Here is a 288358-nt window from a genome sequence, read left to right as displayed (position 1 = left end):
ACCTAGATCACCTTTGTGTTCCTTCAAGTGAACGTTCAAAGATGATTGCGAGGCACACTATAGTCGGGCTACTAGGCATTTCAAGGTCGAGAAAACAGTGGCAGTACTATAGAAGCATTTCTATTGGCTGAATCTTTGACAGGCTGTTGGGAAGTACATCAGATCATGCACAACCTACGTCATTGCCAAACCGACCATGAAAAAGCAAGGCCTCTATACTCCGGTGCCTACCCCTAGTCGACATTGGGAATCCATCTCCATGTATTACATGCCAAGCCTTCCGTCCACTAAGCATGGAAATGACTGTGTTTTTGTGGTCGTCGACAGGTTCTCGAAGATGGCCGTTATGGCGGCCTGCAAGAAGAATATCATAGGAGAAGCCACTGCTAAACTCTTCACTGAATGAGTGCGGGTACACTTTGGGATCCCATAGTCTATCATCTGAGATTGGGATAGCAAGTCCTTGAGTACATTTTGGTCCAGTCTCTTGTCAATGCTGGACACCAAGCTCACTATGTCCACAGCCTTCCATCCTCAAACTGATGGCCAGACAGAGGTTGTCAATAGGATGATCGTACACATTCTGCACATGTACAACTAAAAGCATCCATGCACATGGGACGAGAGCCTCCCCTATGTTCAACACAGCTACAATCGGGCTCTCCACAGCTAGACTAGCCACAACCCTTTTTAGGTGGGCTTGGGATTCTAGCCACTATGTCCCATTGATGTGGCCATGCCATTTGCAGCTACTCACACAAATTCAGCTCATGTTCAGTCTTAAACATATAAGACAAACAACTTCATTGAGAACATCCAACATATTCGCCAGTAGGTCCATGACATTCTTGTGAAATCAAATGTGAAGTACAAGCAGTGACGTGATCAACATTAGGTGCCACACAAGTTTCAGGTGGGTGAGCAAGTCTGGTTTCATTTGCAAAAGGAACACCTTACCGGAGCCTATCAGAAACTCAAACCACTTCGATATGGTCCTTACACCATTACCAAGGCTATGGAAGACAATGCATTTGAGCTCAGCATTCCCCCATTCCATGGCCTACACCTAGTGTTCAATGTGGACTGCCTTCAGCCATACTTCCCACCATTACTAGACACATCTAACATTACAGAACAGCTCACACCCATAGAGTTAAATCCAGATTACATGGAACAAGCTACAACTAATTAGATCATGGACACACAGATCAAGCACACTTGCCAGTAGAATATCCAACTGTATCGAGTTGTCAAAGTAGGCCAACTCCTTCACCAAGGAAAATGGCTCACCAGGGACCAAGTTTCGCAGAAGTTTCCTCATATCATGGAGGAACTCAATGCATTAGGAACCATTGCTTCCTAAGGGGGGAGGAATGATCCAGGTGGATATTGGTGGTCACTTGTGAATTCCACTTGGGCCCCCACATTGTTTCTTTTAGCTTTTCAGTTTCCTTAATTATAGCACAGTTTACTATTTTTAGCAGTTTTTCAGCTCATGAACTTCAGGAGCTGTTTTGAGGATCTAGACGATGTTTTTTGGGAAAATTCAGAGCATCATGGATCCTTGGATTGATATTGATCTTCCCAAAGTTGTAGTTATCGAATAGATCTTTCTAACGAGATATTTTGCATGTCAAACGCAGATCGTATGCCAAAGTTACGACCCCGGGAAGTTGATGTACAAATTAACCGAAACAGGGCCCACAGTTTGGCGTTTCATCTTCTAGGGTTAGCGTTTTGGATGTTTATGGTTTTCCATTGTTTCTCAACAATAGATAGGCCTTCTAGCCTCATTGTAACACAGTTCAGAGGCATGTAGCCGCCACATCTCTTCTCAGAGATAAGCTACCATCGCCCTAGCTGGTTTATTTCCATTGTTGTTTGTAAGCATATTTTATTATTTTACATTAATGTAACCAAGCATTATTTCTGGTGCATCTGTTAGTTTAGGGTTATCTCTGTAATTTTTCGTGTTCCTATTTAAATATGGATCAATGAGAGAAATGGAACAAATTATGAGGTCCCAACTTGAGCCAGAAAACACATGTCTAAGGAGTTAGTTACATGAAAAGGAGACCTAATTGGCCACCATGGCAAGCCTCTCCATGGAGGCACTCTAGTGCAGGATTCCACCAAAATCACATGCCTTATACCTCAAAGATCAATCGCTGCCATTTCATATCAAGACACTAACACAACAAGGGCTACGCATTTCCAAGACTATAGACAGTTCATTGAACTATGTGACAGGAGAACCCTAGAGGACAAGGCCAATATATTTGAATTCTACTTGCACAACTTGGCCTTAATAGACTTGAATCTATGGGATCCCAATGCAAAGTTGTGGGAGTTACAACTAATGGCCCTTGCATCATGGATGAGTCATGTAGATGCCATAGCTAAACAGGTGAAGAGGGTGTTGGAAAAAGAAGAAACGGAGCGCCTTTACATCACAGCAGAACATATGAATTCAATGGATGTCATTAGCACCCACAACATCATCTACAATGATCCCCAACTTGCAGCAAGATACCCACCTACACAAGAACAAGAAATCACACATTTTGAGAACACTTTGAGATTTCTAGGGAATGAAAGCCAACAAGAATGCCAGATGAGATGGAGCACCCAACCATAGAACCTAAGGATCAAAGAGTATCATTCCTTGGAGAGGATAATAGACGCACTAGAAAGAACCCCACTGTATAAGAGTGTAATGCAGAGACTCAAAATCAATTGGATTTGTTTAAAACTCAGTCCACCCTTATTGTTGGGTATACTAGAAGGTAGAAAGGAGAAAGAGAAAAGAACGAAGTAGGAGGAAATAGAGAAACATGTTCGGTTTTATCCACAATAATAAACTCCATCAACAGAGGCCTAGGATGTCAAAGAGGCCACAAATTTATGAAATATATGGACATAGACTAAGTTTCTTAGAAGATGAGCAACACGTTTAGTCGGGGATGATGATGAGGCTTGTAAATAGGTAAATCATATGGGCCTTAATGTCACTCTCCATCTTATTAAAATTAACCTTTCTCACAGTTCTTTACATATTTTACTATATTTTTTTTAGTGAGAAGGGTAAAAGGTGAGACATTTTGTCATGTCGCCTAAGGTGAATTAATTGCAGGATTTGGAGTAGTTTTCGGCTAATTTAGGTGCAGGAACTTGAAGTAGACAAGCAATAGTGATTTTAGGAGATTTGGTATCCCTTCTTAACTCTTTAATCACTTGAATATCCCTCCACTAGATCACATCATCGCGAAGTTACAAGTAGCCAAGACCATCATGTTCATTAGCAGCCAAACCAGTGATAGTTGAAGAGAAGACAATATTGAGTTTGGGAGCCTAGCCTCCCAATTTTTTAGGAATCTGTTGGTAGCTTCATTTGTATGAATAAGAAGACCTAGGGCTTCATTAGGATTCGACTTTTTATTATAGCCAAGAGGCAGTTTCAAGCTAAGATATTGTGGATATTATTCTCATGTTATTTTTGACATTTTGATGATAATGAAAAGCGTTTCTTTAATCTAGCACTGAGTTGATTAAGAGGGATAAAGCTCTTGGGTTAGGGCCCAATCCTAGCACCAAAGGTTCCTCTTTTTGTACATTTATTATTAGATTATATTCATAGATTAGTTGCTGAAGTTATCTCCACTTTCTTTAATTTACAAGTCTTTGAATGATTGGTTAGTTTTTCTTCCATTAGTTAGAAAAGTGGATCAATGTTATGGTAGTGAAAGAAAATACTTCAAAAAATATTCTCACAACGGCCTCTTCCTCATCTCCCTCATGGGATCATGGTTTGATGGCCCTACTCTCACAAGCCCAAAAATAGATTTATCGTTTGGTTATTACATAACTTAATATTTCTTGTTGAGTAGATCATTGTTTATGATCCCTTAAAATCACTTGCAATTTTCACTATGGTTTCTTGAGTTTGATGTGAATTAGGCAACATTCCACTCCATAGATTTAAGCCATTAGCCACCAATAAATCAATCTCTCAAATTCAACTCATATTTCCCACACTTACATAAAGTTGTGAATAAATGAAGAAATGAATATGTGTTGTTGCAGGAGATGTTGATTTGCAAGGAGGAACTCATTCAACCAGCCTCATCTATGTCTTCTCGATCTCTCGCCCAATCCTACCAACCACTAATTAAGATTTCTGTTTTGTAGCCACCATGGAAAGCCACCTTGGGAAAAACCAACCATCCCGAAGAGTTGGGCTGATCATACATATTCCCAGCACTTCCCTTAACCTTCCCTATCTTCCCACAACTTTCAGATAAGTTTCCTACAGTAAATGAGGACATGATGATCAGAGGCTAGGCTAGGCCTTTAACTTGGCTTCCATAGCACTCAATTCCATTTTGGACCATATTTACCATACCTTCCTCGTCCGCAAAGGATCAGATTCTCATCTTAGCATTTACATTTGTAAATTGAAAACCTAAAGAATCTTTTCTACAATATTTAGCTAGTGCATGCATACATCAGTCATAGGAATGTTAGGATAACTTCCATGCTTACTTAGTCAAGATAGCTAGATGATAGAATGAAAGGTTAAATCAGGTCTTTTTTGCAAGTAATGCATGTTAATTGTTAGCTAGGTAATTTCATGTCATTTCATAACACTTTTTATTCAACACTTTCATTTCCTTAAAATAGGAAAGCATTTACTTTCTTCATTAAAGGTAGCTTTGCATTCATTGTCAGTAGTTAATGTCGTTCTAGTCAATAGAATATTGGTTTGAGAAACCCTAGTGGTCTATCACCCTACTTGAGAAGTAACAAGAGTGGATTGTTGCATCTGTTGTGCATATAGCACTGTCACCTCCAAGTTTGTACGAACCCAGGGTTGATAAAGTATAGTTGGTCACCCTAGGAGTTGCAACATCCTTGTTGCAATACTAGGGCTTATCACTATGTCTAGCAATGTTCAAAAGATATTAACTTGGTGGCACAATGATTTGATAGAAAATATAAGCTATGTCTATGGTTAGATATATCTAGTGTTACAAATATATTTTTGTAATACCTCAATCAAGTGAAAATGTGAAAACATGAGAGAAAGTGACACCATAAAGGATAAATTATTAGTTAACGATGAGGTTGACAAAATATTCTGAGGTGTTTAGTGAAAAAAGTACACATGGAACTAATCATCCAACCATGGGAGAGAAAGAAGCATAGTAGTCTTTCTCAATATTGGGAGCTATAGGGAGACCTACATATTTGTACCTTGGGTTACTTCTCCAAGGGGTATCATTCTAGGAATGAATTTATGTAATTAGACAACATCCAAAGGATATATAGTGAGTTATAGAAGAGTGATGTCTCTTTTTATGTAATTCTAAAATTAAGAAATTAAAGATGCCATCAAATTACAAATGAAATAGAGTGTTAAGGTTATATTTTCAATAGAACTATTATAGTGAGGAAATTCTTAATCCCCATTGAGATTTACCATGTGCCATGAGGATTGTTACATTACCATATGATGATAGGTAATAATAAAACTCCAAAAAAAAGCCACATAAGTTGATGTAGAATGCATTTGGAATGTGTAGTAGAATCCAATTGAGAATAAACATTAATTTAGACAAGTTTTAATTGAATGGAAGGAATAAGAGAACACTCATTTCTAGTACTATGGATTGTTATTTTTTATGGAAATACAAATATCAATACATGTATTTTTAGCTTAAATTTATGTTTAGTTGGATTGTTGGAAGTAGTAGAGAATGGTGTGTTACATACTATCACCGATGAAGAGTAGGTTTGGAGTGAAGGGTCTATTCATAAAAGTGAAATATTATTCTATAACACTATCATGATCTCAACGACTAGTAGAATTTGATTGTGCACAATATGATTTTAATGAATTTTCATATGACTCTTAGGTCACCTAATATACTTCTTTGGAGGAAAATACGTGTAGTATTGATCTAGAGTTTGAGACTATGGCTACCTTAGAATGAGACATTAATTATAGAGGACTCAAGGAAAATTTTTAGGATGGAAAATTTTCTTGAAGTTTAAAAACATTGGTGAATCTCACTAATCCTTAATATGCAAACTAGAAAATGTTTATTGATATATTTGTAAAATAATTCAAATTTAAAATGATTTTATATATAGTATCTATATAATGTTGGTGATTATAGTAAAATAGTTTTATATTCTAAAAGTTGGGTGAATCATATTTTATAAAAATTGAAAATTAGCAAATCTTTTTTGTCGCAAAATCATGGAAAATTAGTCCACTGGGAAAATATTAGCCCCTAAAATTTTCCAAGATAGAAGTATGCTTGTCCTAGTAGGAATGATGGAGATATATATATTATGTAGTATTGGAGAACACTATGGGCATTAGGGCATGTTAAAATTCACATGTTTATTAACTAGAATATTAAAGCCTTCTTATAGTATCGAACTCGGGTGATAAAGGGAGGTTAATGGTGTGTTGGGGAGTTAAAAATGAACTAAAAAGACTTGGGATATATATTCTATTGGCTACCATTATGGATGATGATTGTGGTAATTATTTAGTTTTTTAGTTGAAAATTATTAGTAAAATGGAGATTTGTAGACCGTGAATAATTTCCAATATCTTAAGAATAAGGAATATTCTACTGCACTAGTGTTGGGAAAATGGATAATTTTTAGTTGAGAAGAAGGGTTCAAAGAGAGACACAAATCTAAAAAAATTAAGGGAATTATTCTCCAAGTATATGGTCGCAGAAGTGGCATTGTAAACACAAACAAATCAGGATATTGTGATTTGTAATCTTTTGACAATTGCACCAATAGGGAGGGTATGATGTGGGAGGGAAAATAGCATTAGGGTTATAAGGGTGTTCAAGAGGAGGGTAAGGAGGATCAATGTTTTGGGAAAAGATAGGGATATATTTGGGATTAGGATTGTGAAAGGAATAAAGCAAGGCTTATTGTCTAACTTATATTTTATATCAAGAACACGAACAAAGTTTTTATTTATGGAAATTCTTTAAAAATGCTACTTCGTGATGTAAAATACTCATCAAACAAGATTTAAACTAAAGAATGAGTACCTCAATACACAATACAATAGAGATTTATTCCTTTGGACTCATAAGTTTATCCCTTTTTTCCATGATGAATCTACTCATAAATTATTATAATCGTGTAGTCATAAATTATTGTAGTGATGTAGTGAGGGATCTATAAAGAGTTAAATTAAAAAACTCTAATAATTTTTTAGCATCTTATTACTACTCTTAAAAATTTGATTATATTTCATGTATCCTTGACCAACCTAAGTGTACACAACTAAACTACCTATATCTTAATTACCACAATCTTCTACTGTTTATCATTAATTTGTACCATTATAAATTCATTAACAATTTTCACATCAAATTGAAATATGTTTTCCTCCTAATAACATCATAACTTTATAATGTCATAACTATTTACTTTTTCTAGTTTACAATAAACTTATTATCATTAAACACACCTTATATTAATTTTTTATTTTAATAAATAATTCACCAAAATCAAACTCTATATAATATTCAAAATCAATCTTATTACTAATATGGCGCGGAGACACACACATATATATATATGTATGTATATTTAAATTTATATTTCTTTAATCAATCTACTTATATATATATATAATGTATATATTTAAATTTATATTTCTTTAATCAGTCTACTTTATTATTGGTATGTTTTACCACGCAGTTGTTTATAATGAGACTTTTTGGAAGCTTTTTCGTTGGGTTTTTCCGGTCAAAATCCGGCAGCGATTTATTGGAATCGCAAGTTTGATAGCTAATTTTTGCACAATCAAGGCATCCCAGGGGTTTTTGAGGGTGCTGAATCCAAATATACAGTTAAAAAACCATTTTAACTGCAACAAATCAAGATTTAACCTTAATTTCTTCCGCCAGATTCCGTCACCAGAATCTCCAAAAAGTCCCATTATAGACAACTCCTTTTACCACCGGTTAACTAATGTACTTTATTATTATTTATATGTCTATGTTTAAACACCCTTTAACTAATGTAAGGGGCAACCTTCATTAAAGACACTTCGAATGGGTTGAATTTACGATCGGACTAAGGATTGATTCCATGTTCAATCATTGCTTACTATTTTAAGCGTCATTGAAATCGTTATGTTAATAGTATCTTTTATTAATGTGCGAGAGCAATGATCTTATGAGTTAGTATCTTTCTCATGATCGTAATAATATTATTTTATCTTTTTAATAAATACATTTACTTTATATTTTATTATTAGTCTTTTATATTTTTTAATATTATCAATTTTTTATTATAATATTATTTTAATTTAAATTAATATTAATGATATTTTAATGCATCATTTCTTCATTTATTTTATTTTAGATTATATAGAAATTTACAATCATTTTTTATTTGGAATTGTTATATGTAGTTTACACGGGCATCCTTAAGTTGATTGTAGATTCCCCGAATATTCGAGAATCCGATAGACATGGACGTGGTCAATGGACTTAAACTTAAGGGTTTCACACCAATGCTAACCTAGCTTATGACATCGTCAAAACAATTCAAGAATATAGATTTCAATACTGATGTCAACGCACAATGAGAAAAATGTGACATTCAAGAGTGTTTTGATAATAAATTCTTAAAAAAATTTTGAGAATACATGAACTCTATGCAACTTATTTTATTAAATAACTTATTAAAACATTTCAATCTTTAATATGAATGAAAGGAATTGTTTAATGTTCCCCATATTTTAGACTTGCATAGTGTTGGCTCCCTGTTAATGGTGGTGTAGAAGGTCAACGCTCCACGTGTGTTTGGTGGCATGTGCTTAAATCTAGCGATGTTTCTCTTTACTGGGTTTTGGTGTAACGACAATTGTGACTCCAAGAAGTGGGCAATTGTGACTCCAAGAAGTGGTATCAGAGCTAGAGGTCTTGAGTTCAAAACACATTGGGCTCTCGTTTGTGGGGAGATTGTTGGCTCCCCGTTAATGACGTGTAGAAGGTCAGTGCTCCCTGTGTGTTTGTGAGTTTTGGTGTAACATCAATTGTGACTCCAAGACATAGACTAAAATAGTATGTATTGAAGTTTAAGGTTCTGCGATAATGCCTGGTCTACTATGAAAAACACATACAAGTCCAATTATAATCGTATTATATCGGATTTAAGGAGCATTGGCCACGCTGCATCGTGGGCCTGTTGCTTCTTACGGTGAAGGATAGTAGAGTTATATGTACTTAATTAATTGTTAAGAGGAGAACTTGCTTATGATATCATTGAGGCTCCAAACAAATTTTCCCCATTTTCAACGAAGTCACGCTTTTCACGGTACTGTGAGGAAACTCCAATACAGAATTATTTGAGGCGTTCGTAAGACGTGAAAGGACAATCACTTCACATGGTAGAGGCACATGGCGTGTGAATCTGATGACAATAAATCCTATACGGCACTGAAAGCATTTGGATTTTGCTGGCAAACTTTCGACCTAAGTTCATGCATCATCTCCCGGCAAACACTAAATGTAGGACCGGGTGCGGCCCTTGCAATGTATGTAGATATTCGTCATATTATATATGTTCGTGTGGGGATGAACTCGGATGAATTTTTGCATTCTCAGTTTTCGTTGCATGTTGTGCTCAATCTTGGGAATTCTGATTACTAAGCAGAGTGCGGAGATGGTTTCCAGGAGATCAAAATGCGGGAAGGAGGAGCCCAAATCGAAGAAGCAGGTGGAAAACATAATCAAGTGCAACAATATGGCCACATTCAAGAGTAGGGTGTGGGGAGAAGAGAGACTGCTACGGGCATCTTCCTGCTCGCTTGCATTGCGTTCTTTGTAAACGAGGCATTTCATTAATGATGATCAGAAGATCACCATCATAATCTGTTAGAGAACTAATAAACTTAAACAACGATTCTGCATGCGGAAAGAACTGAAAAGAATCACTGAAACTTAATGCCTAGGGATACGGATTACCTCCAGCCATTGGTGATGTTTTGATGAAGGCCACAGTCCACTTGCCTGCTACTTCTTCTGCACTCCAGCTTCAATCCAAGCAAAAGAAAAAAAACACAAGAACACAAGAATTCTGAAGGCACTTCCAAGCTTTGCTATCTCAGCTAGATGGTGTAGAACTGAAGGAGATTGAGATATGAGCTTGGGGACCAAACAGATGAACATATAGCTAAGCTTCCATCAAGCTTCTAAAAGCTATGTGTTAGAAAAACCACAAATCAAGGTAGAGATCAGATCAAGGTAGCTTTTGTGTAAAATCAATGGAGCTTAACATAATCAACACCACTTCAAATATTTTTCGGCTTCTAGTCGACCAACATTTCTGTTAATATAATCTTTAAAAGAACTATTTAGCCAAATATGTTTTGGATACTTCAGTAGAATTTGTGAGGTACATTATTGCATACATGTAGAAAGACTTAGAAACGCTGAAGACTCATGAAAATGAGCTTGTCATTGTATTAACAAATATGCAAATTTATACACACGGATAGCCGTAAATTCTACAATAATCTGCCGATTATCGCAGCTTGCTGCCGGCTTCTCCAGAGGACACCGACTTCTCTAGAAGACGCTAGGTTCAGCTTTTAATGCTGGTGGTTGGATTTATCAATGTTTTCCAACACTCCCCCTTAAATCCAAATATATAACAAACACACTATAAGACACTATACTCTTAATTGACATGCCTGCTAGTCTAAGTCTCAGCTTCGCTTACAACAAAACATTTCATTTTTGACTTCTTGCTAAATGGTCTATGCTTGTTCCTTTTCTTTTGCTGATGCAGTTTCATCTTCACCTTTATTGTCATAAGATGGTGATTGAGTTTCTCCTTTCGTGATTGCAGGGTCACATTCTTTGTATTCAACATTGTTTCACGTTCTTGGGACTTATACTTGTCTTTAATGCTTGCAATTTCTTCAAGTTTTGTTGCTTCATCCTGATTGTCAATATCTGCACACTCAAAAACAATGTTAGATTCAGAAACATATTGATTTTTGTCATCGTGCTCTTTGGAAAGAGCTTTGCTTCCTTCATTTTTCTTTGCCGACATAGTTGGTTGATTCATGTCTTCAACCTCTTTCGTCAATTCTGTTGCTGCAAACATGTTGTCATGCATTTGATTTGTGTATGGAGGTAGGCAACTCTTCTCACAAAACAACAATTCATCAATAAGATGCTTTTCATGCATCATATTTAACCACTCATCATGGGATACATAATTGTCATCAAATTTGACTTCATATGTTTCTGCATCACAGGTAATTTCCTCACTATCACATGCTACGCTATTGTCAGTTAAAGGCATACTTTTAGACTTAATCCCAACTATGATACTTTCAACACAATCACTTTTAGCTACAACACTTTCATCAACTTTAGCTTTCTCACTACCCTCCATACTATATTTCATTTCAAGAATATCCCAAAATATTTTTGCATCACGTATTTCACCAAATTCATACAAAATATTAAACAAAATATTTTGATCTAAAGCTGATATGATGAGAAACAATGCTGTTGCATTTCTACACTTATCATTTAAATTCATAGAAGTTTCTTGGACAAATTTCCATAAATCTACCGAACCAAGCAATCCTTCCATTTTAATTGCCCAAAGCTTAAAATGTTTACCTGAGAAAATTGGCAGAACTAGGATTAATCGTTTCATTATTGCATAAGTGTCTTCTAATTCTTCTATCTGATTTAGATCTTCACTAAGCATAAATTCTATAACTGGAAACATTTCTTCTGCAACTTCTGCCATTTCATTCTTTCTCTTCAAGTATTTCAATTTTCTCCATGATTGTTTGAGTCTCTTTTGCTGACCCATCACTCTAATCATAGAACCAAATAAGACTTTTACTCCATACTTCGCCTGGCTTGAGCAGGAACAAGCTTCACAACTTAGCAAACACAGGCCTCCTCGCTATGATCTGCACCTCGCTGGCCACATACAAGCTTGGTGTTCCAACAACAATTTGGCTGCAAACAGAGTTTTCTACAACATTCGAAGAACAGGAAGAACAAAGAGCAACAATAGCGCTCCAATCTTCATGGCCCCACAAGGTTGCACAAAAAGCAACAACAACACTCCAATCTTCACTATTCCTCAAAAAATAACTGTCTAGCAGTATTAACGCATGCAGCTCCTCAGGCTTCAGCGCTTAACACACAGTCTTCACCAAATGGCAATCGTCTTCAACGGCTTCACCTTCCACTGGAAATTCTTTTTAGCAGCGTCAATCTTCATCTCAGGTCAACACTTCTCCGACGCCTCCACAACAACGATCAGATCGGCAACACCCACAACATCACACTCATGCACAGCGTCTCCAGATAGTCACTGCTCTACTTCAATGGCTCCAATGGCCTTCAAACAGCAACACACGCCTGCAGCTTCTAAACTCAAACACGTCGCACAACAGGATAGCAACACTCCCTCACTCTGTTCAACTCAACTCAACTCAGAACACACAGCACAAAACTTACACACAGGCGCCTTTCACGTAGGTTTTTCTGCCGTCAACCTTGCTCATGGCTCACACCCTTGGCTCCGATACCATGATAGAGAGAGAGCAGAGGCGCAAACACACAAACACAGCACAGAAGTTGAACTTCACAACATATTGGTTTCATTCGCTGTTTAATCATGTATTTATACACATCAAGAGAAAGCTTTGGAGATTCGGGCGGTGGCTTCCTGAAGAAGCTTCCCCCATTGTCAACGTATTCGCCGACTTCTAGAACCTGTACTTTGAACATCAGTTGTATTCTCTAGATTAATCTAGCTACTGCATTAATAGAGAGTAGTTGGAATTAATACCTTCCAACACTCCCCGACAAAATATTTTCATCTAAAGTTGATATGATGAGAAACAATGCTATTGCATTTCTACACTTATCATTTAAGTTGATAGAAGTTTCTTGGACAAATTTCCATAAATCTACTGAACCAAGCAATCCTTCCATTTTAATTGCCCAAAGCTTAAAATTTTTACCTGAGAAAATTGGCAGAACTGACATTAATCGTTTCAGTATTGCATCAGTGTCTTCAAATTCTTCTATCTGATTCAGATCTTCATTAAGCATAAATTCTATAACTGGAAACATTTCTTCTACAAATTCTGCAATTTCATTCTTTCTCTTCAAGTATTTCAATTTTCTGAAGGTGCGGCGGCTGCAACAACTAGTTTCTGATATTTCAGATATATCATTAAAAATCCAGTTAATATAAGTTTTAGTTCTGCGCAACTGGTGGCTATTTTATGATGGTTTCCCTTGCATTTATCTTGAGTTTGAAGTTGGTAATTTTCGAGACGACTTTCTTAGGGAACTTTGGTCTTAATATAGGTTTTAGTTCTGGTTTCCCTTTCATTTATCTTGAGTTTGAAGTTGGATCTCTTTTCGTATTTTTTGAGATGACTTTCTTAGGAACTTTAGTCATTCAACATTGTTCTCCTCCACAAACAGAGTCTTATACTGAGTACTAGGGTATCGACTTGAAGAGCTCTTTTATTACTCTGGTACGTGAACTAAGGTTTTAACTCTATAGAAAATGGATATCAGTTTCGTAACAGGTATTTGGTTGTTTAACATTTTCTTTCAATTGTATTTATTAGGGTTTCATAGATTGCTCGTTAGTTTCTATATTGTTTCTAGGGGTGTGACAATTAGACTGGTTAACCACTCATGCGATTTCTTTTCTTCATAGGTCCTTTTCATGGTAATATAGATTTATCCTACTTATACAACACTTTATTCATAAAATTTAGAATTTGAGTGATTATTAGAGAGCGGTTTTCTAAATTACACCCAACAATAAGTTTTTGATCCTTTTAACTCAATGATAGCTATCATTTAAGGATTAAGGATTAGGTGTATGACAAAAGTATGATGGCAAAAACATCCCCCTTCATATGGATTCGAACCCTGGACTCCTAAGACATCAGACCCTCTGACCCTCCCTCCCTCTTGGGTTATTCAAGTATACTTCATTTAATTATTTACGGATGGTTTTACTCTTATTAAGGATTCTTCTTAAGGTCCCCTCTCAAGTTCACTTAGGGTTTTTATTAGCCTTAACTCACATTTGGGGATTAAGGTTTTGGACTAACAAAATTTATTTGGTTTACCATGTATTTTTTTCATCGCTTTTATGATTTATACATGGACTACAGGTCATCTAGAGAACCTTTCAGGATTACCCTAGTAGTTGCCTCTATCTAAAGTTGTATGTGTACATTTCGGTTGTTACACTTGTTATTTCTTCCTTATGAAGAGGGTTTTTTCATGATTTTCCCTCTCAGTACTTCTAAGGGTCTTTCTGGAGTAATTTCTCTTCATCATTCATCATTCATAGGGGATTCTACAAGTCATTGAAGAATACTTTGTTGCCTCGGCATAATCTACCAATGATTCCCTATATAGAAGACCACCAATTAGGGTTACATCAATTTTATTTATTAGGAGGGAAACTTGTATTCAAAAATCGATCACAACACTACTGGTATGAATGGTTTTTCTATTACAGTTAATTTATATTTATTGTGAAGAAGGTTTCTTATGTACAATCTTTTTATGGGTTACAATCTCATGAGTAACCCTATGGTTTTTTAATGTATAGGTATTTTCAGAACTTATTCCATTCACTTAGTCGCATGTTAATTTTTTTATTGGGGCTTCACTTACAAATATGATTCTCCTTTATTGGATATCAAATCTAACCCCGATAACAAACATTGATTTATTAGGTATATAATTAATTCCTTTTATTTCATGGCTCTCTTCTCTTATAATCTTAGTTGTTTTTATATTATATATTTTAGTGGAAAGTGTTCATATAGTTATAGGATAACTGTAAATTAACTTATCTATCCTCACGTCACAACTTATGGAGAACCCCTCAAGGTATCTCCTAGTATGAATTCTTGCGCTATTGTTCTGCTATTAAAATGAAAATGCTAACAAAACTTTCTTTTGATTGCTACGTGTTCATTATTTTAACTCCATTTCTAATTTTTTTCAACATTATTTCATCGTTATACATTTACCCTTCCAAGTAAGAATTTTATTTTTAACTTCTCCCTTCCATCATAGGGTTTGTTGTTATGGGAGTTGATACCGACCAACGACGACCGTAGTTGTTCTATTACAATTATTTTATTCCAAATTAACCTACTCGGCCTCCATTTAAGAAAGTGGTTTAAGAATTTATTCTTATTTTGTAACTCAAATATTTTTTATGTAGGTACTCTAGAGATTTGCTACAACAAACTCGTTTCTGGAGTTATTCTCATTTAGCCAATATTGCAGTTTATTGTAATTATCTCAAGTTTGTAAACTTATTTATAATATTTTTTTAACAATTTATTGCAACCAGTACTCTGAATGTGTTGGTTCTAATGTGTATATTGTAATTGTAAATCTTTTACAATTTATTGCAACTAGTAATCTGAATGTGTTGGTTCTAATGTCTATATTTTAATTGTAAATCTTTTACTATTTTGCATGATTACTCAGATAGGATTATGTAAAATTTAACATCTTTACAATTTTCATATTTCTCGATTTGGTACTGCTACTATTTCTTGGTCTTTTTTGTATTAGTTTTTCATCAATAATCCTTACTTTATAAACTCCCAGTTAAGTGAAAGCTTGAATTTCTTCTACCTAGTCTTTAAAAAAAGCATAGGTATAAGGTAACTGTACATTATAGGTCACCTAGCTTCTTTCAGAGGGAATTTTATAGATTAGTAACAAAAATATTTTGACCAAGACACTATTATACTATGAAATTGCTGACTTTAAAAGCTCAATAGAAGTTTAAAGAAATATTACCAAGACACTATTATACTATGAAATCGCTTACTTTAAAAGCTTAATAGAAATTTAAGGAAATATTTCACATATAATTACATTGTTTACATATAAATAAATTTTCATTATGGATGCAAGCATATATCGATGTTTCACTTACATGTTAATGACATGTAGTTAATACAAAATTTTAAACAACCTTTAATGCATGCTAGTTACACCATTCCACATTTATTCTAGGAGAAAACAACAATATGGTAGTATTTAATAACAAATACAATATTAAACTTATTTTATAAACAATAATAAACAAATTCGTTTATTTATCTTAACACTTGAAAATAAAATAGGAACTAATATGTTCCTCCCAACCAATGAGTTTTAGTCATGACAACACCCGTAAGTCTCATGCTTTTTTCATGTCCCAACTATTTTCACTCAATGGTATTTATTTATTTCTTGTACCTCATTTTTTTTATAGGAAAAATCTTTCCTTTTTCCTTCCTTAGGATGCATTTCTTTCGAGATATGCTTCCCCTTATCTTCCCACCCAATATAATATCTTTCTCCAACTATGTTGCCTCTTTGTGGTCATTATTCTCCGTGGGATCTAGGGGAATTATTGAAGGGTAGGACTATGACAACTATCACTTTCTTCTTTTTTATCCACTATTGGGCACTCAACCACTATAACAATTTTTACACCAAAGAATCCCAAAATACTCGTGCTATTTCCCATTATGATTCCAAGAGAAAATTTTTTTTTTTATTTATTATTATAATTATTTACACATATCCATCAAATTTAGGGTTGACCTAAGGACCAATCTCTCCAAGTTAAATATTTAGAAGTAGACATAAAACAATAAGGTTTTTAAAAGAAATTGCAATAGGGTTATTACATCTCCCCCCTCCTTAATTTGAACATTGTACTTCATGTTTCCTATGCATTCATTACTTCTAAAAAATTCAAGGAAATTCTTCTCGCATTCTCTCTTCCATATCTCAGGTGTCCTCCTTAGAGATGAAGTGATTCCATTGCACTTCAACATGGGCAATGGATCAATTTTGTAGTGAAGTTTCACTCCTGTCTAAAATTCATAGAGCCCCAAGTTAGAACTCACCTTTTGGTTTGAGCTACACCACGTTCCAATCGATAATATAAGTTGAATCATCTATATATTTCTTTAGAAGTGATACATGGAATACATTATGCACTTTAATGTCGGTTGGTAGTGCTAGCTAGTAGGCCACGACTCCTACTCTCGCTAGCATTTTGAATGGACTACAGAACTTGGGTGCTAATTTAGCATAGATTCCCAATCTCAATGTGCTCTTACTTGTTATAACTTTGATATAAACATCTTCTCCCATATTCTAATCTTTTTAAATCTTTTATAGATCTTCAAAACATTTACATTTGTCTTGAACAATTTATAATTTATACCTTACCTTTTTAACCATCTTCTCCATATCTTTTAAGAAACCAGGTCCGAACACGAGTCTGTTCTCTGGCTGACTCCAACTCAATGGAGTATGATATTTTCATCTATGAAAGACTTCAAATGGACTTATTTGAAGAGATGATTGATAGTTATTTTTGTATGCAAATTCATACACATTTGAGTAGTCTTCTCATTCAGTGGGTTGATTAATTACATAGATGCAAAGAATGTCTTCAAGAATCTGGTTGGTTCTTTCAATTTTTCCATTCGCTTAAGGATGGTAAGCATTACTGAAATTCAGCTGTGTGTGCAATCGTGTGAAAAGTTCCTTACAAAAATTTGATGTGAACTTCACATCTCTATTAAAAATGATTGTTTTTGGTACCAATATAGTCTAAAAATATCTTTCATAAAATATTAAGCTATATGAATAGATTTAAATTTTGATTGTATTGCTATGAAATGGGCATCCATACTCATTTTGACAACTACTGCCACGACAGAATCATGTCATATTCTTTTTCCGGGAAGCAAAATGTTGGTGCTCTTCTTTAACGTTTTGACACTTCAAACATTTTTCCAAATACTCAAACACTTCTCCTTTCATTCCTAAACAATAAAACTACTTTTGTAACATTCTGATGAGTTTTTGACAGTGTGTATGAGCTGAAAATGGTGTGTTGTGATGTTCATCTAGGAATAGTTATTTGATTATATGCACATTTAGAATATAAACTTTATTTTTGAAAGTCAAAAAACCACTTCTATTAAAATCATAATCTCATCGTCTTTTTGATCAAGTTTCATGTTTCAATATTTTCTCATATTTTTTGTTATTCTCAATCATCTAAGGCTACATTCATGACTTTTTCATTAAAGTATGTCTTAGAACTGCTAACGGAGAGCCCACAAAAATGATTTAGACTTTTACTTAATGCACCTACAATATTTTATTCTTTTCCTTTAATAAGTTCAATGTCAAGATCGAATTCACTAAGGAAAGTAATTTACCTTATTTTCCTTGCATTTAAATACGATTTACTAATGAAATATTTTCAACCCATATGATTAGTAACTAATGTAAATTTGTTACCCAAAAGATAATGCTGCCACATTTTCAAAGCATGAATTTGTTGGGTGTGTGTTATATTCTTTCCATGACTAGTCACATGCGCCCACCCTTTTCATTGCACCAGGCGCAACAGGGGAGTTTCAGGGGGGCGGTATCCCCCCTACACAGGGTTCGAGGCAGCGCTGTGGGAATTTTTTTTTGGACCCTATATTAGGTGGTCGGACCTACCTATGGTTTTGCGAATGTATAGTAGATGCACTAGAAAGAACCCCACTGTATAAGAGTGTAAATCAGAGACTCAAAATTAATTGGATTTGTTTAAAAATCAGTCCATCCTTGTTGTTGGGTATGCTAGTAGGTAGAAAGGAGAAATAGAAAAGAACAGATTAGGAGGAAATAGAGAAACATGTTGGGTTTTATCCACAATAATAAACTCCATCAACAGAGGCCTGGGATGTCAAAGAGGCCACCGAGTTATAAAATATATGGACATAGACTAAGTTTCTTAGAGGATGAGCAACACTTTTAGAAGGGGATGATGATGAGGCTCATAAATAGGTAAATCATATGGGCCTTAATGTCACTCTCCATCTTACTAAAATTAAACTTTCTCACATTTATTTACATATTTCACTATATTTTTCTTAGTGAGAAGGGTAAAATGTGATACATTTTGTCATGTGGCCTAATGTGAATTAATTGCAGGATTTGGAGCAGTTTTGGGCTAACTTAGATGCATGAACTTGAAGTAGACAAGCAATAGTGATTTTAGGAGATTTGGTATCCCTTCTTAACTCCTTAATCACTCGAATATCCCTCCACTAGATCTCATCATTTCAGAGTTACAAGTAGCCAAGACCATCATGTTCATTAGCAGCCAAGCTAGTGATAGTTGAAGACAAGTCAATATCGAGTTAGGGAGCCCAACCTCCATAATTTTTAGGAATCTGTTGGTAGCTTCATTTGCATAAATAATAAGACCTAGGGCTTCATTAGAATTTGACTTTTTATTATAGCCAAGAGGTAGTTTCAAGCTAAGATATTGTGGTTGTTATTCTCATGTTACTTTTGACATTTTGGTGATAATGAAAAGGGTTTCTTTGATCTAGCACTCAGTTTATTAAGAGGGATAAAGGTCTTGGGTTAGGTCCCAATCCTAGCACTAGAGGTTCCTCTTTTTGTACATGTATTATTAGATTATATTCAAAGATTAGCTGCTGAATTTCTTTAATTTACAAGTCGTTGAATGATTGGTTAGTTTTTCTTCCATTAGTTAGAAAAGTAGATCAATGTTACGGTAGTGAAAGAAAATAATTCAGAAAATCTTCTAAGAATGGTCTCTTCCTCATCTCCCTCATGGGATCATGGTTTGATGGCCCCACTCTCACAAGCCCAAAAATAGATTTATCATTTGGTTATCACATAACTTAATATTTCTTGTTGAGTAGATCATTGTTTATGATTTCTTAAAATCACCTGCAATTTTCACTATGGTTTCTTGAGTTTGATGTCAACTAGGGAGCATTCCACTCCATAGATTTAAGCCATTAGCCATCAATAAATAAATTTCTCAAATTCAACACATATTTTCCACACTTACATAAAGTTGTGTATAAATGGAGAAATGAATACGTGTTGTTGCAGAAGATGTTGATCTACAAGCTGGAACTCATTCCACCAACCTCATCTAAGTCTTCTCGACCTCTCACCCAATCCTACCAACCACTAATTTAGATTTCTATCTTTTAGCCACCGCGGAAAGCCACCTTGAGAAAATCCAACCATCTCGAAGGTTTGGGCTGATCATACATATTCCTGGCACTTCCTTTAACCTTCTCTACCTTCCCACAACTTTCAACTAAGTTTCCTGCAATAAATGAGGACATGTTGTAGTAACTATAAGAAACCCTATAGCACTTGTAGGAAACCTTGTAACAACATGTTTTATAATGTTTTGGGAATAAATGATGATGAGAGGCTAGGATAGGCCTTTAACTTGGATTCCATAACCCTCAATTCCATTTTGGACCATATTTACCATACCTTCCTCCTCCGCAAAAGATCGATTATCATCTTAGAATTTACATTTGTAAATTGAAAACCAAAAGAATCTTTTATACAATATTTAGCTAGTGCATGCATACATCAGTGATAGGAATGTTAGGATAATTTCCATGCCTACTTAGTCGGGATAGCTAGATGATAGAATGAAAGGTTAAATTAGGTCTTTTTTCAAGTAACGCATGTTAATTCTTAGCTAGGTAATTTCATGTCATTTCATAACACTTTTTATTCAACACTTTCATTTCCTTAAAGTAGGAAAGCATTTACTTTCTTCATTAAAGGTAGCTTTACATTCATTGTCAGTAGTCAACACTGTTCTAGTCAATAGAAGATTGGTTTGAGAAACCCTAGTGATCTATCACCCTAGTTGGGAAGTGACAAGAGTGGATTTCTGCATCTGTTGTGCATATAACATTGTCACCTCCAAGTTTTTATGAACCCCGGGTTGATAAAGTATAGTTGGTTTCCCTAGGATTTGCAACATACTTGTTGCAATACTAGGGCTTATCACTATGGCTAGCAATGTTTGAAAGATATTAACTTGGTGGCACAATGATTTGATAGAAAAGATAAGCTATGCCTATGGGTAGAGATATCTAGTGTTACAAATATATTTGTGTAATACCTCAATCGAGTGAAAATGTGAAAACATGAGAGAAAGTGACACCATAAAGGATAAATTATTAGATTTCACTAGTTATATTTGTAGATATAATAATTGATTAATGTTGATGAGGTTGACATAATATTTTGAGGTGTTTAATGAAAAAGATACACATGGAACTAATGATCCAACCGTGGGAGAGAAAGAAACATAGTAGTCTTGCTTGATATTGGGAGCTATAGGTAAACATACATATTTGTACCGTGGGTTACTTCTCCGAGGGTTATCATTCTAGGAATGAATTTACATAATTAGACAACATCCAAAGGATATATAGTGAGATATAGAAAAGTGATGTCTCTTTCTATGTAATTCTAAAATTAAGAAATTAAAGATGCCATCAAATTCCAAAATGAAATAGTGTTAAGGTTATATTTTCAATAGAACTATTATAGTAAGGAAATTCTTTATCCCCAGTGAGATTTATCATGTGCCATGAGGATTGTTACATTACCATATGATGATAGGTAACAATACAACTCCATAAAAAGGCCACATAAGTTGATGTAGAATGCATTTGGAATGAGTTGTAAAATCCAATTGAGAATAAACATTAATTTAGACAAGTTTTAATTGAATTGAAGGAATAAGAGAACACTCATTTCTAGTACTATGGATTGTTAATGTTTATGGAAACACAAATATCAATACATGTATTTTTAGCTTAAATTTATGTTTAATTGGATTGTTGGAAGTAGTAAAGAATGGTGTCTTACATATTATCACCGATGAAGAGTAGGTTTGGAGTGAAGCGTCTATTCATAAAAGTGAAATATTATTCTATAACACCATCACGATCTCACCAACTAGTAGAATTTGATTGTGCACAATATGATTTTAATGAATTTCCATATGACTCTTAGATCACCTAATATACTTCTTTGGAGGAAAAGACATGTAGTATTGATCTAGAGTTTGAGACTATGGCTACCTTAGAATGAGACATTAATTATAGAGGACTCAAGGAAAATTTTCAGGATGGAAAATTTTCTTGAAGTTTAAAAACATTGGTGACTCTCACTAATCCCTAGTATGAAAACTATAAAAAGTTTAATGATTTATTTGTAAAATTAGTCAAATTTAAAATGATTTTATATATAGTATCTATATAATGTAGGTGATTATAGTAAAATAGTTTTATATTCTAAAATTTTGGCAAATCATCTTTTATAAAATTTGGAAATTGGCGAATCATTTTTGTGGAAAAATCATGGAAAATTAGCCCACTCGGCAAATATTAGCCCCTAAAATTTTCCAAGATAGAAGTATCCTTGTCCTAGTAGGAATGGTGGAGATATACATATATGTTGTAGTATTGGAGAACACTATGGGCATTAGGGCATGTTAAAATCCACATGTTTATTAACTTTAATATTAAAGCCTTCTTATAGTACCGAACTCAGGTGATGAAGGGAGGTGAATGGTGTGTTGGGGAGTTAAAAATGAACTAAAAAGACTTGGGATATATATTCTATTGGCTACCATTGTGGATGATGATTGTCGTAATTATTTAGTTTTTTAGCTGAAAATTATTAGTAAAACGGAGATTTGTAGACTGTGAATAATTTCCATTATCTTAAGAATAAGGAATATTCTACTACACTAGTGTTGGGAAAATGGATATTTTTTAGTTGAGAAGAAGGGTTCAAAGAGAGACACAAATCTAAAAAAATTAAGGGAATTATTCTCCAAGTATATGGTCATAGAAGTGGCATTGTAAACTCAAACAATTCAGGATATTGTGATTTGTAATCTTTCGATAATTACACCAATAGGGAGGGTATGATGTGGGAGGGAAAATAGTGTTAGGGTTATATGGGTGTAGAAGAGGAGGGTAAGGAGGATCAATGTTTTGGGAAAGGATAGGGATATATTTGGGGTTAGGATTGGGAAAGGAATAAAGAAAGACTCATTGTCTAACTTATATTTTATATCAAGAACATGAACAAAATTTTTATTTATGGAAACTCTTTAAAAATGCTACTTCGTGATGTAAAATAATCATCAAACAAGATTTAAACTAAAGAATGAGTACCTAAATACACAATATTAATAGATATTTATTCCTTTGGACTGATAAGTTTATCCCTTCTTTCCATGATGAATCTACTCATAAATTATTATTGTGGTGTAGTCATAAATTATTGTAGTGATGTAGTGAGGGATCGATAAAGAATTAAATTAAACAACTCTAATAATTTTTTAGCATCTTATTACTACTTTTAAAAATTTGATTATATTTCATGTATCCTTAAACAACCTAATTGTACACAACTAAACTACCTATATCTTAATTACCACAATCTTCTAATGTTTATCATTAATTTCTACCATTATAAATTCATTAACAATTTTCACATCAAATTGAAATGTGTTTTCCTCCCAATAACATCATAACTTTATAATGTCATAACTATTTACTTTTTCTAGTTTATAATAAACTTATTATCATTAAACACACCTTATATTAATTTTTTTGTTTTAATAAATAATTCACCAAAATCAAACTCTATATAATATTCAAAATCAATCTTATTACTAATATGGCGGGGAGACACATATATCTAGATATGTATATTTAAATTTATATTTCTTTAATCAATCTACTTATATATATAATGTATATATTTATATTAATATTTCTTTAATTAGTCTACTCTATTATTGGTAAGTTTTACCACCGGTTAACTAATGTACTTTATTATTCTTGATATGTTTATGTTTAAACACCCTTTAACTAATGTGAGGGTCAACCTTCATTAAGGACACCTCGAATAGGTTGAAATTACGATAGGATTAAGGATTGATTCCATGTTCAATCATTGCTTAATATTTTAAGCGTCATTGAAATAGTTATGTTAATAGTATTTTTTACTAATGTGCGAGAGAAATGATCTTATGAGTTAGTATCTTTCTCATGATCGTAATAATATTATTTTATGTTTTTAATAAATAAATTTACTTTATATTCTATAATTAGTTTTTTATATTTTTTAATATTATCAAATTTTTATTATAATATTATTTTTAATTTAAATGAATACTAATGATATTTTAATGCATCATTTTCTCATTTATTTTATTTTAGATTACATAAAAATTTACAATCAACCCTTACCTGGAATTGTTATATGTAATTTCACACGGGCATTTTTAAATCTATTGGACACACCCATGTCGGTGGGATTCCCAAATATTCAGTAAATTTGCAATCGACTTAATTTCAGAAGTTTCACACCAATACTAACTTAGCTTATGACATCAAAACAATTCAAGAATATAGATTTCAATACTGATCTGAACGCACAATGCGAAAAATGTGACATTAAAGAGTGTTTTGATAATAAATTCTTAAAAAATGTTGAGAATACATGAAGTCTATGCAACTTATATTATTAAATAACTGTATTAAAACATTTCAATCTTTAATATGAATGAAAGGAATTGTTTAATATTCCCCATATTCTAGACTTGCATAGACTAAAATAGTATGTATTGACGTTTAGGGTTCTGCGTAATGGCTTGTCTACTATGAAAAACACATACAAGTCCAATTATAATCGTATTATATCGGATTTAAGGAGCATTGGCCACGCTGCATCGTGGGCCTGTTGCTTCTTACGGTGAAGGATAGTAGAGTTATATGTACTTAATTAATTGTTAAGAGGAGAACTTGCTCTATGATATCATTGAGGCTCCAAACAAATTTTCCCCATTTTCAACGAAGTCACGCTTTTCACGGTACTGTGAGGAAACTCCAATACAGAATTATTTGAGGCGTTCGTAAGACGTGAAAGGACAATCACTTCACATGGTAGAGGCACATGGCGTGTGAATCTGATGACAATAAATCCTATACGGCAACGAAAGCATTTGGATTTTGCTGGCAAATTTTCGACATAAGTTCATGCATCATCTCCTGGCAAACACTAAATGTAGGACCGTGTGTGGCCCTTGCAATGTATGTAGATATTCGTCATATTATATATGTTCGTGTGCGGATGAACTCGGATGAATTTTTGCATTCTCAGTTTTCGTTACATGTTGTGCTCAATCTTGGGAATTCCAATTACTAAGCAGAGTGCGGAGATGGTTTCCAGGAGATCAAAATGCGGGAAGGAGGAGCCCAAATCGAAGAAGCAGGTGGAAAACATAATCAAGTGCAACAATATGGCCACATTCAAGAGTAGGGTGTGGGGAGAAGAGAGGACTGCTACGGGCATCTTACTGCTCGCTTGCATTGCGTTCTCTGTATAAGCAATCCAGGCATTTCATTAATGATGATCAGAAGATCACCATCATAATCAACACCACTTCAAATATTTTTCGGCTTCTATTCGACCAACATTTCTGTTAATATAATCTTTAAAAGAACTATTTAGCCAAATATGTTTCGGATACTTCAGTAGAATTTGTGATGTACATTATTGCATGCATGCAGAAGGTGCGGCCGCTGCAGCAACTAGTTTCTGAGATTTCAGATGTATCATTAAAAATCCAGTTAAAATAAGTTTTAGTTCTGCCCAACTAATGGCTATTTTATGATGGTTTGCCTTGCATTTATCTTGAGTTTCAAGCTGGATCTCTTTTCGTAATTTTCGAGATGACTTTCTTATGGAACTCTGCTCTTTATGAACGTCATAATATATTTTACTTGCTTGTAACAATTGTTGATGCGGTGCCTTGCGGGGATTTCTAATTTCGGAATTATCATTGCAGTTTGTACACTCGCAATAATTGTTTTCGACTCTCTCAACGCGTTTCATGCTCTGTCCCATTCAAACAGTGTCTTATGGTCGTCATGCCTCACGAAAAAGATAACAGCAGTGGATTAACCTCTACAACTGTAAAGATGTTATATCAAGATCAACTCCTGTTATTATTGTCCCTACAATTTCACTTTATTATTGTACCTGCGATAGTGTTATGGTAAATTGTGAAAGAAATAACAGCCGTTCTGCCTTACAGATGGCAAAGGGTTTTAAGCTCAAGGTAGGCCTGAAATTTGAGGGCTTTTCATGAAAATGCATATTACAGTATAATTTTGTTCCCATGACAGTGATCCTGTGATCTTCAAGGTTAGCTATGAGTGAGACTCTTAGCTCATGATTTGGCTGCCATCTATTTCATTGTAGTTCCTTTAAAGGTGGAAACTCAAACAGGGATCTAAAGACAATAGCATTCTAACTCCAAGATCGTGGAGGATATGTCACAGTGGGTTCTCAGCCCAAAGCACACCAGGGGCAAAAAGAACCAATATTTAAACTGAGTGGCTTTCCCACGGCAGATAAAGACTTTCTTGGGGCTAGTTCTAAAAAAACAAGCAGATGGAGTAGTATAATGCCCTTGTATCTTTTGAAGACATGAAAATGATACTTGGAAACCAGCCATTCCACTGGACAGGATTAACTCTAGCCTAATGCATGTTCAAGCCCATGGAAGCCCATATGGCTTGTGAATCCAATAGCAGTGACTTGGTGGACCTTTCAAGCTCTAGTGCTACTGTCCTTGCAACAATCTCCTCCCCGGAAAATGATCTATGACCAGGTAAAATGGTTTATCAGTTTAAAAATTTATCACATTCAATTTTTTTGAATTGGTATGTTTTTATCAATTTTACAACTCTCATACAGGAATTCAGAAACATGCAATATGCAATATGAAAATGTTAAAAAAAAAATGTACATTTATAAATAATAATAAAAAGAAGCATATTAGTGGAAAAATTATATAGCAACAAATAATAACAAGAATAAAGTAAAGATGACATGAATCAATATTTACATAGAACATTTATTTTGAATATTTTAGGATACGTAGAACTCAACTATAGAACAAATTTAGATGCAACTAACATTTATTTTGGACATCTTTTAGATAAATACAACTTAGTTATATAAAAAAATAAACTTTACTACTTACTCCACTATTCACACAACCATCTCAACCATCTCAAGTTACCATCCTGCTTTCTATTCCATTTTGTATTCATTTATTTACAATATCTTTTAAATAATTACTCAATTATTCGCACAACCCTCCCAAATTACCATCCTCCTTTTTACTCCATTTTGCAAAACACAAACTCCATTTTGCAAAACACAATGAATATAATTCTTTGTAATTACATTTCCTATTAAAATTCCCTTCTCTATATTGCAGTCCTGTAATGTACCTCCAATTTGCAATTCTTTTTTTTGCTTGCTCTTAATTCAATATCAATAAAATTCATAATATAGTCGAATTACTCTTATCAAAATTCCCTATCTTATACACGGGTCCTCTATCTATTTTGGCTTTTTGACTCTTCATTATCACTTGAAAATAAACCTCGACGCTTAACGTAATACTTATAATTTCTTACATATGTCTTTTGATAGACGGTCTCGCACTTAAATCATTCTAGTTGTCATACCTTTAAACTTAACATATAAAGGGGTAACCTTTTAGTAAAATATACATATATATACTTGTAAAAGGAGTAGAATCAAACCCTCAACCTTGGGTTCCACTATGCCTAAACAACTCTTGTCTAACCACAATCACGTACATATGCCTTCTCATTTGTTAAGCTCTCATGTAATATCATATACGACGACTCTGCCATAGCTTCTATACTTGAAATGCGTTCCTTTATACATGGTTTTGGGCCATCACCTCAGCCCACCTTGATATCGAACGTTAGGAGTACATAGTGCATCGGACCCTTTCTTATGTGTCGCACATGCAGCGCAGTTCCATCCCAACCACGTGACGAGATCATAGATGGAAGACATGGATTAAAAGAGGTATGTGTACAATGAAGACGGGTTGTCCAATTTACTAGATGGAATGACTACCTGCTCAAACCAGTCATTCAACATTGTTTTCCTCCACAAACAGAGTCTTGTACTCAGTACTAGGGTTTCGACTTGAAGAACTCTTCAATTACTCTACTACGTGAACTCAGGTTTTAACTCTCTAGACAATGGATATCAGTTCCGTAGCAGGTATTTGGTTGTTTAACTTTTTCTGTAAATTCTATTAATTAGAGTTTTATAGATGGCTTGTTAGTTTCTATATTGTTTCGAGGGGTGTGACAATTAGATTGGCTAACCATTCATATGATTTCTTTTCTTCATAGGTTCTTTTCATGGTAACATAGATTTATCCTACTTATACAACACTTTATTCATAAAATTTAGAATTTGAGTGATTATTAAAGAGTGATTTTCTAAATTACACCCCTAACAATAAGTTTTTGATCCTTTTAACTCAATGATAGTTATCATTTAAGGATTAAGGATTAGTTGTATGACAAAAGTATGATGGAAAAAACACCCCCCTTTCTATGGATTCGAACCCTGGACTCCTAGGACATCATACCCTCTGTCCCCCCTCCCTCTTGGGTTATTCAAGTATACTTCATTTAATTATTTATTGATGGTTTTCCTCTTCTTAAGGATTCTTCTTAAGGTCCCCTCTCAGGTTCCCTTAGGGTTTTTATTAGCATTAACTTACATTTGGGGATTAAGGTTTTGGACTAACAAAATTTATTTGGTTTACCATGTATTTTTTTCATCCCTTTTATGATTTATACAGGGACTATAGGTCATCTAGAGAACCTTTTTGGATTACCCTAGTAGTTGCCTCTATTTGAAGTTGTATGTGTACATTTCAGTTGTTACACTTGTTATTTCTTCCTTATGAAGAGGGTTTTTTTGTGATTTTCCCTCTCATTACTTCTAAGGGTCTTTTTGGAGTAATTTCTCTTCATCATTCATCATTCATAGGGAATTCTACATGTCGTTGGAGAATACTTTGTTGCCTTGGCATAATCTACCAATGATTCCCTATGGAGAAGACCACCAATTAGGGTTTCATCAATTTTATTTTTTAGGAGAGAAACCATATTCAAAAAATAGATCACGACACTACTAGTATGAATGGTTTTTCTATTATAGTTAATTTATATTTATTGTGAAGAAGGTTTTTTGCGTACAATCTTTTTATGGGTTACAATCTCAGGAGTAACCCTATGGCTTCTTAGTGTATAGGTATTTTTTGAACTTATTCCCTTGAATTAGTCACATGTTAATTTTTTTTATTGGGGCTTCACTTACAGATATGATTCTCCTTTATTGGGTATCAAATCTAGCCCCGATAACAAACATTGATTTATTAGGTATATAATTAATTTCTTTTATTTCATGCTCTCTTCTCCTATAATCTTAGTTGTTTTTATATTATATATTTCAGTGGAAAGTGTTCATATAGTTATAGGATAACTGTAAATTAACTTATCTGTCCTCAGGTCATAACTTATGGAGAACCCCTCAAGGTATCTCCTAGTATGAATTCTTGTGCTATTATTCTGCTATCAAAATTAAAATGCTGACAAAACTTTCTTTTGGTTGCTACATGTTCATTTTTTAAACCCCATTTCTAATTTTTTCAACATTATTTCATCATTATAGATTTACCCTTCCAAGTAAGAATTTTATTTTTAACTTCTCCCTTCCTTCATAGGGTTTGTTGTTATGGGAGTTGATACCAACCAACGACGACCGTAGTTGTTCTATTACACTTATTTTATTCCAAATTAGCCTACTTGGCTCCATTTAAGAAAGTGGTTTAAGAATTTAGTCTTATTTTGTAACTCAAATAATTTTTATGTAGGTACTCTAGAGATTTGCTACAATAAACTCGTTTCCGGAGTTATTCTCATTTAGCCAATATTGTAGTCTGCTGTAATTATCTCAAGTTCGTAAACCTATTTATAATATTTTCTTAACAATTTATTGCAACTAGTAATCTGAATGTGTTGGTTCTTATGTGTATATTGTAATTGTAAATCCTTTACAATTTATTGCAACTAGTAATCTGAATGTGTTGGTTCTGATGTCTATATTCTAATTGTAAATATTTTACTATTTTGCAGGATTACTCATATTGGATTATGTAAAATTTAACATCTTTACAATTTTAATATTTCTCTATTTGGTACTACTACTATTTCCTGGTCTTTTTTGTATTAGTTTTTCATCAATAATCCTTACTTTATAAACTCCCAGTTAGGTTAAAGCTTGAATTTCTTCTACCTAGTCTTTAAAAAAAGCATAGCTATAAGGTACCTGTACATTATAGGTCACGAAGCTTCTTTCAAAGGGAATTTTATAGATTAGTAACAAAAATATTTTGACCAAGGCACTATTATACTATGAAATCTCTGACTTTAAAAGCTCAATAGAATTTTAAGGAAATATTACCAAGACTCTATGATACTATGAAATTGCTGACTTTAAAATCTCAATAAAAGTTTAAGGAAATATTTCACCTATAATTACATCGTTCACATATAAATAAATTTTCATTATGGATGCAAGCATATATCAATGTTTCACTTACCTGTTAATGACATGTAGTTCATACAAATTTCTATACAGCCTTTAATGCATGCTAGTTACACCATTCCACATTTATTCTAGGAGCAAACAACAATATGGTAGTATTTAATAACTAATACAATATTAAACTTATTTTATAAACAATAATACAACAAATTTGTTATTTATCTTAACACTTGAAAATAAAATAGGAACTAATATGTTCCTCCCAACCAATGAGTTTTAGTCATGACAACTCCCGTGAGTCTCATGCTTTTTTCATGTCCCAACTATTTTCACTCAATGGTATTTATTTATTTTTTGTACCTCATTTTTTTATAGCAAAAATATTTCCTTTTTCCTTCCTTAGCATGCATTTCTTTCGAGATATGCTTCCCCTTATCTTCCCACCCAACATAATATCTTTCTCCAACTATGTTGTCTCATTGTGGTTGTTATTCTCCGTGGGAGCTAGGGGAATTCTTGAAGGGTAGGACTATGACAACTATCACTTTATTCTTTTTTATCCACTATTGGGCACTCAACCACTTTAACAATTTTTACACCAAAGAATCCAAAAATACTCATGTGTTGTTTCCCCATTATGATTCCAAGAAAAAAAAACATTTATTTATTATTATAATTATTTACACATATCCATCAAATTTAGGGTTGACGTGAGGACCAATCTCTCCAAGTTAAATATTTAGAAGTAGACATAAAACAATAAGGTTTGCAAAAGAAATTGCAATAGGCTTATTACATCTCCCCCCTCCTTAATTTGAACATTGTACTTCGTGCTTCCTATGCATTCATTACTTCTAAAAAATTCAAGGAAATTCTTCTTGCATTTTCTCTTCCATATCTGAGGTGTCCTCCTTAGGGATGAAGTGATTCCATTGCACTTCAACATGGGCAATGGATCAATTTTGTAGTGAAGTTTCACTCCTGTCTAAAATTCATAGAGCATCGAGCTAGAACTCACCTTTTGGTTTGACCTACACCACATTCCAATCAATAGTATGAGTTGAATCATGAATATATTTATTTAGAAGTGATACATGGAATACATTATGCACTTTAATGTCAGTTGCTAGTGCTAGCTGGTAGGCCACGAGTCCTACTCTCGCTAGCTATTTGAATGGACTACAGAACTTGGGTGCTAATTTAGCATAGATTCCCAATCTCAGTGTGCTCTTACTTGTTATTACTTTGATATAAACATGTTCTCCCACATTCTAATTTTTGTAAATCTTTTATAGATCTTCAAAACATTTATGTTTGTCTTCAACAATTTATAATTTATACCTTACTTTTTTAACCATCTTCTTCATATCTTTTAAGAAACCAGGTCTAAACATGAGTCTATTCTTTGGTTGATTCCAACCCAATGGAGTATGATATTTTCATCCATGAAAGACTTCAAATGGACTTATTTGAAGAGATGATTGATAGTTATTTTTATATTCAAAATTCATGCACATTTGAGTAGTCTTGTCATTTAGTGGGTTGATCAATTGCATAGATGAAAAGCATGTCTTCAAGAATTTGGTTTTTTCTTTCAAATTTTCCATCCATTTAAGGATGGTAAGCAGTACTGAGATTCAATTGTGTTTGCAATCATGTGAAAAGTTCCTTACAAAAATTTGATGTGAACTTCACATCTCTATTAAAAATGATTGTTTTTGGTACCAAGGTAGTCTGAAAATATCCTTCATAAAAAATTAAGCTATATGAATAGATTTAAATGTTGATTGTATTGGTATGAAATGGGCTTCCATACTCATTTTGACAACTATTGCCACGACAGAATCATGTCATATTCTTGTTCCGGGAAGCAAAATGTTGGTGCTCCACTTTAACTTTTTGACACTCCAAACATTTTTCCAAATACTCAAATACTTCTCCTTTCATTCCTAACCAATAAAACTACTTTTGTAACATTCTGATGAGTTTTTGATAGCATGTATGAGTTGAAAATGGTGTGTTGTGAAGTTCATCTAGGACTAGTTCTTTAATTATGTGCACATTCAGAATATAAATTCTATTTTTGAAAGTCAAAAAACCACTTCTATTAAAATCATAATCTCATCCTCTTTTTGATCAAGTTTCATGTTTCAATCTTTTCTCATATTTTTTGTTATTCTTGATCATCTAAGGCTACATTCATGACTTTAGCATTAAAGTATGTTTTAGCATTGCTAACGGAAAGCCCACAAAAATGATTTAGACTTTTACTTAATGCACCTACATTATTTTATTATTTTCCTTTAATATGTTTAATGTCAAGATCGGATTCACTAAGGAAAGTAATTTACCTTATTTTCCTTGCATTTAAATATGATTTACTAATGAAATATTTTCAACGCATATGATTAGTAACTAATGTAAATTTGTTACCCAAAAGATAATGCTGCCACATTTTCAAAGCATGAATTTGTTTGGTGTGTGTTATATTCTTTCCACGACTAGTCACATGCACCCTCCCTATTCATAGCGCCAGGCGCAATAGGCGGTTTTCAAGGAGGCGGAATCCCCCATACATAGGGTTCGAGGCAGTGCCATGGAATTTTTTTTTGGAACCTATATTAGGTGGTCGGACCTACCTATGGTTTTGCGAATGGATTTTCCACATGGTTTTGGACATGATGCTTTTTTGTCCATGGTATTTTGTAGATCCGGTCAAGAGAACTATGATTATGTTCTAATCCAGGGTTAATGGATTGGGTTTTATGAATGCTTCAGAATGTATATATATGTATTCCAATATTTAAAGGAGTATAATGAAAAAGAAATATGGTAGTCCTGGTTTCGAGATATAGGGGAAAATCTTTGTGTATTTTTTCGTGTTTCTCACTATTTTATATATTTTTTTTTATCAGAATTTATTTGCAAGTAATTTCTGTACAGGATTAAAACATACATTTCATATCAAAGTCGTTTCAGCTTCAAGGGGATACCTTTGCTACTGAGGGGTTTTTCTTGGGCCTGTGTTAGACCCTGTTCAATGGGAGATTTGTGGGATTGATTCTTGCGGTGAAGGAGGATGGTGAGCAGTGGAAAGATAGAGGTTGAGAAATTTAATGGTCATAGTTTTTGGTTGGCGAAATTCAATATGGAGGATATGCTAGTGGATAAAGACCAATGGATTACGATAGATCTGGGTACTAAACCAATGACAATGTCAGCTAAAAACTAGGTGAAGTTGGATCAGAAAGAAAAGAGTGTACTACGATTGTGTATCTCATATTCAATATTATTGAATGTATTAGGGGAAGCTACGGTGAATGCTTTGTGGGACAAGTTAGGCGCTTTGTACCAATCTATGTCTCTGGTGAACAAATTGTTCCTATGGAAAAAGTTGTATAATCTGGGGAGGAAGGATGGAGACTCGGGGACAGAGCATATGAATCCCTCTAATATTGTGGTAATCCAGTTGTTATCTGTTGACATTAAAATTTTAGATGAAGATAAGTGCATCAGTTTGTTGTGTTCCCTACCAGATTCATGGGATAGTATGGTTATTGAAATAGGTAGCAATATAACTAACTTGAATTTTGATGAAATAATATCATCCTTGCTATCAGAGAAGATGAGACGGAAAATATGGAGGGGCCAGAATGGAGATTCCTTTTCTTTACAAGGATGGTCTGAGAACATAAGCAAAAATAAGTCCTCGAGTGGGAGATATAAATCTCCAAGAAAAGGTTTGCTAGGAATGTGGAAAGGAAGGACACTTAAAAAAGGATTGTAGATCTAAAGCTCTTGAGAAAGAAATGGGATCTAATGATGCTCCTTCTATAGAGGTTAAAAAAACCTCAGATGAAGTTGGTGATATATACTTGGCTTCTTCTTCAAGTGCACATGTAGATCATGAGACATAGTTTATTGAGTTAGTTGCATATTTTTACTTCACTCCCCATACAAAGTGTCTATACGAGTATGAGAAATATGGTGGTGGTGATTTCTTGTCAGGATATGAAAGGAAGGCTAGAATCATCGAACACAGAAAATTCAAGATGAAGTTGCAAGGTGGAAGGATTAGAAAAATTCTTAGTTTTCTGCATATTCCCACATTGGCCATAAATCTAATTTTTGTAAGAAATATGTATGATGCAGGGGTAAAAATAGTGTTCGAGAAATATACCTACAAGATGGTTTGGGGAGCACTGGTATTGATGTGGGGAGCTTGAATTGAAACTTCGTACAAGCTTCTTGATAATACTTTTCTTGATGGGTGCAATCGTTCTATGGTTACTGAAAATGGAGCAGAAAATCTAGTGGTATCTGGAGGAAAGAGAATGCTATGGCATTAAAGGATTGGACATATTAGAGAGAAGGGCCTTCGAACACTTCACTCTAATGATATGGTAGAATGTATGTATAATTTCTCTATCAATTTTGATTTCTGTGAACATTGTGTAAATGGGAAGACGAATCTGAGTTTCCCCTTTAAGAGGGTGAAAAGGATATTAGAGCTTGTGCACAATGATGTGTTTAGACCTGTGTTAGTTCCATAACTAGGTAAGTATGTGTACTATGTATCACTTATAGATGACTTCTCAATGAATACATGGATATATTTCCTCAAGGAGAAACATGAAGCCTTTGACAAGTTTAAAGAATTTATGGCTCTGGTGGAAAATGAGACATGGAAAAAGATAAAGGTGTTGAGGACAAATAATGGTGGAGAGTTCTGCAATAAGGAATTTGAATAGTCTTGTAAGGAGTGTGCTATATCATGGCATAAGACTACTCCATACACACCTCAAGGAAATGGAGTTGCAGAAAGAATGAACATGACGTTAATGGAAAAGGAAAGAAGCATGGTCAGTGGTGTCATGTTAGGACAAGAATTTTGAGGAGAGGCTGCAGAAACTGCATTTTACTTGGTTAATATATCACCATCATCAACGTTGGATGATAAGACTCCACATGAAGTATGGACTGGAAAGAAACCCTTTCTTTCACATATGAGGGTATTTGGCTGTGATGCATATGTACATGTTCCAAAGGAGAAAATAACCAAGTTGGATAGTAAATCTGAAAGGTGCATCTATATTGGGTATAAGGATGGTTTAAAAGGTTATAAGATCTGGAACCCAAAAGAAAGGAAGGTTTTTTACAACCAAGATGTGGTGTTTAGAGAGGTGAAATATGACATTAAACATGAATTCATACAAAAGGAACATGAGAAAATAGATTTTGAGCTAGAGGAGGAAGAATCCGACTCTACAGTAGAACAAGAATCAGAGGATGAAGAACTACAAACTCGAGTTCTGAGAAGATCAGTTCGAGAGAGAAGGTAGTAAAAAAGGTATAGTTCATCTACTTTTTGTTCAAATTTCTCTTTATCTATTATTGATGATGATCCCAGAACTATCAAGGAGGCAATAGATTCAGAGGATGACAAACTCTTGAAAGAGCCCTTTATTGATGACATGACATCTTTGGACAAAAATGAGGCTTGGGATCTAGTGGTGTTATTGGCTAGAAGGAAACCCATTGGAAGAAAATGGGTGTTTAAGAAGAAGATGAATGCAAAAGGAAATGTGGATAGATACGAATCTCGATTGGTAGTAAAAGGTTATTTCGAGGTGTCAGGTATTGATTTTGGAGATATTTTTTCTCCTGTTGCCAAGGTAACTTCTATTAGATTACTTTTATTTGTTGCTGCTACTTTTGATTTTGAGGTAGAACATATGGATGTGAAGATACCATTTCTTCATGAAAATCTAGAAGAAGAGATCTACATGAAAAAACTTGAAGACTTTACAGTGAAGGAAAAGTAAGAACTGGTATGCAGGTTAAAAAATCTTTGTATGGGTTAAAACGATCGCCAAGGATGTGGTATCAGAAATTTGATATATATATATGGGGACTTGGATTCAACAGAAGAAAAGCAGATCACTGTGTATTTTAAATTAATTTTTGATCATGTTATTTATCAGGTGTTGTATGTAGATGATATGTTATTGATTGGAAATCATAAACAAATTATCTAGGATTTGAAGACCCAATTTTTCTCCAAAATCGACATGAAGGATCGTGGTGCTCCAAACTATATTTTGTGCATGGAAATTAAATGAGATTAGGCAAAGAGGAAGCTCTAATTAAACTAGAGGATGTATGTAGATATAGTACTACAGAGGTTTAATATGCAGGATAATAAACTAGTGAAGGTTCCTATTCTTGTAGGTGTAAAATTATTTGTTGAACAATGTCCCAAGAGACAAGAAGAAGAAGAGGAGATGTCCTGTGTTCCATACAAAAGTGAAGTCAGTAGCTTGATGTATGCAATGGTCTATACTAGACCAAACATTGCACATGCAGTGAGAGTATTAAGCAGGTTTATGTCAAAACCATGGAAGGAGCATTGGATAGTAGTGAAGCGCGTTTTCAGGTATTTGTGTGGCACTAGTGATTATGGTCTCTACTACCAATAAAGACCATGATTAGATAGAGTTTTTGACATCCGTGGCTTTGTTGATGTAGACTGGGGTTGAGATTTAGATCAAAGAATATCTAAAAGTAGAGGAAAATGGGTGTTGCATGGCTGGACCAATGACTAAGCTCTCTTGTGACCCCCTTTGTGGAAAAAAATAACAAGTGGGAGAATGTTGGGTATTTGTTATATTGTTTCAACGACTAATCACACACGTGGGGGGGTTTTAGCCCCCCCTGTTTTTTGTGTTGGGTGTAGCAAGGGGGTCACATATGGAGCACATCCCCCATGTTGGGGCATTTCTTGGGGGGCGGTAGCCCCGTAGCACAGGGTCTAAGGAAGTGCCCCGAGAAATGTTTTTTTGGACCTTATATTAGGTGGGGGGAACTACCTATCATTTTGTCCATGTGTTTTGCACATGGTTTTGGGCATGATGGTTTTCAGCCCATGGTATTTTGTAGATCCAATTAAGGAAACTAATGTTATGTTCTAATATAGGGTTAATGGATTGGGGTTTATGAATGCTTCATAATGTATATATATGTATTGTAACATTGAAAGGAATATAATGAAAAATAACTTTGTTAGTCACAATTTTTGGATCCCGGGGAAAATCTTTGTGTATTTGTTTTGTGTTTCTTATCATTGTATATTACCTGTTTTTAAGAATCCATTTGCTGGTAATTTTTGTACAACGTTAAAAACTACAGAATTATTTTGTTGGCTCTAGATCATACACAACATAATTATTTCATGTTCCCTTATCTTCCTAGATTCATAGGATTTAACATGGTTATGCTGCCTTAACAACCCACTTAATCCTTCCAAGGATGCATTTGTGCACATTGTATAATATTTATTAGGATCAACAATTTTATGTATAGGAGCTACAAATAGCTAGTATTTCAATTGATCAAAACTTTCTTGACACTTTCGGGTTGAGACAAATTCAAATCCTTTGTTTTGTAAAGATGTTATAATAAAACCCATTTTTGAGAAACCTTCAATGAACCTAAGATAATATTATGTAATTCCCATGAAAGATATTATCTCAGATATGTCTTTAGGAATATGCCAATTAAGAATTTCCTTGATGTTTTGAGGCTTTAAAACGATTCCTTATTTGGACAATGAATGCCCCAAATACTTAATCCGGTCTTGATAAAACTCACACTTACTAAATTTGATGTAAAGTTGATCTTCTTTGAGTGTTTTATGCATTATCGTTAAGTTTTATTCTTTCTATTTTGGTGACTTGGAATAAACGAAAATATCGTCAATGAAAATAAATACATATTTATCCAAGTACTTGCTGGAAACAATATTCATTAAACACATAAATATCATTGCCATAGTGGTGAGTCCAAAATGAATAAAAATGAACTCATAATGACCAGATCTAGTTCTAAAATAAGTCTTATTCATATCCTCATTTTTAATTCTAGGAATATTTCTATCCATGTCATTTACCGTTGAAGCTTCTTATACATTGTGAAAATCTTGATTAGATTTAATGTTATATGGGAAATTTCGAAGTATATGAGGCTGACCATATCCCCAACGCGTCAATGGATTTATTTCATTTTCATTGGCTCTTTATCATTTAGACCAATTGGTTTAGATCCTATTTGTGAATAATTCCTTTGTTGTTTAGTTTTTTTAGTAAAATTTATTTTCTGATAATTCTTAATAGAATTCTTAAAGGAGGAATATTTGAGCCCTTTACTCTCCTGCATAAATAAGTCTTTTTTTATTTTTTTCCAAGATTTGGAATTATCATTTCATTTCTTTGATTATTAGTAATATATTCTAGCCTTTTGGATAGTTTCATCCATTGTCTTTGTATTATCATACTCAATCTTCTTTTTGAAGGAAAGGGGTAAATAGTTGATGAATCATTGAATTTTGGTTTTCTCCTCATGAATGTATGGTACATATCACAAGGGATGGGTGAATGTAATGACTAATTCATACACTGTCAATTGATCAAACTTCAACTCATGAATTTTTTTAGCTCTATCATCATAATACATTTCTGTTAGTTATTTTCCTTTGAATTGTTTTTGAAAAATCTTCTTCACTTACAATCTTATTCTCTTCCCACCGTAGGGATATCGTTTCTTGCACCTAGTGAGTAACAAATTTGGATTGCAAATTACTAGGATATTCATGAACTTGAAAATATTTATTCATGTATAGCATCAATGGTTCAACTATTTCCTCTAATTCACCATCATATACCAGAGGTATATTCTTCTTAAATTTTCCTTGCAATTCTACCTTCTATTTCTTCACTTCATTAGGTAGTACCAGTGGCATTTTGGTTGAACTATCTTCCTTTCCTTCTTCATCATCCAGTTTAAGAGGATCACTCTCATCCATGCCATCTTGTAGTTTCTTTTCATAGGATTACTCTCTATCCAAAACATTCAATGTTGGTCTTATTTCTTTCAGATTGTGAGTTTGAGTTAGACTTTTTATGAGTTTCTCTTGTTCAGCACTCGCTTTCAACAAATTTTCTTTATCTACTCTAATAATTGATATTTCAACTTACAAACCCTTCACAATATTTAACAATTCTACTATATGTGATGATACCTCACCACCTAGTTGCACCCACAACTCCTCCCTTCAATAATTCTTCGAGATGGTTCTATCATGATTCTTCTTACTTTGCTCCTCATTGAGTAAGACAAAACATTCACTCGATTAGGTTATGCTTGTGATATGGATAATAAGCCTCAAATTTATAACCTCACTCTGATACCACATTTAAAGTATATCCAATTGACAACCTAAAAATAAATAAAATCTTTTACTTAATCCAATCTCAACAGTATTTTGTTCTCATAATATAGTTGAATTATTTTTCAAAGTTTCCTTTCTTATACACACTTTTAATTACTATCTTTGTGAATTCTCTATCTATTCTGACTCATTGTTATCACTTGAAAATAAACCTCTAGACTTGTTGGAAAAACAAAATTTCTCAAGGTTACATAAGATTTACTTATATGTGCCTTTTGATCAATAGTGTCATGCCTAAAATCATTCTGATTATCATACCTTTAAACGTAAATTATAAATGGTTAAATTTGTGTAATATATAACAAATGAGTAAGGAACATGTATGAGATTGTGGTTAGACAAGGGTCGGCTAAGTATAGTAAAATCCAAGGTTGAGGGTTTAATTCCACTCTTTTTACAAAGTATATATATATATATATATATATATATATATATATATATATATATATATATATATATATATATATATATATATATATACTTTGTAAAAAGAGTGGAATTAAACCCTCAACCTTGGATTTTACTATACTTAGCCGACCCTTGTCTAACCACAATCTCATACATGTTCCTTACTCATTTGTTAAACTCGCATGTAATATCATACACGACAACTCCAACATAACTCATATACTTGAAATTTATTTATTTTTACATGGTTTTGGGCCATTACCTATCCCCCCCATGTTGTGGAACGTTAAGAGTACATAGTGCATGTGATGCTTACTTATGTTTCACAAATGTAGCCTTGATTTTTCTCCATCCATGTTATAAGCTCACAGGTGGATGACTTAGCTTAAACAAGGTAAACATATGATAATGATGGGATGTTTAATGTATCATATAAAATGACTACCTGCTCTGACCATATATTCGGTAGTGCCTCCACAAACTAAGTATGTCATTGATTACTAGGGTTTTGAATTAGTAAATTATTTTATTACTCTGCTACGTGAAATACGTTTTACCTTTGTAAAAAATGGGTCTCATTTCCATAATAGGTATTTTACTATATACCTTTTTCATTTGATTCTAATACTTACAGTTTTAGAAACTTTCTCTCAAGTTTCTATGTTGTTTCCAAAGGTATGAGAAAGAGACTCATTAACCATTCCTATGATTTCTTGTCTTCATAGGTCCTTTTCATGGTAACTTAGATTTATCTCTCTTATACAATATTTTGTTCATTCCATTTACAATATGATTGATTATTAGAGAGGGGTTTTCTAAATTGCACCCCTAAAATAATTTTTCAATTCTTTTAACTGAAATTATTTACAGGGATAATAACCATTTATCGATTTGCCGTATGAGAACAATATGGTTGAAAAAACACCCCCTATTCTATGGATTCAAACCTTTTTATCCTCATACATCATTCCCTCCCTCACAGCCCACTTTGGTATAGTTATTTTAATTATTTACTAAAGGTTTTCTTCTTATTGAGAGTTTTTATCAAGGCCCCCTCTAGGGTTTCCCAAGGGTTCTTTCTTAATAGTGTGGCTAATGATTTGTATCAGGACTATAGGTTATAAAAAGAACATTTATCAACTACCTAAGAGATGCCTCTATTTTAGGTTGTATGCGTTCCTTTCAACTATTACACTTCTTCTTTTATTCGTGAACAAGGGTGTTTTTTCATGACTTCCCCTCTCAATACTTATGAGGTTATTTCTATAGTAATTTATCTTCATGGTCACAAGGATTTCTAGGAGTCATTGAATAATACCATGTTCCCTTAGAACAATTTTCCAATGATTCCATATGAAGAATATTTTTAATTTAGGGTTTCATCAATTTGATTTTTAGGAGAGAAAGTATATTAAAAAATTCAATCACGACAGTAATGGTATGTAGGATTTTTTTGTTATGGTTAATTTATATTTATTATGGAGAGGTTTTTTTAGAGACAAACTTTTTATGGGTTACAATATGAGGAGTAACCCTAAGGTTTCATAATGAATATGTATTTTAAAGACTTATGTCCCTAAATTCCTCACATGGAAATTTTGTTTTGGCTTCACTTATGGAGATGATTATCCTCTATTGGGTATCCAATCTAGCGCTAATTATAGATATCAATTTACTAGTTATATAATTAATTGATTCTACTTCACATCTCTCCCCTCTTATAGTCTTAGTCTTGTTTACATTATATATTTCAGTGGAAATCGTTCATATGGTTATAATGTAACTATAAATTAACTTATATGTCCTCACATAGTTCTTGGAGTCATGAATTCTGTAGAAACCCTCAAGGAATCTCCTAGCTCGTTACCCAACATGAATTCTGTAGAAACCCTCAAGCAATCTCCGGGCTCGTTACCCAACATGAATTCTTGTGTTATTTTTCCATTATCAAAATTAAGATGCTAATAAAAATTTCTTTTCTTTGATATAGGTTTATTATTTCAACACCATTTCTAGGTTATTTCAACATTGTTTCATTATTATACATTAATCATTCTAGGTAAGATTTTTCTCTGTAACTTTCCCCTCCTTTCACAGGGTTTCCTATTATGAGAACTGGGACTGACCAATGGTGGTCATAGGTTTTCTATTTCATTTATTTCATTCTAACATAGCATATTTGACCTCAAGTTATGCAAATGGTTTAAGAATTCAATCTTAGTTTATGTTTCATGCAATTTGTATTGACGTACTCTAGAGTTTTTCTCCAACAAACTCATTTCTAGAGTTATTTTCATTTAGAATATATTGTACTATGTTTTAATTATCTCTAGTTTCTAAAGCTATTTATAATGCTTGGTTAACAATTTGTTGTGACTAGTTACGTGAATTCATTAGTTTTGATGTGTATCTTGTAATTGTAAATCCTTTACTATTTGGCTTTTTTTGCATGATTACTCAGATATGAGTATGTAGAATTTAACATGTTAATGGTTTTCATATTTTTCTATTTGGTACTTTTACTACTTCCATGTCCCTTTTTTTAGTTTTTCGTTAATAATCCTTATTTTGTAAACTCTTAGTTAAGACAATGGTTGAATTTCAAAGCCTTTAAAAAAAATCATAGATATAAGGTACTTGTACATTAAAGGTCCTGTAACCTCTTTGAAATGGAATTTTATAGAATTGTAACAAAAACACTAATATACTTAGAAATTGCTAACTTTAGCAATTCAGTAGAAGTTTCTAGCCTGTATTTAGTTAATATTTCACCTATCTTTATGTTGTTCACATATGAATAAGTTTGTGTTACTAAGTATGATACAAGCATATACTTATGTTTCAATTACTTATTCAGAATGGTGTGTAGTTCATACAAATTTCTATATAACCTCTACTGCATGCTAGTAATAGCATTCCACATTTCTTCTAGGTGTGAATGCTTTTCTTTTAATATTTACTAGTTAATACATTGTTAAGCCTATCTAATAAACAATAATACAACATACTTAGTTACGTATATTAACACTTGAAAAGAAAATATGAACTAGGACATTCCTCCCAACCAATGAGTTCCAATCACAACAACTTCCCCCAAGCCTTAGGATTTTTTCATGTCCAATTGTTTGCACACAATGGTACTTATTTTTTTCCTTCCCCAAAATATTTTTAACTGTGCCCTACTTCTAAGGTTTGCCTCATTTTTTTCTATAGCTAGGATTTATTTTTTCTGATAGGAAACTTATTTCCTTTTTCCTTCATTAGCATGCATTTATCTCCAACCATGCTTATTCTTAACTTCCTACACAACATAACATATTTCTATAGTTATGTTATTTCTTGGAGGCCATTATTATACCTAGCATCTTGGGGAATTTTGGAAGGTTATAATTATTACAACTACCACTTTTTTTTTTTTGTCCACCGATTGGAACTTAATCACCTTGACAATATTTTGACAGCAAAGAAGCAAAAAATACTCACATTTTTTTTACCATCATATTTCCAAGAGAAAAAAAATGTTAATTTATTATTATAATTATTTACGCATATCCATCAGATTTAGTCTTGGCCCCACAACCATTGTCTCAAACTTGAATATTTGCAAGTAGACATAAAACAATGAAGTTTGAAAAAACAATTGCAACATGGGTATTACAAATTCCTCATGCAATTCCATTTCTTGTTGGAAATTATAAGAGGGTGGTGAAGTAATATTTTGTTACTTTTAACAATTAATCATAAAATGAAATATCGTCACATAATCAATTACTAACACTATGCAAGAATATAAAGATAAAAGCACAAATCAAAACTTGAAGAAGAAATATTTGAATACTTTTCAAAAAATATTAAATTCATTAGAACCGCATGTGAGGACACTGATCCTTGCAAGCACAAACTTACAAAAATTATAGGTTCCAAGTTGCCAAGAAGATGATGACACCAATCCTTAGTAAGCACCAACTTAGATTTGTTCAAGATACAACATCTAGCCTTTGAATATGTTCAAAGAATGTTTGCCCTCGTGGAAGCTTTTTCATAGCTTAGTATACAACTTGTATTACAACTAGAAATTGGCTTCCAATGGGTCTATAAACTAGCCTCTAACAAGGATAAAAAGTAGCTCCTAATAGCATTGAGAATCGAACTCCAGTAGGGCCAAATATCATCCTCCAACAAAGTTAATGCTTGGCCTAAAGTAGGGGTGAAACTCAATCTCCAACAGGGTTAAAACATGGTCTCCAACAAATATGACACTCAACCTCTAGATTATACCATAATTTGACCTCCTACACACCATAATTTTTCCTCCGTCAAACAATAACCGAAAACATTCCTAAAGATTTTCTAACTAGGGAAGCGAATATATCCCACAAAAATTCCCCCAACTTAGCTAGAACTTAGCCTCATGTCCTTTCACTTTGGTTCATGAAGTATTAACCTCAAGCTTTCTCCTATGTTTCCTTAGAACACAACCAATTTTCTTGAGAGGGTGGCTATAAATTCTCCTTATCACACCTATTTATAGTGCATTTGGGGTTTAGACTAGGTATAGTTTTCCACTAGCTACGCTAACTTGTTCAATTGGCATAACGTAGAATGAATATCAATAAATAATTTCTCCTCAAATTTGAGGATTTAGAGGGAGTGACACATACCATGGGAAATCTCTCTGAATAAGCTTTCCAACCATATATATTATCCTCCCATTTTAGCTAGGAAATTGGAGTAAAAAGGCGTTCAAAGATAGGGTATCTAATTGGGCATGAAAAATATACAAACAATATTTCTAGAAGGCATGTCATACATCTCAAAATATGATATTTGACTATGTGACCTTCACTTTCATTTGGATAGTCATTAAAATCAACAACAATTAGTTTCAATATTTCCCTACATGGATTCAATGCAATTCTCAATTCCCTCAATGTCGAAAGCTCAAGGATCGATAATTTTATTTAAACCACAACATGAATCCTCCTATGTTATAACCATAATCCAATCTTAACAATCTAGAGATGGATCTCCCCCTTACAAAATTCATCTCTTAAAATCTAGATTAAGAATAAACTAAATATGCCTTCCTAACCATGTAAAAACATAGTTAATAAATGTATTCTCACAACATGCCATGTGGCATCAGCAAACAAGAAGCTCATATGACTTATTTTCTGAACTAATTTAGACATGAGACTAACAAAGTATACAAACATTCTTATATCCTTTCTAGATGTCCCCCTGGTGGAATCAAAGACCACTATAATTGTTTTATGTGTCCATTTATAGGGGTGGATGATGCATTCTATTAATAATATTTATAAACTATAAGATTGATAGGCTCTCTTAGATTTCATCATGCAAACAAATACATTATTCATCCAAGGATAAAAATTGGGTTATTACTCCCCGCACCTTTGTTAAAAACCCTATTTTTTAAAACGTAAATTATACTATAGACTTGATTTAATAATGATAAAAATTAGCATAATCTCACAAACATAAAAATGTATAAGGAAATCAACTATACATTCTTATAAAACAACATTACAATCAAGAGATATACCTTGTAGTGTTGAGTACTCATTCAATCCCTTTCTCCTTAGCCTCACTTATATCAGACACAAACTGGGCTCATTCATGCTACAAGTGGGGGCCTAGCCCTATATATATGTAACAAAAAGATCTCTCACTATATTCTCCTCCACCTTCACCCTAAAGAGAGTTTCATTATAAAGACCATTTCTATCTAGAGTATGTACCTCGACATTTAGAGCCATGAGAACTTGGGCTTGATAACATGTGAATTATGTGGATACAAGTCATGGATATACTGGATGGCCTGTCCACCAATAAATTACAGGTCATGCACATGTTTCCTACTCAAATATAAGATGTTCACAACTCACTAAGAACCTACTTCTCAATTATGCGTTTTTTGGCTCAAATATGAAATAATTATTATATCCAAATTGTGAAATCATAAAAACTATTATGACAAATTATTTAATTATGTAATTCATCCTTATAGCATCTAGTAACTTCATTGTATAACCCATATTGGAGAAAACAAGGGTAAAGGGGAATGCATTCTACCCATCAACTCAGGTAAGTTTAAATAGGATCTCTATCATTGGAAAGAAGAAAATAGGGTTACAATAAACACCCCCTCCCTCCATGGGAAACAATTTGGCACTATTATTAGTGCATATCACCATGCATTGTACTTATATACATTATCAAAATTTCAAAAGGGGTCACACATTATATCTTTCAATTCTCATGTTTCTTCTTTATGGTTCTATCTATTCTACTAAATATTTAGCCATGGTATCACTTTATTCTGGAACACCATGAACTTCATTGTTGGCATCCTCATTGGTTGCACTCGCATGCTTTATTCTTTGTCCACTTGTATCAAAGTTCAGACAATTATATGGCTATGATTGAACATACTTTTCTAACAAAGAAATATGAAACACATTATGCACATCCATTGAAAGTAACAAAGGAAACATGTGTACAATTGGTCCTATCATATCTGATATTTCAAATGGACCAAAAAATCTAGCTAACAACATAGTACAATCCCCAACTTCAAGAAAATTTTCTTTATAGTCAGTTACATAAATACATCCACATTAGAGTCCATTTATGTCGTACTCTTATATGCATAGATATTATTCCTATCTTGTGCATCCTTTATATTTTTCTTAATTTAAGTCATACATTCTTCCACCTCCTTAAACAATTCTAGTTCAAACTATACTAGTATGTCTACTAGATAATCCTAATTCACTGGTGTCTTTCACTTTTTAATATATAAATATTTAAATTGGATCTTTTTTAATCATGCATTATACCAACTATTATAATAAAACCGAGTTACATTTAACCTTTTACAATTAATTGTTGCAAATATATTCTTAATAAAAATAGAAAAGATATAATGGTTCACACACACACACACACACAAACTTAATATAGATATTTTAATTGCAAAACCCAAACCAAGAGAATGAGAAATATTTTTTAGCATATCATGTCTTTACAATATTACAATACAATTTTTATATCCATGGAATTCATAAACCCCCAATGCATTAACCCTAAATTAGAGGACAATTGTTGTTCATTAACTAGATTTACAAAACCACAGGTTCAAAAAACATGCACCACAAAATTGCTAAAAATGAAAACCATGTAAAGAAAACCATTGAAAATAGACACAAAAAAACTACCTAAAAAATTATCTCGGGGCCTCCAGCCTTAATGACAACATTGTTTCTCCTAACACCAAATATTTTGTGTGGCTCTGTTTGTGCAAAGAATAGAATATATAGTCAATATGCTCTTAGTTATTATTTTGTTTTGATAAATTGGGTTACAAGAGTACATGATTAAAATCAAAGGAAATAATGTCTATTATTTGTCTATACCAAGAGAACTTATCATTGCTTATGGATTTTTTAAATAGATCTAGAACATTCTTCAATATGTCCACCTTCACTAGCAACACCTTCTTGTATTCAACAAAGTCTATTGTAAAGTGATATTGAACATCAATATGCTTTGTCTTATAACGATAAGTCTTCTTCTTCACTAGAAATAATGTACTCTTAGTGTCAGAATCTATCCTTAGAGCTTATTATACCAACCCATACCTAAACATAATTTTTGTAATTATACTTTTTCCATGCTTTCTTGATTGGCCGAGCTATGTATTCAACATTTATAGTTGAGAGTGCCACTACAGACTATCTCTTCCTCAACTAGCTAATTTCTCCTCCAAACACGAGGCTTCACTCAATGAACCACTGACATAGCACGCGCCTTGTTGCCGTACTAAACAATACCCTTAATTTGACTACATATTGGAAAATACTTCTAAAATTCACTTTATTTAACCACCTACCAATACAAACCCAATACACCTTGCAAATTTAAAAAAACCCTACTTTCACTAGATATTTTAGGTATACATTTTTTCCTTAACATTTTTTATACCCCTTTATATTTTTTCATTAACTTTGAGCTCCATTTTTTATGCACAATTTATAAAAACCCTTTACCCATTATTATATGATCAATATATTATGTCATTTTTTCCTCAATATGTATGCCCCAATATGAACAAACGTTGTATGGTATTTATCCTCTAGTGAATCCCCCATGCCTCCAAATAGGTTAAACACATACCAAATAATAGATATTCTATGATCCATATCTCTAATAAAGTCTTTGTTAACAAAGTCATGCATAACCAACATTCTATCTAATTCTTATCTTCCTTGGTAGAACAATCCATAGCTTGTAGTGCCACATAAATACCTGTAAACCATATTTTATTTTTCCTAATGCTCTCTACTTGACCTAGGCGGATATTGGTGGCCACATGACTATTCCACTTGGACCCCCAACACTAATTCCTTTCAGTTTCCTATTTTCCAGAATAGTTTCCTATTTTGACAGTTTTCTATTTTTGACATTTTTTCAGGTCTTTAACTTCTGGAGTTGTTTTGAGGTGTTGAATGGTGTTTTTTGGAAAAACAGGGAAACATATACCTTTAAATGAAGCTTATTGTCAATTGGTTTCCTCGGATAGACCTTTTTAACAAGTTATTGTGTGCACCAAATGGAGATCATATGCTAAAGTTATGATCCTTGGAAGTTGACATTCCAACTAACATGATCAGGGCCCATACCTTTTGGTGTTTATCTCCTAGGGTTAGGTTTTTGGGTTGTTAGGGTTTATAATTATTTATTCATGATAAAAATACCTCTGAGCCTCATTTTATCATAGTTCAAGAGGCATGTAGCCATCATATCTCTTCTCAGAGATAAGCTACCATCATTGATTTAGTTTATTTCCTTTCTGCATGTAAATACTTTTTCAACAATTGCTATTTATTAATTGAATTTTTGTTTCATTGTATCTCTATGTTTTTGTTTAAATCTATATTTCATTTATTTCCTTCATAAATCCAAATCGCTCCATGGGTTTGACATATACACTATGAGTACTCCCACTACATGTGTAATGTTAAGTCTAGTGTAGACCCAAGATAGACGTTATGCTATCCACCCATCCATACACCAATGTGACTTTTATTACCTTATTTACCTACTAAGCTTCCTATTAGGATTATTTTTCATCCGATATCCACTAGTCATTGCTTGAAGGTCATTGATGAGAAAATAAGTTACCCATTAGCAACCTCCCATCTACCACTCTAGCCCTGCTAGTATCATACGTCTGGGTTGATCCACAAAAAGGAAAGGGCGACTGATAAGAATGTGAGGCATAAGTGCAATAGTTTGACCTTATACTAGGCCCGTTACATACATAAAACTACAAACTACACTAGCATATAGAACATGGGGCATGCCATCTTCTTCTTTTTGTGCTTCGGGGCATTTATCAGTAAAAAACCGTATTCCTGTATGAACAGGGACTTTTATCAATTTACATTCTTACTAATTTTACTATTTTCTTAATCTCTTTCAATTTCCATGAAAAAAATGAATTTTGTGGCACCAATATCCTTCATCTCAAAATTAGAGGACAATTGAGCTTTTAAATCTGAGATGATTCCTTCTTTCCAATCAACAACATACCATCCACATACAAGGAAAATAAGTAAGACAATCATCAACTAATATTATATACATATAGTGGTATTCCTTCCCCTTTATGAAGGCAAGCCCTAATATATAATTACCAACTTTTTGAAACCACATCCTTGGTGATTTCTTTAATCTATATAGGCAATTTCTTCAGCTTGCCTACACTATCGTTATTTCCCTTCACTGCAAAACCTTCTAGTTATTTCATTTATATTACTTCTTCTATATCCCAATAGAGGATTGATGTCTTCACATCCATTTTTTCAACTTAAAAATAAAAAGAAACAACCAAAGCTTAAAAAATAATAATATAAACATGGAAATAGGAGAATCTTTTTTACAAAATTCAATATCCTCTACCTGGTAATAATGTTTTCTAGTAACTAAGATTTATATTTCCTGGATTTACCTTCTTCAACTTATTCTTAAACATGCATTTGTTTCCAACGGGATTTCCTCTAGTAATCAACCAAACTAGATCCTAGGCCTCATTCTTCTCCAACGATACCATTCCTTCAACCATGACCTTTTCCTAAAGACTTCCATCCTCTAAAATGATTTCCTCCCTAACTATTCTAGGATTATCATTAGTAAAAAACAATGAAAAATTAGAATGGAAGTCATGTCGAATATACCATTCTATTTTTCTTCTTTCTGGAACAAATCTCTTGAATATCAGCGTATACAGTTCATTATCCTCACTCTTGTGCTTTTATAGATTATTATTTTTCATGATTCAATTCAAACTATATCTTCTCTTGTTCTATCTCCCTTTGTAGAATTTTGTGTTCGATAATGTCTTTGATTTTTGTCAAAATCATATTTACTATAAACAAAGATTTTAGTTTATGGTATCCAAAACTTATAACCTTTGAAAACATCTTTATATCCAATATAGATATACTTTTTAGCTTGAATATCCTACTTAGTACTATTTTCCTTTAGAATGTATATATAAGCATCACAACCTAGTATCCCAAGATATTTAAGAGATATTTCCTTACCATTCCATACCTCCTATGGAGTCTTGGCATCTAACACTAGTTATGATGATAAATTTATCAAGTAACATGTATTGTCCACTACCTTTTGCTAGAATTCTAGTCCTAAACCAATAATTCTAAGCATTCTCCTCTGTTTTTCCATTGGTGTCCCATTCATCCTTTCTAATACTACATTTTTTTGAGGTGTGCATCAAGCCATATTTTTCCTTTCTATACCACACTAATTACATAATTATTCATATTCATTCATAAAGAATTATCTACAATTATCTCTCCTTAGCATCATAATTTTCCTTGTTGTATAATTTTCCATTAGAGGCTTAAACTTTTTAAAATTCATCAAAGAATTAAAACATATTTCTTAGAAAATAAATCCATGTATCCCTTGGAAATTCATTTCTAAATGGGACATATCATAGATGTTTTCCTAGCTACGAAACCAACATAGGTCGAAACACATCACTGTACACACAATGTTAGCTATTCTCTCACAATAGTAGAGAAATGTTTGATCTAGTTCTACCTCCTATATGAGAAATGTTTATAAAAATTAAAATCCAATGATCAGTTAGACTTACCTTAAACTATAACTCATTTATGTAGTTCTGGGAATCCCTTCGCTTCTACATGTCCAAGTTTTTTATTACACAACATAGTATTTTCTCTAGAAACTATAGGATTTTTTCTTTCTTTAGCTTCCCTCTTAGAGATTCCTACACCCATTTCTAATAGTGCTTCATATAATCATGGAAAAAATTTTGATCCAAAATCCCATTAGTAATATCATTTCTTCTCAAACCATCAGGTTAGTTTCCTTTTTAAACACTATTTTTATGTAACAACTCGGATTAAAGTTTCATGTAATAAAGAACATCATAATGGAAAAAAATAAGATAGAGGTCATGTGAAATGTATTACAAGATGAATGGAAGGGGGAAACATTAAAGTGGATATCATCCATAGTTAATTAATGGCTATGGAAACTGACAATCGCATTGACAAAGGCAAAAGGAAATAAATGAAAATTATTTCAAGGAATAAAGGAAAACAGGAGAAAAGGAAGATGAAGAGACATAAATGTGCATGCAAGGGAGATTAGAGAGAAAATGAAGTAAAATGAAAGAAAACGAAAAAAGAAAGGAAGGGAAATTAGACATCAATGGTAAAAAATTCATCTGAGAAACAATTGACAACTTTTGCCAGTTTAGCTTTTGATCACTTTCATAAACAAAGCTCTAAGAAAAGAGAGAACAAGCACTTGGACACAAGAAATTAAAGGACAATCAAAGGAAATCAAGGGAGTGCAACAAAAATATTGGAGGATCATATACAATAGGAAGATTTTGTAGCCAACAAGTTGCATGTGTGATTTCCTTGTCGGGATTGGAATGCTTGGTGCATGCATTTGATTTACATATTATTTTGCTATCATTGGCATGAGATATGCATGGATTGATAGTGGTTTCATCCTTGCCTTTCCATTTCTTAGATAGCCATGGTGTGATGGGATTCATTCTTTTTTGAGCTTTGCATTACCAAAATATTTCAAATCTGGGAGAGGTGGTCTTAGAAAAATACCAAGGGTTGGGGGTGGGGATGGTTTTCTACGGGAAGCCTTTGACAGGTCGGTGGAGATAGGAAAATTGTTCTACGTATGGTGAGGAATTTTTGGGGCACCCAAGCTGGCATTAGTTTGGTGATTCATGGACCAGTTTAGGTGAGTGGTTAAGGGTTGAGGTGGTTTAGCCTCTAGATGCCTTATTTGGTTTTGTTTTGGTTTATCGCAGCAGATCCCTCATTAATGCTTGGAATATGTCATCGAGGTGACTTCCTGAAAGAAATATTTGGTTCATCGCATTGTATGGTTGTGCGGTACGTGGAACTCTTTGAATTGACTGGAATTTGCATATGTTATTATGTGTTGATTATTATTGAGAATAATGAGCACATTTTCTAATTTTATGTATGATTTCATGATTGTCTTGTCATGGTTCTCCTTTGATTAAGCATTGGTTATATGCATGGTATTTTTCCTATTTTATGAATTTCTCTTATTATGTATCCATTCCATGGTTTAGTGAGTTATTGGATACTTGATATGAATGCATAGGCTAATGTATGTTATTGGAGCTAGTAAGAGAGGGAAGCAAGCCTTCTTGGTGAACCTAAGATGAAATTATGCATTTATGACCTATAGGTAACATGACCACAAAGTGTTTGTCTAAATTATTTTCATTTATATGATAAGTTTGAGCAAGAATTGAGTCATAAACAGTGAGTAATGACACCTATAGGTGATTAACTTGATTATGGATAATTTTGGGCAGTTTTGTGCATATATCCTTGAACTAGTCCTAAAAATATCGATTGGGGTTTCTAGCCGCACCCCTTGAACTCGGAAATTTTGGATGCAATCACACAGAGGAAGGCATGTGCGTGTGGCTGGAGCTTTCAATCTGCATGCATATCTTAGCATGCGTGCGACTGGGTGGTAGATTCAGGTAAAAGGAAATTTTCATATTAGGGTTTGATCACTAATGGTTGTTGTCTAGCACCTAGGTGATCTGGTGTCCCTCAAAGGTTTTAGTAAGTTTATTATTAGTAGACCCCACTTCCATAACTCAAAAGTGGATGTTAGTTCATGTCATATTAACGCTCAGCTCATTTTTACCCTAGAGAGGTTGTAAAAGCGGGTAAATGTAGGGTGTGGTGTTACATGGTGGTATCAGAGTAGCTTCATTCCATGTAAACCTTTCTCTAGTACTGGTGTCATCAAGTGAGATGAAAGTGAGGTTTACAGTATTAGACCTCAGGGTACATGTAGATGGTTATGGTTATTGTGCATGTATTTGTTATTACAAGTTTCTATTATTGATTCATGCATGATATTGAATCATGATGTTGATATATTTTTGTTATTACTATATGTTTTTCTAATCTAGACTAACTTGTGAAGATGTAAAATCCTACACCGAGATACATTGAGATATGAATTTGATTATGTCTTCTATTTGGTTTATCTAACATGGTATGTTTGTAGGAAGTAGAAGGCGAAAAGATGAAGATAAAAATGGACTACAGTTAACCTGAATCCTCATATAATCATGAAGTAAAATCAACGGAATGGGAAAAGTTAGTTGAGTAGCAAGGAGAGAAATACTCTCTCAATATAGAAGATACATTGAGGATTCTGAGAGTATATATTATGATTTACAAGGAATATAATAAGAGGTTGATTGAGGCATAGGAAATACTTGCAAAGGCTCAAGAAAATCAAGCTAAACTCAATGCAGTGATTCTTCAAATATTTTTAGACTTATAGAAGCAAGGACAGTTAGGGATCAGTTATGGAGATAGGCAAGAGGAAAGGACTAATGGAGCACATGGTAGAAAATATTGGAAAGGGCACAAGTTGGACATAAGAAAAATGGACGCGGGCGATAAGGAAAATGTGGCTTCTTATAAGAATCTCAATGAAGCTGAGAAGGGACATGGGTCTCAACCTGGAGAGCAGTAGAATAAAGGCAGTGGCAGGGAACTATGTTGGAGCTTTGCTAAATATAATCATAATAAGTATTGTTCATTGTACTTACAAAGTATTGTTCATTACTATGATGGCAAACCATAACTATACAATGCTTAGGAGGCACAAATAGTTGGGTATGTTGGTCAGATCATTCCGTGGATCTATGCAACACTTGACCATCAATCATCTATTATTGAGATGGAAGGTAAGATTTGTGATCAATTTTTTTCCATTTATATTGATCATGGATCTAATTATATCTATGTTAGCTATGACCTAGCAGATTAGTGTTGTCTGAATAAAGAAGAGCATGCATAATATTGATTGGTGTAGTTGGCTATAGGGACCAAGAGAAGAGTTCACCATTGTGTAAGATCTTGTGCATTTGAGCTTAATGGAATGCCTACATAATCACATCTAAATGTGCTTCCTTTAGGTGCATATAACATGCTTTTGGGCATGGATTGGTTTTTTACTGACAGGACCAAGGTATATTGTTATGACAAGGCCATTGAGTTCTTGGATGATGATGAAGAAAATAGAATCTTATATGGAAAGAAGAAGCCTACATCCATAAGAATGGTTACATATATGCAAGCCAAGTGAAACTACAGGGAAGGGTGTGTATTTCTTGCAGATAATGTTTCTAGTGACAAAGGGAATGATGTTGAGGATGGTGAAGCCTTGAGGAAGTGTCATGTCTTACAATAGTTTTAGGATGTGTTTCTTGTAGGGATTCTAGAGCTTCCTCATAGAGAGGTGGGCTTCTCTATTGATTTGATACCAAGACAAACACCAACATGTAAGGTACCATACAAGATGAGGACTTTGGAGTTGGTGGAATAGAAGTTACATCTTAAAGAGATACTTGACAAGGGATACATAAGGCCAAGTGTGTCATCTTGGGGTGCACTAGTATTGATTGTAAAGGAGAAAGATGGTACTCCCAGATTATGTATTGATTACAAGAAGTTGAATAAGGTGACTATCAAGAACAAGTATACATTTTCTTAGATTGATGATTTTTTCAATCAACTAAAGGGAGTAGGGGTATTTTCAAAGATTGATTTGAGATCACGATATCATCAATTGCACATCAAAGAAGAAGACATCTACAATACTAGATTGTGTGCAAGGTATGGGAACTATGAGTTTGTGGTGGTTCCTTTAGTCTTACCAATGATCTAACCACCTTCATGTGTTTCATGAATAATGTGTTTCACCCTTATCTGGATAATTTTATGATATTATTTGATATATTGGTATATTCAAAGAATGGGAGGAGAATGCAGAGCACCTGAAAACAATATTGAGATTGTTGAGAGAGAATCAATTGTATGCCTAGCTCAACGAGTGCAGTTTCTTTCAGTCTTAGATTCATTACTTAGGATGTGTTGTTTCCAAGGAGGGGATAGCAGTGGATTTGGAAATGATTAAGGCTATCATGGAGTAGCTAGCTCTAAATAATGTGGATGAGGTTAGATCATTGATGGGCCTAGAAATTTATTATAGGTGGTTCATCAAGAAATTCTTTATGATTGGTTATGTTATCACATCTTTGCAGAGGAAAGGGAAGAAGTTTAAATGGGTTGTTGAGTGTGCAACTAGTTTTGAGCAATTGTAGGAGTTTCTTACCAATGCTATGGTCTTGAAGATTACAGATCTTGGTAAGGATTTTGTGGTTTGTATAGATGCATGTAAGGAAGGGTCTTGGTGGAGTCTTGATGCAGGAAGGACATGTACTTTTCTATGAATCAAGGAAGTTGAATGAGCATGAGAAGAGCTATTTGACTCATGATCTTGGGTTGGAAATGATAATTCATGCATTAAATATGTGGAGACATTATCTCCTTGGTAGGAGGTTCATCTTGATGAGTGATCACAGTGGACTGAGGCATTTTTTTATTATCCCAATCTGAATGTAAGGAAATCTAGATGGTTGGCTACTCTCAGTGAGTTTTATTTTCAGATCAGGTACATCAAGGGAAAAGAGAACAAATGTGTGGATGCTCTCAGAAGGAGAGTGCAGGTAAATCATATTTCAATTGTGAGCTCTTATGGGACAAATTTGTAGGAGTGAATCTTATAGGCAAGGAAGCATGATGAGAAGTACCAAAAGTTGAAGCAGAGATTGCAGTAGCAAGGTGAAGGTGATATCGATGAGGAGTATCACCTCACAACATTTGGCTTAGTTAGATTCAAGAGAAATATTTGTGTTCCAAACAACAGTGAGTTGAAGAAGATATCTTGAGAGAATTTCATGTCAAGCCATATTTAGGCCACGCAGGATGCCAGAAGACTTTGACAACTGTCTAGAAGTTATAGTATTGGCCAAATCTAAAGAAAGAGGTGGATGATTATTTTTCAAGGTGCTTCGACATCTATTAGCAAGTGAAATCTGAATGCAAGTTTCTAGGTGATTTGTTGCAACCAATTACGGTTCCATAATGGAAATGGGAGGTCATTTCTAAGGTCTTCATTATAGGATTGACTATGACATCGAGGCCGTTATATGGAAAACTAGTGTCCATTCGGAGCTACTAGTCCCACTAAGACGAGTAACTATCTTAGAAACAAACAAACTAAAGTTACTTGTGCTTTCCTTTATGAGAGATAGATGAGAGAGAAACAGAGCGTACCAACCTCAGTCTTTTGCTAGTCTCCTTGCTTGTTTCCTCCCTCCTTTGATGGAGCTTTCACCACTCCTTTCTCACTTGTCCCACTTCAAAGAACACCTCTAGAGTCAAGGCAGCAAAATACCATCAATGTATAGAGATCTATAACCATAAACAATATAGGATCAGATGTATATTAACCATACAAATGCATATAGAAATACATGATTCAGAGATATACAAGAATATGGAGGAAAAATCAAATAGCTTTATTGATAGAAGTAGTAGAAGAGAGGATTACAACCAAGTTATCTAATCCAGCATCATCCTCTCAACATGAAAGCCCTCTTCACCTCATACAAAGTAAGATCACCCAACAATACAAAGTCTCAAAGAGAAACAAACAGCACTTCCTTACAAATTACAAAATTCCATCCTCTGGATCTCTAGGATGAGGGATCCATATATAGATGTTTGCAGCAGAGTGAGTCAGCTTCTAGGATTTTGATTAGTTTCATTTCATTTATAGTCTTTGGTTCCACTTAGAGATTTCATGATCTCTTACTCATCCCTGGACGAATTCAGAGAGGCAAGTGTCATATGAGCAGTTTCTAGAAGATTATTTGAGTTTCCACCTAGCAAACTACTGCTGCCATTTGTTTGCTCTCGCTCATCGCACCGTACAGAAGGGATTTTCAGTATTCATCGTACCCCCCATGTGTAACAGGTGAGATGCATCACACCCTCAACATGGAGCAGTCTGTATGGTCTAGCTTTGACCAGTTCTGAGCAGTTTTTCAGGGAGAACTTCTAGGAAATGATGTAATCAAATGACCTTGTTCCTTTAGGGTATGAAACAACACTTTTAGGGGTTTAGAAGCCCTTGGTTTATGGACACATGTGATTGGGGTTGTAGTGCCCAGATATGTGCATAACAATTGCCCCCTAGAGCATGAGGTCGTAAATCTTTTGATGTCGGGTGAAATGCTTTATAATGAGGATCTAACGTTTTTTAAACTGGAAGGTGAGCTGTAATAAGATACAATACAATAGATTATCTTCATAATATTTTCATGATGTAGTTGAGGCAGGAAATCCCATGCTCAGCTTTATAAATTCATTTTCATGTACATAGGACAAACAACCGTATGTGTGGTAGACTGATGATTTTGGTGGAGCCATCATCCTTTAGTTTAGATGATTATCTCTGAAGAAATGATGTACATTTGATGTCTTTATTTTCATGAATATATCACAACCTAGATGGATGAAACTAGATCCAGGGTCTTCAAACTCGTTCAATCTTTGCACGAAGTACATGTCAATCCATGTGAAAGGATGTCCTAATGTCGAACATGGAAAGACATTGCCTGATTGCCAACCAATGATGTAAGTTGTTAACATGTGCGTGATGAATCACCGATAATGATGATGACCCTCAAGGTAGTATAGTACAATTCACGTGGTGTGAATACATGAGTCCATGTCGAACACCACGCAAAATATTTCGGTCAAAGGCCATTGATGTAAACCTGTCACTGGAAGTGAGAAACTTGCCATTGAGGCATGCAAGCTTCAAAGTACTGAAAGGGTTGTTCCTAAGTCAACTTCTTGGATAATGAGTTGATGTTGACAAGAAGTGAGCCGTCATAGCAGGGCCTTAATGAATCCCACATCTACGACATAGAACGAAGCAAATGATTTTGTGGAGGTGAAAATAGTCTGATGATACAAGGTTCAGGGTGATGGTCATGAAAAATGGAGAGTGAAGGTATTGTAGTGGATGAGGTGTTAGATGGGTTGGTGAATTCTCTCAGTGACTTCTCTGGAACATATCGGCGACACTGAAATTGATTGGTAGCATTAACCCCAAAATGGATGGTACGGAGGACCAATGGTGATATGACCAGTGAACGGAATAGCCCAACCTGACTCAATCATGGTGATGGAGTGAAAGTGTCATGTTCAAGAGCGACCTGCTACTGATAATGTTATTCAAGCTTTCTTCCCTTTTTCCCCAATCATTGCTGACCAGTACCTCTTTATTTTTGTCAAGCTTGAGGAGGATAACATATGCTTTTTCTATAATCTACCCTTCGAGAAAACATGTCGCTATGTTTTAATGAGCTTAGCAACAGTGAAACTCGCTCTTGTCTGCATAGACAAGTTTGTCGCTATTGTTTTAACGAGTTTAACAACAAAGATAACTTGGTCCTTTTCATTTTTAGAGAGTCTAAAATGAGACAGAAAGGAAAATACAGCAGTAATTTTTCATAATATAATCCCTTAAGTCCAAAAAATTATAAAATAATACAAAAGGGATGACTTTTTGATAGTTTTAACAAGCTGAATAAGACAAACGATCGATCTTTTTGTGTAATGATCCCTCAGGTCCAAAAATATTAAAATCTAGAGGAGGGATGGCACTTCCAATGACTTTAACGAGCTAGAGAGGCCAATTGCTCGACAATCTTTTCATATTTTACGAGTCAGATGAAAAGAGCTTAAAGGAGACTCGTTTTTTGACGAACGAGTGATGTTTCTGGATAGAAACTGGTTCCAGGTAAGGTTTGGAACTTTTCAATCACGGAAGTGTAAAGAAGGTGGCTAATAGAATCACTTGTCGTAGCTATTCCTCAAAAGGGGTAAATAATCAAATGGAGGTGTATGATCGGCTAAAAAAAAGTGGAGGTGATGGTAAGAACACGACCAAGGTTCAAAAGCTAATAATTATGCGATTACAATGGTTATTTATCAAAGGTGGGTTCATTTTTAATGAGCTTGAACTCTGGGGGAACATTTTCTCATCGCTAGGTTTATTTTTTAACAAGCTTGAACTTCGCGTAAACCCGCTCGTGCCAGTCGTATAATAAGGATGTCTCTCATTAGACGATTCATGTTTTAGGGAGATTGCCCCATCGAAACTTTTCTCTGGAGCCTTTTGTATGCAAGTTAGGAATGACCTACCTATGAGGTTAAAGGGTTGAGAGCCTACAAAATAAGAAAATAAAAGGTAATTTTTCACTTGCATGCAAAAAGGTTTGCATGCCCCCAGGTATAACGAAGTAGAGTTTCCAGGTTACCATATGGAAGTTCTTGCATTAGCAAGATTGTTCCATCCATGTAGCAGACAAAACACTTCCTTGGTGTTGTCCACTGAAATGGTCAAAGGTGACTGTTGTTAGTGCCAATCACATAACCTTTGATGAATAAAATATATTTCCAGACTGATCCATTTTCCTAAACTGACAGGATTATCAGACTAGTCATATATCCTATGTGGAAACCTACCTTATAACTAGGGTTTTTCTGTCGAAGCAAACTAGGGCGCATGCCTCCTGGGTTTCAGTCACAATCACCGAATCACTCGCGCTCATCAGGTGGATAGACTAGAGATTGATGAGACATTCCTTGTGCAAAAAGACCAATTAGGGATGGAATTTGACTAATAGTTGTGTTTGAACTAGGGAATGAAAGTTGTTCAACTAGGTGGACCACTTTACCTTCATGTGGAAAACAAATCACTCGAAAGTGTGAGGAAACGATAGCTCCCATGCTATATCTGTAGTCATGCCCAAGGATTAGATTGTAATTTAGATGCCCTTGGAATACCATCACATTTAGATGAACGGTTTTCCTTCTCAAAATTATAGGAAAATTTGGAAGGATCCCTAACGGTCGACTGGTTCCTTTGTTGAAGCCTGACAGATTTCGAATCCCAGGAAAAAGCGATGGCGAACCAATTGCTTTCCAAGTAGTTAAAGAAAGGATACTTGCAGAATCCCCTTCATCTATGATAGTACCAACAATGATCAGTTTGTAAGCTTGTACTATGATTCAGAATGGTACATTAGATGGTAGGCAGGGTATCCCTAGTATATTGCAATCAAAGGAAATGACTAGATTGCTTGGAGGAGCGACCGAATAAATGACTGGATAAATCTCAGACAAACTTCCTTCCTGCGGTAAAGGAATGGGTAGATTGCCCCCGTGTTCATCGGATCCTGTGTTGATGAAAAGAATTTTAATAGTGTCATTCTCATTCTCTTTGGTTATTGTATCATCTGAAGGTGGACGTTCTAAAGACAAGACTGGGTCGAATGCCATCTCGACCTATTGGCTTTGGTCCGTTGCGGACTCAGAAGGTTTATCTTCAATGATAGGTGCTTTGATCGACAACAAAGGTGTGTCAGTTAGATTTTCAACCAGTGATGGACTTGGCAAGAGTTTCTTGTATCTAGGAGGAAGTCGTTGTGGTGAAGCAAGACAGTTATTCGAGACTATTTTTGCTTCATCTAGGAAAGGACAACGGCAGAGGGCATGATTGCCTTCACACAATCTACAAGGAAATTTAGATCTTCCTTTCTTTCCATTGGTTTCATTTTCACTAGTTGATGGTGTACTCTCAACATGATCGTCAGAGGTTGAAGACACCAGATTGTGCAAGCGAGGAGGCCAATCCCTCAAGATCCATGGGATGTAGGGAAAATCTCGATGATAGTGGTCTCCCTTGTAAATGACACATGGAGATTTAGGTTTGGATTGTGCATTGTGTGGATTTTTTCCAGACGATGCATGGTTGCCCCCTTTCGCCATTGGCTTCTTCTTCTTCTTCTCCTTCCCTTTATTCTTCTTCTCAATTACTTGGTTTTTAGTGTTACTAGTTTCACCAAGCGAAGAGGAAGAAGGAGAGGGAGAAGTCGTTGTGGTGAAGCAAGACAGTTATTCGAGACTATTTTTGCTTCATCTAGGAAAGGACAACGGCAGAGGGCATGATTGCCTTCACACAATCTACAAGGAAATTTAGATCTTCCTTTCTTTCCATTGGTTTCATTTTCACTAGTTGATGGTGTACTCTCAACATGATCGTCAGAGGTTGAAGACACCAGATTGTGCAAGCGAGGAGGCCAATCCCTCAAGATCCATGGGATGTAGGGACAATCTCGATGATAGTGGTCTCCCTTGTAAATGACACATGGAGATTTAGGTTTGGATTGTGCATTGTGTGGATTTTTTCCAGACGATGCATGGTTGCCCCCTTTCGCCATTGGCTTCTTCTTCTTCTTCTCCTTCCCTTTATTCTTCTTCTCAATTACTTGGTTTTTAGTGTTACTAGTTTCACCAAGCGAAGAGGAAGAAGGAGAGGGAGAAACAAACGAAGTAGAAGGTGAGGGAGCAAATTCAGGATCATCTAGTTGTTGATATGATTACCGAGGAATTATGATGTTTTGAATGACAGAGGTTGAGAAAAGCCATACTGGCATGCCAATTGTGAGTCCTAGAAGGGACATTGTGGCCATGTGTGGATCACCAACATCCCCCCAAGAGGAGAAGGGACTAGGATTTCCCCCAAGGGGAAACCCTTGACTGGTAGACTCCATTTTCTCAACCTTAGACAAATGAGGGAACAATGATGTTATTCCGATTAAAATAAATTTTATGATGCTTTGGCACAACTTACTTTTTCAATTTTAAAGAGTCAAGAAAAAGCTAAAGGTGACTCTAGTCGCCTTCAATTTTTAATGAGCCTGAAGTAACAAGTGCTCAAATGGACCTTTTCCTTTAAGGAGTCTAAAAAGGAATGAAAGTGACTACTTTGGAAATCTAGACAGAGGAATTACCAAACCAATCAAAAAACTGCAGAATACTTTTTACAGTACGACAGTCAATCTTCCTGAATGTTGTGTTCAGTGCATTGCAATCAATACGACGGCAGACATAGCTTCCTAAGGATAAAGGATGTATCCTATTGTGGTCTCCCAATATATACTCGACGGTACATGGGAGCACAAGTTCGTACTGGCACTTGTTGTATCAAAGAGGATGAATCACCCAACTTGCAATGAAAATGATAGTTACTAGGCTTTACGACGCTGGAATACATCTCTAGCCTAGACTTCTAAATGTTGTGTGTTAGGTTCCAAAGCATTTTTATGGTCATTGAGGTTTATTTTATCGTTGATATTTCTTAAGAAGTTTGCCTTTAAGGTTCACCACGTGATGTAGATATACAATTCCTAAATGTGCAATCTAATATGATAAACAATCATTTACTTTCTTTTAGCAATGAAAATCCTAGCTACTAAGGAAAGAGAAATGAAATTCTTTCAACATAGAACAGAGAGCACACACTAGATGCACTTTTCCTAAATCAGTTACCACATGCAGTCTAAATGCAAATGCACATGCATGTATTTGTTTTTCAGTTTCCTTATTGTGAGAATGACGAAAAGAAAACTAAATTATAGATTTGAGCTATCTTCTTTCAAAGCGTTAGTACTAATAATTTTTCTTCAAAAAATGAAAGGAAGATTGAGACGACACTTTGCGATTTTGAATTTAAAATTTCTTTCGACACTTGAAATACTAATAATTCAAATCAAAATACAATGGAAAAAGTGTAATCGACTATCTAAAAGAGGAATACTATATGACACTCCTTTTTTTGACTGAAAACGACACTTGCGACACTTTCAAATCAAAAGACGACAATTCGATTAAGCTACTATTTGCAAAGGAGAACTGTAAATGATGAAAAATACATAAAAAAAACATTCACAATTCTTTACTGATGGAGGCTAAATAATGCAAAGGAAGCAAGTTACAACAGTGATATACTAATCATAGACAGCAAAACTACTGAATAAAGCTAAAGGCACTGAAGAAAAAACCAAAATCTGGAGGTAGAAACAGTCTTACTCAATCATCACACCTGTTACATAGGGAAATAGGGATGCATCTCACCTACAACACACAGGAGGTGAGATGCATCCAGAGTTCCAATGCGAGACAGTGCGATGGTCCAGGGACGAGAATGAGCTTGGTTTTCACTCACAGTTTGCAGCTAAGTTCAAGGATTTAGGCTGAGCTAATGATAGACAGTAAACACAAAGTATAGGGGCTAATCTAATGAGGTTATCTGAGCTACCACCAAGGCACTTAGGATGTTTGCAAGTCAGATGTTCAGTTCATAAACCAACTTGGAGATTGACTGAAGAAGCATTGGTCTACTTTGCAGTTGCATAACAAAAGCAGTTCGAAGGCTAGTTGGCTTGACTTCAGGCTCCGTTTGTGGTTTATAAAGCAAACAACAGTAACAAAACAAACAAACTATTGGTTTCCCAGTGGAGTCACTATTTTGTTATCTAGAAAACTAGTGTTCATTCAGAGTTGCTAGTCCCACTAAGATGGGTAGCTATCTTAGAAACAAACAAACTAAATTTACTTGTGTTTTCCTTTATGAGAGATAGATGAAAGAGAAACAGAGAGTACCAACCTTAGTCTTTCGCTAGTCTCCTTGCTTGTTTCCTCCCTCCTTTGATAGAGCTTTCACCACTCCTTTCTCACTTGTCTCGCTTCAAAGAACACATGTAGAGTCAAGGAAGCAAAATACCATCAAAGCATAGAGATCTATAACCATAAATAATATACGATCAGATGTATATTAACCATACAAATGCATATACAAATACAAGATTCAGAGATATACAAGCATATGGAGGAAAACTCAAATAGCTTTATTGATAGAAGTAATAGAAGAGAGGATTACAACCAAGTTGTCTGATCCAGCATCATCCTCCCAGTATGTAAGCCCTCTTCACCTCATACAAAGCAAGATCACCCAACAATATAAAGTCTCAAAGAGAAACCAAAAACACTTCCTTACAAATTACAAAATTCCAGCCTCTGGATCTCTAGGATGAGGGATCCATATATAGATGTTTGCAGGAGAGTGAGTTAGCTCTTGGGATTTTGATTAGTGTCATTTCATTGATAGTCCTTGGTTCCGAGATTTCATGATCTCTTACTCATCCCTTGGCTAATTCAGAGAGTCAAGTGTCATATGAGAAGTTTCTAGAAGATTCTTTGAGTTTCCACCTAGAAAACTTCTCCTGCCATTTGTCTTCTCTCGCTCATTGCACCCTACAGAAGGGCTTTTCAGTATGCATCGCACCCCTCATGTGTAACAGGTGAGATGCATCGCACCCTTAGCATGGAGCAATCTGTACAGTCCAGCTTTGACCAATTCTGAGCAGCTTTTTAAGGAGAACTTTTGGGAAATGATGTAATCAATTGACCTTGTTCTTTTCGGGTATGAAACAACACTTTTAGGGGTTTAGAAGCCCTTGGTTTATGGACACATGTGATTGGGGTTGTAGTGCCCAGATATGTCCATAACAGAGGCATCATGACTCCATGATGGTTGTGGTTGACATGCTAAGAAAAGTAGCTTAGTTGATTGCGGTAAAGTCTACTACTTCAACTATTGAGGTAGCTCAGGTCTTCATCGGGGAGATAGTGAGGTTGCATGGAGTTCCCAACAAGAGTATATCAGATAAAGATACCAAGTTAACTTCCAAGTTTTTGAAGGAATTTTTTGTAGGCTTGGGGATAAAGTTGGATTTCAGTACAACTTATCATCCATAGATAGATGGATAGAAAAAAAGGGTTAAGAATATTGTTGAGGATATGTTGAGGATGTATGTCATGCATTAGCAAAGGAAGTGGGAGGAGTATCTCCCGCTAGTGGAGTTTTCTTATGATAATTTGTATCAGGAATCATTGAAGATGAGTCCATTTGAGGCTCTCTATTGGCAGAGCTGCAATATTCCTATCAACTAGAGTGATTGAATGAATAGGGTGTTAATTGTATCAAATATGTTGGAAGAGATGGAGCAGAAGATGAAAATATTAGAAGGAATTTAAAGGTATCACAAGACAGGTAGAAGAGTTATGTGGATCAACACATAGCATTCAAGGAGTTCTAGGTTGGGGAGTATGTGTACTTGCACTTCAATCCCAATAGGATCTCCTTGAGGATTGGGTCATGTGCCAAGTTGGCACCTTGGTATCCCTGATATCCCTGAGAGGATTGGACTAGTGGCCTACAAGCTTGCTTTGCCTCCATCGGTCAAAGTCCATGATGTTTTCCATGTTTCATTTCTTAAAGGATATGAAAAAGATGTTGGTCATGTGATTAATTGGTTTGTATTGTAGGTAGAAATAGAGGGAAAGTGCCAACCAGAGCCACCATGCTTATTGTAATGGAAACAACTCATGCTCTGGAATCAAGAGTTAGAGCAAGTTAAAGTAAAATGAAGCACTTTGGGTCTAGTGAAGCTACATGGAATATTGTTGATTAGGTATGGGTATTATATCCTTCTCTATTTGTTGGTTGAAGCAAATATGTTTATGGTATATATATATATATATATATATATATATATATATATATATATATATATATATATATATATATATATATATATATATATATATATACGTATATATATATAAGGGGTATGTTTGTCATGTTTTAACCAGTTTGTGATTATAAATACTACAAGGAGTTGTGTTACAAAGCTCCAATTAGAAATATGTTTTGTTTTTAGTGGTTTGATGGTCATAACTGTCATAGCACACCGAGGACAGTGTTCCCCAAGGGGGAGGGGTTTGTAATAGCCTCGGGATAAATTTTCATGTAATAAAGGATATTATAATGACAAAAATAACACCAAGGTCATGGGACACATATCCCAAGCTGAATGGATGTGAAAAAAATTAAACTGTGTATCACTTGTGGTTAATTAATGGCTATGAAATTAGGATTGGAATTGGTAAAGGCAAAAAGAAATAAATTGAAATTAATCCAAGGAATAAAGCAAAATAGGAGAAAACAGAAGATGAAGAAATGAGGATATGCATGGAAGGAAAGTTAGAGAGAAAATGAAAGAAAAATAAAAATAAAGGAAGACAAATTATACATCAATGATAAAAAGGCATATGAAAAAGAGTTGATAGTTGTTGCTATTTTAGCTTTTCATAACTTTTAGAAATAAATATCTAAGAGAAGAGAGAACAAGCACTTGGAAACAATAATGTAAAGGAAAAGCAAAGGAAAGTAAGGGAGCAAAAGGAAAAGATTGGAGTATCATATACAACAAGAATATTTTGTAGGTAACATGTTGCATGTGTGATTTCCTTGTTGGGATTGTAATGCATGGCACATACATTTGGTTCACATATTATTTTTTTATCATTGGCATGGGATTTTCCTAGATTGACAGTTTCATTTTTGCCTTGTTATTTCTTGGATATCCATGGTGTGATGTGATTCATTCTTATTTGAGCTTTGGGTTACCAAAAGGTTTGACATATGGGAGAGGTGGTCTCAGGAAAATCCCAATGGTTGGGGGTGGACATGGTTTTCTTTAGGAATCCCTTGATAGTTCGGTGGAGGCAGGAAAATTCCTCAGGGTATGGTGAGGAAATTCTGAGGCACCCAATTATGTGTTTTATTTATTTATTTTTGGACTAGTTTAGGTGAAATCATTGTGGTTGAGAGATGAGGTGGTTTAGCCTCTAGATGCCCTATCTGGTTTTATTTTTTTTTATCCAATGATATCCTAGATTCATGCCTGGAATTTTGCATGATGGTGATTGGATAAAAGAAATATTTGGTTCAACCCAACCTATGGTCCGGTCATATGTGGAAGTCATAAATTGGTTGAAATTTTCATATGTTATTATGTATGGATTCCTATTGAGAATAATCAGCACAAGTTAATATTTTATGTATGATTTCATGACTAGTTTGTCATGGTTTTATTTTGGTTAAGTGTTGGTTATATATACGACATTTTTCATATTTTATGATGTTCTCTTGTTATGAATCCATTCCATGGATTAATGTGTTATTGGATACTTGATATCAATGCATAGGCTTATGTATGTTATTGTAGCTAATAAGAGAGGGAAACAAGCCTTCTTAGTGAATTTCTTAAGAAACTTGTAACACCCCCTCCTCCTAGGTCCACCTAAGAAAATGAACAGCCAAGGTAAACATGTGACGAGAGAGGCTACTATAAAGGATTCAAATTCCTTCCTGACCTTAAGGAAATGGAACCAATGGAACATATGAAACAAAAACATCCACATTAGCAAAAACACCCTCAGGAGACATGTCAGCCACTCAGACATCTTGTCCCTGAGTCCCACTAATGATTTAAGTATTTTAACCCCTAGTCAAACTCATTGTATAGGTAAGATAGAGACCAGACGCAAAATGTACTCTCACAGGCTTGTGTGCCAACATCCCTAGACATCTTCCAGCGGACCTGTGTGAGCGTCCCTAGGATTTGAGCCAGTTTTCTAGCCCAGAATCTCGGCCTCTGCCTAGAACTTGTTATAACCTTCAGAATCCATCAAAGACATGATGAGAATATAAACAATTAAAAAAATCAACCTCAGGACTAGGCCTGATCATCCCTAATCGGGACTGACATTTTGTGAAACACTTGGCATCAAATAAACCTACAGGCCTAGGATACAAGGTAGAACATAAATGACTGAAAGAACTTATGAAACATAACCAGAAGGATCATCGCCTTCTCCATTGAACTAGTATACCATTAATTAGGTCTTGCATCCATCCATTTAACAATTAAAAGTAAATACATGAAATAAACATGACATGAACCAATCATTTAACCATGCTTATAACTAGCATAAAACCATATAAATATCAGAGATATGAAAAACATTAAATCCACATATAAACAAGTGCAAAAGTAAGAGAAATTACCTTTTATTAATCATAGGAAAATCCGACCAGGTTCGGGACTACCATGTACCACCCAACTGTAGACATGGTTGAACCAAATATTTCTTTCAACCAGTCACACCCATGCCATATTCTAAGCATGAATGTGGGATCTCATCGAACAACTAATCCATGAAAAACCAATGGAATCCATAGGTTAAACCACCTCCACCTTCATCAAACCACAATCACACCAAAACTGGTGCTCCAATCACAACCAAACTAAACTTGGAATGCCATCCAGAATCCATCACTATCCTTGAGGAATTTTCCGTCTCATTGTCTCTTAGGCTTTACCGCATTCCAATCTCGGAGAACTAGGCCCTAAATTGAGACCAGTCTCTCATGCTCTACTACAATCCAAACACGGATCACTAGGCCCTAAACCAAGCCTCTCCCTCAGGTTTTACCATGTATCCTGCCAAAACTAGTCAAGTGATTCCCAGGCCTTTGGGAATGAAACTTGAGACCACCTTCGCCTTGGATTCTGAAATCCATCCAAAAAACCAAAGCTCAAAACCATGATAAACATCCCAACATACCATGGCATCTAGAAAAAGGCAAGGCTAGGCCTAAAACCACTATCTTAACCCGACAAAACCTTGCCACCGATAGCAATAGAACCATACACCAACATGAAAATCCATTCATGTCCAAACCAGTTAGGAAATCACCTACAAAAGGTTACCTGAAAGTATTCCTTCTAAACCTTCCTGATCCCTCTCTTCTTCCTTGTTCCTTTCTTTCCTTCCTTTCCCTTTTCTTGCTTTTCCTTCCTCGATCCAAATCTAGAGTGCTCCAAGAAAGCTCTAAGTGACCAAGAGTGAGAGGGAGATAAAGAGAATAATGAGAGAGATCCATTGAACTTGAACTGACAAAAGGTTACCAACTGATCCTCAGAAGCCTTTTTATGAATGAGGCCTCTGATTTCTTCATTTTCCATTATTTTCCTTCATTTTCCTCCTCACATGCAACCTATGAGCTTTCACCTTACGTTTCTCCTAATTTCCTTTATTTTCATTCATAAATGTGCCAAAAATGTCATTTTTCCTTTTAGTTCCTTTGACTTTTCCTTTTCCAATTTCCTTAGCCAAAAACACACATCCAGTGATGCCCACTAGGATATTTTTGCCCAACATTCAGCTTGAATAAGTGTCCCTTAACTGTGGTCTTATTTTTCCTTTAGCAACTTTTATTACATGAAATTTTCACCAGGGCTATTGTAGAACACTCCACCTTGGGGACCATTGCCCTTGATGTTAAACCACACCAAGGCCTCAGAAAAACCACTTAAAAGAAAACATACTACCCATGGAGCTTTATAACTTAGCTCGTTGCAGTATTTATAATGAAAGACCAACTCAAATGAAAAACATCATGACAACATGAAAATATAACAACCATAATAACATGACACTCCTACCACTTATTGGAGCTTTATAACTTAGCTCATGGTGGTATTACATCCATATACATATACATACATATACCAAAACACCATCAAACCATATGCCAAACATATACCAACATCAAACCAAAACTGCTTTACCTCAACCGAGGAACAATGAAGGATACATGGCCCACATCTGATCTGCGATATCCCATGTAGCTTCTTCAAGCTCAAAGTGATTACATTGTACTTTAACTTGCCTTGTGGCTCTATTCCTGAGAATGAAATGTTTCTGCTACAATATGCCTTGAGGCTCCAACTGGAACTATCCTTCTTTCTCCACTTACAATACAGACTAGTCAATAACATCATCAACATCCTTTATATACTTCTCAAGCAATGAAATATGGAAACCATCATGTACTTTCACTATTGGAGGTAATGGAAGTTGAAATTCCACTAGTACTACCCTCACAATGATCTTGAAAGGCCGCAATACCCAGGTGCAAACTTGGCACATGAACCAATCCTCTAAGATATTTTCTTCAGCTTCATGTGCAAATACACATGTTCCCCATCTTGAAACTCCTTGAACACCTAGTGATTATAAACATAGATCTTTTGTCTATCCTGTGCTACCTTTACATTCTTCTTTATAACTTTCATTTATTTCTCCATGTATGCCAACATATTCGGTCCAATAAGTACCTTGTTCACTGGATCACTATAGCTGATGGGGGTGCTACAACACCATCCATACAATCCTTCAAAAGGACACATCCCCAATGACTCTTGATAACCATTGTTGTATGCAAACTCAACCAATGAAAGATACTCCTCTCATTTCCTCTATTGGTGCATCACTTACATCCTCAACATATCCTCCAAGATCATGTTGACCATGTCTATCTGTCCATCTGTATGTAGATGATAAGTTGTGTTGAAGGCCAACTCTGTGCCCAAGCCTACAAATAAATCCTTCCAGAACTTTGAAGTGAAATTTACATCCCATTCCGACACAATATTCTTTGGAACACCATGCAGTCTCACTATCTCTCTAATGAATACGTGTGCTACCTTATTGGCTGAATATGTAGCCTTTACTAGAATGAAGTGAGCTACCTTGCTCAACCTGTCGACCATGACCATAATAAAATCGTGTTGCCAAACTGTCCTTTGAAGACTTGTAATGAATTCCATGGAAATTACCTCTGATTTCAATTATGGATTTGTTGTAAGCTGTAGTAAACCACCTGAATGCTTACACTTCGCCTTCACCTGCTGAAAATATAAACATCTAGCCACAAACATTGCCACTTCCTTCTTCAGATTCGAAAACTTATTTACTACCATCAACATCTTTTAATATCCTAGATGACCCGAGTATGGCTTGGTGTGAAAACTCCTCAGGATAAGCTTCTTGAGCTCACTGCAGTTTGGTACATCAATCCTATCTCTATATCTCACCAAACCATCTGTCATGAGAAGATAGTCTACATTCCAATCCCCTGTACCTATACCTACACTTGTACCTACACCTATACCTGTACATCTACTCTGTTGTAGCTTGTGCATGATCTCCATGTATTTTTCATCCCATTGTCCTACTTGTAGGATCCTATCCTGTAAATGTGTCTCATAGGAGCTCATAGTTGTTATATGATTTACCTGTACCTTCATGCTAATATCATCTACAACCCAATTCTCCTTTCCTTTGATGTATCTAATCTCGAAGTCGAACTCACTAAGGGTAGCCAACCATCTAGCTTGCTTGGCATTTAGATTCTGTTGATCAAAACAATATCTCAACCCACTACGATTGCTCATCAATGTGAACCTCCTACCTAGAAGATAGTGCATCCACGTCTTTAATGCATGTATAATTGTTTCTACCTCAATATTATTTGTCGGGTAGTTATTCTTGTGCTCATTTGGTTTCTACGACTCATAGCACACTTCCTTTCCTTCTTGCATAAGAACTCTACCAAGTCCTCTCTTGCAAGCATCTATACACACTACAAACTCCTTGTCTAGATCCACAATATTTAGCACTGGTGCATGTGTCAACAACTTCTTAGGCTTCTCAAAACTAGTCTCACACTCCTCTTTCCATTCAAACTTCGTACCTTTCCACTGCAATGATGTGATAGGATATGCAATGAATGATAAGTTCCTGGTGAACCTCTTGTAGTAACCTATGAACCCCATAAATGATCTCACCTCATGCACATTCTTAGGAGCTACCCACTTCATGATGGCCCTTATCTTTTTTGGATCCACTGTTATGCCATTCTTGGAGACAACATGCCCCAAATAATGTACCTTGGTCTAAAATAAGCTGCACTTTCTAATTCTTGCATATAACTAATGCTCTCTTATCAATTTCAATGCTGCTGCTAAATGCTTGACATGTTCTTCGTCATTTTTAGAATATACTAGTATGTCATTAATAAATACAATAAAAAACTTGTCAAGATAAGCATGAAACACACTATTCATCAAACACATAAATGTAGTTGGAGCATTAGTCAAACCGAATGGAACAAAAAAAAATTCATAATGCCCATACTTGGTCCTGAATACAATCTTGAAGATATCCCCTTCCTTGATGTGTACGTCACGGTATCCCGATCTCGAGTCGATCTTAGAGAACATTTTTGCTCTCTTCAACTCATCAAAAAAATCATCAATCCTTGGCAAAGGGTACTTTTTCTTGATTGTTATCATGTTTAGCTTCCTGTAGTTAATGCACAATCTTAGAATACCATATTTATTCTTCACAAACAACATTGGTGCACCCCAAGATGATACACTTGACCTAATGTATCCCTTGTCCAACATTTCCTTCAACTTCAACTTTAACTCAACCAACTCAGTTGTGCTCATACGGTAAGGTACTCTTGATGTTGGAGCTTCCACTCGCACCAACTCAACATAGAATTGTACCTCCCTATGAGGTGGAAAATCTATAATGTCCTCAGGAAATACATCCTAAAACTGATGCAAAATGGGGTACCTTCTTAACACATATTCTTCCTCAACTTCCTTACCCTTGTCACTAGAAATGTTTACTACAAACATCACACAACCTTTTCTACAACTATGTTTAGCCTGCATAATAGTAACCATCCTCACTAATGTAGGCTTCTTCTTTCCTTGAAAAGTCCTCTTTTCCCCACTATCATCCACACACTAAATGGCATTTTCGAAGAAATCCATTTTGGTTCTGTGAAGGTATAGCCAATCCATACCCAAAATCATACTATATGATCCCAATAGCAATACATTCAAACGTGGTGCTATAGGCATACCATTTAAATCAACTTCATAAGCTCTTACACAATGGTGAACTCACTTATTTGTACCTATAGCCAACTGTACCTACCTATATTTTGCATGCACTTCTTTTCTCAAACCACACTTATCCACCAGGTTAGGATTAATATAACTATAGTTCGATCTAGGATCAATCAAAATACAAACAACTTGATCATAGAGCTTACTGTCCATCTTAATGATAAATGCATGATGATACGCCTGCTTGTTGTCCACAACTTCATAGATCCGAGGAATTTTATGTCCAATATCACAAACTGTATGTGCCTCCTGAGCACTGTAGATCAAGGGTCTACCACCACTCTAATACTAGGGACAATCACTCTTGCAATGATCCTTACCGCATATCCAACACTGCAATGGTTGCCTACCATTGCCTCTAGCATGCTCCTCTATATGTCTTTTCTTAGTTGTATTGAATCTCTTGTATGGAACTATATTTTCTTTCTCACTTGTATCTTGAGGTATTCCTCTCTTTGGTGGCCATTTTCCTTTAGCTTTATTATTTCTTTTCAAGTCATGAGTAGGCTCAAGTTTTCACTTCAACTGACCATAACAATGTTTCAACATTCAAATGGCCTCCTCTATCGATCTAGGCTCATCGAACTCAATTCAGTCTCTATATGATACTAGAATTCCACTAATTAATCTTTGAGCTTTAGCCTTCTCCTCCTTGAGGTAAGGAACATATATCAATAGCTCCAAAAACCCGCTAGTATACTCATCATCTATCATAGAACCCATCAGCAACTCATAAAACTCCTTAACTCTATTATCACAGTACCTGTCAGATAAGTAATTCTTCTTGAAGAGCCTTTCAAGTGCATTCCAAGTCAAATCTTCCTCATGTATACCATTGAGAATGAAAATGGCTATCTTTTCTTCATGTTTCTGAATAATCATGCAATCTGAAGAATTTCTTCATACCAAGCAACCATTCTTCTACCTCTTGTGATTTCTTCATCTCTCCATCAAAGGTAGGTGAATTCGCCTTCTTAAACGCATCTAGAGAGTATCCCTTATCACTCCTTGATGAGACTCATCAATGGGTAAATTATATGTACCTTAATACACCTCCATCTTACTAAAATCAACTTTTCTCATCATTCTTTACATGTTTTAATTATTTTTTTCTTAATGAGGAGAGTAAATATGTGATGTCATCTCTAGTGGTCTAATCTGCGTTGATTACAGGTTTTGGAGAAACTTTTGGTTAATTAAAGTGTAGGAACTTGAATGGAGACCAGCAAGAGGGATTCTAGGAGACATGATCTCCCTCCTTAACTCCTCACTCACTCAAATATTCCTCAATCAAATCTCCTGAGCTTGGACTTGCAAGAAAATGAGTCATGATGTTCATTGGCAGCCAATCCAGTGACAGCTGAAGAGAAATTGATGTCGAGATTGGAGCCAAGCCTTCCTAAATTTAAGGAAGTTGTTAGTAACTTCATTTATATAAATTAAGAGGCCTAGGGCCTCATTAGCATTTAGATTTTTTGTTCAAGATAGCTAAGCAGTTTTCGAGTTGAAGCATTGTAACCAAGCACCCTTATGTATTTCTGATTTTTTTAATGAAAATGAGTAGCATTCCCTTTATCTAGCACTGAGTGTTAGAAAATTATATATTACAAATAAATGGAACACATAAAATATATTGTAGAAATACAAACGCGGAAAATGCATAAAACAAGAGAGACACAGATATACATGGTTCACCCAATTTGGGTTATGTCTACAAAGAAATAGTCGATCCTTCCTATTATATTATCCAGCAAATTGAAGAGATACAACCTACAATAGATCCGTTGTAACTCCCTCTTCACTCTCGAAAAATCTCCTCTGTCTTTCTCACTCATAATATAGATCTACATAGCCGCAATATAATTCTCTCATATATAGTGAGGGGTTTCCTTCTAGGGGAAAAAACCCTAAATTAAACATAACTTCTACCGTCAGATCTTCACTTAATGAATGGCCCAGATTGACTACGAAATTACAGCATTTTACAAGGCCATATTACCTCTTTTTTTAGCTTTGGGGGCGCTACCGCTGATCCCCCACCAGGGAGTCTCCAAATAATTGTCGCCCCCCCCCCCCACTAGACCCCCCTGTCGACGTATATTTTATGGGCGATGTTGCCACCACATTACGAACTCGGGTCCAATGTGGCGATACCTTTGAATAAAGAAGATAATAAGACTCCACACCCAACACTAAGTTGAGTCAGAGGGCTGAAGCTCTTGGGTTAGGGCACAACCCTAGCAAAAGAGGTTCCTCTTACTGTATATGTATGCTTAGGTTATCTCATAGTTAGTTGTTAAACGGATTTTGGTGTTGTTAATTTGCAAGTATTAATAGATTTGATTAGTTTGCCTCCATTTGTGAATATCTTTGATAGTAGCATTGTAGTGATAAGAATATTCCAAAAAGGCTAACAGGAAGTTTTTTTCACCTCATTTCTCCCTTTCATGGATCATGGTTTGGGAAATACTTCTCATGCAACCCAAAAAGACAGAGTTCTATCTCTTTGTGTAATTTACGATTTTCTTGCTAATTAGGTCATCATCTTTCAGTTTTAGAAGATAGGTTAAAATTAACATTTCTGATATCTTAGGTATTGCATTTATTTCATATTTCTTTCATAATGGTTTCAAGCATTCCCATGCATGAACTTGGCAAATAAATGATGAAATTTATGTTTTCTTCTATTTAAGTAAACCCTTCTTGTTTTGAGATGAATTTATGGATAAATGAAAACAATGATGTCTATGTTGTAGGAGTTTCTACATCGCAGGAAGACCTAATATCATCAACCTCATCCAAACCATATTCACCCATGATCACCAAATTCCACTAAGGTCTCAATTCGAAGTATCATTTTACAAGGAAAACATGCCTTACTTACGGAGAAAATCCAACCATTGTAAGGCTTTGGTTTGAGTTCTGAGTGAGTTTCTACCACTTCCTTGCCTTATTCCCTCCTTACTCACCTTTTCCAAGCTCCATCCCACCTTTTAGCCCACTCCCTATGCTTCCGGCCTATTCCTATAGGAAAACCGCGGATCCTATAGGTGAACTAGGACATCTTGTAGGAAAACCTGTAGTGGCATGCTTTGAGTGTGAATTGTGAAAAAACATCACTAAAGTTAGGAGTAGAGCCTTTCTTGCCTACCAAGCCATATGAACCATTGCACTCATCTCCCTCCACACCTATCTCACCTACCATGCAACCAAGAAGGATTAGCATTTACATTTTTCAAACAAAAATATAAGCACAAAAAATCTTTATATTTATTCATGCACACAACAGTTAAGTGCTTGTTTAGGTCAGACTTCATCATTAGACTAGTTAAGGCCTCACATGTGTTAAATTAGAGTTATTTTGCAAGCAACGTATGTTAACAAATAGATAGATGAGTTATGTTGCTTTGTAGGGATTTCTTTCAGTCTTTCATTACTGCAGTAAGTAGCATTTCAATTCCCTCAATTAGGGTAAAATTTTCCTCTCTAAATTGGTGATTAGACTTCTAATCAATAGAAGGATGGTTTGAGAAACCCTATTGGTTTATCGCCTTAGCTTAGTAGTGACAAAGAGTGGACCCATTACATCTATTTGTGTATACAACACTCTCACCTCCAAGTTTGTACAAACCCCAGGTTGATGAAGTAAAGTTGGTATCCCTAGGAGTTGCAACATCCTTGCTACAATGCTCATGCTCATCACTTTTTGGCACTGTTTCCGGGGAGGTGTCTAAGTAGATGTGATTTATGCTTTCTTTCTTCCCTTTATTATCTCTTTCATTCTACAATTAATTGCATTTAGTAATTAGCTGCAATTCAGTTTTGTTTTCTTTCAATTCTGCAAGTAGTTTAAAACTCAAGAAGAAAAAAAAAACTCCTTTCATGCCTCATAGGAATAGGGATAACTTAAGAAAATTTCTACCAAATACCCCCATCACTTCAAACATCCAACCTTCCCTCTTCTTTGATGGTTGTGAATTAGAGTACCGCTTAGGCAAACAACCAAAGATTTTTGAAGAGATAGGGGAAGAAGAAGAAACAATTCCAACTGATGTAATGGCTCAAAATAGAAATGAAAGGGGAGAAAATGAAAGAATTAAGGGTTCTTTTCCCTTAAGAGAAAGTAATGGGGATGCTAAGATAAAAAACATAATCCCCTCTACTCATCCTCACTTCCATGGCGTAACCTCAGAATATCCAGATACTTTTTTGTTTGAATTTGTTGTCATATGTAGAACTTATGATTACACCTCTGATTATGAAAAGTTGAAATTATTCCCATCCTCTCTCAAGAATGCAGCCCTACGCTAGTTCATGGGTTTACCTAGGGATAGTATCACCACTTGGGCTCAGATGCAAAAACCTTTCAACAACAAGTATAGGGACTACTGCAGGTCCAAAGATACTAAAGAGGAAACTTTTAGAATGACCTTGGGACATGATGAGTCCTTATAGGATTATGAGGAAAGATTCCATCTGAGCTATAAAATGGTCAGAAGTACACTTGATCCTTAGTCACTTGAGTTAGTCCTTCTCAGGGGGATCAAGGAAGACCTTATAGAAACCCTAAACCTGTTGTGAGGAGGCGACATGTACCAGTTACCCTATGATGATATCAAGACATTTTTCAAGAATCATTCTAGGGTGCCAAGAAAGAAGGGTAGGGCTAGCCAAGTAGTTTCCAGTTCATCCTCTTCCAACACATCCATAAAAAGTGAAATTGGGAACATGTTGGAAGACTTTAAGAGTGAAATTCTACAAACCCTTTCTCTGAAAATAGACATTATGCAAGTCAAATGGAAGCAGGAGGAAGCAGAGAGATAATTAGCCATATTCTTCCCTAGATGCACAAGGAGGCATCCTAGAAATGAATGTCCATTGAACCTTATAGAAATATGCTCGGTCTGTGAGGAAAATCACTCCACAAACAAGTGCCCTTCTCTACCTGGACTAAAAGTTGCGTATCAGACAATCAAAGTGGTGATTGAACAGTTCTGCTACATTAATCAAAGGAGGCCTCATGGGCCTTGACCATACTAGAAGGGCATGCAAGGGTCATCCTATTCATATTACAACCCTAATCAAAACACATGCATTCCCCCTTGGTGCCCCCCAACTCATCCTTCCTCGTCTACACCTTGATAGCCCTAACTACATAAGAGACTGTACAGCTCTGTTGACGGACTAGAGAGTATATAATAAAGACAAAATCATTATTATATAAATTTTGTGTATAATATGTTTAGAGAATATTACACCAACAATGTCCATATGAAAATATTGTACAAGTATTATAGAGAATATTTCATGTTTGGGTTGAAAGGTTATTAAAGGCCTAGGTAACATAAAACAAAGAAGTCGACATAACCATACATCTTCCAACCCATAGTAATTAATTAAATGAAAAGGAAATAACAATGATAGGGACTCGTAAATAAATTTTTCATGCATCCACCATGATATGTCATTCAAGACGAAAGGAAGGACGAGCAATAATGTTCACCTATAAGGCCATTAGTGGAATCAAAGTGTTAAAAATCCCTAAGCTTGGAAGCCTGGAAGTCACTAAAATTCAATAGATGTTTTACGAAGGTTCACAAGGTACCTGGATGGGAAATATCATAGATGAACTTAGTACCCAATAAAGGATGAGTGCAATTAGGAAAGAATGAAAATGACTCAAAATGGGTGAAACCCCTTTTACCTATAGCAAGGTCGCACAAATGTCTAATCGTCATTACTTCTCCAAAAAATTAGAATAAGGATGACCCTTATAATCTTATAGCAGATTGAAACAAAACCACTATATAATAACTACATCGAAAAGAAGGACGATGAGGGTTCTATTCACCTATCATCATCGGTGTTGTGGCCCTTAGCTCCATGACAACCTATAAATACATACAGAGAATTCATTGAGTCATAAAACAAAGCTTACAGAGATAGAGAACAAAAGTTTAACACAAAGTCAATTATACTAGATGAAGAAAATCCCCAAATGAATATTTCAGTGATTAATCCCAACTTGATTTCGATACCAATAATGTGACTTAAATTATATGTTAGGATTGTAAAATGAAAAAACCACACAACCATAGAGAAATGCCATAATCAATGAAATGGTAAATTAGAAATCAAAATATCCTCACACAGAAATGGTAAGGTGTTGACTTGCCCTAGAGGTACCATGAATACAAATGTGAACTCATAGAAGTTACATAATACCTATCTTAGGTAGGAATGCCAAATTGGAAACAAAACCCCAACTCACTTGTGCCATTCTGGAAGGGATGGTGTTAGGGTCAACGGTTCGAGTAGAAAATTCAGTCAATTGTAGAATTCCAACTGGAACAAAATTGTTAACTTGTTGCTACCTAAAAGGGAGAAAAATCCTCTCCAACCTATGAGGGAAGATTCGAGAAAAAATCCATATGCCTGAGTAGAGGTGAATCCTCATGTGACATACCTAGGAGAAATAGTAACACAAATGGAAAAACTATAACCATAAGGACAAATTGTAAGTGTAAAACCAACAATGCAACTGTGATTACTAACACAACAAATTTCCTTGGTTTCATTGGCATAAGAATTCATCTCCATGGATATTCCATCAAGCAAATAAAAAATTTACAAACTAAAAAAAACCATGACAAAGGCAAGAAAATTCCAAAACCCTTGTTGCCAACTTTACCTCATGCAGAGCATTGCTTAGCCGAATGAACAAATGAAAAACTAGGTGACTCAAATTAGGAGGCTAGGTTTTGGATAAAATCTAACCTCAATACACCATCTAATCCAAAAATCTCATCAAAATCATTCAAAACAAACCCTACTTGTACTCCATGTGAAGTTCATGTGATCAATGCAATGTGGACATGGACCCATTTCCAAGTTGGGTTGGAATTGGAATGCAATTCTCCCACATTGGATTTCCAAAACCAATGGCATAAAGTATATGACTTTACAAAAAGTCCCACTATATTAACATGGAAATAATAAATGCGCTGGGATTTGTGAATTGTAACTATAGGGGGTTAACCAAAATATGTTTATAGTCACTCCCCAGCTTAGTAAAAAGGTAAAGTATACTGATTCGAATAATTTTACCATGGGATAAAAGAACCCAATTTTAAATTGAAATGGAGATCCTTGAAATAGACAAGGTACCGATCCTTTTTTCAACCCATGGTTAAGAGAAATAGACAAGAGTGAAGGTTTTTTCATACAAATAATAAAAATAATATTTATACCTTAGTTAACAAGTGTAAATGGAAGAAATGATGGGATTTAACATGAATGTTATTACCAACTCCAGAAAAGGTTTAATTTTGTTAATAAAGACTTTAATGGAACTATCCTTGGAATGTTTAGATTCAAGAGGGAGACCATTAGCCTTAAGAAGTAAATTATATGAACAATGAAACCATAATTTATTGGACTCTCTAATCACACGATAAATCCAAGATCCAAATGAAAGTTGTATAAAGAACGAATAGAGTACTAAAATGCTTACATATCTACAAAAATGAAGATAAGTACAAAGCAATTGTATTAAAGAATAAATTTGATGGTAATTGAGGTGTGTTACACCATTAAATCCTTTGAGAAGGAGGGTGTATTTAGCACACACATGGAAACTATTAGGTACAATAAATTGTTCCCACAAGTTAGAGAGAAAACAAAGGAAATTCAAAATGCACAAACAAAAAATCAAGGGCTAGTCATAATTGACGAAGAAATTGGTTAAGAATCAAGCATAGGTACTTCTGCAATGAAATATTTACCTTCCACAAATTATACTCATGTGATTTCATCCTGAAGTCAAAAAATGAGAAAACATATTGCTAGTACAAAACTGGTTTGTGGTGAGCTATCAGGTAGTGGAAATACAAAGAGCATGATTGAATATTCACTCCAGAAATATATTATATGTCTAAATCAACCAAATCCATAAGTGCTATGAAAAAACAAAAATTCGATGATTTATAGATGTAGAAGTTGACAAAGGTGTGCCACCTGATTCAGTTATCGTCTATTTAGTAGAAAATCAGAAAATAATGCAGGAAATTGCTGAAGAATTTACTACTTTTGATGATCATTTTTTCACATTGAAAAATTCAAAGCATGAAAACAGTGGTAAAAAAATTAAGATTGAAAAATTAAATATGCATAACAAAAAGGTTATGATTAAACATAAATGCATGTTGACCTATCTAGAGTTGGAACCATGTGGCTCATGAAATTGCATCAAGCTACCAGTGGCATACTTGTAGAGTATGTTAGCCAATAACACACAAAATAGCTGAGACTAAAACGAGAATAAAAGACCTAAAAGATGCTCTAAATCTGGGTCCTTTGGTGATGACTCCATTGGGAATATGAACAACAATGTTGGAAATTTCTAACCCCAACACATCACATAGATTTGATAAACCTATAATTCTCCTTAATGTTGCAAAAACATATATTATTGGTAATATATGAATAATATTGAAAATTATTGAACAAGCATTGAAAGAAGCTTTTGAATTGGAGGATTTAGTACAAAAAATTGAGTCATTTTTCTAGTGCATTAAATGTGATTGTAGAGCTATAAAAAGGGTCTCTTTCACCTCTAATTATCTCACATTAATATGTCAATCCGGGAGCGTTTGGTTATTACAAAGAGTGACTCAATCCGAGGCTATTTGTCAGAGTAATGCTAGTAGTGCAGCGTTCTACTAAAATACAAGAGTAAACGGATGCTTGCCTATAACTAAGTTACTTCAAATGACTAAAGCACACACTCTTAAAACTAGGCAACTGATCAGTCAAGGGTTCGGTAGCAATAGCCCATCCCTTTGGAAACTGATGGAAAGGAAATAAAAGCAAGGAAAATCACACATTCAAAAAACCAGGTAACTTACCAGTCAAGGGTTCGGCAGCAATAGCCCATCCCTTTGGAAACTGATGGAAAGGAAGTTAGAGCATGGATCACGGGTCTGGGAGCAAGGCAGTGAATGCTGAGGCTCACTACAGCCTTGGATCGTCTCTCACACCAAAATAAAAAATGAAAGTAAATGGAACGGCGAATAGCAAAATGGAACAACAAATAAAGAATTGAACGACAAATCTGGAATGGAACAACAATAATAAAATGGAACAGCAATCGAACAACTAAGTCTCGCGAGTCATAACCAAACTTAATCTATTAACCCAAATGCTCTCTTCACAATCAAATATCAATCTCTCACTCTTATGGCAAATCAATCAGAACTCACTAATGGAACAACACTAACTATTGATAAATTATGGAACAACACCAATAGATCATACACACGTAACACGTTGGAATAGTAATCTGATCAATCTTAATTTAACACGAATACGACTGTGTTTCCAAATAGAACAGCATTATTTCTGAATACAACTTCGAATGAATCTATGACGTAAATGTTCAGTACAAGAGCTCTGTAACGAGACAGTAATAATATTCGGCCAAGACTAATAATCATTCAATCAACTCTTAAAGGATCAATAATATAATGCAGAGTCAATACACAATTCTATCTGTAAAAACCTTAATGGATTAATCTTAACATAGCATGTAATGGCGATTCATAAAGCATATCAGATTACGAGATAACAACGATAAGCAAACCACGTAGAAAGCAAATTGTAGTGGTACAGAAGCAAGTGTCCTCTGGGGCCGGGCCCTTAGCATCAAGGGTACACCGCTTTGAGTTAATCCAGATGCAGAGATACGGTAATCACCAAGTTTATATTAACACATAAGGCAAAAGTACAATGAACCAGTTCTCAATGAGACTCGATGATCAAAGTTGATCTTTTACAGAGAATTACATAAAAGTATATATATTTCCCCTAGGTTAACAATGTTGTCCCTTTATATAAAGGTGACAGCGGAGATGTCTAAGTAACAAGATAAATAAAGCAACGATCCCTCAGGATCAAAGATCCTCAGGGATTCGCCAAACTATCAATCCTTAATCTTTTCTTTTCTTCTCCGCCGAGCTGGTGTCTTCTCCTCTTTTTTCCGGGCCGATTTGCTTTGATCTACTTAACCTTGTTTTCATTTGGTTTCCCTTCAAAGGGACAGCAGTTATCTCGTCTTTATCTTTTCCTTCGGAATGACAACTCTTCGTTTTCACCCTTTCCTACACAGAAGAATAACAATTATCAGTGATTAAGTCTTGCATATTAATTCACATGTTTTGTTATAATTCTTTTATTGTTTTCCAGATTCATGATGCAAAAAGGTTTACAAATTCTACTGAAAAGCTATTGAAATGATCATCAAAAGCATACCTTTTTGGTACTCCACACACCCCCCTGCTTACCCTGTTTCATGCCCTCATGAAAACATTGTAGCTGACATGCAAGGCAGTGAGAGAATAGGCTGGAGAAGGAATCTCATGCGGAGGCCTACAACCATGATGAGTGACTAGACAGTCAAAGAACTGACCTGTTTGACCCTCAGGCATCTCATACAGGGCTTGATATCCGGGTGCAGGGTGCCAAACAATTGGACTGCGAAATCTATATCCTAACCAGGATGGCCCTGCTTTCAAAATGCTCTCGCCATAGAGGTTCAAACGGTTGGCAGCAAATTCAAAATTCTCATACTTAAACGGTTCCCTGAGCTGGATGTTTGGATTAGAGATTTGGTACCGAAATTTGGCTACATCAATGGCGAGGTCTTTGATGGAAAGAAAATACTCTAAACTTTGTCGAATGAGTGCCTCATGCATAGGTCCTAACGTTTCAATGACACCCGGAGTTCTCATAAGGTTTCTATGTGCTTTCCATAACCGCAATGGGTCCCTAGGTTCAGCCCTTACCCACAAGTCTAGGCCATTTTCCTGCCTCTAGAAAGTGTTATAGGCTTTGAGCCATTTAATCTGGTTAACCCTGAATGAGATGAATGCTTGCAACTGAATGTCCCCAACAAAAGGACCAGGGTTCAATTCAGTCTCCTGATCTAGCACGAGGTTATGCAAATAAAATTCACACAGCAATCTCTGGACCTTCACCCCATAATGTTTACAACAGTCTATAAAGTCATTGACAGTGTTGATTTGTATAGGGGCGCCTGCTTTAACAACTTTTATTTTTAATTGTAAATATTGTTCTAGTAAAAACAAAGCATAGTTTTTGGCAGGGGCCCTACATGCTAAAACGTCATTGTATAAAGAACACAAGGTATCCATCTGCTTGATAACAATATCTAGCCTACAGGTTACCTTTGCAACTTTCTCTTGTTCCTTTTGCCACTCTTCAAAGGCCTGGCTTTCGGATTGATTGACGTTCCTTAGTTACTGCTGTAACTCTTCATATTTCTCACGGGGGACCGTTTGCTCTCTAAGTTGTTCAGCTTCTTGCTGGGCTTGCTTCATCATGTTATGCAAGGTTCTTGTCTTCGAATCTCTTTTCCATAGGTCAGTGGAGGCAGGGAGTTTTACCTGAACTTTCTTATTACACTGTTTGGAGTTCAGAACCCTTATTACCCCTGAGGGTGGTGCCTTTGTCTGGATTTCCTTGTTCTCCTTTTCTTTTTTAACACGAATATCAGCTTGTTGTTGTTCCTTTTCAAATGGAACAGCGGTCTGTTCGTCAACATCATTTGGAACAGTCGTCTGTTCTTCAACATCATTTGGAGCAGCAGTCTGTTCTCCAGCAGAGTTTGGAACAGGAGGGCAATCGTTGGTCCTTCGCCTTTTTGCCTCGCGGGAGTTTACTGTAGTGGCCCTCTTTTTCTTCCCTGCAGTCTTCCTTACCTTCTGGTTTGCTTTCAGAATTCTAATCTGTTGTCCGAGCTGGGCTATTGTATTCAATAATTTCTGCCGTTCCTTTCGCAATTTCTTAATTTCCAGCATTTCGTTAGAAGGGGCAGTAGGCTGTCTACTGTGGTCTAGACTAGTCTCTGAATCTTCCTCCTAGGGTGCTTCTTCGTTGTTCTGTTCTGGCTGTTCTGGGGTAGGAACCTTAGCTTTTTCCGTCCCTTCCTGGACAACTACTTGTTCTACTCCTACCCCCTCCGAAATTTCCTCTGGTGACTTGGGGACAGAGTGTTCCCATTCAGTATCTCTTATCTCCGCTTCATCATGAACAGGCAGTTTTCCTTCTTCTGCCTCTACTGCATGTGATTTTTCAGATGTATTTTCTTCTTTGGGTTTGCCGTGGAGGTCTGCTGGACAGGAAGGTTGGCCATACTCACCCATATTGGCCAAAACTGCGGCCAATTCGTCTTCTCCCACTGGATCTTGTGGTGGGCTACCTTCCTGCTGTCCTATTTCCTCCTCCTGCTTAGATTGCTCAGCTTCTATCTTGGAATGCTCAGCTTCTGTTTTTGTTTCGGAATGCTTAGCTGCTTCCTCATTTTCCTCTTTAGATTGCTCATCCCTCTCTTCAGATTGCTCGGCCTCCTTTTCAGATTGTTCTATCTCTACTTCTAATCATGAGGGTTGCTCGTCCTCAATTACCACTGGCTGGCTAGTGCTCTCCTGGAGCTTTTCCAACCTTCCTCTTATTCGAGCTAACCGGGCTGATTTTTTGGGCCTCTCTGGCTGTTCTGGTGTATCGGTGGCATGCTTACGCTTTTCCAATTCCTGGTGTATTTCTGGTTGTTTAGATGCACTAGCAACATGCTTTTGTTTTATCAATTCTCTGCATTTTTCCGGACGTTTTGGTGTGCTTGTAGAATGTTTACGTTTTGGGGATGGTGCTGTCACTCCCCCCTCAATCATTGCAATTAGTTCATCCCAGCTGCTCTGCTGTTAAGTAAGACTATGATTAACTACTAATCGAATTAGTCCATGGTGACTGACGACTGACTCTACATGCTGTGCCTTTTTTAGGCTTCGTGCAGCATCATGCAGTAATGAATTCAGAAGTGCAAGTAGATTTATAGAGCATTTTTACTTTAAAATAGCTAAGAGTTTAAGATTTCGTGGCCTTACCACGTCTTTCCTCCCTTCGCAGGTAATGTAACTCTGAACTGTTCTTGCTAATTCAATCTAGGGTTCTCCAAGGGTTGCTGGTAGAACTCCCTTCCCCTTAATTGTCAAGCTCTGGCCTTCGTCCTGGAAAATTTCCATGATCTTCTGTAATCTTTCCTTCTTTAGTGTCCATACTGGTCCGGTGGCTGGTAGTCCCGAGACTTCTGCAATTATATCGTTGGTGACCGCTATCCGCTTCCACCTTACTGTGGAGTGGTTCTCCTGCAGGTTCTGCAAAAATTCCATCGCTATTGTTTCATTAGACTCCTGCAGGCGACTGAGATAATTCAACCACCCTGCTCTTTCCAGGATCTCCCGGGCAGCAGCGGAGACTGTCAACTTCTGAGGTTTGTTTCTAATTGCCCTTCCTCCCATGGTTTCACTATAGATCCTCAATGGAACAGCAACTGCTTGTGCTGTTTGAAACACAGAGAGGGTGCTAATCGCAAGCTTTGGAAAAAAAACACAGAGTATGCAACAAAAATGGATTATGAACATCAACTTGCGTAAAAATAGAAATGTCATGCCGTTAAGCCATGCCATACCATCGTACGCTATCTTTCTCGAATAGTGAGCTGACACGTAGTTCAGGGAATAATGAGGTTAACCTCCCCCCCGCAATGTGATAGGCTATCCCAGCTGTCAAATAAAGGAGCAGCACCCGATCTGCAACCAAGTCATAAAGGAACAGCGTATGAAATTATGCCATGTTTAGAAAGACAAGGAATTACCGAAATCGAGGCGGAGAGTTGATCGCATATTATGTAAGAGGCTGCTGTGATATGATATGAGGCTGGGGGATAGGACGTCTGTTGTACTTGCCAAATCTCAAGTGGTCATTGTCACTTCCTTTGCCATGATTGGTGGTAATAAATGTTCATGCGATGTATAAATCGAGAAATAATATATGATTAGTTCCTTAGGATATAAGAAACAAAAGAGTATTAGTATCTTACCCATTGGAATAACTAATGTGACTTCAATACCATTAACAGTGCTCTGCTACCGACAGGTGTCCATAACCTTGGCAGAGTTGTTTTTTCACCCCTGGAACCATGATCCTTTGTGTATACTTAGGAATGTTGTTATGTCAAAGTGTAGACCGTTATGCTGGCTTGATGACCAGTTAACCATAATGACATTCACGAGGAAGGAGTGAAACGTGGGCAAGCCGGCTCGTGATGAGACCTCCTATTCCAAGGTTCGATTTTTTGATATACCTTTTGGACCATATCCCTGGTGTGGTGGCCATAGTGGGAATGCGACTTCAATTTCATCCTCATGATCATGGTAGGCTGGCTCTTGATGACACACCCTATCCTGCATTTGACATCTCATAAATCATGTTCACTCACATTTTTCTTTTTCATAGAGTCTTTTCCTTATTTATACACAAAGGGTGGTTCAACACTCCTTAAGAGTAGCAATGGTGGAAGAAGTCTTATCATCTCAATAGGAAGATATAAGCCCTTTGCTCTTATTCCTAAATAATAATCAAAGAGAGTTAAAGGGATCAGCATGCTAAAGATAACCAATCAGAGCAAAATTAGTAAAACAATGACAACAAAAGATAAGAAATAAGTATATCCTTCCTTTTGTCCTCTTACTAATGCAGAGCCTTATAAATATAGCGATTTATGATTTGCGGATTTCAGTACGTTGTGATTTTATATTCATTTCATAAGTGCATAGTTGTATTTTAAAGACTTGAAAGAATATGGGCAAGAAGCATCCTCTTATTGAGATCAACAAAAGGAGTAAGTTGTTTCACAAGGAGAGCAAAAGAATGCTAGCGGTGTTCCTCTTGGAAAAAGGCGAAGAATGCAAATACAAATGCCGTTCCTTTTGAAAAAGCAACAACAAAAATTAAAAAAATGCTATGAAAAACACTCAAAATGCCGTTCCTTTGAAAAAGGAACAACAGTAATCAAAAGTGTTGTTCCTTCGGAAAAGGAACAACAAAAGAGGCAAAAATGTCATTCCTTTGGAAAAGGAATAGCAAAAATCAAAATATGCTGTGCCTTTAGAAAAGGGAAAGCAAACACACCGCAGCGCCGTTCCTTTTGAAAAAGGAACAACAAAAATCCAAAATGATGTTCCTTTAGAAAAAGAACAGCAGAACAAGCAAAGCCGTTCCTTTTGGAAAAGGAACAGCAGAAAATCAAAGATGTTGTTCCTTTGGAAAAGGAATAGCAGAAAATCAAAGATGTTGTTCCTTTGAAAAAGGAACAGCAGAAAATCAAAGATGTTGTTCCTTTGAAAAAGGAACAGCAGAAAATCAAAGATGTTGTTCCTTTGAACAAGGAACAACAAAAATCGAAAGTGTTGTTCCTTTTGAAAAGGAACATCAGAAATTAGAAAATCAAGAATGTTGTTCCTTTTGAAAAGGAACAACAGAAAATCCAGAATGCTGTTCCTTTTGAAAAGGAACAGCAAAACACGCAAATTTCGTTCGTTTAGAAACGAAATGGCAAAAATCAAAATTTTGAGAAAGCAAAAAAAACATTGAGTTCAAACATATATACAAGAACGTCTTGAAAAAAAAATTATGTACAGACTGTAAAGAAAATAATGAATTCCTTAGTGAATTACAGGTGAGGAAGATTTCTCTTCCTCTCCTAAAATCTCCATATCAGTGTCTCGACGTAGCTGCTGGCAGAAGGACTGCCAAGTAAGTGGTTTGTGATAAAGACGAACTCGGTGGCCGTTCACTTTGAAGGTGTGTCCAGAACCGTCAATGGTGATTAACGTGATGGTCCCATTGTCATGCACCTTCTGGATTTCATATGGTCCCAAACAACGAGTCTGGAGTTTCCCAGGGAAGTCCTGAAATCGAGAGTCGTATAACAGAGCCCAGTCTCCGTTGTGGAAGACTTTGTTTTTGATGACCGCATCATGCCATTTAGCCCGCTGCTGTTGAATCAGTTCTGTATTTTGTAGTGCAGAGAGCCTAACTTCGTCCAATTCGTTGATCTGTTGTAGTCGATTGATTTGTGCCTCAGTTAGATCTAGGCCAACTTCCTGTGCGGTTCGTAAGGTTTGGATTTCAAATTCTATGGGAAAAATAGGTTATTTTCCAAACACTAATTGATAAGGTGAGTAACCAGTGGTGCTTCTCCATGTTGTTATGTAAGCCCACAGTGCCTCAGGTAGTCTAGCAGCACAATCATGCCTATGTGACGTAATGGTTTTCGTTATGATTGATTCTATTATCTTATTGCTACTTTCTACCTGCCCATTCGCTTGTGGGTGATATGGAGTAGTAATTTTATGCTGGACTTGATAATTGTTGAGTGTTGCAGCTAATTTATTTCCAACAAATTGTGGTCCTCCCTCTGTAATTATTTCCCTTGAAAGGCCATAACGTACAAATAGGTGGAACAGGAACTGTATTACAGAGTCCTCTGTGGCTCTTGGCAATGCTTCTGCCTCAACCCATTTGGTGACATATTCTGTTGCCACCAAGATATATGTTTTCTGATTTGATGATGGGTTGATGGGGCCAACGAAATCAAGAGCCCATCGCTCGAATGGTTTAATGACTAATTCTGGCTTCAGAGGCATCTCGTCGGCTTGACCAGGTCGTCCTGCTCGCTGGCAGTTGTCACAGTCTTGGACAAATTTCTTTGCATCTTTGAAAATCGTGTGCTAGTAGTATCCTATTTGCAATACTTTATGTCCAGTTCTACACTCAGCGAAGTGTCCACCACACGGTCCATCATGACAGGCTTTTAGGATGTCAAAGATTTCATCTTCTCGAACACATCTCCTGATATGCATGTCTGCCCCTGTGTGAAACAAATAGCCCCCAATCCACGAAAATCGAGCACTCTTCTGAACAATCTGCTTACGCTCATTAGGGGTTAAGTGTTTTGGTAGCTTACCTACTGCAAGGTAATTGTCAACATCAGCATGCCAGGGTGTTTGAACAGCAACAACAAATAGGTGCTCATCTGGAAATTGATCTTCAACTGCTGCTGCATCGATTGGATTTGGTATTCTTGAGAGGAAATCGGCTACATGGTTTTCTTTGCCAGGCCGATATTTGATTGTGATGTCGAATTCCTACAATAAAATCAACCATCTAGTTACTATGGCATTTGTGACAGGCTTATTTGCTAAATATTTAATGGCAGAATGATTTGTATATAAAATAACAGGATAGCCTGTAATATAATGTCTAAACTTATTGACATCATGTATCACAGCTAGGAATTCTTTTTCAGTAACAGTGTAATTTAATTCAGCAGGGGATAAATTTTTGCTGATGTAATAGATGGCATATGGTTTTTTATCCTCTTCCTGCCCAAGGACTGCGCCAATGGCTGTATCTGAGGCATCAGATGATATCTGGAATGGTAAATCCTAGTTTGGTCCTCGAAGGACTGGGGCTGTAGATACGAGCTTCTTTAGATCCTCGAAAGCACGGTCACATTTTTCTGTCCAAAGAAAATCAACGTTACCAGTTAGTGCATATAAAGGTGCAGCAATGTGCGAATAATGTTCTATAAATCGTCTATAATAACCAGAAAATCCAAGAAAGCTGCGTACCTCTGTTTGAGTAGTAGGAGTGGGAATAAGCAAAAGTATTTGAATTTTGGCCGGGTCTACCTGAATGCCGGCTGCTGAAACATAGTGTCCTAGGATAAGTCCTTCGGTCATCATCATGTAGCATTTTTCGTGGCTTAAGCAAAGTCTGGTAGCAATGCAGTGCTGTAGGACGTTTTCTAGGGTGTCTAGTGCTGGATCAAAATCATCTCCATATGGTGTAAAATCATCCATATATACTTCAAGTCCATCATTTATTAAATCTGCAAAAATGCTAAGGATAGCCCTTTGGAATGTGGCAGGAGCATTACATAGGCCAAAGGGTAGAACTCGATAGGCAAATGTTCCCCAAGGAAAAGTAAAAGTAGTTTTGTCCTGGTCGTCAGGGGCAATCTAAATCTGATTGTATCCACTGAAGCCATCCAGGAAAGAAAATACTTTCTTTCCTGCTAAAGTATCTAATACTTGGTCTATGAATGGGAGAGGAAAATGATCTTTTTGTGTTGCTTTATTTAGTTCCCTGTAATCCACACAAATTCTCCATTTTCCATTCTTTTTTGGTACCACCACAAGCGGAGAGACCCATTTACTATCAGAAATAGGATAGATAAAATTGACATCTAAAAGTTTCTGAAGTTCAGCTCTTACCACATCCTTTAGATGAGGATTAAGTCTTCTTTGCGGCTGACGAACAGGTTTGGCATCTTTTTCTATATAAATGTGGTGTGTACATAATTGGGGATCAATTCCTTTCATATCAAGGTAATCCCATGCAAATGCTTCTTGATATTTTGTTAACAGATGGATGAGCTTCGTTTCTTGTTCAGGTGTGAGATTGGCATTGATGTTTAAAGTTTTTCCCAGTTCAATTTCCACAATTTTACTATTTGTAACAGAAGTAACGGGTATCGTTTGGTCATGTGTATCTTTCAAAGGATATTCTTCTAATTCATTATCAAATGTTGCTTCTATCATGTGACACTGTGGTCGGAATCTAGATTCAGTTTGACTGATAAAATTATTAATGGCATCATCTTCTATTTGATATTTAAAATCAAGTGCCTCTTGTATAGTCAATGGAGATCTAATGTTATCAGTAAGGTATGATATAGGATGTTTATTAGTTTTGATTACTATGACATTTGGCTGCGCTGGAGGATATAAAACTAAATTTTTGATATTCGGTCCTCTGGTTATAGTCATATTTCCTTGCCCGCAGCGAATGTAAGCATCGGCAGTGGCGAGCCAAGGTCTACCTAGAATTAGCGGGTGTCCATCAAGTCAGGTTTTTGGATTGATTATCAGGAAATCGGTTTGATATTCCCAGGAGTCTACAGAGACCATGACATCATGTAGAGTACCCTCTGGTCTCACCACAGATCGGTCAGCTAATTCTAACAGAGTAGAAGTGGGTTCTACAGATGTAATTCCAAGCTTTTGGCAAGTAGCAGTTGTTAAAATATTAATTGCAGCTCCTAGATCAACTAAGGCATTAGACAGAGTCTGACCATAAATTTGAACAGTTACAATTGGATTTCCCGGGTCTTCATATCTAATAGGTGTTTCTTTCCCGGACAGTAAATCAGATAAAGTACCGACTACTTGGACCCTTGGATTAGTTTTTATATTCCTCCTCGGTTTCTTGATGCACAATTCTTTGATAGTTTTTGCATATATAGGAATGTCTTGAATGGCTTGGAGGAATGGGATTTTTATGTGCAGATTTTGTAATTCTCCCAGAATGTCAAAGTCGGGATATTGTATGGGTCAAGGTATGACTAATCGTTCTGGGAATGGAGGAGAGGATGTGGTTGCTTGATTATAAGTTTGCTGCTTGTTTACATCCTCTTGTTGTGACTGTTGTTCTCTAGGTAACTGATCTTCAATATGAACTATTTTATCTCCCTCAGTTCCAATTATACGTCCAGATCTTAACTGAAGATCATTGCATTCCCTCAGATCGGGTCCTATTTCTGGTGATTCGATGATTTGGAGAAATTGGACCGGTCTGTTATTTGGATTGGGATTAGTTTGAGCTGGTAGTTGTGGTCTCAGATTAGACTGGGGATTTTGTTGTAAGGCTGGCATAGTAGGTTGAGGGAGCGGAATAGTTCCTTCTGGCTGGTGCATCGGTCTTTGCCAGTTTGTCTGCCAGGGTGAATTTTGTGAAGTAGGGGGAGTCCATTTGTTATAGACATTTTTGTGCCTTACAGCATTGAGCATGAAATGTCCATAATCTAAGGGGTCCAAAGTCCCTAAACATGTTGTTCCTACCCCTAGAGGAACAAGGCTAACTAACCACAGCAATTCACAGAAGTTCTCCACCTGAAACCACTCAAAAAAAATTCAATTCAGGATCATGTCAACTGCTCCACTGAGCATCTGCGTTGAATGTCAACTGCTACACTGGCTACCTGCGTTGAATGTCAACTCCAACACTAGCTACCTGCGCTGAGCGAGTTTGGACAAGTGGCAGGCTCATTCCTCAATGTGTCAATGCTCAGGAAGCTTCCAAAATGACACTTGCCTCAGGGAATTCGACTGGTGATGAGTAAGAGGTTCCAAATCTTCAAGTGGAAGCAAGAACCTCCAAGTGGACTCAAGAACTGAGAGAGGGAGAGGACACTAGTCAGATCTCAAGCTGACTCATCCTCTCTCCAAAATAACTATATATAGATCTCTCCTCCATGAGATCTGGAGGCTGGAATTTTGTTATTGCAAAGAATTGCTGTTGGTTTGAGACTGGAAACATTGGGTGCTTCATGCTTTGAAGGGAGCTGAAGAAGGAATTCCATTCTGGTGGGAAGGAGATGCTGGATTGGAGCCCTCTGGGTTGTATCTCTTCCTGAACCTTGTTATCAATCAATAAAGCTATCTTGGTTTTCTCCTATATACTGGTGTATTTGTATGATTACATTAGTGTATTTGATTTACTTCTAATCCTGAATCATTTATGAATATGAATATATGCCTTTGTGTTGTGTTCTTCTCTTGTCGCAAGTAGCTGTTCTCTTGTCACAGGTAGTTGTTCTCTTGTGATCTCGTGGGAATCGAGTAGCTGTTCTCTTGATCGAGCGAGGAGGCAAGTAGCTGTGAACACCCAAAGAGAAGAGGATCTAGATCGAGGGAAAAACGGAAGACAACGGTAAGTCTATCGATCTCCCCTCTTTCACATTTCATAAAGGAAGAAACCAGAATAGCTATATCTGTTTGTTGCTAAGGCATTGTCACACCTTAGGTGGATAGGATCGTCCTGCATAGGCATTTTTCCCCACAACAAATTGGCGACTCCGCTGGGGAAATTTTTTTTTATTCATTTCATTTGTGTTTCTGTCATTTTTTTACTTCATAGACTTGACAGCAACAATCGAACTGCATCTTTCCCGGATGCAAAGTAGAAAGTTGTTGCTTTGATCTAGTTGTTGGACTTGTCTATGATCTAAACAATGGATCCCCAAATGATTTGATGATCCTTGTGATAGTCTTTAGTACCCTCTCAAAGCATCCCTCTGTTTATACCTTGCTTGTGTTTCTGATTTGGCCTGAAACAGTTGATTTTTGAGCATTTTATGACCCAGAACCCAAGGGAAACGAGAGTTTCTCCTTCAGCGCAACTGCTGTGAAGGCAGTCTGCATTTCAACGCAGGTCCCGTGAGGGCTACCTGCGCTGAATGTCAAATCCTCAGTGTTGAGGTTGCGCTGAACCAGTTTGGCCTTGTGCAGCTGGGGTTCTTTGATCTCTGTTGCCCTGTTTTGATCTCTGTTTTTTGCAGCCTTTAACCAGCATAGGTACCAGTCAGATAACTTCTTTTCTTTGCTTAGATTCCACCTCCTTTTGTACAAAAAGACTGTGAATGTTTTTATGTGTTTGTGGCGTCATTTACAGTTTTCCTTTGCATGAGTAAAGTAGTCATCCTGTAGCCTTTGATTCAGATCTGATTGATTGTGATCTTAGAAGAGAGTTCATTGGCTGTTTGCAGATTGATTATAGATTTACTTTTGCTTATTGGTTTGAATTTGTCTCTTTTGAAGTGTCAAAACAAGTCTTTATTTCGAAAATCGTTAAGTGTTGTAATCTCTTCTACCTTCTCTGATTTCGAAAAAAGTGAACTTGTTTGTATTGATCATTTTAAAAGCAAATTCAAAGTTGTGCAAAAAGCTTTCTTTGTAGGCATTAATACTAAGAAAGCAGAAAACAAACACCTGCATTGTGCATTTTGCATTTGATAGTTTTCATGTTGGATTTAGGAAAAGTGCATTAGAGTGTGTTGATTGCTCTTTGAGAAAAGATAGTGTCTTTCTTTTCCCTTAGTAGCTAGGATTTTCAAAGTTGAAAAGATAATAAACCTTGCTTATCATCTTAGACTGCATTTAGGAATTTGTATCATACATCTCGTGGTGAACCTTGAAAGGCAAACTTTAAAAAGATCAACCTAAAATAAACTGAATGAACCTAACAACGCTTTGTAACATAACGCACAACATAGATGTCTAGGCTAGAGACGTGTTCCGGCGTCGTTAAGCCTAGTGACTGTCGATCTCCTGGAAGGTGGGTGATTCCTCCTGAGGGACGATAGCGCTAGTACGGATTGTGCTCCCATGTACCGTCGCGTATATATTGGGAGACCCGTATAGGCATATATCCTTTATCCTTAGGAAACCGTGTCGGCCGCCCTACTGATCGCAATGCAGTGAACACAGCATTCACGAAGATCGACCGCCCGTACCCTAAAAAGTATTCTGCGGTTTTGCGAAAAGTTTGGCACACCCTCTGCCTAGAACTCCAGAGTAGTTTCTTTTGGCCTTTTTTAGACTCTATAACAGAAAAAGTCCATCCGAGCATTTGTCACTTCGGGCTCGTTAAAACATCGAAGGAGACTAGAGTCATCTTTAGCTTTTTCTCGACTCTTTAAAAGTGAAAAAGCAAGTTGTGTCTAAAGCGTCTAATAAAATTCATTCAGTTCGGAAACACCATTTTCCCCTTTTGTATTTTGGTTGATCGAGTAATCCGAAATCGTGGAAGAAAGTCAATTGAAACCCCGTCGTTCGCAGAGGCTTACGAGTCAACCGTCTTTGTCTCCGGAATCGAAAACAGTACAGACAAAGCAAACTCGTTTAACCGGTTCAAAATCTCCTATCAAAGTTAGAACAAGTGTTCCGACAACATCTGAGATTCCGGTTACTCCAAGCATTTCTGGAACCCCTGCCTCTATAGAAGAAGTTCAACAGCCACAAAGGGACAGTAATACTGATCCTTGTCTGGGGCAAATACTTGCGTTACTGAACCAGTTCCATCTTTAACCGGTTTAGAGAGTCTTGCTCCCCAAACAACTGTCGCTGTCGATTCAACCCCTTCTTCGGCACCAGAAATATTTTACGGACCTGACAGTCTTCCTCTTCCACCGGGTTTGATTGCGATAGAGGAAATTGTAGAGGATCTGCAAGCAAGTACTCCAACTCATTTTGGAGTCGAGGTCACGCTATTTCCTTCATCAGAAGTTAATCCACCACAAGTGGAAGTTCCTGTAGAATCGCTAGGCAATCTATTGGATAGACTCAAAATGTCTGAACAACCGTCAACATCTAGGACTGTGTCGAACGACACAGCGACAGCAGAAGCCCCTGCCGTCACTCTGACAATGTTTGCCGGCATACCATCTGTCCCGACTAGCTCGCAACAGCTAGAAGGAGTCCACCAAGGAACTATTTCGACAGTGTGGTCTGTTCCAGTTTGTTCATCCGGAATAATATCCGGCAACTCTTATGTTGAGACTTGCCAGATTGATCCATTTGGAGGTCAATTTGGGCAATCCAGTCCACAAGGACAAACAATCCCCTTGAGTTCCGGATTGCTACCGTATGGGGGGTAGTATGCCCTTTCATTACCCCCTTCGGGAGGGTATCCATACGGGAGTTCACAACAGTATTCAGGTTATACTGGAATTACATCAAGTGGTTGGGTACCTATGCTACCTCAACAACCAAGGGTTGTATATTCTATGCAGCAGTGTGTACCTATGTCGAACATCTCGACCACACCGGCTATTGTAACTGTGTCGCAGGTCCAAACGTTGCCTGTTGTATGTCAACCTCAGTTTTCTCAGGTTGTAATGCAATAGCCCCTTGACACTGGGACACAACCACAATCACCAACTGGTGGGGCGACGCAGGTCCAAACAGGTACAATTACCCCACACCTTGGTCCAACAGTTAGTATAGCACAACAGAACATGGCTTCACAACCGTGGCTGGTGCAATACCAACAACCACAATTCCAGCAGGTGTACGAAGGTTCTGAGCAGCAGATCTTTGCAAACAATGGACAACCGTATATTCAAAATGGTCAAAACCAACCGCTTTACAGTGGTCAAGTCCACCAACCGTATCAGTCATACCAACATCAATTACATTATGCTGGTATGCAAAGACCCACTGCTCAAGCGATTCCGTCGTACCCTGGGTATGCTTCACCTAACCTGAATCAATAGTTACCATTCGTGGCAACTTTAGAGTTACCCGATTTACACCGGTTAACCAACGATCTGATTGCTTACGCCCCTTGGTGGCCAATGATTCCTCACAAGCTTCCATCTGACATTCCTAAATTCAATGGAAATCCAGGTGAAGACCGATCGAATCACGTGATGACTTTTCATCTGTGGTTTTCATCAAACACCCTGAATGATGATTCGATAAGGCTTCGCCTTTTCCAGAGGACGTTAACAAGTCCAGTGGCTAAATGGTATATTGAATTACCTAGAGCCTCTTTCGACAATTTTAGCTCCCTAGCCACGACTTTCTTAACCCATTTTCAATTATCGATAAGGTATGAAACGGGAACAGAAATATTAACCAACTTCAAACAGACAACTGCTACTCATATATCCGATCATATACATGAATGGCCTCGTCGTCGTAGGATGGTTAAAATGTACGTTCCCGATCAGCTGTTAGCTGAATGGTTTATAAAGTCGTTACTTCCTGCTATAACAGAAGATGTGGCAAAGGGGGGAGTCGTAACAGAGGAGCAAGTTATTGCCCGTGCACAATATCTAGACTTAGTTTATACTCAGTCTGGCACGCTCTACGACAAAATACCTGACGCCCCTAGACCGGAATTTTCAATTCCTCCTCCTAAATCCAATAGTGACTCTCATGCCGGCGATGGCGTTATTGGCACGACAAACGCGAAATCGATAAAGGCTTCGTCTAAGAAAGCCCGTAAGAATTCGGATCAAAATGCAAAAGATGAAATTCTTGCTTCGGAAGTAAATGCCGTATCAGCAGATAAAGGCAAAGAAACCAATCAACCAGGAAGCAAGAAGAAACAAAACAAAGGGAAGAAGAATAAACAGGGTAAGTCATCTCCTGGAAAAACTTCTTCAAACCCTCCTGGGAAAAGGAAACAAAATTATCCATGTCAAATATGTGATGAGGAGGATCATTATACAAGGAATTGTCCATTCAAAGCTGAGTTGAAAAGGTTCTTTAAAAGTTCGCAAACCTCAGCTGTGTTAACTGATCCATTTCCCAACCCAGGTCAAAATCTGGTTGATAGTGGAAATGCTTCCCCGTCGCAAGTGCTTATGTTGTCGGTTTCAAAACAACAGAATGATGCTTTGATTTCGACAAGGAACAAAGATTATGGGAATCCGTAGCTGTCGAACAACAAAGGTAAATATCAACCAAGTAGTTCGACAACAACTGCGACAGAAGTTGTACCACCCATCATTCCTGAATTAACAATAAAACTGCCGAAGGGAGTAGTACACAAGTCGACATTTAATCCTCGCGCCAGAGCGGCGCAGCATTATAACATAGTGGAAGATTTGGCCCAATCGCCATCCGCTATGTCAACTCTTGAAGTATTACAAAATTGCCCATCCCAAAGGCAGGCTTTGTTATCGGCTATTGGTGGGGTTGATCCTAAGGATTCCAATCTTGTATCTTTTGATCACAAAGGATACGATCCTCAGTTACCAGCTCAACTAGCTTTCCTTATTCAAGTGAAAGCCCTCAACAAGATTGTTCACTGAGCAATTATTGATGAGGGGGCATCTACATGTATTATGTCTATGAGTTGCTGGAAAACTCTCGGATCTCCAACCTTGTCGCGATCTTCGACGGCACTGAAAGAATTCGACGGAAGGAAATATACCCCGTTGGGTATCCTTAATAACTTGAAGGTTGAACTAGGAAGAAAAATAGTATAAATAGATGTCGAAGTCATCGATGGGAATCTTGACTACAACATCCTACTGGGAAGACCATGGATATATGCCATGGCAGCTGTTGTGTCGACTTATTTTAGGAAGATCACATTCCCGTTTGAAGGAGGGATTACGATTGTCGACCAACAAGACTTCCTCCCTAATGGTTCACAAGTTACAGGGAGCATTCCCATGATCCATGGAAGCAACCATTCGCTTCAAGACATCGGAGTAGGCCTACTGAAAGGCCCCACATTGATGGGAACTTTCGCACTTCCACCTCCATTCTATATAGGAGAAGTAGCATTCGTAAGAGCCTGCAACATGATATCTTCCACGAAGATCTCAGAAAACAATGTCGAAATGGATCATGCAATGCTTTTGCCCCCAAGCCCTATAGAAATATTGTAGCAATCAATGTTTCGAGCATGGGAGGTGAACCCAAATCAACGCTCGTCAAGCGTTTGGGTAGATAGGTCTAGAGAATATGGTACCCCATTAGATCCTTGGTCAAAAGTACATGGGACTGACGAAGGAATTCTACAATCAATGTTGATTGAGGGGGCACCATGGAATGATTGCCACCATCGTTCCCTTCTTCAAGAATATGAAGAAGATACTCAACAAGACCTTTATCACCCTTCAGTTTTTGAATTCCTATCAAATACTGTAAATACGGTGGATTCCGAGCGAAACTTATCCAATATTGAAGAGACTATAGCCATAAATATCTCGACTAAAACAAATGTCGTAGAGAATATTTATGTCGGCAAAGGTTGTTCCCCTTCAGAACTGGAAATATATAACGCTCTTTTTCGCGAATTCAGAGATGTCTTTGCTTGGTCATATGATGAAATGCCAGGCATTGACTCGAGTATCGTTGAACATGAAATTAAAATGTATCCTGATGTCAAACCAGTAAGACAACGGCTTCGACAGGTGCACCCCAAGAAAGCCGCTGCCATTAAGGCGGAAGTTGAAAAACTTCTCCATGCTGGATTCATCTACCCGGTTCCTCTAACTGATTGGGTATCGAATATTGTCCCTGTTATGAAGAAACAAGGGACAATTAGAGTGTGTGTCGATTATAGGGATGTAAATCAAGCTTGTCCGAAGGACAACTACCCTACACCCTTCATCGACCAGATAATTGATGAATGCGCCGGATGTGAAATCTTTTCATTTATGGATGGATTTTCTGGGTATAATCAAATAAATATCCGCCCACAGGACCAGTCAAAGACTGCATTTATTTTTCCATGGGGCACATTCGCTTATCGAAAATTACCCTTTGGATTAAAGAACGTAGGGGTGATGTTTCAGAGCGCAATGAATTATGCCTTCCATGACATTAAGAACATCGTTCAACCATATCTCGACGACCTTCCGGCTCATTCGTGAATGCGGACTGATCATCCGCAGCATTTAAGAGCGATATTTCTATGTTGCCGACACTAGAAGATAAGACTCAATCCGCACAAATGTGTGTTTTGCATCAGTTCTAGTCATTTACTTGGCTTTGTAGTCTCTAAGGATGGGATTCGTCTCGATCCTTGCAAGGTTCAGGCAATCATTAATTTGCCTCCACCTTCAAATTTGCATCTGTGAGTATCCTTTCCTCTATTGCTTGGAAAGCACTTGGTTCGCCAGCGCTTTTGCCTGAGATGAGAAGTCTATCGGGCTTTGATAAAGGAACCAGTCGACCTTTAGGGATCCTCCCCAATGTGCCTATAACATTGAAAGGGAAGACCGTTCAAATGAACGTGATGGTCGTTCAAGGACCCTTGGATTATAACCTACTCCTTGGACGAGACTATATATATTGCATGGGAGTTGTAGTCTCCTCACTCTTTAGAGTAATGTGTTTTCCGCATGGAGGAAGAGTGGTCAAGCTCGTGGACCAACTTTCATTTCCCGGATCGCGCATCGCAAATAGTCATGAACCATCCCTAAATGGTCTATTCACGCAAGAAGTGTCTCAACCCACGGTCTGTCCTACTGATGAGCGCGAGTAATCCGGGAGGATATGACCGGAACCCAGTGGGCATGCGTCCTGGCCTGCTTCGGCAGGAAAACTTTGGGTATAGAGTAGGTTTCCGCGGGAGAGTATGACTAGTCCGTACCCCGTCTGTGATTGGAAGAGGGGTTGTTCTAGAATAGGATTCTTTTGTCAAAGTTACGTGTTTGGCGCCAGAGTCATTCACCCTTGTCTATTTTGGTATACATTGCCGAGGAAGTGTTTTGTTTGAAAGAGTAACGAGACAATCTTTGGGTAACCTGAAAGAGGTAGGCCTCTCCCGGTAAAACAAATTTTTTATCTGCAAATTGAGGGGTAACCTTGAAATCGTACTTTATACCTGGGGGCATGCAAACCTTTCGGAGTGCAAGCAAGGGGCAACTATTCATTTTTTAAATTTTTAGGAACTCTAACCCTTTAAACTCGTAGGATTAGTCGTTTCCAAACTTGCATAAAGAAAGGATCAGGAGCAAAGCTTAGTGAGATGAAGCTCCATAAAAAATAGAATTTTGATGAGACACTCTTATCATATGACTGGTATTATCGAGCAGTTTTAATGCGGAATTTATGCTCATTAAAAAATAGAAAAGCGATATCGAGCAGTTTTAACGCGGAATTTATGCTCGTTAAAAAATAGAAAAGCGATTGTGAGCAAGCTTTCCCCTAGAGTTCAAGCTGATTAAAAAATGAACCTATCCCGGTAAATAACCACTGTGAATGTAATATCATCAGCCATTAAAGCCTTGGTCGTGTTTGCACCTACCACCTCCACTTTTCATTTGGCTGATCGTTCACCTCCATATGATTGTTTACCCATTTTGAGGAACAGCTGCGAAGAGTGATTTCACCTAGCCATCCTTGTGACACTGCCGTGATTGGAAAATTCCAACCTGTACCTGGAATCAGCTGCTAACCCTGTTCATCACTCGTTCCTCAATAGACGAGTCTTCTTTAAGCTCTTTTCAACTGACTCGTAAAATATGAAAAGATTGCCGAGTTTTGGCCTTCCAGCTCGTTAAAGGACAGGAAGAGCTATCCCTCCTCTAGATTTTAATCTTTTTGGACCTGAGGGATTACTGCACAAAAAGATCGAGCGCTTGTTTTATTCGGCTCGTTAAAACTATCGAAAACTCATCCCTTCTGTATTGTTTTATACTTTTTCGGACTTAAGGGATTAGATGACGAAAAAGGAATTTTGGAGTCGACTTTATGTACCTTTTCAGACTCTCTAAAAATGAAAAGGACCGAGTTATCCTTGTCGTTAGACTCGTTAAAATCATTAAATAGCGACAAACTTGTCTTTAGACGAGAACGAGTTTCACCATCGCTAGGCTCGTTAAAACATAGCGATGGGCTTACCCGAAGGGCAGGTTATAGAACAATCATATGTTATCCTCCTCAAGCTTGAAAAAAATAAAGAGGTACTGGTCAGCAATGACTGGGGAAAAATTGGGAGAAAATCGAGAAAACTTTAATGGTCGCAGGTCGCTCTTGAACATGACACTTTTCCTCTGTACCACAATCGGGTTGGGTTGTCTCATTCACCGTTCACATCACCATGGTCTCACCATACCATCCATATTTGGGGTAATGCTACCGATCCATCATATCAGTGTCGCCATATGTTCAAGAGAAGTCGTTCAGAAAGAGTCAACCGGGTCCCATCCACTGCCATACATTATCCTTCATCCATTCATGACTGCCACCCTGAATCATATGTCACAGATCGTTTTCACCTCCATTAAAATCATTAGCTCCGTTCCGTGTCACTGATGTGGGATTCATCAAGGCCCTCCTTTGACGGATCACTTCTTGTCGACATCAGCACATTATCCAAGAAATTGATCTAGGAACAACCCCTTCAGTACTTTGAAGCTTGCATGCCTCAATGGCAAGTTTCTCACATCTGACGACAGGTATACATCAATGACCTTCGACCAGAGGATTTTGCGTGGTGTTCGACGCCAAGTCCTTTATTCACACCACGTGAATTGTACTGCAGTACCTTGAGGGTCATTATCATTATCGGTGATTCCTCTCGCGCTTGTTAACGGTTTACATCATTGACCGGTAATCAAGCGATGTCTTTCCATGTTCGACTTCAGCGCAATTCTCACATGGATCGACTTGTACTTAGAGTGAAGACCGAACGAGTTTGAAGACCCCGGATCTAGTTTCATCCATCCGGGCTGGGATATATATCCAGGAAAGATAAAGACATTTGACATGTACATCATTGCAGCAGATGATCATCCTACTCAAAGGATGATAATTTCGCCAAAATTATCAGTCTACCATCAGACTATCGTCTGTTCTATGTACAAAAATGAATTTATAAAGCTGAGCATGGGAATTCCCGCCTCAGCTAGATCATGAAAGCAGTATGAATCATAATTTATTGTATTGTATCTTATTACAGGTCTCCTCCCAGCAAATGGATGAACTTCGGACGCTCCTGGATAAATCATTTCACCCGATAAACGGCCTCATACTTTAGGGGGCAACTGTTATAGACATTTTTGTGCCTTACAGCATTGAGCATGAAATGTCCATAATCTAAGGGGTCCAAAGTCCCTAAACATGTTGTTCCTACCCCTAGAGGAACAAGGCTAACTAACCACAGTAATTCACAGAAGTTCTCCACCTGAAACAACTCAAAAACAAGTCAATTCAGGATCATGTCAACTGCTCCACTGAGCATCTGCGCTGAATGTCAACTGCTACACTGGCTACCTGTGTTGAATGTCAACTCCAATGCTAGCTACCTGCGCTGAGCGAGTTTGGACAAGTGGCAGGCTCATTCCTCAATGTGTCAATGCTCAGGAAGCTTCCAAAATGACACTTGCCTCAGGGAATTCGACTGGTGATGAGTAAGAGGTTCCAAATCTCCAAGTGGAAGCAAGAACCTCCAAGTGGACTCAAGAACTGAGAGAGGGAGAGGACACTAGTCAGATCTCAAGCTGACTCATCCTCTCTCCAAAATAACTATATATAGATCTCTCCTCCATGAGATTTGGAGGCTGGAATTTTGTTATTGCAAAGAATTGTTGTTGGTTTGAGACTGGAAACATTGGGTGCTTAATGCCTTGAAGGGAGCTGAAGAAGGAATTCCATTCTGCTGGGAAGGAGATGCTGGATTGGAGCCCTCTGGGTTGTATCTCTTCCTGAACCTTTTTATCAATCAATAAAGCTATCTTGGTTTTCTCCTATATACTGGTGTATTTGTATGATTGCATTAGTGTATTTGATTTACTTCTAATCCTGAATCATTTATGAATATGAATATATGCCTTTGTGTTGTGTTCTTCTCTTGTCGCAAGTAGCTGTTCTCTTGTCACAGGTAGCTGTTCTCTTGTGATCTCGTGGGAATCAAGTAGTTGTTCTCTTGAGCAAGCGAGGAGGCAAGTAGCTGTGAACACCCAAAGAGAAGAGGATCTAGATCGAGGGACAAACAGAAGACAACGGTAAGTCTATCGATCTCCCCTCTTTCACATTTCATAAAGGAAGAAACCAGAATAGCTGTATCTGTTTATTGCTAAGGCACTGTCACACCTTAGGTGGATAGGATCGTCCTGCATAGGCATTTTTCCCCACAACACCATTGTGGAGGATATGGGCCATTTTGCCAATATCGCGGAGTGTAAGGAAAGTTCGGCCAACCAGATTGGCTTGTCTGATTCAGCCATGGGTTTGAAGAAGGAAACGATTGTGGTGACCAGTTTAAAAATGGGGGTTGAGATTGATTTTGCCACATACCATATTGTTGAGCATTATACTGTGGAGGCTGAAAAGAAGAGGTTGGGTCTGGAAACATACCAGATTGTCTCGGCTGCCACTGGCGATGGTGGTTGATCAAGTACACCGATTCTGGTTCTTCTTCTGCTTCCTTATATACCGCTTTCAATCCAGGAAGTGAGGGGCAACTCTCTGTAAGGTGATCTTTTGTACAGATGGCACATGTTTGAACTGTATCCAACGAACATTCTTTGTGGCTATGTTTTTCCTGCATTGGGGATAGAAGATCGCCAAATTCTGTTCTGCCTCCATCTGCTTCTGTCTAGCCTGCACAATATCAAGTTGTGTAGTTAGTGTCCCCAAAATATCAGTTTTAAAATTTTCTAATAAATTTCCAATTTCTACACGTGTTACTCCTTCTGTTGATACTTTGTTATCTCTTGCAAACTGATCATATTCTGCCGGTTTTATTCTTTTGCTGCCTCTCGAACTCCTGATACATAAGTCAATGATGTCAACAAAATTCTCTTGATAAATATCCCCTTTTCACATGATGTTTAATGTTTCTATCCATTGTTCCTTCATACCCCTTATCAATGGAGTTTTTAATACATTATCAGGTAAAGGTAGTGATGCATAAGGTGATCTTTGTAGATTGTACTGAAAGCATTCCACATATTCCTCTAATGTCTCATTCGGTTTGGCTGTCATTTGAAATATTTCGTCTTTTAATTCTCTGGACCTACAATAATCCTGATATTTCTTTAGGAAGGATTCTTTCATTTGATCCCATTTGTTGATAACCCCACCACCTAGTCCCATGAACCATCTTAAAGCAGCCCCTTTTAATGTAGAGGGAAATAGTTTCAATTTCTGGGGATTGGTGGTGTAATCATATCCCCTGCATAACACATCGAATTCGAATAAAAATGCATCCGGATCTTCTGATGTGAGACCGTGAAAGGTAGGGGTATGCTGAAGAGGGATAGCTTTCATGGGCGCATTTGCTGCAGAATCCACTATAGGATATTGTAATGTAGAGGTTTGAGCATTTGGCTGATTCTGAGCCATAGGATCGAATATATGCCAATAACCTTCTGGGATATCTAGGAGGGTATTCCTAGGTTGAGAGGGAAGGGTTTTGACAGGGGTCGTTTTAATAGCACTTTCTTTATTTGGGATAATGAGAATACCTGATGTCTGAGGAGATTGGATTCCTTCAACAATGGTTTTTGCAGCACTCCCCTTATCCGGGCTATTTAATGGCTGATTTGTTTCAATATGAGATTTTAGTTCCTTGGTTTCCCCTGGTTCTCCTTATCCTTCACAAAAGTTGCTGAAATTCCCTTCCTGCAATAGTTCTGGGGTAGAATTTTCAATTTCTTGAAAGTCCCGCTCTTCAGTTCGACTATGCACCTCAGTAAAGGCTACAGATGGTGATCTTGTGACTTGAAGGGAGCTAGTAGGCTGTTTAGAAATGATTTTCCTAGGGCCTACTGATGGTTGAGATTTTGTTTTCTTATAGATTTCGTCTATGAAGGTCATTCGGCCGAGTGTCACCGGCCCCTTAGCTTTTTCGGGTTTGGATGGAGGTTTCATATTCTTTTCTTTTTTTTTCTGCTTAGTCATGCACTCGAATGAACTACTATTCAAACAAAGCAAAAATAAATATGTTAGGAAAGCGGACAGTGAAGCAGGGCCTTTACATGCTCCGTACACAGGCTCTTACCTTCCGTTTTTAAGATCCAACTCTTCCCTAGCAAGTTTGTACACTACTCCGAAAAAAACAAATGGCTACACTCTTTCCCCAGCAACGACGCCAAAATGTAGAGCTATAAAAAGGGTCTCTTTCACCTCTAATTATCTCACATTAATATGTCAATCCGGGAGCATTTGGTTATTACAAAGAGTGACTCAATCCGAGGCTATTTGTCAAAGTAATGGTAGTAGTACAGCGTTCTACAAAAATACAAGAGGAAATGGATGCTTGCTTATAACTAAGTTACTTCAAATGACTAAAGCACACACTCTTAAAACTAGGCAACTGATCAGTCAAGGGTTCGGTAGCAATAGCCCATCCCTTTGGAAACTGATGGAAAGGAAATAAAAGAAAGGAAAATCACACATTCAGAAAGCCAGGTAACTTACCAGTCAAGGGTTCGGCAGCAATAGCCCATCCCTTTGGAAACTGATGGAAAGGAAGTTAGAGCATGGATCACGGGTCTGGGAGCGAGGCAGTGAATGTCGAGGCTCACTACAGCCTTGGATCGTCTCTCACACAAAAATAACAAATGCATGTAAATGGAACGGCAAATAGCAAAATGGAACAACAAATAAAGAATTGAACGGCAAATCTAGAATGGAACAACAATAATAAAATGGAACAGCAATCGAACAACTAAGTCTTGCGAGTCATAACCAAACTTAATCTATTAACCCAAATGCACTCTTCACAATCAAATATCAATCTCTCACTCTTAAGGAAAATCAAGCAGAACTCACTAATGGAACAACACTAACTATTGATAAATTATGGAACAACACCAATAGATCATACACACGTAACACACTGGAATGGTAATTTGATCAATCTTAATTTAACACGAATACGACTGTGTTTCCAAATAGAACAACATTATTTTTTAATACAACCTCGAATGAATCTATGACGTAAATGTTCAGTACAAGAGCTCTGTAATGAGACAGTAATAATATTCGGCCAAGACTAATAATCATTCAATCAACTCTGAAAGGATCAGTAATATAATGCAGAGTCAATACACAATTCTATCTGTAAAAACCTTAATGGATTAATCTTAACAGAGCATGTAATGGCGATTCATAAAGCATATCAGATTACCAGATAACAACGATAAGCAAACCACGCAGAAACCAAATTGTAGTGGCATAGAAGCAAGTGTCCTCCGGGGCCGGGCCCTTAGCCTCAAGGGTACACCGCTTTGAGTTAATCCAGATGCAGAGATATGGTAATCACCAAGTTTATATTAACACATAAGACAAAAGTACAATGAACCAGTTCTCAACGAGACTCGATGATCAAAGTTGATATTTTACAAAGAATTACATAAAAGTATATATATTTCCCCTAGGTTAACAGTGTTTTCCCTTTATATAAAGGTGACGATAGAGATGTCTAAGTAACAAGATAAATAAAGAAGCGATCCCTCAGGATCAAAGATCCTGAGGGATTCGCCAAACTATCAATCCTTAATCTTTTCTTTTCTTCTCCGCCGAGCTGGTGTCTTCTCCTCTGTTTCGGAGCCGATTTGCTTTGATCCGCTTAGCCTTGTTTGCATTCGGTTTCCCTTCAAAGGGACAACAGTTATCTCATCTTTATCTTTTCCTTTGGAACGGCAACTCTTCGTTTTCACCCTTTCCTGCACAGAAGAATAACAAATATAAGTGATTAAGTCTTGCATATTAATTCACATGTTTTTTTATAATTCTTTTATTGTTTTCCAGATTCATGATGCAAAAAGGTTCACAAATTCTACTGAAAAGCTGTTGAAATGATCATCAAAAGCATACCTTTTTGGTACTCCACAGTGATATCGAAGGAGACAAGTATTTAGTGAACAATGACTTACATGATTTTTTCTAGAGACTTGATTTATTTTCTAATATAGATCCAAAAAAGGAAAGAACTTTCAAATGCTAATCGAATTAAGAAAATCAAAGTTGCATGGTCTCATAGAATCAAAATACTGGAGAATATTATTTTTGAATGTGAAAATGTAGGGAATCAAAGAGCGATGTCTATGCCAAGGCTATACAAATTGTGTAAGATCTAAATATTCCATGTATTACATGTGACTCTAGATTAAGTTTGAGAGAAAAATTGATAGTTGTATTGCATTAGCTAAAATAGCCAAAGGTAACAAAATTCGATAGTATAACTTATTTTAGTATAGAGGAAATTAGTGAATGGCTAATTACTTACGTTAATGTTAATGAACAAAACCCTCCTTTGGCTGCACAGTTGCAATAAGAAGCTAGGGATAAGAAGTAGGAGATATTCAATCAATGTGTCAAATAGGGAATTAGAGTTTCTCCTATCAAAGATTATATTCTGGCCAAGCTAAAGAAATTCCTTGAACAAATACAAAATTTAAAAAAATGTTGACACTTGAACAATCAATATCTATGATTTCACATATTGTGAGTGTTCTCAAATCTTGGAACATTCATTTTCCTATTTATTAGTGATTAAATTTTTAGGTTTGTCAAGTATGTTATCAGGAACTAAGCCAATTTTTGGATGCAGTTCCTTTCTTTTCTTTGAGGGTACATTTTTCATAATGTGGTTCACAAGATCCTAATTTGAGTCTTCATTGAGACAAATTAATTTAATTTTGTGATAATACAAATATTTGGATAAGTGTTTTAGGAATCAAACATTATTCTTTACGCCAAAAACATTCAAAATGGTTTAATATTGAAAATGTAAATTCAATTACATAGCGGATTCCATTTGCACATGCCTTCCTTTTTCCATATATTTTTGTTTCAGAGTTAAATTGTCATTTATTATGTGTATTTAATTCATCATAGAACAACTGATGTCATTTTTCAAAAATGAAGGTGTGGAAAGTTAAGGAGACAAAAAAGTAAAATGGTTCTAGTGAATAAGATAGTGAGTTGGGAAATCAAAAAGGTCTTATTAGATATATAACTAACCTTCAAAATAAAAACCAATGATCATATTTGAATAGGATTTGCAAATACTTTATTCAATTCTGGTTGGACTTATGATTACTCTCTTCCCATTGTGAATCTATTTACCAATTTTGTAAAGGTTCTCAAGAAATGTTTTGCATAAAATATTGCATAGTTCTTAATTATGTGGCGTTGACCAAATACATTAATTGAAACCAGTTTTGGAGAATCTTCTTTGGGATTTTATAGTATATTCAATGTTATGTAATCGAATTATCTATCATTGTCCAAAAGCATTGATTTAAGACAATTTTTGGAACATATGCTTTGTTCTTTTATATTATATATAATGTTTTGTAATTGATGACAACAAAAAAGAACTTTCAACGGTAGTTTTGAATCTGATATATATGTTCCATTTGTAGTATTTATTTTAATCATAGATATGCTAAATAGTTATGTATTATTCTTGTTACTGCAATTGTATTCATTGTTGTTAAGGAATGATTACTACTTTTGCAAATTACAAGACTATTCATGAGCTTGGTGGACAATTCCAAGATGATGTTTCTCATAAGTTATTGACAATATACTTTGGGCTTTTTTATTGTATATAATGTTCTTTTCTTGATCAAAATGAAAATGAATATTCAATAATGGTTTTGGTTGTGAAAAATATGTCACATCTTATATGATTATTTTAATCATAGCTTTGATAATTGTCATTTGAATCTAGGTACATTTATTTCTTCTATAACTATTTCAATTATTGTTAAAGACTTTTCAGGCACAAACAATGAGAACTTTGTTCTAATTCTAAATTTGTTTACCAATTTTGTGAAGTCCTCTAAAATTATGTTTTTGGAAATTAGTTTGAGGATATGCTTTATGATTTTATTTACTACTAAATGATTTTCAAGCACAAACACTGATCACTCTATTCTAATTCTGAATCTGTTTACAAAAAATTTGAAGGGTTTGAAATTATGTTTTTGCAATGGTTTTCGAGGATATGCTTTGTGATTTTACCTACATACATTGCTTACTTTCTCTTAGAATTTAGCTAATAAGATTAATCATATATAATTATTCCACGTCAGTTGCACACATAAAACAAATTTATGATGGCACAAACTACTTTGTAATTGATTCATCCTTAGTATGGTTTCCACATTTGTTTTCTCACACAACACTTCTTCCTCACTTTTATTGAAAACATGTTTCATTAAATATTGGAGAATATGAGTTCAGTTGTAAAATGTGAAATCACTAACGCACTTAGTGTTTGAAAAACATCAATACCAAGGTTCATTCAATCTATTTTGATAGAAAAATATTAGTTGATAGCATAACAAGCTAACAAAGTAAATGTCCTAAATACGCATTTATTCATTGAATACATTCCAAAAAGAGTTGTATTTATTGAAAGGAGAGATTTAGTTAATCAAAGTAGAATGAGATTTATGATATCAATAAAATAGTATGTTGATATCAATTTCTAAAGCATGTCAAGCGGAGCAATCCTTAATGGTAAGAAATTGATAGAGTTACTACTGTTAACTTTTTCACTGTCCAGAGTGTCGAGGTGCAGTCAAAGGTTTTATTGAGTAGTAGCACTAGATACAATAGTGACAATGTAAATGTTACTATTTTGAAATCCTTTTCCACACCTTTGCACTCATCATTACCCCTTCTATGTACCTTTGCACATGTATCGACCCAACAATTTGTCTTAGTATTTCATTATGCAGATTCAAGAAACTGATATTCAACAAATACTAACCAATATTATATATTAGTTAATTTGTTCGGATTATCCCTCTATATAGGTGCAAAAGAAGCATTCATTATGAAGAATACATAGATAGGGGACAAGAGGAAGGAGAAACAGTGTAATAAAAGTGTGGAGTGTAGAGGGGCAGTGGAAATTTTCATTGTGTGGTACTTAGTGACCCAATATCTTTTATGCAAAGATTTGCTGGTTGTGTGAATTTTGACTTCTTTGCACTTACTTTGTATCAACACTCAAGTTTTAATATTGGCACCTAATTATATAGTCAAATTATACTAGGTAGCAGCACAAATTTACTTTGTATTTACGTAACTGAAATAAAATGCTAATTAATTGATGAATCTGTAACATGCAGAAATGTTTACAAAGATATCGTACATTTTGGTGTAAAGTATCTATTCATTTCTTTGCATACTCATTTTTCATGTTCGTGTACACTTCTATCCCCGTAGACCTTTTTGATACATCTATTTTCCGCAAAGTAATTGTTGTAGATATGCACAAACTTTTTCATTTACATAGACATTATGCCCTTGACAGATGTGTTTTTCATATTCTAACCATGTACAATAATTTTATGCAAGTCGATAATGTTTAACCAAACTTACATCTTTTCCGTTTTCATATGCAATATGCATAGTTCATATATTTGCTCCAGATATGCACATATCTTTGTTTGAAAGTCTTTAGTTCATATATGCCTTGGTTTTACATGTGTTATTTAGCATATTGCTGAGTTCACAAAAAGTTGTAATAATATTTCCATATTCTAACCGACAACAGACTCTAGGTAGTCAAGTCGATAATCAAAGACATTTGTGTATGATGTACTTGAATTTCCAAATGAAACAACGTGCATATGTTTTTCTGCACAGATACATTACTTTTACCAATGTTAGTTCTAATAAGATTTTTTCAACCACAGGCACTTGCAATATAGGGCAGTAGAAATTAGAAAATGAGAAAAGCTATCAACGCTCATTTTTTTATATGTAATAGGCAATGAAAATCTAAATATTGTTATTAATAGACATTTTTTATTCCATGCACTTGTTGAAATGGTCTATATACCATATTGCTTTTCCATGTTTCCATATGACTAGTTAGAATATTTTATAGAGAAGCTAACTTCTAATTACCTTTTGAACAAGTGGATTCAAAATTATTCAAATCTATGAAACTATACCAGGAAATCCATAATTAATTTTTTAATACTCGATGTTGAACCGTCTATAGCACACTTAGTACCCTTCCATGTAGGTTCTTGTATTGGTAAATAAATATCGAAAGAAAACATATAATGTAGTGCAATTCTTATTATTTTTATCATTGAAGTCATGTAGTTATATGTTTTAATCTTTTAAATTTAGGAAAATGTTAGATATGTAAATACTTTATTTTCAATTGAGTTAATTTTTTTGTACACAATGCAAAAATGTGGAGGAAGAATTCATCATGCTTGTTCTGTACTACAAACAACAAAAGCTTCTTCCTTGCCTCCACATTTTCCACAATGAAAATGTAACATTAATACATCGCACTGCAATATAAGCTAAATTACCATGTTATACCATAAATATGCAAAATAGTGATTGAATGGAAATTCATTCACACCAAAGAAATTTTTTTTTTTTAATGTGAGAGGTCAAATTTTTTTTAGTGTGGAAAATAATATAGTCCCTTCTCCCACACTTACCACATATGCTTTCTCCAACACTTACCACAAATGCTTTCTACCACAATTCTCACACATGTTTTCTCCCACACTTCCTACACACCCTTTCTCTGCACAAAAAAATAAGAATAGCTACCCCCCCCCCACCTTGCCACACTTACGTAAGTGACGTACAACCCCTTAGTTCTCGTTATTCATTTTTTATGTAAACAACATTGGAAGTCTAAATACAGTTATTGGTAGCCATTTTTTATTCCATACACTTGTTGCATTAGTCTATATGCGGGCTTTCTTTTTCAAAATTTCGATATGAGTAGTTAAAATGGTATATAGCTAAGATAACATCTAGTTACATTCCGAACAAATGGATTTGAAAATTATTATAATCTATGCGGCTATGCAATACAAGCCATAATTAATATTTTAATACAGGTTGATGAACTATCTACAAGATTTTAGTATCCATAAGTGCATATTTTCATATTAGTCATTAAAAAGATACAATCAAAACATATAATGTAAGGCAGGTTTTATTGTTTTGATTATCGAAATCTTGTACTTATATGTTTTAATCTCTTAAAAACTGGGTAATGTTAAATATTTAAATCCTTTATCGTTTGTTAAATTCATTTCACTGTATGGAGTGTGAAAATGCAGAGGAAGTGTTCATCATGCTTGTTCCATACTCTACACAATGAAAGCTTCTTCCTCATCTCGACATTCCACACAATGAAAGTGTAACAATAATTATTGTTATATACATCAAACTGAAATATAGGTTTATTACCATATACATCAAACTCCAATGTAGGTTGAAGTGCTATGTTATAAAGTAACACTGTAAAACAATGATTAAGTGGGCTTTCGTTCACACCAAATGAATTACCATTTTAATGCAAAAGGAAAACTGTTTTTAGCATCCAAAATAATGATTGTGAAGAAAAGAATTATGTGGAAGAACCTTTATGTCATTATTTTCCCATTTCTGCACACATTTGTCGATAACACAAAGCAACGTCATGGTGATTTATTTTTTCTTTCTCTCTATCTACATCTCTGCAAGGCATCAACTTAATGATTTTTGACACATGAAAAATGTCACCTAAAGTTAATCAAGTTTTGGCAATATGCATTAACATCTAATAGAAAATTAATTTAGGCTTTCTACTACTACTAGCAAAAGCTACATTGTCCCTAAATATAAATATAATTATTAATTTTGTATAGACATAATACATGGGAGGTGATAGTGCAAGTAGTACCTAATTGACATGTAATTAGGGAATTGTTCAATTGCTTAATAACATTTAATAATATGAATTGTGCAATCATTAGTAGTTGTAAACAAAGAAACAATGTGCAAGCACTATGTACATATCATTAAAAAAATAAATGTAAACCATTTTGGAATTTTTCTGACAAATCAAAGCGTATTCAGCCGATTGTGCACCTTGCGTTGAGTATCTATCAAAGAAAATTGAAACAACAAGAGTTAATTCCATATATAAAACACTAGCACAACCATGAAATCATTTTGTGCTAGAGCTAGCTAATCACATCTGCACACAATATTTATGTTTCATTGTAGTGATAGCCTATACAAAAATTGCCATGATAATATTGAATTCATATTTATTTTAATTCGTACATTTCTACCACTTAGTACACATATGTTAATGTTGGGTCCCTATAATACTAGTGATTACCCCATTACTATTGTAATTGTACCCCTTATTAATATTTTTGTGCCCCTATTATCCCCATATTGTTATTACTGTGCCCCATAGAATCCCTCTATTGTTATTTTTGTGGCTTTATATTATTATTGTTAGGTCAGTTGGGTTATATTGTGACTCCTTAGACTCCTATATATAGAAAGGAGGATTTGTCATTTGAATCATCCAAGAATTGTTCATTTATGTAATGTAAAGGATGTTTCCCCCTCGAAGAGGCTAAATTCTAAGGCGTTGGTCTATCTTTTATATCTTTTCTTGAGCTTGTTTCATAACATTTGGAATCAGAGCTTTGGATTCTAGGATTTCGCTACTCCAAACAGGTCATCATCGCATTTTTGCTATAACTTTTTTTCTGCAATGTTTTAGAAGTTTCCAAAAAAACCATTTGAGAAGAAATCACACTGAACCTCGGGTCCGAATTTCAGAGCTGTTCGCGCTATATTTGCAGAGATATGATCTGAGGAAGTTGGTCTTTTTGCAGACTCCTGAATTACGTTCCAAACAGGTGACCTGGGGAAAAGCGTCATAACTTTCTTTCTAGGGATGAGATTGAAATTGAATAAGAAGGTACAAAAAGAGGACGGACTTTAGTTTCTTGTATGAATTTTTCAGATCTAAAGGTCGGAACAGTGACTCGTGGCACGCCGTACAAGTTTGCTCTACTGAACTAGTTTATAATCAAGTCACTGTGGGAGATTTCTCATAACTCTTCCTTGGAGAATCCAATTTGGGCCAGACTTGTCGCATTGGAAAGAGGACACAGAGGGCTACTACAGGTCACAAATTTAGATCTAGATGATTGGAAAGTACAGTGATACATCAGAGGAAATATCGAGCCCCTACAAAGTGAGAAAAGGTGTGTAGATTTTCTTAATTTTTTGCTTAAGCTTGGTTTGAAAATTTATTTTGAAGGAATTCAAAGGGCATAGTAGAGCATTATTATCGGTAACTGATGCCCCGAGGAAAGAAAATGAAAACACCTATTAAGGAACCTGAAAGCTCTAGCATGACTAATGAAGAAGAGGAAGAAATGCAACATGATATATCAAAATTACAAGACCAAGTGCAACAACTGTCCCTTGCACAAAAAGGAACAGAATTTAAGATGGATGGTTTAAAGAAAGGCGTAGAAGCTAAGATGGATTGTTAAAGAAAGGTGTAGAAGCTAAGATGAATGACGTGGAAGTTAAGATGGATGATTTGAAGATAGATTTGAAGACAGACATGGAAGAATTGAAGATAAAAATGAATAAGTTGCTACAAGAAAGGGTCACTAATGGTGAAAGGGTAGTAAAGGAAACTCATGATGAGAACAAAAGAAATGTTAATCATGATTCCATACACTCTAATGTTGGATCAAAGACCCACCATATTCCAAAAATCGATATGAGGAAGTTTGATGGCAAGGATCCCGCAACATGCATATTACAGATGGAGCAATTTTTCGATCTCAATAATGTGCAAAACACACAAAAGGTACGTATTGCAACTTTATATTTGGAACCAAATCAGTTTGTATGGTATCAATGGCTTTTCTCTCGTAAACAATTTATCACTTGGGTAATTTTTACGGAAGAATTGATAGCACATTATGAGGATACAAAAAGCAACACTTTTTTTAGCCAATTGATAAGTCTCAAACAAAAGGGTTCAATAATGGAGCACATTGAGGAGTTCCAAAAATTGAACATAAGGGTGAAACACATTCCAGAGGAGCATAGGATTGAAGTGTTCATAGCGTCTTTAAAGGATAATATCCAACATGATGTTTGCCTTTGGGAACCTGATTCATTAGAGAAGGCGTTCAGGTTAGCAAGAAAAATGGAAAGCAAAATTATGGCAACCAGTAAGCATATCATTGACAACTATAAAGATGGAAGTGTTGTTGCCGCTAGTTTTCCACAACCTATAAGGTTGACACCACAACAATTGGAAGAAAAAAGAGCAAAAGGGCTTTGTTACAGTTGTGATAGCAAATACACTAAAGGTCATAAGTGTGCTGAGAAGAAATTATTCTACATAGATTGTGAAGAGGAAGAAGAAAATGAGCAAGAAAGGTCAAAAGAAGAGGATATACTCCAGGAACAAAGCCTACATAACGAAGAAATAAATCTGACCATATCTTGTAATGCATTGGCAGGAATTACCACTCCTCAAACCATCAATATAGAAGGACAAACCAAGAAGGAAAAGGTAATAGTGTTGATTGATTTAGGAAGTACCCACAATTTTATTCATTGTAAGGTAGCAAGAGAATTGAATTGCTTCTTTTATCCAGCACCAGAGTGTCAAGTGATGGTTGCAAATGGAGGAACAATAAATTGCTCGGGAAAGTGTCATAATATCAACCTATCCATGGGAGAATATGTATTGACTAGCCCAATGCTTTCCATTGCAATGGGAGGTGTTGATGTTGTACTAGGAGTCTAATGGCTACAATCCTTGGGTACAATAGCTTTTAATTTTCAAGAAATTTTCATGAAATTTTCTGTGGAAGGAAAGGAAGTTGAATTAAGGGGTCTTGCAGGGAAACCGGGAAGATAATCAACTCTAATTGTATGACAAAGCTTCTAAAAAAGGAACAAAGATGTGTAACTGCACAATTATGTTCGCTAGATGTGTCCACAGTGGAATCATCTATTTCTCCAGATCTCCAAAAAGTCTTGGACAATCATTCCATGGTATTTGAGACTCTCGAAGGTCTCCCACCTATTCGTGATCATGATCATGCTATTCATCTGATTCCAGGAAGTGTTCCTCAAAACATCAGGCCGTACAGATATCCCTATGACCAAAAGAATGAAATTGAACGTATGGTTGCAGAAATGCTAGAGGCTGGTATAATTCAACCAAGTCAAAGTTCTTTCTCTGCTCCAATCGTATTGGTGCTCAAGAAGGATGGATCATTGCGGATGTGTCCGGATTATAGGCAGCTCAACAAGCTCACTATTAAAGATAAGTTTCCATTCCTGTCATTGATGAATTACTGGATGAATTGCATGGATAAATTTACTTCACCAAGTTGGATCTTCGTTCACGATATCATCAAATCAGAATGAAGATTGAAGACATTACGAAAATAACATTTATAACTCATGAGGGTCATTATGAATTTTTGGTCATGCCTTTTGGCCTTACCAATGCACCTTCAACATTTCAAGGTTTGATGAATTCAATTTTCAAACCATTCCTTAGAAAATTTGTGTTAGTATTTTTTGATGATATACTAATCTACAACAAGTCTTGGAAGGATCATGTTGAACATGTTGACAGGGTGCTACAACTATTGTAGGAGAAACAATTATATGCAAAAAGATCCAAATGTTTCTTTGGAGTACAATAGGTGGAATATCTGGGTCATATTGTATCTCATGAAGGAGTTAAGGTAGACCTTAGCAAAATTAAAGCCGTTAAGGAATGGAAAATTCTGACATCCATAAAGCATCTTCAAGGATTTCTCAGGTTGACAGGGTATTATCGCAAGTTTGTTAAGAATTATGGGAGAATAGCAGCACGTCTAACAACATTATTGAAGAAAGATGCATTTTCATGGACTCCAGAAGCAACAAAGGCATTCGAACATCTTAAACAGGCAATGTGCGAAGCACCGGTCTTAGCTACACCGGACATCACAAAAACCTTTATTGTGGAATGTGATGCTTCAGGAAATGGAATTGGTGTTGTTTTAATGCAAGATGAAAGACCCATTGCTTTTGAAAGTCGTCCAATCAAGGGAAAGTTTTTACACAAAGCTATTTATGAGAAGGAAATGTTGGAAATACTCCATGCACTTAAGAAATGGCGACCCTATCTAATGGGAAGACACTTCAAGGTAGAACAAAGATTATCCTCTGAAGAGCAACAAAAGTGGGTCACAAAGATGTTGGGTTATGACTTTGAAATCATCTACAAAAAAGGGAAGCAAAATGCGATGGCATATGCACTCTCAAGAAAGGATGAGGATGTGGAAGCATTGTTGTGTGCCATTTGTATTATCCAACTAGATTGGATAAATGAAGTAAGGGAGGAATGGAAGAATGACGAAGAAGTGTGGGCACTTATTCGAAAGTTACAACAAGATTCCAGTATGTCTGATACATCTAGCTGGCAAAATGATTCATTATGGTACAAAGATCGCTTATACCTCTATAAGAATTCCTAGCTAAAACAAAAGATTCTTATGGAATTGCACACTTCTCCCTTAGGAGGGCACTCAGGATCTTTAAAAAGTTACCACAGGTTTAAGAAGGATTTTTTTTGGGATGGCCTTAAATCAGATATTCAAAAGTTTGTGTCAGAATGTTTGGTTTGCCAACAAAATAAAGTTGAAACAATTAAGACACTAGGTCTATTACAACCTTTATCCATTCCAAGCCAACGTTGGGAGGAGGTTTCAATGGATTTTATCATAGGTTTACCCAAGTCTGAGGGAAACAGTGTCATCATGGTAGTAGTTGACAGACTTACCAAGTATGCACACTTTTGTGCATTATCACATCCATTTAAATCCAGTACAGTTTCTACTGCATTTATGGAAACAATTAAAAAGCTGCATGGAAACCCAAAGATTATTGTAAGTGACAAAGATCCCATTTTCATTGGAAATTTTTGGACAGAATTATTTTCTTGTCTTGGTTCTCAGTTAACTCATAGCTCATCTTATCATCCTCAATCTGATGGGCAAACTGAGATAGTAAACAAATGTTTGGAAGGATATCTTCATTGCTTTGTATCTGATAAATAGACACAATGGGTCAAATGGTTGCCTCTGGCTGAATTGTGATATAAGACTTCCTTCCATACAGCAACAAAAATGACCCCATTTATGGCACTTAATGGGTATCAGCCACCATCCATCACATCATATTTAAGAGAAAATTCTAAGGTTCAAGCATTGGAACATCACATTGAACATCAACAACAAGTCCTCCAACTCTTAAAGGATAACCTCGTGTTGGCATAGAATAGAATGAAACAACAGGCAGATCAACATCCCAGCGAAAGAAGTTTTGATGTAGGTGATTGGGTATTCCTACAGCTACAATCATATAAACAAATGTCCCTCAAGCAAGCTAAGAAGGATAATAAATTATCACCAAAGTATTATGGTCCATACAAGGTGTTGCAAAAGATTGGTACTATGGCATACAAATTGGAGCTTCCTACAGCTTCTCGATTGCACCTAGTTTTCCATGTTTCATGTTTAAATAAGGTCATAGGCGACAAGCTCCCAGTTCAAACAATATTTCCAAAACTTGATGAGGAAGGAAAAATTATATTGGAACCGGAAGAAGTCACAGAAACAAGAACTCGACAGCTACGAAATCGATCAATTTCGGAGTATCTTATCAAGTGGAAGAACTTATCCGCTGAAGATTCCACATGGGAGGATGAGAATTTTATACAGAAGCATCCAGAACTTCTCAAGCATTGAGGACAACACTTTTTTGAAGGAGAGGGGCATGTTGGGTCCCTATAATACTAGTGATTACCCCATTACTATTGTAGTTGTACCCCTTATTAATATTGTTGTGCCCCTATTATCCCCATATTGTTATTACTGTGCCCCATAGAATCCCTCTATTGTTTTTTTTGTGGCTTTATATTATTATTGTTAGGTTGGTTGGGTTATATTATGACTCCTTAGACTCCTATATATATAAAGGAGGTTTTGTCATTTGAATCATCCAAGAATTGTTCATTTATTTAATGTAAAGGAGGTTGCCCCCTCGAAGAGGCTAAATTCTAAGGTGTTGATCTATCTTTTCTATCTTCTTCTTGAGCTGGTTACATAACAGTTAATGATATTAAAACAATATTGATTTGTGAAGCAAAAGAACGAGATGATTTTGGACTCTCGAGATTTATTTCCACTACTTCCTATAAGAATCCAGTTTGGTATTTTCAATTTCTATTTATTAAGAGTGTTTTTTGTAACAGATCTCACATGCCAAATAGTAATAGCTACTGATTACATAACATATTGAGAAACATATAGTGAAATGAAAAAAATTATTTGCACTAATATGATTAACTCGCTTGTCTTCATCCATGGGGGATTTCAGTAATTGAGCACATATAGAGAGGATGTTATTATGACAATGAAGGAGAAGAATAGTGGTCCTAAATTCAATTTCTATTTTCTTTATTACTGATACAAAAAAAAAAAAAAAAAAAAATCTCAAGGAACCAATGTTAATAGGGAAGAAAAATACAAGAAAAAAGGCATAAATCCTACACAATAATTTGCAACTTCCACACACAATAAAGGTGCAACTTCATCCTCCAGTTTAGGAAATAGAATAGCTATTGCCACAGGAAAACTAGTTCATGGTGACCTATCAGGTCATGGGGATGTCAAAGAGCCTCTTTGTAGATTCACTTGCGACAAAGAACATACAGTTAAAATTGAAAAATCCAAAAGTCTCGCAAATGGATAATGCATTGAGAAACCTATAGATGTGGAAAATGGGAATCACATACCACTTGATTGGGATACTTATTGTTTAGAAGAGAATCATAAAATAATGGAGTAAATTGAAAAATAGGTCATTATTTTTTGTGAATATCCTATCACATTTCAAAATGAAAAATATGACAAGGAAATGATAAATTTAGAATTGAAAAAGTAAAAGTTCATACCAAAAAGGATATTGACCAAGAACAAATGGAAATTGATGTGTCTTGTGTTGGATCCAAGAGGCTCATGGTATTCCATAAATCTATTGGTCATGCACTTCCACAATCTATTGGTGAGAAGGAAGAAAAGAAGCTGAGAATAAAAAAAAATTAAAAGATCTAGAAGACACTCTAAATCAAGGACCTTTGTTAATGAATCCATTTGCAATATGGACACCTCCATTTCCAATTTTTTCTCCTTCTACACCACATAGATCTAATAAAGATGTTAATATCCTTAATGTAGTGAAATCATATATCATCAATAATATATGTGTTATGAAACCAACTCACAAAAAGATAGAAAATATAGATGAACCCCTTAGAAATAAGCCTCTTTGAGGGGGCAAACTCCTTTACCTTACACAAATGAAAAATTCTTAGATGATACAAATGACAAGACCTCCTTTCTATATATAGGAGTCTAAGGGGTCATAATATAATCAGATCCGACATAACAATAATGATGTAAGTGCACAATAATAACAATAGTGGGCTTCTATGGGGCACAATAATAATAATATGGGGACTACATGGGCACAACAATATAATAAAGGGGTTGTACTAATAACAATAAAGGGTTACACTAGTAGTATAGGGACCTAGCATGCCCCTCTCCTTCAAAAAGTGTTGTCCTCAACGCTTGAGTAGCTCTTGATGTTTCTGTATAAAATCCTTGTCCTGGCATGTGGAATCTTTAGAGGGTAAGTTCTTCCACTTGATGAGATACTTCGAAATTGATCGATTTTTTAACTGTCGGGTTCTTGTTCCTATGACTGCTCCAGGTTCCAATATGATTTCTCCTTCCTCGTCAAGTTCTGGCAATATTGTTTGAACTGGGATCTTCTGCAACTTTTGAATGAGTGGCCACACTTCATCATCCTTATTCCATTGATCCCTTGCTTCGTTTATCTAATATGGTTGGATAATAGAAATAGCAAAAAACAATGCTTCCACTTCCTCATCCTTTCTTGAGAGTGCATATGCAACAACATTTTTCTTCCCTTTTTTGTAGATGATATCAAAGTCATAACCCAAAATTTTTGTGACCCATTTTTTTTGTTCTTCTAAAGAAAATCTTTGTTCTAAAAAGTGTTTAAGACTATCATGTTACATTTTTACCTTGAAGTGTATTCCCATTAGGTAAGGTCGACATTTCTTAAGTGCATGTAGTATTGCCAACATTTCCTTCTCATAAATAGCTTGCTTAAGATGTAGCCATAAAAATACCCAATTGCCTACATCAAAACTTCTTTCACTATGCTATTGATCCTTTTCTTCCTCCTCTTCACAATCAATGTAAAATAATTTCTTCTCAGCACACTTATGACCTTTAATGTATTTGTTATCACAATTGTAACAAGGTTCTTTTGCTCTTTTTTCTTCCAATTGTTGTGGTGTCACCCTTGTAGGTTGTGGAAGGCTAGGAGAAACAACACTTCCATCTTTATAGTTGTGAGGGGTAGAAATCCTTTCTTCAATAATTTCCCTTTCAATTTTTCTTTCCAACCTGAATGTCTTCTCCAATGAATCAGGGTCCCAAAGACGAAGATCATGTTGAATGTTATCCTTTAATGTCCCTATGAAGACATTAATCCTTTGCTTCTCTGGAATATCATTTACCCTTATATTCAATATTCTAAAGTCCTCAATGTGCTTTGCCATTGAACCCTTTTGTTTGAGATTTATCAATTGGCTAAAGAAGGTTTTTCTCTTTGTATGCTCATAATGTGCTATCAGTTCCTCTGTGAAAATTTACCACGTGACAAGTGGTTTAAGAGAACAAATCCCTTTATATTATAAAAATTGATTTGGTTCTAAATAATTAGATGCAATACATACCTTTTGTAACAGTGGTACACCATGTAGATCAAAATATTTCTCCATCTATAGTATCCAATTTACCAGATCCTTGCCATTGAACTTCCTCATCTCGCTTTTTCTTAATTTCGGAAGCTTGACCTTGAAACGACTTTAACTTTGTAATATCAAATCTTCTAGTTCTAAAATTGTGACCTACAGTAGCCCTTTGAATCCTCCTTCCAATGCCACCAGTCTGATCGAAATTGAATTCACTAAGAAAGAGTTATACGCAATCTCCCAAGATGGCCTGATTATATACCTTTTCAAAAGAGCGAACTTGTATGAAGTTCCATGTGTCACTATTTTGACCTTCGGATCTGAAAAATATGCACTGAAAACTATAGTCCATTCTCTTTCTATAATTTCTTACGAAATTTCAATATGATGCTCAGAGATATAGTTATGACGATTTTCCCTAGGTCACCTGTTTAGGATGTAATTCGGGCGTCTTCCAAAAGCCTAACTTCCTCAAATCATATATCTGCAATTATATTGAGAAAAGATCTGAAATTCAGACACATGATTCACCATGATTTCTTCTCAAATGGTTTTTTTTATAGATTCTGAAACTCCATAAAAAAGAAGTTATAGCGAAAATGTCACACTGGCCTATTTTGGATCAATGAAACCCTAGAATCCAAAGCTTTGATACTAAATTTTATCAAACCAACTCACAAAAATATAGAAAAGATAGATGAATGCCTTAGAAATAAGCCTCTTCAAGGGGGCAATCTCCTTTACATTACACAAATGAACAATTCCTAGATGATACAAATGACAAGACCTCCTTTCTATATATTGGAGTCTAAGGGGTCATAATATAATCAGATCCGACATAACAATAATAATGTAAGTGCACAATAATAACAATAGTGGGCTTCTATGGGGCACAATAATAACAATATGGGGACTACATGGGCACAATAATATAATAAGGGGGTTTTACTAACAACAATAAGGGGTTACACTAGTATTATAGGGACCTAACAATATGCCAAGTATTAGAAACTATTAATCATGCATCAAAAGTAGAATTTGATTTATTGCGGTTGCAACAAGATATTAATACATTTGTGGATTTGGTCAATAGTATTATTAAGCTAGACAAGCAATTCATTGACAATGATTTAGTTTCTTTTAGTCAAAGGATTGAATTATCCTTTTATATAGAGAAAGAAAATAAAGGACTTCTAGATGTTAATCAGAAAAAGAAAGAGGAAGTTGGATTTTCTAGGAGAATTAGTACACTACAGGACATCATTTCTGAATGTGATAGCATAAACACTAGAAGAGGTGATGCCTTTTTGTAGGAGTTAAATATTATACAGGACCTAAGTAGTCCCTGCATCATACACAATTCTGAATTAATTTCAAGAGACATGCTAAACATTGAATTGGAGAGGATAAAACATTCAAAGGATATGAAGTTTGATGACATAACTTGTTCTACTGTAGAAGAGATTATGAAATTTCTAATTAATTTTCTTAGAAACAATGATGAGAACTCTATCTTAGTCGTGCAATTAAAATAAGAGGTTAAAAAAATTGAAAAGGATATATTAAAAAAATGTGAAAATGGGGATGATAGTTTCCCCTGACGAAGATTTCATTTGAAACTATGGTGGATATTTTTTTTGAAGAAATTGTGAACCTGGTCAATATCTAACAGATACACAGTCACAATGGATGCTTTTCCATATTGCAAATGTTCTCAAATTCTTCAACATTCAACTTTTTTGTTTACTAGTATTAGATAATTTAGATTTGTTGATTATCTTACCATTACCTTAGCTAATTCCTGTATACAAATTTTTGTTTTGAGTTCTAGTTTCGTTTTTCATATTATGGTTCATGGGAACCAAATCCCAGTTACCATTGCGACAAATGAATTTACTTTTACAATTTTATATTAATATTTCTAATTCTCACTGTTATAGTTCTGACTCAATTCAAAAACAACAAAAAAATATGACTATCCCTTGAATATGATCTCATATATATTTCAATTATAGCTATGGTGATTGGAATTTGAATCTGAATATAATTGTTGTTACTGTAACTATATTTCTTACTCTTCAATGCTTCTCGATCACAAATTTGAGTATGTACCAATTTTATGATAATGTTTTGCATAATTTATCGAACATATGCTTTGAGCCTTTGTATTATATCCTATGTTGTGTTATTGATTAAAAGAAAATGAAAATTTCACAAAAGTCCTGGAACTCAAGCAGACATCCCTAAAGAATAAAATTCTAACACCATGTCCTTAGAGTTGAAATAATTTCATTTTGCAGAATATGGAAGTGTCAAGGAAGATTTCATTGTGCTTCCTCCACACTCCCACCTCCACACAATCAAAGCTCACTCCCATGTACATGATGCTAATTTGAAATATCGTAAAAAGGTTAAAATGAAGAAGAACAGTACAATAGAGAAAAAATCTACTTGGTATTGAAGAAGTTAACAAAGAGTGATAGCCACAAGCATTATTGTTGAGTATCATTCTAACCCTGATTGTCTAAGCGTATTTAGTATTTTCAATTCTTTCAATTATGAATAATTTCAATTAAGACAATGATGACTTTGTTAACATGTGTGTTTTTGTTCGATTTATTCTCATTTTATTATTATTCCATTATACAACTCTGTTTTTTTTTGCTCTATTTTCTACGTACTCTGTGATAAGTAATGTTGTGTAGAGGAATGAATACATAAATGTATACTAATACAGATATATGAAACATTATGGAGTAATTTTTTTGTTCCCTACCCCGTAGAACCACTCTTCCACACTAAAAAGAAACTTCACTTAATATTTCATAAAATTGTGAATAAAAGCACCACCATTCCACTATTGACAAGGAGTAGAAAATGTAGAGTTTTCAATAGCCTTGCATCAACATCTCTTAAACAGTTCTCCATGAGCATATTTCAAATATTTCTAATCTTCCTTAAAATTGGCATCAACAAAATCTAAGATAGGATCATTAGGCATTCAATACCAACTAATGAAGGACCCTATTAAACCTCATATGAAAGAAAATAAAAAAAGGAAGAAAAAATAATCACGATACCCTAGAAGAATTGGGAGATATGTTAATCAACTTAGGATAGATCAAAGTGGTTTTGAAGGTTTTTGCCATGTCCAACATACCCTTGACATGATCATTATCTCCTAGAATATCATATGCCTTATTGCAAAAGAAAAAATAGGCTCCCTAAATCAAAATGGTACTCTAAAAACCCCATACTCATGATGATTCAGGGAACCAAAGTTTTAAGTGATTCAATTACCAAACTAACAAGAAAATGGGTAACATACTATAAATTAATTTATATTGATGCTCAAGGAAAATCTAGTGGCTTTTCATTATATGGAATGCTCAAGAGATTCTCATTCTTAACATTTTCACCTCATTTCAAATTCACAACATCCAATTTTCACTCATTGGCTCAACCAAGACTTACTACATGTCCAATGTTTGTGGACCTCCCTTGCCCAAGGGAAAATACCTCTTACTCCAATCCATTTCTAGCACCTACAATCTCCCCTCTCCCTCTCTCTAGATCCTTGGTAGAGATTTTAACCGCATTAAAACTCTGGAAAAAGTGAGGAGTAAAATACTTGATGCATATTCCATCTATTTTCTAGAAACAAATATTTATTCTCACCTAATTGATCTCGAAACTATAAATGGAAATTTTCACATGGAATAATAGATGAGGATGAGTGCAACAAATGGTTTCTATACTGAATAATTTCTTAGTCACTAAATCCATTATGATCTATGATATATTCTTAGAAGCATTTTTACTCCCAAGTCACAACTCATACTATTAGCCTATATGTCTAAATATTGCCGTAAAGTCTTGACCTCATAACATGGCTTTTAGCTTAGAGAGGTTTTGGCTACAACATCTAGACATTTAAGCTAACATAAAGAAGTGGTGGGAGGAACATGAAGCCTTGGAATGTACATTAATGTACAAGCTCCAGTAAAAAATAAATACATTCAATGATAAGTTAAAGTCTGCAAGAAAATAAAATTCGATAATATTTTGGAGGAAAAGCACAGACTGGAAAAAAAGATGGAGACAATGCAACAAGAATACATCCTATATGGCCAATTGGAGTCATTAATTAAAGAATAGGTTGTCACTCTTATTGATCTTGACGAGCACAAGAATTAAGAATAACTTATTTGGAAACACAAAACAATAGTACGATGGATCAAGGAAGGATAAAAACACAACATTTTCCCACGATTATATGCTTTAGCATATCCATCAGAATCACATTTTCACTCTCACAAATATTGGAGGATTGAAATTGTATAAACATCACGATATAACTTAGGAGATAATTTGTTATTATCAATATATCCTTACAAGCCCATTCGCAATAAATAATAGGTGTCCAACAAATCACTAAGTGTTAGAGACATATTTGGGCACTGCAACCCCAATCTTATATGTTGATAAACCAACGGCTCTTTAAACCATAAAAGTGTTGTTTCATACCCTAAAGGATCATGGTAAACTGATTACATCATTCCCCAAAAGTTCCACCTAAAAAACCACTCAAAACTGGACAAAACTGGACCATATTGACTGTCCCACTGTCAAGGTGTGATGCATACTGACTTCTACACTAGCCAGGTGTGATGCATACTAAAGAGGCCTTCTTTAGGGTGAAATGAGTGAGGATGAACAAATGTACAAGATAGTTTGCTAAGTGGATGCTCATGGAATCTTCCAGAAACTTCTCCTATGACACTTGCCTCTTTGAATTTGCCCACAGATGAGTAAGAGATCCAAGAAATCTCCAAGTGGAACCAAGAACAACAAGTGGAATGACACTAATCAAAAACCCAAAGATGATTCACACCCTTGCAGACATCTATAAATGCATCCCTCATCTGAGAGATCTAGAGGCTGGAATTTGGTAATTTGTAAGGAAGTGCTGATAGTTTGTCTTTGAGAAAAGACATTGTATTGTTGGGTGATCTTGCTTTTCATGAGGTGAAGAAGGCTTTGATGCTGGGAGGATGATGCTGGATCAGATGGCTAGGTTGTAATTCTCCCTTCTACTATTAATAAAGTTCTTCAAGTTTTTCTCCATAAAATAGTGTATTTTTGAATGTTGTTATTTGTGAATGCCATTGTATGATCAATGTATTTCTAATTTTGCATTGTTTATGATATAATAGATCGAGATGCTTTGATGGTGTTTTGTGACTTTGTCTCTATAGGTATTCATTGAGCGGGATAAGTAGGAGAAGAGGTGCAAGCTCTATCAAGGGAGAGAGAAATCAAGCAAGGAGTCAAGTGGAAGATCCAGGTTGGTCCCTTTGCTTCTCTCTTATCTATCATACATAAAGGAAATCACAAATTGCTTTCATTGTTTGTTTCTAGGATAGCTGCCAATCCTAGTGGGACTAGCAGATCGAAAAGACACTAGTTTTCTCGGAAACAAAATGGTGACTCCACTGGGGATCGAATAGTTTTTTTGTTTATTTTATAAACTATAGACGGATCCTAAAGTTAGCTAGATAGCCTTTGAACTGCTCTTGCTCTGCATTTGCAAAGTACATGAATGCTGCTTCAATCAATCTCTAGTTTAGTTTATGATTTGAACATCTAGCTTACAAGCATTATAGATGCTCTTTTTGTAGCTCAGTAACCTCTCAAGATCATACCTATGTACTTTGTTCTTTACTGTCCATGATAGCTTAGCTTAACTCCTTGAATTTAGCTGCAAATTTGAGCCAAAACACACCTTAGTTGCACTCCCTGACCCATCACACTGTCTACCACTGGAAACCAGTATGCATCAAACCTCCCGAGTGTAGTAGGTGAGATGAATCCCTATTTCTGTGAAGCATAGGTGCGATGATTGAGTAATCCTATTTCTTTCCTTGAAATTTGGGTTTTTTTGTCTTTGTTTTCAGCTCTCTTTAGTTGTTTTGCTGCTTATGAACAGTATCTCATTGTTGAAGCCTCCTTGCTTTACATAGTTCAGCCTCCATTGATTAGGATTAGTCAATGTTTTTTATGTATTTGTTCATCATTTGCAATCCATTGTCAAAAAATTGATAAAATCGAACTATTGTTTTGATGCAAAAGAGTGTCGTAACTACTGTTTTGTATCAAAAAGTGAAGTGTCATTGAGTCTTCCTTCCTTGGATAGTCGATTGGACTTTTTTTCATGAATTTGATTTGATTTGTTGATATTTTAAAGTGTCGAATGAATTTTCTATTCGAAATTGAAAATTTTCGTTTTAGTCTTCCTTTCTATTTTGAAAAAGAAATTGTCGAAATGTCGCTTTGAGTAAAAATATTTCAGATCTTTACTACATTTAGTTTTCTTTTTTGGCATTTTCACATTAAAGAGAATGAAAACAAATACATGCATTTGCATTTGCATTTAGACTATGTGCGAAAAATGGTTTAGGAAAAGTGCATTTAGTGTGTGCTCTTCGCTCTCTGTTTGAAAGAATCGTAATCTTCTTTCCTTCGTAGCTAGGATTTTCATTGCTAAAAAATAAACAACGATTCTTTATCATTTTAGATTGCATATTTAGGAATTTTACATATACATCATGTGGTGAACCTTGAAAGGCAAACTTCTAAGCGACATCAACTCTAAAATAAATTTCAATGAACTTAACAACGCTTCGGAACCTAACGTAACACATCTAGAGGTCTAGGCTAGAGACTTGTTCTGGCGTCATAAAATCTAGTAACAATTGTTTTCATTGAAGGTTCGGTGATTCCTCCTCTTTGATATGACAAGTGCTAGCATGGATTGTGCTCCCCGTACTGTCATGTACATATTGGGAGACCACAATAGGCTTGTACCCTTTATTCATAGGAAGCTGTGTCTGTCGCCCTATCGATCGCAATGCACTAAACATAGCATTTGGGAAAATTGACTACCGTACATAAGTCCTTGGTAATTTCTCTTTAATTTTCCACTGTGTATTTTGCAGTTTTGCGATTGGTTTGGTAATCCCTCTGTCTAGATCTCCAGAGTAGTCACTTTCGTTCCTTTTCATCTCCTTAAAAGAAGAGGTCCATCTGAGCACTTGTCACTTCAGGTTCATTAACAATCGAAGGGGACTAGAGTCATATTTAGCTTTTTCTCGACTCTTAAAAATTGAAAAAGAAAAAGTTGTGTCAAAGTGTCATTAAAATTTATTTAAATTCGGAATAACATTTTTACCCTTAAATTTGAGTTGATCTAGTAATCCGCAATCGTGGAGTAAAGTCAATCAAAACCCCATCATTCGCAGAGACTAGTGAGTCAATCATCTTTGAATCCAGAAATGAAACCATTCCGGGAAAAACGGTCTCATTTAACTGAGTCCAATTCACCTGATTTGTTTGAAACTTATGTTTCAACATCATCAGAGACTACAGTTACTCTGATCATTTCTGGTACATCTGCCTTTAGAGAAGGAATTCCGCAATTGCAAGAGGACATTAGAACTGATCCTAGTGTAATGGTAGACACTTCTATACCTAAAATAGCTCCAGATAGAGTTGATCCAGAGATTGAAGTTCACTTACCTAAACATCCGGAAGTTGATTTCCAAAATTCAAAAGGTGTCACCCCTCCGGTATCTGTCACTACGGAAGCAATACCTTCTTCAGCTCCAAATGTATTTTACAGACCTGATGGTTTACCTCTTCCACCTGGATTGATTGCAGTAGAAGAGATAGTAGAGGATCTTCCATCCAGTACCCCGTTGAAGTTTGGAACTGGGATTCACTTATATCCTTCTAGTCCTAAAGTTAGTTCTTTTAATCATCCTTCATCGCAAGTTCCTGTCGAATCGCTAGAAAATCTTTTGGATAGACTAAATATGTCTAAAAAACCATCAACATCTAGGATTGTATCATATAATATAGCTACAGTAGAGCTTCCTACTACCATTCCTACAATGTTTGCTGGTATACCATCTGTCCCAGCTAGTTACCAATCACTAGCTGGAGTCCATTCAGGGGTTGTTTTGACAACATGGTCTGTTCCTATTTGTTCATCCGTAGTCCCATCTAGTATTTCTTATGTTGAAACTCAGCAAATTGATCCTGCATGCCAATATCAATTTGGGCAGTCTAGTCTTCAAAGACCGATATATCCTTTGAACACTGGACTGCCGCCATATGGAGGGCAATATGCTTTTTCACTGTTCCTTCCTGGAGAACAACCATGTGAGAGTTTACAACAAAATTCAGGACAAACTGGAATTACATCCAGCGGTTGGGTACCAATACTGCCTCAACAACCAAGGGTTGTATATTCAATGCAACCGACCCATCCTGTGTCGAATATTCCCACTACACGTGTTATTGTGATTGTGTCGCAAGTACAAGCACTGCCTATTGAGTGTCAACCTCAAGTCTCTTAGGCTGCAATACAACATCCTCTTGTCTCTATGGCTCAATCACAACCTTAAGTTAGTGCTTCTTTATTTCGAATGACTCAGGCTCAAACAGGTATGATTACTCTGCATCTTGGTCAATCTTCTAGTATTGGGCAATCGTAAATGGTCCAACAACCATGGCTAGTACAATTTCAACAACCACAATTCCAGCAAACCTACCAAGGATCTGAGCAACAAGGCTTTGTAGGTAACGGATAACCACATCTTCAAAATGATTATCAACAACCATACTATAATGGTTATGTCCAACAACCTTATCAAAGTTACCAGCATCAGATACATTACGCTGGTATGCAAAGACCTATTGCTCAGGAAATTCCATCTTATCCCGGGTATGCTTCACCTAACCTAAATCAATAGTTGCCTTTTGTGGCAACTCTAGAATTACCGAATTTGAGCCAGCTGATGAATGATCCAATCACCTATGCCCCTTGGTGGCCAAAGACTCCTCATAAAATTCCCTCCGATATTCCTAAATTCAATGGAAATCCATGTGAAGATCCATCGAATCACGTAATGGCCTTTCATTTGTGGTGCTCATCTAACACCCTAAATGATGATTTGATTAGGCTTCGCCTTTTTCAAAGAACGCTCACTGGTCCGGTAGAAAAATGGTATATTGAATTGCCTAGAGCTTCGTTCGATAACTTCAGCACCCTTGCCACTACCTTTTTAATTCATTTTCAGTTACCCATAAGGTACGAAACGAGTAAAAAACTCCTTACCAACTTTAAATAGACCACAGCCACCCACATATCTGATCATATTCATGAGTGGTGACACCGTCGTCGAATGGTAAAGACATATGTTCTAATCAGCTTTTAGCTAAATGTTTTATTAAGTCATTATTGCCCTCTATTATTCAGGATGTGGCTAAGGGAGGAGTTGTCATTGAAGAGCAAGTCATTACTCGGGCACAATATTTAGACTTGATCTATAATCAGTTTGGCATGCTCTACGATAAACTTCTTGATGCTCCTAGACCAAAATTTTCCGTTCCTCCCCCTCCTAAATCAAACTAGGACCCTCATGCTGATGATAGCGTGATCGGTACCACAAGCATGAAAACCACAAAGGCTCCATCTAAAAAAGCCCTTGTAGTTTCTAGTAAAAAAGCAAATGAAGAACCTCTTGCCTCGGAGATTATTTTCGTATCATCAGATAAGGGCAAGAATCCAAAGCAACCAGGGGGCAAGAAGAAAGAGAAAAATAATAAGAAGAAACAAGAAAATTCACCTCCTGAAAAATCTTCTCAAAACCCAACTGGGCAAAAGAACCCTCATTATCCATGTTACATATGCGACGATGAACATTTCATGAAATATTGTCCACATAAAGCTGAGGTATGAAATTTTTAAAAACTTCAAGTACCTCAGTAGTGTTGACTGATCCATTTTCGAGCGTAGAAACCAATGGGTTGCTATTGATCATGCTTCCCCATCCCAAGTGCTTATGCTATCCATCTTGAAACAACAAAATGATGCTTTGATATTGACAAGGAATAAATATCATGGGAATCCACAATCGTCGAACAACAAGGCTACAGATCAACCCAGTAGTTCAAAAACAACTTCACCTGAAGTTGTTCTGTCCATAATTCTTGAACTAGATATAAAGCCACCAAAGGGAGTAGTACATAAATCAACATTTAATCCTCATGCTTGAGCAGCACATAATTATAATATAGTGGAGGATTTGGCTCAATTTCCATCAGCTATGTCGACACTAGAAGTACTGCAAAATTACCCCTCCCAAAAGTAGGCTTTGTTATCAGGAATAGGTTGGATTGACCCAACGGATTCCAATCTTGTGGCCTTCAACCATAAAGGATATGAACCACAGTTACCTGCCCAACTTTCTTTCCTCATACAAGTAAAATCCCTCAATAAAACTGTTCATCGAACAATCATTGATGAGGGGGCATCTACCTGTATTATGTCAATGAGTTGCTGGAAAACTTTAGGATCACCACCCTTGTCATGATCATCAACGACATTAAAAGCATTCAATGGAAGAAAATACACACCGTATGGGATATTAAGCAACTTGAAAGTTGAACTGGGGAGCAAGACAGTAGAAATTGAAGTCGAGGTCATTGATGGAAACATTGACTACAATATCTTGCTAGGAAGGCCTTGGATTTATGCTATGGCCACCTTTGTGTCAACATATTTTAGAAATATTGCATTTCCCTTCCAAGGTGGAATTACAATCATTGACCAACTAACCCATTTCCCCAACAGTTCACAAGCTACTGGAAGCATTCCATTGATCCATAGAAATTCTCAATCGCTTCAACATGTTGGAGTAGGTCTCCTAAAAGACCCTTCCTTAATGGGTACTTTTTCCCTCCCACCTCCAAGTAATCTAGCGGAAGTGGCCACAGTGGAAACCTGTCATATGATATCTTCTACATCATTAAAGATTAAGAAGAACTCTGACCAATTTGAAAGTGTGGATCATTGCGAGGTGTTGCCCCCAAGCCCCATAGAATATTTGTAGCAATCAATTTTTTGGGCCTAGGTGGTGAACCCAAATCAACACTCAACGAGTGTCTGGATAGATAGGTCTCTAGAGTATGGTACCTATTCCGATCCTTCGTCTCATATACATTCTACAGACGAAGGAATCATTCAGTCTATGATGATAGGAAAGACATCGTGGGAAGATTACCAACATCGTTCCCACCTTCAAGATAACAATGAAGATTATTCAAGCAACCTTAAGCATCCTTCAGTCTTTGATTTTCTATCAAATACTGTAAATACAGTTCATTCCAATTGAAATCTATCAAATATTGAAGAAACTATAGCCATTAATATCTCGACCAAACCTAATGTTATAGAGAATATTCATGTTGGCAAATCATGTTCTTCATCAGAATTGGAAATTTACTGTGCACTCTTTCGTGAATTCGGAGATGTCTTTGCATGGTCATATGAAGAAATGCCAGGCATTGACTTGAGAATTGTTGAACATGAAATAAAGATGTATCCAGATGTCAAACAAATAAGACAATGACTTCGACATGTTCATCCGAAGAAAGCCGCTACCATTAAGGCAGAAGCTGAAAAACTTTTGCATGCTGGTTTCATTTACCCTGTTCCACTCACTGATTGGGTATCGAACATTGTTCCTGTAATGAAAAAACAAGGAACAATTAGAGTGTGTGTTGATTATAGGGATGTAAATCAAGATTGTCCAAAGGACAACTATCCTACACCCTTCATCGACCAGATAATTGCTGAATGTGCCAAATGCGAAATTTTTTCATCTATGGATGGATTTTTTGGATACAATCAAATCAATATCTACCCATAGGACTAGTCAAAGACTACATTTATATGTTCGTGGGGCACATTTGCATATCGCAAATTACCTTTCGGTTTAAAGAACGCAAGGGAAACTTTTTAGAGGGCAATGAACTATGCCTTCCATGACATCAAGCACATCGTTCAACCATATCTCGATGATTTACCAGCTCATTGACGAAAGTGGACTGATCATTCGCAGCATTTGAGAGCCATATTTCTGCGTTGCTGACACTATAAGATATGACTCAATCCACACAAGTGCTTGTTTTGTGTTGGTTCCGGTCAATTACTAGGTTTGGTCGTTTCTAAGGACGGAATTCTTATCGACCCATGTAAGGTTCAAGCTATCCTTGACATGCATCCACCTTCAAATTTTCTTGAGATTCAAAAACTCCAAAGGAAAGCAAACTTTATAAGGAGGTTCATTCAACATTACACCGAACTTGCTAAAGGTTATACGCGTCTTTTGAAAAAGGAAGTACCCTACAACTGGGATCAGGTTGCGCAAGCTTCCTTTGATGCTTTAAAATATTCCATGATAAAAGAATCATTAATGTATACTCCTGACTATCAAAATGACTTTAATGTGTATCTCACTGCCGCAGATACAACCATCGCTATGGTTTCAGTACAAGAAAATGATGGAATAGAACATCCTATATATTATTTAAGTCGAAACTTAAATGATACAAAAAGCAAATACTCCTATGTTGAAAAGCTGGCTTTAGCAGCTGTTCAAGCAGTACAGAGATTTTGACACTATATACTCTTTCGCAAAACTACCATTATGTCATATTTCAACCCTATGACCTACATTCTGTCGTGTCAATTATTGGGGGGAAAATATTCCAAATGGATAGCCATTTTACAAGAGTTTCATCTGGAATTCACCAAATCCAAATCAAAGAATTCTCTCGTCTTCGCGGAGTTACTCAGTGACCTTCCATCGTCATCCAACGATTTAACATCTAAAAAATCAATTGTGGGTGAGACTCTCTTTCTGATATCGTCAAGCAATCTATGGCATGGAGATATATTGATTTATCTCCAAACCCAAACTTTTAGGGCAAACACCTCTTGCCCAGAACAACGATGTATTCGATACCAAGCAGAAGACTACATGATCATTGCTGATACACTTTACCTTCATGGTGTCGATACAGTTCTGCGAAGGTGCCTCACGCATGAAGAGGCTGAAAAAGTTCTGAATGACTGTCATTCAGGTGCGTGTGGGGGGTATCTATCTGGTTACGCTACTGCACAAAAAATCTTACGAGTGGGTTACTTCTGGCCCACTATATTCAAAAATTTACATAATTACAATCAAAAGTTTCCATGCTTGTTAGATTTTTTATTGTAAAACCAGATTACCACCTGCACCACTTCATCCATTAGTTGTTGTTGGGCCATTTGCTAAATGGAGCATTGATTTTAATTACATCATTCCCCAAAAGTTCCACTTGAAAAACCACTCAGAACTGGACAAAACTGGACCATATTGACTGCCCCACTTTCAAGGTGCGATGCATACTGTCTTCTACACTTATAACCAGGTGTGATGCATACTAAAGCGGCCTTCTGTAGGGTGCGATAAGTAACGATGGACAAATGTCCGAGACAGTTTTCTAAGTGGATGCTCATGGAATCTTCCAGAAACTTCTCCTATGACACTTGCCTCTCTGAATTCGCCCAGGGATGAGTAAGAGATCCAAGAAATCTCCAAGTGGAACCAAGAACAACAAGTGGAATGACATTAATCAAAAACCCAGAGATGACTCACACCCTTGTAGACATCTATAAATGGATCCCTCATTTGAGAGATCTAGAGGCTGGAATTTGCTAATTTGTAAGGAAGTGCTGATAGTTTGTCTTTGAGAAAAGACATTGTATTTTTGGGTGATCTTGCTTTTCATGAGGTGAAGAGGGCTTTGATGTTGGATCAGACTGTTGGGTTGTAATTCTCCCTTCTACTATTAATAAAGTTCTTTGAGTTTTTCTCCATACAATCATGTATTCGTGAATGTTGTTATTTGTGAATGCCATTGTATGATCAATATATTTCTAATTCTGCATTCTTTATGATATAATAGATTGAGATGCTTTGATGGTGTTTTGTGACTTTGTCTCTACAGGTATTCATTGAGCGGGATAAGTAGGAGAATAGGTGCAAGCTATATCAAGGGAGATAAAATTTAAGCAAGGAGTCAAGCGGAAGATCCAGGTTGGTCCCTTCGCTTCTCTCTTATCTATCATACATAAACGAAATCGCAAATTGCTTTGATTGTTTTTTTCTAGTATAACTGCTAATCATAGTGGGACTAGCGGATCGAAACGACACTAGTTTTCCCGGAAACAGTAAGCATGTCCCCTGCTTGGTAACATAATAAAAAATGAGTCTTTTCTCATATAAATATATTTTGAAGAAGTGGAAGAAATATTTATATTAATGTAAGGTAACAAAGCCCCTGGACCATATATTTTTACCATACATTATTTCAAATATGTTGGTTCATAGTGGTTCAATATGTTTGGCATAAAATGGAGGAATCCAAAAAAACATGATCAATCTTAAAAGCCTCAAATGCAACATTTTTCATGCTATTTCCAAAGAAGAATAAAGTGGAAGACCCTAATAGATACAGACTCATCACTCTCTATAATTTCATTTATAGCTAAAATCGTAGAAAAAAAGCTCAAACCTCTCCTTCCAAAGCTTATCTCACCAGAGAAAACATCAAAGGTTGAAGGTGACCAAATATTAGATTGCATCATATTTTCCCACAAAACCATATGCTCTACTAACATAAAAAAATCCCTTGTATGTTTCCTAAGCTAGACCTATCAAAAGATTTCAGTAGGAAAAATTTGCAGTTCCTCTTAAGCATTCTCAAGGATTTTGGATTTAATCAAGAACGGATGGATTAGATTAGAAATTTATTATCATCAACATTTTTCTCCATTCTGCTAAATGGTTCCCCTACCATTCCATTTAAACCATCCCAAAGGGTTCTTCAAGGTTACCCACACTCACATTTCCTCTTCAAAATGGTGGTGGATGCATTGGGGAGAGCTCCCAAAGCAGCATCTTCATAGATTAGAATCAAAGGTGTGCATCTATTTGGGGAGGATCTCCCAATAACCCATTGAAAATTTGTTGATGCTACCATCACCATGGGAACTCCCATCATTCACAAGGTAAGAAATTTTGTGCAAATATTGGAGTTTGCACAAGATTCAACTATAGAAATCAATAAAAACAAGTCTCAACTATTTTTTATGTAATACTCCACTCTTTCTTCAAAGACATATTCTAAGAATCTTGGGGTTTCAAAAAAGTAAGCATCCCTCAATGTACCTAGCTGCTCTGTTAGTTGATAGCTCTCTTGAATGGAGCTTATGAGAGGAGTTGTTATTCCAAGTTAAGAAAAAACTAGTAGGTTGGGCTTTGTTACCTCAATCTTATTGGGAGGATAATTCATCAAAAAGAAATGCTCGAATCCCTCTCCATTTACTTATGCTCAACACTCGCAGCAGCAAACTCGATCTTAGAGTAACTTTTCTTAATACAATTCTCATTCCTATTGGGAAGTTCCAAATTAGAATAAAAATGGTCCCTAGTTGCATGGGAGAAAATTTGTCAGCCAAAACTGTAAGGAACATTGGGCAAATGTGACCCCACCACCATGACAATAGTCTTGGAGAAAAAACATGGTGCATGTGGATACAAGGAGGATTAATTGCAAATGCATTTGCCATAAAAAATACACTCCCCACACACCCCCACAACATCTTATGTGAATGCAATCTCACCTCCCTAGCTCATCCATATATACCTTCACTAAAACAAAAATGCATCTAATTCAACATCATTTCTTTTGAGGAGTCGAGGATGGTTGCACTGCCTTATTATAGGATGAATCTTGGCAGTAGCTCTCTAAACTATAATATCAACAACATCTAGACAATATGCATATGCAGATGACAACCCAAGGATTAATAAAGTTGACTAATTACTGGATCAACTTGGACACAAGTTAGCAATGGAGATAGTGGTCACCATCAAAATATTGGCATCCCAATCCAAATGGAGAACAATGTAGAAATTTTGGTGTAATCTCGAACAATGATGTATCCCCTACTCCTCCCATCCAGATAAACTTGGATGGGGCTATAGTTTAAAAGGATCCTTTTCCACATGTGAAGCATATCAATTGGAAGTTAAGCATCAAGAAATTCAAATAGATGAGAGCTTGATAAACATTACGAAGACATTAATTTGGGATAACATACAAAAACACAACTATCAAGGACCTTTTACACGTGTCATCTATCTTATTAACTTGAAAAATCTTGAACATTTACTCACTAGATGTGCCTTCTCCAACTACCTTTGGCTTTGATTAGAAGAATTCCTCAGTCGCTCTGACATGGACTCTCTTAGTATTCCTAACACAATAATACATTGGAGGAAACCCACCTTCTCTAATCCCATTCTTAAGTGTATTTGGATGATCTCACTCGACCTTTTAGTGTGGGTGATTTTAAAGGAGTGTAATAGCCATATCTTCATGGATTCTTCTGTTCCCCTCAACTCCCCCCTAGAATTCTATACTCATAAATATAAAATAAACCATTATCACCCTCACTTGTTGCCCCATGACTTGAAATCATATAGTCAAAAGGTCTATCTCCTTAATAGTTTGCACCTTATTCCATCCCCCACTTCCTTTTCCCCTACATATATTCATCCACCTAATCCTGCTATCCGTAACTCCTAATCTCACTTGCCTCTCTCCATCCTCAAATTTAATTTCGACAATGTTTCAGAAAAGAATCTGGGTCGAACCGATTATGGTAGTGTTTTCAAAAGGCAACTCAGTCTTCCACTCTTCATATACTATAGTAATCCTGCCCTGAGCAGCAAGAATGCTATGGAACTCACTACACTCATTGCGATACTAGAAATAGCACAAAGTAATGGTTTCTTTGAGCTATTCATGGAAGGGGACTCCCAACTTGTTGTCAACATGCTCCACAAACTCTAAAATGGCACTCATGTCCACAAAATTTTTCAAAAGTTGGCATTGGAAGAACTATTACATAGGGTTGCCTCCCTAATCATCAACATCCCAGTTATTCTTCCTTCCCATGTCTACAGATTGGGGAATATGGTTGGTCATATGGTGGCTAATTATGGCATTCTAGATTCGTCGCCTAGAATTTCATCCACTTGGAGTTTCCTGTCTCCTATCAAGAAAATGTGTTGGTAGCTTCTACAAAAAGATTCAGTATCCCTGGACTCCAAGGGTCGTAACTATGAATTTTGACCCGTCTATTTAGTCTTTTGATATGTCCCGAATTTCTTCTTCTCTAATTTTTTATTTGTCTTCATGGTCGAGAAGCCTTGTATTTCAGCGTCTGCATAGTAAATTTAGAGCTCCTTAACACCTTGATGTCTTATTCATCTCTATAGAGGATGAATTGTTTGATATAATTAGATTTTCATAACAGCCAAATGACTTCAAATTTTTAGTACTTTCCTATAATTTCTGATTTAAAAAAAAAAATACAATATTGACCTAAAAAGAATTATTATATATTTTTTAAATATATAAAATTAATTAATAAAAAAATAGTTATTTATTCTTATTTCAAAGCTAAAAGTAAACTCTCTCTTTTCATGATTCTGCTTCACTTCTCAAAAACGAAACAATAATTGAATTATTATAAATCTCTAATGATTTTATATTATCGGCATTTCCAAAGCAAGATCTCATCGACCTTTATCTCGGCTGTATAATTTTTGCCTATGATTGATAATGAAATGTGATTATAGGGATACAATTCCTCCCCAAAAATATCCATAAGAAAGGCCATACCGAAAGGAAATCTAGAGATTGTGGTTTTAATTGCCCTTTTGATTTTACCGAAAGGAATAATAAAATATGTAACTAACTTTAACTGGAAATATTTCCTTCTCTTAAAGTATAGTCTCACTTAGGCGAGTCCATATTAGTCACGTGAGGCAAGACACCGGACAAACCTTTGTAACTCTAATAACATTTTATTTATATTTTTGTTTATTGAATAAATTATATTAATTAGTTTGAAACGTGAATCCAATCATAATGATATAATTAATTTGAAAAACATTGTTATTCACACTTTAATTTTTAAATTAAATATAATAATAAAATAATTTCTTATCCTTTCATAAACAAATATCCAAATACTTGCAAAAATAAAATAAAATCTCTAACCCACCCTTCTTAATTAGTTTGAAACGTAAATCAAATCATAATGATATAATTAATCTGAAAGTCATTATTATTCACACTTTATTCTTTTAAATTAAATACAATAATAAAATAAATTCCTATCTTTTTATAAACAAATATCCAAGTTAAAATAAAATCTCCAACCCACACTTCTATATGTAAACGTTATATTTATAAAAACAAGTTACGAATATTTTTGTTTTCAAATGATTTTTGAAATAAATTTCCATAACATAGTACCCCATCCTTCCTTTCCTACATTGAAATCTCTAGGAAATCATAGGTCGCACCACATTACACATGAAATATCTTATTTCTATATTTTTAGTGTATTACATATTATTCATGTTAAATAGATATAAGTTAAGAATGTTAGGTTTTATTTTGTTAATGTTTTGTTTTATTCTCTTTTTAATAATATTTTTTGAAAAATGAATTAAAATAATTATTTAACGAGCATCAGTTATATATTTATTACCTAAAATTTAAAAGAAGAAATTTTATCCTTTTTTCCATGGTTTTATGATTTAAAGGGTTTAACTCTATGCCTCCTCTACCTAATCTTAATATTGACATTTTTTTTTTTATAATCTAGGATAATCGGTAACTGGTGAGAGTTATCCTAAACAGGCCGAGGATCAAATCCAACTGGCTGCCACTATAAACCTAGGCTAGGTGCAACAGCCTGCAAGCCACACACAATAGCAATTAACTTATGCCTCAACAAGAACCGAGACGTCCACTCGGGGGTCGCCTACTCTTCTAGCCAAGACACAACAGGCCATATACTCAATGAGATTTGACATTTTTAATGCATTAGTCGTTAGTGATTTGACGTTTAATTCTCCAAGTTGGCCCGATTTGTGAAGAAATTAGATGAGATATAGAAAATTGTCACTCACTCTAATCAATTCTACATAATGGCTCTTAGGATAGAGGAGAGAGGCATGATTGGAGAGTTTATCAGCTTGTGGGACACCCATGATTGAAGTACAATTTTCTATTTCCATTTGTAAGATGATTTTTTCTCTCTTCCCTCTTTGGAAAGAAAGAAATCAAGATCTAATTTTTTAAGTGTACCATATTTTATGGGGATGCAAGGTTTGTATCTAAATCGATGGAGTCCATAGTTCAACCGAGAAAGTGATGTTCCATTAATTTTACCTATTTGGGTTAACTTTCCATATTTTCCTCTTCATCAACCTAATGAACACCAGTATCGCAGCAAGAATATTATAACTTCTGGGGCTATCAACTTTACTTTATCAACCCGGGGTTCATACAAACTTGGAGGTGACAGTGATGTATACACAAGTAGATGCGATGGGTCGACTCTTTGTCACTGTTGAGTTGGCGATAGGCCACTATGGTTTCTCAAACCAACCTTCGATTGATTCAGAAGAAGTTTTGATTACCAATGAAGGAAGGGGAATTTTGCACTAATTGGGAGAATTGAAATATTGTCTACTGCAGTACAAAAAGACTAAAATCAATGCTTTAAACACACCACTCATCTAACTAATTGCTAAGAGATCTTGCTTCAGAAGAATTCTAAGCTAACATGTGTGTAATCCTAACTATCATAGGCATGCAATCTAAAATAACCAAACATTCTACTGTTGTGCATATGAATGAACACAATAATTCTTTTTTCCCTTTTTGTACTTTTTGCAAAAATGTGAATGATAAATCTTCTTGGTGGTGCGGCGGGTGGGTTAGAGATGGTGATGGAAGGTCAGATGGCTTGGGAGGCACGTGGGAGCCTTCTCTTATCTTCCTGGATGTTTTTTCCACAAATCGGCCTCAAAGCAGGCCAGTACAGGTCATCCTACAGGATGTCCTAATGCTCCTACAGGATCCCCTATATTCCTACAGGATCAAGCCGATAGCAATAGAGGTGACTTGGAAGGTGGTATAGGGAATAGGGAAGGTGAATGATGGAAGAAACAAGGCAAGGCGGTGGCTAGGACTTCCTCGAAGCTCAACCCAAAGTTTGTAAGATGGCTAGATTTGCTCAACAAACCTGGAAAGTTGCTTTTATGGAATGATGAATTGGTTGAGGGACTTGGTGGCTTTTGGTGATCATGGATGGATGAGGTTAGGCTTGGGTTGCTGGCATGAGATATTCGTGCACTATTGAAACTCTTGTAATACATACATTACTGGCATTTATCCATGAATCATATCAAACAAGGAATGTTTCTAATCAAAATAAGAGAACAAAATTTCACTATTTAGTTGCCTAATTGATGCATGGAAATACTTGCAGAATATTGTGAAAAAACATGATATCTAATGCAAAGCTAAAGATATCAGAAATTACAATTGAAACCTATTCTTGAAAACTGAAAAGATGTTGACCTAAGTAGTAGAAAACCCTAACTTCCATAAGAAATTAGAATTCTCTCTTTTTGGGGCTGAATAGGAGTTTTTCCTCAAACCATGGTGCCTGAAGGGAGGAGTGAGGACAAACCCACCTGCTATCAACCTTTTTTGTATTCCTTTACCTCTCTAAACTACTGTTGATGCTATGCACAAATGGAAGCAAACTAATCAAATACCACTACTTGCAATGAAATGATGCTAAAATCAATTGAACACTTAATCTATGAAATAACCTAAACATAAAAGTACAAGAAGAGGAGCCTTTGTTGCTAGGGTTGGGCCCTAACCCAAGAGCTTCAGCCCTCTGAGTCAACTCAATGCTAGATCAAGGAAATGTTCATTCTCATTATCATATTAGAAAAATTACATAAAAATGTTTTGCCACAATGTTTAAACTCCAAAATTCTTAGTGCTCTTACATAAAAAAAAATATGAATCCTAATGAGGCTCTAGGCCTCCTTATTTATACAACTGAAGTCTCATACAACTTCCTTAAATCTAGCGAGGCTTGGCTTCCCAAACTCAAGATGAACTGGCTCTTAACTGTCACTGGCTCGATTGCCCATGATCTCCATGACTCGACTACTTGCAACTTCGAGCTAGTGTGATTTTATTAAGGAATATTCAAATGAGTGAAGATTTAATGAGGAGGATATATCTCCTATAATCTCTCCTCCTTGTCTCATTCAAGTTTCTTCCCTTAATTAGCCAAAATTTCCATGATTTTCTCTCAAAAACCTACAATCAATGCACGTCAGACCACTATACATACATCTTACTTTTACTCATCTCATTAAGAAAAATATAATTAAAACATGTAAGGAATTATGAGAAGAGTTGATTTTAACAAGCTTGGAGGTGTGTTATGGTCCATATAGTTACCCAATGATCAAGCTCATCACCACCCCCTAGTGAAAGTGTTGTTCATCCTCTGAGCAACTTAATCTATATCCATTCCCTTCATTGCTCTAGTGGCCTCCCTAACATCCCATACTTCTGATGTAGTTTCTTCTTCTTACGAATAAAATCCCACCTTGTTGTCTATCCCTTCCCACTGCTTTCTTTCTTATTCTTATTTCCTGCCTTCCAACATTCCTAAAAGTAGTGGTGGACTGAGTCTCAAGCCAATCCAATTGACTTCGAGTATTTATATAGTTTGCTTTTACATGGGTGTTCTGTTTACTGCCTCTCTCATTGTCTGAGGAGAATGGTATTCTCTAATGTTCAGGTTGTAAGGCAAGGTGTTCCATCTCATTTGGCAAGCTTACATGTTGTTATCTCTTAGAAACCTAAACATGTCTTCAAAGTGTGTGATTGCTTGCTCTTGTGCAGCAAGTTACCTAGGTGAAAGCTTATGATAATTTGCAATCATGCTGTGGGTGTTGATGACAATCATTGGATTGGATTTTTTAGCTCTGATCATAAGTGGTTATGTCTCCTCTTGTTTTTGGGAAAACTAGTGTCTTTTCGATCTGCCAGTTCCACTAAGATGGGTAGCTATCTTAGAAACAAACAATCAAAGCAATTTGCGATTTACTTTATGTATGATAGATAAGAGAGAAGCAAAGGGGACCAACCTAGATCTTCCACTTGGCTCCTTGCTTGATTTCTCTCTCCCTTGATAGAGCTTGCCACTTCTCTCCTACTTGTCCCGCTTCAGAGAATACCTATGGAGTAAAAGTAACAAAACACCATCAAAGCATCTCGATCTATAATATCATAAACAATGCAGAATCATAAATACATTGACCATACAATTGCATTCACAAATACACGATTATATGGAGGAAAACTCAAAGAATTTTATTAATAGTAGAAGAGAGGATGACAACCCAGCTATCTGATCCATCATCATCCTCCTAGCATCAAAGCCCTCTTCACCTCATTAAAAGCAAGATCACCCAGTAATACAATGTCTCTTCTCATAGATAAACCAACAACACTTCCTTACAAAATACAAAATTCCAGCCTCCAGATCTCTCAAATGAGGGATCCATTTATAGATGTCTTGCAAGGGTGTGAGTCAGCTCTAGGTTTTTGATTAGTGTCATTCCACTTATAGTTCTTGGTTCCACTTGGAGATTTCATTGGTCTCTTACTCATCCCTGGGTGAATTCAGAGAGGCAAGTGTCATGGGAGAAGTTTCTAGAAGATTCCATGAGTTTCCACTTAGCAAACTGTCTTTGCCATTTGTCAATTCTCACTCATCACACCCTACAGAATGCCTTTTTAGTATGCATCACACATGGCTAGTGTAGCAACCAGTAGCATCACACCTTGAGCATGGAGTAGTCAGTATGGTCCAGTTTTGGCCAGTTCTGAGTGGTTTTTCAAGTGGAACTTCTAGGAAATGATGTAATCAGTTGATCATGATCCTTTAGGGTATGAAACAACACTTTTAGGGGTTAAAGAGCCCTTGGTTTATGGACATATGAGTTTGGGGTTGTAGTTCCCAAATATGTCTATAACACCTCTCTTACCATTACCTTTTTCATCGTTGTATCCCTCACCTCCTCATGATTCATCCATGATGTTAAGGCCATCAATTGCAAGTCTCCTAGCTCTAAATTTGCGTCCCACACATTAAAATCTATCAAGGCCAAGTTGTGTAGGTAAAACTCGGACATCTTTGCTTTATCTTCCAAGGTGCTTTGATCACAGAAATCAATCAATTATCTATAGTCTTGGAAGGCCATAGTGCCTCTCTGTGCTAAAGTATTAGTTTTGAATTGTAGCTTTTTTTCATTGAGATACAAGGCATAAGAGTTGGCTAGCATCCTGCACTAGATTGACTCTAAGGATAAACTGACCATAGCTACCAACTGGCTCTCCCTTTCTTGTAATTGTCCCCTTAGCCATGCATTCTCTTCTACTAACTAAGCTTTCATCATTTCCTCTCTGTCCCTTATGTAGCTCAGTTCTCTACCCATCTCCTTTAATTTTTCCTGCATGTGGCCTACATCGTGCACTCCTTCTAATTTGGAAATTTTCATCCACCCATGTGTCCTTGTCCTTTTTTTCTCAAATTCAAAGAATAAAGGGATGGATAAATTTTGTGGGATAACCCTACCCCCTTCAATGAACCTATAGTAAGAGCTAAGGTTGGGTTGTGGACTAGGCTCTCTGAGATCTGGGTCTTCCTTCTTTGTTTCTTGTTGAGTGATACCTTCTTGGTCAATTTTATGAGTTTCTTGTAGGATGGCCTCGACTTCCTATAGGTGTTTCTGTGTTTCCTGTAGGAGACCTTTTCCCTTTGATGAGGAAGACCTCGTGACAGGCCTCCTAACATATGTGATGGGAGATTTGGAAGAGGCTTGTCTTCATGATCTTTCTCCTTGATTTTTCTCGAGAGGAGCTATCTTTTGTTGCTTATTTGGTGAGTGATTAATCACAATAGGAGTTTTGGTGGGTGTTTGAGGTATTCCTTACCTAATCCTTGTGCTCTTTCTTGTCCTAAATTACATTGGGGGTTTGTCTTTGTCTTTTCCCTTTTGGCTTGATAGGTGTAATTACGGTAGTAAGAGCAGCTATTGCCTCGTTCTCTATGGGTTTTGGAGATACCCTTCGTGATTCTTCCCCTTATTTCCCTTGAACTGTAGACCTCTGTTCTTCCTTTTGTTATGTCTCCTCTTTCCCATTCTCCTCATCATCCTTGTCCCTCTCTTTCTCTTCTTCCTCTAGTTCCTCACTATGCTTATCTGTCTCTTCTTTTGTTTCTACTTCTATCTCTTCTTCATTTTCCTCTTCCTTTTCTTCATACTTTTCCTCCTTTGTTTCCTCTTCATTTTCTCCCTCTATTTCTTCATCCCTCTCATTAGTAGTGGGGATTTTTTGATACTTAAGAGCTTTAATTTCTCCTTTTGCTTGCATGTCTCTGAAAGTTCATGTAATAGGGAGTCTTAGGTTTTGGAGAGCGTCTTCTATGATAAGTTTGATCAACCCATGATGGTTTAGTTGTTAATTTTTTCCCTCCTGCACTTTGATGCTCATATTTATCATTTATTGAAGAAGAAAGTAGGGTATACTTAATATGCTTTAAGGAGGTGTGTCTGCTCCAAATCTCAGTACTTGGAGGAGTTTGAAATGGTATCCATACACCACACTATATCTCCCTTCACATTATATATATTTAATGAGGTGGTAACTAACTTCATTCCAAGGATATGGAAGGCTTTCTCTTCTAGCCCCATTTTTGTCCTCCATTGCCTACTTCCCTTCCAAAAATAATTTCTTCCTTGCAAGGGTGTTGTTACACTTATCTTCTTTTCTCCAAGCTAACCCTAAAGGGAGTGTGGTGATTATGTTTATGACTTCGGGGGTGATTTCTATTGATAGGCCTTTCCCACATCAATGGCATGCGTCCTAGTGATGGGTATGAGTGAGAGAGAAACGTCTCTAGCCACCTCATCACCGTATCCTCTCATTCTTTCAAAGAAACCCATTGAATTGTGCCTTGTGAAAATTTCTACTACAGGAGAGTGCTGATGAATTCTTACTGTGTTTGTGGGTTCCCTCTTATTAAAACCCCCTATCATCTTTCCCTGGTAATTATGGAGGCTTGTATGGATATAATTCAATAATTCTACTAGGTGAGAGATTTAAATGATAACTCTCCAATATAATTCTCCTAGACTGCAACTTCCTTAACCAATTGGAGGATTTTTCTTCATTTTTTAAACTAAAAAATATGCAAAGGTATAGCTCATACCTCATTGGTTACTATTTGATGAGGACAACCTTTCATCTCTCCTCCCTTAATGCCCGTTGATAATCCTATAGATGACTGCTTTGTATCTTGTAGGTCTTCCTGTAGGATCCTATAGGTTTTTCTGTAGGATCCCGTAGGTGCCTTTGGGATGCAAAATGTTCATTGTCTCCTATAGGTGTTGCTTCAAAAAGGCTGAGGAAACCCTCTTTTCGATGAATTCTCAAGATTGCTAATGCTCTTTTAGTGTGGGAATCAGTGTTTTATTTCCTTATATGGGTGATCATGTAGGATGGTGTGCTGGCTGTCTAAGTATGAGCACCTCCTTTTGGACCATTGGTCCCACTATCAGTTCATCATTTTACTCACCTCATAATCATCATCCACTTTGTTCCTCCATAGCTTAACCATTTTTGGCTTTATCTCCTTTTTCTTCTGATTTGACTGCTACCACATGTGGCATGGTCTAACTGTTTTCTCCTCGTCGATTGGCCGAAGGTGGCCAATTTAACTGGCTAGCTTTGCTTATAAAACCAACTGTTACGTAATCCTACATTGTTTATCATATCGTGCTAATGAGAGAGTATGATTAAGAGGACATACCTGTGGGTAATATGCCTTGATGATGATGCTCATTAGAGAATGATGTCCCTGTGTTGTGTATTAGCTATATATTTTTTATTATTGGCCTCTTTTGATGCCTGTTTCCTTGGATGTGCAGGTACTAGAGAGTGATGATGATGATCTTGTTGTTGTTGTTGAGCTCTGGAGGAGCTTCCTTAACCTTCGAATATTTCTGCTGAAGATCGATACAACCCTCTGATATTTCCTTTGTGGGATAGACTGCTACAGAATTTGCTACAAGAAACCTACAGGATGTCTTGTAGTTGCCTCTCCCTTGAACTTTCATATCTTTTTTCAGTTTTGGAGCATGAGGATTAGATATCATTTTTTGGGATTCAACTGCGTTAAGTAAGTCATTCAAAGTATGACCATTTTCATGAGAGGTAGTCGTAAAGTGACTAATTTCTCATGATTTTTGAATAGTTCACTTAGCACTCATTGCATCGGGTGATGCTCACAGGGGTGAAGAAGTGGGATTGAAACTAGTGAAATGTGGAGAACGAATCACATAGCATCAATCATCACTTCCGGGGCTTGCACCCGGTAACCAGGACTTCCCAGGAGGTCACCCATCCCGGAACTCCTCTGGCTCAAGCGCGCTTAACTGTGGAGTTTTTCCCCACAAGGGAATGGTAGGTGAGAGGTATAGCCCTCAGGTATTGTCCCTCTGTCCTCTATTATCACCTTCTATTTGTTGTTTTCTTCTTTGAAAAATGTGTTTTTTTTTTTTTTAATTGACTTATTGGATGGATATTGGGGTAACAAGGTGATGAAAGGCATGGTGATGATGTGGTGGAGTGATTATTTTATTATTTTGACACAGGATGGTTATCCCCTTTCTCTAGGGTCACTTTTGTTGGGATTCCAAAGCCACTGTAATTAGTATAGGGAACTCCTGTAGGTTTTCAGAGAATCTCATATGATTACAGGGAATCTTGTAGAAAACATAGTATGTGTAAAATGTGCTGGAAGAGTTCATAAATGAAGGGATTGATGGAATTTTGAAGAATATGAGATGGAGGAGTTAAAATATGTATTGTGCAGGTCCTTCTATTCCTCTCAAGTTGAGCTGATCCTCCTCCTGCTGACCTGCAAACAACACTTTCAAACTTTTTCTTTTCTCTATTTTTTCATTTTTTTCTCTTTTCTGAAAACAACTAGTTTGTCTCCAAGAGGTTTTCATCCTAGCTACTTGCCCTGGGTGCCTCAAAAGAGGTTTTCACCCAGAGATCATTTTATTTCTATTTTCTTTTCTTTTCAACACCATTGGTCTACCTCAAGAGGTTTTCAACCCAACAGTGGGAGTCAAGTGCCTCATGGAGGTTTTTGCATGAGTCCTTTTTTTTTTTTTTGCCAGGGACTTGATGGGTGTTGGGAACGTGATCCCCCAATGACAGTTTTGGGGCTACAAGCCCATGTTTTGGGTCAAGTTTTGTAATAAAGTGTAAAGCCTCCACATTTTGTCATTGCAAAGCCCGAAGGTGTCATGAGTCATAGAGGGTTGTCCACCCTTATTTTCTAAAGTAAAGTCGGCTGTAGAGATCCACCCATGGTCCGCTGACCATGGGATTATATAAAAAGAGCTAAGTAAGTAAGCTTTAAGGGGTCATAGCCATAGTTTCGAAGTAAGAAGTCTTGAGCGATAAGGAGAGAAGTCTAAGTTTTGGTTCATAGCATAGGTAGAGGCTTTGTAGCTAAGTGCATAGACCCCCATAGCTATGTGTGTAGGGTAGATAGATTTTGTAATCATCTATACAGATCAATAAAGAGAAGCTTTCTACAATTTCCATGTCTTTGTTTCCTATTAATGCATCTTGTCATATTGTGTATGAATTCCATTTATAATGCTTATGTGATGCCTGAGTGTATGTAGTTACGTTGGTTAATTGAACACAATTAAGAATATCTGTTTACATGGTACTAACTGTGATTGTTTAATAAGATAAGTAAGACACTTAAACTAGTTTGGGAATCTTCATGATATGTTGCCCTAGTAGCGTGAAAGTACGTGAACCACAGGTTAGGGATGTGCAAAAATCAATTGTACCCCTTTCCAGAGGTATTGAAGGGCGAAATACATGGCTAGTCTGACAAAGCCCTAGAACTAAGTGATCTGCACAAACGTAGGAATAGAAGGAATAAACCAACACCACAACCATCTCAGGGTGCGGAAACTTGGTTCTAGCATCCCCCATACTGCTTCAGTTGAGACTTTGGTCCGCGCTTCATGGGCTGATGCTGAAAGGCCCAGTAGTGTAGGGATTTGTTTGGCTAACTAACAGTGAATCTGGTTCAGGCCCCCCCAAGCCAACAAATGGTTTCATTTCCGGGACCAAAATCTGAATAAGAGATGTGTGATGTTGTATCATTGGAATCCAACTAAGAAAGAGATCGGAGACTGGTTGGATAGGAAGATCCACAAATTCGCAGTGCATGAGAATAGAAACCCGCAACTGACAAAGGAATAGTGGCTAGACAGAGATTTGAAGAATCTGAGGATAAGATCATCCGTGTTGTCGATCATTGGCTCAATTGCATCATAGGAGGATTTGTGACTGAATTCGTGATCGATACCCTAGTCAACTATAGCGAGGCAAAGTGACACTTTTTCAAAGGTCCGCGAGGTAAGTACATGAAGTCTTTGAATACCTGGATTAAGATGTTATTGTGTGAAAAATAGGTTATGCAATTACCTTGATTTTTGGAGCTACGCAAAGCGAAAAAACTTACAGTAACGAAGGAAGAAAGGGTCATGAATATAGCCCATTGATTTCACCTCTATTGGGTGACGAAGAGGGAGTAGCACAGGGTTCTCCATGAAGTGATATTCAGTTAATAAGACAGGGATTCTCGTGACTACCACCTCCACCCACACCACCTCCAACTTCACCACCATCACCTGTGACTTCACCCATACCACATCTGCCTCCATCGCAGTTTAGTATGGAAAATTCAGTGAAGCTTCGCTTGTTCAAAGGCTTGGGAAATGAATACCTGGGCCAACTATGGTTTGTCATGAAAGCTGTATGGCAAGCTCAGGGTGTTACAGAAGATCACATGAAGAAGGCAATGCTGGTTGGTGCTTTTCAGGATCACGTGCTAACCTGGTACATCAAGTACTCTAATGATAACCCAAATGTTGGAGTGGTATACATCCAAACCATGTTGAATAAAGAATTTAGTAGGCCTAAATCTGTGGTGTAGTCAATAGTAGGGTTTAAGGAAATTGCGATGAAACCAAGCGAGATACCATGAGAAATTAGATCTGAGGTTGAAGTGTAAAATTCACGAAGCTAACATGAACTTAATAGATGGACAACACTAGGAGTGGTTCGTGGCTTCACTCCTGCCACACCTAAGGGTTGCGCTATCACAACAGAAGATAACGACTTAGGCAGAGGCCTTGGCGATTATGGTGAGACTGCATGAAACACCGATGCAGGATCCAAATCTGGGGGTTCAGGAGATCCATGTGCAGTTGCACAATCTTTGCCTTGAGATGCAAAGTCTAAAGCAGGACAGAAAAATTTGATCGGAGATGCGTGAAGAAGTATGGTGCCTGAAATGCAAGGGTCAAGGGCATGACAAAGACCATTGCTCGGTCTTTGCGAACTATATTACAGGAGGAGGACCGATGCCTTTGGGGCCAAAAGCTCAAGCAAGACCAAGCACGGGGCCTACATTGTGGTGCGCTATATCTCAGGTAGTAGGAAAACATATGATGAATAACTTTCATTTGTTGTAGAAGTTTGTACAAACACCACAACAATTGTTCTACAGCTTCTGTAGGTTGGTAGGGAATGACGAGCACAACTGCAAAAGCTACAAATTGATGATGGATATAACACCCACCTATAGAGTTCAGGCAGAAACGTGGCCCCCTGACCAAAGCACGGGGATGGCACTAACAAGCTTTTAGGGGCACAGATGAGGCTGAGGCTGACGAGGACCTAGAAGAGGTCGAGGATAGCTAATCTGCTACAATTGCAAAGGACCAAGACACTATGCCTATGATTGCTCTAACCTAATGCACCCATCGTGCAAATATTGCACTTTGTTTGATCATGAGATGGAGGACTGTCCTACGCTAATAGTGAGGATACGCGACAAAGGGGCATTATCACCTCAACCGACTCAGAACCTGTAGATGATGATGTTTGAGCCTCACGAAGAGGATTGAACTATTAATATATTGCTCCAAAGTGGAATCGCAATAGGAGATGATAAGGGGAAACAACCTAAAGATAATGCATGGGTTCATAACGCCCCAACGAAGGAGGTTGAATTCGACCTGGAGCACACATTTGAAACATTCATGGAAGCAAAGAAGAGCTTTGCTGAGGCCTCTACCTCAGGGAGCAACGATAATCTTGATCAGGAATTGGACCCTTCTATGCTTACAACCTTCCTAGAGACCTGCATGAAGTTGCTACGTGATAGCAAGGCTGTGAAGAGGTTGCAGGAGCTTATAAATAGATGCACCAAAAATGCTCCGGGTGAACCACATGTGGCATGAAATACTGGTAAGCATAAAATAAGGACAGGATGAGAGATGAGGCTGACCACGAAGATAGGAGTATGAAATGGGTCAAGTTATTTTGGATCTAGGGTCAAACATGAACGTCTTACCAAAGAAGACTTGGGAAAGGATGGAAAGACCTATGCTGTAGTAGTCTCCGATTCAATTAAGAATGGAAAATCAGCAAAAGATCATACACATGGGATGAAAGCAAGGGGTGACTGTAGATATTAAAGGTGCAAGTGCATTGGATAACTTTCTACATAATAGAAATTATGGATGACAACAATCCCTATCATGCACTCCTTGGAATTGATTGGGCTACTAATATGAATGGGGTAATCAACCTAACGAAGTGAAAGATGATATTTGAGAAGAAATCGCTATGCATAATAGTACCCCTAGATCCTATTGAAGGATCACGCTATACTGAACCAATCGGCGATTATGAGAGCGATGTTGATCTGGACTGTATTTATAAGATAACAGCGTGAGACAAAGATTATGTGAATCCCATAGTGGATGGATGAATTACATGGGATTGCGAGATTTCTTGCACCTCAGACTATGATGAAGAATTAAAGCACTGGAAGAATCGGTTACATGAAATAACCACACTTAGCTGTAACATGATGACTCGGTCGCTGCGCTGTGTGTCGTCAAAGGTAAGAAGTTTTCCCACTTATGATGGCCTCAATGATGTAGATATATTTTTGGATGCATTTGAGAGGGAGGTACTCAAGAAGTAGCGCTTCCAAGCTTTGGACTGGGCACTGTGCTCTATGCCTGCAAGATGGTGGGGTACGCACAAGGGTAGCTTTGATTATTGGCGCGAGTGTAGGAAGGATGATGAGAACACACTTTGGGAAGATGAAGGTATGAATCATAGACAAATATGATGGGCAGGATGACCCATGCGCGCACTTGGCCAAATGGGCTCAGGGTTATGGGCAGAAGCCCTAACCTGAATGGGCACACTTGTTCTGTCACACCCTAGATGTCATCCCAATGAACTGGTACTTAGAAATGGAGCTCTGCCATGGTACAGGGGAATGTGATATTCTACGCAAGGGATTCATAACGAAATTCAGCTTTGAAGATGGGTTTGACTGTATCGACGAGGTGCTACAAAAAATAAAAGCAGCAATCTTTAGGATACAGCAGGATCTTTTGGATATGATTTAGCCTAATTAGACTACTCTACTAAGTCACGTACAGGAATGCTATAATGTAACCACTGAAGAAGAAGATGATGATATGTGAAAGATTAACATCCCTGAAACAAAAGGTCACTGCGAGGTTGAAGTATCGCAGATTAAGAATCTTGATATAACCGTGCCACTAAAAACAAAACAGGCAAACATTGGTACGGAGGCAGAACCAAAATTCACAAACATTGGAGATTACTGGGATGACACGACAATGGATAAGGTCACTGAATTGCTCCGCAAATACCAAGATTTATTCCCTAACAAGTTTATGGATCTAAAAGGGATAATCGGGGACCTCGGTGTTATGAAGATCATGTTGAAGCTTGACGTGAAGTAGGTTAAGAAAAGACCTTACTGTCTCAATCCAAAGTATAAGGAGATGGTCTGCTTAGAGCTATACAAAATGCTCGCAACAGGCATCATTGAGACTATGGAAGAATTTAATTTCGTAAGCCCAATGGTGGTATAAGAGAAGAAGCAGAAGGATGAAATAAGGATATGCGTATATGTTAGGAAGTTGAATGACGCTTGTGTACATGATCATTTCCCCACTGCATTCACTGATGAAGTGTTGGACAATTTAGGTGGCCAGGAAGCATATTCCTTCACTGATGGATTCTCTGGCTACCATAATATAAAAATCTTGCTAGAGGATAGGAGGAACACGACCTTCACGACTGAGTGAGGGTGTTTTCAATACCCTATAATGTCTTTCGGATTGAAGAATGCGCCTGTGATTTTCTCGCATGTAGTCGTTGTTGTGTTTAAGGAATTTATTCATAAGTTCCTGGAAGTGTACTTTGATGACTGGACTGTGTTTGGGCTAGTGAAGCGCCACGTCGTAAGTTTATGCCTAATGCTAGATAGTTGTCAAAGATACCAGATCACACTCAATCTAAAGAAGTGCATGTTTTGTGTTCATTTTGGGACCTTGATGGGTCATGTGGATTGTAGACAGGGACTGATGGTAGATCCTACGAAGATCGCAGTGATACTTAACTTAGAAGCACCGAGGAGTGTGAAAGAATTGCACGCTACCCTAGGACATATAAGATATTACAGAAAGTTTATCAGAGGCTATGCAAAGATCATCGTGCCTATGGAGAAGTTGTTGAAGAAGGATGTCACATTCTTCTCAAATGAGGACTGTAAGAAAAGATTAGATGTATTAAAAGAAAAAATCGTCACCAGGTCAATTTTAGTCTTCTTGAATTGGAAGAGGGAGTTTCATGTACATGTAGACGCATCATGTATGGTGTTGGGAGTAGTACTGACATAGGCTGGCAGAGGAGACTTGGACCATCCTATAGTGTTCACAAGAAGAAGGTTATCCAAGGTGGAGAAGGACTATTCCACCACTGAGCGCGAAGGGTTAGCTATGGGATACGCGAATTTTAGACACTACTTGCTAGGTGGCCATTTTAAGATGTATATGGATCATTCCATGTTGAAATACCTAGCCAATAAACTTGCGTTGGGGGGGAGAATCTGCAGGTGGTTTTTATTGTTCCAGGAGTATGATTTTGAAGTTATTGTGAAGCTTGGACAACTAAACGTGGGACCAGACCATCTGTCGCACATTGAAATGGGGGAAGAGCCCACTAATGTGGAGGAGGGATTGCCTGACGTGTAGCTATTTGCATTATGCTTTGTGGATGGTCATTTTGAGGATGCCATACACTTCCTAATGATAGGAACTGACCCAAGAAGGATACATCGTCTAGAAAAAGAAGGAGTTAGTAGTACGCACGACAAATTTTTCTGTCATTGTTGAGCATCAGTACAAAATGGGGTCTGATGAGATATCACAACGATATGTACCAGAGTTTGAAAGGAGCATTATCCTCGCAGACGCTCATGGGGGCACTGTAGGAGGACATTATGTAGGGATAGCAACTGCACAAAAGATTCTACACATAGGTTTATGGTGGCCAACTCTGCATCAGGATTCAAAAGCATACTGCAAAGTGTGTGATGTGTGTCCAAAGGACTGGCAGGCCATCGTGAAGGGATGATCTTCCTCTGAATCCATAGGTGACATTACAACACTTTGAGAAATGGGTGATAGATTTTGTGGGACCCATTCAGCCCCAAGGAAAGACGGGAGCAAGGTACCTTATCACTGTGACAGAGTATTTGACTTCATGGGCGGAGGCACAACCTGTAAGGGATTGTCTAGGTGTGATTGCTATGAATTTCCTATTTGAGTATGTATGGATGTGATTTGGGTATCCAAATATTTTGATGAGTGATCGCGGTACACACTTTCTGAATGAGATGATCACTGCATTGACGGAGGAATTTCAAGTATATCACCAGAAGAGCATTCCTTATCTTCCACAGGCTAACAGGATGATGGAAGCATTCAATAAAGTGTTGGAGAACATGCTGACCAATGTTTTCAACGCTCAACAAAATGATTAGGACCTGTGCATACCCGGAGTACTATGGGCCTATCGGATGGCATACAAAAAATTGACTCGAAAAACACCCTTTAGGCTTGTATATGGTGTTGAAGCAGTAGTGCCCATGGAATACATTGTACCTACTTTGTGCGTAGTGGCACTCATGCGTATGATGGATCACAGAGCCCTAGAAGAAAGGCTTGCACAACTTGCTGAACCTAAGGAAGAAATATTTCTAGGTGGATTTCACCAATAGGTCCAAAAATAGCGCGAAAAAGCATGGCATGATTGGCACATTAAGCTATCCACCTTTAAGGTAAATGACCTGGTTTTGTTAAATGATAGAAATTTTGATAAATTTCTATGAAAATTTAGAATGCACTAGTTAAGGCCCTATGTAATTAAGGAGATTACTGATGGAGGAGCTGTTCAGTTGGTTAAATTGAATGCAGATCCTTTCCTAGGAAAGGTGAATGGTGGTTACTTGACGGCATACACTGGTGGTCCGGCTATGTGACTATATGAAGATAACATAGTCTTAGCACTCCATGCAGCTAAAAGGTGGTGAGGGACTATAAAGTACACTACTTGGGTTAGGGAGCTGCGCGATTGGAGCATTGCGTGAAGCCAGGAAGTGTGACAGGGTTTGCGGCAGTGAGAAGGGAGTTGTGATACCCAGGGAGAAATCACGTAGGTCAGTCAAAAAGTGACCGCTAAAGTCACTGTTCATGATTTGAAGATAGAAATGTGGCCAAAGGGAGTGGGCGACCAGCATTTAAGATGGAATTTATGGGTCAGATCCTTGAAAATCTACCACCAATCTGACATTAATGAATTGAATTTGGGGGAAACAGTCGGATTTGAATTCAAAATTCCCTATAAATTATAGGTGGGTGTCCGGCAAAAAACACTTAGCATTTCGGGAATTGAGTTGTTGAGTTCTCAGGTGCACATGCACTGTGAGCACTTTGAAGTTCTAATAGCCAGTTAAGTATTTGAGAGATTGTTGAAGGAGACACAGGAGTTCCTTTAGAACATCCTGTCAATGCCCACAGAAGCTATAGATACCAAAGCAGAGGAGTCGGTGCCGTAAATTGAGATGGAGGCCGAAGAAGCTGCTCTTGAATTGGCTGAAGTATTAAAGGAGGTCCCTAAATCCCCAACGATGATGAGACTAAAATAGACCCCAACCAAGGAGAGCACAAAATATAAAAACGGTAAGAAGCCTGTGATACTGGTGCGTGTGGCACCAAGAAGAAACCCACCGAACCCCACCACATAGGAAAAGGGAAAAGTCATCAATATGGAGCCGAAGGAGGAAGAAATCGAAGACATTCTGATGGACAATGATGATGTGGGAGTAGATGCGGAGGAGGTTGAAGCCTATGCAAGGGCAAGACCAACTTGCTGAAAGATATTGATGAGATAAAGGTCCCCTTGCAAACGCCTCTACTGCCAGATGAAATTGGGTTTGGAGGACCACAGTTGGGGTAGGTTCCTCTATTGAAACTTAAATATTAGAACCTACCTGACCATGAGAAGTTCCCACACCCAGCGACCGAAGAGCTGATGCATCGCATTATCAATACAACCACCAGAATGACCACACTAGAGCCGCAGAGTTGGCTCAAAGGAGTAGACAAGGAAGGGTTTCTCAACCTGCTTTGGGTACTACATGAAAATCACACCGTGGTTACAGTAGTAGTCATCAAACAACTCTTATGCTTGGTGCATGATGGGTGTTTGTGGCTAGAGGAGCCAATGCCCATCATTGACAGATTGATCGATAGGATAACGCAATTTCCTTACACAGGAGAAAATCCGCCCATGATATTTGGCAGAGAAGGTGTTGAGTAGGCCCTTGTGGAGGCCATGAAAGAGAAGTATTAGTTGGTAAAGAAGCCACATGGATATGCCATATCCAGCATTTGTGATGCTGCTATAAAGGTCACTACCCAAATTTTAGCAAGAAAGGTGATGAGGAAATGTCATGCCAATGAGGTGTTGATGCTTGTCATCACGCTAGCAGTCCAATGTGTCGAAGGTGTTCAGTTCAATTAGGCGGACTATCTTCGCGGTGAGTTCCTTGTGAACTTTCGTACAGCACAAGAGCTTAGCAAGACATTCCACTATGCGTGGCTCTTGTTTTCGATTGTGTTGGTAGCATGGGAGCTACCAAACGACATCCAATTCCCTTCGGTCGTGCCACAACTACTAGAAGCAGTGAAGTAATTTTCACTGTGGGCAACCAAGGATGTGCATCACATCAAGGACATCAATATCTTCTAGATCTAGATGGAGATTAACATCTACATGGCCATCAATCGCAAACCGTGATTGTCACCTACAGTGTATGCCAACCTACAGGGCTACACAGAGTTTAAAGCATATTTTCACCATGTGTCCATCAAGGCGAGGAAGGACCCTGCATAGACATGGTATGACTTGCCTTACCTGGCAACTGATGATGCCATTGATGCAGTACTTGATTGATGGCTGGAAGAATGGCACACCACAATAGACTTGGTGGTGTGAGGGAGCAAGTCCGCCATGCAGAAAACGAAGGAGGCCAAGCTCAAGATGATGTTGTTGGCCGAAAAGAGAAAGAAGGAGGTCACTGACAAGGCCCAAGAAGAGCACAATTCTGCTTAGCAAACAAAAAGAAAATAGGTGGAACAGAGCATGTCTTTGATAAAGTCGCAAGGTTTCCTTCACCTGAGATAGAGGAAGAGACGGACAAGCAAAGAGAACAACATGATGTGGAACCACATGTGATGTTCCACATCAAGCATCCAAGGTAGTAAGGGAAAGGAGGGTCCAGGAAGAAATCCAAGGCTACTAAGACATCACTGGACCCAATCACCCTCATAGAGGGCGATTTACATGAGATCAGTGACACGGTGTGAGATGTCACCTCAGAGGCCCTACAACAGTTTGAGTAGCAGAAACAACTAGTATTCGTGGCTATCCAGACAAGTCTGTAGGGGCTGCAGACTTGCGCATCATAGGCTGGTACAGTGTCTACTAGCATTGCTATTGGCGCTTCAAAAGCTATTGATATGTTGCACGTGAAGGCCTCCAGAGCGATAGTGCTACCTGATGCGCCACTGACCATGGAGAATGAAGCTGACAGGCCCACTATTAACACCCTCAAGGGAGTAGGGTTGGATCTGGTAGTGCTCCCTTATGAAGCACTCCACCTCTTATAGGTTGGAATGATTGCAGAGCTGAGGGCCCGTGAGCACCGCACCCTCCAAATGATTACTGAGCAGCCGATTAATAACGAGTAGATGACACTACATTGAGACTCTACCATCATCGCTGTGACCGAGGCGACTAGCCAGAATAAGGTATAATGTAGGTCATCGAGGAGGCATGTCAAATGGTCCTAGAGTTGGCCATTCTTGAGGAAGAACCAGTCAAGGTGTGCATTCCCAAGATGTCTACGAGGGTGCATGATAAAGTACATAAATGGCAAGGGTTCAATTGGAATTGAACCTATGGATCATCGAGTTACAGTTGAAGGCCTAGCCTTCAACTCTACAAGAGGTAAAGGAGTAGTGACTAACCGCTCTCAGAGAAGCAATAGCGGTGGTTGATAATGCAGTAGCAGACTGCACGCAACCTTTTGAGCAATTGTTTGAGGTCCTAACAAGCTTGCAGGGGGACCCCAATTTACAGCAACTAGAGACAGAAGTGCACAAGCTACAACAACATTATAATGAAGTCAAAGGCACAACATGAACCATCGTGCTCACACAGAGACTGGAAAAGTTACAAGATGCCAAGCAGCTGAAAGAGCAGGTGGATGTAGCGCTGCACAAGGAAGCAGTGTTGAAGGAACGACTGAAGCCCTATCTGGATGAGGCTTACATGGTGACAACCTCTATTGAATGAAAGCTTGTGACTCTACAAGCAAGTCAGCAAAAGCTTCAGGCTGACACTTCAAGAGTAGTGATCGAGCAGATGGTTGAAGACACGAAGCAGGCAACCGTACAATGCATTGCTGAGGTTACGGTAATACGAGTCGAGCTGGGAGGTCTTCGTGCTAAGATCTTCGTGCCTGCCAAGTGACTCAAGGGTGGGTCATGATGTTTGTAGTGGGGGCCTGTTGGGAACGGGATCCCTTAAGGATAGTTTTGGGGCTAAAAGCCCATGTTTTGGGTCATGTTTTATAATAAAGTGCAAAGCCTTTGCATTTTTTTGTTGTGGAGCGCGAAGGTGTCATGAGTCATAAAGGGTTGTCCACCCTTACTTTGTAAAGTAAATTCGGTTGTAGATATCTACCCATGCTTTGCAGACCATGGGATTGTATAAAAAGAGCTAAGTAAGCAAGCTCTCAGGAGTCATATAGCCATAGTTTTGAAATAAGAATTCTTGAGCGATAAGGAGAGAAGTATAAGTTTCAGGTCATAGCATAGGTAGAGGCTTTATAGCTGAGTGCACAGAGGCCTAGGGTGGAAGTTCGTAACTGAGTGTGCAGACCCTTGCACCTATGTGTGCAGGGAAAATAGATTCTGTAATCATCTAAAGATATCAATAAAGATAAGCTTTACACAATTTTTGTGTCTTTGTTTCCTATTAATGCATCCTGTTATATTGTGTATGAATTCCATTTATAATGCTTATGTGATGCACGAATGTATGTAATTACGTTAGTTAATTGAAAGCAAGTAAGAATATCAGTTTACACTGTGCTAACTATGATTTTTAATAAGATAAGTAAGACAATTAAGCTAGTTTGGGAATCTGCATGATATGCTACCCTAGCAGCACAAAAGTATCTGAACCGCAGGTTAGGGTTGGGCGAAGATCAATCGTACCCCTTCACAGAGGTACCGAAGGGTGGAATACAGGGCTAGTCTAACAAAGCCCTAGAACCAAGTGACCTGTGCGAACACAAGAATAGAAGGATCAAACTGACATCACGACCATTTCAGGGAGAAAAAACTTGGTTCCAACATCCCTCCACACTGCTTCTCGTGAGACTTTGGTCCACGCTCCAAAGTGCTCCCGAAAGGGCCTATAGTGTAGGGATTTGCTTGGCTAACTAACACTGAACCTGGGTCAGGCCCCCCCAAGCCAACAATGGGGTAGAAGCTGAGACTTGCTCCAACACCACCAATATCTTGCTGATGCCATTGATGAATTCTTGCTTTGATAAGGGCTTATTGTAGACTTTCAATCTGTACCCATTGACAAGTAAAGGGATAACCTCTGCATCAATGGTTCCTATCTGTATTGAACCATTACCATGAAATTTTTCTATGACATAAGGCCCTCACCATCTAGTCCTTAATTTTCCTTTAAAATCCCTATATCTATAATAATACAACAAAGCTCAATCACCTTCTTGAAAATTTTTGCCCTTTATGTTCTTGTCATGCCAAATATTCCTTTGAACTTGAGTCACCTCTGTGTGCAAGAGGGCCTACATCCTAAATTCATCTAACCCATTCAGCTAGAGCAATATTTCTTGTTGTGCCTTAGTGAGATCGAGATCTAGTTTTGCTCTCATTCTTAGGGTGTTGTATTCAAATTCAATGGATAGCAGGGCCTTCTTCCCATAGAGAAACTCATAAGGAGTGAATACTATGGTGGTATTTGAGGTGGTATTGTAGGTCCAAATGGCCTCAACTAATCTATCTACCCAATAATTTCTATTGTTTCCAATCACTTTGGTGAGAATTCCTTCTAGCGCTATGTTGGTTACTTCCACTTTCCCATTAGCTTGTGGGTGGTAAGGAGTGGATGTTCTATGCTTGATCTTGTGCACGCTCAACAAATTTTCAATCATGTGAGATGTAAATTGACTGCCTTGATCAATGACTAGTTCTTTAGGGTACCCAAACTTATAAAATACATTTTCTTTTAAGAACACCACCACTTTCTCTTTTGTTGTTTCTCTAATCGCCTTGGAGTCATCCCACTTGGTTAAATAGTCAGTGCGCACAATGATGTACTACTTTTTCCTATATGGAGGGTCAATGGGCCCAATGAAATCCATGCCCCACTTGTCAATTGGCTCGAAGGTCACTTGAGGTTGTAGAGGAATTTCATCCTTTGGGGTAGGTTTCCCCATCCTTTGGCACCAATCACACTAACTAGTATACCTCCTCACATCCTCGCGAAGAGTGGGCCAGTAATAACCAGCTTGTAGCACCTTGAATGTTGTCATTTTGGCCACGAAGTGACCTCCACAACGCCCATCATGACAGGTCAGAAGGATGTCAAAGATTTCCTCCTTCCTGACACCTATTCTGAGAAATTGATCCAGGCATAGTTTGAAGAGGTTGCCCCTAATCCAAGTGAATGGGGTGCTCTTCCTCACAATCTTACTCTTTTCCTTGGAGGAAAAATTTGGTGGAAACTATGTAGACATGAAGTAATCTTCTATGTCAGCAAACCATGGGGAGAGAACTGAAATGGCGAATAAGTGTTCAACTGGCAATTGATCACCAAGCATTTGTTCCTCCCCTGCAGGCAAAGTTGATGTACATAAAAAATCTGCAACAACATCCTCCTTGCAATGCTTATCAATAATAGTTAAATTAATATGTTCCATTAAAATTAACCATCTAATAATCCAGGCATTTACATCAGGTTTATTCATCAAGTATTTAGTTACAGCATGGTCAGTATGTACAAATGTTTGGTAACCTATAATGTAATGCCTAAATTTGTTCAATGAATGCACAACAGCTAGGATCTCTTTTTCAGTCACTGTGTATTTCAGCTCGACATTTGACAGATTATTACTAATGAAGTAAATGGCACAGGGTAGCTTGTCATCTATTTGGACTAGAGTTGCTCCTATGGCTCTATGAGAGGCATCAACATGTATGTGTAAAGGAAGAGCCCAATTTGGTGTTCAGAGAATAGGTGCAGTAGTCAACTTGTACTTTAGGGTGTCCAAGGCCTCTTGACGGCTTTCTAACCATAAAAAGTCGAAGTCTTTGGCCAATAACCCAAATAAAGGAGAAGTTAACTTGTTGAACTCTTTTATAAATCTCCTATAGTATCTAGCTAAGCCTAGAAAACTTCTGACATCCCTCTGTTTTTGCAGAGGTGGGACCCTTTGGATTATGGTTGTCTTGTTTGGGTCCACCTGCAGTCCTTTCTGGGATATTGAATGACCTAGAATAGTCCCTGCAGTCATCAAGAACTCACATTTTCGGGGCTAAGGGACAAGTTCATTTCAATGCATTTGTTCAGCACCTTACCCAAGTTGGAGAGAGCCTCCTGGAAATCACACCCATAGGGTGTAAAATCATTCATAAAAATTTTCATTGCATCATGGACTAGCTCCACAAAGATACTCAGGACTACCCTCTTGTTATAGCAATTTTTGGGCACTGCAACCCCAAGCATAAATGTCCATAAACCAAGGGCTTCTAAGTCCCTAAAGGTGTTGTTCCAACCCCTAAAATAACAAGGTCAACTGATTACAGCATCTCCCAGAAGTTCTCCATGAAAAACTACTCAGAACTGGTCAAAACTGGACCATTTCACCTGCTCCATAGGCAAATTGTGTTGCATCCCACATGAATACACACAGTAGGTGCGATGCATGTCAAAAAACCCTTCTATGGGGTGCGATGGGCAAGAAGGCACAAATGGCAGGGTCAATCCAGAAGGTGGAGGAGCATGGAATCTTCCAGAAACCTCTCCTATGACACTTGCCTCTCTGAATTCGACCAGGGATGAGTAAGAGATCATCAATCTCCAAGTGGAATCAAGAACTATCAGAGAGAAGACACTGATCAAATCTCAAAAGCTGATTCACCTCCCTTGCAGACATCTATATATGGATCCCTCATCCCAGAGATCGAGTGGCTGGAATTTTGTATCTTGTAAGGAAGTGTTGTTGGTTTCTTGGTGCAATATCATAGTGTTGGGTGGTCTAAGCTTTTCATGAAGTGAAGAAGCGCTTTCTTGCTGAGAGGATGATGCTGGGTTAGAACAATTGGTTGTAATCCTCTTTCCTCTTTCTTGATTATCAATAAATCTATTCAAGTTTTCCTCCACATTCTTGTATGATTGATGATTTATGCATTTGTGTGGTCAATGTACATCTGATCCTATATTGTTTATGATAATAGATCTATGTTCTTGGATAGTGTTATGTTGCTTTGATTCTACAGGTACTCCTTGAAGCTGGGTAGATAAGGAAGCGAGTGGCAAAGACCTACCAGAAGAGAGAGGAATCAAGAAAGGAACCAAGCGCAAGACAGAGGTTGGTCTCCTTATTCTTCTCTTATCTATTTCCCATAAAGGAAAACGAAAGTAGTTTTTAGTGTGTTTGTTTCTAAGGTAGCTACCAGCCTTAGTGGGACTAGTAGCTCTTTATAGACACTAGTTTTCCCGATAAAAAAATGGTGGCTCTGCTAGGGAGCGAGTAGATTGTTTGTTCATATACATTTGTTTACTTTATAAACTTACAGACGGAGCCTGAAGTCAAGCTAGCTAGCCTTCGAATTGCATTTGCTATACAAGTGCAAAGTAGATCAACACTGCTTCAGTCAATCTCTGGGTTTTGTTTATGAATTAAATGATTGATTTACAAGCTTTCTAATTGCCCTCGTGGTGGCTCTAGTAACCTCCTTAGATCTACCCATGTGATTGATTTACTGATTACCACTTGCTCGGCCTAAATCCCTGAACTGAACTGCAAAATATGACCCGAAACCTAATCAAAGTCTCGTCCCTGGTCCAGCGCATTGTCTGTTATGTGAACTTCAAACGCATCGCGCTTCTCGAGTGTAGTAGGTGTGTTTCATTTCAGTTTCACTGTGTTTTAGGTGTGTTGATCAGACAAGGCCTTGTTCCTAAATTTTGGTTTCTGTGTTCACTCTTTTCAGCTCTATTCATGAGTTTTGCTGCCTGCAGTTAGTACACCTCTGTTTGAAACCCATTTCCTTGGTGTTATTCTGCCTCCATTGTGCAAAGAAGTGTAAATGTTTTTATGTATTTTTGAGTCATTTTCACTTCTCCTTTACAAAGAAGTAGCGTAATTGTACTGTCGTTTCTTGATTTGAAAGTGTCGCAAGTGTTGTTTTCAGTCATAGAAGAGAATCTGATTGTTCTTGATAGTCAATTACATTGTTACTCGTGTATTTGATTTGAGTTAGTAGTTCTCCAAGTGTCGAAAGCAAGTTTTCAATTCCAAATAACAAAGTGTCGTCATTGTCCTCATTTTGTTTTGAAAAGAAACTTGTTAGTAATTGTCGATTTGGAAAATAATTCAGATTTGCGCTTAGCTTTCTTTTTATCATTCACACATTAAGAAGGCTGAAAGCAAATACATGCATGTGCATTTGCATTTAGACTATTTGTTGGCTTGATTTAGGACAGTGCATATAGTGTGTGCTATGTGCTCTTTGTTGAAAGAATGTCATCTCTCCTTCCTTAGTAGCTAGGATTTTCATTGCAGAAAGAAGATTAAACGATTGTTTATCATCTTAGATTGAATTTTAGGAATTGTACATCTACATCATGCGGTGAACCTGAAAGGAAAATTTCTTAAGCAAGATCAACTGTAAAATAAATTTAATGAATCTAAAAACGCTTTGGAACCTAACGCACAACATCTAGAAGTCTAGGCTAGAGACGTATTCCGGCGTCGTAAAGCCTGGTAACTGTTGTTTTCGCTGTTGGTTGGGTGATTCCTCCTCTTTGAGACGATAAGTGCCAGTACGGACTTATGCTCCCACGTACCGTCGAGTATATTTTGGGAGACCACAATAGGCTTTATCCTTTATCCATAGGAAGCCGTGTCTGCCGCCCTATCGATCGCAATGCACTGAACACAGCATTCGGGAAGATTGATTGCCGTACCGTAAAAAGTATTCTGCAGTTTTTCGATTGGTTTGGTAATCCCGCTGTCTAGATTTCCAGAGCAGTCCCTTTCGTTCCTTTTCAGACTCCTTAACGGAAAAGGTCCATCTGAGCACTTGTCACTTCAGGCTCATTAAAAATCGAAGGCGACTAGACTCATCTTTTGTTTTTTCTCGACTCTTAAAAATTGAAAAAACAAGTTGTGTCAAAGCGTCTAAAGTTTATTTTAAATGGAATAATCATCACCTTTCCTATGTTGATCTTAAGTTGAGAAAAATGGAGTCCACCAACCAAGGAGTTCCCCTTGGAGGAAATCCTAGTCCCTTCTCCTCTTGGGGAGATGTTGGTGCACCCCATATGGCCACATTGCCTCTTCCAGGATTGACAATCGGCTTGCCCGTATGGCTCTTCTCAACTTCTGTCGTTTAGAACACCATAATTCCTGAACAATCAAGTTAGAAACTAAACGATATTAGAGTTACACCCCAACCCTCTACTTCGTCCAATTCTTCCTCTCCTCCTTCCTCTTCGCTTGATGAAGCTGGTAAAGCCCAAAATCAAGTAACTGAGAAGAAGAAGGAGAAGTAGAAGAAAGAGAAGAAGAAGGAGCCAAAGGCGAAAAGGGGTAACCAAGCATCATCTAGCGAAAATCTACACACTGCACCGACCAAGGCTAAATCGCCATGTGTCATTTGCAAAGGAGACCACTATCATAGAGATTGTCCTTGCATCCCTCGGATCTTAAAGGACTGGTCTCCTCGTTTGCACAATCCGGTGTCATAAACCTCTGACGATCATGTTGAGCATACACTGTCAACTAGTGAAAGTGAAGCCCCTGGACAAAAAGGTAAATATAAAATTCCTTGTAAATTGTGTGAAGGCGATCACACCGTCCACCGTTGTCCCTTCTTAGACGAAGCTAAAAGAGTTTTGGACGAGCATCCGGTTTCACCGTTATGGCTTCCTCCTGGATACAAAAAACTCTTGCCGAGTTCATCACTAGTTGAAAATCCGGCTGACACACCCTTGTGGTCGGCCGAAGCATCTATCATTGAAGATAAACCATCTGAATCCATACCAGACGAAAGTCAAAAGGTCGAGGTAGCAGTTGACCCGGTCTTGCCTTCAGAGGGTCCATCTTCAGATAATACAGTCACCGAAGAAAACAAGAATGACACTGTTCAAATTCTCTTCGTAAGCATAGACTCCGATGAGCATGGGGGCAGTCTACCCGTTCCTTTATCGTAGGAAGGAAGTTCGTTAGAGTCATACCCGGCCGTCCTTTTGGTCCCACCTCCAAGCAACCTGGTTTTTTCCTTTGACTGGTATCTACTAGGCAGACCCCGTTTACCGGCTAGTGTACCATTGTGAATCGTCGTTCAAGTATATAGAATGGTTATGGCCGGTACCATCATAGATGAGGGGGCTTCTGTGAGTATCCTTTCCTCAACTTCTTGGAAAGCACTTGGTTCGCCATCGCTTTTGCATAAGATGAGAAATCTAACAAGCTTTGACAAAGGAACCAGTTGACCATTAGGGTTCCTTCCTGATGTGCCGATAACATTGAGAAGGAAAACTGTTCACATGAATGTAATGGTAGTCCAAGGACCCCTGGATTATAATCTACTCCTTGGAAGAGACTATATTTATTGCATGGGAGCCATTGTCTCCTCACTCTTTAGAGTAATGTGTTTTCCGCACGAAGGAAGAGTGGTCAAGCTCATAGACTAGCTTTCATTCCCCGTTTCACACATAGAAAAGAGTCATATACCAACCTTGAATGGTCTTTTCATGCAATGAATGTCTCATCAACCCCCAGCCCATCCTCTTGATGAGTGCGAGTGATTCGGAGGGCATGAATGAAATCCAGGGGGCATGCACCCTGGTCTGCTTCGGTAGGAAAACCTTGGGTATAGTGTAGGTTTCCGCGGAGGATATATGACTAGTCTGACACACCCGTACATTTAGGAAAATGGGATTAGGCTGGAATAAGATTCCCTCGTCAAAGTTATGTGAGTGGAGGCATCTGCGCCACTCACCTTTGTCTATTTCGGTAGACATCGCCGAAGAAGTGTTTTGTTTGTGGTGCAGATAGAACAATCTTTGGTAACCTGAAAAAGGTAGGCCTTTCCCGATAAAACAAATGTTTTGTCTGCAAATTGAGGGGTAACCTCAAAACTCTACTTCACTATACCTGGGGGCATGCAAACCTTTTGGCGTGCAAGCAAAGAGCGACCATTTATTTTTTAAATTTGTAGGTCGTCTAACCCTTTAAGCTCGTAGGATTGGTCGTTTCCTAACTTGCATAAAGAAAGGATGCGAAGCAAAGCTTTCTAAGGTGCAAGCTTCTTAAAAATGGCATCTTAGATGAGACATCCTTATTATATGACTGGATTAATCGAGCAGTTTTAAAGCGGACTTCAAGCTCGTTAAAGAATAAACATAAGCAATGAGCAAGTGTTTCCCTCAGCGTTTAAGCTCATTTTAAAATAAAAAATGAACCACTTTCGGGTAAATAACCATCGTGAACGTATTACTTCAGCCTTTGAAGCCTTGGTCGTGTTCTCATCATCACCTCCACTCTGTATTGGTTGATCATTTACCTCCACTTGATTGTTTACCCCTTTTGAGGAACAGCTGTGAAGAGTGATCTTGTTAGCCATCCTTGTGACACTGCCGTGATTGGAAAATTCCAAACCTTACCTAGAATCAGCTGCTACCCAAATCTATCACTCGTTCCTAAAAAACGAGTCTCCTTTAAGCTCTTTTCAACTTACTCGTAAAATATGAAAAGATTGTCGAGCCATTGGCCTCTCCAGCTCATTAAAGTGACCAGAAGTGCTATCCCTCCTTTAGATTTTAATCTTTTTGGACCTGAGGGATTATTACACAAAAAGATCAGGCACTTGTTTTGTTCGGCTCGTTAAAATTACCGAAAATTCATCCCTTTTGTATTATTTTATACTTTTTTGGACTTAAGGGATTAGATGACAAAAAAGAATTTTTGGAGTTTCCTTTACATCACTTTTCAGACTCTCTAAAATTGAAAAGGACCGAGTTATCTTTGTCATTAAACTCGTTAAAACCTAATAGCGACAAACTTGCCCATAATAGACAAGAATGAGTTTCACTATTGCTAGGCTCATTAAAACATAGTGATGGGTTTGCTCAAATGGAAAATTATAGAACAAGCATGTGTTATTCTCCTCAAGCTTGACAAAAATAAAGAGATACTGGTCAGCAATGACTGGGGAAAAATTGGGAAGAAAACTTGAAGAAACTTTGTTGGTAGCAAGTCGCTCTTGAACATGACACTTTCACTCCACATTCGAGTCAGGTTGGGTTGATCCATTCACTGGTCACATCACCATGGTTCCATCACACCATCAACATTTGGGGTTAATGCTACCAATCCGTCATGTCAGTGTTGCCGATATGTTCAAGAGAAGTCACTCAGAGAATTCACCTGTGTCTCACCCACTATAATACATTTTCGCTCCATTCTTTCATGACCGCCACCCTAAACCATATATAACCAGATCGTTTTCACCTCCATTAAAATCATTTGCTCCGTTCCATGTCATTGATGTGGGATTCACTAAGGCCCTCCTATGATAGATCGCTTCTTGTCGACATTAGCTCATTATCCAAGAAGTCGATCTAGGAACAACCCTTTCAGTACTTTGAAGCTTGCATGCCTCAATGGTAAGTTTCTCACTTCCGGCGACAGGTTTACATCAATGGCCTTCGACGGAAAGATTTTGCGTGGTGTTCGACGCCAAGTCCCTTATTCACACCACGTGAATTGTATTGCAGTACCTTGAGGATCATTATCATTATCGGTGATTCCTCTCGCGCCTGTTAACAGCTTACATCATTAGTTGGTAATCAGGCGATGTCTTTCCATGTTCAACTCCAGAACATCTCTCACATGGATCGACTTGTACTTTGAGTGAAGATCGAACGAGATTGAAGACCCCAGATCTAGTTTCATCCATCCGGGCTGTGATATATATTCAGGAAAATAAAGACATCAAATGTACATCATTGATGCATAGATAATCATCCAATATAAGGGATGATGGCTCTACCAGAATCATCAGTCTACACTCAGACGATTGTCTATCCTATGTACATGAAAATGAATTTATAAAGTTGAGCATGGGAATGCCCGCCTCAGCTACATCGTGAAAATAATATGAAGATAATGTATTTTATTGTATCTTATTACAGGTCACCTTCCAGCTCGACAAAACTTCAGATCCTCATGATAAAGCATTTCACCCGACATCAAAAGATTAACGACCTCATGCTTTAGGGGGCAACTGTTATAGACATTTTTGGGCACTACAACCCCAAGCATAAATGTCCATAAACCAAGGGCTCCTAAGTCCCTAAAGGTGTTTTTCCAACCCCTAAATGAACAAGGTCAACCGATTACAGCATCTCCCAGAAGTTCTCCATGAAAAACTACTCAGAACTGGTCAAAACTGGACCATTTCACCTGCTCCATAGGCAAAGTGCGTTGCATCCCACCTGAATACACGCAGTAGGTGCGATTCATGTCAAAAAACCCTTCTATGGGGTGCAATGGGCGAGAAGGGACAAATGGCAGGGTCAATCCGCGAGGTGGAGGAGAATGGAATCTTCCAGAAACCTCTCCTGTGACACTTGCCTCTCTGAATTCGACCAGGGATGAGTAAGAGATCATAAATCTCCAAGTTGAATAAAGAACTATCAGAGAGAAGACACTAATCAAATCTCAAAAGCTGACTCACCTCCCTTGCAGACATCTATATATGGATCCCTCATCCCAGAGATCCAGAGGCTGGAATTTTGTATCTTGTAAGGAAGTGCTGTTGGTTTCTTGGTGCAATATCATAGTGTTGGGTGGTCTAAGCTTTTCATGAGGTGAAGAAGGGCTTTCTTGCTGAAAGGATGATGCTGGGTCAGAACAACTGGTTGTAATCCTCTTTGCTCTTTCTTGATTATCAATAAAGCTATTCAAGTTTTCCTCCACATTCTTGTATGATTGATGATTTATGCATTTGTGTGGTCAATGTACATCTGATCCTATATTGTTTATGATAATAGATCTATGTTCTTGGATAGTGTTATGTTGCTTTGATTCTACAGGTACTCCTTGAAGCTGGGTAGACAAGGAAGCGAGTGGCAAAGACCTACCAGAAGAGAGAGGAATCAAGCAAGGAACCAAGTGCAAGACAGAGGTTGGTCTCCTTATTCTTCTCTTATCTATTTACCATAAAGGAAAACAAAAGTAGTTTTTAGTGTGTTTGTTTCTAAGGTAGCTACCAGCCTTAGTGGGACTAGCAGCTCTGTATAGACACTAGTTTTCCCGATAACACCTCTAAAAAGTGGCAGGGGCATTTCATAGGCCAAAAGGAAGGACCCTATAAGCGAAAGTACCCCAAGGACAGTTGGAGGCTAATCTGGATTTCATTGTACCTACTGAACCCATCTAAGAAAGAGAGAAATGTTTTCCCTGCCACGCCATCTAACACTTGGTCAATGAAGGATAGAGGGAAATGGTCCTTCTTTGTTGCTTTGTATAACTCTTTTTAATCGACACAAATCCTCTACTTCCCATTTTTCTTTAGAACCAACACCAAAGGAGAACCCCACTCACTGTCTGAGATAGGGTAAATGAATCTGACATCCAGCAACTTTTGCAATTCTTCTTTGACTATATCCTTGAGAGATGGATTCATTCTCCGTTGGGGTTGTTGGATTGGTTTGCAACCTTCTTTGATATAAATGTGGTGGCTACAAACCGAGGGGTTCACTCATGTCATTTCTTTGTAACTCCAAGCAAAGGAATCCATATGTTCCCTTATTATGTTGCCCAACTCTTCTTCTTGGTGTACAAAAAGAGAGGGGTTGATTTTCAAAATTCTTTCAGGGTCAAATTCTATTAACTTGACATGAGTAGGGTTTTAATCAGCTAAGCATAGATCCATCTTATGGTTGCTCTTGGTTTCCGTTACTACTTCCTCTAAGGACAAGGTGCTATGAGTTGGATTTTGGAGTATGTGTTAAATCAAATCATCTTCATCAGGCTGTCCTCCTCCCATGGTGGCTTCTAGGGTATAGAGTTAGCTGACTAGACTTCATCTTCTTCCTCCTCTTCTAGCCATAAAGGTAAATCATGTTCTAAAGATGGCGGAGTGGGAGGGTACAAGACCAACTGCTTGGATAGATGCCCATTTTTTATAGTCATATTTCCAGCCCTGCACTTGATGTAGGCAGCAACAGTGGCTAATCAAGGTCTGCGAAGTATGAGAGGATAACCATTAAGCTTGGCCTTAGGCTCAAGAACTAGGAAGTCTGCAGGGTACTCACAGGAGTCAATGGATACCATCACATCCTCAACAATCCCCTTAGGGGCAACTGTGGAACATTCTGCAAGATGCAAGACTGTTGTTGTATTTCTTAATGAACCTTGGAGATTTAGCTTAAGCATGGTGTCTTTAGTCATCACATTAATGGAAACCCCAAGATCAATCAAGGTGTGTGGGACAATAGTGCCATTGATGTGCACATCTACTACAGGGCTTCCAGGGTCTAAATATTTTGGGCAAATTACCTACCCCAACATTAAGTCGGACAGTTGTCCAATGGCACTAATGGTAGGGGTGTGTCTTTTTCAACTCATTCGATGTTTGGAACACTTATCTTTAATCAGTCTTTTATAAATAGGTACATCCTTAATTGCTTGGAGAAGTGCAATTTTGACACTGATTTTTGAATTAACCAAGAAGTTCATTCTCCTCTGGGGTAGGCTGGATTGGATGAATTAATGTTTCAAGAAAGGGTGGTGGATTCACTCTAGGCATACTTTCCTCTCTCTCCTCCTCACTCTGCCTAGGTGGATATGCAGGTTGGTTGTCTGGGAGTACTCTCCCAGACCTTAGGTTAATCTCTTGAATTTCCATAGCATATTTTGGGGCTCAAGTCCCACATCCCATCATGAATAGTGACACCAACGGTCACTTTCCAGCCAATCTGCACGGCAGCGCAACCCTCCGTGCATGGACGGATGGACAATACAATGGTATTGCCAAAAGGGGCCATAATTGTAGAAAATGTGACTGATAGATTTTTGGTTGCCATGTTGAAGGGACTTGGCCTTAATTTAGCTTCTCTTCTGTGAGAGACATTATATCAGCTACAGGATGGGATAGCGGTAGAGCTGTGGGCCAAGGAGAGAAGAACAATCTAAGTTCTTAGCGAGCAAAAGATAAACATAGAATAACTTAGCTTGTAGCTTGACGAATTGGTGTCGCAAAATCAACATTTGGTGTAGATGGTAGATGACGCTTGTCATCACCTCCTGGAATTTGCCATCACAACAGTTCTATCGGTAGAAGTGCGGATCCACAATTTGGCAACCAGAGTTCGCGAGCACAGGGAAGAGATGAAAAAAGTGCAGCTGGCGCTGAATCTCTAGATCGCCAAGCTACGGTTGAAGGTGGTGCCTTCCACTCCCCGAGAAATCAGAGAACAGTGCATTAGCGTTATCGTAGCAGGGTTTGAAGAAATTGGAGGTGCAGCGTGCGACTATATCAGCATGTTGGGATAGGCACTTAAGGTCCTCATGACTTTGTAGGAGGACCCCAACATCCAGTGCCTAGAGGTAAAGGCGAACGAACTCCAGCAGCATTATGACAGTGTCAGAGGAACTATACAGACAACAGTCCTCACTTAGCGGCTCGCGAGGACGCACCAGTCTAAGGCATTAAAGGAGCAGGTGGACACGACACGCTATAAAGAAGCAGTCCTCAAAGCACGGGTTCAACCATGGATTGACGAGGCCTTCATGACCATGGCGAATATCGAAGGAAAGCTCGTGCACATACAAGGGATGCATACGCGGATGTAGGGAAGCACACCAGACAGAGAGGTCTCAGAAGAACAGATGCAGCAGGTTCAGCAAGCAGCATCTTAGTGCACTACAGACATTAGTATCTTTCGAGAATAGTTGGAGGGACTCCACGCCAATATTGCCGCACTGACAGAGTGACTCGAGGGTGAGTCATGATGTTTGTGTTGGGGGTTTGTTGGGCATGGAATCCCCCCATGACATATTTTGGGGCTCAAAGGCCAGCTTTTGAGTTGATATTGTTCTAAAGCTCTACATGTTGAGGGCACAAAATGTATGTTAGAGTCATAGGGCTATCCACCCTAGTTTTGAATGTAAGTTTGGCCTATGCATGGTCTGCGGACCATGGGATTGTATAAATAGAGTGAGGCTCTAAGCTGTAAAGATATCTAAGGAGATCGAATAGAGAATGGGCATGAAGGGTCTTAGAGATTAAGTCAAAGTGCGAAGTGTGTCTTGGGTCATAGAGTATGAAAAGGCTTTGTAGCTGAGTGCGCAGAGGCCTAGTAGAGTCCGCAGCTAAGTGCACGGACCCCTGCAACTGAGTGCGCAAGGTGATATAAAGTCTGTAACCGAAGTAAGAAAATAATAAAGAGAAGGTTTATCTGAATTCAGTGTATCTGTTCATGGGTTATTATCAGTTGGATATGAATTGCAATTATACTATTTATTTACTACGCACACTTGTATGAACTGCGAATATTGTTAAGTATAACTCAAAGCATACAAATAAGCTAAGTTAATCAACTAATATAGATTACTAGTAAGGAATTTGGTAATAACATTGTTCGGCCCCCTAGTAGGCTTTTGCAAAGGTAGCATCTCAGGCTGTGAGGTATGGGTAAGTGCGCGTAGTGACGTACGCACACGGTTGGACTAGGAGCCACTTGAACTCATCAAACATCTCTAGGGTGTGGAACCCTGCTTCTACCACCCTCCAATACTACTTCGGATGAGACCTCAATTTGCGCTCTACGGATTGTTGCCGAAAGCGCCAGTAGTACCGAGATTTGTTTGACTAAATCACCTCTGAACTTGGGTTAGGCCCCAACAAGCCAATAGTAGTGTAGGATGTCTCTCCATTGTGTACTTGTTGTACCTGTCTATTGTTTAGGTTCGTATTTGGATGGGCAGGCATTTGAGGTTGTTTCAGTGGACCAGGGTGTAAAATCTATGACTAAGTAGGAGGTGTAGGCAATAAAGCTGGAGCATTGTTGTATGGGGGGATCCACCTTTGGGGCGGTGAATTCCACTGAGGCTGTTGAGGAGTATATTGCTGAAATGACTGGTTGGCCAATTGGGAATGGTATTGAGGTGAAAAGGACTAAGAAGAAGGTGTAGACTAGGAGGGATGAGTAGGGGGGCCCCAAGAGGGAATGGATGTGTTTTTCTTAGAGTTGTAATATGCATAGGATGACCCTTGCATGCCTTGCTAGTATGGTCGAGGCCCATGAGGTCTCCTTTGATTTATGTAGCAGAGTTGTTCAGTCACCCCTTCCGTTCCATGATACACATCTTTTAGTCAAGGTAGAGAAGGGCACTTGTTTGTGCAGTGGTTTTCTTCATAGACATAGCAGATTTGTGTAAGGTTTAATGGAGATTCATTCCTAGGATGTCTCCTTGTGCATCTAGGGCAAAAGATGGCTAATGCTCTCTTTGCTTCCTCCTGCTTTCTCTTGATGTGCATAGTATCCATCAATAGGGCAAGGGTTTGTAGCATTTTCACTCTTGAAATCTTCTAGCATATTTCTAATTTCACCTTTTATGGATGTGTTGGAAGAGGATGAGCCGACCATCAGTTGACTACCCCTACCCTTTTTCCTAGCTGCTCTAGAATGGTTCTTAAATACAGTCTTGATGTCATCATAGGGTAGCTAGTAAATTTCCCCTTTTTCTAGGAGGTTTAAGTTATCCAAAAGATCATCCCTTATCCCCCTGACTACGACTAGCTTCAGTGACTTAGGATCAAGTGTGCACCTAACCCTTTTGTAGCTAAGCTAGAATTTTTCCTCATAACCCTCTAAGGATTCATCATGTCCCAAGGTCATTCTAAAACTTTCCTCTTTAGTGTCGTTAGACTTGTAGTAGTCCTGATACTTATTGTTGAAGGCTTGTTGCATCTGAGCCTAGATGGTGATGTTATCACTAGGTAAACCCATGAACTAGTGCAAAGCTACATCCTTGAGAGTGGATGGGAATAATTTCAACTTCTGATCATTAGTGGTGAAATCATAAGTTATGCATATGACAATGAACTCAAACAAGAAGGTATATAGATCTTCTAAGGTCGGGCCATGGAAGTGAGGAAGAATATAGGGGCTTATGTTTTCATATTGTCATTCCCATTGGTTTCTGCGATTGGAAAAACACCCTCAGTTATTTCTGTATCTCCTCTGTCATTTCTATTTTCAGCCATTAGGTTAGTTTGAATGGGTTCTCCTTCTTCATCTCCCCCTATAGGCTCTTCAAAAATATCTGGTTGTTTGCCTAAGGGGTCCTCTAATTCACATCCACCAAAGAAGAGGGAAGGTTGGCTCTTTGAAGTGGTGGGGGTATTTGGTAGAAATTTTCCTAAGTTATCCCTATTCCTATGAGGCATCAAAGAAGTGTTTTTTTTTTTTGTTTTGTGTTTTTCCAAGCTTTGAGAATAATTACAGAATTGAAATAACAAACTGAATGGATACTAACTGATGAACGAAATCGCACTTGCAGAATGGAAAAGAAAGCAAACCAACTTACAATTACTCTTGGAGAAATGAAGCTAATAGTAGAATGAAAGAGATAAGAAAGGGAAGAAAGAAAGAAGAAATCACATCTTACTCAGTCACCTCCCTGGTAATGATGCCAAAAAGTGATGAGCACCAATATTGCGGCAAGAATGTTGCAACTCCTGGGGCTACCAAGTTTACTTTACCAACCCGAGGTTCGTACAAACATGGAGGTGATAGTGTTGTATACACAAGTAGATGTGATGGGTCCACTCTTTGTCACTGCTAAGCTAGTGATCGACCACCATGGTTTCTCAAACCATCCTTCTATTGACTCAAAAGAAGTTTGATTACCAATGAAGGAAGGGGAATTTTTCACTAATTGGGAGAATTGAAATAGTGTCTATTGCAATAAGGAAATATTGAAATCAATGCTTTAAACACACCATTCATCTAACTAATTGCTAATATATATTGCTTCAAAATAATTCTAAGCTAACATGTGTGCAATCCTAACTATCCTAGGCATGCAATATGAAATAACCAAACATTCTACTACTCTGCATATGAATGAACACAATAACTCTTTTTTCCCGTTTTGTCCTTTTTGCGAAAATGTGAATGCTAAATCTTCTTGGTGATGTGGCAGGCGGGTTAGGTATGGTGATGGAAGGTCAGATGGCTTGGGAGGCATGTAGGGGCTATTATATACATTTTTTGGCACTACAACCCCAATCATACATGTCCATAAACAAAGGGCTCCTAAGTCCCTGAAAGTGTTGCTTCACACCCTAAAGGAACAAGGTCAGCTCATTACATCATCTCCCAGAAGTTCTCCACAGAAAACTACTCAGAACTGGTAAAAGCTGGACCATACAAACTGCCCAGTGCAGAGGGTATGATGCATCTCACCTGCTCAATGTAAAGGGTACGATGCATACTAGAAAGCCCTTCTGTAGGGTGCGATGGTGAGAGTAGATAAATGGCAGAGACAGTTTGCAAGGTGGATCGTCATGGAATCTTCTAGAAACTTCTCTTGTGACACTTGCCTCTCTGAATTCGCCCAGGGATGAGTAAGAGATCATCAATCTCCAAGGGGAATCAAGAACTATCAGAGAGAGGACACTAATCAAAATAGAAGAAGCTGACTCACCCCTACAATCATCTATATATGGATCCCTCATCCCAGAGATCCAGAGGCTAGGATTTTGTATCTTGTAAGGAAGTGTTGTTGGTTTCTTGGTGGAATATCATAGTGTTGGGTGATCTAAGCTTTTCATGGGGTGAATAAGGGCTTTCATGCTGGGAGGATGACACTGGGTCAGATCAATGGGTTGTAATCCTCTCTTCTAAATATTTATATCAATAAAGCTATTCAAGGTTTCATCCACATTCTTGTATGTCTGATAGTATATGCATTTGTGTGGTCAATATATATCTGGTCCTATAGTGTTTATGATTGTAGATCTCTGCACTTTGAAGGTATTATGCTGCTTTGACCTTACAGGTACTCTTTGAAGCAGAGTGGTCAAGGGAGAAGCGGCAAAGACCTGTCGGTGAGGAGAAGGGACAAGAGAAGAACCAAGCGAAAGATCAAGGTTGGTATTCTTTGATCCTCTCCTATCTACTTCTCATAAAGGAAAATGAAAGTAACTTTAATCTGTTTGTTTCTAAGATAGCTACCCGTCTTAGTGGGACTAGCAACTCTACATAGACACTAGATTTCCCGATAACAGGGGCCTTCTCCTAACTTGTTCGATGCTTTTTCAACAAACCAACCTCGAAACAGACCATTACAGGTCATCCTACAGGATGTCCTAGTGCTTCCTACAGGATGTCCTAATTCTCCTATAGGATCCCCTGTATTTGTACAAGATTCATTCGAGAGAAATATGGGTGACTTGGAAGGTGGTATAGGGCTTAGGGAAGGTGAATGATGCAAGAAACAAGGCAAGGGGCTGGCTAGGGCTTCCTCAGAGCTCAACTTAGAGTTTGTAAGGTGGTTGGATTTGCTCAACAAACCTGGAAAGTTTCTTGTATGGAATGACGAATTGGTTGAGGGACTTGGTGGCTTTTTGTGATCATGGATGGATGATGTTATGTTGTGGTTGCTTGCATTAGATATTCATGCACTATTAAAACTCGTGCAATACATACATTATTGGCATTTATCCATGAATCATATCAAACAAGGAAGATTTCTATTCAACTTAAGAAAACAAAATTTCATTATTTAGTTGGCTAATTCGTGCATGGAAATACTTGCAGAATACTGTGAAACACCATGAGATCTAATATAAAGCTGAAGATATCAAAAATGAAAATTGAAACATGTTCTTGAAAACTGAAAAGATGCTAGCCTAAGTAGCAGAAAACCCTAAATTCCATAAGAAATCAGAATTCTGTCTTTTTGGGGCTAAATAGGTGTTTTTCCTCAAACCATGGTCCCTGAAGGGAGGAGTGAGGCCAAACCCACCTGCTATCAACCATTTTGGTATTCCTTTACCTCTCTAAACTACTGTTGAAGCTATGCACAAATGGAAGCAAACTAATCAAATTTACCACTACTTGCAATGAAACAATGTTAAAATCAATTCAACACTTAATCTATGAAATAAACTAAACATACAAGTACAACAAGAGGAGCCTTTTTTGCTAGGGTTGGGCCATAACCCAAGAGCTTTAGCCTTCTTAGTGAACTCAATGTTGGATCAAGGAAATGCTCATTCTCATTATCATATCACAAAAATTACATAACAATGTTTTGCCACAAAGCTTGAACTCAATAATGCTTGGTTCTCTTACATAAAAAATCTGAATCCTAATTAGGCTCTAGGCCTCCTTATTTATGCAACTAAAGTCTCCAACAACTTCCTAAAATCTATGGAGGCTTGGCTCCCAAACTCCAGAGGAACTGGCTCTTAACTTTCACTGGCTCAACTGCCCATGATCTCCATGACTGAGCTGCTTGTAAACCCGAGCTAGTGTGATTTGATTGTGGAATATTCAAATGAGTGAGGATTTAATGAGGAGGATCTATCTCCTATAATCTCTCCACCTTGTCTCATTCGAGTTTTTGTCCTTAATTAGCCAAATTTGCCATGATTTTCTCTCAAAATCTTGCAATCAATTCACATTACACCACTAGGCATACATCTTACTTTTACTCATCTCATTAAGAAAAATATAATTAAAACATGTATGGAATTATGAGAAGAGTTTATTTTAACAAGCTTGGAGGTGTGTTAAGGTCCATATAGTTACCCAATGATGAGGCTCATCACAACCCATGATTCAAGTACAACTTTCTATTTCGTTTTGTAGGAGGGGTTTTATTTTCTTTCCTCTTTGAAAAGGAACAGATCGAGATCTAATTTTTCAAAGTGGGTCATATTTTATGGACATTCAAAGTTTGTATCTAAATCAATGGAGTTCATATTTGTACCAAGAAAATGATATTCCATTAATTTTTCCTGTTTCGTTAAGTTTCTATATTTTTCCCTTCACTATTTGAATGAGGACACCTTTAGGAACATTGGAAATGATATGGGCCACTATATCAATTGGGGAGGACCGCAATAAGGTATGCAATCTTGTGCCAATATTTGTGAGGAATCAGATCATAATAAGTGACTACTAATAGCATTAAATATCCAACTAGATAATTGGACTCATTATCAAGATGTGGATTGTGATTAACTAACACTTAAATGTAAGAATTGCGATGAATATGAGAATTTTTCTTGAAGACTTGCCAAAGTGGAAGAAATCTAGAAAAATAATGAGGAAGAAGAACAATGGAAACAACAAAAAATAAGAAAGAGTGTCCCCATAGCAAAATACTACCACAAGGACACAAGAAGCAAATGGATTAACAACTAAGATGCCCTCCCTCTCCGAAGAAATAAACTACAAAAATTGAAGGGTTCTCCTCTAGTAAGAGATAATGATTTGCATGGAACAAAATTGATGTCCTCAGTAAGGTAGATGAATAAGGGGAAATCTTGGATCCACTACACCAAGAAATCCAGCTGGTCATATACCAACTTGTGAGTTCTAAAGTTTAAAGTGAAAATCCTCCCCTAAAAAATGCTCCACCTCAAGAAAAATTAGTTGCGAAGGAAGAGGTGGCATCAGAGGAAGATGTATTTCATTCCCCTTGAAACAACAAAAAACATAAGGGATCTTTGGTTTATGGAATTGTAGATGAAAAATCATAGGGTGAAAATGTAATTCACGAAAACCACATAAGAAACTAGGTGATTGTACTAATATAGATGTTAGAAGCGCACATGTAGAGAAAGATAAAGAGCTATGTTGTTAAAGGTCATTGGAAGAGGAATTCTAGACAACCCATAAATAAACCCCAAACAAGGAATCGAGGGTAGAAAAATAGGCCATGACTACAAAATATTAGGAAAAAACAAAGGTAATATTACAACCGGAAAAAGGGTTGAAGATGATAATGTTTCTTCCTCTGTTTCATTTTGAGAAGTGTTAGATAAAAATTTAGGTCCCTATCCTCCTTTGACAATAAGTACGGAAAATTGTAAAGAAAGAAATTCCAACTCTCAGAAATCTCCAAGCTTCTATGATTTATTGGAAGTGTATTTTTCTCATTCTTGATCATGTTCTATTTTTGTATTAGTTTGTGTAAATGGTTTGGATATGTATCTCACCTCTTGCCAATTAGTATGTATTATAAAAATTGTCAATTTTTACATATCTTTTAGAATATTTACACATAGAAGCATAATAGTTTACTTATGAAAGAAATCAGATTTCTTAATCTACCGACCATCGAAAATGTTATGTGTGCTAATAAGATAATTATAGTAACTCATTTTTATTGTAATTATTGTGTCAACTATACATTTGTTTTTTAATATAATATTTATATTCTAATTAAATATATACATAAATTAATGAGAAAATAATTTAAAATCAAATCTTAATTAACAGTAATGATAATAATATTTTTTGCTAAAATTATTTTCAAATTACTTAAAATGCGTTGAGCTATAAATTCAACGATAAGCTTATTGTTGTTTCTCTTTTAACATTAAGCATGAAGAAATTAGAATAGAGAAATTTCACCCTTTTTCGATAAGTGAAATTATATAAAATAGATGACCAGAGTAATAATAACGAGTAGTTAGTTGAATGGGAAGTTATATTTAATGGATTATAATATCTTACATTCAAGGATGAGGCATCAAGAAAATAGGATTGAGAAATTTCACCCTTTTCCGATAAGTGAAATTATATGACCACAGTACTAATAACGAGTAGTTAGTTGAATGAGAAGTTATATTTAATGGATTATAATATCTTACGTTGAGGGTGAGGTATTGTGTGAGATTGCCTTATTTAAAGCTCTTTATGGTAATTTTACACAAAGATATAGGTGAAAGTTTTATGATTATTATATTATATATTTATGGTTTTATTATCAAATATTCATACTTCAATTCATGTTAAAATGGTTTTGATTCAATTAATAGTGCACATGGTTAAGTTAGCATTTTTCATATTTTGTTTAAAACTTTTGTGTAGTTATGTTAATATTATTCATCATTTTGTCAACATTAACCTTAACAGATAATAATTATGACCTGAAACCAAGAATTCCACTTCTAAAAATTATATTTTTGAATTAAAAACACCAGATGGGAAATTAGTTGTAAGAACCCTAAGTCATGGTATAGACATGCATGCTCTTGAACGATGTACTTAGTCGAAAATTGCATTAGTGCAACACGCAAGACATGACAAATTTTGAGTTTGACACTTAGAACGTGTAGCTTTATATGCCATGGTTATGTCATGTGCCAAGGAACTCACATGGAGATGGTTAAATAACTTTATGAACACTTTGGGCATAACAATGCTCCAAGGGGACTTATCCTATGTTGGAAGTGGACATGCTAAGAATTTAGGTGTGGCTATCATGTGATGCATAGAATGTTGGGTGGAAGAGTGGAATGCCTGCGCTCAATGGACTTGGTTACATTACATGGAAATAAGTAACTACATGAGTTGGCACTCTTTTTGGTATGAAACAAGTTGATTTGGATGGATAAGATAAGTAAATGAGGGTAGCTATCACATGAGCTGCGCTATAAAAAAATGAATTAATACATGATGACACGAATTAACTCCACTTCATGTTTGGATGAGTTTTGTGATGTGGCATGGGCAGCTCGTTTATATTCATATATATATATATAATTCAAGGACTAGGATCAAAAACTAAGGCTTGACACCATTATAAGGATATACTCATTATGGGCTAAATATGTCAGATGTGGAAATTGAACTCAAGTTTTGAGGATAAAAGTATTTCTCCCATCCACTTGAGCTACATCCAATTGACAAACACATGCATGTGTGTGATGGGAAAGTTTGTATTGATCTATTAATTAATAATCATAATAGAAAACAAAGGTATTTTTGTTGGGCAAAGATCTCAAGTGAAAGGGTTTGAATTGTGGAGAGGCATGGTGGTGTAGAAGGGTTGAGAGAGTGTGATGCAATGAACCTACAACAAGATGAGTTTGACATAAGACAAGTTGGTGTGGACAACAACTTATATCAATTTTTTGTGGCATAATTATATATGACCTATCTGATCTTGTGACTTTGTAATTACTACAAGGGACAAGGGCCCCTCCTATTTCAACACATTGTGACATGAATAGGTGTTAGGTTGTCTTGGGCTTTCTAGTTATATAAATGTTTACTTATGTTCATATTTTTCAGCACTAGTCATTTTTAAGGTATGAATGACTATATAAAATGACTGTATATATGCTTGGATAAGTGTTAAGTTATTGAATGTTTCTATGTGCTACATTGAAAGAAAACAAGAGTTCGGCATAGTCCATATTCATGTAGTCTTATATCAGGAAAATACATGCGATGAAATGATTCATGATGCCACACAACCTATAGTGTTAAGGGATTTAGGTACAAAAAGTTAACCTTTGATCGAGTGTCAACTGTGGCAACTTGATAGTTGTGATCAAATTCAAACATCAACCACTCCTCATTTGCGCCAATATCAATAAGATGATAGTAATTGTGTTTAGTCATGAGATAGTGTAGGTGTTTGATCATCGATTCTTGGGTGGAATAAGTTGGTGTGGATAGGTTAATCAATTTTGCAAGTATCCCTGTTAAGGTCACAACAAAAGGTAGTGACATAGAGAGGGACACAAAATATATAAACATGAAGGACCAAATCAATATGATTGGAAAAAGGTAGATCAAATAGTGTAGTTGTTGTATGCACCTGAGGAGACGACGGAGGTAATGTGGATGGAGATGAAATGGATGGCATGAGTTTTCAACCATGTCGTCAGGAATTTTTAAGATGTTTTTGATGAAAACATATAACTCAAGGAAGATAATGTGGCATTCAAGTTTAAGAATGCATAGGATCAGAGATATTTATTTACTGGCATTTACGTGATTAGGAAGATATTATCAAGAGATTCATGTGGGTTGTCTATAAATGTTTATACATCATGTCTATGGATATCAATATCAGAAATATGAAGCCATATGGCCTTACTCTTAGTGCCACAATGCCCAAGAATATGTGTTGTAATATGTAATAGTATTTGGATCAAATCAGTGGAAGCTTAAACAAAGCCAAAAGTAATTTCTACTATCATGTTCTTAACAAAAACTACCAAGTTGTGGTTGAAAAATGGATGAAGTATTTTGTAGATGGGTGTACTACAAAAACCATTTTGAACTGGGTTGAGTTCAAGGTAGCCTTGACACACATAGTTTACTTGAGAATCAAAGCTTAGATTGCAAGGAACTCGTTTTTTTTTTTAACAACATAAGGAAGATCCAAATGTACATAAACAAATTCTTCAGGCTCATGTTAGAGGAAGATATTCCACCTAATGAATGATCTATATCCTTGGGTGCAAGGTGATTTTTTATTCTAGCATGTGCAAATCAATGCTACAACTATCATTGTAAAGATTTTCAAATATAACGCTAAAACAAAGGGTTCTCAAAAGGTAGAGAAGACATTCATAGTGAGAAGCAAGGAAAGAAAAAGAAGGATAAATGAAAGGCTAAGACATCTAAGGATGTGAGTTCCACAAAAACAAATTTAGTGAAGCAGAAGAAACCAACATCATGTTTGGTATGTGAAAATGATCAGTATGCTAATAATTATCTATTTTAATAAAATTTTAAAGAAAACAACCCGTCCCTTAGTGTGATACAAGTTTTGGGTGTTGACATGAAGGAAGAACCTATAGCGAGCCAAGAACAAGACGTGGAGAAACTTAGATATGTTGAGGTAGATATGAACAAGACTTAATCATGATATATTAATTATAAGGAGGAATTTAGACTAAATGAGGTGCTTTAAGCTGAGTTTCCATATCATCTAGAACATGAACTACTTTTGGGGGAGTGTGATGGAGAAACACATTCATATGTTCCTCTCCTCACACATTTGATGGATAAGGGTCGATTTTCTTCACAGATTGTAGCGAGATAGGTTAAGCATGGAGTTGATAATGAATGTAGTCATATTGCTTCCTTCACAGTATATAGTGACATGCCGGCCTGGTACCATAAAGATGAGACTAAGTCTATTTTGGGTGCTTCAATAATAAGGGCTCGTGATTTTTTTTATATGTAATAGGTTGACAAGTTGCAATGGTTGACCCAATGTGGAGAGAAAGAAGTTTGTTTGTATGGAAATGTGATTCCTGTGAAATTTTGCTTGATGGTCAAACTATCTACCTAATTAGTTGAAGGCATAAAGGGATCCAACACAAAATCCATGTAAAGATAGTTTGGAGTAATAATACAATAATGGAAACATGATGCAGCACTTCAAAGTCATACCAACAATAGTGGTTGGAAAATTTGACACACGTTTAGTGGTTGATGTTGTCAAGGATGGTAGCAACTTGTGTGGGGGATGGATGTAAGACCCTTGAGTCATAGCATGGACATGTGCACTATTGCAAAATTCCCTTGGGTAGAAAATTGCATATGTGAAGCATGTGCAACATGAAGAAGGTCAAATTATACACTTAAAACATGTAGTTTGGTACATCTTGGGCATGTGACGTGCCAAGAGACATGTACGTGTATGTTCAAATAGCTTGGGTGCACACATAATGTGACAACATGAGGTGAGGTTATTTTAATTGTATCACTATTTAATTTTTCAACGATCTTTATACCTTTAGAGGTGCACATAAAATGAAACAACTTGTTGTAAGGAAATTTGAATTAGATCACTATTTGATAAATGAAAACTAAATTTTGAAAATATAATGATTTAAAGTAAATTATTAATTAAAATTGCTAAGAGTAAAATAAAGCATAAGACCAAAATGATCACATAGAGTGAGCTAAATCTCCAAAAAAAAATAAGGAACAAAATTATATTATAACATATTAAAATTAATCAAAACATGTTATATCTAAAACTAAATAAAATAGCAATATATTTGAAAGAAAAAATGAAGAGTATTTGTTATATTACATCATAATTTGGAAATATACTCCAAGAGTCCTGTCATTGAATGAATAAGGAACTCTTATTTATACATACCATTCCTTCAAAATTGAAATAACATATACTAAATCCAAATTGACAATATTTTCATATAGTTACAATAATTTGCTAATAATGAGCAAGTAAATAATATCTCTAAGGTATCCCTTCAAAAGCCCTGAGATTATTTCCATTTATTAGATGGATAATTAATGATGCCAAATGCATAGCAGATATTCAATGGTTGAAGAGGACATTAAATTTGGAGTTAAATGATAAAAAATGCATTATTTGAAGCTCTAAATGTTCTTGTAGTCATGAAACAAATTAACACAATTGTCAATCATAAATGAAAATATGTTAGTTTTATAATATTTACTAATAAATTCACTTAGAATACTAAAATAAATGGAATCAAAGATATTGAAACTAATCACACTTATAAATATAAAAATAGGCTAAAACAAGATTACATAAAACTGAAAAAACATTAGTCACAGAACAATATCGTGAGTGTTGTTTAGCAGTTTTAATTCCTCCTCCACGTGCATTCGATGAAAATTTGAATATCTTGATATTGAGGTGAATAGTGGTGTCCATTGTGATTCTATCCTCAGTAATCCCAAAATGGTCCTCCAAAGTTAGAGATTCACCCATTATTGTCTCCAAAATTACCATTTTACCCATTACTGTGAAAAGAACAAAAAAATAAAAAATATTACATTCATTGGATTTGTAGACTCGATAAATAACTAATGTTGAAGATGTTGACATAGAATTATAGGTTATTTAGTGAAAAAGTATGGATATAAATATTTGTCTTCCCATGGGAAAGGACACTAATGTCAAAAATTATAGAGAAACTAGAATGCTTCTACCAAAGGTTGTCTCCAAAGAGAGCAATTCTGAGGATGCCCTCTTATAATTAGAAAGCATTTGGGGGTTGCATAGTGATAGCCAAAAGAGGTGTGCATTGAAAAGAGACCCATATATGATTCTCAAATTGTTGTTCTAAAGGTGCCATCAAATTCCAAAATTGAAATAGAGTGTGCTACTTATATCAGTGTAATAGAATTGATAGTTGAAGTAAATTCATCATCCACAATAAGTGTTGTTATGTACCATGTTATGAAACCTGTTCACAAAAAGAAAGAAAAGAAAGATCAACACCTTAGAAATCAACCTCTTCAAGGGGGCAACCTCCTTTACATTACACAAATGAGAAATTCTCTAACAATGCAAATGACCAAAACCTCCTTTCTATATATAGGATTCTAAGGGGTCACAATATAATGAAATCCGACATAACAATAATAATATAAGGGCACAATAATAACAATAGCGGGCTTCTATGGGGCACAATAATAACAATATGGGGAAAATAGCACACAACAATAACAATAAGGGATACAATGAAAATAGTAATGGGCGAATCACCAGTATTATAGGGACCTAACATGCCCCTCCCCTTCAAAAAATTGTCGTCCTCAATGCTTGAGTAGTTCTAGATGCTTCTGTATAAAATTCTCATCCTACCATGTGGAATCTTGAGTGGGTAAGTTCTTCCAATTGACAAGATACTTTGAAATTGATCGATTTCACAGTTTTTGAGTTCTTGTTTTTGTGGCTGCTTCAGGTTCCAATATGATTTTTCCTTCCTTGTCAAGTTCTGGAAATATTGTTTGAATTGGAAACTTGTCACCAATAGCCTTCTCTAAGCATGAAACAATGAGAATTGGGTTCATTTGGGAAGCTACAGGAAGCTCCAGTTTGTATGCCATAGTACCAATCTTTTGCAACACCATGTACGGACCATAATACTTTGGTGATAATTTATTATCCTTCTTAGCTTGCTTAAGGGACATTTGTTTATATGGTTGTAGCCATAGAAATACCTAGTCACCTTACGCACCCTGACGGACCTCTCTTTTGCGGCCCCTCCCCCTCACCATATGAATAGTGAGTGACTCCATCCCTTCTTTGGTCGGGAGAGTGGGTTCGTATGGGGTGCAAAACTTCTTTCACTGTGATGTTGATCTACTTGTTATTTCATTCTATTCTGTGACAAAGTTAGATTTTCCTTTAAGAGTTGGAGAACTTGTTGTTGATGCTCAATGTGATCTTCAATTGCTTGAACCTTAGAAATTTCTCTTAAATATGATGTGATGGACAATGGGTGATATCCATAAAGTGCCATAAATGGGGTCATTTTTGTTGCAGTATGGAAGGAAGTGTTATATCACCATTCAGCTAAAGGCAACCATTTGACCCATTGTGTCTGTCTATCATATACAAAGAAACAAATATATCCTTCCAAACATTTGTTTACTATCTCTATTTTCCCATCAAATTGAGGATGATAAGATGAGCTATGAGCTAGCTAATTACCAAGACAAGAAAATAACTATATCCAAAAATTTCCAGTGAAAATGGGATCTCTGTCGCTTACAACAATCCTTGGGTTTCCATGTAGCTTTTGAATTGTTTCCATAACTCTGGTAGAAACTCTATTGGCTTTAAATGGATGAGATAAGGCACAAAAGTGTGCATACTTGGTAAGTCTATGAACTAGATATCATTTTGGGATTCAAATGCATTAAGTAAGTCATTCACGTATGACCATTTCCATGAGAGGTAGTCGTAACTGACTAATTTCTCATGATTTTAAATAGTTCACTTAACACTCATTGCATCGAGTGATGATCATAGGAGTGAAGAAGTGGGATTGAAACTAGTGAAATGAATCACATAACGTCAATCATCACTTTCGGGGCTTGCACCCAGTAACCAAGACTTCCCACCACGATGATGAAAATATTTCCTACGGACTTGGGTAAACTTGTGATAAAATCCATTGAAACCTCCTCCCAAAGTTGACTTGGAATGGATAAAGGTTGTAATAGACCCAGGGTCTTTATTGATTCAACTTTATTTTGTCGCAAAACCAAACATTGCACCACAATCTTTTGAATATCAGATTTAAGGCCATCCCAAAAAATTCCTTCTTAACCCTGTGGTAAGCTTTTTAAAATCATGAGTGCCCTCCTAAGGGAGACACGTGCAATTCCATAAGAATCTTTTGTTTGAGTTCGGAATTCTAGCATAGGTATAAGCGATCTTTATACCATAATGAATCATTTTTCCAGCTAAATGTATCAGATGTACTGGGATATTGTTGTATCCTTTGAATGAGTGCCCACACTTCTTCGTCATTCTTCCATTTTTCTTCCCTTTTTTGTATATGATTTCAAAGTCATAACCCAACGTCTTTGTGACGCACTTTTGTTGCTCTTCTGAAGATAATCTTTTTTTCTTAAATTATTTAAAGCTATCATGATATTTTTTTACCTTGAAGTGTCTTCCCATTAGGTAGGGTCACCATTTCTTAAGTGCATGTAGTATTGCCAACATTTCCTTCTTATAAATAGCTTTGTGTAAATACTTTCCTTTGATTAGACAACTTTTGAAAGAAATGGGTCTTTCTTCTTGCATTAAAACAACACTAATTCCATTTCTCGAGGCATCACATTCCACAATAAGGGTTTTTGTGAAGTCCGGCATAGCTAAGATTGGTGCTTGGCACATTGCCTCTTTAAGATGTTCAAAGGCCTTTGTTTCTTTTGGAGTCCATAAAAATGCATATTTCTTCAATAATTTTGTTAGAGGTGCTGCTATTATCCCATAATTCTTAACAAACTTGCGATAATACCCTGTCAACCCGAGAAATCCTCGTAGATGCTTTATGGATGTGGGGGTTTTCCATTCCTTAATCGATTTAATTTTGCTAGGGTCTACCTTAACACCTTCATGAGATATAATATGGCCTTGATATTCCACCTCTTGTTCTCCAAAGAAACGCTTAGAGCTTTTTGCATATAATTGTTTTTCCTCCAATAGTTTGAGCACCTTGTCGACATGTTGAACATGATCCTCCCAAGACTTGCTATAGATTAGTATATCATCAAAAAATACTAACACAAATTTTCTAAGGAAGGGTTTGAAAATGGAATTCGTCATACCTTGAAATGTAGAAGGTGTATTGGTAAGGCCAAAAGGCATGACCAAAACTTCATAATGACCCTCATGAGTTCTAAATATTGTTTTCAGAATGTCTTCAGTCTTCATTCTGATTTGATGATATCCTAAATGAAGATCCAACTTGGTGAAGTAAATTGATCCATGCAATTCATCCAATAGTTAAAAAATGACACGAATTGGAAATTTATCTTTAATAGTGAGCTTGTTGAGCCCCCTATAATCCGAACACATGTGCCATGATCCATCCTTCTTGTGCACCAATACTACTGGAGCAGAGAAAGAACTTTGACTAGGTCTAGTTATACCAGCCTCTAACATTTTTGCAACCATACATTCAATTTTACTCTTTTGGGCATAGGGATATCTGTAAAGCTTGATGTTTGGAGGAACACTTCATGGAACCAAATGAATAGTATTGATCATGATCACGAATAGGTGGGAAACCTTTGGGAGTCTCAATTACCTTGAAATGATTGTCCAAGACTTTTTGGAGATATGGAGAAATAGATGATTTCGATGCAGGAACCTCTAGCGAATATAATTGTGAAATTATGCCTCATTTTTCTTTCTTTAGAAGCTTTTTCATTCCATTAGAGTTGATTATATTTCCTGGTTTCCCTGTGGTACCTCTTAATTCAACTTCCATTCCTTCCAAAGAAAATTTCATGAAAATTTCTTGAAAATTAAAAGCTATTGTACCCAAGGATTGTAGCCATTGGACTCCTAGTACAACATGAGCACCACCCATTGGAATGGAAAGCATTGGGATATTCACTACATATTCTCCCATGGATAGCTTGATATTATGGCACTTTCCAAACCAATTTATGGTTCGTCTACTTACAACCATCACTTGACGCTCTGGTGTGGGATATAGGAAGCAATTCAATTCCTTGGCTATCTTATAATGAATAAAATTATGGGTGTTGCCCGAATCAATCAACACTATTACCTTTTTCTTCTTGATATGTCGTTCTATCCTGATAGTTTGAGGAGTGGTAATTCCTGCCAATGCATTACAAGATATGGTTGGATTCATTTCTTCTTTCTCTAGGGTTTGTTCATGGTGTATATCTTCTTGTTTTGATGTTTCTTGTTCCTTTTCTTTCTCCTCTTCACAATCTATGTAAAATAATTTCTTCTCAGCATATTTATGACTTGTAGTGTATTTGCTATCACAACTGTAACAAAGCCCTTTTTCTCTTTTTTCTTCCAATTTTTGCAGTGTCAACCTTGTAGGTTGTGGAAGGCTAGCAGAAACAACACTTCCATCATTATAGTTGTGAGTGGTAGACTTCCTTGTTTCCATAATTTTTCTTTCCATTTTTCTTGCCAACCTGAATGCCTTCTCCAATGAGTCAAGTTCCCAAAGGTGAACCTCATGTTGGATGTTATCCTTTAAAGTCCCTATGAAAACATCAATCCTATGCTCCTCTAGAATATATTTTACTCTTATATTCAATTTTTGGAAGTCCTAGATGTGCTCCATCATTGAACCCTTTTGTTTGAGATTTATCAATTGGCTAAAAAAGGTGTTTCTTTTTGTATCCTCATAATGTGCTATCATTTCTTCCATAAAAATTTCCCAAGGAAAAATTTGTTTATGAGAGAAAAGCCATTGATACCATACAAACTGATTTGGCTCCAAATATAAAGTTGCAATGTGTACCTTTTGTGTGTTTTGCACATTATGGAGATCGAAAAATTTCTCCATTTGTAGTATCCATGTTGTGGGATCCTTACCATCAAACTTTCTCATATTGATCTTTGCAATATGGTGGGTCTTCAATCCAATGCTAGAGTCTATGAAATCATGATTGACATTTCTTTCGTTCTCATCATGAGTTTCCTTTAATACCCTTTCACCATTAGTAAGAATTTCTTATAGCAACTTAGTCAAATCAATCTTCAAATCTTCCATGTTGCCTTTGAGTTTTTCTTCTATACCATACATCTTAGCATCCATGCCATTCATATTATCTTCCATGCCATCCATCTTAACATGCAAACCATTCATATTAGCTTCCACGACATTCATCTTAATGTCCATGCCTTTCCTTAAACTATCAATCTTAGCTTCTGTTACCTTTTGTGAGAGTGAAATTTGTTGCACTTGGTCTCATAATTTTGATATATCATGTTTCATTTCTTCCTCTTCTTCATGAGTCATGTTAGAGCCTTCTAGTTGCTTATTAGGTGTTTCCATTTTCTTTCTTTGAGGTATCAATTAATGACAATTATGCTTCACTGTGCCCTTTGAACTTCAAACCAATTTTTCAACCCAAACTTATGCAAAATTTTTAAAATACTACATACCTTTTTTCTCTTTGTAGAAGTTTGATATTGAACCTATTGTATCTATGTAATTGTGGATCTCTAAGGTCTAAACTTTCTTCTCACGGTAGCCCTCTGAATCTTCTTTCTAATGCCACCATTTTGATCAAAATTGGATTTTCCAAGAAATAGTTATGCCCAATCTCCTAAGATGGCCTGATTATATAATTTTTCAGTAGATAGAACTTGTACGACGTGCCACATGTGACAGTTTTGACCTTCGGATCTGAAAAATATACATAAAAAACTAAAGTTCGTCCTCTTTTTGTAACTTCTTACGAGCTTTAAATATGATTTTCAAAGAGAAAGTTATGATGATTCTCCCAAGGTCACATGTTTGGAATGTAATTTGGTAGTCTGCCAAAACCATAACTTCCTCAAATCATATCTCTGAAACTATAGTGATACAATATATGAAATTCATATCTGAGGTTGAGAAATATTTCATCTCAAATGGGTTTTGGTTTTTTCTTTTGAAACGTTACAGAAGAAAAGTTATAGCGAAACTTCCATGATGACCTGTTTGGAGCAACGAAACCCTAGAATCCAAAGCTCTGATACCAAATGTTATGAAACCAGCTCACTAAAAGATAGGAAAGAAAGATGAACGCCTTAGAAATCAGCCTCTTCAAGGGGGAAACCTCCTTTACATTACACAAATGAACAATTTTCCAATGATACAAATGACCAAAACCTCATTTCTATATATAGGAGTCTAAGGGGTCACAATATAATCAAAGTTGACATAACAATAATAATATAAGGGAACAACAATAACAATAGTGGGCTTCTATGGGGCACAATAATAACAATACAGGGACAATAGGGCACAACAATAACAATAAAGGCTACAATGAAAATAGTAATGGGGGAATCACTAGTATTATAGGGACCTAACATAACATAAGGATTGTGCCACTATTTTATGATGATATATAATAGTCCAACTCCATGGATAGGGCCACATAAGTACATGTAGAATGGATTTGGGATGCATTGTAGTATCCACTTGAGCATAATAATTGATTTGGAAAAGCATTGAGTAAATCAGGGAAGAAAGAGAATGATCATGTCTAGGAGTATGAGGTGTTGTTGCTTTTATGGAAATACAAGGACCAAAAAGTTCACTGTAACTTATATATTTTGGTGAATTTTTGGAGGGGGTATACCATGATGTGTTGCATCCTATTGCTAATGAGTAGCATGTTTAGAATGTCATTTCATTTATAAAATTGATAGTGTTCCATAGAACCTTGAGAATGTAACCAACAAGTAGAAGTTGATTGTGCACAATATGGATTGTATGGGTGGCTACATGATATCTTTCTTTAAAGGAAAACAAGATTAGACTTCAATAATAGTTTGAGACTACATGTTATGTAGAACAAGATGCTAATTATTTGGGAATCATTGATCTAGTAGTAATATTTGAGATCAATATGTTGTTCTAGCAGTGAGAATTATGGGGATTAGATCATCTTACAACATAGAGATTTTAAACTAGAAAACTAGATTCGTCTTGTTGGATCACAAGGTGACAAGGTAAGGGGTGTGGTGTGGTATAAAGTAGAAAATATTGGGATGTGATGTTATTTATATTTCCATTATGAAGGATTATGGTGGTGATTTGGCATTTCACTTGAAAATTACGAGTGGAACTATATGTTGAAAGAGAATAATTTTTCTTTTCATTAGGAGTAGGGAAGGATTAAGTGGTGAATGAGGGTTGGGAAGATGGATAATGTTTGGTTGAGAAGAAGGGTTCAAAGAGGGATAAAAATATAAAATGTGAAGGGAATTCCCCTCCATTTATATGAAGTTAGAGGTTTCATTATAAAATCATGCATCCATAGAAATATGATTTAATATTATGAGAGTGGCATTGATGAGGAGTATGAGAGGAGGGAGAGTTGAATAAATTAGGGTTAGAAGGATGTATAGGAGGATGGTAAGAATTATGAGTATGAGGGGTTCACCTTGTTGACCAATATCTTACTAAATTCATTCATAAATGTGATAATAATAATTTTAAAAATAAAGTCAATGTATTATAGGTATTATGGTGGAGATGTAGGGTACTAAAGGGTTTATAGGTACTAAGAAGTATAAGAAAGGGTATATAGTAAAAGTAAGGGGAATTTTATATAAAAAAATGTATTTAGAGGGGCAACCAAGAAGAGAATTTTTGGGATTATTTATCAATATCCAGCAAAATTAGGGGCAATCTTCAATATTCCATGAATCTATATGTTATATCAAAAGTTAACTTAGTGACAAGATCATGAGTATGAGTTTTTCGAAAAAGGATAGGGTTATGGTTATGTTTACGATTAAGCAAGTGATGAGGTATGGTTACTTGTATAACTTCAATTCTATGTTAGTGGAATTAAGAAAGCCTCAATCTAGGGATATTCTTTCGAACAATATTATTTCATGATAAAAAGCAGTCAACAAATGATTATTAAACCTATGGATAATTACCACTTCAAAATCTATGATATGGAATAATATGAAAAGCTTGTTCAAAACGTTAATATATTGTTGGATTATCTAACCTAAGCCTTATTGAAGTGACAAAAATTTACGCATAAAAATGTATGGGTATCCTAGAAGGTAAAAACATTGTCTAAAATCTTTGTAAAATTAAGTCAAAGTTGTAATTCACCTAGTTGAGAATTGGTAGCTATAGATTCATCGAGTTTAATGTACTTATAGGAAAAATAATATTCTGACTACCACTATTCCAGGTGGATATTGGTGGCCACCCACCTATTCCACTTGGACCCCCAACATTGTTTCCTTTCAGTTTCCTAATTTCCAACATAGTTTCCTGTTTCGACAATTGTCTATTTTTGGCAGTTTTTCGGGTCATTAACTTCCGCATGCATTTTGAGACTCTGAGAAATGTTTTTGAGAAATGGAGAAACTGGAGGCCGACATCCCTCTCTTTTCAATTGAAAGTTTTTTTCCTCGAATAGATCTTCCTAATGAGGTATCGTGCATGCCAAACGAAGGTCGTATATCATGGTTACGACCATGGGAAGTTGATATTTCAACTAACCCTAGCGAGGCCCACAAGCTTTTGGTGCTCCATCTCCTAGGCCTAGGTATTGGACGTTTAGGTTTTTTCATTATTTCTTAATGATAGAAATACCTTTGAGCCTCATTTTAACATAGTTCAAAAGGCATGTAGTGATCACATCTCTTCTCAAATATAAGTTACTATCGCTTGAGCTAATTTGTTTATTTTCTGAATGGAAACAATTTTTAGCTATTGCTATTTATTAATTGAACATTTATTTTGTTGTATCTCTGTGATTTTGTTTAAAACTATATTTCATTTCATTCCTTCATGAATTTGGATCGATTTTGTATTTTTCTAATCACTCTTTTTTTCTAATAATATATTTGATTATCCTTGAACTCATCCAAGTATCTTTTATCATATTTATTGTCACACTTTTCACTTTAACATTATATTTGTAAATTTGATCTTAATTTATTCATAAACTTGATTATATAATGATGATTACCATCCACTAAGACATATATGGTCTAGTGGACCTTAAAAGCATGCATGAGAGATTAAATAGTATTCTTAAACATTTTCAATGTTCAAAAAGAAGTGAGAGAATCTGTCACAAACCACCATAGTTTGTTATGTCCAAGAAGGTTGGTAGTGTGATAGATATTTGGAAAAATAGATGAAGTGGGAGTATAAGATGGACATTCCAACATAAAATGATTTTCATCTTCAACCCTCCTAGGATTGCACAAGTGAAAAACTCTTTTATCCAATGATGTTTTGGGAATTGCCAAATGTCCAATTTCACTTTGAAGCTCATGAGAATTAGTTCTAACCTTGGTAATGTTCATTTTCTTTTGAACACAGGTCAAGACAAAGACATAATTTTGGTTCTCATGATTGGGGCTTATCACCTCCTTATAATATCACAATCTCCTTAAATTTGGAAGTAATAATATTTTTAACATTATTTGAATTCTGCAAGATGATCTCCTCCTTTATTCCCTAATGGTCTACCGAAGATTGGGCATCCTTATGCCACCATTATTTAAGTTGAAGGTGGGGGGTTTTGGCCAGAGCAAGAATCATATATAGAAAACTTCTTAGCATCCATGTTGTATAATTTCTTCTTATACGTAATTTACCTAATCATAGCCATGCTCTCAATGGGGGAAGTAATTGCTTCAATTAGGAGGACAAGGTAGGGAGTACTTTCTTTAATCTTGAGGTTGTAGGTTATAAACTGTGTTTGGTTTTGCTTAACCTTTCTCCATGACTCTCTAAATATGCTATAACCTCAAACCTCACATCCATATAAAATAAAAGATTGTTAAGAAAGAGCTTCTTTTTATCGCAACTTCCCAAGCTCACTGTCATCTTTCCAACCTCCATTTCTCATTTTTTCAATACTATACTTCCCATTAAATTTATGATAAATCATTGAAATACCCGTCAAATAACTTAAATTTATTCTCAAATGAAAGATTTAAAACCTAATAAGATACACTGACACAACTCCCTTACATAATGTTTTAAGTATTACTTTCAATTGATTTATTCGTCTTTACACGACATTTGAAATTGACAGGATGACATTAAATTGTTTATATGTAAATAATACCAATGATAACATGGCATAGTATATGTTCAAAACCGTTAAAAAATATACATATGAATGCTATGCACACTTACAAAAATGTGACATCATTCTTCTGCAAATAATATCCTTGAGATGACATGTAGATCAGTTATTTGATTAAATAATCACATCAAAACTGAAGTGTTTTGTGGTCCTCATATTCTTGACCTGCACAGTGACTATAAAAATAATTGTTGTTTACTATGAAATACACAAAGTCCAAGTATAACCTTATGATATTGGCTTCTACGAGCATTGGCCAGGGTGCATCGTGGGCCTGCGTCTTCCAACGATGCAGGATGATGGAGTTATATGTACCTAACTAATTGTTAATTAATGATCGGTTTGGATTCATTGAACAATATTCAATTTTGAGGCTCCAAACAAATTTGGTCCATTTTACATTGGCCCCATTTTATGGGAAGTCATGGTCACGATGGTACTGTGAAGATCACCATACGAGAATGGCTGATCTGTTCACATGCTATTCTGAAAAGCCACATGGCTTATGTTGGCGCTCAACACAAATAAATCCATTAGAGTCGATCCTATTCAGCATTGCAATCATTCATATTTTGCTGGTAAATCAACATCCAGAACATAAGTTCATGCATCATCCCCTTGCCAAAACCTAAATGTAGGACCGGGTGTGGCCCTTGCAATCAATGGATGTATCCATCGTACCGTATATATATTCATGCGTAGATGAGTTGAGATGATTATGCATTATCAAATGAATCAGAGTTGTGCTTAATACAGCGAGTTCTGATCGCTAAACAGAGTGCAGAGATGGTTTCCAGGAGGCCAGTATACGAGAAGGAGGAGCCCAAATCAAAGCAGCAGGTGGAAAACATAGTTAAGTGCAAGAACATGACAACATTCAAGAGTACAGTGAAGGGAGAAGAATCGACCGCTACAGGCATCTTCCTGCTCGCTTGCATTGCATTGTCTGTATAACCAATCCAGGCAGTTCATTTATGACGGTCAGCAGGTCGCCATCATAATAAAGACCTTTTAAAAATTTCTTCGGTTGCCACTCGATCGATGTTTCTGTTAATATAATGTTTTAACAGAAATAGTAAGCGGAATATGTTTCCGGTTCTTCAGCCGAGTTTTTCATGTAGATTATTGCATGCATACAGAAGCTGCCGCTGCAGCAACTAGTTCTTTGAGATTTTAGATATATTCTAGAAAAAGAATTAATATAAACTTTATTTTTTCGGTTCTGATGGCTCTTTTGTGGTGTGTTTGAAGTTGAAGTTGGCTCCTGTTTTCACAATTTTTCATATGATTTTGTGGATAAAGTCTTACCTTTCAGCGTCGTAATATCTTTTACTTCCTTGTAGCAACTGCTAAGGCAGTGTCTTGTGGTTATTTCTCATTTGTCAGTGTTTTTCGCAATGCACAAATTTTCTGCTGTGTAACCGTTTAATTCACTGCCTCCTGTGACTATTTGTCCCTATCAAATCAATTTTTTTTTTCCAGAAAGAACATACCGTTTTATTAATAAAATGTCTAATCTCTTACCAGAAACAGACTAGATAATCCTTTTGAAACTGAGAGGAAACAGAACAAACATACTACCAATAACCTTATAGGTACGCTACAATCGCATGAGGACTTCCACAAAAAGGAAGCAAGAAACTAGAGATCAGACATCCACGGAAAGCTGGACTTAAAAGGGAAAATAGGCCCGAAAAAGCTGGACTTAAAAAGGAAAATAGGCCCGGAAAAGAGCTCGCAAATGTAAAGGACCCAAACTGCGGAATCAAAAAACCTGAAAGCAGAAACAGAGAAAAGACCACCCGGCCCAGATTCAGTCACAGCACATAAGCCCATATCCAACGACAAGACCTCTTTAGATGATGAATCAGCAACAAGGTTAAGTTCCCGGAAGACATGTTGAATCCGAATGATATCGAAAGCATCCTGAAGGGCCCTGATCTTGAGCTGCCAAGGTTCCAGCCGCATAACCCTGAGATCAGATCTGCAATTGAACCACTCCACAATAACTTTAGAATCACCCCAAAAAAAAATTGAACACTTTTAATGCCTTTGACGAGGAAAACTCTCAGAGACCCCATAAAGCAACAATTTTAGCTTTTGTGTCGGTACTGGCACCAACACCTAATTTCCCTCTGAAATGGTGAATGTGTCAGAATGTGCGATAGATATAACACCCACCCAGCACCACAAGTAAGATATGCACAAGCCCCGTCGAAGAAACCACACGACCCATGGTCCGGTAGCGCAAATGGAGCCAAACACTTGACCTTCTTAATCTTGGTAGGGGCAAAATACTCTATAAAGACTACTCTAATCTTGTGGAACACCTGAAAGCCATCAATTTGTTGCTTTTCAAAGAGGCATTTGTTTCTCTGCAAATTCCCAATCTTGTGGAACACCAGAAAGCCATCAATTTGTTGATTTTCAAAGAGACACTTGTTTCTCAAAGAGGTATTTGTTTCTTGCCAAATTCCCTGTGGAACACCGGAAAGCCATCAATTTGTTGATTTTCAAAGAGACACTTGTTTCTTGCCAAATTCCCCAAATGTTATAGATAGACAAGAACTTTATAGTAGAGAGATTATTAGTCTCAACCTAGTGCTCGAGACATTCTTCCAGGTTGCCTCCCATCTAGGAAGATTCAATTGAGAACAGAAAAAATGTGGCATCCCAAATTTGTCAAGCTCTCATACAAAAGATGAACAAGTGATTAACATTTTCCTCAGCCTGGAACAATAGGTCACAGATATTGGGCCTTGTCCAACATGTCTTGATGCAATTGTCCCACATCAGAATTCTATATGGCAAGCCAAAGGAAGAGTTTTCATTCCAAAGGCCCCTGACCTCCCTCAAAAAATTTAAACACCATTGGGAACACACAAACCAAAGTTTTGAATAAGAGAGGAGTAAGCTGTCGAAGCAATGATGGATCCCTCAAATGGTTTTTCTCCCCAAATGATTTGATCATTGTTAACCCTCCTTAAGCAGATTCTAGCCTTATAGAGATGTCTAATATACATGTCCCATTCGAGTTGGAATTGGGTAGGGAGACCTAAGTATTGACAACAAATCCACATCTAGTCGCTTGATGAGGGACAACCATAAGAGACATCAGTAAGGCATTGCATACCTCTAACTTTCAGGAGATCACAAAGTTCTTTAGAGAGATAATAATCCTAACCACAATCTAGTCAAGGGTCCAAACCAAGTTAGACTAACATCCCATCCCCAATTTTCCGAAGTATCAAATTATTAAGCATTGAGAAAGCTCTAGTGAGATTTCTCCAAAAGATGGACCTCTGATTACAATCTTTAGAAGGCATCCTCATCCACTCCTCCACAGAAAAGGAGTAGAAGTATTTTCTTCTCGTCATAAGGCTCTAGAGGCTTTTTCCAAAGAGAATTCTCCAACTACTCTTTTTCACTAAGGCAAGAGAGAAAGCTTTCAAGTTTAGTAGACCCTAACCACCATGCCTTTTAGGAAGGGCTAACTTCTCTTGTTTTACCAGAGGAATACCCTTCTTCCTAGACTTTCTTCCCAAAAGAATGTGAGAACACAAACTTTGAATGGATTGAGAAATGCTACCCTAAAGACAAGCTAATGTCATCCAATAAATAGGAATGCTCTCGAGAACAATGGTTATAAGGACAAGATGAACTCCCAAGGAAAGCTAGTAGTTACACCAAAGATTGATTTTTTCTTCAATCTTCCTAATCAACCAGAATCAATCTGAAACTTTGTAATTGGAAGGTTCCGTAAAGAAGCCTACGTAATTCATTCATTCTCCCAATTTTTTTATTTGGAAAGGAAAAATCAATTTGAAAGGAGCCATAAAATTATTTTCCAGCAATGTGGATATGAAAGAGAGTTCTCCTGGATGAAATTCATACCAAAGGATTTAAAAAAAGCATGAGAATTTCTTTTAGGACCTACCATTCTTCGAAGACATATGAGCCAAAGATTATGACATCATCCAAAAAAAGCGATGACAAATGAAATAGTTAGATGGTACCTCAACCCCTATAAAAAGACTCCAATACCTAGATAGAATGATGAGGCGGCTCAGGCCATCAATGACCAACATAAAAAGGAGGGGAGAGAGGGGAAAACCCTACCTTAATCCATGAGATGCTCTGAAAACCTATGAGCGAGCTCCATTTATAAGCACGGGGAAATTTTCTAGTCTTAGCCAAGCCATAATCGAAGAGACACCCAAAAATTCAAGACCTATTTTCAAAACAACCAGTTTTGAGGAAACCCCAATCAACCTTGTCATAGCTTTTTTTGAGATCTAGTTTAAGAGTAGGAGATTATAGGCTTTTGTCTTAATATAATGAAATACGTCTTTAGAGACACAAATAGCATCATGCATCTACCTATTCTTAAGGAATCCCACATGCTCAGTGGACATAAATTTTTGGAGGACACCCTTTAAATCATTTGCACTGATCTTTGAGATTAATTTATAAAGGATGTTGCAAAGAGCGATCAAACAAAAGTCATTAAAGGAGGAAGGATCAACCTTCTTTGCAATGAAATCCAAAAAGGTTTCATTTAAACAACTCGAAACAAAGGCTTTCATCATGCATTCTTCAGCAACTTTGACCAAATATAGGCACATTAGCTCAAAAAGGAAGAGAAAGAGGTCCACAGACCACAGATCAGGCCCTTGACTCTTGTCCCTCAACATCAAAGAAAGGGGGACATAGATTTCCTTTAATCAGAATTCATTGTTGACTTTCTTTGCATTTTGATCAGTGAAAAATCAAATGAAAAACTTAAGCACCTTTAGTTGATCCTCCATGCTTGTGGCAATTGTGGCAAAGCCATTATACAACTTTTCAAAAGACTGGAATCCTTCCCTTAAGAGGTCTTCAAAGAACAAAATTAAAGAGCTATATGATTATAAGTGATCTCCCATATATCATTGTGAGTCTTTCTGTGATTAGGATATTGGTTAAAATACTTAGTGTTATGATCCCGCTCAGCGATCTGTATGCCCATGTTCTTTAATCTCTAAGTGGTCTCTTCTTCCTTGAGAAACATAACTTTCTTGATTTTCGAAGACTTAACAAATGAGGCCTCATGAGCAGTTAAAAACCCTCCAGATGTTAAAAAAGTGTGCTCCAACTATCTCTCTATCTCCCTAAGCTCCCTATAGGAAGCTCTTTTCCTCTCTAAATCCCAACAGGAAACTTTGGTCTTAAGAAATTTTAAATTGGCCACCATCCGGTTGATCACCGAAACTTGAGATGTAGAGTTGATATGGGTCTAGATTTCCACCACAAGTTGATGAAAGAATTTTCCCTTTAACCAAGCACAGATAAATTTAAATGGGAAAAGTATTCTCCCATCCAGGGACCCCAGGGAGAGAAAAAAAGGTTTGTGGTCTTATAGAGTTTCATTGTTAACACAAGACTTGAAAACTCCCAAGATATCCGAGAGAGAGGGGGTGAATATGAAATGATTAAGTCGCCTTAACATCACCTCATCCCCTTTGTATTTAGTCACCCAAGTAGGCATAATCTGAACAAGTACCACATCTATGAGATTGAGAGAGGCAAAGGACGAAGAGGAGAAATCATCCTATGGATCCATTCTAGATTAAGGGCTCCAAACTTCTCTCCTTGAAAAAGTAAGATTGATTTCTCCTCTGATAATAATATTAGGGGAAGAGACGAGCCCTTACAATACCCCTTGATTCCATAATAGTTCTTGATTTTGGAAGGCGTATAGATGTTGAAAATGGAAATTGGGGTATTGTTATAAGCCAAAGTTCCTTCAAAGAAGAAACCTACTAAGAAAACTCCCCGATTGAAACTTCCCGAAAAAGGAGACTGCACAAGTAGGAAACCCTGAAAATGGCATCTCAAATTAGCTATGATGAAATACTAGACCATAAGGAAGGACCAACTAATATTTATGTAGGAAGCACCTTTCCCCAAGGTTTCTTGTAACAAAATGAATTCTGAGGAATGGAAGACCACAAGTTTCTAAAGAGTTTCTTATTTAGAGGGAACCCCCAATCCTTTCACGTTTACAAATAGAACCTTCATCAAGAAATTTTTTGCCTAGGACGCTCTGCTCTAAGGGCCCTGAAACAAGAAAGAAAGTGGAGAATGGCATGCCTTGAATATACATGTTCTCTTTTTCCAAGACCCCTACCCATATGAAATATAGGGGAATGATTATAGGACAACCCAAACAAACTATATCTAATAGTAGCACTAATAAAATGATAGGACACCCCCCCATTAGAGATATTGATATTTGGATTTCTCCCTCACCTTAACTCTATTAAATTGATTAAGTTAGTAAAAGAAGAAAATGAAAAGGTGGAGGTAAAGGAGAGTCACCTTTTAGAGGACGAGGAGGGCTAATATCGAATATTCTAGAAGAACCTACTTTAAGGGAGTTGAGTATTCTATCCCTACTCACACAAGACTGCATTGGTTCAACTATATTCCTTTTCCTAGATAATATAGGGTGGGAATCCATGCTAAGGGTAGACCCAACAACCACTAAAATCTCAGTCCTGGATTGCCCCAAGACATTCCCTTTTCCAACTACCAACGGAGCCTACATAAATGTTGTGCAAGAGTCATCTTAAAAATAACCCATTTTTGTATTGGGGACTAGAACCATCGAAACTCTGAAAGCACATCCATCCCTAGAGACATTGAGAGCCATCAATCCCTGTTCCCTAAGAACCTTCTCTCCCTAGGGAGAAACTTCAAGTATTAAAGAGAGTGTCATTAGACTTGGCAGTGAGGGGCCCTTGGTGGCAGAGTTCTCATACACGGGGCAAGTTGTATCAAAAGAGAAAATGTCTCTGACAATGATTTGGAAGCCCGCCAATGAAATCCATATCTAATAATATGATAACACTCAAGGCCTCCACATTTCAGATTTGCTGAGACCCACCAGAGATGGTGACATATGAATCCCTTTTCTTCCTTAAATAAATCTTATCCAGAGGTAAGATATGGGAGCCTACAACCACCCTTGAGCTCAGGAAGACAATCGCCTCAGGAGGCATGACCTCCCTCAAACTCTTCTCTAAGGTAAAAGACATGTGGATTTGTCGGCCACTTGCTACATCCTCCTTGTCAATCTTTGCATAGTCCTTTCCTACAATTTCCTCTTCATTGGCCTCTGGATCCAAGCACCCAGTGTGGTTCCCAGATGTAGTCACCATAACTAACTCATTGCAAACTGTCCCAAGGGATTTCCCCCTTATATTCTCCTCATATAGTCCTTAGGCTTTACATAAAATGCACTTTAGTGCCTTTTGACTTCTATCTGCTAAAGCCGTATTTCCACAATCCTTTAATACATGCCCTATCTCATTGCACCCTAAACGTCTAAATATTAAACCCTAATAGTGCAGTGGCTAAGAGAAAGAGAAAGACTCCCATTGAAGGTCAATACAGGGACCAAACCCTTGTTTATGTCAATTTATACTATGAAATGGGCCATACGTCTATCTATTAGTGATACATAGTTTTCTCCAAAGAAAAGAAACCTTCCCACCAAATCCTCGATAATCTTCAAGTCTCATTGATTCCAGAACTATAATTTCAAGCCTGGAAGCAAAACCCAAATGTGTCTAACAGAGAAGGGCTTATGCTGGGGTCAAAACCTAGATGCCAATTCTTAATAGAAATACTAGAGGAATTGAGCATCTATAAAGAAGAAAGAGCCACTTCTATGTCTCAATGAGATTTTAGGAGGATTAGAATTTACCCATTGACCAACAAATGGAAAGAGGGGGCATAACCCATAAATGGAACACAAACTTCTTCCATCTTATTACCAAGGATTTTCCAACACAACCTTTTATCCATGAAGTGTCCTATCAATCCTAACTCTAAATTCTCCATCATCTCATCCATAAAAATTTCAAATCCCAACACATAGATGGCCTTCCCTTACCATGGCTATAGGCACATTTTTCTTCTACAATGAATTCCTTCCATATAACCCCTAACTCCCTTCTCTTTTGATAAGACACCCTTCCTAGATCCTTCATGCATTTCTCTAGAAACCTCCCTCAAATGGGATGAATGTTGTAGTGAGAATCCCTCAGAAGAAGGCCCATTTCCTACAATGGAATTGGGGACCACCCTCAGACATACGTCGATCTCCTTCCCAAGAAATATGGAATGCTAAATCCTAGGGTCGGCATAGAAAAGTCTCCCTCTCATAAGAAAGAACCTTAGAAACCTTAGAAAATCTTGAGGAGCTAAGGGGGAACCAAAGATATGTGTTGTCCTGTTGGATCTGTCATTGGTCCATACCACATCATCAATTTTATACTTATCGATACAGGAATGGCATACCACCAACTTCAAAATGTTACAAATTTTTTTGTGTTGACACTGCAGTAACTCTCAATATTCTTCATCTGGGTGAAAAAGGCTTCAGCCATACCAAAGCCCTTCATCTTCATCATCAAAAATATTTAGGTCCCCCATCCCTACCCTACTTGAAACCCATCTCAAGTCGATTCCATAGAGTGAGTTCTAAAAAGAGCTTCATGCTCAAGTTGTAGAAAAATTTTCTGACCCATTACAACATATTGTCCACAAACGTGAACCATTTCTCAATTTGTGCTTCTGATCCTTTTAGAGAGGTTGGCATGCTAATTTCACCTATGCTAGTATTGTTCAAAATCATGAAAGCAATAATATCCAGCATGCCTAGCATATGTGAGAGGGTTGCAAGCATATTATAGTCTAAAATATTCTAATGCACTCAGTTTCACACACGAGATAACCATCTATATATTTTGATCAACTTCTCAAACAAGTAATATGTATAAATTTTCCTTATTGGAATGAATAAGAGATGCAAGTATGTGCCATTAGTAATGAACAAAAAGGCTACATTTTCCTGGATAAATAAACAAATAGAATTGGTGTTCCTCTTCATTGATGTAAATATCTTTAGTATAGAGGTAAGAGTATCATCATGTGCCATAAAAAGAGATAAAACAATGACATTACACTCCCTAGTTTTATGGAAGCAAATGACTATTAGACGAGAAGATTGGTCATGCTCAACATGAAAAGTTTGATAACATACTGACATCATATTCATTATTTCATTTTAAGAACATTTATACAATTTTTCAAGAGTAATCATCCTCAAGAAGGGAATGTTATGAGAAAGTGATATCTTTAGATGCCTTTGTTTTAGAAATTACCAATCCTTAAAAAAAATTAGGCATGATTTAGGGGGTTAATTTATTAGTAACAACTCAATTTTAAAATTTTAAAATATTAATTTTATAATAGATATTTTAATTTTTAATATTAGCCCATGGGGTAGCTAGAGCACTTGAGTTTGAGGATAAGCCCAAGCTCACAACAATTCACAGAGGATCAATTAGAGTGCATAACAATGGAAGCAACATAATTTTATTAAATAGATCTCAAGGAGTGATTTATAGTTCTTCCATTATTTAATCCTTGGATCTTGTCACATCTAAGAGGTTTAATCCCCTTTATTTTCACATATTCCTCCTCAGTCTATCTCCTCTACAAATTCTATGGACTAACTCCCAAAAACACCAAAAGATTCACCTTTTAAGGTTGATCAAATATCCCTCAATAATCCAATGGTTCTAATTCTTCCTAAAGGCCCAAAACTTTTCCTCCTTAGTCGATTAGCCTCAAACTCGGTGCTCCATCTCCTTAACACCTCCAATCAAAAACTTTGATCTAACACTAAGGGTTGACAGTCCATAATCCAATGCATTCTACTACATTTTTAGTCAAACTGACCTTTCTCGCATCCAATAACTTGAAATAGGTTGTAGGATATGGGCCCTGTCTCACCATCAGATGCAAAATATGGGCTTAGTTGACCCCAAAAATTGGGCGTGATGGCATGATATTAGAAGGCGAGTTGATGGTGACAATCCAATCTTGGATATTTATGGCTCCATATGAGTGCCCGACCCACCATGACATAAGGAAAGGGGGATTCCACACTCTAAATTCAAGTTCCCCCTTATGGTTCCATTCACCATCTTCATTTATTTTCTATCAATCTGGTGATGTTGATTATCATATGTCGTCATTGCGAGGCCATCATAAACCAACTCCAAACCAACTCAAACACTTTTATTATCAAGTTATCTGAGATCTAGAAGGCTGAGAACTTTAACCCATTTATTTCCATTAGAATTCATAATATGAAGACACACAATATTCAAAACACCAAATGATCCAGATGGATATTGGTGGCCACCTGCCTATTCCACTTAGACCTCTATTGGGTTTCATAAGTTTCCTTATTTATAAAAACATTTACTACTTTTATAAGTTTTTCGGGTCCTCAACTTTTGGAGCTTTTTTAACCTCTAAACAATGTTTTTTTGAGGTCTACAGTAGGCACATAGCCGTAAGAAAGGACCCTTTTCAAATCTTCTGGTACTCAAAGAGATATTTCCAATGAGGTATTGTACACACCAAACATAGATCATATGACCAAGTTACGACCCCAGGAAGTTGGCTGCCCAACTAACCCCAACAAGGCCCACAAACTCTTGTCATTCCATCTTCTCGAGTTAGGATTTTGTTGTTTAGGGTTTGCATTTGCTGTTTAATAATAAAAAGGACCTTGAGCCTCATTGTAACATAGTTCAGAGGCATGTAGCCACCACATCTCTTCTCATAGATAAGCTACCATCACCCAAGTTAGTTTATTTCCATTCCGATTGTAAGCATCTTTCAATTCTTTGATATTAATGAAATGAAGATTTATTTATATTTCATCTTTATGTTTAAGTTTATATTATGTTTTATTCCTACATAAGTCTCATTCAATGGTATTAGAGCAGTCTTCTCTTTCTCTATCTTTGTTTTGCATGTCCCCAAAGAGGTCAAGGTATAAGGAGTTAAGGCTCAAAGTGATTGAACCTTTGCAATACCAGTCTCGAAAACCCTAACAACCTTCCATGGCGGAAGAAAATAAATATGAAGGAGCAGGATATCCTTTCAAAATATTGCTCAAGGAAAGCCTTGAGCAGCAGAGGAACACGATGATGGATAACTTTCCCCAGACCCTTCGAAGGCTACCCACGGGCGACACATCTTCACTTTGGAGATGCCACTCCCTCTAAAGTACAAGTCAACTTTGGCATTCACATATTTGAAGGAAAAATAGATGCAGACATCATAGATAGATGGTAAAATATGTTGGAAGGATATTTTTTGGTTCATGAATTTTCCAATTCGGAAAAGATAATGTTTGTGTCACCCCCCATGTCAAGGATTGGTGGGAAACCTACTGTGAAGAGGAGGATGAGAGGGAACCCTCACTAGTTTTAGTTGTGCCCACTTGGAATTATTTCCAAGATACCATCAAGGAACAATACTACCCTATTGAGAGCTATGAAGATAAATACATAAAGTGGACCATGCTACGGAAGGGAAGGGATCAAGATGTGCTAGAGTTCACAAATATTTTTCATACCTTTCACATGAATTTGGGTATCAAGGATTTTGAGCGACATTTGGTACTCAAGTACCATGATTGTCTACACAATTACATCCAAGATGAGATGGAGTTCCTAGACATCTCCTCGCTCAGTGCCACCTATCGATACTCTGTCAAGATTGAGTGGAAATTTAAACAGAATAAGCAAGACTTTGGATCTGTGAATCTGAAGCAAGGGAAGGGCACTCCTAAACCACATAAAAAAGGACAAATCCAAGGTAGCGTGACCAATGACAACCCACCAAAGCCACAAGTAAAGAACAACACCACAAAGACAGGGAAGGACACAGGGGAATGGTGTCAGTTCCATAAGATTCCAACTCACTACACAAGTGATTGTTGAGCTAAGCAGTCACTCGTGGTCGAGATGAAGGCTTGTGAATCAGATGCATGTTCTAAATCTGAATTAGAACCCAAAAATTGGAATGACAAAGGGAAGAAGATTATTGATGTAGATCCTAGTGCCATCATTTCCACCACAAGGATCTAGAAGATTTAACCCAAATATCTAGAGGAAGGGGAGTGGCTCTTATACTTATAGATGTGGGTGAAGGGTTCTTCACTCCAGTTCATTGTCAAAAGTGGAAGCCAAAAGAACCCCATTTTGAATAGAGTTCGTGAGGTGGTTGGGCCTACTAACCACATCATACGCATAGTTGTACACCATCAGGTAGCTCTACCAAGGACGAGATATTTGCATCATCCAACAGTGTCGCCTTTCATCGAGCATCAAACCCTTCATAGATGAGGTACTGTGTGATGTTGATCCTATTGAATTTTGTGATGCATTATTAGGCAAACCATATGTATGGAATCATCATGATCTGTATGAGTCTCAACCTCACCCTCTTATTATTTCTTTTGGAAATAAGCTATATAGGATACTGAAGGTAGCACTGCCTACAGCCATGTCTTTGAAATCTACGAAGAAATCGAGTAAGATCATTTCCTAGATGGGGACATTTTTCTTCCTTATGGTTTACCCTTAAAGAAAGAAGAATATTATGGCCATATCCACAACCTTCCAACATGAATTCTCCACATGGAAGTAGAAAATGGATAAGGTCATGGAGGAGCATAGGGACATCTTCACCTCACCCAGAGGGGTACCCCTCCACTTTTAATTCAAGCACTCCATTGATATAACCCCAGTCATTCTTCTACCCAATAGACCGATCTACCAATGCTCTATTCTGGAGAATGATGAAATTAAGAGGCAGATTAAGAAGTTGTTGTGGAAAGGGCACATCAAGCCAAGTTCATTACCCTGTGGGAGCTTGATCATGTTGGTACAGAAGGAAGATGGCACCTGGAGACTCTGTGTGGACTATCAAGCATTAAATAAGATCATGATATGGAATAGGTATTTAGTCCCATGGATTGATGGCGTTTTGGACTAGCTCAAGGCAGACACATATTTCAGTGAGATTGATTTAAAGTCTTGTTATCACTAGGTGCCAATCGAACCCTCCGATGTGTGGAACACTACCTTCAAATCCAATGAGGGCCTTTTTGAATGGTTGGTCATTCTTTTCGAGTTGACGAATGGCCCCAAAACTTTAAAGAGGTTGATGGATGAAATCTTGCAAACCTTCACCAACTCATTCATGGTAGTGTATTTAGGAAAAATCTTGATCTTCATCCATCTTTGGGAAGAGAACCTACACCATATTCAGTAGTTCTTCCAAACCCTACGGCAACATAAGCTGTGTGCCAATTTGGAGAAATGCACTTTTGGCATGACCCGGTCTTAATATCTGGGGTATATCATTGATGAGTGGGGTGATAATGTGGATCCAACCAAAATACAATTTATTCGAGATTGGCCAGCCCCAACCACTCTAAAATAGCTAGGCAACTTTTTTGGTCTTGCCAATTTCTACCACAAGTTCGTGTTGGGTTTCTCTCATATCACTTGGCCTTTGAGTCAAGTCACCAAGGGTGGAGTGAAAGGAAAATTCTTATAGACCAAATCCCAACAGAAGGCATTTTTCGAGTTGAAACATCGCCTATGCTCTACAACAATGTTGATATTACCAGACTTGCAACAACCGCATTAGGGAAATTTCGAGGTCTAAGATGGGCCTCTTAAGGAAACTATAAAATAATAGTGGAAATAAGAAAATAAGATTGAATTAGATCATCAAATTTTAGAGGGAAAAAAGAAAGAACTATTTTTTCAACTCGTATTTTCAACTTATCTCCCCATGGGTTTACTTAAATTTTGAACGGAAACACTCATTGGATGTATAATTTTATTCCTCATCTGAGGAGTACCCATGTTGCATGCTTTTGATGGACCCTGCTACACAAAACATAAGAAATACATGAAAAATGCTATTGCAATCATGTTTTTTCATGTATTTCTCATTTTTTGTGGAGTGGGGTCCATCAAAAGTATGCAACATGGGTATGCCTTGGGCGACGAATTAATTTTTTCATCCAACAAGTACTCCCACTCAATATTTGAGTAAAAAATTAGGGAGATAAGTTCAAAATATGAGTCGAATAAGTAGTTTTATTATTTATTTATTTTTATATTTTTACTTTTTTATTCCAAAAATGGTGAATCATCCCCCACGGTTAACATCATCATATTTAATCCTATTGGTTCTTATAAAGTTTATTTTGGTTGTACATTTTTCTTAGGAGGACCATTTTAGACTCCAAAATTCCCCTAATGTTTGAGATTGAGACGAATGCCACTGACTATGTTATTGGGGGAAGTTTGTACTCAATAAGGGCATCTAGTGGCATATCACAGTGAGACACTATTAGACATAGTCCCAAAGTATCCCACCTATGACAAAGATATGTATTCCATTGTGCAGGCCCTCCGACAATGGAAACATTATTTTTTGGGGAAGGAAACGGTCATCCACACAGACCACCAACCCCTGCAATTCATACAAACATAGGGAAAGTTGTAGAAAAAGCGCCATCAGAAATGTTCCAAATACCTACAGTATTTGAAGATTAATTACAATAAGGAAGACACCAATAATGTTGTAGAATGCCTTAGTCGACCGTTGGTCATAGCAATAACCATTTTTCTTAAATCTCATGGACACGAGACTTCAGAATGGCCACATATTTACAAGAGTGATCCAAAATTTGGAAACACATACCAGATGCTCCTGAGAGGAAAGAAAGCTCCAAATTTTCACCTCCAAAGAGCACAATTATGCCACCATGGACACCTCTGTGTTCCTTCAAGCAAGTGCGCAAATATGATTTAGGAATAACACTACAGTAGGGTTGTTGGACATTTCATAGTAGAGAAAATAGTGCGAGTGATGCAGAAGTATTTTTATTGGACGAATCTTCGACGAGATGTTGGGAAGTACATCAGATCATGCACTTCCTGTGCCATTTCCAAACTGAAAATCAAGAATTAATACCAATATACTCTTATTCCTACTCCTATTCATCCTTAGGAATCCATCTCCATGGATTAAATGTAGGGCCTTCCTTCTATTAAGCATGGAGACGGCTGTGCTTTCTTAGTTATTGACAGATTCTCTACGATGACCATTCTGGCAGACTGCAAGACTATTATCACAATAGAAGGCAATGTCAATATCTTCTTTAAACAAGTGTGAATACACTTTGGGATCCCAAAGTCCATTATCTTCGATTGGGATAGTAGGTTCCTGTGTACATTTTGGTTAAGCCTCTGGTTAATGTTGGATACCAAGTTTAATAATTCCATGTCCTTCCACCCCAAAGTTGATGGCCAAACAACAGTCATCAACATAATGATTATATTAATTCTACGCATGTACAACTTGAAGCATCCACACACATGGGATGAAATCCTCCCTTATGTCCAACATAGCTATAAAAAATATCTCCATAGGTCAACTAGCCACATCCCCTTTCAGTTGGGGTTGGGATTCCAGCCACTATGTCCCATTGATGTGGCCATACCATTTGCATCTACTCAGGAACATTTGACTCATGTCTAGTCCAACACTAATAGGGCCAACGACTTAATTGATCACATTCAGCACATCCATCAACAGGTTCATGACATATTGGACATAGCCAATGCTAATTACAAGTATCGTCATGATCAACATTGGGTGCCACACAAGTTCTAGGTGGGAAACAATGTTTTGTTACATTCGCATAAGGAGCGCCTTGCTAGGCCCCACCATAAGATTTTCCCACTGCGATATGGTCGTATACCATCACCAAGGTTGTAAGAGACAATTCCTTTAAGATCAACATTTCACTGTTCCTTGGCCTACACCTAGTATTCAATGTGGACTGACTATGACCATACTTTCCCCCATTGTTGGACACATCTAATGTTCCGTAGCATCTTCCATCAATAGATCTCAACCCAAGCTGCATCAAACTGAACACAACTAAAAGGATCATGGACACATAGATCAAGAACACTCACCAGTAGAGGAATCTAGCTATACCTAATTGTCAAAGCATGCCAACTCCTTCACCAGGGAAAGTGGTTCACTAGGGACTATGTTCAACAGAAATTTCCTCACCTCATTGAGGATCTACACACAATGGGGACCATTGCTTCCTAATGGGGGAGTACTGATCAAGGTGGATATTAGTGGCCGCCCAACTATTCAACCTAGACCTCTAGTCAATTTCATCAGTTTCCTCGATTATAGCAACATTTATTATTTTTATTTTTTTTTCAGGTCCTAAACTTCCGGAGTTGTTTTGACCCCCTAAATGGTTTTTTTTTAAGGTCCACAATTGGTCCATAATTGTAGTTAGGGGCCTACCATAAATCCTGTATTTCTAAGAGAGATATTGCCAACTAGGTATCATATGTGCCAAACAAAGATCATATGACCAAGTTATGGCCCTAGAAAGTTGGCTACCCAACTAAACCTAATAGGGCCCACAAACTCTTGGCGTTTCATCTTCTAGGGTTAGAGTTTTGGTTGTTTATGGTTTCCCATTGTTGTCCACTTATAAAAAGGACCTTGAGCCTCATTGTAACACAGTTCAGAGGCATGTAGCCACCACATCTCTTCTTAGAGATAAGCTACAGTTGCCCGAGCTAGTTTATTTCCATTATGATTGTAAACATCTTTTAGTTATTTGATATTAATGAAATGACTTAGTTTTTCTACATCTATATGTTTAATTTTATATTTTTTTGCATTCCTACATAATTCTGTATCACAAAATATTAACATGGAAAGAAATTATATATAGGTGATGAGGATTTCATATTTTCCCAAGATGCTCTTACATCAGACACCTTGGGTAGGAGTAATGTTTCATGAGACTGAACTTATGAAAATTTGGGCTAGTGTGGAATCACGATTCCATACTTAGATAGTTCATTTGTCTTCAACCAAGATACCTCCTCAATTGGTTTTCCTTTACATCGAACTAGATGCTCCATGTCTTCCTTCTCATGTGAAGCCTTCATGATTCTAGAATAGATAATTGTATCCCCTTACCCAAATGGTGTCTGAGGTAGCTGATCAACCCATGCTATTGCATGATAGAAAATTGTTGGTAGAGTGGTTTTGGGACTATCCCTTCCTTCGTAATAGTTATATAGGTCACTAACATTCAATAGACGAGAGATATCAATTTTTTCTGGAAGGTCAAATTCATAGGCACTTGTTGAAAACTTCTTTAAGATCCATCACTGACCTATCTTCTTCCATTTAAGCTTGTTATGGGTTCCTCTTTGAAACCTTACCTTCATCAAGTGAACCCATACCAATTCCCCAATCTAAAACTAGTGTTCCTCCCTATGAAAATCAACATAGTATTATACTTTGTTGTACTATTTTCCAGCTTCTCCCTCACTTGTGAAATTATTTGATGTATTCTAAAAATATTTATCTATTGCACTCATCCTCACTAAATTTTGATTTCCCTTAATTTCATCCACACCTTTTGGGTTGAATCCATACACCTCATTGGATGGATATTTCTCCCACACTCCTATTAACCAAATTATTGTAGGCAAACTGAGCATGATGCAATGTCAAGCTCGACTGTTTTGTTATATCTCCAATCAAACATCTCAACAAATTACCCAAACTTCTATTGACAATTTCAATTTGACTATTTTTCTTTGGATAGTAAGTTGAACTGAAACCCAGCTATTTGGCCAACTTCTTCCAAAATGCATCCCAAACTGGACAAAAAACTTTGTATCCCGATATAAGATTATTCATTTAGGAAATTTGTGCACCCGAACTACTTCTTTGAAGACTAAATTTTATATGTGGGAAGCATCACCAATCTTTTGACATGAAATGAAATGAGCCATTTTTAAAAATAGGTCAACAATAACAAAAATTGATTCATTACCTCACAAAGTTTGACACAAACCCAAAACAAATTCCATACTAATGTGTTCGTGCGGTATTTCTAGTATAGGAAACAAATTATACATTATTGTATTCTACTTCACTTTGTTTGTGTGCTAGCATATTCTATATCCTCACACTATCTTCTCACATTTGCACTCATTTTAGGCCAATAATAACTCTGATTGAGCAGATTTATTATTTTATTAATTCCAAAAAGTCCACCTAGTCCACCACTATGTTTTCGTCTAATCAAATTCTCCCTCATGCAACCTCGAGGTATGCATAATTGCTTGCCTTTGAAAAACTAATTCTTTGTAATGAAATACTCCAGCCATGGAGTTTGATCCACTCCCACCAGATTCTTACACCCTATCCCTGGTTCATTAAAATTGGAATCATGTTCATACAACTCACTCAAAGAATCAAATCCACAAGATTTCTCCTTAGCTCATTTAACAACAAATTCCTTCTACTCAGTGCATCAAATCCTCTATGGACATATCACTTTTGTTTTTAAAAACAAAAGAATAAATTTATAGGAATTAAACCCATTTCATATGTCATTGATTCAACTTAACTTGACTATTAACAAATTTAAGCAAATTATGCTATCTATACAACAAAAATTCCTTAGCAAACTGGTAATGCCTCCATTTCCTGAGTTCTTGCAAAATTTCATAAAAATCTTGGTCATATATGGAATTCTTCCTTTTTTCCTTGTTAAAATGTTCATTGATGTATGTGATTGGTCTACCCTCCTAACTAAGAACTCCTCCTATGTTTTTTTTTCTTCCATCATGTTTGACCAAGAAAAATTTCCCAAAATATGGCAATGCCAATACTGGTTGTTGAGTCACTTTACTCTTTAATAGTTAAAAATAATTTTCTTTGTATGTTATCCTTTAAATTCCTTCCTCTTTCCGTTCATATATTTTGTTATGGGGGCGCATATTCCATTGAATTTCTGATAAAAGCTTGTCATACATGAAAACTATCGGCTTTTCACCAATCCATGAAAATTGTTGAATGTGATGCCTTAGGCCATGGTATTGGTGCAGTTTTGTGGTGGGCTCCAGTATTGCAGCAATAATGCTACAACTCCTGGGACTCCCTTCTTTACTTTTATCAACCCGGTAGTTCATAACAAACTTGGAAGCGATGGTGTTGTATGCACAAGTACTAGCTTGTGTCGCAGTTGTCACTTGGTCAGCTGGCACAAGTTTGCTAGGAGCTTAAGCCAACTTCTATGAGCTCTGAGAAGAAGCTTTCTAACTGATGGACAAAAGCTAACTCAAACGAGGATAACCTACTTGCAGAAAGAAACTGAAAAGCTGAAAGGAAACGCAAACCCTAGCAAACCCTAATTTTACCAGCTAATCCTACTGATGCAAGAAAGAGGACGAAAGCTACTGAAAGAGATGCCATTGACTTCTAAGAAGGTGAAATGCATGTGTCTAAGATACTTCTACAGTAAAATCTAAAAAAAAACATCTTTTTGTATTTTCGAGTAAAGTGCCAGAATTATCACGCATGTGCTTTAACTGGTTTTTGATTGTGCAGAGGTCGATTGGCGAGAGGAAATGATTGCAAGAGGTTGGGAAGGTTAGAAGAGGGCCTAAGGGGTCCCTAGCACCATTCCAGAGAGTTTCACAGAGTTTGGCTATCAAGAAACCGCTTTCATGAGCTTCTACAGGAAGTCTACAGGGGTTCTACAGGGTGTTCTGTAATATCTACAGGATGTTCAGAAACGGGATTTTGGAGGGTGGATGGAGAGAGAAAGGTGGAGAAGTGAGTATGGGGGTAGGATAAGGGTGTGAGGAGGTCCAGGACTTGGTGGATGGAGCTGAGGAGTGATGAGGATGCTTGGATTTGTTTAAGGAGGAGTAGAGCAATGTTGCACAAAAATTAGGGCTATGTGAGCGAATGTGGCAAACATGACACAAGAATCTGAGTTAGGGGATGGAGCAGATGGGATTGATGGAGTACAGGTAGATGGAGAGGTGTTACGGGTGCTCTGCAATTTGTTTCTCAAACTGAACAAACAATGACTTGGAAAACCAATGACCTAGCTACTTTACTCTAATCTGACCTAAGTAACAGCAAAGGAAATGAACAAAAGTTTATTTGCAATGAAATCATGTGAAATAGATATGCAAACTAAGCAATCATGAACATGAACATGTGACCACAACTGGTATCAATTTCTGCAAATGAAAATCTAACACTAATGATTGCATGGTGAGGCAAAGACAGTGTTTTTGTTGGAAGCAAGATCACCTTTGTCCCAGCTCACGATCCCACTGAGGGAGAGGTGAGATCAGAGGTGCTTGATGGCCTTTTTCTGAAGATCTTCCCTGTTATTAACCTATCAACTCAATCTGAACATAAAAAGCCTTTCTAATCATCAACAATGACCATGGTAACCAGCAAGATTTTAATCTACTTAACATAAATTATTTTGCAAAGACATAAAAACCAAATAACAGTACACAAAGGAAGCCTTGGCACTTGGGTCGGGCCCAACCCCAAGAGCTATTAGCTCCTAAGAAGAACTCAGAACTGATGCCAAATAAAGCTGCTTTTCATTACTAAAAAATAACCATGTCATAAGAAAGTTATACAACAGTAGCTACGAAAATGAGCTGAGAAAATGACAACACTATAGTGCAAAATAGAACAGTTCAAAAAAAAGTAACCTACTAAGGCTATAAGCCTTCCTATTTATGCACTACGAGGGTCTCCAACATCCCTCCTTAACTCGAGGGGCTCGACTTCTGAAATTGCCAGTGATCAGTCACTTTACACAAAACGGCTCGGCTGCCCTTGGGAATCCTTTTCGGTGGCCTGCTGAACTCCGAGTTGAGGGTGGATATTTCAAGGAAAGGGCCATTTAGTGCAGGAGACACCCTTCCTATGAATCCTCACCCTTGTTCCTTCATGCTTGGTTGTTATCTGGCTCATAAATGCTTTGCTTTGGTCCAAAATTTGTCCAAAAACCTGCAATAACCACATGTTAGCTTTCTTGGTCAAGTGACTACCCTCATTCATTCAACCAACATAAATATACTAAAAAAAAATGCATAAACTATGAAAAATGGTCGATCGATGAAGAACAGTAGGAAAAACGAGCCCAATAAGTTACCCATTTTTGGGGCTCATCATCACCCCCCTGCTCAATGGGTTGCTCATCCTCTAAGAAACTAATCTAGCTCATCATACTTGATAGCTTTGACTGCCTCCCTCATGTCCCAGGCCTCCACGGTGATGTCCTCTTGCCGGTCATGAAATCCTGCTTATCTTTCCACTTCCTCCCACTGTCTTCTTTACTCCTCTTCCTTAACTCCTTCTAGCAATCCCAAAAGCAAGGGAGGAATGAATTTCAAACCGATCCAATTGGCCTGCAGATTTTGCATTGATTGTTTGTAGAGGGGTACCCTTGCCAAGGCCTCCCTCATCCTGGTTGGAGAGTGGTGTTCTCTTATCTTCAAGCTGTGGGGCAGTGTGTTCCACCGCCTTGCACAGGCATGAAAGCGGTTATCCCCCAACAGTCTCTCCATGTCCTCAAAGTGGGCAATAGCTTGAGCCTGTTGCTCAATGTAATTTGGTAAATCCTGAGGGCTATTGGCCAAGTGCTGGTTGGCGCTTGTCAATGCTGAGGGATCCTCCGGCTCTGCTCTAATCATTAGTGGCTCACTGAGTTCCCTGCTCATAATATTTCGGACCTCTGCTGCTCTTTTTTCCTCATGATTCATCCAAGAGGTCGTGGCCATAAGTTGGACGTCTCCTACCATGGTGTTGGGATCCCACGAATTCATATTTCGAAGGGCTAAGTTGTGCAAATAAAACTCTTATAATTTAGCCTTGTCCTCTGATGAGCTGCTAGCACATAAAGCCATAAATTGACGATAGTTTTGAAATGGAGTAGTGCCCCTTTTGGCCAAGGTGTTAATCTGGAACTGCAACCATTGATCTTTAAGGTATAGAGCGTATGTCTTGGCAGGCTGCCTACACTGTATGGCCTCTATTGCTCAACTGGCCATGCAGGCCAGTTGGGCCGCCTTTTCTTGCACCTGTTGTTTCAAAGACTATATCTCCTGTGTTGCTTGCAAGTCCTTCTCATGTAGCTGTCTAGTTAGTGTCTCAATTTCAGATTGCAACCCATCTTTTCTCTACTGTTCATCAGGGGTTTCTTTATCTTTTGTGGGCTCCTCCTATTTCTGTTGTTCTCCCAAGATGTGGGGCCTGTCTTCCTTATACTGTCCCTCTAGTTGTAGCTTCTGTTTAAGCAGCTCGTTTTCTTCCTGTAGCTTGGCCTGCTGGTTTCTTTCCACATGTCGTACCATAGCCAATTCCTTTCTCACCTCTTTGAGTTGTTCCTTTAGGGGACCTATATCTTCCACACCCTTGGACTTGGCGATCTTCATCCAAGTGTGGGTCCTCACTCTCTCTTCTTCTAGTGCAAGGAAAAGTGGCACTGCGAATTTTTGGGGAATGATCTTTCCGGCCTCTAACAAGTTATAGTAGGAGCCCAAGCTGGGCTGGGGGCTTGGTTCCACAATGTTCTCATCCTTCTCTTCCTCCTGTGATGATTTAGCTACCTTTCCTTCCAATTCTTTGGTCTCCTTTAGCCTAGCCAGTGTTTCCTGTAGAACAGTCTCAGCATCCTGTACAGAGGTCTTTGTGTCCAACATTTTAATCCTTTCCCTCCAGCTGGATGTTTTCGGGCTTCCCCGCTCATAGGTGACGGACGCCTTTAAAGGAGACCTTTCCTTTTGTTTAGCTAGGGTGTCCACAATCGTAATTGGCTCCTTTGACTGTGGCTGGGGTCTGCCAATTTTTATCCGCATGCTCCTTCTTGCCTTAAAATACATGGAAGGCTCCCTCTTTCACTTCCCTTTTTGTTTTGGAGATGTGCTTAAGGTAGACAGCACAACTGCTGCCTCCCTAACCAAAATCTCAGGTGATTTCTCCTTTCGCTACTCTGTTTCCATGCTTCTTGTAGAAACTGTTTTCATGCTTCCTGTAGAAACTGTTCCAACTGCTTCAGTCTCCCTGTCTGGATGTGTCTTTCCTTTTAATTTCTTTGTGGTTGCCTTGGTTGTGCCCTCCTTTTTTTGGACTTTTTCAGTCCTCTCTGCTTGACTCTACAATTGTTTCTCCCTGGGTGTTTGTGCCATTGTTGCTCCCACAGTTTTAGGCTCAGCAACTTGGCCTTTCCCTCGTTTCTCTTCTTGTTCTTTCTATGGTGGTCTGTCTTGTGTTTCTTTACCACTGGCTTTCTCTCCTGCCTCAGTGTGTTCACTTTATTCACTGCTGGATGAGGTGAGTTCCTCAGCCAGAATTCGAATATCGTCATCTCTGGACATGTTGCAGAAAATCTCCCAGGAGAGGGGAACTGTGTAGGTGTGAAAGCCATCTTCCACTAAAAGCTTGATGAGCCCATGATGGGCTAGCTGATCCAGTGTGCCTTCCTTCAATTTTGTGCCACACTCAATTAATGATTGCAGAAGAAAATAGGGGATGCTTACCTTCTGTTCTGGAGGTAAATCCATCCCATGTCTGAGTTCACTCAGCAACCGGAAATAATAGTCGTAGACAATACTAAACCGCCCCTCACAGGTAATGTATTTCATGATTTGGAAACTGAATTCACTCAGAAAAGGATTTAAGCTAGCTCTCTGAACCCTGTTCTTATATTCTGCAAACTGTTCCTCGGGTAGGAAGAATTCCTTCTTGGCTTTTTGTCCCATTGCCCTCTCCTCTTTGCTCCAGGGTATCCCCAATGGCAGATCAGTAACACAACTAATGCGTTCAGGGGTAAGCTTTAGGGTCAACCCTCTGAAATTCATAGTGGCCAGTGTCTTTGATTTAAGTTGTAGGGACATTAAGAATTCCTTCGTTATCTCATCGTCATGAGCCTGAATTTTGTCACAAAAGGTCATCCAATTGGCACGGGTGAAGAGGTTCACCACCTCAGGATGTTCAGACAGTTTTCTAGAATCTGAGGGTTCCTTCCTGATAAACCCCCCTTGCATAGTGAGAGTGCTCTGTTTTATTCTTTGAGCAGAGAGGGACTGATGTTTTATGGTTTCCTCCTTTGAACCTCAGGACAGGATCTCTCAGGTGTTTATTTTTTAACTTGCACCAATTCCCTGGTTCTAATGCTTCTACTGCCCAAAACTCGGTTTTCCGTGTATAAAAGGAAGACTTAGGTTCCCACAGACAGAGTGCAGAGCTCAATTTTCATCCCTAGCATACATACAACCATGTAATATTCACATTCTTCATACACAGGTTAGCCCTCATAGTGCTTTATCTTTTCTACAGGAGGAATTTTCTTAACAGGAACGGTGGAGGAGAATTTTGACGCAGAACCAACTGAGAAATTCCGTGCAACACATAGGTAAACTGTTATTTTCGACTCACAGGAAGACTTGTCTCTAACCCTCCAATTCAAGATAGCTCAATTCACCACTTTTTCGAAATATACCATGCATGGAAGAGTGTTTTTGAGCCTACCTCTCTCAGAACTCCAAATTTGACGAAGAAAAGTCCAGGCTTCTCTGCTCTGGAAAGCTATGCCATACTTCCTGTAGAGCTTCTTCTTGTAGAACTCTTGTCGGCTTCTATAGGATGTCACTGCACTTTTGAACAAGCCTGGTATGTAGGAGAATTTTGAAACAGGCTGAAAATCCCGATGGAGGATGACGAGTTAACAGATTGTGGAAGCAGAGGATGCGAACATCGGCTAAGGATGTTTGCAAGTGCAAATGAACAGCGGGTAACACAAGTCTTTAGCCGAGCATTTTTGAACTACGACGCAATTCATGGCGAGGGAGTTAGGTGGCCATACTGAACTGTTAGCCAACGTCATCGCCATCATTTCTCTGCATGTCCGTGACCGCCATTACCTCTCCTCTACCATTAACTTCCGCCACCATTGCTAGTCCTGCCGATTTTCCCCGACTGGACACTCCACACGTGTCGGCTGCATGTCTCATTGGTAAAATTGAACGTAACTGAGCTTGTTTGGATCCCACGAAGCTATGTGACTGGCTGTGGGTGGCCAGTTGACTGGCCACTGAATTCGTTCAGTCTGAACCATTTTCACAGACATGTAGTTTTCGAAATATAGTTTATGCAATTGACAAATGAGGTTAGACACTTACCTGCGTTGTCATCGATGCATTATGTAGACTTCGGGACTTGGAACCACTGCTTCGCTTACTGCTGCCTCGTGCACAGGTGCTAGAACCCATTCTTTCATTTGTTGATGCTGTATGCATGGATTTGGAACCCGATCCTTTGGTTGGCAATGCTGCATGCACAGGTTCTATTTGGTTTCAGCTATCGAGGATGTTTCATGTCCAGGAGGAGCCTTTTTACATGTTCCCTTAGTTGGTTTCGACTGCCCCTGCCTCTAGAGTATGTCTTCCAGAGGGATCAGCTGCTACAGGATTCCTGTAGGATGTCCTATAGTTGCTTCTCCTCCTGGGATGCAGGCTAAATGAGTAGGGCTACATTCACTGATGAAGAGTCTAGATGGAGCTTGAATAGGCAGAGTGTGTGAGCCTTTGCTGCTTGACCTGTCACTTGAAAATTTTTTCTGTCCATCTGAAGAAAACAGGGTTTCTTGTATGATTGTGCAGGAACACATAACCAGGTGGGTGCAATGGAGGTGGAAATAGATGAAACATGGGTGACATACAGTGATGGATGGAATAGAGGGGTGGCTGCAGGCCTAACCAACAGATTCCAAGCTTCAGATCCCCTTCCAAAATCGAATTTGGCCTGCCCGAAGGTTCTACAGGATGTTTCCTATAGAAATAGAGAACTTCCTGTAGGAGGTGGAATCTTGACCCGAATGTGATCAAATCCTAGGAAAGGTGAGTGGACATGGAGGAAGTGTCTATAAGGATGTCCTGTAGCCTGCTACGGACCCCTGTCCTCATTTTGCGCGACGCTCTTTACCTGTAATGTATTCCTTGCAACCTGCAATTATTTTACAGAGATTAGACCTGTTTCTTTTTTTCTTTTTTCTTTTTCTCTTTTTTTTTTTTTGAGATACAGCTGGGCCGCCTCGATGAAGTTTTCACCCCCACTATCTTCCCTAGGTGCCTCGAAGAGATTTTCACCCAAGGATCTTTTTTATTCCATTTCTTTATTTTTTTGAGAGACAGTTGGGGCACCTCCATGAGGTTTTCACCCTCACTATCTGCCCTGGGTGCCTCAGAGAGGTTTTCGCCCAAGGATATTTTTATTCCAGTTTTTTTTTTTTTTTTTTTTGATGATTAAGGTGTGGGTGGAATAGAGGCAGAGCCCTTCTCCACTACCAGCACTGATTTGTCCAATTTTTCAATGAACTCCTGCCTCGAAAGGGATTTCCAGTAGATTTTGAATCGATGCCCATTGACAAGCATGGGGATGGCTTCCTCATCAATGGTCCTGATAAGGATTGAACCATTTTCATTGCATTTCTCCACTCTATATGGTCCTAACCATTGTCTCATCAGCTTCCCTTTGAAATCCTTGTATCTTGATTCATACAGCAACACCCAATCTCCTGGCTGGAATTGATTTTCATTAAGGTGTCGTTCATGCCATATCTTACTCTGGAGTTGAACTACTTCTGAGTAGAGGAAGGCCTGCATTCTCTATTCATCTAATCCATTCAGCTGCAGTAATCTTTCACGTTGAGCATGGCTGAGATCTAAGTCCAACTGAGCTGCCACCCGCAATTTGTTGTACTCGAACTCTATGGACAGCAAAGCTTTCTTCTTGTAGGCCAGTTCATAAGGTGTGAAACTTGTTATAGTCTTCCAAGTGGTGTTGTAGGCCCAGGTGGCCTCAACCAGGCGATCTTCCCATCCCTTTCTACTGCTGCTCACCACCTTAGTCAAAATCCCTTCCAATGCTCTATTAGTTACTTCCACCTGCCCATTTGCTTATGGATGATATGGGTTGGAAGTCCTATGATTGATCTTGTGATGAGCGAGCAAGTCTTCAATCAGGTTAGAGGTGAACTAGCTTCCTTGATCGGTGACTAACTCTCTTGGGTAGCCAAACTTGTAGAAGATATTTTCCCTTAATAACTCAGCCACCTTTTCTTCTATCGCTTCTTTGATTGCCTTTGTTTCTGCCCACTTTATCAGGTAGTCGGTGCACACAATGATGTAAGACCTTTTCTTTGAAGGAGGGTTGATAGGACCCAAAAAATCCATGCCCCACTTCTCAAATGGCTCAATGGTCACTTGAGGCTAGAGAGGCATTTCATACCTTGGAGTCAGTTTCCCCATCCTTTGACATCGGTCACACTGGCTAATGTATCTTCTGACATCTTGATGAAGAGTAGACCAATAGTAGCCTACCTGTAGAATTTTAAGGCAATCCTTTTTTCTGCAAAGTGGCCTCCACAGGGCTCGTCGTGACAGATTAGGAGGATGTCAAAGACTTCCTCCTCCCTAACACAATGCATCAAGATCTGATCTAGGACAAGTTTAAATAGGTTGCCCCCAATCCAAGTGAAGGGGGAACTCTTCCTCACAATTTTTCTCTTCTCCTTTGAGGATAGATGTGGAGGGAACTGTGCTGAGACCAAGTAATTTGCTATATCATCAAACCATGGAGAGAGTACTGATATAGCAAACAGGTGTTCATCTCACATTTGGTCATCCACTGTCCCTTCTTCACTTGAAGGCAAATCCAATCTAGACAGGAAGTCAGCAACAACATTTTCCTTACCTGGCTTGTCGACAATAGTCAAATCAAATTGTTGCAACAAAAGTAACCATCTAATGATACAAGCATTTACATCAGGCTTATTCATTAAATATCTAATCGCAGCATGATCAGTGTGTACAAATGTTTGATAACCAGTGATGTAGTGTCTAAACTTATTTAGGAAATGGACTACAGCCAGGAACTCTTTCTCAGTTACAGTATATTTCATCTCTTCCTTGGACAGGTTTTTGCTGACAAAGTATATGGCATAAGGTATTTTCTCCTCAACTTGTCCTAAGGCTTCCCCTATGGCTTTCTTCAAGGCATTGGTGTGGATGTGGAAAGGTAGGGCCCAGTTTGGACCTCTCAAGATCGGGGCGGACACCTGCTTATCTTTCAACTCATCCAGAGCCCCTTGACAGTTGTCAGTCCATTTAAACTCAACATCTTTCCCTAAGAGGCCAAACAATGGTGAGGCTAGCTTACTGGAATCTTTAAATAATATTCTATAATATCCTGCTAAGCCTAGGAAACTCAGAACATCTCTTGCCTTTTGAGGAGCTGGGACCTTCTGGATGATAGCAATCTTGTTAGGATCCACCTGTAATCCTTGTTGAGAAATTGTATGACCTAGCATAGTCCCTTCAGTCATCAGGAATTCACATTTTTGGGACTAAGGGACAGGTTCATCTCAATGCACTTGGTTAAAACTTTCCCCGGGTTAGTCAATGCTCCTAGGAAGATGGACCCATAAGGAGTAAAGTCATCCATATAGATTTCTACCGAATCTTGGACCAAATCATAAAATATGCTCAATACAGCTCTCTGGAAAGTGGCATGAGCATTGCATAGCCCAAATGGAAGGACTCGGTAGGAAAAGGTACCCCATGGACAAGTGAAGGTGGTCTTATCTTGGTCCTCCCAGCTGATTTGGATCTGATTATACCCGCTGAACCCATCTAGGAAAGAGAAGAACTTCTTCCCTGCCAGTCCATCCAACACTTGATCTATGAAAGGCAAAGGGAAATGGTATTTCTTGGTGGCTTTGCTAAGTTCTCGGTAATCTGCACAGGTTCTCCACTTTCCGTTTTTCTTGGGCACAAGCATTAGAGGTGAGACCCACTCACTGTTGGAGATGGGGTAGATGAATCCTGCATCCAACAATTTTTGCAATTCTTCTTTAACGATGTCTTTATGAGCTGGATTCATTCTCCTCTGAGGTTGCCTGACTGGTTTACAATGTTCTTTAATGTAAATATGATGGGTACAGACTAAAGGGTGGACTCCTTTCATCTCCTTATAGATCCAAGAGAAGGCATCCAGATGATTGTTCAGTAAGCTACACAGCTCCTTCTTCTGGGAGGGAGATAGGGAGGAGCTGATCTTTAAGGTTCTTTTAGGGCCAAATTCCACATTCTTAACTCTAGGAGAGGTCAGATCAGTCACACTAAGGTCCACTAAAGCACTTGCTTGGGTACCTTCCACCAACTCCTCTGAGGACAATGCACTGGAAGGTGGATTTTGAATCAAATTCTCAATCAAGTCATCCTCGGTTTGAGGGCCTCCCATGGTGGTTTCTACTGTGCACAATGGTGCAGAGTAGACCTCATGCTCATCTCCCTCTTCCAACCAGAGTGGTAAGTCATGTTCTAGCAGAGGTTGGGCAGGAGGGTATAGGACTAGCTGTTTGGACATAGGCCCATTCTTAATGGTCATGGTTCCAGCTCGACAACTGATGTAAGCATCAACAGTAGCTAACCAAGGCCGTCCCAAAACGAGGGGGTATCCAATGAGCTTTGCCTTTGGTTGAAGGACCAAGAAGTTTGCAGGGTACTCCCAAGAGTCAACAGAGACCAGGACATCTTCCAAAATCCCTTCGAGAGTCACGGTGGAGCGGTCTGCTAACTGCAGTATTGTCGAGGTCTTCCTTAACGAAATATGAAGGTTGAGTTTAAGCATAGTGTCCTTGGTCATCACATTAATGGTAGCCCCTAGATCAATCAAGGTATGGGGGATTATGGTGCCATTGATTTGGACATCAACTACAAGACTCCTAGGGTCCAAATACTTTAGACAGATTACTTTTCCCAATATTAGATCAGATAGTTTTCCTATGACATTGATAGTTGAGGCATCTCTCTTTCGCCTGCCTAGGTGCCTGAAACACTTCTCCTTGATCAATTTGTTGTATATTGGTACATCTTTTATGGCATGGAGAAGTGATATTTTCACACACAACTATTTAAGTTCTCCCAGAAGTTCAGTCTCCTCTAGGTTTGGATGCGTGGTTACTGTTAATCTCTTAGGAAAGGGTGGAATGGCTTTGGGTTCACTTTCCTATTTCTCTTCCTCATCCTCCAAGGGAGGAGGTTGGCGATCTGGAAGGACCTTCCCAGATCGCAGGTTGATCTCCTCGATCTCCACAGCATAGGTAGGGCATGTTGTCTCCCCAGTGTATACCTGTTGGGCCTATTTGTTGTTGGGGTTCGGGTTCGGTTGAGCAGGCATTTGGGGTTGTCTTGGAGGAGCGGGAGGTAATGGTTGTGGTTGAGCTACTGGTGGAGGTAGAATGGCAGGAGGAGAGTTGTATTGGGGCCTCCACCCTGGTTGAGATGTATTCCACTAAGGTTGTGGCTGGACATGTGAGTGAAATGAATGAGCAGTGGGTTGAGTATGGTAGTGAGATGGATAAGACCACAGAGGAGGTGTGGACCAGGAAGGATGAGCAGGGGGGCCCCAAGAAGGTAGGTGATCAGATTGGTTGGGGCTATAATAAGCTTGGGATGTCCCTTGCATCCCCTGCTGGTAAGGTCTGGACCCATGCAGCCTCCTTTGGTTGAGGAAGTAGAGAGGTTCAATGGTTGCCTCAGTCCCTTGCTACATGGCTTTAAATCCGAGTAAGGTTGGGCATTGGTTTGTGGGGTGGTCTTCCTCACAAATGAAACATACCTCTACTGAGTGAAATGGACACTCATTCTTAGGGTGCTTCCTCGTACATATGGGACAGAAAATGGAAAAATCCCTCTCATCTTCCTCTTTCTTTTGTTGGATTCGGAAAGTATCAAGTTGCATGGGAATGGCCTGTCTCATCTCACTTTTGAGGTCTTCCATCTGATTAGAAAACTCATGCTTGGAGAAGGCGGCACTAGCTTAAAGTGGATTCCCCCTACCTCTTTTTTAGGCCGTATTAGAATGGTTTCTAAACATAGTCTTTATGTCCTCATAAGGTAGTTGGTAGATTTCCCCTCTAGCTAGCAAATGAAGGGTATCTAGAAGACCTTCAGGGACTCCTCGGAGCAGAACCAGCTTCAGAGATTCAGGTTCAAGTGTGCACCTGACCCGTTTATAACTAAGTTGGAACCTTTACTCGTAGTCTTCTAAAGACTCATCATTTCCCATGGTCATCTGTAAGATTTCTCCCTTTGTTTCCTTGGACCTACAGTAGTCCTGATATTTGTTGTTAAAGGCTTGCTGCATCTGAGCCCAAGTGGTGATACTATTTCTAGGTAACCCCATGAACCAGCGTAGTGTTGCATTCTTGATGGTAGAAGGAAAGAGTTTCAACTTTTGCTCATCCTCAGCATAGTCATAAGTTCAACAAAGGACAACAAACTCAAACAGGAAGGTATCAAGGTCTTCAATGGTCAATCCATGGAAGTGAGGTAAGGCTGAGGGACTTATGTTTTTCATTTTCATGTCCCCATTGGTCTCTCGGATGGGGAAGGCACCTTCTATTCTCTCGTCATCTCCTATACCATTTTTGTGCTCGGCCATGGTCTTAAGAGGAATGTTCTCTCGCTCTTCTTCTGTTATAGGATCTTCGTATATCTCAAGAGGTTCACCTATAGGTTCGTCTAGATCACTGCCACCAAATAAGAGAGAAGGGTGACTCAGTGACGTGGTGGGCATGTTGGGCAAGAATTTTTCGGTATTGTCTTTGTTCCTACGAGGCATGAAATGAAAGATTTTTGGTTGCTTTTTCTTTTTTTTGCTTGTACCTTCAAAACTAAAACAAATGGAATTGCAACTAACTAAAATCTATTTTGTGGAAATGAAAATGTGGAATTGAAATGAAAGCAGGAAAGGACTAATCTATTTTGCTGAAATGAAACTGTGGAATTGAAACGCTAATCTACACTTGCAGAATTGAAATTTCGAAATTGAAATGCTAATCCACGCTTGCAGAATTGAAATTGTGGAATTAAAAGGTTAATCTATGAAAGCAGGAAATGTCTAATCTACTTTTGTAGAATTGAAATTGAAGAATGGAAATGAAATAAACTACTTAGCAGAAGGTTGTAGTAGAAAAATAGAAGAAAAGCAACAATCACAAATACTCTGACGCTTCCCCGCCAATGGTGCCAAAAATATGGTGGCCTCGAGTATTGTAACAATAATGTTGCAACTCCTGGGACTCCCTTCTTTACTTTTATCAACTCGGTAGTTTGTAACAAACTTGGAAGCGATGGTGCTGTATGCACAAGTACTAGATCTTGTCGCAGCTGTCATTTGGTCAGCTGGCACAAGCCCGCTAGGAGCTTAAGAAAAATTCTATGAGCTCTGAGAAGAAGCTTTCTAACTGATGGATGGAAGCGAACTCAAAGGAGGCTTATCTACTTGCAGAAAGAAACTGATAAGCTGAAAGAAAACGCAAACCCTAGCAAACCCAAATTTTACCAGCTAATCCTACTGATGCAAGAAATAGGATGAAAGCTACTGAAAGAGATGCCATTGACTTCTAAGAAGGTGAAATGCATGTGTCTAAGCTACTTATACAGTAAAATCTGAAAAAAAAAAAAAAAAAAAAAAAAAAAAAAAAAAAAAAATCTTTTTGTATTTTCGAGTAAAGTGTCAGAATTGTCACGCATGTGCTTTAACTCATTTTTCACTGTGCAGAGGTGGATTGGCGAGAGGAAATTCTTGCAGGAGGTCGGGAAGGTTAGAAGAGGGCCTAAGGGGTCCCTATCACCCTTCCAGAGAGTTTCATAGAGTTTGGCTATCAAGAAGTCTGCAGGGGTTCTACAGGATGTTCTGTAATTTCTACAGGATGTTCAAAAATGGGATTTTGGAGGGTGGATGGAGAGATAAAGGTGGATAAGTGAGTATGGGGGTAGGATAAGGGTGTGAGGAGGTCTAGGACTTGGTGGATGGAGCTGAGGAGTGATGAGCATGGTTGGATTTGTTCAACGAGGAGTAGAGCAATGTTTCACAAAAATTAGGGTTACGTGAGCGAATGTGGAAAACGTGAGGCAAGAATCTGAGTTAGGGGATGGAGCAGATTGGATTGATGGAGTACGGGTAGATGGAGAGGTATTACTGGCGCTCTGCAATTTATTTCTCAAGATGAACAAACAATGACTTGGAAAACCAATGACGTAGCTACTTTACTCTAATCTGACCTAAGTAACAGCAAAGGAAATGAACAGAATTTTATTTGCAATGAAATCACGTGAAATAGCTATGAAAACTAAGCAATCATGAACCTGAACATGTAACCACAACTGGTATCAATTTCTGTAAATGAGAATCTAACACTAATGATTGCATGGTGGGGCAAAGACAGTGTTTTTGTTGGCAGTAAGGTCACCTTTGTCCCAGCTCATGATCCCACTGAGGGAGAGGTGAGATCATAGATGCTTGATGGCCTTTTTCTAAAGATCTTCCCTGGTATTAACCTATCAACTCAATCTGAACATAAAAAGCCTTTCTAATCATCAACAATGACCTAGGTAACCAATAAGATTTTAATCTACTTAACAGAAATTATTTTGCAAAGACATAAAAATCAAATAATAGTACACAAAGGAAGCCTTGGCACTTGGGTTAGGCCCAACCCCAAGAGCTATAGGCTCCTAAGAAAAACTCAAAACTGATGCCAAATAATGCTGCTCTTCATTACTCAAAAATAACCATGTCACAAGAAAGTTATACAGTAGTAGCTACAAAAATGAGCTTAGAAAATGACAGCACTATAGTGAAAAACACAACAGTTCAAAAAAAATTAACCTACGAAGGCTAGAAGCCTTCCTATTTATGCACTACGAGGGTTTGCAATAGCCCTCCTTAACTCGAGGGGCTCGACTGCTTAAACTGCCAGTGAATAGTCACTTTACACAAAACTGCTTGGCTGCCCTTGGGAATCCTTTTCGGTGGCGTGTTGAACTCCGAGTTGAGGGTGGAGATTTTGAGTAAGGGGCCATTTAGTGCAGGAGACACCCTTCCTACGAATCCTCACCCTTGTTCCTTCATGCTTGACTATTATCTGGCTCATAAGTGCTTTGCTTTGGTCCAAAATTTGTCCAAAAACCTGCAATAAGCACGTGTTAGCCTTCTTGGTCAAGTAACTACCCTCATTCGTTCAACCAACATAAATATACTCAAAAAACATGCATAAACTATGAAAAATGGTGGATTGAAGAAGAACAGTAGGAAAAATGAGCCCAATAAGTTACCCATTTTTTGGGCTCATCATTTTGATGCAAGAAGGAATTCCCCTTTCCTTTTAAAGTAGAAAACTTAAATGAAATAACTTACTCAAACCCATATATGAAAAAAAAATATTGTCCATATTTCATGCAATTAAGAAATGGAATCGATACCTAATAGGAAGAAACTTCCATGTTAAAATAGATAATGATAATTTGAAGTACTTCTTGGAGAAAATATTATCTTCGGATGAGGACAAAAAATGGGTCATGGAGATGTTAGGTTATGACTTTGAAATTATCTATAAAAATGGAAAACAAAATATTGTCTAATATGGACTTTCAAAGAAGAAGGAGGACATAAATTATTTACTATATGCTATTTCCATTCCACAATTTGACTGGGTGGAAGAAGCAAGGACATAATGGAAGAAAAATGAGAAGATGTGTAATATAATTCAACAACTATATGAGGAACATGATGGAATAAAAAAATTACATGGAAAAATAATTTCTTATGGTATCAAGATTGCTTATACTTATGTAAGAATTCTTAACTCACATAGAAGGTCTTATTGGAATTACACACCCCTCCTATAGAAGGACAATCAGGATCCTTGAAGAAATACCATAGGATCAAGAAATAAATTTTTTCAGAAGGTCTTATGGTTAAAGCATATGTGCAAAAAATTATAGCAGATTGTGTGGTATGCCAACAAAATAAACGATATATTATCAAGACCCAAAGGCTCCCTCAACCATTAGCCATACAAAGCGAGTGTTTGGAGAAGTTTCAATGGATTTTACTATAGGTTTACCCAAATCTAAAGGAAATAATGCCATTATGGTATTACTAGATTGAATGAAAAAATATGCCACTTTTGCTCTCTTTCTCATTCACTTAAAGAAAGTATTGTGGGAGAAGCGTTCATGGAAATAATCCAAAATCTAGATGGAATACCAAATATTATTGTGACTAATAGAGATCCAATTTTCACTAGAAATGTTTCGTCTGAATTATTTTCTTGTTTGGGTACTCAATTAGCTCACAACTTGTCTGACCATATAGAATCTTATGGGAAAATTGATATTGTCACTAGACGTTTAGAAGGATATGTATGTTTCTTTGCATCTGATAAACAAAAAAATGGGTCAAATGGTTCCCTTGGCAGAATAGTGACACAACACATCATTTTGTACTTCATTGAAAGCGTCACCATTTATGACACTTTATTGATATCATCCTCTACCATCACATCACCCTCGAAAGGGAGTATTGAGGCTCAAGAAATAGAGGACCACATCCAACATCAACAAGAGGGTTTCAAACTATTGAAGGACATCGTCTTGGTTATGGCACAGAATAAGATGAAACAACAAGTAGATCAACATCATAGTGAAAGAGAATTTGAAGTGGATGACTGCATATTTGTGATACTACAACCATATAAATAGATTTCACTCAAGCAACAAAAAAATTATAATAAATTAAATATGAGGTATTATGGAATGTATAAGGTGTTGTAGAGGATTAGAAGTATGGCTTACAAATTAGAGTTTTTTCTATCTTCACGTGTACATCTAGTCTTCCATGTTTATTGTTTAAAGAAGGTCATTGATGATCATATCTCAATCCAAACTCTTCTACCAAAGAATAATGAACAAGGGAAAATAATATTAGAGCCAAAAATAAATTTTGAAACAAGGACTAAGTAGTTGATAAATCAAGAAATTATTGAGTACCTCATCAAATGGAAGAACATACTAGTGGAAGAAGCAACATGGGAAGATGAGCGTTTCATGCAAAAACACCCATAGATAATTAAGTCATGAGGACAACACTTCCTTGAAGGGAGGGACATGTTAATCCCTATATAAGCACCATTTTAGATGGGAAGTTTTCACAATTAGAGGCACAAGGTGTAGATAAATATATAATGTGAACTCTCCCATGGAGGATTTAAATGGTAAGCTCTACTTGCCTAGGGAAGATGGGATTTTCAACTTAGAAGCTATATACAAGGGAAAATGAAGGGATCATGAAGAACTAGATAAGGAATCAAAGAAATTTGACAGAGAGAAAATTATTTCATGCATTGTGAACCATTCATAATACCTCTTCAATATGGAATCAAAGGTGAACATCAAGATATGTCAAGTGGATATTGATTCTATGAAATTAAATAACAATATCTAGTAGTTAAAGGCTTACTTAATCATTCGCCACATAGACGAGGAAAATAAACTTTCATTTTCCCATTCGAAATTAGAAGGTCATGCCCTGGTGGGAAAGCCACACAGAAACCTTGAAGCTACAGGGGAATCCTCCACTAACTATGTGGGAGGACATTAAAATGCTCATAAAGTCCCAATTCTACCATATTTTGTATGTAGAGGATGAGTAGATCTAGTGTGATCATTTCTGGCAAATACATGGGAACAATGTATAAGAGTTCACCACATAATTCTAGAAGATAAAAATAATATTGGGTATCTCTACCAATAAACTATATGTACTCCTCATGTGTTTTGTGGTTCTACATAACCATATTTGAATGAAAATGAAGATTTTCAAACCTAAAATGGTGGATGATGTTTATGTACATGCAGTGTACATGGAATAATAGGCCTAAAGAAAAGGAATTTGAGTGATTCAAAGCAGAAGCAACACGAAGAAGCTTCCAAAGAAGGGAAGAAGAAGGGAAAATGATAGGAGGAAAAGGAGACAACAATGATAAGGCACTAGTGCAAAGATCCTAGCAACTATAGAAACCATTGTCACATAGGGAAGAAGTGTTGGAAATTACATCTAAATATCAACTTGAAGATCTAAAGAAGGATGTGAAGAAGGAAATATCATAGCCATATGTTCAATAAATTAAGTGGAATGTAGCTCAAATGTGGATAATAATATTTTGTGCACATCAACGTATAAGGGAGTGAATATTCTTATCCTTTAGATATAAAAAGATAAAGAGATGGCCAAACTCTTCCATATAAAAATATAGGCTAAGAAGACAAGCATTGATTCCTTTTTCAAATTAGGATGAAAGGTGAATATCCCTAGAGTAGAGATGGCCAACAAAATGGAATCGAGAGGTATGTGATCATCCTCACCCATATCCTTTGGGATGGGTACATAATGATGTATAAATTAAGGTAACAAAAAGGATTAAAATAGAATTGGATTTAGCACTACTTGATTTTTTTGGATTTTTCTTCGGGAGTCCCCATATGTACATGTGAGATGTAGTATTGATGTGGATATCAAAAAAATATTACCTCATCAAGGGCATAAAAGCCTTCATCATCAATGCACACAAGTGCAAGTGTAAGATTTAGCTAGTAAGTGTCAACAAAGGAAACAAACTGATCAATTATAATAGATGTATGTTTTAGTATTTTTATGAGGAAATCAATCTATTGAAGTGTAAATGAGTGAGGAAGAATCCTAGAGGAGTGAAATATGTTAAATACCATGACAATACTGAGGCGGGGGGGGGGGGGCTTAATAGTATTGTAGGAATTAAAAGAATACATTTCACTAGTAAAGCTACTAGGGCACTAATAAGTATCCCATCAACAAACCATATGACAATCATACGAGTAAACAAAAGAATCACAAAGTAGAACACATAAATTCTTCAAACTTCTCTCTAATTACTTCACAAAGGAAAGCTTCTACTTGGTTTTACAAAGATATCTAGCTACAACTAGAAGGAAGATACTACTCCCTAATTTATCATCTACAACTGAAAGGGTCTACAACCCCTAGCTTATGATCTACCACTAAAAGGAGCTCCAACCACTAATTATTTTCCAGCCACTACTGGAAGGAGTCACGACCCCTAAACCATGAGCTACCACTTTATTGACCTCAATGATTCATCTTTCATACCATTTTCAAACTCAAACCATAAAAGCCTCTTCCTTACACACAAAAAATAATTCTCGCTTCTATCACTATAAAAAATAACAAAGAATCACCTTCAACAATCTCTTACCATTTGTCAAGCCACCATCCACCTATAAACAATCCACAACTAACACAACCAGCACCTATGTCTTTCAAATTCAATTATGCTTATATAGAAATCAAGACTCGTATTTTTAGTTCTTGAGATTTAGTTATCTTTCGCTTTAAATTTAAGTTATCACAGGTTTTGATCTCATTAACTTATTGCTTTTATACTTCTAAAATGTTTGCTTGAAGTACACAAAAATTATTCTAAGTCTTCTCCCTTGTCTATAGAATAAAACTTGAGTTAAAGTGCTCAATTCTATAATTCTGGTAATTTTTCAAGATTTAGCGGAGGTTTTCTAAATTTAGCTAACTCTAAATTTAGTGAATTTTGGTAAACCTACATCCCAATATATCCATTGCACCATCCTAGCTTCCAACTCATTCATGCCTTTGTTTTTAAGCTTTATGCACTGAAAATTTGATTCCAAACCTCTAGATATGGCATAAACACCAATTTTATAAGTTATCAACCCGTTCACACATCATATAAGCCTAAGTACCATCTATTCAAAACTTCTGCTCCCATGGTCTTATGGCTCCATCGAACTTGGTGATCCTCAAACTTTAGCTCCCGACATTTATTTGTTGCCAAAAACTCTCTCAGTAAATACTTAGTCAAGTAGCTTTGATAACCTCTAAGGTCATTTCTTCTGAGGAGTTTCCTCCAAGGAGATTTCTTCTGAGGAGTTACTTCTGATGAGTTTCATTTTAGGTCTTATTTCTTCCGGGGTTTCGTGTTCTGCGGGAGGATGCCAATGACACTTTGACCAAACAGACTTTTGTCGGGATGACATGTCTGTTACGTCCTCTCAAAACATAGCTTATTATCATCATTTTTCATTAAATTTCACGTCTCTGAACTTTAATCTTATTTGAAATTTCTGCTAGAAACTCTAGGGAAAACATTTGAGATAGTTTCCTCCAGGGTCATTTTCTTTCGAGATAACGTGTTTTATCTAACTAAAAAGAATTACCAAGATGATGTGTCTAGCGACCTCAAGGCTGCTATATCTCATAACCAACTTCTTAGAATTTACATCTTCGACCTCTTTGCCTATGCATTCTCGGAAATACTTCCAAGGAGTTCCTTCGGGAATTATGTATTCTTTCCATGACAATGCCACTTGTGCTCCAACTTTCTGCCACCTCTACAAGGATTCCACATGCCACTCACTAAGTGGTTCCACATGTTACACATTTTCGATCAACTTGGCCATCCAATTTTTTTTAATTTACATGCCACATGTCATACTCTGATTTGGCCACATCATGTTGATGTCATACTACCACTCTGTCTCCTTTGTGCAATCAAATCATGCCACGTACCTATTTTTTATGTGCCCACGATGTTCAAGGGTCGGTGATTTCAACTAATATTAAATTTTACACACATTCTCCTACTCCCGAACTTCAATTAGACCGAAGGCTTGAGTCGCATATGTATCTATGGTGTGACTAACTCCTTTCAACAACGACTACTGCTAAGCCTTGTCTATTAGCATGTTTCCTAAAAGCCCAAATCTATGACAAAGTCTGAATAAGTTGAAGGTCTAAATGAGGTATGAGATTTTCACTTTATTGTTTATTAATAGTGGTTTAATGTGGATCCTCCCAAGTATGGTCTGGTGATACAAGTGAAGGAAGTCCTACTGAGATATGGATCATCGATCTGTGACCAATTTTTTTTACATTACCATCCAACGTGGGCATCCCTTTGTAGCAGATCCAGGTGGATATTAGTGGCCACCCACCTATTCCATTTGGATTCCCACCATTGTTTCTTTCATTTTTTAGTTTCCTTATTTGTAGCACAATTTACTATTTTTGGCAAATTTTCAGGTCTTGAACTTCTAGAGCCATTTTGAGGCACTAAACAATCTTTTTTTCGAAAATTGGGGCCATCATGCTGGTTGGATTCATGTTGGCCATTCAAAAGTTGTAGTCCTCGGATAGATCTTTCTAATGAGGTATTGTGTGTGTCAAACAGAGATTGTATGCCAAAGTTACGACCCCAAGAAATTGATGTACTAGTTTACCAAAGCAGGGCCCATAGTTTGGCGCTTCATCTCTTAGGGTTAGCTTTTTGGATGTTTAGGGTTTTATATTGTTTCTAAATAATAGATATTCCTTTGAGCCTCATTGTAACACAGTTCAAAGGCATGTAGCTACCACATCTCTTCTAAAAAATAAGCTACCATCGCCCGAGCTAGTCGTATTTTCATTCTATTTGTAAGCATATTTCAGTATTTGATATTAATGAAATGAAGTGTTATTTCTACTGCATCCTTGTATTTATGGTTATATATGTAATTTGTTGCATTCATGTTTCAATCTAGATCAGTGGTATGTGAGCGGCCTACTCTTTTTCTCTTTTTCTTTGCATGTCCCCAACAAGGTCGGGATATAAGGAGTTACGGCTCGATCTAGTTGAACCTTTGCAAGATTAGCCTCACAAACCCTGACGACTGCCCATGGGGGAGGAAAAGAAAGAGGAGGGGGCAGGAGATCCTATCAAAATATTTCTCAATGAGGCTCTCAAGAAACAAAGGAACGTGATGACGGATAACTTTGCCCAGATCCTTCAATGGTTTCCCACCAGCGGTGCATCCATATCCAGCAGCCACTCTAGAGGCTCCACTCCTTTTAAGGTACAAGTAAAATTTGACATTCCCATATTTGAGGGCCAAATAGATGCAGATGTCATAGATAAATGGTTAAATCAGCTAGAAGGATATTTTTTTGTTCATGATTTTTCTAGCTGAGAAAATATTACTTTTTCTCTTCTCAAAGTCACCCCCCACGTCAAGAACTAGTGGGAAACCTATTGTGAGTAGAAGGATGAAAGCACGACCTCAATGTTTTTAGCTGCAACCACTTGGAACTCATTCCGGGATGCCATCAAGGAGAAGTACTACCCTCTCAGGAGCTATGAGGATAAATACATAAAGTGGACAACATTGAGGTAGGGAAGGGAAAACGATGTGCTGAAGTTTACCAATGTTTTTCATACCCTTCATATGAAGTTGGGTATCAAGTATTCTGAGAAACATTTGGTACTCAAGTACTGTGGATACCTACATAGGTACATCAAAGATGAGATGGAGTTCCTAGACATCTCCTCACTAGGTAAGGAATACCGATAAGCCGTCAAGATCAAGCAGAAGTTTAAACAAAAGAAGCGAGAATTTAGATCTGTGAATCTGAAGCAAAGGAAAGATGCCCCCAAATCACATAACAAAGGACAAAGCAAAGGCAGGGCAACCCAGGACAACTCACTAAATACGAAAACAAAGAACAACACCATGAAGACGAAGAAGGACATGAGAAAGTGGTGTGAGTTCCATAAGAGATCCACTGACAACACGAGTGTCAGGCCAAGCAGTCACTAGTGGACTAGATGAAGGCTTCGGTATTAGATGCATGTTCTGACTCTGAGTCAAAACCCAACAAGGGAAATGATGAAGGGAATCAGATTATCAATTTAGCACCCAACGCCACCATTACCACAACAAAGATCCAGAAGGAGGATCTCGAAAATCCAGAGGAGGAGGAGCACCTCTTCCACTCCCAGACGTGGGTAAAGGGTTCCCCCTATAGTTCATTGTCAACAGTGGGGGCCAAAAGAACCTCATTTCAGCAGAGGTTGTGAAGTGGATCTTCTTACCAACAACAACACACTCACAACTGTATACCATAAAGTGGGTTCACCAAGGATGGGATCTTCGAGTGAGCCAACAATTTTGCCTTCCATACAACATCAAGCCCTTTACGGATGAGGTATTATCTGATGTTACTCCCCTTGATGTTTGTGATGTATTATTAGGTCAACCATACTTGTGGAAGTGACATGTTATGTATGAGTTAAGGCCTTGTGTTGTTATTGTTACTTTAGGAAATAAGTTGTACAGGATAATGGAGGTTGCACTACCTATCGCCATCTCTTTGGTTACTCCAAAAAGATGCAGTAAGCTCATTTCAAAAATCGGGGAATTTTTTTTCCTGATGATATGCCCCCATGGAAATAAGAAGATGGCCATGACCTCCAGACAGGACCCCTCCCGATGACAACAATAGCTAGACAAGGTCGTGGAGGAGTATAAGGACATATTCACCTACCCCACAAGGGTGCCTCTGCACTGTTAGGTCAAGCATTCCATCGATCTGACCCCAGGTGCATCGTTGCCCAACGGACCAATCTATCGATGCTCCATTCTGGAGAACAAGGAAATCAAGAGGCGAATTTAGGAGCTGCTGCAGAAAGGTCACATTCGGCCACATTCATTGCCCTATGGGAGCTCAATCGTGTTGGTACAAAAGAAGGATGGGACTTGGAGACTTTGTATTGACTATGGGGCACTGAACAAGATCACTGTTGAGAATAGGTACTCGATCCCATAGATTGATGACCTTCTGGACCAACTCAAGGGGGTAAAATATTTCAGCAAGATCGACTTGAAGATCGAATATCTCCAAGTACCAATCAACCCTCTGATGTGTGGAAGACTTCATTCAAAGCCAAGGAGGGCCTTTTCGAATGGTTGGTTATGCCTTTTGGGTTGATGAATTCTCGTCCAACCTTCATGAGGATAATGGATGACATCTTGCAGCAATTCATCAACTCATTTTTAGTGGTATACTTGGATGGCATCTTGATCTTCAACCAGAGTTGGCAAGATCACCTCCACCACATCCGACAGGTTCTCCAAACATTGTGGCAACATAAGCTGTGTGCCAATTTGGAGAAATGCACTTTTGGCATGACCCAGGTTCAGTATTTGGGATACATTATTGATGAACGAGGGGTTCATGTGGATCCAGCCAAGATCCAAGTCATTTGAGATTGGTTAGCAGCAACCACTCTGACAATGCTTCGCAACTTTTTGGGCCTTGCCAATTTCTACCACATGTTCGAGCTGTGATTCTCTCATATCACTTGGCCTTTAAGTCAAGTCACTAAGGAACAAGTCACTAAGGGAGGAGCAAAAGAAAAATTCTTTTGATCTGAATCTCAATAAAAGGTATTCACAGACTTGAAACATTTCCTATGCTCTATACCAGTTCTAACATTACCATACCTACAACAATGATTTGAGATCTAGACAGATGCCTCTGACTATGCTATTGGGGTAGTCCTTACTTAACAGGGGAATCTGGTGGCATATCACCATGAGAGACTTTCAGAAACAGTCCATAAGTATCCCACTTATGAAAAAGATATGTATTCCATTGTGCAGGCCTGCCAACAATGGAAGCATTACTTTTTAGGGAAGGAAATGGTCATCTGCATAGACCACCAACCCCTGCAGTTCATACAGATGTAAGGGAAGTTACAGAATGATCACCATCAGAAGTGGTCCACATACCTAGAACAGTTCCATTTGAATATCAGGTATAAGAAGGGAAGCACCAATAATGTTTCAGACTACCTCAACCAACTGTCGATCATGGCGTTAACCACCACGTTGAACTCTTGTGGGAATGAGACTTCTGTTTGGCTACTTCTCTAAAAAAGCAACCCAAAATTTAGCCACACATACTGGACGCTCTTGGAGGGTTAGCAAGTTCTATATTTTCACCTCCAGGATGCCCTGTTCTGCCACCTAGGAAAATTTTGTGTTCCTTCAAGCGAGTATTCGAAGATGATTTGGGAAGCACAATACAGTCAAACTGCTAGGAATTTCGGGGTCGAGAAAATGGTGGCCATACAACAGAAGTATTTCTATTGGCTGAATCCTCTAAAGGATGTTAGGAAGTACATCAGATCCTGCACTGCCTGTGACATGTCTAAGCCAACCATCAAGAAGCAAGGCCTCTATACTCCACTGCCTACCCTTAGTCGACCTTGGGAATCCATCTCCATCATTGGATTACATGTTGGGTCTTCCTTCTACTAAGCATGGCAATGACTGTGTTTTTTTTTATCATCGACAAATTCTCAAAGATGGCCATTGTGGTGGCTTTCAAGAAGAATATCACAGTAGAATCCACTGCTAAACTCTTATTTGAATGAGTGTGGGTACACTTTTGGATCCCACAGTCTATCATCTCAAATCGGAATAGCAATTTCCTTAGAAAATTTTGGTTTAGTCCCTAGTCGATGCTGGATACCAAGATCACTAAGTCCACAACTTTCCATCCCAAAACTAATGGCTAGACAGAGGTCGTCAATAGGATGATTGTACACATTCTTCACATGTACAAATCATATCATCCACTCACATGGGATGAGAGCCTCCCTTATGTCTAGCATAGCTATAACCGAGCTCTCCATAGCTTGAATGGCCATAGCCCTTTTCAGGTGGACTTGGGATTCCAGCCGCTATGTCGCATTAATGTGGCCATACCATTTGCATCTACTTAGCAATATTCGCCTCATGTCCAGTCCAAAGCTGATAAGTAAAACTACTTCATTGAGCACATCCAACATATCCGCCAGCAGGTCCATCACATTCTAGAGAAATCAAATGCTAAGTACAAGCAACGACATGATCAACATCGGGTGCCGAACAAGTTTCAGGTGGGCGACAAAGTCTGGTTGCATTTACAGAAGGAACACCTTAGTAAAGCCCATCAGAAACTCACACCACTCTGATATGGTCTTTACAGCATTAACAAGGCTATGTGATACAATCCATTTGAGTTCAACATTCCCCCATTCCTTGGCCTGCACCCAGTGTTCAATGTGGACCACTTTCAACCATACTTCCCACCATTATTAGTCACATTAGACATTGCAGAACAACTCACACCTACAGAGTTAAATCCAGATTGCTTGGAACAAGCCGCAATGGATTAGATCATGGACACGCAGATATAGAACTCCTGATAGGAAAGGATCCAACTATATCGAGTCTTCAAAGCAGGCCAACTCCTTCATCAGGGCAAGTGGCTCACTAGGGACCAAGTTCAGTAGAATTTTCTTCATCTGATGGATGAAGTCAACGCAATGGGGACCATTACTTCCTAAGGGGGGAGGAATGATCCAGGTGGATATTGGTGGCCACCCACCTATTCCACTTGGACCCCCACCATTGTTTCTTCCAATTTTTAATTTTCCTTGTTTCTAGCACAGTTTACTATTTTTGGCTATTTTTCGGTCCTGAAGTTCCGAAGCCATTTTGAGGACCTAAACAACATTTTTTGGGAAAATCAGGACCAACATGGGTCATTGATTGGTGTTGGGCATTCAAAAGATGTAGTCCTCGGATAAATCTTTCTAACAAGGTATTGTGCATGTTAAACAGAGATCGTATGACAAAGTTACAACCCTGGGAAGTTGACGTACCAATTTACCGAAACGGGGCCCATAGTTTGGCGCTTCATCTACTAGGGTTAGGTTTTTGGATGTTTATGGTTTTCCATTGTTTCTCAATAATAAATAGGCCTTTGAGCCTCATTGTAACACATTTCAGAGGCATGTAGCCACCACATCTCTTCTAAGAGATAAAGTACCATTGCTTGAGCTAGTCTTATTTCCATTTTGTTTGTAAGCATATCTCAATATTTGATATTAACGAAATGAGGTGTTCCTTCTACTGCATCTTTGTATTTATGGTTATATCTATAATTTGTTGTGTTCTTGTTTAAATATAGATCAGTAGCTAAACCAACAATCGGATTAGGCCCTCACAATTTCATTGATGTAGTTAAGGGGATGCATAGAAATTGCATGGGGTTTAACATTCATTCTCCGCCAACTACTTTTTCATGTTTGGCCAAATGCCAAACTAGTGCCAACTAGAAAATTATCACGAACTTTAACTCTACAAAGTTAGACTCTTGGCCTTTGAGATTTGAATGGAAATAAATTCTAATCTAGAAGGCCACTTGCAAACATCTATATACAACTCAAACGTTATTTTAGAACTCTATCCATATGAGTTTGTTCCATGTACACTTAAGCTATTTTTCTGAACTAAAAATGGATTAAAATTCCCTACACCTTGCCCACCATTTCCTTGTCACTTGTTGTGTTGATCTTGTTCTTTGATCATTATATTTGCAACCACTTCTGCCTTTTCAATCATATTTTTTTCCTTTTCCATTAATGAAAAAATATTTCTAACATTCTCCCCCTTTTCGATTGATGGCAACATCTGCAAAACACAAGCATTGTACTTCTTGGTTTTCTCATACTTCTCCCCTTTTAATATTTCTCCTTCTTTGGTGTACCTCTCCCCCTTTGGAATAAATGGAAAAGAAAACAACATGCCCCCTTCAAACATAGCTCGACCTATCTTGTTTATCCTATGGACCTAACAACTTGGTTTTGATATGATGAGTGCTTGTTGGTTTCCTTTTTTTCTCTTTTGGAAGGTATAGCGGAGGGATTCAAGAGGAAATACTCCCAATCTTTTCCTTAAACACACGAAATGATATTTTGGGAGAGGTTTAGTTAATATATCAGCTACCATCTATTTTGCAGGTACATACTCTAACTTGGCAATCTAATTTGCAACTTTTTCTCTTAAGAAATGGTACCTGATTGGAATATGATTTGTCTTTGAATGAAAAACAAGATTCTTGGACATCCTAATGGAACTTGTATTATCATAGATGATTAGGATAGGATCATCATAGAATACATGTACATGTTTTAAAGTATGCTTCATCCATAAAATCAGAGTGAAACAAGAAGTTGCTACTATGTATTCTACTTCAGTAATAGATAGAGAGATTGATGATGCTTCTTGCTCAACCATGAAATAAGACATTCACCAAGAAAGAAAGCATGACCATTAGTGTTATTTTGATAATCTACATTATCTTCCCAATCAACATTAGTAAAAAAACGTTAGTGATATATCTTTACCTCTAGGGTACCAAAGACCATAGTTCATTATTGTTCGTAGATATCTTACAATCCTCTTTATTGTGAGTAGATGAATCTGTCTAGGGGTTGCCTAAAATCTTCCAACGATACTAAATTCCTGCATGATCTCTGGTCTTGAGGCTATCAAATATAGGAGGATGATAATTATAGATCTGTATAAAGTCTGATCCACCTCTAGTAAATCATCAATCTTGTTGAGCTTGCATCCAGTCACCACTAGAATGCTTACCAAAGAACATTCTTCGATGGGAAATTCCTTCAAAAATTCCTTGACATCCTTGGTTTGTGAGATAAGGATTCCTTTGGAAGACTATCCAATCTACAAACCAAGGAACCAAGAAATTTCTCCAAGCATGGACACCTTAAATTCAACCTTCATATAAGTTGAAAAATGGAAAGTGAGTTAATCTAAATCACTAGAAAAAATAATATCATCAACATAAAAAACCACCACTAGCAATTTTTAATCGTTAGATTTCACATACAAATTACTATTGCTTGTGACTCTTTTAAAACCACACTTGATTAAATAACTATCCAACTTGGAATACCAATTTCCTTGAGCTTTCTTAAGACCATACTATTATCACTCAATATTTTCTCAAGGTTAAAGAAATAAATCACCTAGGTAACCACAAACCAACTTTGGAGCATAGGATCTAGCCAACCTATAGCTTAGAGAGGGCTCTCTCTATATGATTTAGCTTCATTTGCTGGGATTTCAGGCTAATTATGAATGTTCAGGGGGGGTTTTTGATTTGTATTGAAGATTGGATGGTGCGATCCTTAAAGCAGATGGACAAAGTGATGTCTTTAGACCATTAGCTATGGAGTCATCAGAAGGGCAACAGAACTGGATCAACTCACTAAAGGGAATGTTCAAAGGGAAAGCTAGCAAAGTACAGTGCAGGTCTTTGGGCTAGAGCGGTGAAATGGTTTGAATCAGGGTGAGAGAGCAATGAATAATTCTCAGATCGGGTCTTAAATGAGGAACAGAGGATAATCGGAAACAAATGGAAATTAAGAATCCTTTGCTATAGATTATAAGGAGACAACCTAAACTAAGGAGCAATTAAGAATTCCTTAACTTAGATGTCAATGGAAAACATTTATATTACTAACTGTTAAAACAAAGTGTAATTAAACAAATTCTGAGATAAAACTCTAGTTATAGCATTTAGATTCAGATATACATTAAATATTATGTAAAAATCTTTAAGAAAGGTAACAACAACATGAGAAAATACTTGTCTACACTTCGCTCAACACATGAATCCTGTGAAATATCTAGTCTTTATTCATCAATCCAGCTTGTTGACTCATTCAATGCTCCAATGGCCTTACAGTCTTTTGATCAAGAAGTCCATAGAAATGTCTAAGAATCCACACCTACATACTTCGAATTGTGAAGTACTTATACAAAAATTATTACAAAATATCTCAAAACAAACTTGAGATTTAATCTAGGAAATACAAAATATCTTCTTGCAAGAAGATAGAGACAACTATTGAATTGTTTCATGCTTCCCCTTTTATTGTGGTATTGTTGGCTTTTATAGTTGGATTCGTAGCTCTTTATGATGGCTTGTTGTTGTGGTATTTTATGCTGGAATCTTCCTTAACTTTTACCTTTTACCTGATACTCTTTGACACTAATACTCTTTAACCATGCTGACCTATTTTCATCTATTTACCTTGTTGTTCTACTTTTACTGTGCAATAACTTTTTTACTGTAAATTTCTCACAGTAAATGTTAAATCCATATACTACTAGTGTAACCCCTTATTGTTATTAGAACAACCCCATTATTATATTATTGTGCCCATGTAGTCCCCATATTATTATTATTGTGCCCCATAGAAGCCCACTATTGTTATTATTGTGCCCTTACATTATTATTGTTATGTCAGCTCTGATTATATTATGACCCCTTAAACTCCTATGTATAGAAAGGAGGTTTTGTCATTTGTATCATCCAAGAATTGTTCATTTGTGTAATGTAAAGGAGGTTTCCCCATCGAATAGGCTTATTTCTAAGGTGTTGATCTATCTTTTCTATCTTTTTGTGAGCTGGTTTCATAACATTTGGAATCAGAGCTTTGGATTATAGGGTCTCACTGCTCCAAATAGGTCATCATGGTATTTTCACTATAACTTTTTTTCTGTGATGTTTCAGAAGCTACAAAAAAATCCCATTTCTCAACTTCAGATTCGAATTTTAGAGCTTGTCTCGCTACATTTTTAGATATATGATTTGAGGAAATTAGGGATTTTGTAGACTCCCGAATTACATTCCAAATAGGTGACCTGGGGAAAATCATCATAATTTTTTTTTTTGAGCATCAAATTGAAATTTTGTAAGAAGTTTCAAAAATATGACTTCTTGTAGTTTTCTATGTATCAGTTACAAGTACTAAGTTCGAAACAGTGAGACGTGGCACATCATACAAGTTCGCTATACTGAACTAGTCTATAATCAGGTCACCATGGGAGATTTGGCATAAGCCTTTCTTGGATAATCAAATTCTGATTAGACATGTAGGGTTAGAAAGAGAACTCAGAGAGCTACCGTAGGAAGAAATTTTAGAACTTGGAGATCTGAAGTTACAGAGTTATAGTCAGTTCAAGATCGAGCTCATAAAATCAAGAAAAATCGAAATGAGGAAGTTTGATGGCAAGCATCCGGTAAATTGGATACTACAGATGGAGAAATATTTTGATCTACGTGGTGTACCACTGTTACAAAAGGTATTTGTTGCACCTTCATATTTAGAACCCGATCAATTTTTATGGTATAACAGGCTTTGTTCTTGTAAAATCCTTGTTACGTGGTCAATTTTCATGGAAGAAATGATAACACGTTATGAGGATACAAAGAGAAACACCTTCTTTAGAGCAACACCACAAAAATTGGAAGAAAAAATAGAAAAAGGGCTTTGTTACAAAGTGGAAAGCAAAATTATGGAGACAAGGAAGTCTACCCCTCACAACTATAAAGATGGAAGTGTTTTTTCCCCTAGCCTTTTATAACGTACAAGGGTTACACCACAACAATTGGAAGAAAAAAGAGAAAAAGGGATCTGTTACAATTGTGATAACAAATACATTAAAGGTCATAAGTGTGGTGAGAAGAAATTATTTTACATTGATAGTGGGGAGGAGGAAGAAAAGGATCAAGAAACATCAAAACAAGAGTATATAAACCATGAACCAATGCCAAAGAAAGAAGAAATGAATCTGAAAATATCTTGTAAAGCATTGGAAAGAATTAGCACTCCTAAAACTCTCAAGATAGAAGGACATATCAAGAATAAAAAGGTTCAAGAAGTGAAATATCACATCGAGAAAGAAGAAACGAATCCGACCATATCTTGTAATGCATTGGATAGAATTACCACTCCTCAAGCTATCAATATAGAAGGACGTATCAAGAATTGAAACATCACATTGAGTCTCAAGAAATCAATCCAACCATATCTTGTAATGCATTGGAAGAAATTACCACTCCTCAAACTATCAAGATAGAAGGACATATCAAGAAGAAAAAGGTAAGAGTGTTAATTGATTCGGGCAGTACCCATAATTTTATTGATTGTAAGATAGCCAAGGAATTGAATTGCTTCCTATATCCAGCACTGAAGTGTCAAGTGATGGTTGCAAGTAGAGGAACCATAAATTGCTCTAGAAATTTCCATAATATCAAGTTATCCATGGGACAATATGTACTGAATAGCCCAATGCTTTCCATTCCAATGGTTGGTGCTAATTTTTTACTGGGAGTTCAATGGCTACAATCTTTTGGTATGATAGCTTTTAATTTTCAAGAACTTTTCTTGAAATTTTTTTGGGAAAGAAAGGAAGTTGAATTGAGGGATATCGAAGGAAATCCTGGAAAGATAATCAACTCTAATAGCATGACAAAGCCTATAAATAAATAAGAAAGGGGTGTAATTGCACAATTATGTTCACTAGAGGGTCCCACATCGAAATCATGTATGTCTCCAGATCTCCAAAACGTTTTGGACAATCATTCCAAGGTATTTGAGACTCCCAAAGGCCTCCTACCTATTCATGATCATGATCATGCTATTCATTTGATTCCATGAAATTCTCCTCCAAACTTTAGGCCTTACATATATCCATATGCCCAAAGGAGTGGGAACTCATTCAAAAGTTGCAGAAGATCACAGTTCAAACAATATTGTAAGAACTTGGCAAGGAAGGAAAAATGATATTGGAACCAAAAACAGTCATAGAATTGAGAAATCAAAAGCTACGAAAGAGATCAATTTCAGAGTATTTCATCAAGTGGAAGAACTTACCCGCTGAAAGTTCCACATTGGAGGACAAGAATCTATACAGAAGCATCAAAAACTACTCAAGCGTTGAGGATGACACTTTTTGAAGGAGAGGGGCATGTTAGGTCCCTATACTACTAGTGTAACCCCTTATTGTTATTAGTACAACCCCCTTATTATATTGTTGTGCCCATGTAGTACCCATATTATTATTATTGTGCCCCATAAAAGCCCACTATTGTTATTATTGTGCCCTTACATTATTATTGTTATGCCGACTCTGATTATATTATGACCCCTTAGACTCCTATATATAGAAAGGAGGTCTTGTCATTTGTATCATCCAATAATTGCTCATTTGTGTAATGTATGTTGGCATTATGATACAAGTGTTGTCCTTGATGGAAACTCACTCAGAGACAGGTACAAGTGATGGCAACTTGATCAGAGGACAGATCTCAGTACAGCAGGACAAGAAAGAGATATACGCAGGTTCATTAAGGAAAACCAGCGTGTACACGCAGGTTGGCTTCAGGAAAAGCGCGTACATGTGAAAAGTACCTTTGGTCCATGGCGGTTAGTCCTTGGAAGTTGTGCCTATGGTTTTGGACCATGGTGTCTCGACGGGCGTGTCGATCCCTAGTTTTGAAGTTGATGGTATTGTGTTACTATGGTTTTGGTCCATGGTATTGTGAAGTTCCTAAGGCTATATAAGGAGAAGATCATTAGGCAAAGTGGAGTAAGCAAGGTGTGTCTGACGAAGTGCGAAGATCTGGTATTGTTGGTTATCTGTTTGGGACGCTTGGCAAGGGTCGGATCTGACAGCGAAGGTATAAGTAATTATTTCTAGATCTACACGCGGGTTACCTTTGGAGAAAGCGCGTATACACGCGGTTTTGGTATAGCGAAGTAGCGTATGCATAATAAGATTTGATATTTCAGGTTGCTGTTGATTTTGGTGGTTGTTTCAGAGTTCTGGGCTCTAGTTTGTGTTCTGTGTTCTTGATGACAGGGTTTCAGTGATTCAGTATTGGGTGATCTAGAGAATTATGATGCAGGTATAAGTTGATGAATGTATTGCAGTAGTGTTTGTTTTGTACTCATGGATCCAGTCTGAAAATTGATGAAACGTGGTCCCTATAGGAAAGAAGGTTGTAGCCTTCTGTAGGGTCAGCACCTACGTACTAGTAAATGGATCGGCTAGTACAAGAGCTGAGGGGGTTGTAGCTCCCTTCCAAAAGTAGTTGGAAAATGAGAGAGGGTTGTAGCCCTCTGCAGGTTGTAGCTTGCGTACTGGTATAAGGCTGCACCAGTACAAAAGATTTTTAACTGAAGATTCTTATTAAAGAAAGAAAGAGACGACTTGCAGCAGGTGGTTTTCACCCACATTGGGTTTCCACCTTATATCATGGTGTTCATGTGTGTGGCTTCTATGTGATGATCTGATCTGTTATATTGCACCTGTTTACTGTCAAGGTGGTTAATAATGTTCTGATGCATTTATTGAAGATAAGCTAACTGAATCATAAGATTTCTGGATATACGCTAGTTGCTTTAGACACAGTAGCGTGTACGCGCTGGTTCACTTAACTGAAGTAGCGTATATGTTTCTGAGCATGAAATTTGAAAAGTTTTATTGATATGATAATACTGATTCCCCCCCCCTCTCAGTATTATTTCCAACAATTGGTATCAGAGCAGGTCCTTCAGAGGAAGCCTGATCGCTTGAAGGAAAAGATCCATCAGAATGGCTAATCCAGAAAGAGAGGCACACATCAGGGCACCAGTCTTTGATGGGAACAATTTTACCCACTGGAAGATAAGAACCACTGCATATCTACAATCTCTTGGAGTAGAAGTTTGGGGAATCGTAGAAGGAGGATACAAATTCCCATCAGCAACTCCTACAGATCCAGCAGAGAAAAAACAACATGAGCTCAATGCCAAAGCTGTTACTGTCCTATTGAATAGTTTGACACAATCAGAATTTATGAAGATCATGCATTTCAAATCAGCCAAGGAAATATGGGACAAAATCGTTACAAGCTACAAAGGAGATGATCAGGTAAAAGGAGCAAAGCTTCAAACTCTCAGAATCCGGTATGAAACTCTTAAGATGCATAGTAATGAAAGCATAGCTAATTATTTCCTACGTATGGATGAGATTGTAAATTGTATGAGGGATCTGGGTGAAGAATTTGAGGAAGTTGTCTTAGTTGAAAAGGTTTTGAGATCTCTGTCTGCTAAATTTGATTCTAAAGTATCTGCCATAGAAGAAAAGGAGAATGTGCAGAAAATCACCATGTCACAGCTTCACGGGATCTTAAATGCTTTTGAAATGCGACAAAAGGTACCATCAGAAGCCGCATTGGAAGCGTCAGAGGAAGAAGATGAGGTAAATTTTGTCAAGAATCTTGAACGAGGAACTGGACGGTTCAAAGGTAAGCTACCTTTCAAATGTTTTCTATCTGGTAGGGTTGGTCACTATGCTGCTAGATGCCCTCATAACAAAGGAAAGATATCTGAAGAAGATGGTAGAAGCTATTATACCCATATTAAAAGTTCATTCAATGATAGTGAAGATATTAGAAGTCTCATGGCACATGAACAGAAGAATGCAGAAACTGAAGAAGTTACCAAATTAAATGAACAATTGGAGACAGAAACCAGGGTAAGGGAGCAATTGCAGGATATAGTAAAGGATCAGAGCATAACTATTCAGAGACTTGAATCAAAGATCCTCTCTCTAAAAGAAGATCTTAAAAAATCAAGAGAACAGAATAGAGAAGCTCTTGAATATTAAGAACATGAAGTGATCAAACTAAAGCGACAAGTGGAAGAAGGAAGAAAAGATGAAGAAGACCTAAGGAATCAGTATCTAGAAAAGGAAGAACAACATCAAGTTGAGGTAAATATCTTGAAAGGTAAACTAGAAGAAAAGGATAAGCTTTTACGATTTCAAGATAGTACTAGAGTCTTGGATGATATTCTTAATAGTCAAAGGTCTCCTGCTATCAAAACTGGTCTTGGTTTTCATGAATATGTTGAAGGTGAATCTAGTGCACAAGGTGAGGCAAGGAACTCTAATGAGAAATCTGAAATGCTGAACAAGGAACAACCAAGGAATGAAATTCCTCAAGGAAGACCCTTTACTCCTAACTATGGAAGTGATAGACGATTATTTCCTCCACTGAATAATGTTGAATGTTATGTATGTCATAATCTTGGACATGTTGCAGCCAGATGTAGAAGTAGAATGGGTCGAGACCATTACAAAATATCATCGCATCCCAGGTATTTCAGAGGATATTGCTTTGCCTGCAATGCATATGGACACAAAGCAATTGATTGCGATAGAAGGAACATGAAATATGTAAGATGTTATGCATGCAACAAATATGGGCATAAAGCAAGGGAATGCAGGAGCAGATTTCAAAATTCAAAACAAAAGGACCATACATCATCACAGTTCCAGGAATTGAAGAAGACAGAGATAGAAAGGTGTGGCATAACTTAGGCAGCTGACATAACAGACACAGGGGAATCTAAAAGTGATGAATTTCAGTATTCCATCTTGCATACGCTGATATAATGAAGACAAGTCGCGTATATACGCGAGTTACAGGCTGCAAATTCGCATATATGTAGAAAGGGCAGCAGAACAGACCCAGGAAGTGGTTCAGTCATGGTTGGCTCAGGCTCAGGGGGAGCATAGAGGGCAGAAAAACAGACTCAGGAAATGGTTCAGTCATGGTTGGCTCACGCTCAGGGGGAGCATACACTTCAAATTATTCATTGTTGGCATTATGGTTGAAAGTTGTTGATGAAACTAAATGATACATCTTGTTGTTTGATCAAAGGAATGGTATTGCAGGCTTATGCGTATGGTACAGATCATATATAATAAATGTTAGTTATTGCTGGTCTTAGAACCTGCATCTGCTCAGGGGGAGCATGGATAGATTGGTACACTTTGGCATACACAAAGGGGGAGCACATTTGGAGATTTTAGTAGGTATGGACAGCAGAAGGTATACCAAAGAAGAGAATATCTTGGTCCGCCCTTTGCCCTTGATGTCAAAGGGGGAGAGTGACTTGGTGTGGTGGTTGCCATCAATTCCAAAGGGGGAGATTGTTGGCATTATGATACAAGTGTTGTCCTTGATGGCAACTCACTCAGAGACAGGTACAAGTGATGGCAACTTGATCAGAGGACAGATCTCAGTACAGCAGGACAAGAAAGAGATATACACAGGTTCATTAAGGAAAACCAGCGTGTACACGCAGGTTGGCTTCAAAAAAAGTGCGTACATATGAAAAGTACCTTTGGTCCGTGGCGGTTAGTCCTTGGAAGTTGTACCTATGGTTTTGGACCATGGTGTCTCGACGAGCGTGTCGATCCCTAGTTTTGAAGTTGATGGTATTGTGTTACTATGGTTTTGGTCCGTGGTATTGTGAAGTGCCTAAGGCTATATAAGGAGAAGATCATTAGGCAAAGTGGATTAAGCAAGGTGTGTCTGACGAAGTGAGAAGATCCGGTATTGCTGGTTATCTGTTCGGGACGCTTGGCAAGGGTCGGATCTGACAGCAAGTTATAAGTAATTATTTCTAGATCTGCACGTGGGTTGCCTTTGGAGAAAGCACGTATACACGTGGTTTTGGTATAGCGAAGTAGCGTATGCATAATAAGATTTGATATTTCAAGTTGCTGTTGATTCTGGTGGTTGTTGCAGAGTTCTGGGCTCTGGTTTGTGTTATGTGTTCTTGATGACAGGGTTTCAGTGATTCAATATTGGGTGATCTAGAGAATTATGATGCAAGTATAAGTTGATGATTGTATTGCAGCAGTGTTTGTTTTGTACTCATGGATCCAATCTGAAAATTGATGAAACGTGGTCCCTGTAGGAAAGAAGGTTGTAGCCTTCTATAGGGTCAGCACCTACGTACTAGTAAATGGATCGGCTAGTACAAGAGCTGAGGGGGCTGTAGCCCCCTTCCAAAAGTAGTTGGAAAATGAGAGAGGGTTGTAGCCCTCTGCAGGTTGTAGCCTGCGTACTGGTATAAGGTTGCACCAGTACAAAATATTGTAAACTGAAGATTCTTATTAAAGAAAGAAAGAGACGACTTGCAGCAGGTGGTTTTCACCCACATTGGGTTTCCACCTTATATCATGGTGTTCATGTGTGTGGCTTCTATGTGATGATCTGTTCTGTTATACTGCACTTTTTTACTGTCAATGTGGTTAATAATGTTCTGATGCATTTATTGAAGATAAGCTAACTGAATCATAAGATTTCTGGATATACGCTAGTTTCTTTAGACACAGTAGCGTGTACACGCTAGTTCACTTAACTGAAGTAGCGTATATGTTTCTAAGCATGAAATTTGAAAAGTTTTATTGATCTGATAATACTGATTCACCCCCCCTCTCAGTATTATTTCCAACAATGTAAAGGAGGTTTCGCCCTCGAAGAGGCTTATCTCTAAGGCGTTGATCTATCTTTTCTATCTTTTTGTGAGCTGGTTTCATAATAGTAAATCAATCCTCTTTTCCCACCATTCTGCATCAGGAAACTTGACATTCATCATTCGCCTATATATCACATCGGCCTCGGTATGTTTGGAAAAATTGGGCTTGGTGATGAACAAGTGTTTTATCTCATGCGGGAGAAAAAACAAGTTCTCAAAGGTATTATACAAAACTTTGCCTGTTGGCATTACCTTTATTGCTGAAGTGCTAGCTTGTTCTTTAGCCAACTGCTTGAGTCTATTATTATAATCCAACTATGTCATAAGTTTTTCATTAATGACCAATGGATTGGGCAATCCTTTCTCCCACAAAGTTTGGAGCTTACACATGAATCTATCAATGGCTACCTACATGTTCTGTCACTTTTCTTCCAAGTTCAGCATTAGGTTTCTCTTGGAAAGGACCTTCCTTATTTCCAAAATGGTTTCAGTTCTGTCTTCTATATCCAGCTCATGGAGCTCATACCTTTTTTTGTTGTTAAGGAAGTCGATGATTCTATTGGCATCCTCAGGCATGTCACACAATTCCTCCTTAACATTTTGGACAACTTTTGTAGCTATCTTTATCAATTTTGTCTGCTCAAAAATAAATTAACTAGATGGCCAAATATCCTTGATGGAGTCAGTGATATTGGCCCATAATAGTCCCTTGGCTTGCCGAAGGGGTTTCTCCAATGTTAAGTCTTTTTCCATACCTTTGACTCTTTCACTCATTCTATTGGCCTTTTGTGCCTCTTCCTTTTGCATAATTTGGGAAAGTTTGTAGTTAGTTTCTAAACTTACCACCTTTTCGTTTAGTTTGTTCATTTCTATACCCTAAATAGACATTTCCTCCATGGCTCTAACTAACTCTACTACTTTTTCTCCAGATGCACCTACTATTGCAGACTCTATTGTGGTTGGTAATGTTGTGGTAGGTGGAGCTGTAGGTGCTATTGAAGTTGCCAGTGTGGAAGGGACTGTAGTAGATATTGTAGGGATGACATTTGTAGAAGTTGTGGCAGTATCAATTTGTTTTAGTTGGATCAAGTTATCCAATTCTTTCTCTGTCTCCCTTAGTTGATCATCGAGATTTAGGACCAAGTCCATCAACTCTTCATGTCTGGTTTGGCTCTCTAAGACTTCAAGTGTTTGAGGATGTTGCAGTTGGGGTATCTTCAGTTGCTTCTTAAGTGCAACTATATCATCGTTTTTCTTCTTTATCAACTGCTTGGTATCCTTCATATCTTTGGGATCATGTCCCAACTCAATAACTAAGTCTTCCAATGACTTCATCCCTTTATCCTTGGCTTGTGAGTAGGCCTTCTCCAACTGAAACTATGCCAAGATGTTGTTCAGTGAGTTTTGTAGCTAATGGGAAGCTATGGCTTTACCATGTAAGGGTGGAGTATATCATCTCTCCAGCCTATTTATATAGTTCTATTTGGTCTATGGTCTGAATATCCCTTGCTAGTACTTCAAATCCAACCCTCTTAAAGTCTAAAGATGTCCTGGGCTGTTGTGCTGTAGGTTTGATAAAGGACATTTGAATATTTCCCTCCTTGATGTCAAAAGCTGACATCGGTCTTGTTTGATTTGTGGGAGTGAGTCTCAAATATTGTAGATATGTCTGAGCTTTGAGCTTCTCATTCCTCATTTTGATTTCTTTATATCTATCCTTTAAGTCTCGGTCCCTGTCAGCAGGCCTACCGAACGAAAACACTTCCACACTTAGCTGCCTTTCCAACATCTGAGTCTGTGATTTGGATGGCTCTTGTATGTCTTCAGATGGCGTTGTGGCCCTACTTTTGACTCCTTCTATGTTGGTTACATGTGTCAATCCTTTTGTATCTTCCTATTTAGAAACAGGATTGAGCCTTTGCCTCTTGCTGTGACTTGTTTCCTATTGCAGATTAGAGGTGTCCATTCGTAAAGTGGAAGTTCCCCCTCTTTTTCTTTTTGGATTTTTCTCCTCATTCTGAGGAGTCTACATGATAAGAAGGGTACTCATGGTGGCTTCTTACTGTCCTAGTACTTGTAGAAATGACCTCTCATCAAGTTGCATCTCTAAATCAATCAAGGTATTCTCAATGTCTACCTGCATACTATCTCTACCTATAAGAGTGTTCTCTAAACACTCAGATTGATTGGCATAAGCTTCTATTTCAGGTATATGGTGATGAATGTAAGGCCCCAATTTGGCCTTTTTTCTAAGTCTGGTCATTAATCCTTGGGATCATGTCTCCACATGAAACTCTTTTGGAATTTCAATTCTATAAATATGTGATCTGCTTCCTCCCCTACTTCTCTTGAATTACAGATGAAAGGATCCAATTGATCTTTGACTCTGAACTAGGTTTTCTTCTTGGCTAGACAAATTTTACTTCATCTAAGTTCACTATTTGCCTATAATACTCCAAAGAAAATAACCTCATGGGGAGGTATTTGGGTAGTTTATATGGTGCAAGCTGGTACCCGTAGATCCTTATATCTGTGTGGTTTTGGTACATGTACCAATCTCCCACTTTGGTTTGTTTGGATAGCTGGAGGACCCTTTTCATCTTTGGACTTGCACTAGGTGGAGGATTTCCTGTAAGCATATTCATGACTGGATGTACAAAAAAATCTATAAAATCTTAATAAGTGTATGGTGATCCAAATTTGTGGAATAATGGGGTCCAAAAAATAACAAACCTGGGCTAGCCTTTGGAATAAACCTTCTAGAGAGCGAAAGGAAAGATTTTTGGTTGGTAGTACAAGAACATATTATAGAGTATAGAAGATTATTCAAACACTCTTTCATTGCTCATTCTAGTAAACTACTCATGCATCCTTTCTGCTATAAACTTAGCATAATTGTGCAAAACAGTAGGAGCCTATCCTGGGGTATAAATTGACATGAAGGCAAGTATAATCTCATCAATGTATTCACTCGTAGTGTAGCCCAAAATACACGACATCATGGTCACAATATGCTTGCTCCTGGTATAGAAAATAGCTGACATATATGTAGGGGGATCTTTAGGAATGTTTTTTTCTTTTACAATGAAAGTTTGGAGTAACTGTGCTAATCTGGATGGATTTAACTTGGAGTACTAGTCTATCGGATCCCCAATTGAGAATGGGGTTAGATTGGGTTCTGGTTGAAAATGTAACATTTCATTTATGGATTCAGATGTGATGGTAAATAAAACCTTTTGGTCATGAGACATGATAGTTTTATGGCTAGGGACATAGCATGCATGGCACATGCAGAAAATTTATGGGAAGACATGTACTTGGGGGAACTGATATCTGGGTAAATTAGACTCCCAAAGGCCAATGTCATCTGAATGGTTTAGGTAGTTGTCTCTGCTCAAGCAATAAATTTTGAGTAGGAGCTATGATGCATTGGTATCTTTTATTTGGAAGTCCCTGTCAGCTAGGGGAATGTGGCCTAGGTCTAAATGTGGAGCCGCCACAGGTCAGACATCCATGGCAACAGGGGCTGCCATTATTCAGTTGTTGTGTATTTGAATTAGGCGCTGGGGGTTTATTCAAAGGTTTTCAATGGAAAGTGGAAACTTATCAGAGGGTTTGGCTACAGGTTTCTTTAAATTTAAGGTAATTTTCAATTAATTTGACTTAATGAAAATATTTAACAGGCCAAATTTTTCCAAGTGTGAACAGAGAGTTGTATTATATGGTGAAGTACTAGAATTGGGTGAATTGGCTTCAAATTGATGGTTCACGGCAACTGCAGAGGCTTGTACGGTTTTGGTACGGACTGGGAGGTTTGTTAGGTCATCTGCAGCGTCTTCTAGAGGGAATTTGGAGGTATGTTGGTCAATCTGGTGTTTGTAGTAGTCACAACAATTTTCACAGTTTTACGGAGAAAATGAGTGAAAAGGGTGAAAATAGGGCTTTTTGGCCTTTTATAGAAAAATTATTACTTTTTGAAGGTTCATTTACAAATGAACAATTGGAAGTTTTTTTGGTTAATTGAGGAAGTGGCATTGGAGGGCCGTCGCACCGCTTTTGTGGCGCAGGTGGTTTTTTGGAGGGGTCACCTAATCTATCTTAGAGTGCGACAAGTAGAATTCGGGGGGTCGGGGAAAACTGCTTTATCACGCAAATAGAAATTGATGATCGGGTTTGACCAATATGGATGTAGGCCGTTGGATTAGGGGGGCAATGATCAAATGGGATTCGGGTGAGGGAATTACACGGAGGATAAAGGAAAGGATTTCCAGGGGGGTGTGGGGGGCATAGGTTTAATCTTTAGTGGTATGGGATTAGTTTAGGAATTAATCTTGGGTTAAGTGATCAGGCGGGGCTTAATCGCGGGATTAGGGAATCAGGTGAGGTTAATGACAAGATTAATAACTTTTGTCAAGATATGGGGTAATATGTATAGTTTATAACTAAACTAGGGGTTGGGTTATTTACATAAGGGAATTAATTAATAGGGGGAAAAGGTAATTATAGGGGATTTACACAATAAAATTAGAAATTAATATGAAATGAATGAGAGGGGTGGTTAATATTTCTTAAGCATAATGTAACATGTAACATTTGTGCACTTTACATACATTCAATACTTAGGATAAAATTCTTTTGTGGGTTTTTTGAATAAAATAGAATTTGCATGGTGGTCTTTACTTTCCCTAGGAAAATGAAGTTTTTCCTTAGGAAAAGGGATTTTATTGAGCTAATGAGGGGAAATGAAGGGAGATGAATTTTATGAAGGGGATTCTAACACTTTTTGTCCATAAGTCATCAAGCCGAGGGTCCGGTCCCTCCAAAAGTCAGAGAAATGCTCTGAGCCTCTTTGACTTGTAGGATTTAAAGTACTAGAACTTATTTGTGGGAAATTAGTAAGTAGAGGGGTGAAATGACTGAGGGGATGTTAAATAAACCAAGTTGTAAACCATTGTCCTTGCTTTTTTTACTGCTTATGCATGTTTGAAAGATGTATTTAAATATGACATAAGTTCTTTTGTGTAATCACTCGATATTTTTGCAACCTTTCTTCTACTTACCCATTTACTCACCCTACCATTTTTTGCTTCATTTTATTTGGGTGCATTTAGGCTAGAAAACCCTTATCAATTCTTTTTCTTTTACAAAGTAGACTATCTTATTCGAAGCTTATATCATCCAAGGGCTTAGATTAAATCGATGAGCTCCTTTTATTTTCTCTACCTATCTAATGATCTGCCAAAATTAAACTGTTTGGTTAGATTTTATTCCCTAACTATAAACATAAACTTCAAAGCATAGTATAATCAAGATTAAACAATTTGATTACCATGGATTGTGGCATGAATAACAAGATGCACACAATCATTATTATGCATAAAAGTAAATAGTAGTGGCATTTTGACTTGCACTCTTTCATGGTCTCTTTTGTTTTTGGGATTCATATATTTTCATTTTTTGACCTTTTCTTATTCTTTTTGTCCTTTGATTATTCTTTTAAGACATACCCTCTTTAAATTTTTAAAATTTTTAATATGAAAAACATTTGTAGAAAGCAAAGGTATGTACAATATTACAAGGCTTAACCTTAGTCATTCAAAATTATGACTCCTATTGGTATAGGAACCTAACAGTGGCTCCACTTGGGGATGGCATTTTCTAGTGAAATGTCAAGACATTCAAGATCAGTGGCCCTTGAATTCTTGTTGATGCTACCTTGAAAAGTGTTCCTCTATGGATATGCATTATTGATACTTATGACTGTAAATATTTGAAATCTTAGGGCCTTATCTTTGGGATTTAACTTCAAAATTCACCATCCAATCCAAATTAGACTTTTGAAAATATAATATGCACAAATGGGAAATGACAATTAGTAACTAGGTTCAAAGTAGTGTTTTAGCATTTGATCATTCATTGGCCCACCTTCTGCTTCTATACCATTAATTTCTCTCAGGAAGAAAGCATTATTACCTTTGAAAGCTTAAATAACATACGGACCTTTCCATAGGAAATCAAATTTCCCATGTTTATGGTTGTCTTCCCTCCTCGAATCCCACTTGAGCACCTTGTCACCAAGGTAGAAATCGTTAGCCTTGGTTCTTCTATCAAAAATCTTTTTAACCCTTTCCTACACAACTTGAGATGTGATGTAGACCTCTTCTCTGGTTTGTTGTAGATGAATAGTTTGAATGATTCTTCTCTAGATTCTATTTGGTTCAACCTGCAATTATTGAAGTATCTTCATTACTGGTAGTCCCAAAGAGGATGGAAGACAACTTACATCCCATAAACTAATTGATAGGGAGAAGTACCTATTGATTTCTTCATAGTCAATCTATCTGCCCATAAGGCATTGACTAGCTTCTCATTCCAAGTTTTCTTATTGTCCTCTACTAACTTCTTGATGATGTTTATCAAGATTTTCTTTGAGGATTCTTCTATTCCATTTCCTTGAGGGTAGTAGGTTGTAGAATGGCCGAGGGTGATATGATACTTATTGCAGAAATTTATCATTCTTTTGGTTTAAAGGCTACTGCATCATCAATAATGAGCTTATTTGGACATCCAAATCTTGATAGAATATTGGTTGCAAGGAAGGTTATGATAATAGCGTCTGTGGCTTGCTTTGAAGGTATGGCCTCTATCCATTTTGTGAAGTAGTCTATGGCTATGAGGATCCATTTGTGTTGGGCAGAGGAGGGTGGGTGAATTTCACCAATGAAGCCTAAACTCCATTGTTGAAAAGGTATTTTAGTAGAGATTGGCTTGAGGGGTAAAGGTAAAAGATTTTTCTTACCATCAAAAATTTTACATTTGTGACAGGAGGTCACATATTTTTTGACATCGGCAAATAGGTTAGGCCAATAGAAACCAACTCTAAGGATTTCATCTATAGTGGTCTTCCAGTAAAGGTGTCCTCCATAGTCACCTGCATGAAACTCTTGAAAAATTTAGTCATATTCATCTTTTAACAAGCAATTAAGAAGAATACCTTCATGATCTCTCCAAAACAGAATGTTATCTAATATACAAAATTTCAAGGAATTTATCTTTAAAAACCTACTTTCAGTCCTGGATAATTCAGGAGGAGCTTGTCAGGTCTGTAAAAGATAAATAATATCAACATACCAAGGTGATTCAATAAAGGCCTAACTGATTAGTGGAATCTCCATCTCCTCTTCATTATCTATTGATGCAATAAAATTTATATCCAAGGCCCGACAGTTCAATTCAGCCATGAGCTTGGCTAAACCTTGGCAATCCACTTTCCACTCTTTCCATGAGGATGATCCTGAGTTAGGATGTTTTTGACTACTGAATTTGGAACGTAGGCTACTATATGAGAATATAAGATGTATACCCTGAAGTCCTTAATGGCTTTGACTAAAGCCAATGCTTGTTTTTCCATTATATTTTATTTCAAGGGGGAATCTCTTAGGGATATTCTAAAGAAAGAAATGGGTTGTTCATAGCCCTAGTCATTTTTCTACAATAGAACTACAACTATTGTGTGCTCAGAAGAAAAGGAAAACAAGATGAAATATCTGTCAAATTTAGGACTAATTAACACAGGTGTTTTAGTTAAGGCCAGTTTAATGTCTTCAAAGGATTTTTAGCCTCGACTGTCTATTTTATGGTCGAATCTTTTTCTAGCATATTGTTTAGTGATCTAATTAATTCTTCCAAATTAGATGTAAATCTTCTAAGAAAATTAACTTTTCCTAAAAAAGCTTGTAACTCTCTAATGTTTCTCAGGTGTTGTATTTGCAAGATGGCTTCAATTCTTGCAAGGTCTATTCTTATACCATCTTTCAAAATTATACGACCTAACAACTTTCATTCTTCTAACCTAAACAAAGACTTCTTGGGGTTCAAGGAGATTCTAAATTTCCTGCATTTAATAAAAACTTATCTTAGATGATCCAAATGTTGATTGTCAGATTTTGAAAATAAAATAATATCATCTAGATATATCACAAAGAAATCATGAATTTGTTTTGTAAAGGCTATATCCATAGCCCTCTGGAAAGTGGTTCCTGCATTCATTAGCACAAAAGGCATTTTCACATACATAAATGTGCCCCAAGGAGTAGTAAAGGCAATTTTGGGTTGGTCATCTACATAAACCAAGATTTGATTGTAACCAGAAAACCCATCCAACAATGAGATTCTGGTTGATCCAACTACCCTTTGTAAAATGTGAGAGGGTAATTGTCTTTTAGTGACACTTTTTTGAGGTTTCTGAGATCCACACAGAGTTTAATCTCACCAGTTTTCTTTCTAGTTGGCATCAAGTTTGAAACCCAATCAAAAAATCTGATTGGTGCAATTATTTTGGCATCATACATCCTCTTAATTTCTTTCTCAATTGCAGGAAATAAAATAGGATTAATCCCTCTAATCTTTTGTTTGAAAGGCTTTTAATTTCCTTTAATGGGGATTGTGTGTTGGATGATGTTGGTGTCATAGGATTTAAGGTCCTCATAACTCCAAGAAAAGACATCTTGAAACTCTTTCAACAATTCAATGTACTTTACTTTTTCAGTTAGCGGTAATGATTTTGAAAGTTTGATTAATTTAAAATTCTCATCGGTGCCTATATTACATTCCTCTATATCAGACCTGAATGGTTCCATCTTAGGTTTCCTAGGAACATCATTTGAATCAAATAAATCTTCCAGAGGGGTTAATCCCTTTGGTAAAAAGTTATCCTTGAAATTAATTACTTCGGTTTCTTCACTGATCATTTCATCAATCTTCATTTTCTCTAAGTTATCTACAACTAATTTAGTAAATTTAGTTGGATTGACTCTATCTAGTTTGTCACCTTCTATCTCGTTTATTTCTAACTCATCCTTAGTGTCAGGATCTATGGATGTATTAATATCTATATTTTTATTTACAAACTCTTCTTCTGAAGTTAAAAAGTTATGTATATGTTTGTCATTAGAAAATATTTGTTAGTTCTTCAAATTGTCAGGAATTGTAGGTCTGTGCCTAACTTTAACAGCGTATTAATGGTTAGGTTGAAAGGGTAATTTGCAAGTGCTAGAAAACATTGCTAAACTATGGGCTTGCATATTGTGTTTTATAGGGATTACTACAAGCTTTGTTTCTAGGAACATGTTAAGTATTTCTACAATAGTTCCCCTATAACAACTTAATCTAGGGTCCTTTGTCATATATAAAACATCAATTTGTTTTATAATTAGTTTAGAGTCTTCCATGACAAAAACTCTTTTTTCTCCTAGATTCCTAACTAACCTAAGACCTAAAATTAATGCTTCATACTCAACCATATTATTAGTACACTTAAAATTCAATCTATATGCATGGCCTTCTGAGTGGTTATTCTCCAAATTGTATATCCACACTCCTGCTCATGCTCCAAACTTATTGGCTGACCCATCAAATTCAAGATGCCATAATATCTCATGCTCATAATTTTCACTATCTGGGTCAACAAAATTTTCATCATTTACAACAATTTGACCATCTTGTTCATTGAAAAGTTTTGTAGTTTGGTTGGTTTCATTTTGTGTAGAAACTTCAATTTCTTTTGGTTCTTTTTTAGTACTATCTGAAATTCCTTCTTGTATTTGATTAGCATTATACGGGATAAAAGAATCAATATCTGAGTGCATGGAGTAGATGGGAAAGTTTTGAGGTCGATCCGGGCTACTTACCATATATTTCATTAACGTTTCTCGATATAGTTTCTTAGGTTGTCCAAAAACAAAATCATTGCATATGACATATCTAGTTGTAAGGATCCCTAAAGTTTGGCTCCCCATGATCTGGAGAACAGCATGCCATACTTTGGTGGGATGTCAACAACTACAATATCTATAAGGATGCTTTCGGTAGGATATTGGACTAAAGTAACACACAGGTCTTTGATCAATACTGGACACTTTACTTGACTGGAGTCAAATGGGAATAAGTCTTTGTAAGGCCTTGTAATGTCTAGGTTTAATTTCTCCATTACTTATTTGGGCATTAAGTTGTGAGAGGCCCCAGAATCCAACATTGCATTGAATTTTGTCATGGATACTAAGGCTAATGTAGAAAGGTGGAACTCCTCCTTCTATTGGTTTTCCATTAACATCTGGACCAAATATGAGTTCTGCTTGGTCATCAAACAAGTTGACAGAATCCTCATTTTCAGCAATGTTTAAGGTCTGGTTTATCTGTGATTTGTAAGTTTCATTCTTGATTATTTCTATTAAAGGAATTGAAATTTTTAGCTTTGCTATCTCTGCTCCCAGATTGAATGGTGAAGAAATTTTTTCTATTTGAAGGTTTTGAATTTTTAAAGCAGGGATTTGAGTAGACTTGTCTTCCTTTCCTTTATTTGGGATCTCCTTGTGTGGATTTTCAAATCTGGTGTTTTGAGTTTTGTCCACTAGTTCCTTAGGTGGAATTGAGGTGGATGGTTAATCACCAGAAGGTTGATATGAGGTTATATCTACAATGGTGGGACCAGAAGGATTTGGGTTCTACTTAGGGAGAATTTGGAGGATCTTTTAAACAAGAGTTACTTTCATTTTATTGGGATGACTTTGCATTGATTTCTTGGTTTGGTCAGGGACATCATCATTCTTTCTGCTTCTTAGATTATACTGTTTATGTACTTCAAAAATAGCATACTCATATCCCTGTTTGTAATCAAGTGACTCTCCAAAATGGATTTGTAATTGCTACAACATATGCAGTTCTTGCTCATCTTGGGTCAGAAAAATAGTGTCATCATTTATTACCATTAATTTGATTTGTGCATCTTGTTCTGGATATTCAGGATGTGATGTTTCTGCATAATTTTCTTGAAAAGGTGGCCTAATGTTCTGATCCGGTCAATTTTTCCCAATGTTTTGATTTTGGTTTTTTCTAAAATTCGGGTTTCTAACTAGAGGTGCTTGTTGGTTATCCCCTTGGGGTTTCCTTTCTATGTTATCTATTATATCCATTAGTATTTCCATACTTTTGTCTAAACTATCTATTTTGATATCAAATGGTGAAGTTTTATCCGTAGAAATTCGTCTTTTCATTTCTAACTCTAGCCCTTTTAGCTAACAAATTAGCTTCAACACTAACAACTACACTTTGCATTTCTTCTAATGTTGGGGGGTTTCTTTCCCTAAGTTGGTATGCCATATCTATGTCAAAACCACAAGGGAACTTTATTAATGCTAAGTCAGGTGGGGGTATAAGATTAACTGGGATGGTGTTATATATATCATTGAATCTACTACAATAATCTTGAACAATTTCATTAGGTCCCCTTCTAATATTCTCATATTCTGAAAGGATTTGTAGGGGATTCTTTTTCTTTTCCCATATGTTCAAAAATTGCTGATGAAATGCATCTAAAATATCAATACTATTAACAAGCAATGCGCTAAACCATTTCCAAACATCACCAGCTAAAGTCTGGGAAAAGAGTCTCATTTGAACATTATTTGTGTAAATTTCGTGCAACTCAATGTAATTTGTTATCTTGTTGACATGTTTCTGAGTAGTGTAATGTCTTGTGCCATCAAATTGAATAATTTTACTTTGGTATTCTGCTGGCATAGCACTAAGTTTGGTAGGTAACACAAGACGAGCATATCTATTTGCCATGGCTATAAGCTGGGAAGGGCTAATATGTGGGGTTGAGGTACTCAAAGATGATGCAGTGGTGGATGAAGAACCAGGACTAGTAGGTGATGAAAGGGTAATGATAGGCTGGTGAGGGAGAGTAGGTATAAATGGTGGTGAAGGATGGACTCCAGAAGGTATTATTGATTCAGTTGGAGGGAACAATGGTGAACTCAAAGTAATAGATGATTGTTTAGAAAGCTCGGGGACTGTGAAAGTATTAATGGATGATTGTGGAGATTTCCTAATGTATTCATCCATGGATTTTATGGCCTGCTGAACTTCAAGGTTTGCAATGAAGTTAGGATCTAGAACAATTTCACTGAGTGCATTTTCAGATTTTTTTTTAAATAATGACTGTTCAAATGGCACATCAAAGGGTAGTTCTTCTAAAAATAACCACTCATCAGGACATGAACTAGCTTTAACTAGTGGTATCTAGCTAACTGAACTTTCTTCTTTTTTGGATTTTCTTGAAATTAGGTTAGGATTATCAAATATTGGGTAGGGTTTGGGTTTGGATTAGCCCTAGTAAAATGAGTCTTCTTGGAAGCCAGAATTTCAAATTTTTTAATTGTTTTTTTGAGATTTTTTTTTTCAAGAAACTTTTAACAAATGACTCTTGTTAGACTAAACAATGCGTAGCGGAAATAAACTAAACAAAACATACAGAACACATTAAAAAACACAAAACCATAACACACAGATTTAACGTGGTTCACCCAACCAATCTGGGCTACGTCCACCAGAACAGAGGCATCAACAATCTTATTATTCAAAGGAGATTACAACAATTCTAATTCTTCAAACATACTCTCAGCTCTCCCTATTTTCTCTACTTTCTTTACACACTCTTACAATCCTCTATGGATTACATTTCTATATAGCTGGAGCATAAAAATGAATCATAAATTCCCTCACAACAAATATAGGTTGCATTAACTCCTCCTCAAAAAATACTGGAGCTAATATAGCAACTAATCCTATTGTTGTCACATACATGAGATTTTTCCCAAAATTAATAAAACAGAAAATCTCAACAATCTCCACCTTAACAACAATTAGCTTGATGCCCTGTTCATTTATTATTTTTATCTTTTCTGCAAGCCAAGAGAAGCCAGACACCAACATAGCTTCTCTAACAAAACTGGTTTCGTGAACATGTCTACACAATTTTCCTTCGTATGCACCTTTTCAAGAGAACCACCCCTTTCGGTGATAACCTGTCTTACAAAATGGTACTTGATAGGTATATGCTTTGATTTACTATGATAGGCCAGATTCTTAGCCAAATGAATTGCACTTTGACTATCACAAAATAACTTGATGTTGTCTTGTAACCTACCAAACTCACCAATCAAACCTTTCAACCAAACTGCTTCTTTGCAAGCATGCGAAGCAGCTATGTATTCTACTTCAGTAGTGGATAAAGCAACGATATTTTGTAGCTTTGACATCCAGCTAATAGCTCCACCTGCAAGAGTAAAGACATACCCTGAAGTTGACCTTCTCTTATCCAAATCACCTGCAAAATCGGAATCAACATAACCGCAAACAAATTCACTACTTCTGTTATAAGTGATACAACTAGCACTTGTGCTTCTCAAATACCGAAGCACCCATTTCACTGCTAACCAGTGTTCTTTTCCTGGATTTTCCATATACCTGCTGACAACCCCAACTGCATGTGAAATATCTGGTTGAGTACAAACCATCGCATACATTAAACAACCTACTACATTGGCATATGGAATTCGAGACATATATTCCTTTTCTCCATTTGTACTAGGACATAAACTTGAAGAAAGCTTAAAATGGGAAGCTAAAGGGACTGAAACAGGCTTCACATTGTTCATACCAAACCTCAAGGGTATTTTCTCAATATACTTCTGTTGTGATAGCCACAACTTATCATTGCTCCTGTCTCTTAAAATCTCCATGCCCAAAATTTGTCTTGCTGCTCCTAGATCTTTCATATCAAATGTCCTAGCCATCTGAGCCTTTAACCTGTTGATCTCTGTTATGCTTGTGCTTGCTAAAAGGATATCATCAACATATAATACTAAGATAATGAACATGCCATTACTTAATTTCTTAAAGTAAACACAATGATCATATTCACTTCTTATATAATTTTTACTCAACATGAAAGAATCAAACTTCGTGTACCATTTTCGAGGCGATTGCTTCAGACTATACAAAGATTTCTTCAGCCTGCAAACAAATTTCTTGTTGTGATCTTGAACAAACCCTTCCAATTGTTCCATGTAAATTTCCTCATCTAAATCTCCATGTAAAAATGTAGTTTTAACATCTAGTTGCTATAATTCTAAATCAAGCAAAACCACTAATGCTAATACCATTCGAATTGAAACAATTTTTACAACTGGTGAAAACATCTCATGAAAATCAATGCCTGCTTTCTGAGAAAAACCTTTCACAACCAGCCTTGCCTTGTACTTGTCCTTTGAACCATCAACACCCCTTTTCAATTTGTACACCCATTTACATCCCACAGTTTTTCTGTTTTTAGGAAGTTCTACCAGATCCCATGTGTCATTCTTGTGTAATGCCATCATCTCATCCTTCATAACTTCTTTCCACTTCTCACTTTTAGAACCTTCTACAGCTTCCTAATAACACAAAGGTTCATCATCGTTAGCAGTTAAAGCAACTAAAGTAACATAATCATCATACCTTCTAGGAGGACGTTTAATTCCTGTGGACCTCCTTAAAGATGTTTCTGGTACTTCCACAATTAGCTGATTATTATTTGTAGGAACTTCTTCATGATCAATATCTGAATCATGTTCATGACCTACATCTGAAACTTGTTCATGACCTACATCTGAAACTTGTTCATGACTTACATCTGAACCATGTTCATCTCGATCATCATCAATATTTGGACTGGTTTCAAATTGAATGTGTTGAAGCTTAGATACATTATCCTGTTTCACTTTATCATCTACATCTGAATTTTCAAGTGAGGATTCATTAAATTTAACATCTCTATTAATGATCATCTTGTGAGTAGTAGGATCCCACAATCTGTATCCCTTAGTCCCATCACCATATCCAACAAAGATATATCGTTTTGATTTAGGATCTAATTTAGAACGCTGATGTTTTGGAACTAGAGCATATGCATCACACCCAAAAACTTTCAGTTTAGAATAATCACAGGGATGACCTTTCCATACCTCTTGAGGAATTTTGCATCCTATTGCAGTTGATGGTGATCGATTTACCAGATAGCAAGTTGTAGCAACTGCTTCTGTCCACAATTCCTTCTACAAATTGGCGTTACTCAACATACTTCTTGCTCTCTCTAACAGAGTCCTGTTCATGCGTTCAGCAACTCCATTTTGCTTAGGAGTATACACAGTGATTTTATGTCTTTCGATCCCAGCTTCCTTGCAATAATTATCAAATTCCTTTGAAGTAAACTCACCACCATTGTCAGTTCTTAAACATTTAATAGTTCTTCTAGTGATGTTTTCAACTAATGCTCTAAACTGTTTGAAAACTGTAAACACATCAGACTTCTTCTTTAACATGTAGACCCACACTTTTCTAGACAAAGCATCAATAAAAGATACAAAATATGACGAGCCTCCATATGAGGTTGTAGGAGACGGACCCCAAACATCAGAATGGATATAATCGAGGATTGCTTTACTAGTATGTTTTCCAGTTTGAAACTTTTGTTTGCTTTGTTTCCCAAATAGACAATGTTTGCAGAAATCTAACTTAACAGACTTTAGACTAGGAAGTAACTTGTGATCAAATAAAATCTTTAATCCTCTTTTGCTCATATGGCCCAACCTTTGATGCCATAAACGAATAGAATTAATGTCATTTTCAGACACTATAGAAACATAATCTGACTCTGTCCTTCCTTCTAACTGAAAAAGATTTCCAACCTTATTTTCTTTCATTACTAGTAAAATTCCTTTATAAATTTTCATTACTCCACCTTGAATAAAGGTTTTATATCCATTTGTGTCCAGTACTCCTAATGAAATGCGATTTTTCCTTAGTTCAGGTACATGTCTTACATCAGTTAAAATTTTATTTGTCCCATCAAACATTTTAAGTCAAACAGTTCCAATTCCGACAATGTTGCATGTGACATCATTTCCCATGTAAACTACTCCATCACTGATTGGTTTATAATTTTTAAACCATTCCCTATGAACACACATGTGGTTTGATGCACCAGAAACAACCAATGTTGATCATGACTTGACAAATCAGCTGATGGCACTTCATCACTCATACCTGTCTTGGATGCCAAACTTGTATTTGTCATGTTTTCTTCTTGCTTTGCTGTTGAAGAGTCTTCTTTGGATGCCTGTTGTCTCTTCCAACAGTCCTTCTTCAAATGTCCCAATTTTCCACAAAGCCAGCACTTTACCTTACTCTTCTTCCCTTCCGATTTTGAACGCGAGTCACTGTGCTTACTGGAGTGTCTTTCTCTAGAACGACCTCTAGCCATCATTGCTTCTAATGTAGAGGTTTCAGAATTTGATCTCTTCCTTGTCTCTTCGCACAACAAAGCTCCAACAACATCATCAAATTCAAGGGTTTCTGATATACTTAGACTTATAGAAGTAACAAAATGATCCCATGACTCGGGAAATGAGCACAATAAAGTTATAGCTTTATCTTCTGATTCAAATTTTACTTCTATACTTTCTAATTACACCATGAGAGTATTAAAGACATTCAAATGATCAGTAATAGTTGTACCTTCCTTCATGCAAAGACTATGCAATTGTCACTTCAGAAGAATCCTATTGGTCAAGGATTTTGTCATGTACAGCTTCTCAAGCTTTGTCCACAAACCAGCAGCAGTTTTCTCTAACACGACGTTAAACAAAACATCATACGCGAAACACAGTCGAATACCGCTCAAAGCTCTTCCATCCAATTCATTCCATTCATCATCTGTCATGGGGTAAGGCTGTTTGGAACTTCCCAATAGCGCCTTCACCACGCCTTGTTGCACAAGTAGATCATGCATCTTCACTTTCCAGATTTCGAAGTTATTTTTGCCATTGAACTTCTCGATCTCAAAATGAGCACTTTGAGTTTTTGTCATTTTGTATCAAACAAAATCTCCAATTCCAAAATAAAATTGCCTTTGTTGTATCGTGTAATCACAATTTTAAAAGAAAAACAAAAAATTGCAGGTTTACCAGAGAAAAAAAACTGCAGGGTGCTCCTTGACAGCGGAAAACCCGCACCTAAAACACAATCCACTGCCTGGTGCTCCTTTGGTAGTAGATCATTCGCGCCAGAGAAAAATTTGTGTAAGTGACAAAATATTGGCGCGCTTAAACCCGTCGATTCCACGCCAATCAATTTACTGGCTCTCTGGCGCGAGTATTAAACTTGTATCCATGCCAATTGGAACTTCTATTCCAAAATAAACCGCGCCAACCCGTTCACTGCTAGAAATTGGCACGACTGTCTCTGCCGAAACCACGCCAATCGCCGAAACTCCACCTTTAGCAGCTCTGTCACACGCACCAGCTCCACAACCAGAGTCCTGTAGGTTATGGGCCCTCCACGCTTCTGCTGTGCCGCTCTAATACCACTTGTTAGACTAAACAATGCGCAACGGAAGTAAACTAAATAGAACATACACAGCACATTAAAAAACACAAAACCATAACACACAGATTTAACATGGTTCACCCAACCAATCTGGGCTACATCCACCAGAACAGAGGCATTGACAATCTTATTGTTTAAAGGAGATTAAAACGATTCTAATTCTTCAAACATACTCTCAGATCTCCCTATTTTCTCTACTTTCTCTACACACTCTTACAATCCTCTACGGGATTACATTTCTATATAGCTGGAGCATAAAACTGAATCATAAATTCCCTCACAACAAATATAGGATGCATTAACTCCTCCTCAAAAAATACTGGAGCGAATATAGTAACTAATCCTATTGTTGTCACATACCTGAGATTTTTCCCAAAATTAATAAAGCAGAAAATCTCAACAACTCTAAGAGGCTTGGAATGAAGACTTAGGATTTTCTTAAAGCTTTATTAGGACTGAGAATTCAATTTCCCCAGTATGGTCGCCACTATGTTATCACTCAATATTTTGTCAAGGTTAAGGAAAGAAATCACCGAGGTAACCATAAACCAACTTTGGAGCATCGGCTCTAGCCGACCTATAGCTTAGAGAGGGCTCTCTCTATAAGATTTAGCCTTGTCTTTTGGGATTCCAGGCTAGTTATGTATGTTTAGGGGGGTTTTGATTTATATTGGAGATTGGATGGTGGGATCCTTAAAGCAGATGGATAAAATTACGTCTTTATATCATTGGGTTATGGAGTCAATACAAGGGTAGCAGAACTGGATCAACTCACTAAAGGGAATGTTCAAAGGGCAAGCTAGGAGAATAAAGTGCAAGTCTTTGGGCCAGAGGTGTGAAATGGTTTGAATTAGGGTGAGAGAGCAATGAAGAATTCTTAGACTGGGACTTAAACGAGGAACAAACAGTAATCAGAAACAAAGGGCAATTAAGAATCCTTTGTTATAGATTATAAAGATACAACCTAAACTATGGAGAAATTAAGAATTCCTTAACTTAGATATCAATGGAAAATATTTATATGCCTAACTATTAAAACAAAGTGTAATTAAACAAATTATGGGACAAAAATCCAATTATAGCGTTCAGATTCAAATATACATTAAAAATTGTGGAAAAAACTTGAAGAAAGGTAACAACACGTCAGAAAATACTTGTCTGCACTTCGCTCAACACATGAATCCTGTGAAATATCTGGTCTTTATTCATGAATCCATCTTGCTGACTTAGTCAATGCTCCAATGGCTTTACTGTCTTTTGATCAAGAAGTCTATAGAAATGTCTAAGAATCCACAGCTACATACTTCGAATTGTGAAGTAATTATACAAAAATTATTACAAAATATCTCAAAACAAACTTGATATTTAATATAGGAAATACAAAATATCTTCTTGCAGGAAGATAGATACATCTATTGAACTGTTTAATGTTGTCCCTTTTATTGTAGTACTGCTGGCTTTTATGGTTGGATTTGTAGCCCTTTATGCTGGCTTGTTTTTGTGGTCTTTTACGCTGGAATATTCCTTAACTTTTACCTTTCACTTGATACTATTTGAAACTGACACTCTTTAACCATGTTGACTTGTTTTCATCTATTTACATGGTTGTTCTACTTTTACTGTGCAATATTTTTTTTACTGTAAATATCTCATAGTAAGTCAGTCATCTTTTCCCACCATTCTGCATCAGGTAACTTGACATTCATCATTCACCTATATATCACATTGGCCTCGATATACTTGGAAAAACTGGGCTTGGTGACGAACAAGTTTTTTTATATCATGCTAGAGAAAAAACAATTTTTCAAATGTATTATACAAAACTTTGCTTATTGGCAGTGCTTTTATTACCAAAGTGCTAGCTTGTTCTTTAGCCAACTGCCTGAGTCTATTATCATAGTCCAACTCTGTCATAAGTTTGTCATTAATGACTAGTGGACTAGGCAATCCTTTCTCCCTCAAAATTTGGAACTTAACCATGAATATATCAATGGCTACCTACATGTTCTGGCACTTTTCTTCCAAGTTCAGCATTAGGTTTCTCTTGGAAAGGACCTTCCTTATTTCCAAAATGGTTTCAGTTTTGTCTTCTATATTCGTCTCATGGAGCTCATACCTGTTTTTTTTTAAGGAAGTGGATGAGTCTATTGGCATCCTTAGGCATGTCACCCAATTCCTCCTTGACCTTTTGGACAACTCCTGTAGCTATCTTTATCAATTCTGTCTGCTCAAAAATAACTTGAATAGATGGCCAAATATCCTTGATGGAGTCAATGATATTGGCCCATAACAGTTCCTTGGCTTGCCCAAGGGGTTTCTCCAATGTTAAGTCTTTCTCCATAGCTTTGACTCTCTCACTCATTCTATTGGCCTTTTGTGCCTCTTCCTTTTGCATAATTTGGCAAGTTTGTAGTCAGTTTCTAGACTTGCCACATTTCCCTTTAGTTTGTTCATTTCTGTAGCCTGAATAGACATTTCCTCCATGGCTCTAACTGACTTTGTTGCTTTTTCTCTTAATGCACCTACTGTTATAGATTTTGTTGTGACTACTAATGTTATGGTAGGTGGAGATATAGGTTCTAGTGAAGTTGCTAGTGTGGAAGGGACTGCAGTAGATAATGTAGGGATGATATTTGTAGAAGTTATTGCAATATGAGTTCGTTTTAATTGGATCAATTTATCCAAGTCTTTCTCTGTCTCCCTTAGTTGATCATTGAGTTTTAGGACCAAGTCCATCAACTTTTCATGTCTGGTTTGGTTCTCTATGACTTCAAGTGTTTGAGGATGTTGCAGCTGGGGTATCTTCAATTGCTTCTTAAGTGGAACAATATCATAGTTTTCTTCTCTTTATCAGTTGCGCGATAGCCTTTATATGTTTGGTATTATGTCCCAACTCAACAACTAAGTCTTCCAATGACTTAATCATTGTATCCTTGGCGTGTGAGGAGGCCTTCTCCAATTTACACTGTACCGAAATGTTGTTCAGTGAGTTTTGTAGTTGATTGGCACCTATGGCTTTACCTGTAAGGGTGTAGTATATCATCTCTCCAGTCTATTTATGCAGTTCTATTTGGTCTATGGGATGGATATCCCTTGCCAATACTTCAAAGTCAACCCTCTTGAATTATCAATATGTCTTGGGATGCTGTGTTGTAGGTTTGATAAAGGACATTTGATGTTTTCCCTCCTTGATGTCAAAAGTTGACATTAGTATTGTTTGATTTGTGGGAGTGAGTTTCAGATATTGAGCATAAGTCTGAGATTTGAGCTTCTCATTCCTCATTTTTATTTCTTTATATCTTTCCTTTAAGTCTTGGTCCTTGTCAGCAAGCCTACCGAACAAAGACACTTCCACACTTGGCTGCCTTTCCAACATCTGAGTCTGTGATGTGGATGGCTCTTGTATGTCTTTGGATGGGGTTGTGGCCCTGCTTCTGACTCCTTATGTGTTGGTTACCTGTGCTTATCCTTCTTTATATTCATGTTCAAAAATAGGATTGAGCCTTTGCCTCTTGCTGTGACTTGTTTCCTGCTGCATATTAGAGGTGTCCATTCCTAAAATGAAAGCTCCCTCTCTATTTATTTTAGGATTTTTCTCCTCATTTTGAGGAGTCTGCATGATAAGAGGGGTACTCATGGTAGCTTCTTGCTGTCCTAGTACCTGCAAAAATGAGCTCTCATCAAGTTGCCTCTCTAAATCAATCAAGTTATTCTCAATGTCATCCTTTGTACTATCTATATCTATAAGAATGTTATCAACCCACTCAGATTGATTGGCATAAGCTTCTATTTTAGGTATGGGGTGATGAATTTAAGGCCTCAATTTGGCCTTTTTCTTAAGTCTAGTCATGAATCCCTGAGGACCATATCTCCACATGACACTCTTTTGGAATTTCATTTCTTGCAATATGCGATCTGCTTCCTCCCCTGTTTCTCTTGAATTACAGATGAAAGGGCCCAATTGATCATTGACTCTAAACTGGGTTTTATTCTTCACTAAAATAAAATTTACTTCATCTGAGTTCATTATTTGCCTATAATACTCCAAAGAAAATAACCTCATTGGGAGGTATTTGGGTAGTTATTATGGTGCAAGTTGGCACTTGTAGATCCTTATCTTTGTGTGGTTTTGGTACATGTATGTAAATATCCCACTTTGGTTTGTTTGGATATTGGAGGACCCTTTTTATATTTGGACTTGTCCTAAGTGGAGGATTTCTCGTAAGCATAGTCATGACTGGATGTACAAAAGAATCTATAAAATCTAAATAAGCGTATGGTGATCCAAATTTGTGGAATAATGGGGTCCAAGAAATGACAGACCTTGGCTAGCCTTTAGTATCAAGCTTCTAGAGAGTGAAAGGAAATATGTCTGGTTGGTAGTACAGGAACATATGATAGAGGACATATGAGTATTTAAACACTCTTTCATTGCTCATTCTAGTAAACTTCTCATGCATCCTATCAGCTATAAGCTCAATATAATTGTACAAAATAGTAGGAGGTTGTCCTGGGGTATAAATGGACATGAATCCAAGTATAAGCTCATCCACGTATTCACTGGTAGTGTAGCCCAAAATACATGAAATCATGGTCACAATATGCTTGTCCCTTGTAGAGAAAATAGCTGACACATATGGAGGGGGATCTTTAGGAAGGTGTTTTTCTTCTACAATGAATGTTTGGAGTAACTGGGCTAATCTGGATGGACTTGGTGTACTAGTCTATCAGATCCTGAATTGAGAGTGGGGTTAGATTGGGTGCTTGTTTAAAATGTAACATTTCATTTATGGATTCATATGTGATGGTAAACAAAACCTTTTGGTCATGAGACATGATAGTTCTATGGCTAGGGAAGTAGCATGTATGGCACATGTGGACAATTTCTAAGGAAGACATGTACTTGGGGGAGCTGATATCTGGGTAAGTTGGACTCCCAAATGCCAATTTCATCTGAATGGTTTAGGTGGTTGCCTCTGCTCAAGCAATAAATTTTGAGCAAGAGCTTTGATGCATTGGTATCTTTTATTTGGAATTCCCTGTCATCCAGGGGAAGGTGATCTAGGTCTAAATGTGGAGTTGTCACAGGTCATACATCCATGGCAACAGGGGCTGCCATTATTCAGTTCTTGTGGATTTGAATTAGGCACTGGGGGTTTATTCAAATGTTTTCAATGGAAAGTGGAAACTTATCACAGGGTTTGGCTACAGGTTTCTTTAAACTTAAGGTAACTTTCAATTAATTTTGTCATAATGAAAATACTTAACAGGCTGAATTTTTCCAAATGTGAACAGGGAGTGGTATTCTATGCTGAAATACCTGGAATTGGGTGAATTGGCTTAAAATTGATGGTTTGTGATAGCTGCAGAGGTTTGTATGGTTCTGGTATAGACTGGGAAGTCAGTTAGATTGTCTGCATTGTCTTCTGGAGTGAATTTGGAGGTCAGTTGGTCAATTCGGCATTTGCAAGAGTCATAAAGGTTTTCACAATTTTATAGAGAAAATGAGTGAAAAGGGCGAAAAGAGGGATTTTCAGCCTTTTATAGAAAAATGATTTCTTTTGGCGGGTTCATTTACAAATGAGAAGTTGGTGGTTTTTTCGGTTGATTGGGTAAGCGGTACTGGAGGGCCATCACACCACTTTTGTGGCATGGGTGGTTTTTTGGAGGGGTCACCTGATCTATCTTAGAGTGCAACACGTAGCATTCGGGGGGTTAGGGAAAATTGATTTATTGGGAAGGTAAAAATCGATGGTCGCGTTCGGCTAATATGGATGTAGGCGATCAAATGAGGGGAGCGATGATGAAACGGGAGTCGGGTGAGGGAATTGCACGGGGGATAAAGGAAAGGATTTTGGATGGGGCCCATAGGTTTAATCTTCGATGGTATGGGATTAGATTAGGAATTAATCCTGGGTTAAGTGATGGGGTGGGGCTTAATCGCAGTATTAGGGAATCGAGTGAGGTTAATGACGAGATTAATAACTTTTGTTGGGATATGGGGTAATGTGTATAGTTTATAACTAAACTAGAGGTTGGGTTATTTACATAAAGGAATTAATTAATATGGGAAAAAGGTAATTATAGTAGATTTATACAATAAAATTAGAAATTAATATGAAATGAATGAGAGGGGTGGTTAATATTTCTTAAGCATAATGTAACATGTAACATTTGCGTGTTTTACATACATTCAATACTTAGGATAAAATTATTTTGTGGTTGTTTTGAATAAAATACAATTTGCATGGTGGTCTTTACTTTCCCTAGGCAAATGAAGTTTTTCCTTAGGAAAAGGGATTTTATTGAGCTAATGAGGGGAAATGAATTTTATGAAGGGGATTCTAACACTTTTTGTCCATAATTCATCAAGCCGAGGGTCCGGTCCCTACAAAAGTCAGAGAAATTCTTTGAGCCTCTTTGACTTGTAGGATTTAAAGTACTAGAACTTATTTGTGCGAAATTAGTAAGTCAAGGGGTGAAATGGCTGAGGGAATGTGAAATAAACCAAGTTGTAAACCATTATCCTTTCTTTGTTTACTGCTTATGCACATTTGAAAGATGTATTTAAACATGCATAAGTGCTTTTGTGTAATCACTTGATATTTATGCAACCTTCCTTCTACTTACCCATTTACTTACCCTACCATTTTTTCTTCATTTTATTTGGGTGCATTTAGGCTAGCAAACCCTTATCAATTCTTTTTCTTTTACAAAGTAGACTATCTAATTCGAACCTTATATCATCAAAGGGCTCATATTAAACTAATGAACTCCTTTTATTTTCTCTACCTATCTAATGATCTACCAAGATTAAACTGTTTGGTCATATTTTATTCTCTCACGATAAACATAAAATTCAAAGCATGGTATAATCAAGATTAAATAGTTTAATTACCATGGATTGTGGCATGAATAACAGGTTGCACACAATCATTATTATGCATAAAAGTAAATAGTAGTAGAATTTTGACTTGCACACTTTCATGGTCTCTTTTGTTTTTGGGGTTCATATATTTTCATTTTTTGACCTTTTCTTATTCTTTTTGTCATTTGATTATTATTTTAGGACATACCCTCTTTACATTTTAAATTTTTTTAATATGGACAACATTTACAGAAAGCAAAGGTATCTACAATATTACAAGGCTTAACCTTAGTCATTCAAAATTATGACCCCTATTGGTATAGAAATCTAACACATACAAGGCCTTATTCATCTCTGAAACATAATCAAGCTTATCTCATAGATGAAAACCATTAGGCTACTCAATGTAGACTTCCTCCTGCAATTCTCCATTTAAGAAAGTAGATTTTACAACCATATTCAATATATCTTGAATTTCCTGAAACTAGAAAAATCCAAAAACATTTGGATTGCCTCCAATCAAGCAATAGGAGAAAGGGTTTCATCAAAGTCTAAACCTTAAATTTATGCATAACCTTTGCAAACTAACCTTGCCATATTTCTTACAACTCACAATGTTCATTCATTTGTTTCCTAAAGACCCACTTTGTGCTAATAAAATTAATTTTTTTATGGTCTTTCCAAACAAGCTCCCATGTCTGACTTTTCTCAATCTAGTGAAATTCTTCATGCACAAATTAAAACTAATTATCATCTTGTCTGAGCTAAGAAAATTCCTTTGGTTCCATCATTGACAAGAGAGCTACATGAGCTTCAGTAGGGATCTTTAATAGTCTTCTTCTTATCTATACACATGTTTAAATAACCAACAATTGGTTAGTTTGGTAATTATTTTTCACATATCTTGAAGGATATTTAGATTAGGGATTGAGAGGTTCTTTAGTGTCTTCGTCTAAACGTAGCTCATTGGTCTTCTCATCAATGTTGACAAGACCATTTTAGCTATTATGTATTAGTTAATAGACTTAAAATTCAATGTGTTCATCCAGTTTGACATCAATGCAATCATTTGTCCTCCTTGTATTCTTTTTTTAGAAACTATAACCCTTTCTGTTATGAGAATATCGAAGAAAAATACCTTCATCAATTCTTGCATCAAACTTACCAAGATTTTCTTCATTCCTTTTTGACATTGCACATGCTTTCAAACACTCTCAAATGATTTATTTCCGCATGCATTCCTTACCAAAGATCGTAGGGAGTTTTTTCACTATTTGGTCTACAATGCGCTTTCTTTAGAATAACCAATGTTGTGTGAATAGCTTCAGCCCAAAATCTTTGCTGAATATTTCTTTCACCCGTCATGGCTCTAGCTAAACCCTAAACCGATATATTGGCTCTGTCTACTACACAATTATGTTGTGGAGTCTCTTCTATGAAATATTTCCTATTGATGCGATGTTTCTTGCAAAAATATTGAAATTCTTTTGAAGTTACCTCCATAATTAGACCTTATGCAATTCTTTCTAATGCTTACCTCATTTTCATCCATTGCCTTAAAGTCTTTAAGCTTCTCAGAAGGCCTTCGTTTTTCTCCTAAAAATTCAACCCACATCATCCTATTGAAATCATCAGTGATTAGCATGAAATAAAATTTACCTAAATGTGTTTGAGTTTTTGAAGGGCCACATAAGTCCATATGTACTAATTGCAAGGGCCTAATTGATGAGCTCTCCTTGGACTTGAATGGTACTCAAACTTGCTTACCCAACTCACATGACTTTCAATTAGTATTCTCAAGCTTTGAAAGCTTTGGTAGATTTATAACAACATCCTTCCTTCTCAACTTCACAATCTAATCAAAATTCAAATGTCCAAGTCTTTTATGTCACAACTGGATCCCATCAATCTTTGACAAACAACATCTCTCCATATTCTCTTTTAGGAGATAGACATTATTGTATGTTCCTACAACTTCAAATACTATTTCTCTGGTTTCTACAGACTTGCTTTGACACATTTTAGGTTTGAAAGATAGATCATAGCCTTCGTAATACATCTCAGACACACTAAGTAAATTATGCTTCATCCCATCAACAAAGAACACATTATTTCCTTTACCTTTACCATTAGCTAGAATGACAACTCCATTACCAATAATCTTACTAGGTTCATTATTTCCAATGGTTACCTACCTTTGTCAATTGGTTTCCATGATATGAACTTGCTTTTGTCCCTTGACATGTTCCTCGAACCACCACTACCAACATACCAAAGATTTCCTTCATTCTAAGCATATAAGATATTATTACAGTTCATTATATTTTTCTTTCCCTTTCGAACTTTTTGTTCTTGGCTTGTTTGATCAATAATTAGATTAGGCCTTTCTTTTCTAAGTCTACAATCAACTACTCTATGGTCAAAATTCTAGCATACAACATTGAATAAAATTATTCAAAGGAGTGAAGGATTGTTGTACCTAGGTATGCTATCATTTTCCTAATAACTTGATTATTTGAATGATAATTTCTCCTTCATGGCCTAAGACATCTAAATGAAAGATTCGTCCTATAATTTGTTGCCTTGTGCCCATAATTTGTGCATGTAAAAAAATATTGCAGAAAAATTCCTTCATACCTTGGAGAAAATCGACCTCTCAAATCTTTTTGGATTTCCCTTTATGTATTTCAATTTCCCCTCATGGCATTGTTTGACTTTTGTTGATTCAAGTTCCTCCTTTTGATTTGTTGTTGTTGGTTAATATTTGACTGTATATTGTCAAACTATTTACTTCATTTTTCTCTCAGCTATTGCATTGAAGCATCTATGGTTGTTTTGTTGTCTCCATTATTTTATACTGCCACAAAGATAATTGCTTTATTTCCCTTTAAATCAATTGTTTAGCTTGACTTGGCCTCAAATCCAATACTAATTTTATTATTTGAGACTCTTTTTTCTTCGAGGAGCTCATTCAAACTTTCAGTCCCCCTATCAAAAATATTCATTAAAACATAGTTGGGTTTTTTCCTTTTCAAGCTCTTTCCTTAGAAAAAGAATTATCATTGAAACTTTTCACATGCTTTATTTTTCTCACTAAGCTGTTGATTCTATTTTTCTTGAATCTTCTTAACTCTTCAATTTGTAGGAGTATAGGTTCTATAGATTTAGCTTTATCCTTGATCAATAATTCCTTTTGAATTCTATTTTTCTTTCTCATCCTTTGAATCTCTTCAAGAGAACTTACCAACTCTCCTTCTAAGTCAAATTGAGCCTCTTCTCTATCAGAATCAACAATGTCTACTTCAATATTGTCTATAGCCATGCAAGTAAATCCCTTTGGAATTTAATTATCTATGTCCTCAATTGAAGATTCTTTGTCTTCACTTTCATAAGATTTTGCATCCTAGGTGTAGAAGCTTTTCTTTTTATCCTTATTTCTTTCATTTTTAACTTTCCTAAACTTCTCTCTAGGGCCATATTCTTTATTCTTCTTTTTAGGACACTTGGAAGCATAGTGACAAAATTTACCATAGCTGAAGCACTGAAATGGTAGCTTAGCTTTCTACTTTCCTAAGCCTATCTTTAGGTTGCTCAAAAACTTAGCTTCATCTTCATCTAATTCACAACATGAATAATTATGTTCCTCCTTGCTCTTCTTATCTACTTTGATGGCTGACTCTTTTGTTGTAGGATTTCGATTAGAAATTATCATCTCATAAGCAGTGAGGGTAAAAAGTAGTTGGTTGGAAGTGAGACTCTTCAACTACGTCATCTCCTCAATGGTTGTGACCTTTAGATTGATTCTTTGGAGGAGAGATATAAGTACCTTTTGAACTACTCAAGGACATCTAATTTTTCATCAAGTCCTCTTATAGTGTTTACAACCTCATCCACTCTTAGAAAATATTTAGCAATAACCTAATCCGTGCATCTTCAAAGACTCAAATTGCATTCTTAAACCTTGAAGTTTAGCCTCTTTTACCTTCCCATTGTCATAATTATGTTGTCATTGATGTAAAAGATATAATTTAATATGGAAAACGTGGCAAAGGTTGGCAAAGGATGACATAAGATGGCAGCAGATGAGTAAAGCATGGCGAAATGATGTAGATACGTTAAAGGAATTTCTAGTGCAATAGATCACTTAAAGAGAAGATGGAACCCAAGAAGATGGATAGAGCTTTGAAAGATAATTCTAATGGTATGTGGAAGATTGAAAATGGCCTCTTTGATTAGTAGATATGGCCAATCAAAGGCAGGGACTCCAAAAGTCAAAATTTGCAGAGTTAGATTGGTGGAGGTGGTGCTAGCAACAATTAGTTTTGGTTTCTTACCGAAAGTGGTGGAGAAAATTGGCAGAGTTCCTAATCAAAGTGCTGGGAAAATGTGGCTCCGACAGCGAAATAGTGGAAAGTAGTTATATTGGATATTGGTGCAACACCCCATATAACTCATCCCGACAGGAGTACCCTGAAGGTTTTCAAAGAGCACACATAGAAAATCAATCAGGATGACACAAGTGGGATGAAAAAATCCCAGTTGGTGGCCATAGTTAAATGGCAAGAATTTCCAATGGTGGATTGTGCCCCACACATCCCACACGTGCATTGAGAGGAGTTTGGATGGGTCAACTATCAGAAGTGTTAACATGCATCAGTTTGTCAGAATGGGAGGTTTTATTGATACCACCAACCATCATATCAAATAGTGAAGGTTCATTCTAACACCACCCTCCATATATCAAAAACCATGTAACATGGGTATCACAATGGGCTATTGGAATTATGGCGCAGTTGTTCGTTGGCATTGATATCAACCTAGTAGCGTTGGTGTATTGTTGGTTGGCATTGATGTCAACCTAGTAGTGTGTGATGCAAATTCTTATTTATGCACATGGTTGATTGGTATAGGTACTACCCTTGATGATTAGTTCCAGGTGCTAGTGAGATGGTACTTGGATTGTGCACTGCTTACAGACCTTAGGTCAATGGTTGCATATGTTGGTGCATGTATTTGGCCTGCATGTTGATGCTTTGGCAGGATGTTGAGTTTCTACACGTAGTTGATAGTGTTGGAGACTATCAAGTCATGGTTATGGTAATTAGTGTGTGCTTGGATGGTTCTTGGCTAGTATGATCTGTTTTGGGACCTTGTAGGGCCTATCAATGATGATTTGAGGATATGCAGGTGTTGGAGCAGTTGTGGATTTGTTTGGTTGTGAAAGTGTTAGGGAATGACGTTTAAGTCAACCTATGTTGAATTTTGAGGATGTTGGTGATGTGGCAGTGGAATGGTGAAGAGTTATATAGGCAAGAATGGCTTCCTGAGACCTATTTGGTGCTGATCAAGCTTTGGAAGATGTTTGGTCAATTTTTGAGGTGATTTGATTGAGTTTCTTCCATCCTTTGCCCCATTCACATGGATCTAATCCTGTGCATGAGACTGAAACTATCAAGTCAGTGGGAGACAAGCCTATGCATGCAACTAGATGTCTCCAGTTGATTTTTTGTGGTTATGTGGGTGAGACCAAGACTTAGAGCTAAAATTTCTCTGCATTCCTTGGGCACATCAGGTGTTTATTTTTTTTCCAACCTTTCATGTTCGGGTCTATTATAGACATTTTTGGGCACCGCAACCCCAATCATAAATGTCCATAAACCAAGGGCTCCTAAGTCCCTAAAGGTGTTGTTCCAACCCCTAAATGAACAAGGTCAACTGATTACAGCATCTCCTAGAAGTTCTCCATGAAAATCTACTCAGAACTGGTCAAAACTGGACCATTTCACCTGCTCCGTGGTCAAAGTGTGTTGCATCCCACCTGAATACACACAGTAGGTGCGATGCATGTTGGAAATCCCTTCTATGGTGTGCGATGAGCGAGAGTGGACAAATGGCAGGGTCAATCCGCAAGGTGGAGGAGCATGGAATCTTCCAGAAACTTCTATTGTGACACTTGCCTCTCTGCATTCGCCCAGGGATGAGTAAGAGATCATCAATCTCCAAGTGGAATCAAGAACTATCAGAGAGACGAAACTAATCAAATCTCAGAAGCTGACTCACCTCCATTGCAAACATCTATATATGGATCCCTCGTCCCAAAGATCCAGAGGCTGGAATTTTGTATCTTGTAAGGAAGTGTTGTTGGTTTCTTGGTGCAATATCATAGTGTTGGGTGATCTAAGCTTTTCATGAGGTGAAGAAGGGCTTTCTTGCTGAGAGGATGATGCTGGGTCAGAACAATTGGTTGTAATCCTCTTTGCTCTTTCTTGATTATCAATAAAGCTATTCAAGTTTTCCTCCACATTATTGTATGATTGATGTTATATGCATTTGTGTGGTCAATATATATCTGGTCCTATACTGTTTATGATAATAGATCTATGTTCTTGGATAGTGTTATGTTGCTCTGATTCTACAGGTGCTCTTTGAAGCTGGGTAGATGAGGAAGCAAGTGGTGAAGACCTATCAGAAGGGACATGAATCGAGCAAGGAACCAAGCGCAAGATAGAGGTTGGTCTCCTTATTCCCCTCTTATCTATTTGTCATAAAGGGAAACGAAAGTATTTTTTAGTTTGTTTGTTTCTAAGGTAGCTACCAGCCTTAGTGGGACTAGTAGCTCTGCATAGACACTAGTTTTCCCGATAATAGGGTCTCATCATGTAAAGGTCGAAAAAAGGTTATTGAACTTCTAAAATATGTTTGAAAGAGAATATTCATTAGTAAGTGAAGGTAGTGGCTAGATTGAGTCAAGAAGAAATGAACCAGAGCACTTTCAACATATGAGAAAAACTCCACTACAAAAGTTTTATTATTGCTTTAACTATTATGAAATATTACATATATATGGAGATCATGAGGTTATTGGGAGTTCAATTGAGAAGAAAATTTGATGGTTTTTTGAGCTTGGAGAGTATGTGTGAGAGAAGTGTGGTGCGTGCAAGTTGTGCAGGTAATTGAATAGAAAATCTTCAGTAGTTCATAGCAGTAGGAGATAGCAACAAAAGTATGATTTAGCTAGAATTTTAAGTAGAAGTACGGTGATGTAGTAACAAATTATTGTAGATAATTTCCTATTTGATATCCCATTATATTTTCATTAGGTTATCTTTTATGCATGTGACATGTATTACTGATGGGTTTTTTGCAGTGATTGAGTGAGTTATGAAAAATTGTTTCAGTGGAATTGTTATGTTTGTTTGATCCTATATTACTAGAGGATGTTGTGTTGTTATAGTTGAGAATTTCAAATTCACTTGAGTAAGAAAATTAATGAAACGTGGGTCACATAAAAGAGTGGAGTGGGAGCTGTAACAAATTTAGTAGAGAGAACATATTTCTTCATGAGTCCAATCAAAGTTGGGCAAGACTCGTTGGTCGTAGTGGCTTCAAGCAGATGAGGTATGTAGAGTAATGATATGAGGCTTATATTTCTTTGTGATTTCAATCAGACATGGGAAAGTCTCATTGTTCGTGATGGCTTCCAATAGATGGATGTTTGTAGAGTTGTGAGATGAGGATAAGAGTTATTAATAATAATAGCCATATGTATTTTCTATGTAATGAAATGCTTGACAAATAATAAAATTATTGAGTAGTGCAACAGTAGCAATGGGTGGTTTTTTTTCCTAGAGAGAGTTTTCCACCATAAATATATTGTGTCCTATTGTGCATGTTTCTTTGGTTATTTATTATGGTTCTTATATTTTTTTTTCTATATGATTTAATCAACTTATGGGTTAATGAATGTTCTATTTCTGTAATTGATAAAAAATTAGAAGTTAATAAACAAAGTCACTACTAATTCGCCCCCTATTAGTGGTACATTTCCAACAATTGGTATGATAGCCAAGTTCTCCTCAGTGAAACTTGACCACATGGAGAGTAGATTGTGGGATTATGGCGAAGGATAAGAAAAAACAATCTCAGAAGAAGAATAGTTGAAAACAATCCAAGAATGCTACAAAACCCATAGAATATCTTATGGTGGTAAAAGGTATGGAAAACAATATTTTCAGTCATGGACATTTTCCTTGTGAATCTAGTGATGATGATTTTGGCCTTATTGAAGAAGTTGATGATCAAATTTTTGAAGTTGATTCCCTGAGAAGTGAGGAAGGTGCATTTCCAATGCAGGAATCTGAAGGTGAAGAGCTTAAAAAAATAGTGACGCTTGAAACCAAAAACAAAGCTCAAGTAAAGTTGATAGAAGAGCTTAAGACGGAGAAAAAAGATCTGAAGAAAATTATTCATATTCTTGAAGAGAGAGAACATACTTTCAAAGAATAAATTTTAATTTGAAAAATGAGTTTGAGAGGGAAATGAAAATTGAACAGGAGATTACTAGCCAACTCTAGAATCAAATCATCCACTATGGGAAACCAGAATCTAAATTAGAAAAGAGCATCAAGAGAAAAAATGAGGTAGTAGTTGAAGAGCCCAAAGAAGAAACTTTGAGAAGCAATGAAAGAAACTGCCAGAAAAATCAAGTTCCAAGTCAAGAGCCCATGAATTTTCCAAGGGAAGATATGGGACATGTTAAGTGTTTTAGCTGCCAAAAATTTAGGGACACTTCAGTCAATTGGAGGAGAAAAAAGATGAATCATTTCAAGAAAAATAAGCATCCAAATAAGGAGAATCCAAAAAATATTAGTCCCTTTTGTTTTCAGGTATAGTATTGTTTCCTATGTAATGCTTTTGGTCATAAAAGTGTTGATTGTAGGACCTATGGACCAAGGAGTAGAAATCAGATCAACAAAAGATTTGAACATTTTCTAACATTTTGTGGGCACATTAGATGTTATGCTTCTGATAACATGGACCATAAGGAAAAGGATTTAAGCCTTCCCATGTGTTTCAGGAAATCAAATCAAACAAAGAAAGTAATTCAAAGCCAATTAGTCATGAAGCCAAATAAAAATATGCATGCCAAGGATCAACCTCACGAAATTTGTAGAAGAGAGGATCAGAAAGACACTCCCACTAAAAATTGAGAATTGCATGGTCTCAGGGGGAGCATACGGTTACATTATGGATTGCATGCATATCATTAAAGGTGCTTCCATATTGGAGAGTTTGTATGAGAATTATGTTGCAGGTGGTTGTAATAACTTTGTAACACTAATAGTTGTTATTGCATGAGATTATTTAGGGATGGAACATGTGTAGGGGGAGCATCTCATATGATTCCAATTTCTAGTGGTTTATTGATGGCATCATGATCTATGCTAACACAATATTAAAAATAAGTTTCTTTTCAAAAAGTTTCTTTGTCATCCATTTATCTAATCTTGAGCATTACAGGAGCTATTAGATTTTGTGGGGCATATATTTTGAGTTTGTGTGGCTCGTCTTTATTTTTGTATCACTTAGAATGCAGTTGTTTATCTTAAGATTGATGCCTTTTTTAAGCATGCATGTCTATGTGTCTTATATTACTGCCAAATGATATTGTTTTTGGCCTCTGTGGAGTTTAGGATAAAAGATTTCACATCATGTTTGG

This window comes from Pinus tabuliformis, chromosome 8 (genome assembly GCF_031772625.1).
Source record: "Pinus tabuliformis cultivar Carrire ecotype Pingquan chromosome 8, CPIR1, whole genome shotgun sequence".
NCBI classification, from domain to species: Eukaryota; Viridiplantae; Streptophyta; class Pinopsida; order Pinales; family Pinaceae; genus Pinus; species Pinus tabuliformis.
This window is presented reverse-complemented; position numbering follows the sequence as displayed.